Genomic DNA, 288,358 nt, shown 5'->3' with positions numbered 1-288,358 from the left:
TCTATATGAGCAGGACACATATGAAAATGAGGAAAATATTCCACTCATAATACTGACAAAATCCATGAGTTTGGAATGAATTATACAAGAAAAGAATAGGATTTATATTTAAAATATCCTACTGGAAGGCAAAAATATGATCTGAACAAACAGAAATCTGTACTATGTTCTTGAAAAAGAATACTCTTTATTATAAAAAATTCTGTTCTCCTGAAGTTAGTATATAAACTTAGTGCAACATCAGTAGAATCCGAATAGTATTTTCAATGGGATAAAATACTCTTAAATTGATGAATAAAGAACGGCAGCATTAAAATACTATATTAAAACTACTTAAAAGCCTGGTACAGTACAGGTACAATACTGTACCAAAAAATCAGTAAAAATGATAGAGAACTCAGAATTAGGTATCAGTGTGTGTGTGTGCGTGCGCACACGTGTGTATATGTGTGTATTTCATTGTGGAGAAATTTAATTGGTAGTCTCATCACAACTGGATATACTCTTGGAAGAAAATAAATTTGAGGCCCCTAGTTTACATTAATTCCAAAAATAAATTCCCAATAAAGAGTAGAAAGTAAAAATGAATACTAATCATATATATATATACCACATACACACATAATATGTTAAGGTAGTAAAGCTTTATGGTATTATTTATAGTGTAAGAGATAGAAAATCAAAGTCACTAGACAAACAAGTTAGGGAAAATATTTTAAATTCAATTGATAGATAAAAAAAATTACTATCTATACTAAATGAAAAGCTCCCTTACAATTTATAAGATACAATCAACCCAATAGCAAAATGGGCTGGGGATATGAATAAGCAATCGACAGAAGGACAAGTATGATAAAATGTTCAACTTTCCCCAGTAGGCAGGGAAATGGAAATTAAAATTGCCATGATAATACCCATCAGAGTAGCAAAAATAAAAGTGTAATAGCAGCTATTATTAGCAGAGATGGGAGCAGGGCAAGGGCACTCTCAGACATCACTGGTGGAAATGGAAAAAGGCAATTCATGATCTCTATTAAAAATTTTAAATGCATATACAATTCAACCATGCAATCCCACTCCTGGGATTCTGCTGTATAAAAATAAATGCTCTAGTACATAAGCATGTATATATTCAAGGATGATTATTGTAGCATTATATCTAATAATAAAAAGCTGGTAGCTAATCAAAAGTCCATTAATAAAAGAATAGCTGAATGAATTATAATAATTCTTACAGTAGAATATTATGCAAGAATTAAAACGTAATGATCTCTATATACTACTTGGCTTAAAGGAATTTCCATCCATTATATGTATTGCTAAGGTATAGAGAATTATGTATCACTAATCCCTTTAAAAATGCCTCTTTACACCTTCTGTGTACGTGTGTGTGCATGTATATGTATATGTACATAAAATTATACCTGTGTGTACATAATGCATAAAGAATTATAGGAAAGGTTGTTCACTGAAATGTTAATAATCATTCTCTCAGAAAGGTGGATTTCAGGTGACTTCTAGTCTTTTCCTCGATGTATTGTTTGATTTTTTTTTTCCTTTTATTTTTGGCAATGACTGTTCAATTTCTATCAGGAGGAGGAAAAAGCAATAGACTTTTCTTCATTGTAGGGAGGAAAAAATTGGACAAATGCTTAGTGCTGTGTAAGTAGGGATACTTCATATTTTATTCATAAGCAATAAACACCTATAAAAAATGTAAATGTCCAAGATTAGGATTTGGTTAAAGAAATTATCTGTCTCTGAAAATACTACAGAGTAACCATCTACAATTACACTGACATTAAAATATTCATGTTTTATTGTTACTAGAAAGCAAAACTATATCATTAGGTAGTATGTGTGTATTTTTTATGTGTGTATGTATATATATATGTGTGTATATGTGTACATACATAAGTATATATTTATATATACTATGATATATAAGCATCTTGAAAGAGATACAACAAAACATACTAACAGGGTTGATTTCTCAGTGCCAGGTTTAAAACTTTTTTTCTATTTTCTAATTCTTTCCTTTCACATCATGTGTGACTTTTGGCAACAGAGAAAGTACTAAACTTTCCTTTTCTTTTTCCATTGCCCTTCCCCCAATTTGGGTTGGTTATTCTTCAATACGGAGGAGGAAGAGGAATTAACAAAAGAGTGGAACACAGGAGATCTTTCTGGTTCTCCGTTTCAGAATTTGCAGTTGTGCTAGAATTTAGCTTTCATTAGAGGAAATAGAAATGCATTCCTTTAGGGTGCCTCGTTGGCTCAGTCAGTTGAGTGTCTTAATTTTGGCTTAGGTCATGGTCCCAGGGTCATGGGATCAAGCCCAGTGTTGGGGTCAAAGCTGAGCATGGAGCTTGCTTGGGATTCTCTCTGTCTCCCTCTGCTCCTCTCCCCTGCTCTCTCTCTCTGTCTCTAAAATAATAATTTTTATTTTTAAAATGTGCTCCTTACTCTCATTTTTCCCTTGTTGATAAACCTTAAAGTCAAACACGAAAAGGTGATGTTAACCTTACTAGTTCTAATCATGGTTGCATGCCATAAAGATTAATATTTTCCTTGGTTATTCCCTTCCCTTTTCCCTGGACCATTTCCCATGTACCTTAATGAACCAGTGTGTTCATTCCTACAAGGTCTGTTTATGAGCTAGAAAGGAAAGACAGACTGTCACTTCAAAGTCATAGCTTGTTTTAACACACTTGACCTGATTCACCCTATCTGACTCCAACTGATTACTGGTCATTTCAAAAAACTAAACCCAAGGATAAAGGTTACCAACTCCAAAGAAATCCCAGAGACTGTGCTGCAGGCACTAAATGAATGTACAAATGAGGAGTCCCAGCAGCGGGGTGTGAAGGAAACTGGGTCATCTCCCAGCCCAGTTCCTGGGGGCACAGCCTAAGACTGGAGACAGGTTGGTGTTTCTCCCTTTAGAACGCAGGGATTTAGCCAACTTTTCCCCTGCCCGCTGCCAACCTGTGCCCAGATTTCTCCCAGAACTTAAGAAGACACTCATTTCTCAATGTATTCAATAATTAGATTCCTATACATGCAGGGAAAAATTTTAATGTTCATATAAAAATCAATTTTCTCTAAAAAATAAATTAAAAAACAAGGAATATCTTCTGGGAAGTTAATTTTTTTTCCTGTTTGGGGTGCCTGGGTGGCTCAGTTGGTGAAGCATCTGACTCTCAGTTTTGGCTCAGGTCATGATCTCACTGTTGGTGGGTTTGAGCCCCACATGGGGCTCTGTGCCAATAGCACAGAACCTGCTTGGGATTTTCTGTTTCCCTCTCTCTCTGCCCCTTCCCTGCTCTCTCTCTCTCAAAAATAAAAAAATAAATTACAAAAAATAAAATGTTAAAAAAGGTTTTTTTTCCTGTTTCATATTAATAGAGGAATAAATAGTTAAGGGGAGAAAGTTAATTATATAATAATGACCAACAAGAAATCACTAGATAATGGTTAATTGAATTATAGACAACGCGGGCTTACAAAAAGTAGCTATGTTTCAAATGCCGCCATTATGGGAATACTTGCATGTGAAATCTTTGTCATGCTCCGTGATGTCCAGGTTTGGTACTTTCTTCAATGTTGGGAGGATTTTAATGAACTATGTTCTAAATCTGCGAATGTCTGCATTTTATTACCTTTTGCAAGATGGGCTAATAACCTCCAATTTTACATAAGCCTTTTTTTTATGGAGCCTCCCTACGCTGTGAACTGATATTAACAGTAACTGTTTTGCCTAAAAGATAAAACTAAGTTAGAAAACACACAAATTCATGTGGCTCAAATAGTACAGCCTCGTGTGACCTTAGAAGGAAAGGAGGAGAAACAGAATTTACTCAGAAATACCTACCCTAACAATTTATTGTACGTATACATAATGGATATACAATATCATATAACTAATATAACACAATATGAAACATGCATATGTATTGTATATACATTATATATATTATATATATATAAAATATAGGTAAATAGCAAGGAGTAGAAATTTATAGAAATGAAATATTTAAAGTTGGCCAACACTTAAACATACAAGTCAAAACACCAAGAGTTTGTTTGAAGGGAATGAATAAATACATTAATGCCTTCTAAGAAATGAGGGTTTTCTTTCTTTAATGCATTCCTGCCAGCCTCTAAAACTTTCAACTTGGTGAACACAATTAATGATGATGATGATGATGATGATGATGATGATAATAAATAATAATAATGAAAACATAGTGATTAAACACATGGGTTCTTTAGTTAGATTGGCCGGCTGGCAATCTTGGCTTTGTTGCTTTGTATCTTCAGATAATTTCCTTAACCTCTCTCTGCCTCAGTTTTCAAATATGTAAAATGAGAATAACAATAGTACTCTATTGGCAAAGTTGTTGTATAAAATGTATAAAATGCTTAGAATCCTGTGTCGGATACAGTAAACTCTTAATAACTGTTCAAAAAAAAAAAAAAAAAGAAGGAAAAGAGGAGATAACCAATGCCATGCCCTGTATCTTGATGAGACTAGCTTTATACATTTGCACTTGGCTTTGTTCTATGTTCCAGTGAAAGAGTCTTCCAAAATTTTGGCAGGCATTTTAGTCTCATGTTATTCTCAAGTTTGCATGTGCACATTTTAAAACAATGTTAATTTAATCCAGGGACCGATGGAGACTTAATACTTGTCACTGGTCACTTTTAAATACAAATCAGAACAGTCCTATTCTTGCATAGCTGTGTTACCTAGTTCTAATCTGAGAGATGGTTCTTGGTTTGGGATACACTCCCGCCCAACCCTTGATTTGAATGTTAAATCAAGCGGTTCAGACTCAGGCCCCCAGTGGGTTTCAGTTAATATCACTAATGAGGAGTGTTGCTTCTCCACATCTTTGTTATGTATACCTCAATAACGTTTATATAAACCAAAAAAGAGGGTATCTCTGCCTCCCAAGGTGACCAGGCATCCTGCGCGGAGGTCCCAGGCTCTGTGGATCAACAAGAGGTGGCTCCGTCCTGGGGAAAGTTGGTTTTAGATAAGTGGGACATCAGGAGGGATGTGGTGGGCAGGGGCCAGAATTAGGTCTAACGCAGACAGGCCAAGCCAAGGAGAGGCAGAATCAGCCCCAGGATGGGGTAGGGGGCAATGAGTCTCCTCAAGGCAAAGAGATGTAGAAAGGGGGGCTGTTTCATAGGGGTCTTATAATGTGTCAGAGTCCCTGTGCTTTCAGAAAGCTGCACTCGTGTGGAAAGGGGGCTCTTAGTTGTCAATATAAACCACATGATTTTAAACTGACACCATGTGTTTATTCTTTGGCCAATGTCTAATCACAACTATAGTCCAACAGACTTCGAACTGTTGAACAGAGACCCACAGAGAGAAACACAACAGAATGCATTACACGCATCCATGGATTCTTAACTGAAACCCAAGTTTCATAGAACATTGCTTATTGTTATTGCACGTGGCCCTCTGATATTTGCCCTGCCTTGTGTTTACTCCCCTTCCCTCCCTTGAATTTCTTAATGTTTATTTTTTATTTTTTTTTTTAATTTTTTTTTTCAACGTTTATTTATTTCTGGGACAGAGAGAGACAGAACATGAATGGGGGAGGCGCAGAGAGAGAGGGAGACACAGAATCGGAAACAGGCTCCAGGCTCTGAGCCATCAGCCCAGAGCCCGACGCGGGGCTCGAACTCACAGACCGCGAGATCGTGACCTGGCTGAAGTCGGACGCTTAACCGACTGCGCCACCCAGGCGCCCCAATGTTTATTTTTTAGAGAAAGAGACACAGAGCGTGAGCTGGGGAGGGGCAGAGAGAGAGGGAGACACAGAATCGGAAGGAGGCTCCAGGCTCTGAGCTGTCAGCTCAGAGCCAGACATGGGGCTTGAACTCACAGATCTTGAGATCATGCCCTGAGCCGAAGTTGGACACTTAACCGACTGAGCCACCCAGGCACCCCTCCCTTGCCTCTCTGAAGATGCTTGTTGTGACCCACCAAACTGATTCTACGACTTGCTGATAGGTTGCTATCTGCAGAATGAAAGCCCGTGTTAGCTCCTGTCAGTTCTGCCGCTGTTTCATGCAGCACAGGCCATGGCCACCTCTTCAAGCAAAGCCTCTGACCCACCTTCCTCTTCCCCAGTCTCTTCTCCCTGGCCTGTAATGACCACTCCCTCAGTTTATTCTTCCCTTTCACTTTTACCTCATCCCTCAGTTTGAGAGAGAAGAAAAATGCATTTCCCCAAATACGGAAAACACCTCTTTTGTGGGGCCAAGATGATTTTAGGGATAGGCTAGTGAACATACACTTTTACTAGCTTTGTCCTTTTTTTTTCCTGATTGCTTTCTCTTCATAACAAGTGATGCTGGCTTTCTCTCTAAAATGATGAAAGCTAACAGCTGAATTTTATTGAGCTCTTATATGTCAGGCACTATTTTAAGAACTTTACCTATATGAACTTGTTTAATCCACATCATGATCCTATGAAGCAGTTACTCTCAGTATGACCATTTGACAGATGAAAAAATGGGTGCACAGAGAGGTTAAGAACTTGCCCAAGGCCACTCAGCTAGTAAGTGGAGAAATCGGGAGATTGTTACAAGAAAGTCAACTCTAGAAACAGCCTGGATTAAAGGATTAAAGTGCTCATTCTACCACTTTTTAGCTGTATGATCCCAGGCAAATTATCTGACTTGGCCAGGCCTCAGTTTCCTCACTGAATCTAACATACCACCAATTTATGCGCCACTAAAAAAGAACTAAAAGTATAAATCGAATCATGACTTACATGCTTTCTTATCAATTACGCGGTGCATCCTGATAACAGATAATGTCAAAATAATGAAAGAAAAAAGTAACATCGTAGAATCAATGAAATATACAAATATTACCTACCTCACAAGAGGTAGGGAGAACAAATGAATCAAACGTGTACTCTGGTTCCTGGCACATAGGCAGTTTTTCCTAAATGTTTAGCTATTCCAGTTGTTAAAATGATTGTGCCCACTCGCTAAACGGAGGAACCAAGGCTCAGAGAGATTAAACTACCGTTTTCAGTCTGCCCAGGTAGGAACATCGGCGGTGCCCTGATCTAGTAGAGGTCTTGAACTGTCCTGCTGGCTCTGGCTGCCTCTCCCCCTGCGGGTGAGGCTCGGCCTCTATGGGGACACCAGGTCATTGCGTTTTTCCCTTTGCTTTCAGTGCCTAAACCAAGAACTCCTGGGACCGTTACCTACAGGGTCTCCCAGATGGACTTTGCCTTTCCTCTTTCAATAGTACTGAAGGTTGTAGCAAAGTACTACCTTGCCTCACATTCCCGGGAGGGTGTCTAGACTCTGCTCAAGACAAATTACTAAATGCATAAAATGCCCATTCCACATAATGACTTTACTTCCACTTTTCACAAGATGCTCGGGTGTAGCCAGAAATAGTCCAAACCCTATAATCTTCCATAGAGCTGCGATAAGTTAAGTGGGTAGTGTTGCTCCATAATTCGTCTCCCAAGCACTTAACATTGACATATGTCCCTCCTCCTTTTGCTCACAGAATAGACGTTTGAAAAAATGTCACTTGTGTGTGAAGGAGGAAAAAAATCACTGAAATGTGGACTTCCACTTCCACCCCCATCTGTAAGTTCTCAGAGCCCTGTCAATGCTCTCTTGAATGGATATTTCTCTATGAAACACACACGCCCCTCCTTGCGTACACACATGTGCACATGCATGCATCAATGAGTGCACATGCGTGAATACTTCACTCCTTCACACGAACATCTCAATCACATGGATTCTCCAACTTGTATTTTAAATATTTTTGTACCATAGTCTCAGGTTTGAGTAACCATTTTACATTTGGTTAATGTGCACCAGAGCTGGCAATAGGTTTTTTGGGAGCCAGGACAGAAAGGGCTAACTTGGTAACAGCTAGAAGACAGAACAACAAGACCCCTGCTTAATATTGGGGTCGTTGGCAGGCTGCCTTAGAAGGAACACCATCCTCTGGGAAGGCGGCCACTGGATGGGGTAAGCCCTGACTTCCACACCTAAGCACAATCTTTCTTGTAGAAAGAGCATTAGGTCTTGGGTGATGACTTAGGGCAGACATTCTCATATTGGAACAAAGGTTAAATCTGACACTATTCATTATAGCTTTTCCAGATAATTATTTTCTCTTTTACTCTGTTGGGACTGCTTACGTTCTCAGAGAAAAGCTTCCCGTGGTGAGCTTTTCTTAACTTGTCGCCCACCCTCCTTTGTCTTCAGAGAGAGCACAAAAGATAGTTCTGCCCAGTCGTAGACGTCCATTTTCCTGCTGTATCATCATGACAACATATCTCAGGCATTTTGCAAGCTGAGAATTGTCCTCTAGAGGGAAGAATGAGAACACACATATGGGAAGGTGGATGTTGAGTCTCCCCTGTATCTCCTTGAGACGTCTGAATTTTAATGCTTTGAACCATGACCCTAGCTGAGGGCTTTCTATTGCTTTTCTCTCAGGCTGCACCCTCCTTAGTGGCCCTGTTACAGTCAGCTGTCGTTTGTTGTTAACTGACATTCATAGGTCCAAAGGGAGCCTGAGGAAGGGACACACTCTTTCCTCAGCTATTTTTTTCAAACTGCACTACGGGCCCTCCAACAACTAGGTCAAGTGACTCATAGAGTCTCAGCTTGAGGCCTGGGTTCTGTGTGGCTGGGGCAAGCTTGTTCCCCAATGCAGGGAATCACTAGGCTTCCCCATCTCTGGGAGAAGTGGACCAATGCCCTTTCTCCAGCCCAGAACAAAGGAATTGTTTTTCAAGGAAAAAGAATGTTTAGTTACTTTACAGATCTGAATCTAAAAGTGTTCCCCAAAGGCAGTTAAACCTAAAGGTAAACTTTTAGTCTTTACCCACAAAGGTATCAATTTAATGGAATGTTTTCCATCTTCAAAATTCCAAAGATCCACCTAGGAACCCTCATTTCATTCATAGTTTGCAATGGCTGAATACAAGTTTGTTAAAACTCTCATTATTTAATATCTTTCTATTTTGTGATTTTCATGGACTGTCTAGAGTTTCATTGTGTGGTATAGCAGCCAAAATAGGCTGGGTTAAGCTACAGTAATAAACAGTTAACAAATCTTAGTGACTTAAAAATATTTTTCGTTTCTTGCTCACTATATGTGTCTATTGTGGGTCAGTTATGAGCTCTATTCCATATTGTACTCACTCCAGGATCCAGGCAAAAGGAAAAATGACCATAGAAAATTATATACTAGTCCTAAAAGTTTCTGCTTGGAAGTGACATGTTATTTGTTTCTATATTTTCTTGCTAAAGCTAGTCATGTGGCCTCACTTAGCATAAAGTGGACAAAGAGATGTAATCTTATCACATGTCCAGAAGGAGAATTGGAAACCTTTTGTAGATAGCACTGATTATTATATATGGATATAACATAATAACCAATAGCATAGTTTGCATACATGGGTTTTTTTTCTTTTTTTTGCCAAATTTTGTATAAGTCGAATAACTTTTTAGATGCATATTTCTTTTTTTAAATTTTTTTTCAATGTTTATTTATTTTTGAGACAGAGAGAGACAGAGCATGAACAGGGGATGGGCAGAGACAGAGGGAGACACAGAATCTGAAACAGGCTGCAGGCTCTGAGCGGTCAGCACAGAGCCCGACGCGGGGCTCGAACTCACGGGCCGTGAGATCATGACCTGAACCAAAGTCCCAAAGTCGGACGCTTAACCGACCAAGCCACCCAGGCACCCCTAGATGCATATTTCTTAAAGATGTCCAATGACTCCCAGTGAATTTCATGTGGAAATGTTAGTGAATGCAATCATTTATACTGACTCGGTGCAAACCTTAAACAAATTACATGGACTTGTATCTTGGCCTCCAGCATTGCTCTAGATAACAACAGTTCAAAGTAAAGTAGGCAATAAAAGAGTCATAATATTCAAATCTGCTTCCTCAATTGCCTAAGAATTGTTTCTCTATTGTCTTTTTCAAGTTAATGATGACTCTCTACACCTTTGTATGGAAAGATCTCCAACATTACCAGATCCAGCTAAAACTTCACCAGTTTGCAAATTATCCGTCAGCCATTGTCTGAATCTATGCAATGCTTTGGATGTCTAAGTGAACATGTGTGGCTTCAGGTGCTATTTTCCAATCTTTTCCAGATGATCCCACATGGAAACTTGCTCAGACGCCCAGGTACATATTACCTCTAGCTATGGACAAGTCCATCTACAATCTAATCATACTCTTCATACCCAATGACATTAAATTTATGTAATAGCAAATGGGCCAATGGGCTAATATCCAACATTAGCTTCAGGAGCTGGCTGATGTCCAAGGTAAATCAAGATACCCAGGGAGGTAATAACACAAAACATCTTGGCAAAATCAAATTCAAGGATAACTATTGTTCAGAACCAGATCTGCAACTGGTATCTGTGCAAATATTGGCTGGACAGACTCAGCTGGTGACTATTCTGGGCAAGTTGTCTTGTCACAACTACAATATGAAAGGCAATGTGGCACTACTTTCCATGTTTTGTGAAAAGTACAGATCACGTTCAAACTATTGCTGTCCTCATTGAAATATCCATCCTACCATTCTATGTATATATTATAAGTGTACTTCAACACTTATAATTTGTTATGTATTTTTTAATAATTTAAGGCCACTTTACCAAAATGGCATTCATGGGTACTTATGTGTGTATGTGGAAGGGGGTGGGGGAGAGAAAGAAGATTTTTAAGTACATTTCAGAAAGACTGGATAAAACAAAGATAAATAGACTTCTTTACTATAAGACTTCGCAGTACCTTTAAAATGCTAACGTGATTGTAAATCAAGAGGTACCTAATGTTTACCAACATAAATGACCACAGTACATTTTTTAAAAATTAAAGAAAAAAAAATATCATTACCATAGAAGGAAATGTTCTGCCTATTTCCTGACCTACATGCTCTACGAAAACTTCTTACAAAGGGTATTCAGCATCTCTCCTTTAATGTGATATTCACCTCATGGTCCTTCCCAGAGGGTGGAAAACCAAAAGGGCAAGAAACAGTGATGGCATCAGAGGGGGGCTGGGCTGACTTTCTTTTCTTTTCTTTTCTTTTCTTTTCTTTTCTTTTCTTTTCCTTTCCTTTCTTTTCTTTTCTTTTCTTTTCTTTTCTTTTCTTTTCTTTTCTTTTCTTTTCTTTCAAGTTTATTCCTTTATTTTGAGAGGGGGAGTGGGAAGAGACAGAGAAAGAGAGGAAGAAAGAGAGAGAATCCCAAGCAGCCTCCGAAGCATGGAGCCCAACACAGGGCTCAATCCTACGAACCCTGAGATCATGACCTGAGTCAAAATCAAAAGTCAGATGCTTAACTAACTGAGCCACCAGGCACCCTGGGGCTGGGGCTTTCTTAAAAGAAGTTGTAAATGATGAAAATAAAGGGAGAGGGGAAGAAAAGAGAACAGCCTATAATGATGGGGGTGCCCAGAATAGTTTTGGGGGGGAATTGAATACAAGAAAAGAAGGGTGAAGTGTCTTCTGGAAACCTTGAGATGCATGACAGTTTTAGAAGGAGGAGAATGAGAAAAGAAACACTTAAGAAATGATGTTGTGAATTATGACCTGGATCCCCTTTAGCATTCTTTGAGAAATGCAAGAAAGGGAAAGATAGTGATCACACCTGGTTATTGAACTGTGTTTCTTTGAATGTTTACCATGTTGAGACTGGCTCCTTGAGCCCTGGGATTTTTTTCAGGTTATAACACAACATCTCCACAGTGATATTCCACAAAATATTTTTAAAGAATTGCTTAGTAACACTGCTTTTCAATCCTACACAACCAGGACTACATATAGGGAATTAAACAAAATATTAATTGCTTTTGGCCCAAGGGCCTTTTAAGATTCATGGAACAAGGATTAGAAACAATGGTATATTTTTTTAATTCTAAAGATTGAAACAAAACTAAGAATGAATTTTTGAGCATGACACAAGGCTACATCTTAGAAATTAATCTCATAAAGAAAACATCAAAGCAATACTTTCCCACAAAATTTTGTTGCTTTGATTAAAGCACAAATTTGTCAATTTGAGTAAAAGCATTAATAACTCCATTTTCAATTTATTCTAAGCCTAAGCCATCTGTTTGGCTAACTATGGATATTAGTTGTGTTAACATATCATATATCTCATCAGATTGTTAGGATTAAATTAATTAATATATGTGAAACACTTGGAACAGAGCTATCATGTAGTTGATTACATACATTTAGCTGTTATTTTTATTACCAAAAGTTATCACTTTAAAACATTTTTTTTTTGCATTTTTTGCAATATCTCTGATGTTGGGATGGGGTGCCATAAATTGGGAGCATTTTTTTTTTTTTTTTTTTTACTTAGTGGTATGTAAGAGTGTTTCTGAGCATTGATGGTTCCTTTGAGTCAATAAAATATATTATTTTTATTTCCTTTTCTCCATTATTTTTGGATGTTTTGCTGTGTTTTTCTCTTCCACAGGGATTGCCTGTCTTTTCATACCCCAAGAGTTAAATACATACCTCATATATTATAAGAAAACTAAGTACTACCAGCCCTACACCCCTACCCCTAGAAGGCCTGTCAGGGTGAAAGATATTTGTTGATAAGCAAGGTTTCAGCTGATATATTTCCCATTTATTATACTTTGGGAAATATTTGATAAAGGATTTGAAATAAACAACAAATTAATCAGAAGACAAACTTCAAGACACTGCTGATAGGGAAGAGAGGACTTGGTGTTGAGTAATGAGCCTTGTAAAATACATAGACATTTTTGTAACCAATGTCCATGTAATCAATTTGCTGGGTTTACTAATAATCTCCATTTCCTTGAATATCTGTAGTAGAAACCTTGGGTACATGAATCTGTATCATTTAGGGGCTTTTGGTTACAAGCAGCAGAAACTGATTCTTGCCTACTTAAACAAAAGGAAAATTGGGGGAAGGATATGAAATAGTAAAAAGAATAAACTCAGCTACTGCTCCCAATAAAGATCCATTTGGGACCTTTCTTTCTTGGGAGCTACTGCTGGACAAAATGGGTCTACTCTTTTTTAGGCTGTTTGTCATCCTGGCCAAGATCAAAAGTGTGGGGAAGGAGCCCATGAATGGCATGGGTCATATGCCTGTTCCTTAGTGGAGACAGAGCAGGGCACCTTGACTGTAATCTTGCAAAGCTGTCTCTAATCAGGAGGAATCAATCTTCAAGGAACCAGGTACTATTAGCAAGGGAATGTGGAATAGACGCTGGCTTGCCAAAACCCAACAAATGTCCACTACCAATTTGAATGACAACAACCAGCAGTTGGTCACTCTAGCATGCTAAATGCCACAATCAGTTATGAAAATCCATTGCAAACTAGAAAGAACCATAAGCATACCTTACAGTCCTTGTATTCTAGAGGACGTTATAGCACTGTAAATAAAGGAGGAATTGAGGGCAGCATGGGTGGGGCAAATACCATCCAGTCCAACCTACTGTCGATGTTCACACCCTACATGGAGCACCATATGGGTGAGATTGCAGGCCACGAGGAAAAGCACTTCCCAAGGGCACCCCCAGATTCCTCCTTGTCCTTGACATGCTTACCCAGTTATAAGTGCTGCATGATCATACAGGTCAATCTCATTAGCTCATGCTCAAAATACCCAAATTTGTTTTGATGCACAAGATTAATTATAGCTGGTGGCTTGACTTATACATCAGATGATTCATCATGTACATGCAAACAATCTTCGCTGTTCCCAGGGTTGCATGAGTCAACTTGCTCTCATTAACATGGGTGAATGCTAGCTGGCCTTGTTCCCATCCCCTGGCTTTTTGGTGTTTTATTCCGCTCCCAGGTGCCACTTTTTCCTTCCTGACTCACCTTCATCTCCTTGTCTTTGCATTTGCAGTCCTACTGATTACACAAACAAATGCCTACTCACAGGGCACATGTTCCTGCCATGGAGAAAACCAAACCAAAGGAGAGCTGCTGAGCTTGTCACCTGCTTTCTTGGCAGGAGCAAGGCATTAATTTTTGCAAAAGCAGCTGCAGCAAGAAGCCTGTCCCTCAGGCTTGGCAGGAGCAGAGGGGCAACAAAGACTTCATGGGGATCTAATCTGCAAAAGTCCCTGGGGCGGAGTCTTTCTTGTTTCCATCTGCCACTTTTTTCAAAGTCTGCTTTATTATTAGTGCATGTATTGAGAGCTACCTTTTCCACTCTGGCTTAAATACAATATTAAAGACGTCTAGGAAGATACCATTAATTTAAAAGTTGCCAAGTCAATACTTTTGTGTGAACTGGGATAGGAGACTGAGAGAAACTATAGATATTTCTTGTTCAACATAGCATTTCAGCAGAAGATCAGACAGCATTATTTTGATTTCTGTTTCTGCTTATTTATGCATTAATGTGTATCACATGCATGGTTCTATTAATGGCTGGTCCTGCACAGAGGCAGGTCTGACAATTCCAAGAAGTGTTTCCACAAGCTTACTTGTGAATCATTCATCCCAATTTGCACTCTGCAACCTGACTTGCTTCCTATCCTTTTGGCTCCTGAGCTCTGCTTTTCCATTTGTGACCTTGCCATGTTCCTTAGATCTCACACTTGGCACCAGTTTTTTAATTATAGCTTTCTACTGCCTTTTTTGAAGACAGTTCAGATTTCCTTCTGACTTCATTTCCTTCATCCATCAGCTCAGACGTCAGCACCTTCAACATCTCCCCTTTGACCTGAGAATGCCTATGAAAGGTATCTGCCTCAACTCTGTGAGCAGAACCCAGAAATTTAATGAAAAAAAAAATGAATGAGGAACTTGTGATCTATTTGAGGAAACAGGGTTTACATATATTGAACAGCAAGATTTTGGTGCACACAATAAATATTCAGAGATGGAGCACACTTAAAGTCCAGCTTGTGAAAATAATTTTGAGGGCTAGGGGTGATAAATAAGATTTATCTTCCATACAAGTTCCAATCAGCTGGTAGTACCAACTATAGAAAAGGATTTTGCAGCTTCATCTAGGTAGAGCAGAACAGAGCATCCTGATTAGTGAGGTTGGCCTTGAACAAGGCAACACACATTTGCTATCTCTGCTGTGATAAATGACCCACCATTTAGAAATTTTAAAGTAGAAGAGATTTTTTTTTTTAATGACATCAGTGTTTTAAGGAGATTAATTTGGCTCTGTATAGAATGGATTAGAGGAAGATAGGGTATTCTCAGAAAAACAAGTTAAAAGGCTCTTGTAGTTTGATCAAGGATTGCCAAAATGGCAAAACATAGCTCCCCAAAGGTGGCAAAACAAATGATATAAACTGGTGGACCGCAGTTCTCTGGGAAGGAAGAGGGCTGAGCCAGGGTCCCTGAGATTTGGCTGGATGTGGGCAGAAAGTCAAAGTGGCAGGATCAGTGATTCCTTATATGCCCTCCTAAGGAGGAACCAAAGGTCAGAATATTTATTCCAGTGGGCATCTGTATTGAGGGCAACAGAAAACTATGTTCAATGCCATTTGTCAATGGAGAGAGTTTGACTATGACCTTTCCTGAAGGACATGAAAGATAATCAGTTTAGACCTTTGGATGGGGCTGATGAGAATAAAAGCAAGGGCTGATGAGAGTCTGTATTTGGATGGCCACAGGAAATAGAAAGAAATTGATACAAAATATTTTAAGATGTAAAATAGCATACATTAAAATATGATAAGAATGGCCTTTTGTGAGTGACTGCAACAGAAATGGAAAAAGTAGAAATGACTCTCTAGTTTCAGATCTGAGAGATTGGAGGGACCTTTAAGAGACAGAGAGAGAGGAAGCTGTGCTGGAGCATTTGCCCCAACATCTGTCTTCTTTTCTCCTAAAGATCTGGAGCTGCACATTTTTAGCTGGGTATGTTACAGCTAATGGAAACACTACATTTTTCAGCCTCTTTTGCTGCTGGATGCCCAAGTGAACGAGTCTTTGCCAATGGGATATAAATAGAAATGACATCTGTAAGTCCATGGTTGTACTTTTAAGAAGGTACGTGCCTTCCTCCTCCTTTTTTCTCCTTCCTGCTGCCTAGATGGCATCTGAGGTGATGTGATGAGCCATCTGAACCATATGGGCAAGGACGATTCTCTAGAGATGAAAAAGTGGCATGATGGAAGAATTCTGTCCCTTGATCCTGCCACATGAGCCCAGGACTGCTAACACCTGGGCTATTACAGAGGTGAGGGGGTGGAGATCTATCTTTTCTAATTTACTATTGTTTTGGTATGACATCTGCACCAATAAACTAATTTCTAAAAGGAGTGAATTCTGTAAGGAATGTATTAAAAAGCACATGCCAGATAATCGGGCATTTTGCAATGAGATGATCGAACTGCTTGGTGTAATCTTCCTAAAGATCAGAAAAATAGAGGAGATGTCAGAAAACTAGAGACAACCAAAGGTAGGGAGAGTGGAAGCAGGTGTGTCCTGCAGTGAGAGCCTCGTGAGCACGGAGGTGATCCAGTTCTAGAACAGGAGGATCCATGAGTGTTCGGAACACGAGAAGATGCACTGCAGGAACCAACAAAAGCTCACGAAGAACAAATACTAATTCTTCTCTGCTTGTGACTGCAGCCACTGTGCTCAGTGCTTTACATGAATCATCTCACTTCATCCTCACAATGATCTTATAAACTAGTTATTATTATTGTTCCCACTTTACAGATGAGGAAACAGAAGCCCAGAGGGTCTAAATTACTTGCGCAACATCACTAACTATGAGTAGTGAAGCCCAGAGCCAAATCCTGGCTGCCTGATGCTGGAACCTGAGCTCTTAGTTAGGACACCAGACAGCTCCTTAGAGTAGCACAGACTTCTTCCTCTTGGAGCACAGAGCCCAGGAGGAGAGACTCTTGGTCATCTGAATATAGCCAGATACCATAGGGGAAAGTACCAGGTGTGTGGACACATGGCAGGGCCAAGAAAAACGTGGCAGTCCCCAAAAAGAGCTGAGGAAGGCAGAAGAAGCAGAGTGTTCTTCAGACAGAAGACACAGTAGACATTCAGAAGTAAGCAACAGAGGGGAGAGCCTGGCTTAGTGTATAAATGCAAGCGTTTCCAGTATGACTGCAGGATAGAGGGCAGTCTGAGAAACGAGGCTGGGATGGTAGATGATCCATAGAATAAAAGGCTTTGTATGCACATATATAAAAATTTTGGACTTTTGCATGAAAGTAGTGACAGCCATTGAAGGATTTTAGGCAGGAAATGATAAGATCAGATTTGTGTATTAGAAAGAGTGCTCCACTTTCTCTGTAGGAAATGGACGTAGCAGCCTCCTTCCTCCTCCTCAACAGAACCCCCAGCTTGTTCTGAGCAGTCATGTACATTAGGGGACTCTCCTGGGGGGGGGTTCTAGAAAGGTTTCCTCATGCCTAACTGCAGCACAAGAGAAGGGATCACCCTTTCTATCTCTGGACATTTTGGGGACAAGTTATGACACCAGAAATGGATATGGTTATCAACCTACTAGGCTGAGAGTGAAGCTACCACATGGGGGAGTTTGAGGCTAAGAGATGCAGAGGGAAATGGCACCAGAGCACTTTAATTTGCCAGGTTGGGGCTCCCTTTTGCCATTGCTGCTATAGGGAAGCCTGGAGAGAAGGCTTGCTGCTGTCACACAAAAGCTCACTATTGTCAGTTTGCTGGAGATGTCTCTCCTGCCTTTCCAGACTCATTCTCCATCCTTTTTCTCCCAGTTGCAGGATCAGGAAGATGCTGTGTCTACATACTGCATCAATAGGCTTACCCTCCCTGCAGCTGTCCACTGAATTGGGACAATGGGAGCATCAGCAAGAGATTAGAGAGAGGAGGGCAGTGAGGCAAGAGTATTGCCTCCTATAGATCCTCCCCTTGAGGGCCCTGCAGAAGGCAGCCTCCCTCATGCAGTTTCCAGCTCCAAGAAGGCAAATCTTTCTTCACAGTCCTCTTGGTCTCTGAATTCCAGTAATGGATCCCCTTCTTCCTTCTTCCTCCTTCGGGCCTAAGATGGGGAATAGTGCCTCACTAGCCCTGAGCAACTACACTCCCCCTTGTGGTTTCTCTATACCCTTTGAAAATAATTCCTTTATTAAACTTTATCCAGCATGTCCCAGTGTGAGTGTGTCATCACTTTCTTACCAGGATCCTGACTGTGTACATGCCACACTGTGTTCAGCTAAGGCACTTGAGAAACAGATACTAAGACAAAACTCTTATGTGTAAGGAGCATGATGGAAATCTGACCCCGAGGGAAGAATGGGAAAGAACTTTGGATGGAAGCATTCTAGACTGCCATGCAATCTACGAAAGTTTTGGCAAGGCTGTCTGGAAGTTCTCATGCCAAAGTCAGCCATCAGAGGAGTCCCCTGATTCCCAGGAAAGGGCCTGCCTTAGTATTGCTGTGTGCTTAGTCACTGGTGGAGAGCAGCCCATGGGAACTGGGGCCTCTATGTAAATACCACATGGATTTGTCCATGTCCCAGCTATGTCCCAGTGGTTGGAGGTCTGTGAGGCACATTCTTGTGGCCACCACACTCATCCTATGAACATTTTTAGCACCACCTTAAGGCTGTGTGTTCTTCCTCCCTCTATGACCAAGACTCTATTTTTACCTTGCTGTACCTATTTCCCCCTCAAAAGGTGTTGTGTTAAAGTTTAAAATGTGCTTTCTTAGCCAAATAGCAACACCAGGGCACCCTACCATAAAAAGACTAGCTGGCTTTTCCCAAATGGCCTTAGAGGGTGTCATTTGTTACCTTACAAATTTATAATCATCAGCAGGCTGATAATTAGTCTGGTAAGCTCAAAACTTGATATTGTCAGCACACCATGCAGTCAATCTCCCAGGGCAAGCTCATGATCAAGAGGCTGGTGTAAAAAATCAAAACGCCAAGTTATTCACTCTTCATGAGAAACCACCTTGTAGGAGTACCAAGACTATCTGAAGTCTCTAGGATCAATACATCCCTTCCCTACAAAATCTAGAGAATAATCAGGAGATTGCTTGTTGGATGTGACACTAGTTCAGGGGGAATTAGATAAGCCAAAGATTTAGAGCAGCAGGGCAAACTAACCTGGTACATCATTCGCCTCATGCAGGGATGGTCTTACAGATAGGATGTGAAGACTCAAACACAACGGCTGGGTACATCTACCATTAGAAATGGTATTGCATACTCAACATACTCCACTGGGTAGGGTTTGAACACTACTCGCATTGATCTCTGTATCTTTTTTCTGTTTCCATGGTTGACTGTCACAACCACCACTTCCCTTTGCACCTACCCACCTTCAGCTCCCAGCTGGCCCAAAGGCCTTGGAAGCCATTTTGTCTTTTTCCACTGACTTTTTACATCCCATTGAAAATATATTGATGTTAGAGTTTAGCACTCAGAAGGCAGTCCCATTTCTCCCATTTCCAAATTTTGGGGGCTCCATAGTCAAATACTATTAATAAAGCTTTTTTCTCCTGTCAGGGCTCTGAGTTAGGAAAAGGAGCCTCCAGGTATATTCCTAGGTCTACTTTGTTTTCATCTCTGGCAGTAGGCACCCTCCAGCTATGTCTCCTTGCCCTGCTAATGGAGTTTCCGTGATTCCTTTTTCTAGGGATGTGGCTGGGAAGACCCACTGGAAAACCCTACCCCTCTCTGATTCCCACCTGTTTGAAGGGGAAATGTAGTTGGCCACACCCAACAATATAGCCAAGTAATTTCTGCAGCCAAACTTCTGCCTTCGAGGAGCCTGCCCAGCCTTCCTGGCAAGGAGAAGTCCCTTCCCCCAATTTGGAAAATGGTCCCAGTCATGATGTCATCCTCTCTGAGACATATACTGATGGTAGAAATATACTTTTTGCTTTTCCTCTGATCACACTGTCCTCCTCGGCCTTAGCCCACATTACTCTTAATCTGTTTCACTCTATTAACAATGCGCATCTAATTCTCCCATTCCACTTTGTGAGAAAGCAGCAAAATTAGTCTTGCCCACATGTCCCCCATGATCTTTGTATGTCTGTTACATCTACCAGCTGGAGAGACATTTCCCGGCCCCCTTTCTCTGCTCCTCAGACTCAGAACCAGAGAAAAAGCCAAAAGACTTACTTGTTCTCTGTAGAATGTGGGTAGAGCAGGGATAAAGTTCTAAGAGTCAAGAAACCCAATTTTTAGGCTGGTTTTCTCTTAGATAAACTCAGCAGCCTTGAACAAAACACTTAATCCTTCTGGAATGCAGTTGCCTCCTCCTGTTCAAAAAATGATGGTGACATTTGGCCCAACTCACCTCCAAGAGCTCTTCAGAAGTAAAATATGATAGTGGATATGAAGTACAGTAGGAGACATACAAGATACAAAGAGTTCTGTGGAGGCAAAGGACTGCCTACATTTGATGTAGGTGATTTTTTTTTTAATGTCGGTAACCTTTAGGTGTGTTGTGTTTGACACAAAAAGTGGTCTTCAGCAGATCTGAACAAATTGTTCAAAACAGACATTCCCAGTAATGAATTCCCAGGGTCCCCGCCAGCCTCATATAGTGCACCAGTATTTAAAGCCTTTTGACTTCATTAGTTTGGGTCATCCAAGGCCCTAGTATCTCCTGAGAAGCATAGGACTTGACTGAGAAACACTTTTAATCACAACACATAGGGTAAAAAGTATATTAGTTAGGGTTCTTCTGATTTCCAGGTATAGAAACCCATCTCTAAATACCCAAGTCAAGCCATGGGAATTTATTACAGGTAGATTCTCATAACTGTGGAATGGTCAGAAGTGCAGCTAAACCTTGGGAACAACTGAACTGGGGACTTGAGCTTTGCTAGTAAACATTTTCTCCATCTCTCATCTGCTACACTACACTCCATTCTCTTAAGAGGATTTCTTTGAAGAGGTGTTCAACATGACCACTTTGGGGTGCCAGGTTTCATGTTTCATACCTTTACCTCCAAAATGGGCCAATGATCTTTTCTCAGTTCTAGCTTAGAAAGTTCTGGGGAATGATCCTGGTTGGTCTGGTTTGGCTCAGATCCCTGCTCCTGGACCAATCAACCAAGACCAGAAGGACAAATGACCACGACTGGCTAAACTGAGTTAGGTCCCACTTTGAACAGTGGCTGGAACTCTATCTAATGGTACTTTATGGTAGGAGTCAGGGTCAGTAGTCCACAGTGGGGATAACTCTGTGATTTAGGGTCATTCCCAGAAAAGTCAGCATCACTGAAAGTTGTACAGTCAATCTAATTACAGGGCATGAAGGGGAGCTGATGGAAATGTCTCCATGTTTGATCTTTTTATCTAAATGAGAGTGGTACTTGTCTAGGAAAGACAGAGACTGAATGTTGATTCTACTTGGCCATGCCATTCTCAGAAGGGGTAAAAACTCTTGGGGCCTTGTCTTGTTCTGATATATCAGTGTAGGCTCAAAGGCTGAATACTCATGTGAGGGGAATGGAAAGAGAGGGGACAAAAATCTTCCCAGATATTTGTCAGTATTTCTCCAAGATTATAGGCTTCACAGTGATAGAAATGTTGTCATCCTTTCTCCTCCCCCTTCTGAGCATCTCAAAGGATAGTTCAAACCACCAGCTTTCTATTAATTCATTTCCATGACAACAAATTACTCCTCTTTCCTTCTTGCCCTTCCTTTATCACTTATACATGATATGGAAGGGGCAGCAAATGTCAATATATTTTTACACCAAGAATAAGAACTTATGTGAACAGGAAAATGTGCTTCATTAACTATTATCAAGTACTAGAAAAAAGGAAATATATGTATGAAGTATATCTTTTCCCCCATGGAATACAAATTACATTTAATTCTTCTTCCAAAAAATCAGTAAGGCAAATATAGTTCATTAAAAAATGCAATTAATTATAGGTCAAGTCCTTTGGAATTATGATTATTTTTCCTTAACTATAGAGTGTCTTTTATCAAAACTTACACCTGATGAGTTACACCTGATGAAGCATAAATCCCAGAAAAATAAAGAAAGGAGAAGGTACTTTGTTTTGTTTCTAACATTATTACTTTTTTTGCTTTCCTGATATTGTGGATATTGTGGGCCTACATTATGCAGTTGCTCAGAGACACAAAGTGTTATCGTGGAAACAAATGTTTTCACTGAATTCTGGGTATATCTAAAACACTTGATCATTGAAAGAAAAAGGTTATGTAAGATCAACCTCATCCTCAAACAGTAAACAACAACTGAGCCGTGAATTTTGTAATATTTGACAGCACTCACTTGGTAACTGTAGTGGGTTGAAAGGTGGCTACCCCCATAAGATACGTCCACATCCTGATTCCTGAAACCTATGAATGTGACCTTATTTGAAAACGGTTTTTAAGATGTGACTACTTTAAGGATCTTGAGATGAGATCATCCTGGATTATCCAGGTGGACACTAAGTTCAACGACAAGCGTCTTTTTAAGAGACAAAAAGGAAACACACAGAAGAGGAGATGGCGATGTCACCACGTAGGCAAAGGTTGGAGTGATGGGGATGCCTGTCAAGGAAAGCTAACAGCCACCAGAGGCTGGAAGAAACAAAGAACACATTTTCCCCTAGAAACTCTGCAGAGAGTGTGGCCCTGCCAACATCCTGATTTTAGGCTTCTGGCCTCTACAACTGTGACAGAATAAATTTCTGTTGTTTTAGGCTACCAGGTTTGCGGTAATTTGTTATGGCTGCCCCAGGAAATGGATACAGTAACCCACCCAGATTATGAAGGCAGGAAACATAAAGAATTTAACCAATCAAAAGAGCACGTCCACTGAGAGAGGACTGTAAAATGGTCAGCATCGAAACTCAACACACTCTACAGGTACAGGCCGCACATAAAATTTAGACATCAGTCTGGCACACTTTGCACTTGAGGGTACGCACCAAGAAGAAAGCATTTCTTCAGCATTTACCACATGTTAGACACAGCGCCAGCAGTAGGCCTCTACCTTATCTTTGAGATTATATGACTAATCACCCACATTCACTGGCCCACATCTGCCAACACTTCAGATGAAGGATGCTCCACCAGCTGGAGCCCCGAAGTGAAGAAGATAGGCATGAGGTAAAGAAACAGTGTGACTGAGGACAAAACTACAGAGTTTGAGGGGTCATTTATCATCAGAGCACAACCTAGCCTGTCCCAATTGACAGAGAATCTTGTCCAACCTTAATGTCCTAATAGAGTAGATCCAATCATCTTCATCTTAGAAGTAGGAAAACGGAGATCAGAGAAATTCATTACCTCAGTGCCAAATTCAGTGGCACACAACTAGTAAAAGGCAGAACCAGAACTGAATGCCAGGGGAGTCTATAAAACCTTTTGAGTTGAGGTGTATACAAAAATATGTCTCAGGAATATTAATCTATTGATTAATCTATTAATCTATGAAATGTGGAATAGTTTACAAGAAAGGAAGATGGAAAGACCATGGAGGAGATTATGAAGCAGGGAGAATTCATGAAAGAGCTTCTTCAGGCTGGTTGTCACACAGAAACCTAAAAGGCTGTGCCAAGAGAGGGTGAGGCATTGACTCGGGCCAGGTTGAAGTACAAAACAGGAAGAGAAGAATAAAAAATGGGAACCTACTCAGGAAATTGCCAGAGAGTTCTGGAGTCAGACAGACCTGCATTAGAATCCTTGCTAAGCCCCATATTCTCCCTTGTAAAGTGGGGTAATCACAGCACATTCCTCTTCAGGTTGCTGGCAGATCAAATGAAACAAGGCAGGTAAAATGCTTAGCACAGAGCCTGTACATGTAAGGGCTCATTAAGCACTAGTTGTGACTGTTGTTATTTCTAAATTTACTTCTGGTATGGTCTGTGCCTTACTTCTTGAGAATGAATTAGGAATTCCAGATGGCAACTTTGTCTAGGAATTTCTCACAGGTATAAGGAGGCTTGAACACTTTTGCAGAGCAATGCTCTTTACAGATGGTTTTAAAAGATCATTAAAACCTTCTTTCCTCTATATTCCATGTCCTTTAAAGAAAAGGATTCATTTAGGTATAAAGTCTCTTCATAATTAACATTCATGAGGAGAAAGGACGGGCAGGAAAGAAAATGGTAGTCAAGAGAATTCCATGTTCTTCTTAGTACCAGAAGGAAGGGAAGAAAGAAAGAAAGAAAGAAAGAAAGAGAAAAAGAAAGGGAGGGAGGGAGAGGGGGATGATACACACTATATTAAATGCTTTCACATATCTCATTTAAACTTCACAACAATATTTTAATCCTCATAAAAATTTAGAAAGGTATCATGTTTCCCAATTAACAATTTCTTTTTTATATTATGTAAATGATCATTCAAATAAACATTCATTTAAACTATCACTTGGCAAGAACCTGCTACTGTTGGCCAGGCATCGTGCTAAGTCCCAGGTACACAGTGGCAGCAAAGTACAGTCTCTTCTTCCAAGGTACTTTTTTGCCTGGTGGAGAAAGAAGGCTTATAAACAAGCAACATATAATTAACAACTCATGATGCATTCTTTGATGGAAACAAATGGTGCCTTGATTGGAGAATAATAAGATGGCATAATCAGAATGTTTGAGGAAGGCCTGGAAGATGAAATGGACCTAATCATGTAAAGAACAGGGAAAGGATGTGTATTAGGGTGATGAGAGGAACAAGGGAGAGCCTTCTGGCTGAGAGTTGGCATATTCAAAGGCCCTGAGGCATGAAAGACATGTAACGCCTGAGAACTCCAGGCACTGGAGGCTGGGGTGGTTGTGACACAGTGAGTGAGGAATGGAAAAAAAATAGTACAGAAGAGGCAAGCTCCAGATCCCATGGAGTCTTGGGGCCCCTGGTAGGGAGTTTGAATTTTATTCAAAGTGAATTAAATAACAATGGAGGATTTTTATGCAGGAAAGTGATCTTTTATTTATATTGTGTATAACATGTGATTTAAATTTTTTATAAAGTACGTTCTGGAGGTGGTGGGGAGGACAGAATTGGAGGCAAACAGGAGTGTAAGGGGGTGGGGATCTGTCAGAAGTCTTCCGGTAAATGATGAAGGAGGCTTGGACATGGAAGGTGACAGTGGAGAGGGAGAGGACTGGATGAATTCCAAGTGCACATGTGAAGTTGATGTGGTTGGACTGGTGGAGAGGTTGGATGAAGGAGTTGAGAATCAAGGATGTGCGTTCTTCAAATGTCAAGAAATATATGTGGTGTTCATGTTTGCATCCCCCAAATTAGTTCAGTGACCTAGGGATATAAAAACGTCCAATAAATGGTGACCTTAACTGAACTGGATATGTTTCTGTGAATCCCAGAGATATTTCTCAATCCACACCCAAGTTCTTGTCAGGACAATCTTCCTTTGTTTGATTCATCCCACAAACAAGCACCTCAGGCAGAGTTTCTGGAGGTATTTAATGGCCCCACTGTTCTCTGCATTGGACATACTATGCCTGGAGCATTGAATACCAACAGTCAGCAGGACTTTGATGAAACAGAGAGTGGCTGGAGAAAGGCCACTGAATGATGAAAAATTTGAGTATCATGTTCTGTGGTAACTAACTCCAAATGCTTCAAGGACTTGTAGCAGCTTCTAATGTGAGCCTACACCTGCCTGGCCTCAGTCACTAAAATTCTGCAATTCAGATTCACCCTGACCCATTCCCTGTGTCAGTTAGAGCCTGACTTGACTCTAATTCTGGTCTGAATGTTACAACTGGGAGCTATAGGAGGGCTGTAAAGGTCAAGAGTTCTCTCTCTTTTCCCCCAAGGCCACTTGCTCTTCACATTCTAAGGGAGCCAGAAGGATACCACTTGTCTCCTTTTTGGTGGTGCCACCTACTCCTCTTGAAAGGATAATAAAACCTTTCTTTTCTTCTCTGGAGCCAAATGCTTACATTGCTGTGTAGACACCTTTCTACCCAGATTAGGAAGATTAAATTCCAAGTTCTCTCCCTTTTCTCTGAAGGGGAGGATGGTAAATGTTCCAGCTCCCATATTAGCTTGGAGATTCATAATTTCAGAGTTCTCCTCCTGGGTACAGACCTCCCCCCCAGCATGTGCAGGGCCCGCTGCCTCTCGCCTTGTCAACCCAAGGGGGAAATGGGAAAAGGGGGACTGCCATTAAAATATTCCAGACGAAATAATCAGTCTGCCTCTGCCCAGAAGCCTCATTTTAACTATCAGGTTAAAATAAATATGTATTAAAAACTTATCAGTGACTTCAGAGATTAGGTCATAAAAGTACTGAGGCTTCCTTCTCTGTGTGTGTGTCTCTCTCGCTCTCTCTCAAGTCACTCCCTCCAGGACAGTCCAGCTGCCATGCTGGAGGTATCATATGGAGAGGTCTACACGGTAAAAAAACCAAACCAAAACAAAACAAAAAACCCCAAAAAACTGAGAGCTCTGCCAGTAGCTATGTGAGGGAGCTTAGAGTGGATTCCTCGGCCTTAGTGAAGCCTTCAGATGACTTAAGTCCTGCTGACATCTTGACTACAACCCAAAGAGAAACCTTGACCCAGAATCACCCATAAAATTGCTTCTGAATTCCTCCTGACTTACAAAAACTGTGAGATAATAAACGATTATTTTCTTAAGCCACTAAGTTTGCACATAAGTTATTATGTAGTGAAACAGAACTAAAACAGTCAGAGCTAATTTCTGTCTAAAGAACCCTGATTATTACAATGTGCGAAATACTTAGTATAGAACCTTGCAAGTATTCAATACATGGTAAAAACTACTATTATATTTAAAAAGTTTACTTATTCCGTATCACTCCAGACAGCAGACCTAGAACTAATGGGACGAAGTTATAGGGAGGTAGAGTTCACTTCAATGAAAGAAAAAAATTCCAATAATTAGAAGGGAGCAATTTACCTAGCCAACTATTGAATTTTACTAACTTGAAAGGATTCAAGAAGAGGAGGGAATTATAGATGCTGTACTGTGGATTAACTTCCTGCATTGGGAAGGAAGTTAAACTAACCAACCCTTGAGGACCCTTCCAGGTTTAAGATCCTGTCATTCTACAACTCGATATGGATGCTTGCTTAGTGTCATCATATCCAACCTCTCCCATTTCCTGGGGCAAGTGGCCCAAACATGACATCAACTGAGGAGGTTATAGAGAGAAGGGGAAATAGACCAGGGAGGATTTATAAGAAATATATCAGAGCACCCAGCCAGAATCTGATTTCTACATGAAATGTGACAGTCCTGAGATAGCAAGCTTCCAACAAGTAGGAAGTTTAAAAAAAAAAAAAACAAAACACTTTAGATGAAGAGAAGCAATGAAGCCGAACAAAAAACAGGTTAGCATGAAATTTACAGAGAAACTGAAAAAAAAAAATCCTTGAAATAAGACAGAGTGCTTTGGCATGCCAATCCTGTGCAGGCAAATGGGAAGGGCAGCCAGGAGTCTCAGAATGGTACAGTCAGGGAATGACTAAAGCATGAGCCAGAACCTTGGCAGCTACTACAATCAAATATCTCGGAATTGTGCAGAGGTTAAAGAAATGATTATGGCAAGATTTCATGAATGCGGCGATTCAAATGGAGAGTAGACCAACCTAAATCTGGGAAGTGGTGTGAGCAAACTTGACTCCCTCCAGAAAACAAGATGCTGATTGCCAGGGTATCTCTATCAAAACCCAGAAGACTATACAAAAGCGGAGCCAACAGACTAGCAGTCGTCAGCAGAAGCCATTGGCCAGAACCAGGAGGGAATCATAACCCCATTCCACTGTTCAAATTACTGGGAGAGGAAATGTCTACTGTGTAATCCACAAAAAAGATCACAAGTAAGCGAGTGTTGTGGAGATTTAAAAAAAATGGAACCCCTCAAATGGAAATGGAATGAGCTGAAAGGACTAAGGTATATAACCAAGCCAACCTGGCATGTATTTGCCTTCCCTTAGCTGCCCTGGAAGGTGCCCTGATCATGTTTTAGGAAGTCAAATTCCTTTTATCCAAAATGTTTTGTTGTGATCATAGATAGTATGGTTATACAGACAGAGCTGGAATATTTAGGATTTATATAAATTTTGGAGTTTGCTCAATGTTGAAGAAGACCCAGAATGTTCTCCATAATGTCCTTGGGTCTGAGACATCTGGAGGCTCAGGATCCACTTGGGGCTTTTCCAGGGTGATGACTGGAGGCTGTGTGTAGCAAGAGGCTGAGAGAACTTAAGGAGATAACATCGCCACATGAGACCTGCCTGATATAGATAAACATCTCTAAATTGGGACAAATGTTACATTTGCATTCTTGAGGAGGCCATCTCTGCTCACATGGCTTCGATACTCACTTTGGAGTATAAGTTATTAAGGTGATGAGAACAGGGTCAGATTGAGGAGAAAATTATGAAAAGACATCTTAATGTAGAGAGGAGGCTCCACCTATAAAAAGCGCTGTGAGAATTTACACCTTTAAGTTGAGCTTGTGACGTCACATGGTCCACTAGGATAGCTCTGGGTCTATGTCATACATCACATGTGCTGCACATCACATGACATAGTGCTGCCATGATGGAGCTAATTATGTCTTCTAAGACTCCACTGGTCAGGCTGTATCCATCTTCTCGGTCTTATGCTGGGAAGGCCATGAATCCTAAGGCAGAAGGTCCTCAGTAATGTTAACAAAAGAAATCAAAGGCTCACAGCATCCTCAAGAAATGCTATTTTAAAATGAGAAGAAATTGCCCTACATTTTGAAAAAGAAATGCTCCCCTGATTTCTGAGGGTTATAAAATAACACAGATTTAGATTGGAATCCTGTTTTCACCGTCTTTAGTACGTGATGTAAACAAGGGATGTAACTTCTTGAGTCTCAGTCTCCTACCTTATAAAACAAGGAAATATCCTATTATTCCTAAGGCTGCAATGAGTATCAAATGAGCTAAAAGTGCCTACCACAGTACTTTGCAAGCTGTAGAAGCTCATTCAGCAACAGCTGTTATTGTTATGGGTACAATATAAAGGCACCCCTTCAAGCTCAGTGGGGGTACAAAGGGAGAACCCTCCATTACCCATCTCCCACGAAGGGGAGACTCACTCCACAGGTCCCACTGACTGCTGTACCTCCAGGCTTGAGAAGTAGATACCAGCAATTTAAAGACTGGTATTTAAGGAGCATTTTCTCCCACTCTCTATTTATCTTTGTTTGTGGCTTTCCTAACATCTAGATTCCTAGAATCCTGGCAGGGAAGGAAAATTAGTAAATAGTATTCTGGTTTATAATTGTGTGCAGAGTAATAATTTGCTACCTCTAGAGAAATGCTGTGATTTTTGCTTAAAGTCAGCAACTTGCCATGGTAACAGTTTTTCAAAATAGTTAAGCCAACAGCTTTGACTGGCTTCTGAGATTAATTAGCTTGTCAATGTGCTATGCACTGTTCTAGATACCACTATAAAGAGTAACTTCTATAAAGAAAATTAATGCAGAGGATGGAGACAGACAGTGATAGAAAGGGCAACGGAGTATACTATTTTGAATAAGGCATCCTTGTAGCTTAACAGGACGTCAGGTAGGGAGGCATAATTATATCTGAGGAGAAGGCTTTGAAACAGGAGGAAAAGCATGGGCAAAGGCTCTGAGATGAATGTGCTGGCATGTTTGAGCAAAAGAGACAGAGTGACCAAAATGGCATGAGCAATGGGGAGAATGGGAAGAAATGGGGTGAGGAGGCAGCAGGGAGACATTTTTATTCAAAATGATCTGTGAAGTCATTATAGGGTTTTACACCCGAGTGACAGGAGCGACACATTTCAATTCTGTCATTCTGATGCTGGATTAAGAATAGACAGAAAATGGGATCCAAGGGCAAGAGTAGTAGAGGGACAGCTATTACTATCATGTAGACAATAGATAATTGGATGAGGATGGTAGCTGTAGAGGTGATTAAATACGGTCAAATGCTCATCATATTTTGAAGGTAGAGCCATTGGGATTTGTTAATTGACTTGACATAGGATATAGGAGAGAGAAGTCAAGGATGACTCCAAGTGTTTTCTCTGGGAAACTGATGATTAATTTTATGTGTCAACTTTACCCAGACATTTGGTCAAGCATTATTCTGTGTATGTCTGTGACAGTGTTTCTGGAGGAGATTAACATTTAAATCATAAACTGAATAAAGCACATTGTTCTCCTTCACATGGGTGGGCCTCATCCAGTCAGTTGAAGGCCTGGATAGAAAAAACAGATTGACTCTGTCTTAAGGAAGGGGAAACTCTTCTTGCTAGACTGCTTAAACCAAAACATTGGCTTTTTTCTAGCAACTTTGGGTTGCCTCACTGGCTTCCACTGGCTTCTTGGTCCTTCCATCACCTGGGTAACCAATTCCCTGTATTACATTTCCTATTTCAAATCCTAAGTTGTTCATGTTTCTCTACAGAACAATGACATAGAGCTTCGAAGGGCCTGGCCGAGAGTTCCATAAGGAATGAAAATTAAACTCCAGCTCCCAGATAAGTGGTAATATCTAGAGCCACAATTCTCAATCCTGGCTGCATATTGAATCACCTGGGGAGTTTAAAAAAAAAAAAAAAGGCAATATTTGGTCCAGTTGAATTAGTTGGTCCAGTTGAATTGGTCTCCAGGGCTGTGACCCAGCCATTGGTGTTTTCTTAGAAATCACCTACAGATGGCGTCAGAGGGATTTTTTTCCCCCTCTGATGTGATATAAAGAAAATTTTGCTTTTATGTGACCACATAGCTTTGGAAAACCAATGTAGACCAAAGATCAGAGGTATATCCAGTAAAGATTTTTTCCCCTAATTTATTTTATCGAGCTATAATGTTTATGCAATGAAATGCACAGATCTTAAATGTATAGTTTGGTGAGTTTCTTGTAACCCATACTCCCACACTCCTATCCAGATACAGAACATTTCGTTTACCCTGGAAAATTCCCTCATGCCTTTACTCAGTTAATTCCAACACTACTAAGAAAACTGTTCTGTTTTCTACATAGTTTTGTCTTAGACTTCATAAAAACAGAAGCATGCAATACGTACAATTTTGTCTTGTATATATTTTCTTTTATTTTTATTTATTTTGAGAGAGAGAGAGAGAAAGTGGAGGAAGGACAGAGAGAGAGAGAGAGAGAGAGAGAGACAGACAGACAGACAGACAGAATCCCAAGCAGGTTCTGTGATGTCAGCACAGAGCCCCATGTGGGGCTTGAACCCTCAAACTGCGACATCATAACTTGAGCTGAAATCAAGAGTCGGACCCTTAATCGACCGAGCCACCCAGGCGCCCCTGTGTCTTACATATTCTAATGATCACAATGTTTTATGACTCAGCAGTGTTGTTCCATGTATCAGTAATTCATTTTTACGGCTCACTAGAATTCCATTGTGTGAATAGACCACAATTTGTATCTTAATTCTCCTGTTGGTGGATATTAGGGTAGTTTCCAGTTTGGGGCTGTTACGTATAAGGCTGCTATGAACATTCTAACAATTGTAATGCATAATCATGTTGGGTTTTTCATAAAATGCCTTTATCATGTTTTCTTTCTGTTCATAGTTTGCTGAAAGTTTCTATAATGAATGGGTGAATTTTATCAAATGCTTTTTCTTGCATTAAGATTATCACTTTTTTTCTTTATTCTGTTAAAGTAGTGAATTATATTGATTAGTTTTTAAATGTGAAACTAACTTTGCATTTCTGGGGTATACCCAATAGGATATATTATTTTCTGTATTACTAGATACCATTTGCTAATGTTTTGGTAAGGATTTTTGCATCTATGTTCATGAAGAATATTGGTCTGTATTTTTTTTTTCTCGTAATGTCCTTACCTGGTTTTTGTGTCAGGGTTATGTTGATCTCATAAACTGAGCTGTATTCACTTTTTTTTCTCTTTTCTAAAAGAGTTCGTATAAGACAGATACTACTTCATCCTTAAAGGTTTGATGAATTCACTAGTGGAGCAAACTTGGCTTAGAATTTTCTTACTGGGAAGGTTTCAACTATAAATTATATTTCTTTAACAGATAATGGAGCTACATGATTTTCATTACTATATTTTATAAATTATTACATTATCATAAGATATATATTATAGGGCATAAAATTATATACTATATTACATAGCTTATTATAATTTTTAATACGTTTTCTATTTTTATGTGTCAGTATGGGTACTTGTCAAGGAATTTGTTTGCATCTAAGCTGTCAAATTCATTGCCATAAAATTTCTCATATGATTACTCTATTATCCTTTGTCTGAAATATTTGAACTGATATTCCCTTTTTCATTCCTCGTATTGGTAATTTGTGGGGGTTTTTTTTCTTGATCAGTCTTGCTAGAGGTATATCAATTTCGTTAATCTTTTCAAAGAGACAACTTTTTATTTTCTCTATTGTTTGTCTGATCTATTTAATTGCTTTCTGTTCTTTCTGGTTTCTGTTCTTATTTTCTCTCTTCTGATTGCTTTGGGTTTACTTTGCTCTTTTTTTCTAGGCTTTTAAAGTAGAAGTTTAGGTCACTGATTTTAAAATGACATTTCTTTTCTAATGAAGTATTTAAAAGTATAAATTTTCTTCCATCTCTGCTCTGCCACATCCCACACATTTTTATAGGTTTTGTTTTCATTATTATCTGGCTTGAAATATTTTCAATTTTTTCTTGTAATTTCTTTTTGACCCAGGAGTTATTTGGAAGTTGTGATGCTTGGTTTCTAAAGATTTGAAAATTTTTCATATATCTTTTTGTTATTAATTTGTAACTTAAAATATATGATCAGAGAACTAACTCTATAATTTAAATCCTTTTAAATTTAATGAAACTTGTTAGATGGCCCAGCACGTACACTATCTTGGTGTGTGATTCACATGTATTTGCAAATAATCTGTATTCCGCAGTTTTTGAGCATAGGGTTCTATAAATGTCAGTAAAACATAGTGTTCATCAGAGCTTCTAGATCCTTACTGAATGTTTTTGTGTATGTTTTCTATCAGGTATTGAGAGAAAGGTGATAAAATGATTGTGGATTTGTCTACTGAGCCCTTTAATTCTGTCAGTTTTTGCTTTATGTATTTTGAAGCTCTGTTATTAGGTATGCACACATTTAGAATTATTACATATTCCTGATAAATTGGCCCTGTTATCAAATGTCCTTGTTTATCTCTGGCAATATTCTTTGCTTTGAACTTTACTATGTCTGATATTAATACAGCCATCTAGCTTGCTTACAATGAATATTTGCATGGGACATCTTTTTTCATAATTTCATTTCTAACCAATCTGTACCTTTATGCTTAAAGTGTATCTCTTATAAACAACACATAGTTGGATCCTGCTTTTATCCAGCTTGATAATCTCTACCTTTTGGTTATCACGTGTAGTCCACCTATATTTAATGTAATTATTTATAGCATTGGATGTGACTCTATCATCTTGCTATTTGTGTTCTATTTGATGCGTCTGTCCTTTTTGCTTTTTCCTTCTTTGTTGCCTTCATTTGGATTAAACAAATATTTCTTAGTATCGCATTTTATCTCCTCTATTGGCTTTTACCTGTACCTATTTTATTTTTTAATAAGAACTACAATATACATTGTTAATTATGGTCTTCTATGAATTAAAGTATACTATCTCACATATATGCAGTATACTTACATACTTCCCTTCACTTTCTTCTGCCTGTTCTTCTATTATTAATGTATATTTTACTCATGCATATGTTATAAACTCCTTCATTATTCCTACTTTAAATAGTTGTCTTTTAAATAAATTTATAAATAAGTATGTTATTAATTTACCTGTCTATTCACCATTTCTGGTGTTCTTCATTCCTCCATGTAGCTCCACCTTTCTGATGGTTACTGTTTCATTTCAGACTGATGGGCGTATGCTTACAGTTCCTGTGCTGCAGTCTAATGTAATGAATTCTTTCAGCATTTGTTTATATAGAAAGGTCTTCATTTTTAAGGATATTTTTGCTGGACATAGACCTGTAGATTGACAGGTCTTTCCCCCTCCTTTTAGCCCTCTAAATGTTAGTCTATGGTCTTCTGGTTTGCAGTGGTTTTGATGAGAAGGTCTTATCCTTATCATCATTTTCCTCTAGGTGATATTTCCCTCCTTCAAGAAGTTTGTCATTGTTGTTCTCAGGCAAGTAGACTATGATATGACTAGATACAGTTTTCTGGTGTTTATGAGATGTTTGAGGCTTTTCAGGAACTATAATTATAAATGTTAGATTTCTTGATATGGTCCTATGGTCACTGAGGTTGTGCTTATTTAAAAAATTCTTTGAAATTTTTTGCATAATTTCTTTTGATCTGTCTTCAGGTTTGCTGACCTTTTCTTCTGCAGTGTCAAAACTGTAAGCCCATTCAGTGAAGTTTTTATTTCATATATTGTATTTTTCACTCTGACAATTTACACTTCCTTTCATGGCTTCTAAAACCTTGTTTTAATTCTTCTTCGGTTCATACATAATGTCCAACTTTCTTTTAAATCCTTGAATATATTTATAAAAGTTGTTTCAAATCCCAGGGCCATTGATTCCAACATCTCTGTCAACTCTGGATCTGTTTCTATTGACTATTTTTTTCTCCTAAGTATGTATCACATTTTCCTGCTTCTTTGTGTATCGAGTAATTTGTTACTGAGCTTGACTTTTGGGATGTGCTATGTAGTTGAGAGTCTTCCTTTAGTCAGTGTTGAGTTTTGTTCTACCTGGTGGTTACTTTATTTGCAGCTTAGGTTGGGTTTGTCGAGGTTTGGTTTTAGGCTTTGTTAAGGCAGATCTAAAGTTGTCTTACTTTAAGGTTCAAGAGGTATACTCCTCATATTTGATTACTCTGGAATATCAACTAATTGCTGTGGGATTTTACTGAGGTTCACTCTCTGGTTTATCAGAACTGAAATATCTCTGGAATTCCCATTCAGATTGTACCTCACAAATAATTGTTCTCTGTCAGACGTCTTGAAGACTTATCCTAAATATGTATAGCTTGGTACCCAGCCAAGACCCAAGGAGATCCCTATTCAAAATTCGGGGCCTCTCTTCTCTCAGGTGCCTTACACTGAAACTTCCAGCAGCCCCAGCATCCCTGAATTCTGATCTATCTTTTCTCTACCTGGAAAACCACTGTGGTTTGTTGGGGCCCCACTCCTCTGTGCCTTGATTTACAACATAGCCCCAGGCAGATTTTTTTTACATCTTGAATTTTTCATAGGGATGAATGGGAGGTTCATCTGTGCATTTTCCTTCTCTCAAAGATTATGCCCCCCTATTTCCCATCATCTAATGCCCACCACAACTCCATACGTTTTGCCCAGCATTATAGTTGCTTAAAGTAAAAGGGAAATCTAATACCTATTTTTCTATTATGGCTGGCACTAGAAGTTGTATCTCGTAAGTTTTTTCTCCTAAGTTTTGCTGTAAAATCCTGGGAGTTTTGTAAGTTACTAGGAAAGAAGGACTAGGAGAACAAGGGGAGGAAGAAGCCCCTAACATTTAGGCTCCAAAATGTCAATACGGGAAGAGCTTAAGAGCAACAATCAGGTTCCAAGGAAGGAACTTGAATTTGCAGATGAATACCGCTTTTGCATAAAACATCAAGAAAGTATCTATTGTTTATTTCAAAGAATGGAAGAATGGCTTGTTGATGGAGGAGGTAAAGCTTCTTTAGCCTATTTTAAGACATAACTACTGGGGTGCCTGGATGGCTCAGTTGGTTGGGCATGTGACATCAGCTCAGGTTATGATCTCTCGGTTTGTGGGTTCCAGCCCTGTGTTGGACTCTGTGCCGACAGCTTGAAACGCAAAGCCTGGAACATGCTTTGGATTTTGTGTCTCCCTCTCTTTCTCTGGCCCACCCTGCTCACAGTCTGTCTCTCTCAAAACTAAAATAAACACTAAAAAAAAAAAAAAAAGACATGACTACTAAACACCTGTTTTTCAATAGTATGGAAGGCTGGAGAGTGAAGTGAAATTTCAGTTGATTAAAGAAAATAAAGCAACGTAGTCTTTCTTACACACAGTTTTGGAGAGTAAGTTTCAAATCCTCTAAAGAAACCTTGTCAAGACAATTAGTCAAGTGAGTCTCGGCTGTGGCCATCTGTCATCATGAGATATTTAGTTCCAGTCATAAGAATTAAACAAAGAAACCTATAGAAATGTAACCCAGGTGTTCCTATAAACTCTTGAAAGTCACACAAGCCATGAATAAGAAGGGTCTTTCTCTCAGTATAAAACTATGAACCATAAACACTGAAAGAATTCCATTTCTCTAGTGTACTTAGATTAATGAAGAAGAAAAAGTGGAACTAATGTCCCTTTTTGATATATATTTATGTATCTGCAATAATTATCTTGTTGATAATTGCAACAAGATACATTTTGTAAGCCATTAGCTAAGCATACTCTTCATAATTCATAAAAAATTGTGGGTTTTTTTTTCATGTTTAAAGGAGAAAAATGTCTGTTTGAAGGCATTCAGTCCTGATTATAAGTTCTTGAGCTCCTTGAGAACAAAGAAATCCACTCTGGCTCATTGCAGCAGTAAAAGAGAATTGTACAGAGAATTAAACAGCTAAAGTTTGCTAAAGGAGGCCCGAAGATGGAGGGTTGGAAGGTGCCAGAAACAAGTAGGAACAGTACCCCCACCTGGGCTACAGAGCTGGTCCAGTGACACCTTCAGAGGCTCCCCGGCTGGGGCTGCCATCAGTCTGGCACTGGACATTACCACTCCCTCCTCTGTGACTGCACTTCAACAAAGTGGAGGTCTCTGCCTTCCTCCTTGCCAGATGGATTCTGTGCAGAGTTCATATCTTGCCGTCACCAGCTTCTAAACTAATTCAGAACAAATACGTCTGATCGGTGGGCCCAGATTCCATGGTGACACTCCTGCTACATAGGAAGCTGAGAAACCAGGTTCTGGCTTCTATACATTCATAAGATAGGAGATCACCCCAAACACAAGGACAAATTTCATCCATAGCTGCTAAGCATAAGCCAACAAATCAAAGTATGGATAAATACATAAGGAAAGCAAGGAGGAACCTCATAAGTTATTTGGATAAATTCCACTATTAATATTATTATCATTTGAGAGAGAGAGAGAGAGAGAGAGAGAGAGAGAGAGAGAGAGACAGAGACAGCACATGCATCAGTTGGGGAGGGGCAGAGGATAGGAAGAGAGAGAATCTTAAGCAGGCTCAATGCCCAGCACAGAGCTCGATGTGGTGCTCAGTCTCACGACCACGGGATCGTGACCTGAGCTGAAATCAAGAGTTGGGGATGCTTAACCAACTGAGTCACCCAGGTGCCCCAATTCCCCTGTTTAAAAAATCTGAGGAAACAAAGGCACATGGACACGAAGTGACTTATCACACATTTACTCTTTCTCACTGCAGATTCACTTTTCAACTCTCAGGGATGACAAGTACCTTGTGTACTGCTGTTTCACACTTCTGCAGAAGATACCTTCAATTGACTAGGATAGTCGTTTTGGTTGAACCAGATTTGGCCTTACAATTATCCTCAACACAGCCCCTCGAGCAGCCACAACCACAATTGGCATGAGAAATGAAAAACTATTTGCCCTCCTTGTACAGCGTGAGGCTGACATTCCCTCAACAAATTCTTAAATAAATTCATGAATAGAATAAGATTTAGTATAATTAACACCCTTGGAGTCCACAAAAGATATTTGAGGTTATTTGTTAGATGATCTCTTTGAGACTTAATGTTTATTATGCCCAGTTGTCTCTATGCTGGTTACTGGCACAAATTCATCATTTGTTTAGAACGGTTAAAAAACGCCAGGCTGCAACTCATTGTCTTGCCAATAATAGCACCAATCTCCCCATTCATTCAGATGAAGAGTTTTTTCTCTTTGCTCTTGTCAAGTGTCCAAGTGGGTGAGACAATGGCTTGGGAGGTTTCTTTCTGGTATGGAAGGCAATAAACACCAAGATGCTGCTCTCCTCCTGTCATTTCCCTTTGGAAGTGGGCTGACGGCTACCACTCTCCAGCTTCTGTCACTACTGAAATCCAGTGTGGGTTTCACTATGCTGTATTAGTGTGCATCTCATCCAGATATGAAAATGGACTGGTTTCCTACTTAGATACTTCAGTGCGTGTCATAAAATCTGTATAGAATGGTCACAGGTTTTTGTTTTTTTAAATAAGTTATGGTATTGGATGCAAGTGGCAGAAATTTCAAACTGGCTTAAAAAGCAAAAAAAAAAAAAAAAAAAAGGAATTTTACTGTCTCATTGGCAAAAACATCAAGGAACAGATCCATTTCCTGGGACTGAAACATGGTTACCTCCAGACTTTGCCTTCTTTAGTGTTAGAGCTTGTCCTCAGGCTTCATAAAATAGCCACTGGAAGCTCCAAATTCCTGCTCTGCTAGGCTCAAATCAGTGAAATAGACAGCACTTGTTGGTATCTCCTATGTAAGTATTGTTATTCCCTCTAATTGCAACAACTGGGTTCATGTGAACATTGGGGAACCAATTACTGTGGCTTGGGTGAGTCAGTGTCCTGATTGGCCATGTCTAGATCACGTGTTGCATCCTGGCTCTGAGGGTGCAATCAGTACTGTTATGCCTAAAAACAGTCAATGTCCACTCTAAGGACATACTCAGACACTGCCCAGCAGGGAAGAGATAGCACGCTCAAAGGGATAATTGAAGAGTGTTTAATGAAGGGACCACAGATGAGGTGTGGGCAATGGTAAAGAAATCAACAAGGGATGGAGAAGTGCCCAGAACTAGGACCAGTAGGAAACCATTGCCACCCCATTGGACTGAAGGGTTAAGGGAAGGGAGCTGTTGCTGGGATTGGGTGAGAGGCATAGCCCTGGGTATAAACCACCAGAGTGGTGGCCACACATAGAGGAACACAGCCATTACCAAAGCACAGCCCAGAAGGGAGGGAGTAGAGACACTAAATTCCTTTATCCTCTCTTTCCATTCCTGACCTCTTTCCAGGGCCTCCCATTGGCCAAACCTAACCAGAAACCAGAGGGCAAGGAGCTGGAGTGACAGTCTGCAGAGGCCAGCCTCTTGGCATAGAGAGCAGGGTGGGAAAAGCTATAGAGTGGATCTGGAGAGGCAAAGAAAAACTGGCACATCTTTTTTCTCTGAGGGGTTAGCAAACTATAGCCCATGGACCAAATCTGGCCCACCACTTATTTCTATAAATAAAGTTTTATTGGAATACATGCAATAAGCAAACATTTATTTACTTACTGTCTATGGCTGTTTATGTGCTGTTTAGCACATCATTCTGTGACAGAAATTAAGAAATATACCAATTTTGGTGTGGATGTGTTTCCCACACCACCAAGCAATCCTCTGACACCAGCTGGGTACCCTACCATTCAGTTCAATTCCTACACTATCTACCGGCAGATAGCATCAGGTCCCCCATTTAAAGTCTCAGTGAAAAAGAGAACTTCTCATGGTACCTGGAGGAAAGAGGACAGGACACACTGCAAACTGATGGCCTATGGGTCCTGTTCAGCTGTATATACATTTTTGTTTGGGCTTGCACAGTGTTTGAAAAAAAATTAGTTGTCAACATTTTAAAGTTGAGGTCTTTAAAATAAATTTATCAGTTTCTAATGTCCCCGGGAAGATATGGCAACATCTGGCCCTCTTTCCACCATTGCAGTATTTCCTTGGAGAAGAGCTGCTGTGTCTCAGTCTCCTGGGCAGGGTGCTTGCCACTCCTTGTATGCCCTGGTCTCCAGGGGAAGAGGGGGGCACTGCCTGTTTGGTCTTGGTGTGGCTGCTTTACTCATTCATGTTACCTGTCAGCGTGGACAGTTTTTGTTTGTGACCTCCAACTATGGAAAACTGCAATAGCTTTCTGCAAATGTTTTAGACTGAGAGAGGAAGAGGCTTCCTCAGTACCACAAAGAAAGAAGCAGCACCCACATGAGGTAGATGGGTCAGGGGGAGTGGAGGGAGCAGCTTTCTAGAATATGGACTTTAGCTCCGTGTCAGGATGAATTTTAGACACTTGACTGCTCAGTCCTGAAATTGGACACAGTCATACTCCCATCTGTCAGGGACAATGAAGAAGGGATTCTTCCATTCATTATCTTGAGAACTGGATTCTATCCCCTTTAAAGAATTCTTCAGAATGCTCAGATTTAATACAATTATCTTTTTTTTTTTTCTTAATTTTGGAGAGAGAGTACAAGAGCAGGGGAGAGGAGCAGAAGGAGGGAGGAGGGGGGGAGAGAGGGGGGGAGAGAGAGAGAGAGAGAGAGAGAGAGAGAGAGAGAGAATCTTAGGCAGGCTCCACACTCAGTGTGGAGCCCAATGCAGGGCTCGATCCCACAACTGTGGATTTGTGACCTGAGCTGAAATCAAGAGTCAGACACTCAACCTACTGAACCACCCAGACTCCTCAATACAACTCTTTTTAACTGGATAACATACCCACAATCAGAAAGTGTTAAAAGGTGCACAGTGGAAAGTCAATCTCCTGCTTCTGTCCCCCAGGCCTCAGCTCCCCTCTGGGAGGCAACCATTGTGCCTTCCTTTTGTACCTTTCCAGAGATGCTCAATGCATATGCACACTTATGCATTTTTCCTTGTATAAGTAATAACTCACTATAAAGAGAGAGAAAGAGAACAGCTTTACAGAGAAACTTCCAGATTTACCAATACACACAGGTTTACCAGTCCCCTCCTGGGACTCTTCAAACACACAAATCCAATCATGCGAGTCTCCCGCCTGAAACCCTCCAATGGTTTCCTATGGTCCCTAGATTCTAGGACAAACTCCACTTGTTTCAGTGTCTCCTTGGCTCCTAAGGCCCTGTGTGATCTGGATGCTGCCTCCCTTTGGCCATCTCTTCTTGGCAATGTCGTCTTCTCTGTTCCAGCTAGGCTGAACTGCCATGCACTTCCTGGTAGGAACCATGCCCTCCCTCACGTCTTTAGTACATGTTGTGCCATTGTCAGTATCTTACTTCTGCTTGTCCCCCAGGTGTTCACATATCGAGGCCTTCTCCGATGTCTAGGCAGGGTAAGCGTCCCTCCACCCTATTCTCTACCAGCATCCCAGGTTGTAACACTCCCTACAGTTTAAGGTAATTGCTTCCACGTTTGCTTGTCTTCCCAGCCAGGCTATAGGAGGGCAGGGACTCCTGTGGCCTTCACTCATCTCTGTGCCCCCAGCATTCAGCACATACCTGGTATAGAGGAGACACTAAAACACAGTCACTGAAGTCATAAGTGAGGATCACTACAAAGGAAAAGAAAGATCACAGGCTTTCCTACTTACACCCCACTCCATGTCTTGGCACAAATATATGTTGGTGGCCGGGTAACTTGCTTTCTCAGAAGCAAGAGAGCATTTTTATGATAAGAACACAAATTCCAAATGTCCATTTTCTGATACTTAAAGAGAAGTCACACTGTATGCGACATGAAATAAGGATTTCCTTTAATCTATCAGCTGCTTAGCTCTGAAAAGCTTTGATCTTCTGACAAATGACTGAATCTGCATTAAACAGCCCCTAAATGGATCATCATTTTCTGTGCCCAGAATGATAAACCAACAGATGTCTGGAAAGGGCATTTAAGGAAATGAAAAATGATTTATAATAATATAATGGTGCCAATAATTTAGTGCCCCCAAAACAATCGTATTTAAGCACTGTTAAAAACAAGACAACAGGCCCAAAACAGAGGTGCCTACGCTGAGCCCCCTATCACCAAACCAAGACTTACAGTTTTAGCTCTCCCAGAAATACAAACTTAACTAATCACGATTCACCTAAACAGTGTTAAATAATCTGCCCGATAGACCCCCGATATCCCCTAAAGGAAAGTAACGTTGCAATGAGCAACCTGATTTTTTTCCTAGTGTACCTTCTTTGTGCCTGCTCCCTCTGCCTATGAAAGTCATTCATTTTGTACAGCTCCTCAGGGCTCCTTTCTACCTGCTAGGTTGGATGCAGCCCAATTCAAATTGATTTTTGCTCAGATAAACTCTTAAAAGTTTTAATATGCCTCAGTTTATCTTTTAACAGTTCTCGTGTAAGAAGATGGAATGAAAGGAGACGCCCGTCAACCCCCAGGAGGAAGCAGACATGGGTACCTGTTGAGGCCCTGCAGCCGGCTGCCCCAGGAGGGCGTAGGGAAGTGTTTCTCAGATCCTCTGCAGCTTTTGCCTTGGAAGCTTCCAGACTTCTCTGAGCCTTTCTTTCTTTAAACCAGGTCTGACTTAAACTGGACTGAGGTGGAGGCGGCCATTGTGAGGGCTCAGGTGAATCAAATTTTGTTTTAAGGTTGACCAAGCAGGTTAAGCTTACCAAAAGTAACCTTCAAATTACAGTGGCCACAGCTGAGAGCCTTTAACCTGGATCAGCTTATCCATTTACAAGGTGCCCTTCAGATAAAGGGATCTCAGCTAAGCATTCCCCGTAAAGGGTAAAGGGAAATTTTTCTTCCTCTACAGTTTCTGGTGACCAGGATGAGACCCACTGGGACACCCCCTCTCAATCCAGAGCCCACAGACAGGATCCTGGGAAAACTGGCAGAAGTGGGCAAAAGGCGAGAATTCTTATCCAAGCAACTTTCCCAGATTTCTATGTGTGCTGCCTGGTCAAGAGAAGCTTAGACTTTTGATCAAAGTTAATCGTCTAGAAAAACATTCCTAAGAAGTGTCGTCAACACCTTAATCGACTGCCTTGGCACAGTCTCAAGGCTGTGGTTTCTACTTTAAGGCTGGAGCAGGAGCAAGCCCTGATCACTGTCCCCTTCTGGGGCAGAAGATAAGTAAGAACCTCCAGCCTCTCTTCCGAGTCAGGGAAATAAAAGGAGCCTGGCTGAGGGAGTTGCATGAATCCACTTTACATTGTAGTTAGAAAGTGCATTTCCCTCCAGGAGATCATATCCTTTTCTCTGGCCTCCCTGGCCCCACAGTGGGTGTGAGGTGAGATAAGAAAACTTGGACCTTTATGGATGGATACTTTGTTCTGTGCTCCAGGGCCCAAGGTCCAGGACCCGGGAAGCCCCTTTGTGTTTGCATCCAATGAGGCAAGAGCAACAACCACAAGACCTGGGTAGAAAGAGCCGCCAAGGGACAGCCACCCCACCCCCACCCCATGCCTCCTCTTAAAAAGCTCCTGTCCTGTTAGGAGGATCAGTGCCTCGGGTCTTATAAGCGTGAGCGGTGTGACCTGACTCTAAAATTTTAGCTGGCCTTCTTTCACCTTCCTGATAATTTTGTCCTGTGGCCCCTTCACCCTTCAAATGAGGCTGTTTTGAGTTTTTGCCTGTGCAGTGGGAACTGAACTGCAGGGAACCTCTCCTGACTTTTTCTTTCAAAAGCTAAGCCCTCAAAAGGAGTAACAAGACAACAAAAATCAGAGCATGAACAGCAGATTTGCAAGATCCCATGAGAAGGAAGAAAACAAAATGTTCTTCAGATGTTGGGTGGAGGGGACACACCAAGCAGAGAAATCATGACTGCATGGACGTTTACAGAACTCTGACCAAGGCGAGACCACGTTTTCTTCCTGGGGGCAGCCTGGGGAGGGGATGAAGCACGAAGGTTTAGAGATGTGTGTGTGGAGAAGACTTTGGGTAACCAGGGAGCATGTCTTGGGCTCTGGCCAACTGACCTATGTGTCTGAGCATGGGGAGAAATCAAAAGGGCTCCTCGAGACAGGCTCCCCGAGGTTTTTGTGGCTGAGCAGGACCCAAGAAGGGCACAGCCACAGCCAAAATGAAGGGGGCCCTGGACGATCAGGAATTAGAACAAGGAAGGGTTCAGCGGCACACTGTGCGTACTGACAACTGAACACTGCTGGATGGAGAATCAGACACAAGGAGATGGCCATGGGGGAAGTGAGGACCCAGCCAAGGGATCCCAGATGCCTTGGCTCCTTCACTCCTGGAGCATCTGGCAGGGGGGACTGAACTGAGATCACATTTCCATCCGCACCCCCATCCCCCAAGAAGATGGAGACTTATGACATAAATTAAGTTACCTATGTGGGTTGACTGATATCTAATATCCTGTTGAGTAGAATTCCATTCTTGGGAAAAAATAAAGACTGCGTGGATCCACTAAAAAACACTGAAAAGATATACATCCAACATTCACAGTGGTTACCTCTGGGTGGTGACGCTACTGGATCTTTCTCTTTCTCCCTCTCTCTTTCCCTCTCTTCTTCCTTTTTTCCTTTTTTCTTTCCTTTTATCTTCTCTCTCTCTCTCTTTCAATGTATCTGCTTTTCTAGTTTTTCATAATGAGCTATTTTCTAATTTCCTACAATGAATTTATTTTGGTAGGAAAAAATCACAATAAAATAATAAAAATAAAAAATAATCAGCACTTAGGGTTGATTCCATTTCAGTCCAAGGATGAAGGAGATTCCACTGATGTGTGTTTGGTTTTCATGCTTGGCCCAGGACACGCCAAGGATCTCCTATGTGCTCCAGACTTTTTTCATCCTTCCTCTTCTTCTATAAATGCCTGAGATTCTGTTCTTTCTAGAAAACCTCCAAGAATCTTCTTTGCGGAGGAACTGCCATTTGTTAACTGCTAAATTTGCTCTTGTCCTTCACATTTTGGGAGTTTGCAGTTCAAAGAGATTCCTTTTAAGGCACTTTCCCGCCTTCATCCAAGCAGGACACTGGCTATCTTATTTACCTGTGCTTGAGAGGCTGACATAACACACAGCATTTGATTCTGAGGGCAAAATCTAAATACCATTAAGGGCATTTATCAAGAGAAGGCAATTGCATCAAGTTCCCAACTCCTTGTAATATAGATAAATGGCTAAATTAGTTGTGTTTGGTTTCAATCAGAGAACCTACCACCCTCAGTTTCATATGAACATCTGATAAGAAATTAAATTAACCATACAATGTGAACTGTATATGGCATACGTACATTTCTAATTATGGCCTGGAATCCCCATGGCAGTCAGCAGACTTCTGGGGTAACCCAGTCCCTGAATCACTTTGTGAGAACTCAGAAAATGAAAATTCATTTAAAGCTTGGCCTATGGCTGGGCAAGGAAATTTATTGCCACCCTCCCCCCGCCCCCACCAAATCATATTTGCTCTGGTTTTAAAGTTCTAGGCTGAAAGAATTTTGCATTTCCCATGCCATTAATTACTACTCACCTCACCCCCTACATATGGAATAATTAGAAGAAGATTCAGGGTGAATCTTTGATGGTCTTCAATATCTAGAGGCTGTAAGAAGGTGCTTTCTATCTGATGATGTGGTAAGTCAGAGACCTGACTCCTTCCCCCTGACATCCATGCCTATTGCTTCTACCTGCATATTTCCTGCATGAAAACAACTTTTCTCCATCTTCACAGACATTCCCCCAGGCCAAGCATGGGTACTGCCATCTCAGCTTCCCATCTGGTCTTCAGAAAGTGCCATCCTTCTAAAATACAAGTGCAATCCTGCCCTTATCTCTTCCAAAGCTCTGCAATAGATCCCCATTGCTCTTAGGGTAAAATCTCAACTCTCTCCTGGCTTTCAAGGCTTTTCATTAGAGCTTGCAGACCAGAAGCCTGTGGGATGGTAGGTTTTGCCTGGCTCACACAGTGCTTTTATAGATTTCAAGTGAAGCCAATGTTTATAATTTTGAAAACTTTGTGTACAAATCAAAATGGAAGGCTTCCCTTGGAAGATCAGGGCATCTGGTAACACTGGGCACATGCTTTCACATGGAAAGAACTGTCTGGAGCTGAGGAGAGTCTCCCTGGTGGATCCAGCTCTCCCAGTCTGCACCACCTTGCTATAGTTCCTTCCTATGGGTCTCTAAGGTTACCTGTCCGATGCTGTGGAAGGGTAAGCTCTATGTGACTGACCCCCTGACACTCTCCTGCTTCATCTCTCACTGCTCTCTCTTCGTGCCTGCCTGATGAAGGCAGACTAACTTGTCTCAGTCTCCCCCTCCCCATCCCACCCTCCCCTACACACAATCCAGGCTCTCTCTCACCCCAGTGTGGCTGTGCTTTTCTGTCTACACACCCCACCCCAAGCCACCTTGGGGATGTCTAACTCCAACTCATTCTTCAGGTCTCAGTTTAAATGTGCCTTTCTTAGGAATGTCTGCCCTGACCTCACCCCCCCCAGACCCAACCCCAAGTCACATTTTAATTGACCCTCCTAAGAGTCCCCTCTTGTGTAGAGCCTGAATTTGATGCTCAGCAATATGTGCTGCCTGGACACCTGGTGAAATTGGGAGGGCCTCGACTGGCCTACCTGCAAGCTCCCCTCCCCACTCTGCTGCTACAGCCGAACGACTCTCCTTACCCAATGGCCCAGGTATAGTTCCTGCCTCTCTCTGACTAGTGGGTTTCAGTTCCCTGCCTCCTCATGGAACTATTCAAACAAGCCAATCACATCTCCTTGCGGGAACAAAGGGCACCCCACCTTCTCAATACTATGAATCTTGCCACTCACAGCCCTGAAGATTCACTCTGTCTCCTAGAGCAACCTTTTTGTGGCCTTGTATGGCATGTAGTGTCCTCCTCCCCCAGGGTGTGAGTATATGTGACTTACAAACTGCTGTTGACCTCACCTGTCCAGTGTTGAGTGGCATGTATTCAGCTATCCTTATAGTCCTAGGTTGGGATTCCCCCCTTCAACAACCCACAATGAAAACAGCCCACAGAGACCATCACTACTTGCTCACTTACCTTCGCCCCGCCCTCAGACCATACACTCCATGAAGCCAGGGACCAGGGGAACAAGCGCGGGTAAACTGTTCACCTCCAAATCCCCAGTACCTAGCACAGAGCTTGGCATACAGCAGGTACTCCATAACTCTCGTCGGAACTGTCCAGCAGGGTGGTGGGGACCTTATCAGTGGAATATTCAGCCAGAATGCAGGAGACGAGCGTCTTTCAGAGACTGCAGAAGAGGTTTGGGCTGGCTGACAATGCACTTCTCAACTCCTAGGAGCCTGCAATTCCAGCAGTCTGTCACTTTGTTTCTTCGGATTCATGCTATTCCTTGTTTTGCCAAATAAGACGCAGTAGAAAACCGACCATTTTTCACCACGAAACAAAGCTCTCAGTTTTCAAGATGCGCTAATGTTAAACAGCCTTCATTTTCAAGAATTAGGGACCCAGTTCAATGAGCAGACCATTACTATGCAAAATATGAAGAAGCTACAGAATTGAATGCTATTTGTTCTGAAGAGCACTATCACAGCCCCTGGGTGTTTACTGGGGGGGAAAAAAACCCCTACCATCTGCAGATGGTTTAGCAGCAAATTTATACCATTTCCATGTGTTAGTAATGCAGTTCTAGAAATGAATCTAATCAAAGGGTTGTTTTAGCAGCGAGGATGTTCTCACTTAAATCCAGAAAACCATTTCCGTCATTTCCAGATTTTTAAAGATCAGAACCCAGCTGAGTTTGTGTAATATGCCATTTAAACATCTTGGAAATTAATGTACGTATGAAAATAGTAGCAACACCAATGGGTTATCATCGAGCATTGTAAAACATCGTCTTGTAACATTATGGTACTTCAGAGAGGATATATTCACCATTTAAATTTTAAGAGTGTCCCACTGCTCTTTCTTTCATTTATTGAGTTAAAACCCGAACTATTTCAGAGGCATAAATTTTGCATATTTTAGAGTTATAAATTTTGCAACTTAGGCAAAATTTATGCCCGTCAGGCCAATCAGAGGAGGAGCTGGTAATGCTTCATTTTAGGTTATGCCCGCACATGAAACTAATTGGTCTTAAGTTCAATTCATAATTTGACGAAACCTTTTTTGCTCAAGAAAATCTTAGTTTTGGACCAACTATCCCAGGGGTGATGTCAAATAGAGACAAATTGTCAGAACAAACCCCTGCTCTCCAAGGGAGACAAAGGAGTGAAGTGGTTCTTAGCTTAGGCCTTAGATTTCATAACCCTGAGTTCTAATCTTCGCTCTGCCACTTATTAGCTGACAGTTTGAACACCCCCAACCTTGTCATCTTAAAATGGCAACAATAGGAATACTTACATCATGGTGATGCTGAGAAGGTTAAAGGTGAAAATGCATATAAACGCTTAATCATAGCTACTGGCACAAAGCATTCTTTAAATATTAACTATTATCATTATTATAGATCAGCTTCACAAAATGTCCCAGCAATGAAATCTTTGAAAATTTGATTCTGCAACTGGCTACTGGAATCTAGAATTTGCCTCTTGGATTGCCATTGCCATTGGCTCCCCACCAGTTCCCATAGTTTGAATAATGAATACATGACTGCGCCAGTTCCCTGAAGGGAAAAAGCCAAGGAAAAATAGGGTTGGAAATTGGTATTATAGACAATAATATGAAATCAGGAAGTGACATTATCTTTGAAGCCATTACATGAATCAAAAGCCCAGCCAAGGCATCAATCTTTCCAGGTAAAGAGATCATTCATTATCACACAGAAAGTGGCTGGCAGCAAATTTCCTTTCATCTAGGAGCATCAGCCCCAATTATGTGTTGTCCCCAATTATGTATGTCGTGCCGTGACTGGGCTTGGCCATTTGGAATCCAAGACACAAAGCCAAGAGACTGCAGTGACAGTGGGCAGCTTGAATAGTTTCGATTTTCCACAACTGGACTGTTTTCCCATGAGACTTGACATGGAAAAATAGGCCTTGGCAGTGGCATATTGTACCCCTGTCTTCAATGCCTATCCTATAGCTCTGATTTTCTGTAGCACCAACACATGTCACTTTGGACATTGGTTAAATAGGATAGACAAGACTGTCCTACCTAATTCAGGAAAGGATGATCATTTTCACCGGGATAGAACCAATTAAGCATAGCATTCTGAGGATTATTTCACCACCACCTACTTGTAGAAAGGCAGGTAAGAATATTCTTCATCACCTCCAAAGAGACAAGTACTTAATGTGAAAGGGACACACAATTTTTTATTATGACGTTCGTATCTAAATTGTTACAGGTTAACATGATCTACATGCATAACTTGAAAATATACAAACATACTCTGGGCAGGAATCATGGTTATCTTCTTACTCACTGTTGTACACTTAGAATCTAGCTCAGTCCCTGGAACATAGTGTGTATTCATGAATATTTAATGAATGAATAAATGGGGAAGTGAATATGTAGGAGCTCCTTCAGTTTTGTGCCTCTGTCTGAGATCTCTTTCTACCTTTGTCCATTCAGCAAACTTCTACTCATCCTAAAATTTTCTGCTCGGTTGCCATTCATGCTGTGAAATCATTCCTTTCATTTCATGTAGGGAAGTCCGCTTTGTGTCTTCTGCCATAGTCTCCTGTACATACATCCGTGTCAAGGTTTCTATATGCAAACAACAAAACCCACTCTGGCTGGTTCAAGCAGAAAGAGATTTGTTAAAGGATACTGGGGGGTGGGGGGATGGACTCACGGAATTTGGAGGAGAGATCAAGAACCAGGTCTCAATACTACCTAGCCAGAAATAATAGCCAGGGAAGAGCCTGATCACACTAGCTGCTTGGGGAAGTCGTGGCAACTACTGCTTCTGATCCTTGGCACTAATCACCCAAAGTGTCCTGAGGAGACAGGCATGGCTGGCTACAGCCACCTCAGAACTGGACACCTCTACCCTCGTCTCATCAGATTACTCAGCCTCCATGTATAAGGCTGCCTCCTCATGTTGATCATTTCTGCCGCCACTTGTACTAGAACATGTCATTGGAAGAACGCAGGCCACATGCCTGAACTCCAGCTACAAGTGGTCTATGAAATGTTAAGTTTCAGTTTTCCAGTCTGCGTAGCAGAGAAAGGCAAGCTAGAACGTGTTGAGTGAGCAATCCAACTATACGCACCATGCTTTCATGCTTTGTAGCACCACTGTCTCCTCCACTTGGTATGAGTTCCTTAAAATCTGAGAGGAAAAAAATATAAGCACCATGAAGGATCAGTGCAGAAAATCCAACATCTGACCCATTGGAGTTCCAAAAAGAGAACACAGAGAAAAGGGAGAGAAAGAAATAATACCAATGTATTTCCCAAGATGAAGGATAAGAGTTTTTCCACTGAACGGTGTGAATTTTAAAGGATCCCCTCCTGGACACATCTCCAAGAAATTTCAGAGCACCAAAGATAAAGAAAATATCCTAAAATTTCAGAGAGAGAAAGAAGTCATCTACAAATGGCCAAGAAAGAAACAGACTGGTACAACAATACCACATGCTGAAAGAAAATGGTCTTTGACTTGAATTCTAGCCCAGAAAAAATGTCATTAAATAATAATGGCAGAATAGATTTTTTTATATGCAGAAAGTTTATCTCCTATCCACTGTTCACTTGGGAGTTACTAGAGAAGATGTGCTCCAGTAAAATGAGGAACTAAATCTAGAAAGAGGAAGTCATAAGATCCAGGGAATGGTGTGTCCAATTTAGAGGAGAATGGGAGGGAAGGAAAAACCAGCTAATTATCAGTCCCAGGAGACAATCAGTCTAAATCAGAGGAGGTAAATGGAGAGTGCCCAGAGAAGGTCTCTGGGGAAGAATAGTCTAAAAAGTAGCTACTATGCTGGAGACATTTTAGGAACATAAGCATATGATAAAGGCAGAAAATAAAAAAATTAAGTCAATTAGAAATTCCAGGAAAAATTAAAAAACTATTAGATGATTGTTATCGTGGCACATTACTCTTCCTCCAGAAAGATAATACTGTAAAGTTTGTTTAATGATTTTTAATTTTTAAAACCAACAAAGAGCATGCACAGCAAAGACTATAAATATAATAACTCTTGTTAGTGTAAAGCTGCCAATTCAGATGAGAGATGTAGGAAGGGAGGAGAGGTTATGGGAAGGAAAGGGTGACCATGTACTAATAATATCTTACAAATCTAGGAGTGTAGTACCCAGCATCCTTACCCCCATCTTCTAAAATACCACCTCAATTTTCCTTTGGGTCATTTCTCCTCCTCAACCAACACATGCAGTCTTAATGAGAATGTCAATCCACACATTTGGGTGGGCATGTGGCCCAATATAAGCCATTCAGACTTTCTCTTCCTGGTAAATTAAGAATGGCCATTAATTCACATTGGGTCGTGCCTTAAAGAGACAGTGCATCAATTTTCAAAACAACCTTAGATTCCCAGAACAACCCCTAATCGTTACTTTGCTGAAGCTTCACTCTTCAGCCTCTTTGATTCTATGGGTGTCTGTCCTCCTCATTAACCCTCAATCCAATTTTTGCATGAATTAGGAAGAATTGGCTTCAGCTGATAAGATATGATAAGATAAATAGAAATTCGGTTGTAGTGTTTTAAATTACAAAAGCTGGAACTGAAAATAGTAATGTGAATATATAAAGGGTCATAGGATTAGAGAAGGGATCCAGTGAGCAAAACTCTCACATCTTAATAAGAAGTCAATGTAAAATGTGTAAAGCTGATAAATCATGAAAGGGCAATATAGCAAATTAGCAATAACCACCACAATAAAACTAACTAAATAAGTAAAACTTTAAAATTTAAAAGGAGAAATGGTTTCTGGACAAAAAGGACCAGGTAGGGAGAAATAGGGCAAGAGACTATTTCTTTTTATTATAAACTCATCTTAATTTTTCCCTCTGTATACACATTAACTGATAAAATTTTGACCGTTAAAGAGGTGGGGGGAAAAGATTGTTGGTCTATCTATAATGTAGAATGTTCAGAATTTCAAAGCCTTCTTCTCAAAATAGGCAGAAATCCACCCCTGGAAGCTGTTCTGTGCACTGGCATATTATATAAGAGCTCTGTCTCAGATTCTGAGGGTGGAACAACAGTGCCCCCATTGGTGGATCACCATGGGTCTCTTGGACCGGGGTAGGGCTGTTGTCTCCTCTGAATGCCCTCACCTGTGGACCCCCACAGGTGGACCCCTCACCTGTGTGACCCCCTCATGTGGACCCTGTCAAGCATGTCTGCCTTTTCTCCACATGCCCTTGTCAAGCTTAGAGTAGTTGGCACAGGACTTGAATACTTTAGGTTGTTCTCTGCCCATCTCCTTAGCCAACTTTCACCCTGCTTTCCTGGAAAATCAGAATTAGTCTTATCTCTACTCTCAAGGGATTAGAAAAACATCATCTCCATATCTTAAGACCAAGTGATTTGTTTTGAATGTGAGGCACAGTTTTTACTGTTCTTGTATGGCATTTTACTGATAAGACAGGAAAAATCTTGATAGTGAAGGTGCGGAGATGGCACTTCTCCCGGGGTTAAATTAGGGGAAATCAGAAACTTCAAGGTGTGTTTGTTTTTCTTCAGTGAGTGAAGCTCTGGAGGTGATTTAAGCCATGCAGGGAGATTGTTAGGCAGGATAGACCCTGTGAGAGTAGATGAGAGAGAGGGAGAATCCCACAGTTCTCTGGTTAACCATCCTAAAGAGGAGGATTGATGTTGCAATATTAGCATTCAGTTCAATTGTCAACTGACCTGAGTTATAACAGGAGGCAAAATGACCTGAGTTATAACAGGAGGTAAAAGGTGGCCCCATGCACCCTTTCCCCATCTTCCCATTCCTGTGCCTTTGGATGAGAGTGACCATCTCCCCTTTTCCACATCCCTCTGCCATGCTGATCCTCAGTCTGAAAGATGGTGACTGTTCAGAGGAGAGGAATGAAGGAATCTGAGGCTGGAAGATCTGAGGGAAGGAAGGAGATCAATTAGAAGTTTTCAGGCTGCAGAAAGAGTGGAGTCAAGTGAAGAATTACTCATATTTTTAATTAATTAATTAACTAATTAATTAATTAAAAATTTAAATGTTTACTGTATTTTTGAGAGAAAAAAACCAGATCACAAGCAGGGAAGGAGCAGAGAGAGACAGAGAGAGAGGGTGATTAAGAATGTGAAACAGGCTTCAGGCTCCAAGCTGTCAGCACAGAGCCTGATGCAGGGCTCGAAATTACAGAGTGTGAGATCATTACCTGAGCCAAAGCCAGCGCTTAACCAACTGAGCCACCTAGGCACCCCAAGAATTACTCACATTTTAAAGGCAAGCTGCTCTGTACCTTCAGCATGTCACTGAGTCATATCTGGGAATTCCCAGAGGTGTCTCATATGTGCTCATGACCAGTCCCCCTCATCCTCTGCTTTGGTTCTCTTGTTAAGGTGTTTGCTTCCTTGGCTCAACTAGGAATTAGAAGATGGAAATGATGATTCTGCCCCATAAGAAAAATGGATGTAATCACTGCATGTCAGAAGGAATATGCCCTGTAAAAGCAAGATATTATGGTCATTATCACAGTGTAGTGTCTTGGACAGTACTAGGAAGTGCTGATACCAATAAATTGACCTTATAAAATCTACCCAGCATATCATTTGGGCATATCACTGGGACATTCCAATCCCAACCTTATAGACCAATATTGGCCTATTGGTACAAACTTATATGTCAATGGCACTATTTAACAAGCTATAATGAACTATTACAGTGACTATAAACTCAGTTGAAATGATTTCTGTTCAAATTCTGGCTCCAATATTTACCATCTGTGTAACTCTGTAGGGATAGGTCTAGATTTTGTAGGGCCTAAAGTTTGTATAATCTGGGGAGCTCTTTAAGAAAAATAATACAGGGGCGCCTGGGTGGCGCAGTCGGTTAAGCGTCCGACTTCAGCCAGGTCACGATCTCGCGGTCCATGAGTTCGAGCCCCGCGTCAGGCTCTGGGCTGATGGCTCAGAGCCTGGAGCCTGTTTCCGATTCTGTGTCTCCCTCTCTCTCTGCCCCTCCCCCGTTCATGCTCTGTCTCTCTCTGTCCCAAAAATAAATAAACATTGAAAAAAAAATTTTTTTTTAAAAAGAAAAAAAAACAAAAGAAAAATAATACAAATGCATGAATTCAAAATCAATAGCAGGTCTTGTAAGAGGCTTATGTAAGTGAGAGGCTTGAACTTAAGCTTTATTAGCTTTAGGTCACGGTAGACCTGCCTCTATGTAGACCTTGCCTCTGGGAAAAGTTATCTGATCATTCTGAATCACAGTATCATCACCTATAAAATCAGGATAATAATCATTACTTCATAGGATATATATATATATATATATGGTACAAGATATCTTGTATTGAAAGTCGGCATTCTAGAACTCAAAAATTGGTCACTTGTTATGACTATCCAAATGTAGAGAGGCCATATATTGTCATGATTAGATTGAAACTTTTCCTTTTCCTGAATTCTGATTAATTGTATATGTATATAGACAGATCCCCATGAATGTAGGGACAAGATGATAATCAGTCAATAACATAAATTCTCAGAAGTAACACCAAAGTATTGCAGTGCAGCAGGCATCATCAGATGGGATCTTGGCAAGGACAAGGAAAACAGTTGGAGGACCAAGGCAGGTAGCATGAAATGCTATAGGTTTGAACGTTGACAAAGACTTTGCCCCACTTACCACATCACCCTTTTGGAAAAGTGTTTCAACAAACACAACTTCATTTAAGCCCTCATGGCGTCTATGGTGGGCAGAGCAATGGCAATGACCACTCTTCAGAGGGCCATCCTTGGCCAGCTCATACCACAGCCCGCTTTCCAGAGCAGCCAAGAATCAAGCCTCCACCTTCATCATCACTTATTGTCTCCCAAATGTCAGATGTTGTGGTAAGTATTTTACCCGTGTTTTCTCATTTAATCCTTTATGTACCATTACTTTCATTTGACATTGAACCACTGGAGCTGAGGTTCAATATCTTGCCAAGGACTTGCAACTATTAAGTGTCTAAATACCTATGAAAGTTTTGAGCATTTTTATAACTATGTTAACAGATTTGGAACCCACTTGAGAACCCTGAGAAGGTTTGGGACCCATGGAGAAATTACCTGAGAGCCCTGGGCTGCCTCTGGAACTGAATCTGTATCCTCTATAGGAGAATATGTTCCCCTCAAGGATTGACATGCATAACATCATCAAGGCTGCAGGTGGATTTGGTTGTTTCTGGTCTAGGTCCTATTTATCTCTGTATTGCTGTTGTCAAGTGCAGTTGCCGCCTAAAGGTTGTAAGATGAGGAAGTGAATGAATATTTTGGTCATGTGACAAATGAGAAGTATGGCTAGGACACCTAGGTCTCTGGACTCCTAGCCAAGGTCCTATTACTCTTAACTCTGCTGCTCCCTCTCTATGCAGATTTGGCTGCTGTAACAAAAAGATCCAAAATACAATGGCTTAAACAACACAGGTTATATCCTCCTTATGTAAAAGTTCATGTAGTCATTTCAAGAGAGAAAGAGGTGAGGAAAAGCAAACCCCTCCCTTGTATTCACCTAACCAGGAAGCTTCATGTCACTTCCAGACACATTTTACTTGCCAAACTAGTCACGTGACCACATATGGCCACATGGAATGCTGGGAAATGGAGCCCTTATGCCCATCTAAAATTTCTACTACCATAAAAGGCAGGGGAATGGTAGTCTTGGCCAGAGGGGTGAGCCACTATGTGCAGTGGGAAAAGCACTAAGGTGTAGAGGGGTTTCCTCATTTGCAAAATACAATAATAAATATGACTACCCTGAGGCTCCGTGTTTTCAACTCTAAATAAAACAACAGTAGTAATCCATTTAGTGAGTACGTTCTATGCTCTAGGTGCTATGCCGTATACTTGTTTTATATATGTAATTTAATTCAATCTTCCCCCGAACCTCTAAGCCCAGCATCCTTTTTATCCCTTTGTTTTAGAGATAAAGAAACTAAGCCTCAGAGAAGTTAAGGAACTTGCTCAAGGTGTCACAGTGAGTGACAAAACCAGAGCGGGGCTCACTAACTCCAAAGCCCTACGCGTGAATCCCCTCTGCACAACCCTAGAATGGAGATTGTCTCAGTGATATATCTGCCCTGCACAGTTGTCACCAGCATGAAAGGTGACGTGACAGATGGAGTGCACAGTTGGGCCTCTTTCCCCAAGGAGGGCAGTGTGCCACTCTGGGGCTTCAGGCTTCCTTGCCTGTGTTGAGTAAAGAAGCTGGCTCCAGAATGGGGACTGTCCAGAAACAGTCCATGGTTGCTGGAGACAGGCTGGAGCCGAGAGGAAGAGGAATCCAGGTTTGAGGAGAGAAGAGGAAAAAGCAATAAACTGAAAAATCACAGCTCTGCAGGCAATGGAATGTATTACTCAGAGATTAAAATGTCACAAGGAGTACACGTCAGCTCCAGACCTTGGAAAATGTTTTTTCCATCATAATTACTTCTTGCCACCAACACAGGACTATTTCCTTTTCTGGGGAGGAGATTGCCCAACTTGATGTCTTTCTAGCTTTCTGCAGACCTCAGAAGTTGTCGCTTAAGTCTATTCATAGTATTAACAATGGCCAATGCCAATGGGCGCTTACCATGTACCAGCTACTCACAGCTTATGAATGCGTCAATAACCCTGTGAGATGGATACTATTCACTTCACCCCCATCTTGCAGATGAGGAAACTGAAGCACAGAGATGTTAGCTAATGGTTAATGGCGAACCAGCGAACCTCACACAGGTGGTGAGAGGAGAGTCAGTATTTGAACCCAGCTCATCTGTTTAGGGGTAGGATCTTAAACACTCTTGGAAACTTCCTCCTCACAGCCTGATTCTGTTTGTGGGAAAGTGGGAAACAACACAAGTCCTCCCAGAAAGAACCTGGCAAGTTGTTTCTTTTTTTCCCCTTTCATATTAAGGCACAGTATGAGCCAAAAATCTAAGGCACGGAGCAAGAAATGTCAAATCCAACCCCAGTAGCAATTAGTAAACTAAATTAAAGTTCACATGCAATGGGATATATACTAGTTAACCTTTAAAAATGATGCCCCTTCTGGATGTTGTTAAGTTGGTGAGGTCATAACCAGTTTGTACAATGGGATTTGCATACAAAAGAAGCTTCTACACACACACACACACACACACACACACACACAAACACCTGAAAGCTTATATACTGAATCACTGCCAGTCCTTTTACCTGAGTAGCAAGATTTTGTACAAACTTGTTCATCTGATATCCCTCCATCCCATTTCCACCAAGATCCCTATAGGAGCTCTCAAAGCGATGATTCAAGTTCCAGCTTTTTTGAACTTGAAATTCTCAGGCTTGTGCTTAAAACCACCTGAAAAACAAATTCAGTGACCCTGACCTCCCTCCCAACCAAATTCGACACTACTTCCTTTCTCTTTTCCTTCTGAAACAAACTCGTAGAAGTTTTGGACAGCAGTACAAAGAATTATCTTTCTCCTAAAAATTTGGTAGAAAATTGCCAATCTGATGGCACATCGCCCCTGAATGAGTATGTAATTCCTTCAATCAAGGACATTGTCCTGTGTAACCCAGTTCAACCATCAAAGTTAGGAAATAAATATTGATATACCACTACAATCTGATCCTCAAATGGGGATTTGAGTTGCACCAAGTGTCCCAGTCATGTCCTTTATGGCAAAACAAACCAGTCCAGAACCAAGTTACAGTTGGTTGTGTCTTGTCTCCTTCAGTCTGGAATAGTTTCTTAGTCCTTTCTTGGGCCTTCATGACCCCCGAAATTTTCTGAAGATGTCAAGGTCACTTATAGGGTGTCCCTCAGTTTGGGTCTGTCCGTGTGCTATGACTTTATTAAATGAACATATGTTAAGTGTAGCACAGGGTGCCAGATGGTAAGCCACAAGAGAAATTGGAATAGAGGTTTATTACTCACAGGTCCTGCACGAAGTACACGGCAAACCTTGAGGGTCCACACTGCGGGGTCAAGGTAGAGTACAGAGAGAGACAGAGAGAGAGAACCTAGATCATATGCCTTTCTCAGAGTCCATGGGTGCAATGCCAATGGGTTCCCTAGTTAGGGCCATATTGATCCAGCCAATCCAAACCAGTGGGCAGATACCAGGGGCCCCAACTCCTCAGGTCTTAGGTTTGGTGGGAAACCCACACTATAAGGAAAGGCTGTTCTGATTTGTTGTTGCTGTGGAAGAATGTGAAAAATGCTTTGACCACTACTGAGCATGTGTTCTCTTTCTGTGTGTGACCAAGAGCAGGCCCAGGAGACGTTGGGAAACAAAAAGAGGTAAAAAGAAAAAAAAAAAACCTCAGGGAATTCAGCCTCACATTTGGAAATCATGTTCTCCTCTACCATCATTATTGACAAAGGCAAAGGTGCTGGGCATGCGTTATGATTCTGGCATTTGAGAGCAGGTGGGGCCAGGACAGTTTTCATCTGGGCATGCCGGCACATTTCTGAGAGGGCAGCCAAAGTAAGCCAGCCTTCTGCATCCCAGAGTCCTGTCTCCCCTACCCCACCCCCCCTCTTCCTCCAACTCCCTTCCTTCATCCCTCCAACAGCAATTAGCCAAGATCTCAGGGAGACTGAACTTTAGGCAGGGTGGAAGCCCCCCACCAAGCTTTTTTTAAATTAAGTTTTTATTGGGTAAAATATACGTGTCATAAAATTTACCATTTTAACCAGTTTTCAGGGTATAATTCACTGGCATTGAGTACATTCACATTGCTGGCGGCCATCACCACTGCCAATCTCCAGAACTTTTTCATCTTGCAAAACTGAAACTCTATACCCATTAAACAATAACTCCCCATTCTTCCCTCCCCCAGCCCCTGACAACTACCTTTTTTTTCTTTTCTGTCTCTATGAATTTGATTACTCTAGGGACCACATCTGAGTGGAAACAGGGTTTTGTCCTTTTACGACTGGCTTATTTCACTGAGCGTAATGTCCTCAAGGTACATCTGTGTTGTAGCACGTGGTGGAATTTCCTTCCTTTTTAAGGCTGAATACCCCTAAGCTTTTAGAAGTTATGTGACTATATTAGTCTGTTAGAGCTGTCATAGCAAAATATTACAGATTGGGTGTCTTAAGCAACAGATACTGGTTTTTCTCACAGTTCTGGAGGCTGGAAGTCCAAGATCAAGCTGTCAGCAGGTTTGGTTTCCTCTGAGGCCTCTCTCCTTAGCTTGCAGGTGGCCACCTCCTTACTGTGTCCTCACATGGCCTTTCCTCATGTGTGCACATCCCTGAGCCAAATTTCCTCTTATCAGTTCACCAGCCAGATTGGATCAGGGCCCACCCTAATAGCCTCATTTCAACATAATCACCTCTCTAAAAGCCCTATCTACAAGTATAGTCAAAGGCTGAGGTGTTGGGGGTTAGGGCCTCAGCATATGAATTCTGGGGACACACACCTCAGCCCCTAACAGTAACCTTGCTGAGAAACTGATTCTTCAACTAGATGAAAACCATGGTGGCCACCTTGTAGGGTGCTGGTTCAGCTGATGCCCATGGAGCACTTGGCATAGCACCCGAGCCCAGCAACTTCTCTGTGGGATCACCTAGCTTTATTCCTTTGTTGTCCCAAGTCTTAGCACGGGTCCTTCCAGCACATATTGGGTGCTCACCTACCGACGTGTGTTACTTCTTTCATCTTGGATTGGGCAGAGGCCGGGGCAGCTTGAGGAAGGAGACTGGGGATCACAGCCTTGAGGGAAAAAGAGAAAAAATGGGGTGGCAAACACAGACTTCACAACCTGCTAACCGCCCTGCCCCAGCTAACCTGGGATTACAGAGCTGCCGTATTTTAATGACGAACAGTCACAGCAGTTACAATGGACTGGGACTGTGCCAGGCATTGAACCAGGCCCTCTGGAAAGTCTCATCTAATCCTCAAGTAGGATTATTATCCCTACTGCTCAGATGAGAAAACTGAGGCCCAGAGAGTTTAAGTAGCTGGCATCACATAGATGCCAAATGCTAGCGTCAGCTCCAGACCCAGAAGTTCTGTTAGGTGAGCCCCAACGCTTCTGATGACAATTACATAAAAATTACATATGCTTGTGAATAAGGATGGTAAAAGTACTTATATAATAAGGGGGTATGGTTAGAGGCAAGGGTACCGGCTAATTTTTCTTTCACGTAAAATTTTCCACTTCTTCAATAGTCTGTGGCATTTATTCTTTCTAATTTAAGTTGTTTTAGGAAAAGACGGTGCATGTTGGGGCACTTTTCTCTTAAGGATTAAAAGAAAACCACATATACCGCCTCTCGGGGATGTCTGCAGAGTTATCCTGTTCGTCCACACCTGGGATTTTAAGAGCAGGCAGCCACCCGGCCCCTCACAGCTCCATCTGTCTCCAACAAGGATAGATTTTCAAAACACTCAGGGTTTTTTTTTCCTCTTAGTTTTTGTGCCTTCTCTTTCTCTGCTCTTTTTTTTCCTTCCTCACTTTGTTTTTAAAGCCACTCATGTAAGTGAGCTTGTGTCAACTTGGAATATGCGTGCTGTAAGCTCTGGGTCCCTCATGTTCCAACGTGAAGATGGATGTCTTGGATGTGAAGAGTTCTGGGAAGAATCACAGAGGGTTGGGTTGTTTTGTTTATTTTCCTGAGCTCTCAAGGCAGTAAGAAAACCCTAACCTCACCACACCCACCCTTCCAAACCAATTTCTAAGTTTTTCCTCTGAGAAATCAGTCAAGTGACTATAGGGCAGCAAGAAGATCCCTTCGATATATGTCGTCTAACTCCCTGGGTTCTGTTAAAATGACTGTCTTTTTCTTAAATAATTTCTGACATCTTTGTCCTAAACCTTGGACAGATTTTGATCTGGAATGATCAACTTCCTAGGAGACGTAGAACATCAGAAGCAACTAAGTATCCTCAGGGCTCCCTCCACCATGACCCAATCTTACTTTTCAGCCTCACCGAGATCTCAGGGCCATCTCCAAGTCACTCACCCGTGTCCACACCAGACTGGCCGTGAAGCCAGTTACACAGCTCCTTCTGAGAAACGTGGCTCTTCACACTGGGAGGCACTGGGAGGCCGCCGTGCCTGCCACAACTTCCGTGCTGAGTCAAAGGCATCTGATAAGGACCAGACCTGAAGAGGAAACCGTGAGGTGGCCCGGGGTCAGCACACAGCCCCCTTAAAGGCCTGAATGCAACACACAGTGAATATAGCCACAGAGACAGGCAGGGAGAGGGAAGCTGGGAAGAAAGAGAAGCAGAAACAGAGGGTGTCTTGAGCAAGGGAGAATTGCTACGTACAGAACAGTGGTTTCTCTTCTTCAGAGGAGACCGCACTCCAGTAGCTGGAGTTGCTATGGTTTCCTGAATCGTTTTCCAATTCTCCATGAGGCCCGAATGTGTAGCTGCTGAGATGGTTTTCTTCACTAACTCACTGCAAGTTAAGCCTATCTCTGTCAAAAAGCCACGTTTCCTGAGGTATCCTCAAGTTTATCATTGGTTTTTGGTTCGTGTGTGTGTGTGTGTGTGTGTGTGCATGCGCGCATGTTTCCAAGTGGAAAGAGCTCAACACTCTGGTCTAAAAACGGATCCATAATCTTGTCCCCCAGACCTATTCTTTCCCATGCGTCGTCTATGCCTACTTTTGGTATCATGGTCCCAATTCTCAGGTTTCTCCTAACACCTTACAAGAGTCTATCCGTCCGTTTGCCAGCCCCTATCAAGTCTATCTCCACAATACGGCTCCTAAACCTCAGGGTTGGTAACCCCTCCTCTCACATGGCACCACTTCCCCCACCTCACTCTTAGTAGGCGTCACTAACTGATCACTGCACTCTTGCCCACTTACCTAAGCAAGGCTAAAAGCAATAACAGCTCTGTTCTTCAAAGGCTTGTTATACACACCAGGTACTGGGATAAACATTTTGCATGCCTTATCTCATTTAATTCTCATAAAAAATTAAAAAAAAAACCCTGTGAAAACATACTATTGGTTTTTCCATTGTACAGGTAGAAAAGAGGCTCAGAGGGAGGTGAGAAGTAGCCTGGCTTCGAAGTAGCCTGGCTTCTCCCTTCCCCCAGCCCTCTGGTCCTTCTCTGTGGCCTCCCACTTGCTGACTCTAGCTGCAGCCAGTCGGCAGGGCAGCCAGGGAAATGGAGTTTGCAGGAGTCAGCTCCTTGTGCCGCAGAGCAAAGCACAGGACAGGGGTTGGGTCTGAGACCAAACAAATTGACTGGCAAGTAGCCGCTCCTGATTTCACAGCAAAAAAGGAATGTGTCCTGACTCTGAGAGCCCAAAGCATTTGATCTAGAAATTTCCATCTGCCCTTAACACTTTTTACCATGTAGTTACATATTTGCATTTGTGTATAACACACATTTGCAAGTCTTTTCTCTTTTGGTCCATAGGCTCTATAGGTTTACCGGGAAGACTCAAGTGTGAATTAGTGTCACTCTTGTCGTGACACCTTACCCTGTGCTTTGCTCAATAAATATTTATTAAATGATGAATGATATTCAGTGCCTGTGTTTCTCCAGGCTGAGGTACGTGGCGGTGGATCAAGGGGTATGCCAAGCCACAAAACAAACACCTGACATTTCCCTGGAGAGCCACGCTCACCGTATGGGAAGAAATTTTAAACACAATTTTTATATAAAAACAAAAAAAAATGTATCGTCAAATTTACGCGATATTTTAAGGATAAGCTACGTTTGGAAAGTAGGGGGCTCTTCGTGTATTCATTTTCTTTAGTATTTTCTCTTCAACAAATGTTGGCTGATCATTCTCTATACAGCACTCTAGGCAGACATGATTCCTGGCTTCAGGAATTTTACAAATCCTGTATCAACAAAATTCTATAGCGGACCGGAGAGCAAATGTTTTAGGCTTTGTGGGCCAAACACCCCTCGTGGCATTACTCCAGCATAGGAAAGCAGCCATGGACAATAGGTAAACAAATGAGTGCCCTCCTGCTGCAGTAAAAGTGCATTTCAAAAACAGGCAGCGGCTGGATTTGGCCAGCGGGCCGGAGTTTGCTGACCCCGGGCTAGTGGGGGAAGACAGACGTTAAATCATTTCAGATGCTACGTTGTTAAAGAATATAGTACTATACGCTCCGTGGGCAAAACTAGTGTAGGTCACTTGGTCCCAGAGCAGGACCAGCTCCAAGGGTGTGCGGCCTGTGCAGTCACACAGGGCCCACTCAGAAGGGACCCCGTCCTTGGTTTAATGCTCTGTCGCAGCAGTCTTGAAATTCTTGATAACGTTATTTTTGAATTTGGGAAGTCAGCAGGGACAATGGAGCATGCATGCACAAAGAGTCGCTGTGCCAGGTGCTGGTGAACGCAGCGGCAGGCTCAAGCCCACACGCATGGCCCGGTGCAGAGCGAGAAGCTGACCTGGCCGTCTGGTGAGCATGCGCACACTTGGGGCTGTCGGAGGCCCGTGGCGTTCTGAGGGGCGGCCCCGCCTGGGACCTGGGCCTTAGACCGATGTCAACTTCAGCAGCAGCAGGTGCAGTGGGTGGGGGTACGGGGCAGCAGTGGAAGCCGTGGGAGAGAAGAGGGGTTCCCTTGAAGGGCAGCGCTGCGATGCACCCTAGAAGACCAGCTTGCCTGTCTGTCGCCAGAGCCCGTCCCCAGAGCACCTGCAAATATTAACTGTCTACTCCGAGTACCAGGACGGGAACTGCTGGGGCTCAGCTAGTAAAGTCTGTCAACAAACTATTACAAAACAGATGTTTGCACTGACATTGCAATAAAGGATATCAAGGAGTTGTTAAAATTCTTCAAAGATTTTAGAATTTCTAGGTTTCAAAATTGGTGCGACATTGCAAACCAAATACCCATGGGCTTAGATGCGGATTTTTTAAAAAAACTCTTACAGACTGTTCTAATTAACAGAATAGAACAGTATCTTCACACAGTTTTAGATAAACCAACAATAACAAGGAAGATAATTTAAAAATTAATTTTCCTTGTATTTGAGGATACAGTGATCAAATGCACAAGGAGGCATTTTGAATTTATATAAAAATCATGAAGCTGCTTTTGGTTCTTGTATGACCTCCAAAAATTGCAGGAATTGTCAGAGGAAATATTAACATTAAAATATTAAATTTGTATATCAAAAAACCATAGAATTAGGGGCATCTGGCTGGCTCAGTTGGTTAAGTGTCCAACTTTGGCTCAGGTCATGATCTCGTGGTTGGTGAGTTTGAGCCCCATGTGGGGCTCTGTGCTGACAGCTCAGAGCCTGGAGCCTGCTTCAGATTCTGTGTCCCCTCTCTCTCTCTGCCTCTCCCCTGCTTGCACCCTGTCTCTCTCTCTCAAAAATAAATAAACATTAAAATTGTTTAAAAAATCATAGAATTAACATGATTTCCATAAGATAAATACTATGTAAGTTGTATTTATTTTTTGCTTATAAATAATATAAATTCACATATTCAACTCAGAACATACACGTGATTTGTATGAAGAGTTAACTCTTTTTGGAAAAAAAGTTCCATAGGAATCATTACCTCTGATGTACTAAAATTCATAGTTCAAAAAAATTTATGGAAAATGTATCCCAGTGTTGTCACAGACTATAAAATATGCTTACCTTCCCCAGTCATAGTAGATTTCAACAGTCAAAATTAAATTTATCAAAATGTTTTGTAACCTTGCATTTACTGATGGCTACTTAATGTAATTTCCAATTGCGTGAATTGAAATTGAAGTTGGTAAAAGTAAAAATGCTTATGACCTAATGAATGAATATGTATGAAAGTAAGCCAGAAAAATCTTGATATCATATTAATCCATACTATTTATTGTCTTATATAAAATAAAATGATGACATCAAAACATGTTTGGGCCATTAAAAAATTTATATTGTTATTCATATGTCATTACCATTCTTACTACGTTTTATAAATAATAAAATATTTTCAAAGGAAAACTTTATAACTTGCCTTTAACTCTTCTTTCTTACCTACTTTGGGAACAAGGGGCCTGTATTTTCATTTTGCACTGGGCCTTACGGATCATGCAGTCAGCGCTGTCCAGGAACGTGGGCAAGCTTTCCTGAGGAAGTGGGAAGGCCCAGAAGTGAGAGGGAGCTGCTTGTCCCAAAGCAGGTGCAGTTCTCAGAGTGTGGCCCCTGTACCATCAGGATCACTGTCATCTGGGATCCTGTTAGCATTGCAGACTCGCAAGCCCCCGCACAGAAACTCTGAGGGTGAACCACAGCACTCTGGTTTTAACTCCCAGGGGATCCTGATACCACCCCAGTTTTAGAACCACTGAGAAGAGTACAGCGTGGGCATTGGGAGGTGTGGGAGGAGGCAGGACCCGGTCCTGAAGGCAATAAGGAGGTGATGGAGGTTTTAAAGCCAAGTCCTTACACAGGTTACAAGGCCCTCAAGGCTCTGTGGGTCCCACCCCCATCCCCTTCCTGATCTTGTCTTCTACCACTCTCTGCCTCAGCCACACTGACATCCTCTGGTGTGCCAGGTACTGTCCTGCCTCAGGGCCTTTGCACCAGTTACGTCCTCTTCCCAGAATGCTTTTACCCCAGAGCTGTCTTGCATTCTTCGGATATCTGCTCGAAGATCACCTTCTCAGGAAGGTCCTCCCTACCATCCTATTTAAAAATGCCCCCCTTGGTGCCTGGGCGGCTCAGTTGGTTGAGCATCTGGCTCTTGACTTCAGCTCAGGTCATGATCTCACAGACTGAGAGTTCGAGTCCTGTGTCTGGCTCTGTACTGACAGCACGGAGTCTGCTTGGGGTTCTCTCTCTCTCCCTCTCTCTCCCTGCCCCTCTCCTGCTCACTCTCTCTCAAAAGAAACTTAAAAAAATAAATAAAAATAAATAAAAGTTCCCCCTCAATACACACACACTCACACCCTGATACCTCTTCCCTGTTTCATCTTTCTCCATCACACATACCAATACTTATTATATTGCTTTCTTAGTCTCCGGCTTAATTATCTACCTTCCCCCATTTCCTACTGGAATGCTAATTCCATGAAGGTAATGGTTTTGTTCTGTTTCATTTACTGATGTATTCCCAGAGCCTAAAAGTGCCTGGCAGAAAGGGAACACTCAGAAAACATTTACTGCATGAACAAATAAAGAGGTTTCAATTCAAATAAACACACAACTATAATTAATAAGAAAAGGGTTCTCATGACCTGTTTAACAAAGTTGCTAACAGTTGTCCTTAACTTGGGGCCACAAGCTGGGTTTGGTCCTAGACCACTAGGGCTCTGGCAGGGGGCAGGGGGAATCCATGTGCTCCCCCTCACTTCTTCGCTTGCCGTGGTTGAGGCCACGTGACTCTTCCGCCCAGTGGACTGTGAATACAAGAGGCGTGTGTCAACGCCAGACCATGGTAGTCAATGGGGGTGCTTCCTCCATTCCTTCCTTCTCAGTTGGCTGTGACCACGGAAGCTTTGTGTGGCACCCCAAAGTCAATGCCTGGAGGAAAATATCCCTCGACTTTCTGTATGGGAGAAATAAGCCTTTGCTGCTTTATCATGGAGATTTCTGGGCTTATTGTTACTGCAGCATAGCCTCGCCCAGCCTGCTGAGCCTCACTACCAGTGTCACTATCAACAGTGACAGAGAGCAAATTCAGAAAAAAAAAAAAAAAAAACGAGTCTTCTATTACGAAGGATAAGTATTTCGTGGCTGTAAGAAAGATCCTGTACCTCGTTCACGAGTATAAGTATGCAAAAATGGTGCCCACACAATGCCCCAGTTGCAAAACACAGAAACAGCAGAATGAATGCATAGAAGTATACAGATTGGAGGTAGACTCTGCCACGGTAGGCTAGGAAATTAGCCCGTCAGAATTTGAATCTCAGCTCTCCCACTTGCCTTGAACAGGTTAATTAGCCCCCCGGGCCTCAGTTTCCTCATTTGTAAGTAAGGGTGATAACATTAGCTACTTCAGAGAATTCTTGAAGGATCGGGTGCAGTCAGGGAAGTGAAGTACTGGGTTCGAAGTGCTTGACATGTACCAACTCCTTAAACCCTCACAGCAACTCAGGGAGATAGGTCCTATTTTATCCCTATTTTACAGACAGTGAAACAGATGCACAGAGAGATTAAGTAACTTGCCCCAGGCCACACAGCTAGTGAGTAGTGGAGCTGGGATTTGGACCCTACAGTCCAACTGCAGGGATGAATGGTGAGCTGGGAGTCAGGCACACTTGAGGCAAATCTCTGCCCAGCACTGACTAATCGATTGACTTTGAGATGACAACTTAACTTTTTGGGGTCATGATTTCTCATAAATAAGGGAAATAGTAAAAAAAAAAAGTATATATATATACACACACACACATTTTATATATATACACACATATATTATCTATATATATATACACATACAATAAACACACACACACACACACACACACATACACACACACATACACATACAACATAGTGTGTCAGTTGGGATAATGTATATAAGGTACCCCCACTCCCATCCACCTGGCCCAGAGTAGACACTCAGTAAATGTAAGCTATTGTTGTAACCATTAACGTCCCACAGGGACACAGCCCGAGCGTGTGTGTGTCTGAATAGTCACAGAAAAGTAGAACATTTGGTCGCTCTCTTCCTGTCCCCACTGGAGATAATGGAAAGACCTATTCCCCTGTCCGGATGTTACACATCTAATAGAGCAGACCAGGTAACCAGAGGCAGCCCCTTAGCAATTCCTCGCATGCAGGTGATGGAGAGCCCCTAGGCGGGGTCCCCCTCCTTCCTATCACCACAACCACCACGAGGGGCTTCCCCTGTGAGGCCTGGCTCAATGGCAGTGGTGAAACTTCAACAGGAACTTCTGGCCTCTGTAAGGGAAAAGGTCACTTCTGCAGCGGGGGAAGGGAAGGAGAGTGAATTACAAGATATTTTTTTTCAATGTCACATATTTGCCTCTTATTTACCACATCTTCAGAGTGCCCGGGAGACAGTGCTGGGAGGGGCGGGCAGAAAATCCTGCCCCTTCCCGATGCTCCTTTGGCCCTATTTTGGGAGCGAGACTGACCGGAGGAGCGCTGGCCGAGACTCCCCAGATGAAGTGGAGGGCGGTCGCTTCGGACAAGGACTGCCTCACCTCCCAGCCCGATGGCCTCGCCGCCTGCCGCTGTCTGAACAAACACAGCAGGCATGGGAAGGTCACGGACTTGCAGGAGGTTGGCAGGGCCCCGGGCCTTCCGCAAGGCGTGACCACCTCCGCTGAGCGCTGAGAACGTTTCCAGATGACTGCGGAAGCTGCTGGGCCCCGCGGCCCAGCGAGCGCGCGCAGCTCCCCTGCCCCGGGGCGAGGACCAGGCCTGCAGCCAGGCGCTGCCATTTCTGAGCGCCGCGCTCCAGGCCGGGCTTTCTGCTCTCCCTGCTGGAGGCCCGCCATCCTTACTGAGTGAATTTCCAAGAAAGCAGTTGACAGGCTTGGCAGCGCTATTCCTGGAAATGTTCAATAGGCCATCTTCTGGCAGGGGCTGCCGCTGACGGATGGGTCGGAAGGGGAGACCGCGTGCTCAGCGCCATCTCCGCCGGCCTATTCCCAGGTGCCCCTGAGCCACTGCCGTCCCCAAATACCACGGGCTGGTGGCTGGCCGGGGGGGGGGGGGGGGGGGGGGGGGGGGGGGGGGGGCGGGCCTCCGCGGAGCTCGCCTCCTCCCTGGCAGGGCAGGGCGGCTGCCAGCGGGCTTGCTGCTAAATGAAGACAGACGCCCTGTGACTATAAATTATAAAACACATCAGCTCCGGCTGATGCACTGCGTGTCCCGCAGTAAACCCTGCAGGGGACACTTGGCCACCGCCAAAGGGCACGCTCGACAGCGCCTTTAACTCTTGTAGCAGTCGCAGGGGAGAGGCCAAGCTCGTCGCTGGGCAGAGGAGACCTAGGCAACTCGCAGGGGTTGGAATTTCCCTCTGATGCGGAGCAGGGAGCGGACCGGGGCTTCTCGGCCTCGGCACTAGCGACATTTGGGGCCGGATACTGATTTACTGGAGCCTTCCGTGCATCCTAGGATGTTTAGCAGCGCGCTTGGCCTCCATCCACCAGCTGCCAGGAGCACTTCCTCCTGTGCCGCCCCTCCCCCAGTTGTGACAACCAAAAATACCTCCAGACATTGTTCCATGTCCCCTGGAAGGCAGGTGTAGGGGAAAAGAGATGGGGACTCCCTGCCGGGTGATGCCGGTGAAGACAGAGACGAGATCTCACAATTCGGTCTCCAGCTGAGCTGTGTGATGCCTGGCAAGTCACAGAATGCTTGGGCCTCAGTTTCCTTGTCTCTAAAATGGGTAGAGAGAGAAGGACAAACGCGAGGAGTGTGGAGATCAGTTGAGGTAACGTCTGGTATTGCACTTTGAGGTAAAAGGTGTCACATAAATGAGCGTAGCAGCAGAATATCTGATGCTTGAGTCTTTCCCTACCTCAAAGGGCCTGGCTTCCTCTGCAAGGAGAAAAATAGCTGAATATTTATAAAGTTCCCAAGACTCTTAAATTACAACAAACGAGTGCTTTAGAAAGCTTTTTTCTTTCCTTTTCTTCCGAATTCAAACAAGATTAGGTATGCTGTGGCTGCCTGAGGTTAATGAACATGATTTCCTTTTGTCCTCCTTGGAAGAGGATTTTTTTTTTTTTTTTTTTTTTAATCAACACCCTAGGAATTGCATCCCTCCAGTGAGAGAACAGAAGGTAAGGAAGCGGGAGTGTGTGACCAGGTGCCCCTCTATTTTTTTTTTCACAAAATTAGCATCTTTTTCTTCATAATTAGTGACCAAGACTGATCAATGAAATGCCACAGCCCTATAGAAAGATACTGTTGCTTTAAATGAGTTTTGCTGTTATATAATTCTCTGGCTGACTTCATCCCACCAGCTTTCAAGGAACTATAAAGAAATCTTTAAAGGCTAATGTTTCTCCTTTTGCACTGGCAGAAAAAACACAAAGGAAATGGGTAACCTGAGCTTCCTCAAAGAGCTGAGTCCTTAAGGACAGGACTACACGTGTCCCGCCCCACCTCCCCCTGTCTTGGTGTCCTTATCAAGCTCCAGGGAGCCTGGGCCCTTCCTTTGCGGCTGTGCTCATTGGAAGACTCAAGGCCACATTCGCTTTGGGAAATAGGACAGCGTGATTAATCAAAGAAAACAAAAAAACAGCTCGGTTTTCCATAATGGGCCCATCGAAGGGCTTTTCTAGGAAAAACCCTGATCAAGCTGTTCCTTCTGTTTCCCTAAAGGCTGACAGCCGGGAGTGGGGGCTGGTGGGTACAGGAGGAGGAACCCATGGAAGTTTATTCCCAAATAGTCCCTTCCCAGAAAACGACTTTATTATTCTAACTAGCTCAAAGCACTGAGCATCCACTAACAGCAAGGGCCCCGTGGAAGAAAGCAGGCCTCCTCTTTCTGAGGCATCATTGTCCCTGCACCAACCAAAGGTACTCGCTGACTTCTATGGAATCATTCTGATCAGACAGGCTTCCCAGAAGGGGACCTGGGGAGACGGGTCAGAAAAGGCAGCCATGTGGCACTGTTATAAAACCAGCTGGCACATGCTTGCTTCATTAAAAACACAGGGTAATTCTGGAAGGAGGTAAAGACAGGGCTGGGACTAGGGTGAGGACAGTAAGGTATCACCCCCAGGACTAAATTTAAGGGCACCAAATAACCCCAGCAATCACAAAAATAATAGAAATAGGATTTTGATGCAATATTTAAAAACCCCAAGATGAATGCCAAAAAAATCCATGATGGACAACACATCAAAATTTAAAGACAGGATTTGGTTTCACAAGCATCATGTGTCTCCAGTGAACAGCACTTGACTTCAAGTGGTCTCAGCTTTAGAGGGTCTCGGTGAAGCAGAGTAACCAGAAGCTGGGACTCAGAGTCAGGGACAGAATATCAGCCCATGGCTACATGGCCTGCAGTGTGTCCCCAGTCTCTCAGAGTTCTGGTTCTCACTTACAAAGTGGTCTCAATATCGGCCACACTTTCCTCACAGGGGTTGTTAGGACCAAATGAAATCTTGTTCATGAAAGCATTTGATAAACCCTAACCTATGGTATTCTTGAAATGTGTAACAGAAAGTATAACAATAATACTGGTACTTGTAGTAGTAGGCAATATGGGACATTTTGGGCGAGGGAAGGAGAGAAAAAGCAGGAGGGAGGCAAAGGCTGTGCCCCTTGGCTGTGTGGTGGGAGGTGGGAGGAGCTAGAGTCTAGATTCTGACCCGAAGTCAAGTCTCAGTTCAGCTGGTCATGCTTGCAGAGCTCTGGCCCATTTTCCAACTTCTCTGTATCTCAGTCTTCTCAGTCTTAAAATGGGGATAATAATGGAATGACCATGAAGTAATGTGTGCATGGCACCTAATATAGTCTGGTACGAGCTACATGTTAACCACTTCCACACACACACACACACACACACACACATCTCCCTGCATTCTCACACACCCCTACCCCAGGCCTCTCCCATTAAGATCAAAGAAAAGGAGGGGTGCCTAGGCTACTCAGTCGGTTAAGTGTCAGACTCTCGATTCCGGCTCAGGTCACGATCTCACCGTTTCATGAGTTGGAGCCCTGAGTGAGGCTGTGTGTGTGTGTGTGTGTGTCCCCAGCCTCTTGCAGCCTGCTTGGGATTCTCTCTCTCCCTCTCTCTGCCCCTCCCCCGCTCATGCTCTGTCTCTCTCAAAATAAATAAATAAATAACAACTTAAAAAAATAAGAGGAAAGGAGGAGAGAAACAGGAGAGGCAGGAAGAATATAACCCAAGATTGGAGGAGGCAAGAGAAGAGAATCTGGGGGTGGGGAGGGTGGAATACAGAAAGGAAGAAGGAAGAGAAGCAGGTGGGGACAATCAGGTCCCATTCTGAGCTGAGAGCCCTCACAGAGCAAGTCAGTTCCAGTTTCCCAGGAAACATCTGGAGAAAGAATCAAGCTCAACGATGTACTTAAGATTTATCTGAGATGGCACACATAGCCCTGATTCATTTGTTTTACCTGCTGTAGAATATTCTAGAACATGCCTGCATTTATAATATCCATTCTCCCAAAGGTGGACATTTAAGTTGTTTAAGGGGGCTTTGATCCTATCTGGAAAGTTTGATTTCTTAATTTGGGTGGAAGATATGAAGTTCAATCTCATGGTCTCTTTTTTTCCTATGTCTGAAACAGCTGAACTCATCTAGAACTCCTACTGATTCCGCCAAACTTCCAGGCCTTGTCCTTCAGTTCAAAGGCAGGTGGGATTTCTGGGAATGGATGCAGGTTCCAGCCGCCACCTGCCCCACAGAAGAGACAGCTCCCCTAGTGGCTCTGCCTGCACTAAGCCACAGCTCACAGACCTGTGGCTTCCCAGACAGACTCAGTGACCTGAGATCTGGCCCTGACCTGGAAGCCGCAGGGCTGGGCTTACAGGCAGTTCCAGACCCAGAGCTGGGATTTCATGGAAGTCTCCGAGGAGAGATGCTTCAGGGGAAATAGTTTTCTCCTTGAACATCTGAGCTCCTCTGAATGGAATCTCTGTACCTTTCATAATGGAACAAAGGGGAAGGCTGTTTGCAAGTTCGGGGAGGCGAGAGTCACAGTTGATCCCCTGGAAATCAGTCCGTGCATTTCCTTACCAAAGAACTGGAGAAAGAAGTGCCAAGAATCCAAAAGAATAAATCTTCTGGACACAGTTCCTGTTTGCCTGTGGAATGTGTCGCTCCTCCTCTCCTCTCCTCCAGTAGCTTTGTTTCCTAGAGACTGTTTGCTTTGGCTACAATCAGAATCAGTCTGCATTCCCCAGAGTCCACCTGCTCCAAGTACGGGCCTCAGACAGCCAGCCTGCCGCATGGACAATCCCCTAATCCACGACTGGTCTGGGATTTCGGGCAAGGACTAGGGTGAAGGGAGTGACGTGCTAGACTTGGGCACAAAATGTGAGGGGACACCCAGAAACTCAGTAACTGACATACGTATATTTTAACGCGATATTTTAAAAGCTCAAAGTTAATGCAAAAAAAAAAAAAAATTCCATGATGACCAAAGCATCAATATTTCAAATAGAGGCTGGGTCCATGTGGAAACTCCTGAGTTGAGCGCAGCCCGGAAGTGCTGGGGTCAGCCTTTCCTTTGTGAATCCTGGTCCCATCTCGGCAGGCCAGGGAAGAGAATGTTCCCACCACCCCCGGAAACACCCATCTACCCCACAGCAGGACAACAGGGTCCAACCTCTACCAACCACCCTAACCCACGATCCCCTGCCCATAGACCCACTCACAGCTCTGGGCCACTTCCTCCCTCCTGGCTGCTCAGCCTCCTGCCCCTCCCCCTCTAGGACAATTCAGCCTCATCTGAGCCCCATCCTCACACGTGCTTAATCCCACACAGTACGTACCATGTATAATGGTGTATTAACTATTTACTCCAGTGGCCCCAAACTGACTGCTAGAGGGCATCTTATTTAGCTCATAAAACTTTTTTTTAAAAAATTAATTACTTGCCTACATTAAAAAATTAGGAGAGTCTCACCAAAAAATCCAAATTTCTTGCCTGTTTCTAAAAATCCAAATTTCTTGGGGCGCCTGGGTGGCTCAGTCGGTTAAGCGTCCAACTTCGGCTCAGGTCACGGTCTCGCGGTCCGTGAGTTCGAGCCCCGCGTCGGGCTCTGTGCTGACAGCTCACAGCCTGGAGCCTGTTTCAGATTCTGTGTCTCCCTCTCTCTCTGCCCCTCCCCTGTTCATGCTCTGTCTCTGTCTCAAAAATAAATAAACGTTAAAAAAATGTTTTTTTAAAATAAATAAAAATCCAAATTTCTTGCCTGTCTTTAAAAATCCAACTGTTTGACAACTAACAACAGTAATACCTGTTTGTTGAGAATGTGCTAAATGCTGAGCACAGTACTCAGTACCTGAGATATTTTTTCTGTTTTAACCCTCACTGTAATTCTGTACTTACAATCCCCATTTTATAGATGATGACTGCGGCTCAGAAAATTGAAATAACCTGTCCTGAATCACACACCTAATAAGCAGGTTGACCGGACTCAAATCAGAGGAGTTTGACTCTAAAGTCCATGCTCCCATGCTCCTGTATCATCCACTATCCTGAGGGCGTGGACTAAATGACTGGAACACAAAGTGTTCCAAGAAGCCTGGAAGCCGCTGGGCAGAGGACCCTGGTGAGTGCGTATCTGGCTCCGCCCCCAGGGCTCCTGCTTCTATCAGAGCAGCTCCCCCCTCCCTTTTTAAAAACCATTTTAGAAATTGGAGTCCCATTCAAGAATTCCTTGGGAAAAAGAATTCCAGTGCTCAGAAACAAAAAGAAAACAAAGCCCTAAGCCCAAGTGATCTTTTTAAATCTCTTCTCCATTTACCATGCTTTCCTGGACCAACAGGAAAACTTTCTCTTCCCACCTTTTGAGCATTTGGGTGCTGGTCAGGCCACCTCTTAACAACCAGTGAATGACCATGTGTCCAGAGCCTGGGAGCCACGGGGCCAAGACCTCTCTCCAAGACGTGCTGAGGGTAGAGAGGGGCCATGTGAATCCGTGCTGAGGCCAACATGGGCTGGGAAATGCTGCATTGAGGACAAGGGTGTGGGGTAAGGACGGCAGGAGCCAAGAGCCACTGAGCCTGGCAGAGGCTGTCCCTGCACTTCTCTTGGGTGAAATCTTTTAGCGGTAATTATGAACTGCAGTCCATCATGGCTGTCTGGGAATTGAGTGTATTCTTTATAAAGTGTCAGGAAGGGTGACCTCAAGGCAGTTGAGTGCAGTGGAAAGAGCTCAGGGAGGAACCAGAGCTGAACTCTGTCACAACTTGGCACTTCAGGACCTTGGACATATATATATATAAAGTGTGCGTTGCCTCTCTCTACATACCTTAACCAATAGTTCTAGGGACACAGGGAGACTACTTTAAAAAACAGAAAGTGACTTGAGAATGACTGTCTGTCTTAATGACATGCATGTGGTCTGACAAGTGCAAACCAAGAAAAAAGTGGGAGCTTCTAGACCTTCTCTGACGACAAGACTGCTGAAGGTAGCCTTGCCAATGTGATGTTAGTCTTGACTTCAACTGCCATCCATTTGCTAATGTCTCAAAAAACCCCGAATCTGTTCTGATTTCTCTCCTCAGATTCCAACCCATAGTTCTTACTTTGTATTGAACAGCTCCACCTGGGTGTCCCATACACTCCTCCAGCAATTCCCTAGATGGCATTCCTCCCCATCTCTCTGAAACCTGCTCCCTCAGCAGCATACAGTTCAGGAGATGGCATCCCCATCCATCCATCCCAGAAATCTGGGAGCCATCTTGGACTGCGTCCCTACCTCATTTCTTATGGTTAATCCATGTCAAGACTCAATCCACCCTTTAAGGAGCTCTTGAATCTACTTCTTTCCAGGTCGAATGGTGTGACCCTGGACTAGACCACCCCATCTCTGACTTAGATGATGACAACTGCTGCCTATTAGTTATCCTGCTTCTGATCTTGTCCTCCAACCTGTGTCTCATGCTCCAAATCACCAAATAGGTCTTTCTGAAATACATACACACAGAATGATGATCTTGCTAGAACATAAGTCTGATTGTCTTTTATCATGCTTAAATCCCTTTGATGGTTTCCCATTTTTCTTAGGATAAAGTCCTAACTCTTGACCATGGTATGCAACGTTAGCCCCCATTCATCTTTCCAGCCACGTCTACTCTCAGTACTCCACCCAAACCACATCTCTTTCAGTTCCCCAAACACACTCCACTCTTCACCTCATCCCTTTGTATGTGTTCCTCCATCTGCTGAATATATAGCCCCTGTGATGGTCAGTTTTATGTGTCAACTTGACTGGGCTAAGGGATGCCCAGAGAGCTGGTGAAACATTATTTTTCGGCATGTCTGTGAGATGTTTCTAGAAGAAATTGTCATTTGAATCAGTAGACTGACCCAATGCAGGTGGGCATCTTCCAATCCACTGAGGGTCTGAATAGAACAAAAAGGTAGAGGAAGGATGAATTTGCTCTCTGCTTGAGCCGAGACATCCATCTTTCAACCAGGACTTACACTTACCCTGGTTCTCAGGCCTATTGAACTCAGACTGAATTATACCCCCAGTTGTCCTCGTCCATAACTTCATTCTTGGCCTCCATAACTATATGAGCCAATTCCTTTGGTAATATATTCATATATGAATACATATATGAATATGTATATGTATATATATACATATATAGTCATATATACATGCTCATATATGTATATTCATGTATTAATGTGTGTGTATATATGTATATATATACAAATATATATATATATATACATATATACACACACATATATTTATTTTGTTTCTCTTGTGAACCCTAATATAACCCCATTAATTCCTATTCATCCTTTGGGCCTCAGCTTAGATGGCATTTTATCCAGGGAGCTTTCACTGACTTTCCAAGACTGAGTGGGATACCTCTCTCTTGCATTTCCACAGCACCTTGTCCTACTTTCATTTTAAGTCCTATTGGTTTTTTTTATTTTTATTTTTATTTTTTGAAATTTATTGTCGAATTGGCTTCCATACAATACCCAGTGCTCATCCCAAAAGGTGCCCTCCTCAATACCCATCACCCACCTTCCCCTCCCTCCCACCCCCCATCAACCCTCAGTTTGTTCTCAGTTTAAGTCCTATTGTAATGCACATGTTATAATTCCATGTTGTTGACTTAACCTCTTTTCCCACCAGGAAGCAAACCCCGTGAAAGTTAGCATATATTCTATTCTGTTTGCATTTGTATCCCTTGAATCTAGGTCAGAGACAGACACACAGTATATGCTCAATAAATTCTTATTTTTCTGACTGGAGTGATCAGACTACCAAAAGAATGAGTCACCTTTTAACAGAAACATTAAGAATACTACCAGGAAAGAGTATGCTTGCTAAGGAAAATATTTCAGTCAGATGTGCAAGTCAGACTGTGCTCTAATAGTACCAAGAACTGACTATTAATGCCTTGGCAATTTGCTAACTTCTCTGCTTCCTAGAAGTCCACATATTTTGGGATTTTTTTTGGTAAAAGCTGTGAAACAAAATAAATCTCTGCCTATGTATTTGAGAACTTCCTGAGCTCAATTTCTTCTTGCCAGACATGGCTTCAAAACCTTGTTTTACGTCCTCTGTATTTTGTTATGACTTTCTATACCCTCCACTCATTGATGGCCCTAAATTGAAATCTCCCCTGAGGACAATGTCAGAAAAGGAGCTGTCATTAAAAGTGTATCTGTGCCTTGTATCAAGAGGCAGAAGTGTGAGGCTTTTTTTAAAAAATTTTTCATCAATGTTTTGACCTTGCTTTTACCTGACATTTCCAAACTCTGGGCAATTGGTTAAGCTATTTCAGTTACTGTGTTTCTCCACACATCTCTCATTTTCTTTTCCTTTTTCTTTTCAAAAATTTTAATATTTATTTATTTTTGAGAGGGAGAGACAGAGTGTGAGTGGGTGAGGGGCAGAGAGAGAGAGGGAGACACAGAATCCCAAGCAGACTCCAGGCTCTGAGCTGTCAGCACAGAGCCCAACGTGGGGCTCCAGCTTAGGAACCATGAAATCATGACCTGAGGCGAAGTCAGATGCTTAACCGACTGAGCCACCCAAGCGCCCCTCTCATTTTCAAACACAAGTAAATAATAGATTCAAAATGCTTTGGACCTTCCCTGGTGTGAGACTATAGGAAGTGCAAAGACCTGGATTCAAGTCTTAACTCCACCATTTATAAGCTCGTGACCTTGGAACAACTATCTAACCTCTCCGAACTTCATCTTCCTCCTCTGGAAAGCAAGAATGACACCAATCTCACTCCTTACTCTCTGCCTTGAGTGTGGGAAGCACCGCATAAATGCTAATGTCCTTCCCAAACAGTTCTGCTATTAATTATACCCATGACCATACGCTGGTCCCTGTGGAATCTCTGTGGACTGAAATAATTTTCTATGATAATAAATCTTAACTGTGGGCAGGAGCAGTTGCCAGTCAGTCTCAATATCCATACTCAAGAAGCTAAAACTTTTTAGATTCCTATTAAATGATACGATTGTTTGCTTTTTTTCCCTCCAAAGTAGTACTCACATGCTCTGCTCATTCTTGTGGTTGTGGGAAGGGGAAAACCTCATCCCACACAGAAAACAGAATCACTGACCTCTCAGTATTTGAACTCGGGGTCCAGAATTCAGCTGGACCACCATCAGTGGAAACAAGGAGCGGGGGGATACAATGCCTAAGAATGGAGAGTCAAAAAAATTCTGGAGGTAGTGAAATGTAAGAAGCCAGGGCATGGCCATTTTAGCTTGGCAGCTGGACACCTTACAGATTTAGATTTCCAAACATTGATTCCCTACCTTTGCCTAGTACCTACACCCTACGGAGATCTTTCACAAATAGTACCTCGTTTCGTCTCTACAACCATCCTGAGAAGTTGGCAAATATTACTATACCCATTTTTTAGAAGAAGAAACTGAGGAGAGCATGCCTAGATCATATACACTTATGCAGAATGGAGCTGATACTTCACATGGGGCTTCTGATCTAAGACCAGAGCTCTTTCTACCATACTCTGCACTCCTCTCGCACAGCTGGGGAAAAGGAACCAGTCTTGGAGGAAGCATACATTCAGGAACCCCTTCATAGTGCAGAAAGAGGAGAAAACACCAGACTTGGGGTGAAAAAGACCTAAGCCTCATTGCCAAACATTAAGTCTTGGGATGGCAATTTCCTTACTTCTGCAAAGAACAGGTAGCAATAAATGATTCCAGGTTCTCTCCCATGTTTCTATTTCTCGAAAGTGCATCTTCAGTTATTTTAATGTATAACCTATAAATACCTGTGACACAGTAAAAATGCCCCCCCCCAAAAAAAAGGAGTACATGACAAGATCAACAGAAATTATGGTCTCTTTGACCCAATATGACCACTATGGCTGATTTTGAAAGTTGGGATTTTCACTCATGGCTTCTTGGAAATAGGCTTCATTAACTTTAGTTAATCTTTCTACACTTCAATTCCCTTATATGAATGACAGACATTACCCAATGACATTGCCTTCAGCACAGGAAACAAGAATTTTTCAATTCCTTCCTTCTTGCCATCTTGCCTCTTCCTAGACTCCTACCCCCAACCCAAGGGAAGAGGACTCACTAGTCTGAGTGGTCAGAGCCTGTGACCAGGGCAAGGTTGTGGTCCCTAGGCATGGTTCTCTCTCTTCTCTGTTTCATGCAGTTGTGTGGGCATGTGGGTTCAGCTCTCTTACTCTCTGACTCCTCTATGCAAGGGCCCAGGGAGATAAATCAAATCACTAGTTATTTTGTAATCTTTCCCCCCTGCATCCTTCTAGAGGGTACTAAGACGTCAAAATTTAGATTCAGGAAGGAGTGAGAGGTTCTGTTTAGGCCCCAAAGCCTAAGCCATGTGCTTCCATTCATTTTAAATCAAAACCTATAATGGGTGTTATTAGCTGTTGGCTCAGTTATTTGACTCATGTCCTCTGCCTACCTCTTTCTAGAGAACTGTGGTAGCCAGTCTCCATGACCATCCCCAGTGAACTCCTACTCCTGGTATTCATAACTTTTTGTAGTTCCGTCCCACACTGCACCAGGGTTGATCTGTGTGACCAATAGAATATGGCATAAATGACGATACATAACTCCTCAACTAGTTATAAAGAACCCTCTGGCTTCTGTCTTGGTTGCTCTGTTTCTCTTGGATCATTTGCGTTGGGGAAAGCAGCTACCATGTCTTGAGAAACTCATGGAGAGACTTCTGTGATTCCTTCCTAGAACTTACCCCTCTCTTTCTGCTCCCATCCCCCATGGCCAGTACCACCCATTATATCTCATTATCCCTATATGAGTGCTTCTCTGAATTTCCCCAGCTCCTTGAGACCAGGTATGGACATTTCTTACTTGTCTCTGAATCCTCAGTGCCTAGCACAGTACCTGGAACATAGTAGACTCTCAATAAATGCTTTTTGAATAAAGAGTGGAAGGAAATTTAGTTTTACATTTAGCTTATAGTCATACCTCATATTTATTTTTTCCCTTTTGTTCAAGTATCAATTTTTAACAGGTTTATTGAAATATAATTGATATATAAAGAAGTGCACATATTTAATGTGTACATTTTGGTGAATTTCAACCTATGCAAATACAGGATACCATCACCACAGTCAAGGTCATAGACACATCCAACACAGCATCTCCCAAAGTCTCCTTCTGTCTCTTTGTTGTTGTTGTTGTTGTTGTAGTTGTTGTGGCTTTGTTTGTTTATATGGTAAGAACACATACCATGAGATCTACCCTCTGAGCAGATTTTGAAGTGCACAATACCATAATAACTGTAGGCGCTATGTTGTACAGCAGATTTCTAGAATGTATTCATCTATTATAACTGAAAGTTGGTATCCACTGAATAACAACTCTTCATTTCCCCCTCCTTCTGGCCCCTGGCAACCACCTATTATATTCTCTGCTTCTATGAATTTGACTAGTTTAGAAACCTTATGTAAGTAGAATCGTGCAGTATTTGTCCTCCCGTGTTGGGCTTATTTTGCTCGGCATCATGGCCTCTAGGTCTATCCACATTGACGCAAAGGGAAGAATATCCTTCTCTATTTAGGTTGAATAACATTCATATTTTACATGTCAAAAGTGTAGGGTTTGAATGTTTTCCAATAGAAGCCAAGTGTAGCCATCTATACTAGATTTCACAGACATTTAAGATCACTAAATAAGTCTGTGTGTAGAAGTAAAAGACAAGTCTAAGAAATCTCTTGAACTTACATAGGGGTTTCGACTCTGTCTCCAAATCTGGCCTCATACTTTTAGTTCCAGTGTGTACCACAGAGTTAAGCCCCTCTTCACAATGGAGAACTTTATTGTTTCCCTTCTTTGTCCTTATGCCTAATTAAATTATATCCAGTGTTTATCAAATTATATTTACTAAGCTGAATATTTTGGCCCAAAAGATGTATTAATTCCCAGTTTCTTACTGTTGCCACTTTGGGTCTGTTTTTACTCAATTATACAGTCTCCTGAGATTGGCAGATGTTAATTCCAAGGACTGAGTGGACCTCTAAGAAGAGAGAGGATGGAGAGGAAACCACAGAGGCCAGGCTGACATTTTGTTTGTCTCCTAAATCTAGATTCTGAGAATCGGGCTAACATTGAGCCAAAGGCCCCAGGAAATCTGCTTTCATCTTTCTGTGCACTCCTTCTCCTTCCCTCAGAGACAAAGCAGTCTTCACAAGTTGGTCAGTTGATTATATGTGGGTGCTCAAAGTTCAAAATCTTTAACTCCGAAAAATGCCAAATTTATTTTAAAGATGGATTATGAAGAAAAATTGTCAGGAGGAGGACATTATATTCATGATGAATCTAAGAAAGTTCTGAAAAACAGTCAAATGTCTATATGCAAAGTTAGGTGTGTGTGTGTGTGTGTGTGTGTATAAAACCCCTTCTTTGGTATACGGTGCAGGGTTCTCTTATCTTCCTGTGATAATCTCCTAGAAAGCCATTTTACTCAGAGCAGAGTTCCATTTATCCGGTTTCTGAGGACTAGTCTCAGGGGTAACAGATGTAATACATATTGGTGATAATACAAGGCTTCTCTACTTAAATCAAACATCCAAAGTAAGACAAACAGTAAGACAAACAGTACCTTCTCTTCTGCACATGCTGTGTCTGCATATGTGGGGTGAAATACTACTTTAGTAGTGAGAAATTCAGCTCTTTTGAAAGTCTTCACTCCCTTCCTCTTCCTAGATGATTCTGGGATTTAGACGTGCAACAAACAAAACAACAGAAAGAAGAGGAGAAAAACACTTTTTCCTGGAAACCACAAAAGACCAATTTCTCTTTTTTTTGAGCTTTGCAGAACACACATAAGACAGAACACATCTCTAAACAGCTCTGACATATTTATCAGCCACGATGCTTTCTCTGTTAAGAGAGAACAGACACAGAACTATTGTTGCTGCCAAAAAAAAAAAAAAGCGCTGTTTGAATCCTTTGCACTTCCTCTTTGCAAGGATGACTTGGGCTTCATTAAATCATCACCAGAAGACAAGATCTCTGTTGCTTTGGGACAGACAAGCCAACGGATTAACTTTGCCACCTCAATGTGGTAAGAGGTATCAGATGTTGACCATGTAGCAATTGGCTAAAAATGATAATCATCTCAAAAAGTGTATGAATAGTGTTTATACTTTCTTGGAACTGGGGGTAGCTTCCCTCAGCCCTTCCCCCACCCCAGCTTCAAAAAAGAAATTGCTAAATATTTAATTTTGTGTTTGCCTAAGAGTGGCTAAACCAGTCACCCAGTGTGGTGCTTGTCCTTACTTCTGAGAAGGCAGCCTGTTACTCAGTTTGGTTCTAACAAAAACAAGTCTACTGAAACTAGTAAGGGAGAGAGGACTTGTCAACAAAGGTCAACTGGAATCAATACGGACTCTGAAAATAGGGTTTTCTAGAAAAGCCACAGAACAACTGAAAGGCACAAAGAAATCTTCTGGGTTCCAAAGAAGACCCAAAGACTCCACCTGTCTGGTTGGTCTCCAGATATCAGAGAGTGAATCAAAACTTGTAGAGTGGTTGTAAAAGCTTCCTCTTTAGAAGCATAGCTTGGGAAAAGGGTGGGCAGGGATGTATGGGGGATTTTGTAGGGGTCAGATGCTCTGTTCTTATGCTCTGAAAGTGGCATGTTCTCAACCATATTTGTAAAGTCACAGTTGTTAAGATGATCGTGAAGGATGTTAGAAGAAGCAGAATGAAAAGCAGGATGTCAAGTTGCACAGTCTCAACCCTAGGCTTGCCCCCTAACATTAGAATGTGATGAGAACTCTAATATCTTCCCCCAATCTCCAGAGACCACAAAGCTGGAGCCAGAGCCAATGAAAGAATAACTCTGTTCAAAGCATTGCTCTGGAGTGTGCAAACTATCTATTTGGCTCTGAGGCCACAGAGATCTGAACTCTACAGGCCATCCCTCTTCCACTTGAAGAAGAGAAAGGAGAGTAGTTTAGGATGGCGGACTGAGCCCACATAGCTACTTCCCCTTCCTCCCAGTGAAACAGGATACATAAAATAAGACGAAATCCCAGGCCTTCCCTAGAAAATGCCAGCTGAGTGGAAACAGAAGAATTCCTGGGTGGTAGCAGACTAGCAAAACTACCAGAGAGTTAGGAAACACAACTGAAGAAGGGGGCTGCTGGGTGAATAATTCTATAGCCTGTAAGCTTCCTCAGGACAAATGATCATCGGTCTTATTCATGACTGTGTCCCCTCTGCTTTGGAGAGCTCCTGGCCCAGAGCAGGTATTCAGTAGTGACTGTTAAATATGATTATGTGGTTTTCCTAGGAGAAAAGTAAGTTTCAGGCCAGGAGGAGAGGATAGAAGTGTATTGTGGGACGCTTGACTGGGGAGTTGAAGCACTGACAGGCCAGTGCCCCCCAAGTTGCACACAGGCTGTTTGGTGTTTGCCCAGGCTCTCTGAGGAAAGTAAAGGATCAGTCATGGGGACTCACAGAATAAGGATCAGGGCCAGAGAGAACAGAAGGGCATGGCGTACATATTATTGAATTGTTAATTAAGGAAAGGCAACTTGGAACAGGTGTGAAATCTCCTGAGGTGTTCCAAGGCTGGTAACTTTCCCTACTTGCTTATTTGGAAAGTGCCACCAACCTGCTGGCCTATTCCCCCTGCCCATTAACCTTAGAGCACAACACACCTGCCACAGTTGGTCGTCACATTTGGAGGGCAAGCCTAGCAAGGGATGTTGGAAGATAACCTCAAACAATTACTCAGGAAATGATGCCAGTTATCAATACTGATCCATTTATGTATGAAACAAACACCCAGAATCACCAGACTTTTGGACCAAACTCAAGTCCTAAAAACTGAATCAGTAGAAAATGGATCTCGGAGGAAAGAGCAAATGTAGGAAGCCAAAGAGAATGATGAAAATGTTTTATTTAGTATCTGAATACTCTGGATATTATATCACACAACAAGAGTAAGCTGCCATAGAAAAAGCAGAATCAGAGAAAAATAGAGGCATCTTAAAAATTAAAAATTTGATTAATAAATCATAAAACTCAATGCCAAGAACGAATTACAGAATAAATACAACCGAAAAGAGAACTAGTGATTTGGAAGACCCAATCAAGGTATTTTTCCAAGAGCATAAAGCAAAAAGTCAGAGAAAGAAATTATGAGGGAAAAAAATACAGATTTTCCCAAGGAAAAAAATATGTTTAATAGGAATTTAAGACATTATAGATAGGATAACAGGAAGTCATTAATAGAAAACTACTCTCTCAGGCTAAATAAGGACTCAGGTCTAGGTTAAATTTGAAAAACCATGAGGCACCTGCATGGGTCAGTTGGTTGAGCATCCAACTTCAACTCAGGTCATAATCTCACAGTTTGTGAGTTCGAGCCCCACATCAGGCTTGCTGCTGTCACTGTAGAGTCCACTTTGGATCCCCTGTGTCCTTCTGTGTCTGCCCCTCCCCTGCTCCCATTCTCTCTCTGTCTCTCAAAATAAATAAAAACATTAAAGAAAAGAAAAAGAAAAAAACCAACAATTCTGGGCCTGCTATGTCCCAAGCAAGAATACTGAAAGGAGAGGTACACAGATACCTTGGGTTAGACTGGTAACAAACATTTCATTTTTACTACTGAATGATGGACAACAATGGAATGTCTCCATACTTTAAAGAAATAGGATTTCAAATCAACCAGCTATACTAGCTTTTAAGCGAGTGAGGAAAATAAAGACATTTTCCATGTACAAGGATTCAGAATACCTACGATAGAAGTACAAGGTTTTCTGAAGCATTTCACTTACAACTAAGTAAAAGTCATTTCTTCAGTTGAAAAACCATTAGCTACTAGATACACGGAATTACTTTCCCTCCACTCAGAAAATTTTATAGTACGTATGTGACCGAAAGAACAAGACAGGCTAGCAGTGGTGTAATTTAAACTTAGGTGAAGTTTAAAAAAAAATTTTTTTTAATATTTACTTTTGAGAGAGAGAGAGAGAGAGAGAGAGAGAGAGTGAGAGCTCGAGTGGGGGAGGGGCAGAGAGAGAGACACACACACAGAATCCGAAGCAGGCTCCAGGCTCTGAGCTGTTAGCACAGAGCCCGACGTGGGGCTCGAACTCACAGACTGTGAGATCATGACCTGCGTGGGAGTCAGACGCTTTACTGACATGTTTCCTGAACAAAAATGACTTCCAGAAAAACAAACAAACAAACAAACAAACAGATAAATAAGTATTTCCCATAAGAAGACTTAAAAATAAACAGGAAGGTCTGTATCAGGTTTGTTTGTATTTAATAGGATGACTCAAAGCAACAGTGGCTTGAACAAAAGTTGTTTCTCACATAAAATAAGCCTAATAGGTAGTTCAGGCCTGGTATAAAAGGAAGAGTGTTCTATTCTGTCACCCCCTAACTTTCTGTTCTGTCATCTTCAGGCCTAAATGACCTTCTTCAAGTCATCTGATGGCCCAAAAGGGCTGCTGGAGTTCTACCCATTATTTCCACATTCCAGATAGCAGCAAGGGCAAATGGGCATTCACAACTGAGAGAACATCTTTTATTATTTTTTTAATGTTTATTTATTTTGAGAAAGAGAACACAGGAGCAAGGTAGGGAGGGCGGGGGAAAGAGAGAGAGAGAGAGAGACAGAGAGAGAGAGAGAGAGAGAGAGAGGAGAGAATCCCAAGCAGGCTCCACCCTGTCAGCATGGAGCCCAATGCAGCACTCGATTCCACTGCAAGATCATGACCTGAGCAGAAATCAAGAGTCAGACGCTCAGCTGACTGAGCCACACCCCCTGAGGTAACATCTTTTAAAGACACTTCTTGGATCCCTTCAACACTTCTACTTACATCTCATTAGCCAGAACTTTGTCACACACTCATACTTAGGGCAAGAGAAGCTGGAAATTTAGTCTTTTATTCTGTATGGCAACGTGCGCTGAGCTGAAAATCCACGCTGTGTTTCAAAGGAGGAAGGCGAGAGCAGAGACTGGGAGGCCACTAAGCAGTATCTGCACAGAATACCACTTTGTAGACTAGAAAGATTCAGTCTTGTAAAATTCAAATTTCTTCAGGCACATCTATAAATTCAGTGCAATGCCAATGCCTGTTTTCCCTTTTAATTTAAAAACCTGAGGTAAGACCTGATCTAGTAATACACAGATCTTAACCATTACAGCTTAATGAATCCGGACAAGTGCATACAGCAGTAAAAACAACAGGCCTGTCACGACCCAGTGCCCCTGGGCAGGGCTTCATCCTATCAGCGGGGGTCTGGGTAGAGGAGGCCAGACCTGGTTCTCTCTGCCATGCCTGCCTGGAATAGAACTCCAGCAACACGGGGCTGGGGACGAGTTTTAAAAAGCCAGCAGTCTGCCCCTCCGGGCCTGAAACCATAGCCCCAGACGGGAAGCCCAGAGAAGAGGGCGCCCTCCCAGGTTCTTAGCTCACACACCCGGGGTGGAGCTCCCGTTCTTGCCAAGATTTAGTAGATTTTCTTGAATAAATATTTCTCTATTTGCTGTATGCTTTTTGCCCTTGGGACAATTTCCAGAGACTTGGCATGATTTATTTAAAAAGGTATTTTTCACGAGTTAAATTGTTATTTTCCTGGCAGAGAGGGTCTAGGAAGGCCTGGCTCCACCCCTGCGACCCCATTCGTCATCGCTGGTGAACAATTTTCAGACATTCTTGTCTTTATTCTCATATATATGACGTGTCTTTTATCTGGCTCTTTTAAAGATGTTTTTCTTTATGCTCAATTTTTAGCCATTTGACAATGAAGTGCCTTGATAGCGGTTTCTTTTCTTTTCTTTTCTTTTCTTTTCTTTTCTTTCCTTCCTTCCTTCCTTCCTTCCTTCCTTCCTTCCCGCTTGGGGTTTACTGGGCTTCTTAGAAATATTTCAGCCAAAACTTCCTTAAATATTCTTTGCCCCATTAATTCTCTCCTCTCCTTCTGAATAACACATATGTTAAATGCTTATTTTTCTATAGATAATTGAGGCCCTGGTGGGTGATTTTTTTTGGTTGGTTTTTTTTTTTTCTTGCCTTTTTTTCCCCCTTCAGTTTGGTGATTTTTGTTGACTTTTCTTCAAGTTCTCTGATCTCTTCTTCTGTCATATTCATGGTGTTAACTCCATGCAATATTTTTTCAGGTATTGTATTTTTATTTCAGATATTATACTTTCCAGTTTTATGATTTACACATTTTTTTTAGCATTTTCATATCTTTCCTTAAATCCCCAGGTGTTCACATTTTTTCCCCTAAATTCTTTAACATATTTGTAATGGTAATTTTAAAATCCTTATATAGGGGGCAGCTGGGTGGCTCAGTCCGTTGAGCATCTGACACTTGGTTTGGGCTCAGGTCACGATCTCAGGGTTAGTGAGACAGAGCCCCCACATCGGGATCTGTGCTGACAGTGCAGAGCCTGTTTGGGATTCTCTCTCTCTCCCTCTCTCTTTCCTCTCCCCAGCTCGCACACACATGTGTGCACACCCTCTCTCCCTCAAAATAAATAAACTTTTAAAAAATAAACAAAATCCTTGTGTGTTAATTCCAATATCTGTGTTGTCTGTGGGTCTCCTTTTATTTTCTGGGTTTTGGGGGGTTCCTCTTGTTTTATTAGGGGTCATATTTTTCTGCTTCTTTGTATGTCTGGTAATTTTTATTGTATACTGTAGCATTGTAAATGATACATCGTGGAAACTCCAAATTCTGTTATCTTCCTCTGGTGAATATTGGCTTTTGTTCCAGAAAGCAGCTAAATTTCTTGTGGATAACTCTAGTCCTTTGCAGGCTTGTTTCTTGGTTTTATTAAATGAATTATACTTTACTTTTTGCCCTTAGTCCTAGGATACAGCTCATAGTCCTGGGATGTGGAGCTTACATGTAAAGCATGATACTTTTGGTGCACCACAGGAATGCAAGAGATGTTTCTCAAGTCCATCTAATTTGGTAGGCTTTAACTTCAAACTCTATCTCCCTAGAACCAGGCAGCTGATGAGGTCTCTGCTCAGCTCTTTCAACCGTCCAGCTGTTGTTTTCTACTATTGCTCCTTGGAGTCTTGCCCTGGGCATTTGCAGTTGGGAAGAGTCAGCCAAGGTTCTGAGAAGATTTTGTACATAGATCTGGGGGCTCCCCCACTGTTACTCCGAACCTTCTGGGACTTCCCTTCCCCCTTCAACTTGCAGTTGCTCTGGCAGCCCTGTACTCTGGCCTCTAACTCTTTAGTCCAATAAGTCTAAGTTCTACAGATTGCTCAATGTCTGCAGGGGAAAAGCCAGCGAAATGTGGATTATATGTCCTCCAGTTTGTGTCTGTTTGTGGTCCTTCTCTAGGGGCTTGAAGTAGGTCTATAAGCAAAGTTTATAATTATTATCAATGTGAGATTTAGTCTAATCCAAACCACTCTGCCATTACTTGAAGCCGGAAGCCTTTATATTTTTTTTAAATATAAAGGAGATCATGTTATATATTCTATTTGATAACACTTTTTAAATTGAATAACATATTTTAGATATTGCTATGGGTCAATATATGGTGATTGACCTTATTTTGCCTGATACATGGTGCTTCAAGTATTCAATTCTAAGGCCATACAACAAGAATAAGCTTAAATGGAACTATGAGTTATGAGTTAGACCTCTTTCAGTGTTCCTTGAAAGACACTAAATTACTTTCTTTTGAGTAATTCTTATTTCCTTTGAGTCTTCTTATGAAGACTGGACTGTAAGAGCTCTTTGCAGATCTACAACATCATGAATTTAAACAATCCTCTATTAATGTGCATTTTGGTGGTTTCCAGTTTTTCCTATTCCAAGCAATGATGTAATAAACATCCTTATACATTAATTTTTTTGTCTTTCCTACAGAATCATTATCCTAGGAGTGGAATTGATAAATCAAAGTAAATTCATATTTAAAATTTTAACATACAATTACAAATTACTCTCCAATAAAAGCTATCTCAATATATCCTCTCCAACAGTATATGAGAATGTTGTTCAACATTGGATATTATTAATCTTCTAAATCTTTCCCATAAGATTAACTATGCATATGACACTCATAAGATGGGGAGTATCCAGCCCTTTTTGCTGTTCTCAATCTTGATTTTGAGCTATTGCCCCATCCAATTTTCTGACATCGTGTCTCAGTCTTGCCTTTCCTTTGAAGGAAACAATCAGTGCTGTCTTCTGGGCTCCCCATCAAAAACAATTTAGATTCTTCCAGCCATGCTTCCTCTGACTATACCTGCAAAACCTCATTCCTGGTCCAACCTGGCCCAGAGCTTTATCCTCCAGTGCTGCTCTACTATGAATATTCACAATTGACCGCAATCCTTTCACATTCCCTCATTTACTTTCACAATTTACTTCATTTCTCAAAATTTTAAATAGACAATTTTGTCTTTGTGAATTAAGGTCACTGCAATTTCATTTTAACCTACAACAATTTTGCCAACTTTGTCAGTAAGAAATGCTTTAACATGCCTCCAAAATTATTGCTGTAACTTCCTTGTCTTTCTTACCTTTAAAAAGTAACCATTAAGAGAGCAAATTACATATTGGGACATTGTCTCAGTAAAATATATGTAAAGGAAGAGTCAAAGTCACTTTAAAGTTAGAAAACTAGACACATTTTTCCTGTACTTTCTCTGGATTCCCCCTAACTGACAGAAAGATATTCTTAAAAAAGATATAAAGTCAAGATAAAAAGAGAATTGGAGGGGAAAGGATAGCTAGAAAACATTGCAAGTTAAAAAACAGGAGGAAAGATAACCTACCTAGCAGACCCAGGAAATCTAAGTCCTAAGTGAGCAAGCTTATAAGCTTGTATAAAACCCAAAGCATCAAGAATTAGAAGCAATAGGAGTCTGTAATTTGGGAATGAAGGGAGGACAGAAATCTAAGGGGAAGCTAGATACAACCCTCTTTCCCAGCAAAAACCCTCTTCCCTACTTTGTGCAATCAGGTGACTCACTCTCTTTCTACGTCAGCAGAAAATGAGGTTTATACCCTGGAGAGAGTATAAACAGGTCTCTGAGATGGGAGACACATGGCATAGTTGAGAGAAGCAACAATTTTGGAAATAGAAGGATTAAATAATAAATATTAAGACACTCCCCTATAGCTCCTCGCTCTCTTCCATCACTTGGTTCCCATAATACTGTGCAGGATATAAGGCAATTCTTCTCTGAAAAACATCTGACAAGCCAAAGGAAAGATCTAAAGACACTGACACTAGAGTTATCCAATTAAACAGCACAGCCTGATCTGGTGGTCTTTCAGTCTCATCGACCATACTGAGCTGTCATTAAGTTTTTCAGTGTCCCCATTTTTTTTTTTTAAAAAAAAAAAGATGTTTATCCATTTATTTTGAGAGAAAGAGAGAGAGAATGCAAGCAGGGGAGGGGCAGAGAGAGAGAGAGAGAGAATCCCAAGCAGGCTCTGCATAGCCAGCATGGAACCCAGTTTGAGGCTCGATCCCAAAAACCATGAGATCATGACCTGAGCCGAAATCAAGAGTCTAATGCTTAACCAACTGAGCCAGCCTGGTGCCCTGCCCCTGTGATGTAAATGTAATTGAACAACCATAGATCACCAGATATTTGAAGAAAGACTTAAACATGAAAGAGATTAAAAACAAAGAATTAATTTGGAGAAAACAGAAATTAAATAATAAGGTGAAAACTATCAGAGAGCTACAAGGGTATGCTATAAATGTGAAGCAGTAGGATGATGTTTTAAAAGGTGAATTCATAAAACAAAAAAGTCTTAGAAATTTAAAAAATGGTATAAACTAAAAATCCAATTAAAAGGTTGGAAGAAAAATTTGACAAAACATTACAAAGGATGACAAAATGACAGAAAACAGGACAGAAGAGATCAGAACATCTGAGGACCAAATCAGGAAGTTCAATATCCAAATAATATGAGTCATGGAAAGAGGAAAAAATTAAAAAATGGAGGAAATAAAATCACTAAATAAATAATTCAAGAAAAATTCTTAGTATTGAAGGCTATTGTCAGATAAAAGGGGCCTATCACGTGTCCAGCAAAATGAATAAAATATATTAGTCAAACGATATCATATTTAAGAATATTGGAGTTAAAGAGAAAACCCTAAAAGCTTTGAGAGAGTAAAAAAACTGGTTAAATTAAAAAAAAAATCAGAATGGCTTCAATCTTTTCAACAGCAACTAAGGAAACTAGAAAAAATCTGCAAGTAAGTGAATTTTATAGAATCTTATGTCAAATGAAACTAGCAAAAATTAATATTAAAAAAAGCAATAATTAAATAATGTAAAGCCTTTTCAGATAGGTAAGTTCTCAAACAACATACCCACTATGCAGTGTTCTCAGGATGCAACTGGAGGAGCTATTCCACAAAAATAGGGGAATGAAACACGAGAAAGACATGGGATCTAGGACAAAAGGAACCCAACAAGAGAGAGGTGAAAGAAACCCCCTGCGTGTTGGTGAAGGGAAATCTCGTGATAACAACCATACTGCAGGTCTAAAGAACAACTAGTCTAGATTGGAGCAAATCAGAAGACTCTGAGAAAAACCTGGGAGGACAAAACTGATAGAATGCCTAATGCATATGAACATTTTGAGAGGAGATGAAATAAGGATGAATTAGTGATAGATACATAGAAAATAATTAAGACAAATTAACTCCAGGTAAAATCAAAAGTTCCTTAAGGAAAAGTAGTCGTAGTTCAATATTTATATTATCATATTAATTCTGATCCAATCAAAATTATGATATAAACATTGGAAGAATGAAGGATGGGAAGTGTGTATGTGGAAGAGAGGTAGCAATGGAAGGTAAGATGTCTCCATAGTGACTCCATGTGAGAAGCCAGTAAATAATGCCCAAAGCTTGAAAAATCAGTGACTCAGCAATTCCACTCCTAGGTCTGTACCCAAGAGAATTGACAACATATATCCACACAAAAACTTGTACACGGATGTTCGTAGCAGCTTCCTTCATAATAGCCAGAAAGTAGAAACAACCCCAGTGTCCATCAACTGTTGAATGGATAAACAAAAAAGTGGTATATCCTTTCAATGGGGCATCACTCAGCTTACAGAAAGGAATAAATTACTGACACATGCTGCAACATGGATGAACTCTGAAAACATTACTCTAAGTGAAAGAAGCCAGACACAAAAGGCCATATACTGCATGATCCCATTAATGAAATGTCCGTAAAAAGCAAATCCATGAGATGGTAAGTAGATTAGTGGTTTCCAAGGCTGGGGACAGAGGACATGGAGAGTGGCTGTTAGTGTGTTTGGTGTTTTGTTTTTTTTTAGGATATTGAAAATGTTCTAAAATTACATAGTGGTGATGGTTGCATAACTCCATGAATATATTTTTTTTTAATTTTTTTTCAACGTTTATTTATTTTTGGGACAGAGAGAGACAGAGCATGAACAGGGGAGGGGCAGAGAGAGAGGGAGACACAGAATCGGAATCAGGCTCCAGGCTCTGAGCCATCAGCCCAGAGCCTGACGCGGGGCTCGAACTCACGGACCGCGAGATCGTGACCTGGCTAAAGTCGGACGCTTAACCGACTACGCCACCCAGGCGCCCCTCCATGAATATATTTTTAAAAACCAATGAATTGTACAATTATTTAAAAGGGTATATGAATTATATCTCAATATAATTGTCATAAAAAATCAAGGGGTAGCAGCTATTAAGAGATATAGTGGATCTGAAATGAAACAGCTAAATAAATTGAAGTGGGTTCCCTAGTGGACTAAATTTAAATGAGGGAAGTGGATGGTCAAAGGATGTTCTTTGTAATCAGTCATGTAAGACTATCTGACTCTTTATAGGGTTGCATTACTTCAGTGGAAGTAAAAATGACATAATCAGTGACTGAAGAGCAAGTGGAAAGATCTGGAAGTTCTTGCCAATCCCCTAAGCTGGCAGCACGGACTGTGGCTTTGTAAAGTCTGGACCACGTGAGTTGCCTTGAGTATGACTGTTGCCCCTTCACCAACAATGGGCAGCATCTCCACTGACGTCCTGATATGTTCATTTAACTTGGCAACAATGGACACAAACTACATTGAACAAGGTGCTGTTCATGTCTTGTCACCATAGCCCCCTCACTGCCCCAGCACCTGACACATTGGCTTAAATATTTTTTTGAATTAGTGGAAAAATGAAACAAGTTCTAGGCAAACTAGAGGCAAATGAAATAATATTGAGGTCTTAGAATATTGGGGTCCTACATATAGGGCCTGGACAGTATATGCTGTCCGAGTGTGGTGAAGGGCCAGGTCACAAGAAATGGCACCTCATTACCAGTGCTGTAGAACCGGCACATAGAATTTACAGTAATATTTTCAGGTTACGAGCTATTGTGTCTCATGCCAACCTCTTTCTCACTGTTTCCATAGTCATTGACTAGAATTTGTAAAATAATCGTTGATAGCTTTCGCCCTGTTATCTTTGACTGTGGTTCATTGAATAAAGGGGCATTACTGAAAGGTGACATCTTGGAGAGGAAAACTCAAAAAGCAAAATAAATGGTCCGACAGAGCCACCAAAATGGAAGGCTAACCGATGACAGAGCTCAAGGACCAAGCCTGAGGTAATGAAGCAGAGAGTAGAGGACCAGAGCACCCTCATAGGAACCTTCTGACCCCCAAGTGAGAGTGGGCCTCCTTTCAGTATGCTCTCATAGCTCACTGTACTTTTTCTTCTTATCATTTGTTGTAGCTTATAACTCTTCACTGGATTGTAAGCTCCATGAGGACAGGATATATGCTTGTTTAGTTCACTATGATATCCCTCACCAGTGCTTGGTACATTGTAGGTACTACAAAAACTTATTTGTTGAATGAATGAATGAATGAATGACTGAATCAAGGAAGAGCAGAAAAGTCTGAGGTTGCATGTGAGATGTAGAGCCTGGGGAAAGAAGAGGAAACCATAGTGGCTTGATGTGGGACGCCAACAGCCTGGACATGGGAAGGAAGAGGTTCACAGAAGTGCCAACTGTACCTGGAGACTGGAGCAGTAAAGACGCACACACATGAGTTTGTGCCTGAAGCACTCACTATGAATCTTAAATACTGGGGCCATTACTGCCTGAGCAAGCCCTGTACTGCAAGGGAGGCCACCATGTTTGGAGATCTGTTTAGGTCACAGTCGGTGGGACCAGGAAGGGAATTCCTCAGATTGTTACATGTTACAAACTTCAGGTTGACCAATATTGACTTCACATAATCTTTGCTGGAATTAACAAGTTCAGATGGCAGGTCATGTCCCAATCCTGTGAGTGATTTAAAAAGATAAGCTGTTTGGAAGGCTGAATGGCAGTCACAGTCAGCTATAAAGGGCAGGGCGATTGTTCCTCAGAGGGCGGAGTGGGCTAATGACATTTCACTTTGGAAACAGTTTTGGCGTCTACTCCTTGGAGACAGAAGGAAAGCTTTAGGGTGAGGACAGAGAGCAATGAGATTCTTTAGTGATGTCAAGGAGGAGCTCAGATTTCCTTTATCTAGATCAAGTAAGAATACTTACTCCCCAGAACACTCAGATATGATGATAACTTCTTAGTACTGCCCCCATAATTGTGGGAAAAAGAAAATTTAAACCATTTATCTAAATCATGGTTGCCAGGAATGGAATGTGGAATCCTCATGCTCAGAGAAAGGGAACAGGCCCCTTCTTGCTGAGAATCTGGCTTCTCCTACACTTTCTCGTGCAAAGGCTATCAGGAGAAGGTTATGAATAGAGTCCTTTTCCTTCAGCCAATGAGACAAATGCTCTATTCAAACCCAAGCTGTGCCCTGCCTGCAGACTGTCTCAGCCAGGATTATCTTGGCTTTTGATGAAATCCCACAGGGCAATAACCACAACCTCACTTTGCTGTGCCACATCACATGACTTTATGGTTGGCGCAGCAGGAGATATTAAAGAACGTCTATTTTATGAACATCACTCACTTAATTTCTGTAATAATGACAGGAGAAAGGCACTGACACCAAAAATCCAGCAGGTGGACTGGAGACATGTTTAATATAAAGCTGACGGGGCCATTCTGGGCCCTTGGCTGTACCTCAGGAGGTTATAAACAACAACAACAACAACAACAACAACAACAAAAACAAAACAAAAACTCAGGCAGACCTGAGTTCAGATTTTGGCATTGCTATATATCTTAGTGAATGACCTCAGCCAGGTTAGTTAACTTCCTGGAGCATCAGGTTCCTGACCTGTAAAATAAGAGAAGTGAGGCTAAAATCCTAGCTCCTAAGGCTGTCAGAGGATGAAATGACACGAAACTTAGTTGAGATCACCTTCCATGTGCCTGGGTCATATGCTCCATCAGTGCCGCTTCCTCTCCTTTTCTCTCCTCCCACCCTCTGCTCAGGGTATGTGAATGTGGTGCTCTGGCAGACTGAGTCCATTGAGATGGAGCAGGAATTTAGCTAAGGGGACGTGTTCTAGCATTGCCTTAAATAAGTACCAGGACACAGTCTCTATGCAGCCTGTAATGAGGTAGGGGGAAGGGAAGCTTATCCTGGGTCACCTGTTCTGGAGAGTTCTTCCTGTGCTGATGACTACAGCAGGTCCCCTCAGTGGAGCCTGGGACGCTGTGCTTCAGCAGCTGCAGCTGCCCCCCAGGAACTGCTCAGCATCAAGGATGTGGAGTGTAGGAACATTTAGACCCAGCGTCCGTTGACTCCCTCTTTCCACAAATATTGGAAACCTAAATACAAGACAGACACCATTCATTCATTCACTCATTCATCAAATATTTCTATAACATTTATTCTATGCCTGACACTGTTCTAAGCACTTTACAAATACTATCTCAATGACTCCTCAGATCAGTGCTGTGAGGGTGACACTATTATCTCTATTTCACAGGTAACGAAAGTGAAGCACAGAGAAGTTCCAGAACTAGCCCAAGAAACATGTGCATAAGACTGATTTTTACTCTGTGACAGTTAACATTTATAGTACTTCATTGTTTGTCTAGCGGGGATGGGTAAGCATACATTCATTTGTTCACATTTTCATTCACTGAGACTCATTAATCATGAAGCTTGTGCCATATTAGGAAAGGCAGGGTCACAAGGTACAGGTCTGCCCTCATGGAGCTGACAATCCAAGGAGCAAATGCCAAGTGAGCCTCACTTGTATCCTATGACTTTGCAACCAGCAAAGTTGGGCCAGGAATGCTGACTTGGGTCAAGGATGCTGTCGTTTCCAGTCGAACAGACTTCTTTATATAAAATAAATGACTTTTCTGGGACATTAAACATGTGGCCTTTGCCCTTATAAGGCCCATACTAAGGAGTCCATCAATTTTGCTTGTTTAAACTTCATAGTTTAGAAGAGATAGTGCATGTAAGGCTAATGCACCCATCAGAAACCCAACAGAGTATAAGAAGGACCCAGTGTTCCCAAACTTCCTATGTGTATCACTAATGAAGAATATTTTGTATGAGGTGTTAGGTATTTATTTCTGTGTGTCCTGTAAAACATATACACGACAACAGTGACTCATATTTCAAACACACTATTGCTTAAAGATTTTTTAAAGTGAGTTAATTCAAAAAAAATGTTAAATTAATAATGGCACAGGTGGTATATTCGATACTGAAAATTAACAAAGTGGCACTCAGCTGACCAGAGTTTGGGAAGCATACAGCAGCTCCCATTGGGGGATGACTGGCATTTCAGGCAAGGCAGCTCTTCACTGGGTAGGGCGACCTCCCATAGTGTCAAATGCTTACTATGGTACCCCCCACGCATGGGGACAACCCCCTCCAAAAAATGCCTCCAAACATTTCCAAATGCCACATGGTGAAGGGCTGGGGGGAATGTAGTGCCACCCCGGTTAGGAACTACTCCTAAAGATTTTCTGGAGGCCCCTTTAGAAAAAAAAGCTATTTTCAGATATTTTTGAAATATAGAAGGAAGAGAAGAAAAAGCCAAGTTCAATTTCCAAGTGGCAAGAGGTACCAGAGTAAGCAAATTGAGAACCCAAATGGGAAGACAGCAAATATACAGAAACTCCTGGCAAGAGTGGGGACAGACAGAGAAGGCCTGGGGCTGTCGACAGAGCCTTCTGGCTTGGGGCTGCTATTATGGGGCAAGAGCAGTTCCTTCCTGCTTGTCTTACAGGTGCCACCTGGCATCTGACAATGACCAGAGAAAGTGCCCACTGCCTGCTGAAGAACAGGCAATACAACCTATTGCCTGAACCAAATGCAATGACAGCAAGCCAGGAGGGTGTTTTGCAAGAATACAAGGATCATATGATAAAACAATGTGACAGACTCATCAATCATTAAAGCAAGAAAAGAAGGTCCTGGAAGACCACAAATCTGTTTCCAAGTGACCCACAATGTGCTGCTTACAGTGAGGAGGAATCATGAGAGGAGAATAAATTAATGCTATTCGTATGCCACCCAGGATACTATTCATGCCCTTTAAAAATCTTGATAATTTTTGGCACCTTTGTGCCACTAGTCTTCCGAGCACGCTCTATGTTTGAGTGTCCTCTGCCTCAGTGTGCCTATAGAATAAATCTTTCCAAAGATGGCAACAGGTGGTCTCATGGAGAAAAGTTTTCAATGTCAAAATAGGTTTGGGAAATACTGCCCATTTCCATCTTGGAGATTCACAATGCATATTAGCACCTTAAAGGTTTTGAGAAAATTTCTTCTATTCCCTTGGTAATCAAAAAAGGTGAAATTCAAACCCTTCTGGTTTTAAAAGTTAGTGAACTTGTCCCACTGAACCCAACTGATGTAATCTTCTTGGGAAGCAAGCTCATCACCACTGTCCCTAGTCTCTGTCTTATCCATCCTCACCTCTGGACCTCCTGTCACATTCCTCCTCCCTCTAGAAACACCCTTCCCCAGCCTTTCTACTTATCTATGGTCTGTCAGGCCCCAGCTCAAAGATTCATGTTCTATTTATTGTACCCTACAATGGACTTTTTTTTTTACTATGAACTTTCTTAGAGCTATATCTGCGCAGGGCGGTGTCATGTCATGTTGCCTTGGGATTATTTTCTGGGTGTGTGATATAGAGAGTTTGTAAGCAGCTTTGCTTCTTTTCAACTTCTCAAGGGAGTCTGTTATTGTACTATGAATTATAAGGGCCTTATTAAAAAAAAACACTTCTTGATACACATCCTGGTGGATGTGCCAATGGCTGGCTTTGTTTCCTTATAAAACCACTTAGACTCTTTCTGTCTCTATGAATTAGCAGCCATTGCATAATGGTTGAAAATATGTATTCACATTTTGTATGTTTAATTACTCTCACATTCCTCAAATTAAATGAAATGTCTACTACAACAGATTTTATCTAAAACTGTATAATGTTGGGGAGGATTCAAAGCCAAAGTTAAGAATGTCCTCCTGGAAATGGAATTTGGCCTTTTACCCACATGAATCTTAAGAGTTTATTTTTATTTTTAGTATATTCCCTACCTTCCTCACCCCCCCCCCCGCCCCCCGCTCAAAACCCCTGCCTTTCCCATGGCCTTTCTCTTAATGGTAAATAGTGATTTCATCCTTCTATTTGTTTAGGAAAAAAATCTTGTCATTTCATCATTGATTTTTTTTTACTTTTCTTTTGTCTTTTTCTTTTACAGATTTGGGGGAAGGGGCAGAGGGAGAGGGAGAGAGAGAATATGAAGCAGGCTTCATGCTCAGTGTGGAGCCCTATGCGGAGCTCAAACACATGAGTTGTGAGATCATGACCTGAACCGAAATCAAGAGTCAGATGCTTAACCAACTGAGCCACCCAGGTGCCCCTGATTTTTTTTTCTTTTAACATCATACCCAATCCATCAACAAATCCATTTGGCTCTACCTTCAAAACATTCAGAATCTGACCACTGCTCCCACTCTCCATGTGACAGGTTGTGTCTCCTGGAAGCTGACTCTGAGATGGAGTTAAGTGGACAGGAAGGTTATCAAGGAGTTCTCCTGGGATTAATGCCTGGGGAAGGGATGCAAACAGGCTTGGGCAGAAGGAAAAGTTGGGCTGTGATTTGGTCACCCCAAAGGCCTGTGCTGACTCCACGAGGAGCCCTGAGCTGGGACAGCCCTTAGGAGTTGTCTTGAAGTGGGGTGAGGGGCCATGCCTTTGTACCCCTTACTGGTCACAGGATGCAGACTGCCCTGGGAAGGGGGGATGCCACTGGGCAAGAGCGCTCTCTTCAGAGGAGACAATCCTTGAAGACGGCTGCCAGCCAAAGGCCATTAGCTGGAGACCTCCCAGCTGCTGGAGAAATCAATCTACCATGCCCGAAGAAGAGCTGAACAGCGTATCTGACATTCACTACACTTTGCCATGACCATCTTGATCCGAGCCCCCATCTTCTCGAGAATGGTGCAATAGCCTCTCTACTGTTTCATTCAGCCCTCTTAAAATGTTAGCTAGCTCAATCCTTTGCAAATGTAAGTTAGATGATGTCATGACTCTGCTGAATGCCATCCAGTAGCTTCCCGTCTTACCCTGAATGAAAGCAAAGTCATTACAGGGGCCCGTCAGATTCTCGGCCTCAGCCCCTAGTACTTGCCCTCTTGCCCACTGCACTCTAGCTGCTCTGACCTCCTTGTGATTCCCTGAAAACGTCTGGCAAGTTCCCATCTCAGGCCCTCACAGTTTTTTTCTTCCCTCTACCCAGAAGATTCCCCCAGGCCTCAGCATGGCTCCCTCCCTCACCTAGCAGACTTTACTCCTGTTACCTTCTTACTGAAACCTTCTCTGACCAACTTTTTAAAAGACGGCATCACTCCTTCCTCTGGCTCTCACCGTCCCTTTGTGTGTTCTTTTTCTCCATAGAGGAGAGCTCCACGAGGGCATGAGTTTTGGACTGGAGCATCGACTGCTGTAGCCCCAGCACCTGTACCCATGCCTGGCATTCAGTGGGTGCTCAAAAAGTACATGTTGACTGAATTTTTGTAAGTCACAGCCTTCCCATAACTGGTGCAAGTTGAAAATCGTTCCATGTGTTCTCTGTGTCTCTAGGAAAGTCATAATAGCTTTGTTTCCTTTCCTTTTGTTGAGCTTTGATCGTGTAGGCCATTCATTTTTCTCTACCCAAATTAAATGAGGCGACAGCTTAAGTGTCTTTTATAGAACAAGCAGTCAAGATGCCAGAATTCTGATTTTACCTCATATCCAACTCTTATAAAAACAATTTTTTCTTCCAAATTTTGTTAGGCTCTTAAAAGCTAAAGAAGATATGACTTTTGACAGTGTTGAACTTTGTCTAAACCCTGGGCTCCCTGACAGCAGTGATTGTTGAGAAATCCCCCCACGCTTTTTTATTCTAAGAAATGGCTAACCACCACAATGGACAACTCAGCCTTCCCATATTCTAAGACCCACCTCCATTCTTCCTCATTATTCCCACAAGACTTGTGGATGACTCCCTTGTTTACTTGCCTCTATAAAATTCAGGCCTCCTTCCTTTTCTTTGAGACATTTCTCATTAATAAGTGTTCCTCCTATTGCAATAGCCTGAATAAAATTATATCCACAAGTGACTGGTCTATTGTCTTCCACACTATCATAAAGAGAGGACTTGTGTTGAGAGGGTTTATTTTTAGCCTCAAAGATAGTGTTGGTTGGAAAATCAGCAGCTGACAAATAGTAAGTGACAAAAGAACTCCTGACAATAGAATAGAGACAAGCCAAAGGGTCCACGTTGTCAGCAGAAAGCCAGCATGGAGCCCAGTTTCAGAGCTGGGAATAATTACTTTTTCCAGAGGTTGACAGAAACTTGATTCAAGCAGATGGCTGGACAAAAAGATACTGTTGGAAATAATTTCCCAGTATATAAAGTAGATGAGACTGTATATAATTTGCCCCTGAAAATCAATGATCCCCAATGTGCTGGGCACAAAAGTCTCAGTCCTCTCCTGTGTAAGATCTCTGGTTGTAAAGAGTTGGGGCTGAGGCAGAAAGCTCCTAGAAGCCGGAGATTGTCATGCACTGCATGTCTGCAAGCTCTTACCTTTCCAAGAGGTGAGTCTAGGAGGACCACCTGCCTGCCTTCCCATAGGGCAGACGGTCTACGACCAGCTGTGTAAAGATCAGAGCTCAGACAAATGGTTTCACCATTATTCCCATACTGTGGTTAGCCCTTCATACCAGGAATTACATGCTAGCAAAATCCAACAGAAACATTTAGCTTCATTCTGTTGGACACAAGGCTTCCAAATACTCTACAAAACCAGAAAATGACCAGTCAGGCCTAGATGCTAACGAAGTCTGATGCCAGGGACCTTTTGACAACCTAAAGATTTAGGGTTCTTGGGATGAATGAACTAGATGCAGGTGTGGTGGGAATCTCCTAAAAATTAAATGCCAACTGTTGTGTGTGTGTACACATGTGCATTTTTTAAAAGAATGATTCCTCAAAGAAGCCTGCATTCTTCTTGCAGATCTCACAGCCTTTTCACACCCTTAAAGGGATCTATGCCCCCTAAATGGGTAAGAACCACCACCTATCACAAATATTCTGAGCCTTCAAGAAATATTCCCTACACAGCTCCCCCAGTCCCCCATCAACGGCCATAACAGCCAGAGGCACTAAGTTCACCACTCATCTGTGAATGGACTTACTCACTTCATTTGTGAACACTTGGTCTCTTCCTGGGATCAGCAATGAGCCAATAAGTCATGCCAAAGACTGTGGTACCAGCAAAGTCCTGATTAAATCAATACATCTCCTAGAAGCTGATGAGGGAGGTTTTATGCCACCAAAAGAAAGAATAATAATTAGTTGATCTAATCCATTTGATACTGTCTCACTCTATTTGTGCTGCTATAAAAAAAATATACCACTGACTGGATAGCTTATAAACAACAAAAACTTACTGCTCACAATTCTGATAGCTGGGAAGTTCAAAACCAAGGCACCACGAGCATGGTCACGTTCTAGTGAAGGTCCTCCTGGTTCAGAGCTGGGGCTTTCTCACTGTATCCTTGCTAAGCAGAAGAAGCCAGGAAGCTCTGTGGGGTCTCTTCAAGAGGGCTTCACGCTTGTGACCTCATCACCTCCCAAAGGCTCCACCTCCTAAGACCCTCAACTGTAGGGGTTAGAATTTCAACATATAAATTAGGGGAGGAGGAACACAAGCATTCAGACCATACCAGATATTTTCCACGAATATTCTCCATGAAGAATGTCATTTGACACTGCAATCAGCACTAGCTAAAGACAGAATGTGAATATGAAATGGAGACATGTAAATATTATCAACACATTGGGTCTATGTTTTTTCTAAGTACTCAAACCTGGATTTCACGGCCTATGTTTTGAATTAATAATAGCTTTCAGAACCATTGCCATATATTTTGCATAATTTTAACAAACAAGGCTTAGTTGGCTCACTGAACTATGTCTTTGTGAGACTTTAATTTTTCCTACAAAAACAGTAAATGCCAACAAGATAGACATCCCTGTTCTTCTAAGCCCTGTTTATGATTCTAAGAAGTAAACAGGCAGTTATTACATTAAAAACATTCCCTGTAAGCCAGCAACATCTAATTTTAATCTGTGGGTCTTTCAGAGGACGAACTAAGGGCTAGAAATGGCACAGAGAACCCCCAAATGCGCCTGATACCTAAAATCTGAAGCCTGATCCCATTCTCCTGTGGATAAATAAACCACATGTTTCTCAATGTCTTGCTGTCTTGATGTATGGAATGGGATAACATTGGCCAACTTACTCTATAAATAAGGTTCTCTTTATTTCTAAATCACTTCGAGGCAGCACCAGGGAGGTATCCTGTAGACCCATGGCAAGAAGTGCTATTTGTCAAATTGGGCATGAAATAAATTAAGTGGAATTCTGGTGTCCATACACATTAATGTCCCAAAGGAACCAACATGCCAACTTGGGCAGAACTTACAAAACCTCAGTTGAGGTGCCACCTCCTCTGTGGCCAACTTAATTGCTCCTTCCTCGGTGCTGGCCAAAGAATATCAGAATTGCTAGCTGTTACACTGGTGTCCTCAGCAGGCTGAGATCCTATAGGGCGGGAACTAGGTCTAATTTATCTTTGTATCTCTGGTAGCTTAAGCAAATCAGTAGCTCACTGTTTGTAGGGATTCATTTAATGACGGTCAAGTGTTAGATCAGAATCCCACCCCAATTCTGAATATGCTCTGAAGTGTGCCTACTAGTTCCTGTTTCTTATTTTTAGAGTCCTGCTAAAAGTACTGAGAAACCATGCACTTTGTTTCCATATTGCAAATCACAGCAGGAGAAGGTGATTCTGACCCTCGCACTTCTCAGGGCCCCAGCAGGGTGAAGAATGTTAGAAAAACCCTGATAGCTAAAATAATTCAGCACAATGATTTAGCGAAACATTTTTTCTCTACCGGACACTGTTAGAAGCTTTTATCTTGTGGGATCCTCACTGTGACCACAGGTGGGTACTGTTACTGTACCTATTTTACATACGAGGACTCCGGCACAGAAACGTGTCCAAGAGAGGGAGCCTCTGGAGGGTATTCCCCATGCCTCTCACCTCTGAATCAAGGCAGAATGAATTGCTTCCCCTCTGCATTCCCAAAGACTTGGTACTTAGGCATGGACCTTATTGAATCGTGCTGTGATTAGAGATCCATGTTTCTCACTGGCCAAACAGTGAGTTCCTGTCGGACTGTGGACTTATTGGTCATCTTTTTGCTTCCCCACCCAGCACAGAGACAGGCTTATAGTAGCTTCTCAATACATGTCTGCTGAGTAACTGAATGAGGGGAGTCTCTCTCCAAAACTACCACTTCTGGGGAATTCTCCAGAGAAAGGGATGAAGACAGACTCATTCTACTGCCTCAGTTGCGTGTGTGTGTGTGTGTGTGTGTGTGCATGTGCACGTGCCCCAGCAGGAACTTCCGCAGTGACCACTGATGTTTGGGGGAATTAACTGGCATAATATTTCAAACCAACCCATTATACTTTGCTCACGCAAGTAGTTTTTCAATAACTTTTTAAAAGTTTTAGAAAGTGTAAGTACCTTTTAAAAACGTGCAACGTTGGGGCGCCTGGGTGGCGCAGTCGGTTAAGCGTCCGACTTCAGCCAGGTCACGATCTCGCGGTCCGGGAGTTTGAGCCCCGCGTCAGGCTCTGGGCTGATGGCTCAGAGCCTGGAGCCTGTTTCCGATTCTGTGTCTCCCTCTCTCTCTGCCCCTCCCCCGTTCATGCTCTGTCTCTCTCTGTCCCAAAAATAAATAAACGTTGGAAAAAAAAAAACATGCAACGTTAAACTGGGCAATTCCTCTTCTAGGAGTTAATCCTAGGAACCTTCCTGGCTGTACGCCCATAAATGTAAATGTCTGTGGGGGCTGAGCAGATAATGCAGCAGGCAGAGGAGCTGGGTAACAAGTGTGCATTCTGTCGAAGGTGAGGATGGTGACACTCTGCAACAGGTCTGCCCATTAGTGCAATGGGACAGAGGAGATCCAGGGTAACCAAACTTTGTTTTTCAACAGGGCCCAGAGATCTCAATTTTAAAAGACTGGCTATAGTAGACTGCAAAACATGTACCCACGTTATTCCCCTCCCTCTCCCAACGCCCTTTGGGAAAGCCTTCCAATGTAGACTCTGGGCTGGCTTTAGGACTCACTTTAGCCAACAGATTAGCAAAAGGGATGCAAACAGAGGCTTGACAAGTGCTTGCACACTAGGGTTTGCCTCCTTGCTGCCCATGGGGACCCCCGCCACCACTGCCAAGTGAAGAAGGCAGGGAAACCTTTATGTAGAGATGAATGACCCAGACGCCTCTGTTGCTGCAGGCAGCAGCATGTCACTTTCCAGGCGTGCAAGTGAGCTGTCCCAGATCAGCCAGCCTCAGCCATCCCCCCAGCCGACCACGGATGCAGGAGGGCCCACAGAGATTAGCTGAGGCGACCCAGGTCAGAACAGTCCAGCTGGCTCCAAGAATTGTGAGCCAAGTTGTAAGCCAACACACCTTGGGGTGCTTTGCTATATAATAAAACTAACTTATCTGGCGCTAAACAAAGGAGGGATCCAATTCATTGTAACTTCCGGTGAATGTAAAGATTTAGCAACAAGGAACTTCCTTGCGTCACATCGCTGCTTACAACAGTCAAAAAGCAGAAACTACCCAAAGATCCATCTTGTATAATGGGGAATTGGTTAACAAATGATGGCACATACCTATGCTGGAATAGTATGCTACCACTAAACACAAAGGAGTAGAACAGCAGTCACACACGGGTCTATCATATTTGGTGTGCCACCAAATTTGGACCAGCACAATATTACCGCTCACCGGAACACATTCTACTCGTGTAGAAATGAACACTGAGCTGAGTGGATTGCACAGTGCAGTGGAGAGGGCTTCTGACTAGAGGAAGAAATAAAAAGCTCAGAATAAAGCCCAGAATGTTTACAGGAAAGTGCTCAACTTTGCTTTTTCAGGACATAAGTGTTAGGGGGGAGGAGCAAAAAGCTCTACTCAAGCAATGACATGGCCCTAAAAGAGGATCAAACACTGGGATAATGGTGGATGTTTTGACAGCGAAAGACAGTCTTACGTAGCTAGAGTCTTTTAATTTCTCCAGGCATGCTGCCAAAAATTATAGGACTTGGAAGTGTGCTCCAAACACAAAGGATGCTGAAAATCACTGGTATAGAAAAATCTTTAATGACATGGAAAGATAGCTATATGTTAAATAAAAGAAGCCAAGTGTAAAACAGCATGTACAATACAATCCTATTTTTTATTGAAGTATAATTGACATATAATATCCTATTATTTTCAGGTACACATCATAGCGAATTGATATTTTTACACATTATGAAGTGATACCCACGATAAATCTAGTTAACATCATACAAAGTTATTACAGTACTACTGACTATGTTCCCTATGCTATACATTGTATCCCCATGAGTTATTTATTTTATAGCTGAAAGTTTGTACCTCTTAATCCCCTTAATCTATTTTTTCTGCCCTCCCAACCCATCCCCTCTCCATCCTCCATAACCAACATTTTATTTTCTGTACCTATGAGTCTGTTTATGTTTTGTTTTGTTTGTTCATTTCTTTTATTTTTTAGATTCCACATATAAGTGAAATCATATGGTATTTGTCTTTTTCTGTCTTATTTATTTCACTTAGCATAATACTCTCAAATTTCATCTATGTTGTCATGAATGGCAAGATTTCCTTATTTTTTATGACTGAGGAATATTCCATTCTATATATACGCCACATCTTCTTTATCCATTTATCTATCGATGGACACTTAGGTTGCTTCCATATCTTCACTATTGTAAACAATGCTGCCATAAACAGAGGGGTGCAGCTTTTCCAACTAGTGTTTTCATTTTTTTCTGGGTAAATTCCTAGAAGAAGAATTACTGGATTGTATGGTACCTCTATGTTTAGTTTTTTGAGGAATCTCCATACTGTTTTCCACAGTGGCTGCACCAGTTTGCATTCCCACCAATAGTGCACGAGAGTTTCCTTTTCTCCACATCCTCACCAATAGTTGTTATTTCTTGTCTTTTTTGATACTAGCCATTTTGATAGGTATGAGGTGACACTTATCTCACTGTGGTTTTGATTTGCATTTCCCTGATGATGGGTGATGTGATTTTCACGTGTCTGTTGGCCTTCTGTCTGTCTTCTCTGGAAAAATGTCTATTCAGGTCTTCTGCCCATTTTCTACTTGAATTATTTTTCTGGTGTTGAATTATATGAGTTCCTTATATATTTGGGATATTAACTCCTTATCAGATAGAGATTTTGCAAATATATTCTCCCATTCAGTAGGTTGCCTTTTTGTCTTGTCGATGGCTTCTTTTGCTGTGCAGAAGCTTTTTGGTTTTGTGTAGTTCCAATACTCTATTTTTGTGTTTGCTTCTCTTGCCTAGGGAAACATATCCATACATACGTTGCTAAGGTTGATGTCTAAGAGATTACTGCCTGTGTCTTCTTTTAGGAATGTTATGGTTTCAGGCCTCACATTTAGGTCTTTAATCCATTTTGAGAATATCTTTGTGAATGGTGTGAGAGAGTGTTCTAGTTTCATTTTTTTTTTTTGTATGTATGTAACTATCCAGTTCTCCATCATTTGCTGATGAGATGATCTTTTCCCCATTTATATATTCTTCCCCTCTCTATTGTAGATTAATTCACCATGTATGTGTGGGTTTGTTTCTGGGCTTTCAGTTCGGTTCCATTGAGCTACGTATCTATTTTGGTGCCAGTACCATAATTTTGATTATTATAGCTTTGTAGTATACTTTGAAAACTGAGGTACCTACGTGATACCTACATCTTTTAATTTTGTGCGTCCTTTAACTACTTATTATAGTTATAGTTGATTTGACACAAGCCCATTTTCATTATAAAAATATGCAGCCATAGGAAAGTAACTGGGGGTAGAGACTAAAACTCGGGTGTCATACTGGTTATCTTTGAAAGACAAGAGTAGGGGTAATGTTTATTTTGTTTTTATTCTTGCCCAGTGGTATTTTTCAAACTGCTATAATGAGCATGCACTATTTTTATACAGAGAAAAATTAATAAAAGTTATAGTTTTTAAAAACTAAGAGGGCATACTCATGAACGCACATGCATGTGTATCCCAAACCAAAGTGGAGCAAGACTTTATCTTTTTTCGGGCAGTGCTTGCCAATGCTCTGCCTCTTCACTGTACTCCTTCAGAATTCTATTGGGGGTAGGCAGCCTCTGGAACTGTAGAATCTTCCACCATGCAAAAACACACGGACTCCTTGCAGGCGCATCGCCTACTCAATTCTCTTGGGAGGCGGGCAGAGGCATTCAGTATCACTTTTCACAGCCACAGGCAGAAATGAGGTAGTGATTTAGATGCTCTGTTCTTCCATTCTGCTAATCTTCTGCAAGAACGTGAGCAGGCCTAGCAGGCGCGACTGCTATTTGATGGCGGAGGCACCCTGCTCGTTAAGGGCAACAAGTCAGAGCTCTCTGATGGCCCTGGCAGCCCATGATGGGCAAGTTCATCACAAATTGTCCTTCACCGCTGACAGAGCACCAAGGTATCTTTGTGCATGGTAGACTCCAAGCAAATGGTGGGAAGATGAGCTAGCTTATCATCAGACCCATTTCTAAAATGCCATCTAGTCAGAGGCAGCAGAGCCCGGCCATACTCCCTTGGCCATAAATGCGGTGAGAACAAAAGCCAAAGCAATTCTCTATTAGCAAACCCAGGGGACAAACAGCAACGTAACAAGCCCAAGGTTCAAAATGACAGGCAGTTTATTGAAGATGCCATAGAAGTTCAGTCTATCACTAGCACAGTGATGGGGCCAGAAGTCTGAGAATTTTACAAGACAGTGAATTAATGGCTGGGCTACAAAATGGAAAATTAAAGCTGATGGGGCCAGGCGACCATCCTTTTGAACTGCTTGTTGAACTGTGAAATAACTGATCTTTTTTAGTAAAGGGAATATGGTTGCCAGACATCTGAGAGGATGTTATCGATGTGCCACGGTCACCTTGGTGAGCACTCATTTCACGTTCAATTCTTCCATTCTATATTCTCATCCCGGAACACAGCGAGGTAAAAAGTCTAATTTTTTCCCTTTGAAAACAATCCTCGGTTAAGTTAGGATTAGGAAATAGATTGCCCGATTATTCAGAAGAACAGATCACAGATTGGGACTGTTCACCTGTCCTTCTCTTGATTGGACCCACGGTAGAATTAGTACGTTACATCACAGGTTAAAGCTTGGCAGGAAGCATGGTAATAGCACTTCCTCCTGCAGTGCCCTCACCTGTAGCCACTATTCGGCTTTGCCTGTGAACTTTGTCCATGTGCAGCCACAGCAGCAAATTAACAGCTCCCATTTGCTGAGAGCTGACAAGGCACTAGACGAGCCCTTGGCAGACATTATCTCTTTAACCATCACAAAAATCTTGGAAGAGGGGACAATCATTTCCTCATCTGTAGAGGCTTAGGTTAGAGAAGTGGAGTGATTTGTCCAAGGTGATGCTGCTAGCAGGAGGACAGCAGGACTCAAGCTTCTTCGAGGGGCACGTGAGAAAGAGGAGAAGCAGCATGGAGCAACAGGAAAGGAGCAGGGCTCCAAAGACACCTATTCTAGCTCATTCGGCCCCGGAAAATCATGCAATTTCACTACAGAAGGAGGCTCACCTCTCTTGCCCAACTGCTTCATAGGATTTTTGTGAGGTCCAAACGAGATCACATACATGAAAACAGTGAACCATTTGACAAATATCATGTGTCATTAATAAAAAGGCAGAAGACTAAATCATACTCCTTTAGAGCACAACACTTAAATCCCTACAATTTCAACGGAAAGACCACACCCTCTTTTTCCCCCAACTAAAGCCTTTGAACAAGTGGCACAGTTATTTTCTTAAGCAACCTTGTAAAGATCAAGGGCTCAGGTGTGCATGCTGGTACCTGAAGTGGTCTTGCAGGGGAGCTTCAGTGTCTTAAATTTAATGCAGACACCCTGCCTATTTACCTTGACTGGAGAAAGTAAGAATTTCGTTATTACTTGTAATTCTGTTTCAAAACAAAAATGACTTCTGTAATTACGCACTTTTAATCTCTGCACTACAGGAATGAGAAAAACAAACAAACAATACTCTCTCATGAAAGGGTCACATTATATATAGTAATTCACTTTTTATTATCATCATCATTAATAGCAAAGTGTACAGGTCAGTTTCCAGGAAATATAAAAGTGGATGATTTATATATAGGACACCTGCATGTAATGTGATAACACAGTAGGTTTGTGTGTGTGTGTGTGTGTGTGTGTGTGTGTGTGTGTGTTTGAGCCAGTATGATTTACCAGTTTACTGAAAGGCAACCACACAATTAAAACCTGCACAATTAAAACAATGCAATCTTCAAGCAATTAAAAACAACCAATTGTCAATGTGGTAGAGCCACTGAGTAATCTGGCCTTTCAAGTAATATCAACTGGAAATCCTATTTTCTCCTTTTATCTAAGAATCTTAAAAAGAAAACAACAACAACAAGAACAACAACAACAACAAAACCCCCGAAAACTACCTGCCCTGGGAGAAAGTCAGGATTCTGCACATGCAACTTGGGGACATGCTCCCCATGGGTGGATGGAGGGAGACACCATTATTCCAACATGTGCTGGAGCACCGAGGGGTCCACCTCCACGGCCTGAAGGCCTCTCTGCAAGCTCCGGAAGGTGGCCTGCTTCCCGTAGCGCTGCCGCCAGCGGACGAAGGCCTCCACCATCTGTGACTGCACGTTGTGGGGGTGGTTGGCCTTACAGCGGTAGATATCCGTCTGGGACAGTCCCAGAGACAGCACCACGGGCTCCCACTCAGGGCCCAGCCTTTGCGCCAGCTGGTTAATCTGCTGGTCGGATGGGGAGCTGTTGAGGATGTGTGGGGGGATACCGGTCATCCGGTCATCTGGGGAAAAGAAAGACATAAAGGTGAAAAGAGCAAACACATCAGATGGGGGCAGACATGGAAACTGTGGGAGGACAGCCCAACACTTCCATATGGAAGGGCCAACTTTTCCTAGTCTTCCTGGGGGCTGCTCAGTAAAAGGCCATAAACAGGAGTTTACAAAACACCATTTAGCATCTATGAAAATGTTTATTGCAGAAAATGTGAAAATAAGAAAATGACAATACTAGAAATCCCATCAGAGAAACCCGCTGATAATGATTTGATCTACAGTAAAACCTTGGTTTGCAAGCATGTTCCAGAAACAAGCTTGTAATCCAAAGCATGTGTCCATCAAAGTGAATTTCAAGAACCATTGGCTCAGTTGTGACCATGTGACATCCGGCATCACATACTACTCGTATTGCAAGACGTCGTTCATCAAGTCAAAATTTACTAGAAATGTTTGCTCATCTTGCGGAACACTCGCAGAACAAGTTACTCACAATCCAAAGTTTTACTGATATTTCTTTTCCGTTTTTTTTGTATATAAAACATACATTTAGGATTACCTGGCACATGGTGCTTTATCACATGATTTTTTTTCACTTCCATATCTTTCATCAGAGAGGCCAAGCAGGGGTTTCTGTGGGGAATTAAGAATGCCAGCCTGGGCCCCAGGGGTGACACTCTCTCCTGCAGGAATGGCTAGTGCTGGAGGGTAACGGGCTACATGGAATACCTACTCTCTCCTGATAAACGTGAACACTACCCAGAAAAGTTGCGGTTTCTAACAGAAGCAGAAGCAAAGAGGCCTGCTCAGGAAAAATAAAACTTAGGGGCCACGAGGTAGCAGGAGGAGAGTTACCACCCTGGCAGAGCCCAGTGGAGGAAGAGAAAGCACGTGCTGTGGAGGGGCAGTGAGAGAACCTGACCCTGCACCTCCTGGATCCCCGTCTCCCCGAGGCCAGTCTGCTAAGGAACTCTGACACTGAGTGAGTGACTACAGACGGGCCAGGCATATCCAGTAAGAAGTACCATCAGTTATGATGTAGAAGGCCTTCCAGAGGAAGGGGCTTAAAGCTAGGCCCTGAACACGAGGGAAAGAGCCCAGTGAATGGAAAGATAAAGAAGTGTGTCCCGCACAGAGGGGATTGCCTGTGCAGAGGCCCTGAGGCAGAAAACCATGGTAAATCGAAGAAAAGAAAGCAGTTCGGGGTAGCTAAGCGCAGAGAGTCAGAAGGACTCCAAACATCCCAAATTCTGGGGCTGCTTATTGGTTAGGCCGGGACTAGAAGTGAGGTTTTCCTATCCCCGGCTCAAATGTGTGCACGACAGTACTCTACTTGTACTACACTTTGTCACCAGTATTACAGGGATCTGGAGTCAATCCTACTTCACACTCACCAGCTCATTGTTTAGATTTATGAATTCAAGAAGAAGGCACAAAGCATCCTATTAGGACAGCTAATGTTTTCCACCACATGTGCCTTTGGTCCCGAGGCCCTTGCCAGTATCTTAGGCAAGTTGCAAGTTGCTGAGTTGCAAAAATACGGTTAAGGACTCTGGTGGTGTCGAGACTATAATTTTTTTTTTTTTTTTTTGGAAATGATTAAGAAGCAATTAGAATAATGATGATACTACTGACAATATTTTATATTAACAGTAATGATTTTATAGCTTTTATAAAAATATGGGCACTTTTATAAAAATGTGGGCTCATTGAAAAAGCCCTTATTCCTTATTATTCAAGGAAAATAAAAAAAGTACAAAGAAGAAAACAAAGCATCCAGTATCCCACCACTAGACTTACAGTTGCCATACATCATTCTGGGCATTTCTTTATGCACACATACTGCTAAAAGGGTAATATAATAGCTTTTGTCTCATAAGAGTTACTGATTTTTGCTTGAATATAACACACAAAAAAGAAACAGAGATGAAACTAAATGGCTTTCTGACCTACAGTCAAATATTTAAACAACAATGACAACATGTACACCCAAAAGATATAATGCTGAGAAAAAAAAGTATAACATAATTTATATATTTTCACATATAAGTGGTAAACTATATATTTTCACATTAACACTCTATAATTAACACTTGATATGTCCTGTTCATTCCGTCATGATTTTTCTTGCTTATATCATTTTTATTGTGTTGGGTGCATAACATTTTTATGCTTCGGTAACAATAATCTGCCACCCCCTCGCCCCCCACCCAAGTTGTTTAGTCTTAAAACTACATTATAATGGTTTGAATGTTCACCAAGGCTTTTTTGTTGTTGTTTGTTTTAAACCATGACTTTTCTACTTCTGAATCTGTTCTTTTGATTTGAGTCAGTTGGGTCAATTTCATCACAGGGTGATGTTTTTCAAGAAACGCTCATGGTCACCATATTCTTTGAGTTCCTTCAGATCAGGACTGTCTGCTTTCTGCTTTCACTGTTGAATAATAAGCAAACAAATTTATATATTGTTTTACTATTATACTTTTAAAGTTTTTTTAATGTTTATTTATTTTTGAGAGAGAGAGAGAGCGAGAGCAAGCAGGGGAGGAGCAGAGAGAGAGAGGGAGACACAGAATCCGAAGCAGGCTCCAGGCTCTGAGCTGTCAGCACAGAGCCCGATGCGGGGCTCGAACCCACGAACTGCGAGATCGTGACCTGAGCCGAAGTTGGACGCCCAACCGACTGAGCTACCCCAGGCGCCCCACTATTATACTTTTACATTATAAATATAATTCTATATTATTTAAATAATTTTATTCCTCTCCTAAGTTTGTAGGTTGTGCTCATATTTTATGGTGGGGAATGTTGGTATGGGGAATTTGGACACCAACTTGACCGTCCCCCATTTTGTAGAACTTGTTTTTTCTGTCCGAAGCTTATGATCCTGAAGCTTTAGACCAGAGTACATCTTGGCCATTCTCTATCTTCTTTTCTAGATATGTAGCATGATCTTCTGACTGAAGATTTAGCCCTTCTTCCCTTTCAGAAAAATCTGCTTGTGTTGTATCTCTGCATTCTTTTTCTGTTCCAGATGCCGGATGGCTTTGCCAATCCGCCATGGCTATCCCTTTCTGTCTTATTACCTTAACTCCCTTCCTGTGATTATCTCATGCCTCTGCCCCATGCCATTCATTTGATGTTTGGTTATTTTTATGCTGTTTTATTTTGCTTTGGGTTTTTGTTGTTGTTGTTGTTGGGTTCAAATCTTATATTGTGTTTTTATTTCTCAATTTCTTTTCTTGGCTCTTCAATCTAGCTTTTAAAAATCCCATTCCACTTCATATCCATTAGGATGGTTATTGTCAAAAAAAAAAACAAAAAAAAAAAAACCAACTCCAGAAAATAACAAGTGTTGGTGAGGATATAAAATGGTACGGCTGTTATGGCAAAGAGTATGGTGGTTCCTTAAACAATTAAAAATGGAATTACCATACAACCTAGCAATTTTACTTCTGGGTCATAGTCCTGAAAGGATCGAAGCAGTGACTCAAAGAGATATTTATACCCCCATCTTCACAGCAGCACTGTTCCCAATAGCCGAACAGTAGAAGCAAACCAAGTGTCTATCAAGGGATGAAGGGATAAACAAAATGTGGTAGATTACACATTAGAACATTATTGAGTCTTAAAAAAGGAAAAAAGCCTGACTCGTTCTATGTGTGTGAAATTGGAAGACATTATGCTAAGAGAAGTAAGCCAGGCACGAAAGGACAAGCACTCTGTGATCCCAGTCATATGAGCTACCTATAGTAGTCAATCCCACTGAGATGGAAAGAATGAAGGTCACCAGGGGAGGGGAGAAGGGAATGGGGAACTGTTCAACGGGTAGCAGGTTCTGCAAGACGAAAAGAATTCTGGAGGTTAGCTGCACAATATGAATGTACTTAACACAATGGAATTGTACACCTAAAAATGGAAAAGATGGCCAATTTTATGTTATGCATATTTTACCACAATTAAAAATAAAAATTAGGGGCACCTGTGTGGCTCAGTCGGTTGAGCATCCAGGTCATGATCTCACAGGTCATGGCTCAGGTCATGATCTCCCAGTTCATGGGATCGAGCCCTACACTGGGCTCTGTGCTGTCAGACAGCTTGCTTGGGATTCTCTCTCTCTCTCTCTGTCTCTTTTTGCCCCTTCCCTACGTGTGCACGCATGCATGCACCCTCTCTTTCTCTCTCTCAAAATAAATTTAAAAAATAAAAAATAAATAAAAGGAGGGACTAATCTTATAAAAATAAATAAATAATGAAGTTTAAAAATCTCGTTGTTTTATCGTAACTACACTGAGTTTTTATTTCCACTGAATCCATACTGAGCTCTCCTATAGCATGAAATATTCGTGAGGTTGAGTTTTCTTGGGTTGGGTTTCCACTCAGGCCACACTGGTGTATGTTTACTTTCTGCAAGCCGTGTTCCTTTCTTTTTTCTCCTGTAGCATTTTTGCACAGTTGTCACGACACTTATCTTCATCTTGCTCCCACTTAACACGAGCATCTTTATCCAGGGCTTCTGTTTGCTCTCTTATGGTAAGCCAAGGTACCCTTGACACTTTCTCCCTCTGAGCTACAACTTGGGGTTGGCTGTTGCCTTCTATGCAGTGTTCTGCCACGGAGGAGAGATAGGACTCACTAGCCTGCCCTTGCTGGGAGTGCGGTGCCCCGCTCTCTCTTTTGGAAGCCAGTTAAATGTCTTGTACCGAGCCTGCTTTGCCTAGCCCGGGTGCACTTGCTCCTGTGGTCTCTTTCCCGTAGCTCAGCGTGGAGACTGGGAGATGGCCTGCGTTTGCTTGCCTTCCTGCCTCTGCTGAGGGTGCTTCTTGACATTTACCAAGGCCATCCACTCACCTCCTCCACCAGCTTCTTTTCATACTGATCTGAATTAACAGGAGTCCTTAGGATTTTGTACACTTCCCTTCTTTTCCCAGGATTGCTTCTGAAGGGTCAGGGTCTGGTGTTTCTTTCCCTGCCCGCCCCTTTTCAAAGCACATGGCATAAAAGCCGTGATTGGGTTTTGTTGTTGTTGTTGTTGTTTGGCTGCCGCTGGCGAATGTTTCTGCTTTTAACTTTTTTGGTTCAGTTTATCGGGTGTCGGGGAGGAGCCTGTGACTGCCGCACTCGGTCATCATTCTGACTCCTGGCCAACTATTAATGCAACATACGCTTTGGGCCAATTATTTGGGAGCGAGGGCGGTATTTGCTCTCATTCCTCTACACTTCAGGGTCACATATGCCTTGTGAATACTGCCACATAACTGGGAGAGGGCCAGCAATCTGTGGACACAGTCTGGAGCAAAGATAACTGGCACACGAGCACGACACAGCCAAGGGCAACTCAAGCCCTTCCAAGGAGACCTTACACACAGAAAGAGAGAATAACAGCTGTTTGTGCTGTCTGACCTCTATCAGGAAAAGAATCCTCACGAGGCCCTTCCAACTCGTGAGTTCTGCTGAATATGAAGTTATTTAAAAATGAGAATCCTAAGGCTGGAGTGTCAACATCCAAGGATTTACTGCATAAAATCAGGTCAAGCTATAAATGAATCCACCGTGACCATCTGGACACTGCTCCTCAAAGCTTGCTGTGCGTACCACTGGGGGTGTACAAGATGATATCAGGTGGTACATGGGTGAACATTCTGTATTTGAATTGTCAGGTACCTACTTAAATACAATTAGAAAAGTATAAATACCATTTCAAACTCATGACTTGCAAGACAAGTAAATGAAAGTACATTACAAAGTGGATATAGGATGACAAAGCAAGTGATCAAAAAAGAAAAATAAATGTTTAAATCAACAGTAAATTTAAATTAAAGGACGAACTTAGCGGCACCTGTGGTACAAAGATACAACAAAAATTGTACAAGCAGAACCCCAATGACAGAAGTGTGGGGGACGTCGAGTGTTTCTACAAAGGGTGCTATTGGCACTTGAGGCAGGGAGATCCGCTCGGCAGGGCTGTCCCAGTGCACAAGAAGGCCTTCAGCGTGCACTTACTAAGTGCGAGTAACACCCTAGCCCGAGCACACAAGTCCACATATCCTGGGCTGAGGCAATACTGTTCCTGGTTGAGAACCACCAGATACCGTGGCATAGGTATCCACTAGTTTTAAATACCCTAAAGCAGGGATTCTCTCCCTCTATACTGACAGAATGTTCTCTCTTATACAGATCCTAAATCCTTCCTGCAACTCTTCAATCCCATTCCTGGTGAAGTTCAAACTCCCATGTTTCAGAAGAAACAACATTCCCTGACAAACGGGTCTATCACAATGAAGCCATGCATTTGAAGGGATAAATGCCCCCCTCCCCAGGTCTGCTCCCCACCCCCACCCCCGTCCCCTCCCATCCTTCCACCCCCCCCATCTTTGTGGTCATGACATGAATAAAAACAGCATAATGTTCCCCTCTCTTTCTCTATCTCCTCCTCCCTCACTCATACCAATCAACAGCTGTTCTGGCCTCAAACCAAAAGTCTCCTTCCCAATTCTTATTGCATTTAGAGTCAAGTATAAAGATCCACACTTCACTTTTTTGTTTCTTATAGGTCACTTGTCTCCCAAGCTCATTATGGGCAGAGATCATGTCTTCTACTTCTTGCCCTCCTTCTCCAATCTTTAGCCCCTTGCTAAGCAGAAAATGGAGCTCAGTGTACAATAACTAATCACATTCTTAAAAAGTTGCTCCAAGTCAAGTTTCCAACTCATCATCTACACCAGCTGGGTGCTTCTGACTTTTTCATTCGTTACAGAAAAAGAAGTCATCTCTTCCAACAAATCTCTGTGCAGGCAACACCCTGTGATCTATCCTGGCTGAGTATGTAATCTCTGAGTGAAGGAAAGCCACGAGCCCATCCTCCCTGGTAGACCTCTCTTTTTTGAGCTGTATTCTATAATATGCGGCCACCTTAATGGTGACCTGCAAGGAGGAACTATACAGGATTCCAAAGCACAGTTCAGAGAATGAAGACTATGGAAGGTCACAGAAGACATGTAAGCAGCTGCTGGGAGACTCAGACACATCTATGCTCAGGAATCTACAATAACGGAAAGGATTTCAAGGATAAATTCTTTTAACTATAAACTTCTGTAATATAACCAGAGATGTAAGTACATATGAGTCCCTTATAAGAGTGACTCAGCTGGACATAGGGTTGCAGTTTTAGAAACTATGTATGTTCCTTTGCAGAACTTGGTAACATATCCCTCTTGCCAACTCACTGCTGTAGTCAGCCGCTATCACTGCTGCGACTATCATTATGCTTCGGGTTTGCTGGACCAGAAAAAAAGTTGAGCTATGAGACTTCCCCCTTCTAATGTGGCCACTGTTGGAGTAAAAGGCTAATCCCTGCCTCAAGGACATGTAAGGCCTCTACTCAGGTTGAGTCCACTGATGTTCCACTGACCAACGCAAGGCATGTGGCCAGGACCAGTGTGACAGGGAATTAAGTCTTGTCATAGGGTGGGAGGAGTAAAATTTTGCCAAGCAATAATCTATAAACACTGACCCAGCAATTGCACTACTAGTTATTTCTCTAAAGGATACAAAAATGCTGATTTTAAGGGGCACATGCACCCAATGTTTATAGCAGCACTATCAACAACAACCAAATTATGGAAAGAGCCCAAATGTCCATCAACTGATGAATGGATAAAGAACATGTGGTGTGTATATACGTGTGTATATACGTGTATATATATATATATATATATACACACACACATACATACAATGGAATATTACTCAGTGATCAAGAAGAATGAGATCTTGCCATTTGCAACAACGTGGATGAACTAGAAGGTATTATGCTAAGCGAAATGAGTCAGAGAAGGACAAATATCATATGGTTTCATTCATATGTGGAATTTAAGAAACAAAACAGAGGAACACAGGGGAAAGGAAGCAAAATACTATAAAAACAGAGAGGGAGGAAAACCATAAGACACTCTTAAACACAGAGAACAAACTGAGGGTTGCTGGAGAGGAGGAGGGTGGGGGGATGGGCTAAATGGTGATGGGCATTAAAGAGGGAAGTTGCTGGAATGAGCCCTGGGTGTTGTATGTAAGTGATGAATCGCTGGGTTCTACTCCTGAAGCCAATACTACACTGTATGTTAACTAATGTGAGTTTAAATAAATATTTTTTTAATTAAAAAAATGAAAAAAATCCACAAGTGTACAAATACATTTTTTTTTAAATCTAGATGAACTGATACTGGGATACATAAAATACGAAAATTAGTGCCGGAAAAAATAGAAAACTCAAATAGGTCAAAGTATTAATGAAATACGTTGAAATGGCAATCAAAGCACTTCCCTGCTAAAGAGCCCTAGGCCCAGACAGTGTTCTGGTGAGCTCTATCAAATGTTCATGAAACGTTTCACTTCCTAGCTTCTATAAGCGATTCTAGGAAATAGGAAAATAACAAAAGTTATGTAGCCTATTTTAATTAGGCTGCTTTATTTTTTGTTCCACACAGAATAAGGAGAATACAAGAAAAGAAAGATTACAGGTTCTTTGCAATTATTATTTTAGATGTAAAAATCCTAAATATTCACTGAGTAAAAAAAAAATCTATTAAAATAATATATTGTGAGCAAGTAGAATTTATCCTGGGATTACAATAATTTCCATATTACAAGGTCTATCAATTAATCCAACATAGCAATCGTCCAAAGTGGTAAGTCACTATTATCTTAATAGATGCAAAGAAGTATTTGATAAAATTTGATAAAATTATGATTCCTTAAAAAGATATCTTTAATTAGGAATGTGAGGAACCTCCTTAACTTGGTATAGAGAAAAAGAAATTAGGTACAAACATTTGAAGGGAAGAGGTAAAACGATCACTGTTTTCAGGCTAGTTGATCTAATATGTAAGAAAAGGCCAAGATCAACAGATAATCCATCAGAACAAGTGAGAGGGTTGAGTAAAATTGCCAGAAAACAAAAATAAAAACCAACAAACCAGTATTTCTGCATTCTAGCAATAATCAAACACAAAATATAATAATAAACAATAAAATTAAACAATAAAATTGTAAAGTATCTAGAGATTCAATTAACAAAGATCAAACAAGACCTCAATGGGGTAAATCTTAAGCATTTATTAAAAGACATAAAGCAAGATCTGAATAAATGGGGAGTCATTCGTGTTCTGGGTGGGAAGGCATATAAACATGACAAGTCTCGTAATGACAATTGAAATTTTATAATGGGGAAAGGAGAGGCTTTCTCCAAACTGGGGAGAGCTAATTATACAGAAAAAAATAAAACTGCACTTTTGTATCACACCATAAACAGTGATGGATTCCTTGCGGATAAAGGTCCAAACATAAAAGGTAAAACTGCTAAGTTAATAAAAATAACGGCGAGTGTCTCTATGACCGGCAGTGGGAAGATCCTTTTCAAAAGATAAATTTTTTTTTACATCAAAATTAAAGATTTCTGTGCAATGAAGGAGACCCTCATCCACGATGACGGAGCAGAATGGGTCTACACCCCAAGAGGGAAGACTACCCGGACAGTAGACGGTAGTTCCGAAACCAAGAGAAGAAAGACAAGCACCTCCACGGGGAAAAGGATGAAGGTGGGACAAGGCGATTCAAACAAAAGGGAACTCAAAAGAGAGAGAGATGCTCAAACACAGAAATTTAAGAAATAACAACAGAAATAACCATGACAGATCACTTTATGTGCCTGGAAATCTAGACAATGCCAAGCTCTGGCCGAGATGTGGAGACGCCGGGACTTGACTGGGCACTGGGCAGCCAGCCATTCTAAAAGCCAGCAGCAGGTGGGCAACACAGTACACAATCTCGTTCTCACACACGTGTACCCACGAAAAACTCTGAACCCCCCCCCCTCAGGGACATGTACAAGGTTGTTTATACAAAGTTGCATTATTTGTGCTAGCAAGTACACATATGCCTTCCAACCCGGTTCTCCTGTTTGGGGGTTTATAGATCCCAGAAAAATTCTCGTACAGACTCGTGAGGAGTCATGTACGAGGCTGTTTAGATCAGGTAACGCTGTGGGAGGAAAGGAGCTCGAAGCAATGTCAGAGCTCACTACTAGGGGAAGAGGCAAACATGAGGGAGTACAAAGGGAGTGCTGGACAGTTAGGATAAAGCAAAAATATAAGAAAAAAGAAGGAGACCTGTAACAATGGAATATTTAAAATGTATGTTGTAAAACACCACCACTGGTGAAAACACACACAAATGAAAGAACATATCCGAGACAGAAAAAAATGGTTTGTCGTGGGAGGGAAGGGAATGGAGAGGCTGGGGATGCCAGACTGAGAAAGCCAACCTGACTGGGCACCTCCCAGGGCCTGCGTTAACCTGGGTCCCTGAGTATAGCGTTTCTGCAGAGACGTCCCTTTGGCTGAGGCGCCGGCTGCCTGGAAATGAAAGAAAAGCACTTTAAAAAGAAAACTAATTAGAACCACTTGTTCCGATAGATAATCACAGAGAACAATGTGGTCCTCACAGAGAGGTGGAGAAATAAACTGGTCTTTCTAAAACTGATTCCTGGATAACGAAGTGACCGCCTACTCCAATAACAAGGCTGTGTTGCAAAATACAAGTAAATCAGACTTACTGCAATGGAAAACTTGATTTGACTATAGTCCGGAAGGTCAACAACAAAACTGCTAGCAATAACTAAGTTCTCACTGAAATAAAAGAGGGAAGGGACGGTGGCCACAGCTCTGGCTAAGAATTAGCAGGTGTAGGTCCTATCTAAATTTGAATCTGCCATCAACTGGCCACATAACATGGGGTAAGACACTTAGCCTCTCTCAGAATGTTTTCTCATTTGCAAAAGGTAAAACCAGATGATTGCCAAAGCCTCACTTAGATTATATTATTATATTATTATTATTATATTATATTATTCTTAGCTAAGATGATTGTCAAATATATAGGTAAATCGGTAGATATCTTATTCTTGAACATAGAAACAATTCAAGAACTTGTTCTGAGCCTTTCTTTAAAAGTCTTGGCAATCTACCTAGTTGGTATAATGAATAAAATAAAGATACCAGCAGTGCGATACCAAGGGTGAATACATGGAACCGTCTGCTTCAGATGCAAGCAAAAAAACGATGCACTGTTTCTAGAGAATTGAAAAACAATAATAAAACCACTAAAAATCTGTTTTTCATATCAACATGTGCCAAAAATTCTAAACAATGCAAATGACAAAATATCTCTTTTCTCTGGGGTGGAATGCTTCCCTGCCGGGTAGTCTGCCCTGATCCCCTTGACCCATTTCTTGATATCAGTAACAGGAACGCCACAGTAAAAAGATTAGTACAGAACACTGAATTCATTTATATATAAAACTAATTTTAAATAACTGAACAGAATCTAATGTTATATACCCCGACTATATCAAAACAATACAAGTGATCAGAATTAAAGCTAGATTCTAGAACAGAAGATAAACATTGTATCTTGACTTTGTGATGATAACAACGTCACTAACAAAAATCCAGAAGGGAAGAAGGACAGACTGTGAGAGCACCGATGATCTCATTTATCACAGTAGGAAGGAAATCAACACTTCCTAAAATGGAGAGGACGGCAGTCAGGATAGACTATTATCTATGGTAGGAGAGAAGCCCTGAATCTCAGTGAGGCCCACATGGCTCTTCAGGGCATCACCTGCACGACCTGGGTGCGCACTCTATGCTGCATTGATATTATGCTCCTCCACATTCACAGAAGCGTCCGTGCTCACCAAGACGGAAAAGAAAGGCTAAGAGATAGGAGATCTGGCAATTAAATACATCACTCCATAAGTGACCTTCTGCTCACTTCTGCTCACATTTTGTAGCTAAAGCAAGTCACAAGGTCATACCTAACTTGAAGGGATTGAGGGAGTACTCCTATATCCCTGAGGAATTCCTATAGGAATTCTCCTATGTCCCAGGATGGGGAGAGACCTGGGTGAACAGCATTAATGTCTCCCGAGAAACATAATTGGGGGGAAAGAAAATACAAAAACATCAAGTTCTTCATCATCTCTTAGCCACAGACGAAAAAAAATAACATTTCTTACTATGAAAAAAAAATGTTTATTCAAAGTTCAGTAATTTCTTAATTCTCACTTCATTTCTTTTACTCTAGTTAAATTCAAATAAAATTAAATGTAGTGGTTCTTAAATTTAAAAATCAGCATGTATCATATAACCATACTTTTCTGAAAGTATTTCTCCTTCCTCCCTTCCTCTTTCTTTCTTTCTTTCTTTCTTCCTTTCCCCTCTCTTTCTCTTATCCACCCATCCATCCATCCATTTTCCCATCTATAAACATGCTTAAAGAGATGTCCAACAGGATGTTCACTTATTGTTGAGGCTTACTTCTAAGTGATAGAATTTGTGATCTTTTCTTTTTACTTTTCTGAATTCCTGGGATTCTTTATATAAAGTGAGCATGTACCATTTTTATAAACATAGCAAGAGTCATTATTAGAATATGAATGAATGAGAGGAAACACCGGACCTTCTATCACTAAGCCTTAAAACCACTAGAGAGTGAGAAAGAGATGAACATAGCTTTACATTGCTGTAGGAAAGGACAGGGGATTATAGGAGCAGAAAATGTGGTATTTCATGATCATTGTATCTCGTTTGAAACTACAAAATGGGTAAATGCTGATAGCTTCAGGCCATGTAGCTGGTTTGAATCGATTATGTAAAGGACATACATTTCTCTGTTTTATCAATTTCTTGAAAAGCCCTTTATATTTTATTCAGAATAGTTGTTGATATATATTCAAGGCTGATACATGTCATTCCCACTAAATATGCAGTTAGTTGCTTATTGAGTTTAAAAGAGATGTTCTTTGGAAATGGAGTTGGTTTTTCCCATTTAAAAAATAAGGGACATTAAACACAAAAGAACGATTAATAAACTGAAAAGGGAAAATCATAACTTCTAACAAGAGCCTATTTACCCATTACACACAGTGGGGACGGGGATGAGAGCCCATGAGAGCCCATAATACTTCTGGAAGCCCATAGAAATGTTTTAATTTCTTTTCTTTTATTTTTTTTTTAATTTTTTTTTCAACGTTTATTTATTTGTGGGACAGAGAGAGACAGAGCATGAACGGGGGAGGGGCAGAGAGAGAGGGAGACACAGAATCGGAAACAGGCTCCAGGCTCTGAGCCATCAGCCCAGAGCCTGACGCGGGGCTCGAACCCACGGACCGTGAGATCGTGACCTGGCTGAAGTCGGACGCTCAACCGACTGCGCCACCCAGGCGCCCCTTTTAATTTCTTTTAAAATGAGAAGAAAAAAGGAACTTTAGGTCAAAGAAAATGTTTGAATGTATAATATTAATATATACATCTTTATAACAAGAGTCATAAAATGTAACTTTTAATATTTTTTTATGGAGGAATGGGCCACAAAGGCAAGAGTGCCTCCAGCCCATTCAAGTCATAATGCAGCCCTGCTTCTAACATCTCTAAGTTACAAGTTCATTGGCAGGTGGCAAAAAATTACTTGGTTTATTGAAACATGCTTAAAAACTACCTTTGGAAATTAAAAACAGAGTGTGATTGTTGAGAGACAAAATTCCAGAGTGCCTTGTAGATTACCCAGAGTGCGCAAGTGACTAATGCAAATTCTCAATGTTAATGACAACACTGCTTTTTCATAGGTAATAAGCAAATGACATTAAAGATTCCTTTATATGGAAGTTCCACTATATGGATATAAAGTTTTGGGTTGTCGCCTTTTTCTAAATAGGCAAAATGAGCTCCTTAATCACATTATTTTCCACAGATGATTGTTCTTCAAAATTTTCAAAATCGTTTAAAAATGTTTGTAACTCTATTTTAGTCCTCAAGATGGAAACATCAATGTTTAAACTGATACCCAAACTACAAGAAGCAAGCTGCCCCCATGGTCCCTTGATACTATCTTTGTGGCTGATTCCCAGGCAGGAAGGGGTAATGGGAGTTAGTTTAAGAAGCCTCAACTGCATATTATAAATTATAAAATAACTCTGGTAGCTATGTGTTCCTTATCAGTACTAAACCTGCCTGGAAGAAGGTAAGATCACTGATGAGTGCTTACAGGCAGCTGACTCCAGGCATCAAAAGTACATTCCTTTGACAGTTCCACGGGGCTGAGCGGCTTGGCGATAAGACCAAAGAAATAAAAGGGGATGGAGACCGTGTAAATTTGCCAAGCGAAATCTTTCAAAGTTATGACACAATAACCTTAAAAGTGAAAATTTCAGTCCTCATACCAGCAACTGGAGGAGGGGCACGAAGTCAGGTTTTTAAGTTGCTGCTTTCCCACAATTGTAAGAGACTATTCGTGTAGTGAGTGACATAATCAAGAATCAAAATCACTTGGATAGATCGATGGAATGATACTAACAAGATTTAATTTGTGTTGGGATAAATGTGACATCCTACCAAGCTTAGAAAATCAATCACAAAAGTACAGAATGTTTTCAGCCTGTCTTAAATGCAGTTCAAGGGAAAAGGTTCTGATGTTTTCATTGCTGGCAAAGGGAATAGGAACCCAGCACACGCACAACACTCTCGCATACAAACAACAAAACACCTCAGTTTGGAATCAGAAACGAGAAGACGATAGTCTCACAGAATTAACACGAGTCAGTCACACGGACCACTTCCAAGGTCAATGATCTGGCTGCACACTATATGGACAGAGATGCGGGACCCTGAATCTCAGAGATTATACAGACCTTGAACACCGGGTCTGCCCAAAGCCAGTAACCTGCAAACACACAGGAAGTCAGTGTGAAAGCACTCGGCACCCACCACAGTGAACCACAAGTTTTAGCAAGACAGAAACTGTGTATCAGTCTTATTCACAGTGAGGACCTCGCACATGTCTGGTACTAACAGCTCCCAAAAAATTTCTTTTAAGTCTTTAGTTAAAAAAAAAAAAAGTATGGAGGAAGCGCATTTTATGGAGGGGATGCATTCCAAACATCTCACACAACGTAAGCACAGGGGTACTGCCATGGAGCAAGAGCTAAGCACAGTAGAGAATTCCATTTGGCTTCAGAACTTTGTGATTCTTCACAAAATTGGAATTTTCTAGGATTTGCAGGACTTCAAATTTTGTGCCTAAAGTACTACTTATCGATGATTTCAAATATGTCTAATTTCACATAAGATGGAACGGTACTCTGAAAATAGATGCGTTAATTCAGCAAATATTAGCTGCGGCCTACAATGTTCCTGGTCACCTCTTAGTGCTAATAATGCAGCAGGGGGCAAATTTAGCTATTTATGCAAATAGTTTGCAGTGTGCCTAACACACCTCTGTGGAACTTTGGGAGTGAAAACGACCTATCTGGATGAATTCATTTATCTCACCAGGAAAATAATGCAGGAACTAAAATCAGAAGAATTAAAGTCACTTGTTCATTCTCACAATTAATAGGTGACAGAGCTCAGTCAGAGCCATCCACAGATACCTCTCCTAGCAGGTATTCAGTGTCTACTTAACAGTCACAATCAGCAGCTGAAGTTAACAATTTATGACAGGATCTCAGAAATAACATGGGGTAATCATGAATAACTATTCTTTTAATCTCCTTGTTCTTCTCAAAAAAAAAAAGAAAAAGAATATTTTTCCAGACTATGCTTTTCTGTTTTTTAACCTAAAAATTTTTTTATTATTGTATTTAAAAAAATTGTTAAGCTTATTTGAGAGAGGGAGAGAGAGAGAGAGAGGGAGGGAGGGGCAGAGAGAGAGAGAGAGAGAGAGAGAGAGAGAGAGAGAATCCCAAGCAGGATCTACACTGTGAGCACAGAGCCCGATGCAGGACTTGAACACACGAGCCGTGAGACCATGCCATGCCATGACCTGAGGTGAAATCAAGAGTCAGCCACTTAACTGACAGAGCCACCCAGGTGCTCCTTTAACCAAAAATTTCTTTTAAAAAAATATGTATTAGAAGCACGTGCATGTATGTGTGTGTAAAACTGAGTGAAAAGTTTAACAAAACAAAAAATACTTACCTTTTACTATATGATATCCTATTTTATTTTAGTCCTGATTCAACCATTAAAATGATTTCATGTTCCACAAACAGGTAGCAACAGGAAATCTGCTGAACGCTGTTCTACAATATATCCACCTGGCTAATTTCTAACTCTACATTCAATCATTAGCTTGTATGTCACCGCCTCAGAGAAGCCTCCCAGGACTCTTCCAAGTATAACCAACCACGCCCTTCTTCGAAGCCTGAAATGAGTGACAGTGAGAATACAGGCAACGGGCAGGGTTCAGGAGAGAATGGGAGGTGACACTGGAATGAATGTCTAGGCCACGCCTAAGCCCCACACTGGAACGGGAGCCCCTCGAGCACAGGGACGGAAAGGGTGCCTCCCATCGCTGATCGATTTCCTGGCCACCTGAGCACTTCCTGGCACATGACGAGTACTCAATAAGCAATTGTTGGAATAAGTCCTTTAGGGAGCTGATGAAAGGGCTGACCCCGAAAGCAAATAAAAAAGCCCATCCATCAGAGGCTGCACACTGGTAGCCAATGGACTTCATTTGGCCCGCAAACATGTTTCGTTTGGCCTATGCTGTTCAAAAAATACAGAGACAGCATTTGAAAATTGGGAGCTTTAGCAAAATTCCAGATTTGTGGCTTTGCTGGTCAGCTCACCAGAGTCATCCTCACGCTGGATACCCCCCAACATCCACTCTCTCCCACAATGCACGTGAAAGTCCAGTTCCTGGGCTGCTTTCCCTTGTCCTGGATCGCTCAGGCTCTACAGGTGTTTAATCTGTGACTCCTATACTAAGCCATAGTCCACAACAGTCTACTGCTTGGCGAATGAGCCTGCAGCCATCTGGGGAAAGAACAGCATAGCAAAAGGGACCCTTCTCACCCAAGAAAGCATAGATCCTCCCAATTATCTATGGTCTTTTCCCAGTGGGGGAAATCTGCCCGAGATAATTGTCGTCTTCTCTGCCTCTGGGAGGAGATTTTTTAAAAGGGTGAATTTATAGGAAATAGGGACCAGAATTAGAACATTTTATTTTTCCTTGTATCCTTTGGCACTGAATAACACCATTTTGCACAGGTGGGTTTTCAATAAACTTGGAAGTGAGGCTGTGGAAAATTTTTTAAATGCTGTACTGGTCTCAAAATTCCAGTTGTTCAGATTATAAAAGTGATGTTTGAATACCTTCCTCCCATGGACACAGCCTCATGAAAGTCCAACAACTCCCATTTGAAATCATGCTCCATCAAAATCCCAGCATATTTTTAAATAGGAATTGAGAAGGTAATTCTAAAACTTACAAGGAGATGTGAAGGAACTAGAACAGCCAAAATAATTAAAAAAAAATTTTTTTACCGTTTATTTATTTTTGAGAGACACAGAGAGACAGAGCGTGAGCAAGAGAGGGGCAGAGAGAGAGGGGGGCACAGAATCCGAAGCAGGCTCCAGGCTCTGAGCTGACAGCATATAGCCCAATGCGGGACTCGAACACACAAACTGTGAGATCATGACCTGAGCCAGAAGTCAGACGCTTAACGACTGAGCCACCCAGGCACCCCGAACAACCAAAATAATTTAGAAAAAGGACAAAGTTGCAGAATTACACTGCTTGATTTTAAGACTCGTTCTAAAGAAATGAAGACAGTGGAATATGTTCGCGAAAAGACAGAGAAATAGATCACCGCAACAGCCTGAAGTCCAGAAATAGATCTACAGCTACGTGAGCCATGGATTTTCAACAATGGTGTATAGGCAATTCGGCAGAGAAAGGAGAGTCTTTTCAAATGATGCTGAAACACCTGGGTATCTGTGTGCACACACAGAAAGGGGAGGACTTCAGCCTGCCAATTACAAACTTGAACTCAGAATGGATCAGAGTTCCGAATGAAAAACCCGTAACTAGATACCTTCTGCAAGAAACATTAGGTGGGAAATACCTGCAACTTTAGCTTAGGCAAAGATTTCTTAGAAATGACACCAAAAGCATGATCCATAATAGAAGAAGATTGTCATCAAAATGTAACACTTCTCTTTGAAAGACACAACTCGAAGAATGAAGAGAAACTACAGACTGGGAGAAAATGTTTACAAATCATATGTCTTATAAAGGCCTTATCTACAGTACAAAGAATTCTCTACACTTAATAAGGAAACAACCCAATTTAAAGATGACAAAGACTTGAATAGACTCTTCAGCTAAGAAGATATATAGATGGCAAATGAATACATGAAAAGATGCACAACACATCATTAGTCATTAGAAATATGCAAATTAATGGCACCAAAACAGACACATAGACCAATGGAATAGAATAGAAACCCCAGAACTAGACCCACAAACGTATGGCCAACTCATCTTTGACAAAGCAGGAAAGAACATCCAATGGAAAAAAGACAGCCTCTTTAACAAATGGTGCTGGGAGAACTGGACAGCAACATGCAGAAGGTTGAAACTAGACCACTTTCTCACACCATTCACAAAAATAAACTCAAAATGGATAAAGGACCTAAATGTGAGACAGGAAACCATCAAAACCTTAGAGGAGAAAGCAGGAAAAGACCTCTCTGACCTCAGCCGTAGCAATCTCTTACTCGACACATCCCCAAAGGCAAGGGAATTAAAAGCAAAAGTGAATTACTGGGACCTTATGAAGATAAAAAGCTTCTGCACAGCAAAGGAAACAACCAACAAAACTAAAAGGCAACCAACGGAATGGGAAAAGATATTCGCAAATGACATATCGGACAAAGGGCTAGTATCCAAAATCTATAAAGAGCTCACCAAACTCCACACCCGAAAAACAAATAACCCAGTGAAGAAATGGGCAGAAAACATGAATAGACACTTCTCTAAAGAAGACATCCGGATGGCCAACAGGCACATGAAAAGATGTTCAGCGTCGCTCCTTATCAGGGAAATACAAATCAAAACCACACTCAGGTATCACCTCACGCCAGTCAGAGTGGCCAAAATGAACAAATCAGGAGACTATAGATGCTGGAGAGGATGTGGAGAAACGGGAACCCTCTTGCACTGTTGGTGGGAATGCAAATTGGTGCAGCCGCTCTGGAAAGCAGTGTGGAGGTTCCTCAAAAAATTAAAAATAGACCTACCCTATGACCCACCAATAGCACTGCTAGGAATTTATCCAAGGGATACAGGAGTACTGATGCATAGGGCCACTTGTACCCCAATGTTCATAGCAGCACTCTCAACAATAGCCAAATTATGGAAAGAGCCTAAATGTCCATCAACGGATGAATGGATAAAGAAATTGTGGTTTATATACACAATGGAATATTACGTGGCAATGAGAAAAAATGAAATATGGCCTTTTGTAGCAACGTGGATGGAACTGGAGAGTGTGATGCTAAGTGAAATAAGCCATACAGAGAAAGACAGATACCATATGGTTTCACTCTTATGTGGATCCTGAGAAACTTAACAGGAACCCATGGGGGAGGGGAAGGAAAAAAAAAAAAAAGAGGTTAGAATGGGAGAGAGCCAAAGCATAAGAGACTGTTAAAAACGGAGAACAAACTGAGGGTTGATGGGGGGTGGGAGGGAGGAGAGGGTGGGTGATGGGTATTGAGGAGGGCACCTTTTGGGATGAGCACTGGGGGTTGTATGGAAACCAATTTGTCAATAAATTTCATAAAAAAAAAAAAGAAATATGCAAATTAAAACCACAGTGTGATGCCATCATATACCTATTAAAATGATAAAAATTAAGAAGACATATCCGATGTTGGCCAGGATGTGGAAGAACTCAAACTTATAGGCACTGCTGGTGGGAATGTATAGTGGGGACAGCCACTTTGGAAAATAGTATGGCAGTCTCTTAAAAAGTTAAACATATACCTACCACATAATCCAGCCATTCCACTGCTAGGCGTTTACCAAAGAAAAAAGAAAGCCTGTGTCCATACAAAGACGTGTATGTGGACGTTCACAGCAGCCTTATTTGTAAGAGCTAACGATACGAGTGTCCATCAACAGGTGAATGGAAAAACAAACTCTGGTATATCTATACAATGAAATACTATTCTGTAATAAAAGGTCATGAAATATTGATATGCACATCAACATGAATGAATCTAAAAATGATTATGCTGAAAGAAGCCAGGCAAACAAGAACACTGTATAAATCCATTTCTATGAAATTCTACAAAACGAAACCAATACCAGAAAGCATGTCTGCCTGGGGATGGGGTAGACAGGAAGAAGAAGGAATTACAAAGGGGAATGAGGAAGCTTTTGGGGTGATATGTTCATTATTTGATTGTAGCGATGGTTTCGTGGATGTATACGTGTGTCAAAACTTATCAGATTGTACACTAAGAATATGTGCAGTTTACTACATGCCAATTATCCCTCAATACAGTGGTTTGTTTAAAAAAAAAAAAAAGACAACAGAACAAGACAAAACAACAACCCTTCTTGTCCCCTGGCCCCACATCATGGTGTGAGGTCCTCCTTCCTCGGCTGCCCCATAACACTGCACGCTGGCCCCACGGCCATCTTCATCACTGTGGATAGCTATCATCTAACTACTGGATTGAGCCATATGAAACTGCCAATATTCTACCATTTCTGGTCTAAAAAACGGCAGCTTCACCCGGTTCAACCTAAGTGCTTGCTGTCCCCCATACCTGATGGTGAATTCTCTGAGGTCCGAGGACAGTCTGGCCCAAGGATGTTTGCTAAGTGAATGCACCGCCACTTTGGAAATCCTTTGCTCTCCAGCCCGCCCCTCTCTGTTGGGTCATCACAAGCAGCTGAGAAAAGGGGCCCTGGGGGAGGGGGGCTGCCTTTAATCCTCATCCCTTTTATCCATTTAAAATCACTCGAACACTCTGTACTGTGAAACCTCCTTTTTGCATAATTTTAAAGCTTCCCATTTGAAAACGATCTTTCAAAGCAACAGAAACACACCCCTAGGTGCTGGAAGCAGAGGATGTAGCTTTGAAAATGTAAAAAGTGTTAAACATTTAAAGCAACCATAAATCAAAGGAAAACTCTGATTCCAGACATCTCTCTGAGGAAAAATTCCAGAGGCTGCAGTATTTTAAAATAATATCATGTGCTTTGGCCCCAGCCTTGGCTGCTTCTCCCTTGGAACAACAAAGAGAACCGCACCAGCCATCACAGGCGGTCTTGTTATATAATGCAGTTAATCGCACATCCTCTCCCCTATGGGATTTAACCTAAGTTTCACAGTGGTCTATTTTATTTAGCATTGATAGTTTTATTCGTTTCATATTAAAGAGATCTTTCCACAAAATTGGCTGCTCTCTCAGCCTTGGCTTGAGAAGGAAAAATATCTGAATTAAAAATCTGTGCAACAGATGGACCTCAGTTACAAAGAATATCTCTGGCTTCAGAAATTCCTCACAGAGGCAGGTGTGAAGCCTGTTAATAAGTTCCTGGCTTTCAGATTTTCCTGAAGACGATGTAGCCCTTCCATTTATGCATTCTGTAGGCAGAACAGAATGTAAAAACACACAGCTCTATAAACACGTGTCAGATTCTAGGGATGTATTTGCCTCGCTATTTGTTCATTTATAAGGCACTGTACTTTTACTGATGGGAAAAACAATACCATCAGGCACACCGGAGGAGGAGGGAGAGAGGGGAGGTGTGGGGCCACTGACAGGCCCCCTCTCCTGTGTTCAGGGCCCCGGAGCCGTGAAGGGTCGGAGAGGTGGGGAGTGATGCACCTGGCATCTTATCCACTCCTCCTTGCTGTAGTGGCTCTTTTCCAGGGAGGGGTTGAGAAAGGGCTGCACCAAAGCGGTTCTCGTGGCCTCCTGCTGCTGTTCATCCTCGCCTTAACCCAAATCTCCCCTCCAGCTACTGAGTGGATGACAGAGAGGAGAAGCAAGAGAAGCCCTTTCATTCTCCACTGTGACTAATATGACAAATGCCCTGCTCCCAGCTTATAAACGGTTTCGAACACGGTCCTGGGCGGTTTCAGAGAGTTCTCCTATATAAGTGTGTTCCCCCTTGTATCATTTTAAAACAAGGAGAAGGGACGGCAATGGCAACACTTTTACTCTTGAGGCCGCCATCAGGAGATAGGTGTTATCATCATTCTCTTTTTATAAAGAGGGTGTTAATATTACGAGAAGCTGAATAAGTCTCTCCAAAGCACTCAGCCTAAGAAGTGACAGTCTGGTTTCAAAGCCGGGTCTGTCTGGCTCTGGAGTCTGCTCTTCCGATGAGGCTCTGTGCTCTGCTGTCTCTGTCGGATTAGATGTGTGTCCACAGATCCCTTGCGAAAGAGGATTACTGGGCAGTAATTTCGTGCTGGTTCAGATATGGTTCCCAAACTGTTCAGATGCCCAGAGACACCTACTAAATGGTTGAGCCTGGAGCCAACGAGGAGGTCGCCTACAGAGAAGAAATTATTCATTTCACAGCCTGAGTTTCAGGGGCAGGTGTACCCTAATAGATACTATAATACAAATAATAATACATATTTATTTAATAAATAATACATGATTGATTTAAAACAAGCCCCTTATAAATCCACATTGGCAATGTCCATCTGACTGAGAAGATAATGTGAGCATTTAGCTGACGAGTAGACAATGGGCCCAAAGGAACTTCCTGTAAAGTGTCCCCACCAACATGTCCCATTTGTGTCAGGGGCAGCCTTCACCTCCCGCTGGTCAGTCACGTTTCTTGGACAGAGCAGCGCCCTCTCACCGATGCAGGAGACACAGATGCCAAAACCAGCATCTAAAACTTTAATAAATGAATACAGTGACTTCCCAGAGGGAGTGCCTTCAGGAATACCACTCAGCAGAAAGCTAGGTTTTAACTTCAGCTATGATAGGACATTCCGAAGTATTCTTGGGTGTTAACACAATAGTTCCAGAAGTAACCTGAGCCCTGGGAAATACACTCAAAGTAATTTTTTTGACTTTCTTTCCCTAGCAGCAAGGTATTTCCTTAAAAAAAGAAAGGAGAAAAAACCCAAAACAACAACAGAAAACCACATGTAATATTCTTTTAGCTTACTTACTGGCAGCATTGTGTGTGTGTGTGTGTGTGTGTGTGTGTGTGTGTGTGTGTGTTCCAAAGAGCATAGAAGCAGCTTTTATGGTTAGAAAATTGAAGTGCTATCAAACCTAGCAAATTATAGGGATGAAAAATAAAACAGCTTATCTACATATGTCCCATCTGCTTTTGGTTTTGTGTTTTGCACAATCAATTACTGGAAGCATTGGAAAGTATGCCGAGACACTGAAAATGAGACCCAGGGTGTGTCATAAGAGCGACCTAGAGGTGAGGGTGATGCCGCCTCAGAGCCTGCACCAGAAGGCAGAGACTAGCAGTCGAGTTTCCAGGAACCATCAGTGCAGGGCATTACAAACAAAAACACAACTCACCCCCTGGAGCCAGTGTTTTGGGATATGGTAAAAAGCAAATTTCCATCCACTGGGGAATCGCCATCCATTTCATTATGTTGTCAGAGTGGGTCACTGTGTTCTCCACAACTCGGTATTTTTACTGCCGAGAGCAGTTGCCCCCGAACTGCTTGGATGGCGGACTCTTTGCTATTTGGTAATTTCCCAGATTTGTGCAGCTGGGTTTTTATGACGGCAGCCCTTTAAAGTAGGGTCTCTTTGGACCACTCCGTTCCAACAGCCCTGCTTCCTTCTCCTGTGACAATCCCCCCTTCATATCCCACTCTCGCTAATTACCTGGTTCTATGCTCTCCCCCTTGCACCCCTCCTCTTAACTAGATCCTTCTCTCTACTTCTGCCTGAACCCCAGGCAAGGAAAAAGTCCTCAGTTTTAAAAAGACAAGCTTAGGGGCGCCTGGGTGGCTCAGTCGGTTAAGCGGCCGACTTCGGCTCAGGTCACGATCTTGCGGTCCGTGAGTTCGAGCCCCGCGTCGGGCTCTGTGCTGACAGCTCAGAGCCTGGAGCCTGTTTTGGATTCTGTGTCTCCCTCTCTCTGACCCTCCCCTGTTCATGCTCTGTCTCTCTCTGTCTCAAAAATAAATAAACGTTAAAATAGAAATTAAAAAAAAAAAAAGACAAGCTTAGACAAAGATGAGAATAGCAACAGATTTTACACTTCGAATGAATAAAGTCAATGCCTCCTGAACTGAAGAAGTATTGTGACAAACTAACAAACATTCTTAAGCTGAAAGAACTTGGTGGCAGAGAAGTCTTCGTGGAAAAAGAAAAAAGTTTCTTACTCCTGTTGATCCAAGCAACTAATGGAAATATATCATTAGTGGAAGTAATTTAGTCTGAATTTCGAAAATTACTTTTGTCTAAGAGCAGGGAGTGGAAGACTATTAGTTATTGTTTAATTTTAATTCCAGTATAGTTAATTTATTAGTTTCAGGTGTATAATACAGTGATTCAGCAATTCTGCACATCACCCAGTGCTCATCAAGCTAAGTGTACCCTTGGGGCACCTGGATGGCTCAGTCAGTTGAGCATCTGACTCTTGATTTCAGCTCAGGTCATGATCCCAGGGTTGTGGGATCAAGCCCCGTGTTGGGCTCTGCAGTGAGCAAGGAGCCTGTTTAAGATTCTCCCTCCCGTTCTCCCTCTGTGCCTCTCTCCCACTTGTGTGCTCTCTCTCTCTCTCTCTAAAAAAAATAAATAAAAAAATAAGTGTACTCTTAATATCCATCACCTATTGCACCCATCCCCCACCCCACCCCAGTGTTACTTATTGATCCATTACTCACTCTTTTAAGTATAGTCTCTATGGGGAAAAACAGAGGCCCCAGGGATTCTAGAAATAAAATCAACAATGTGAGCCTATTCTTCTATGAGCACATTTTGTTTGTGTAAATCACTGTGTCCATTAGTCGGCCATCAAAAGGAGAGGACTATGAAATCATAAATCTGACTTCCATTGTTGAGCAATGGCTCAGAGATCTGAAAGAGAGGATTTGATTTCTACATCTAGGTCTAGAGGAAAATATTTCTCTTACTGATAAAATATTCTAATTGCCTGGGCTTAATTATGAGAGAGTGTTAATGTATGCATGAGTTCCAAGATACACTTGAATACAGATAAAAGAAGTATAATTAAGTACCATTAAACATTTTTAGACCCTAATGAGAAACAAAAAAGAGAATAATACAAGAGAGACAAAGCCCAGAAGGTGAAAGCATGTCACATTGTACCCCCCTGCCCCCCGCCCATGGCTTGCCTTTGGAGACAGGTCCTGTCACTCCATTTTCCCCCTTATACACAGCCTGCCTCTTTATTAGCTTAGGAGAAAGGAGCCCAGGGTTGCAATGAGGATGAGGTCTTGAGTCACTCAGGACTCAGAACAGCTTCATGGCAGTTTCCTGACCATGATTCACTAGGGGACAAAGAGAATGCAGTATCCAGGAGGATCTGGTAGCTGTCGTGGCTAATTTCCCGATGCGTGATGTGGCCTCTTTCCTTAAAGAACACAGGACGACTTTATCTGATTCGAGACCCTGGGGCTATGTTTCATCCAAGTTCCTCCTGATTGGTCAAGGCTATTGTTTGCCAAGTCAACTGCAAATTTCCCTTTTTGCAATCATTGATTTGTCCACGGTAATTTTCAGGGTGTGACAGCATGGCATGGGGCACTGAACCCACAGATCTGCTCTCTGGTCCTTTTCCTGCCACTCACTCCTGTCTGGGTAACAGACTCACTGCTGTCTACACCTCGATCTCCACACCCCGGGAAAGGCAGCAGAGCCCAGCTGGCTTTCCACAACTCCGCAAGGAAGAGGCCGTTCCTGTCTCAAAAGCTGTCCGTATTTTATTTTCCCTGTCCTTTTCAGTCCTCCCTATCTCTCCACTTTACTTATTTGGCCTAGAGTCTCAAGCAGTGTAGGTGATATTCATAGAACACCATCCTGGTCCTCCAGACTGTATGTTCTAATTTTCACGTTGCTACAGATATAAGCAAAACTAAAGGACGCGTTGGTTAGCAATCACAGCAGAAAGAATAATTAACCCAGTTGCATATTGTGTCTCCTTTCAGTCTTCAACTGAGAGGCCTCTGTGATTCAGTAGAGACAGCAGAAGCCATGAGATGGTTCAAGACCCAGCACAAGACCTGGAGACTGATGTGCCACCTTTCTAGCTTCAGCTTCCCTCCTGTCAAATGAGCTTAGGGGATGCAAATTCAAATATCTGCCAGGGCCTAGTAGGGGTCACAAGTGAGTATAAAACGTGGAGCAGTGGTGGCGAGGGAGACAGTGCCACTCAGCACCAACCAAAGCCCTAGGAGGAGGAGGAGACAATGTCTCCACATCTTGAAAACTTTGGGAAGCCAAGAATCCAGGTTTTAGGTGAAATCTCGATTTTAATTAGGGTCAACTAAACATTGGTTTTACATGCTGTGATAGCCTGTCTGCAGGCTGGCTCCAGACCTTAGGTGTCCAGCCTATCGCCTCTGTACTAGGCAGAGTGCCTCTCAGCTCTATCTTGGAGCTAAAGTTCTGGATCTACCCAGAGCTAGTTTTTGCAGTAAAATCTCTTATTAGTGGCTATTAATGCCAATTACTGTACCATTGTAGATGGAACCCAGATTTGATTTAGAGCTCAAGGGCAACAGGAAGCCATGAAAGACTGGGGGTCTGGGTGATATTAGAAAGAAGTATGGTGAGATCCAATTTACATTTTAATAAAATCACTCTGTTGGAAGAATGAACTGGAAAGAAGGGCCAGTGCACATGGCTGAGCAGGTGGTGAGGCACAAGGACACCAGCCACACGAGCACATGATGGGGGAAATCCGGCCTCTGTCTGCTTATAAATACCTGGTCCCAGCTGCACCTTCTTATGTGGTCAGTATATATTTTTTTCTACCCCAAGCTGCCCTGTAGGCTTGCTGGCCTTAAGGCAGAGGTAAAACAATAAGGCCAGTTGGAAAGTTACTGCAGGGGAGAGATGATTGTTTGAACGAGAAACCAGTCACCAGGCAGTGACCATGGAGAAAAGTAGATGGACTCCATATTGAAGAGTAGAGTGGGTATCTGTTGTTGACTGATTAACTATAAGGACCAAGATAGAGGCATCAACAACAAGACCGGGGGTGCTGGTATTGCCACTGCTGGCATCGAAATGGAGAAAGATGCAGGAGAAGCAGGTAGACGCAGGATCCAGAGATCAGCTTTTTGAACATGTTAAGCATAAGACGCCTGGGGGACATCCTAGTGGAAACGCCAAACAGACGACTAGATAGATATGCAGAACTCAAAAGGGTCTGGGTTAGAGAAGAAACCCCTTCAAACTCTCAAGTTTTCTTTGCTCTTTATTTTTCAAGGTCCCCTGTTGGGTAACTCTAATTTAAAATAAGGTAATCCATACACTGAGGCAGATTTTCCATCACTTTGTCTCCTCTGCGTACCAGGTGCAACCCACTGTCTGCTCCCTGCCTTCTTAGGCATAGCAGCAAATGCTCGAATGGTGCTCTCTCACCCTGTCACAAGTGCTTACTGTGTTATCAACCTGCTCAGTTCTCCCGTCAGCCCAATGAGATAGGTACCATATTGTCCTCGCTTTCTTAAAACGGAGAAAGAGAAGCACAGGGAGGTGAAATGGCTTGTCTGAAGTCACACAGGGGGTAAGTGCCTTCAGAGGTTGGCTTTTACCTACCACACATTACGTCCCACTGCCTCTCCAACATCTGAGATGGTGTTCACGGCTTCTTTTAGTTACCGCCCCCCCCCTCCTTCCGCACTACATACCCCTCCCTGCTTCCTCACCTGAACTGGCGACCAGAATCCCTCACTAGCTTTATTTGCCTCACATGAGCTGGTTTCCAGACACACACCCCCCCCCCATTAGTTTTATTTTCCTGTTCTTGAACCACCGAAGTCTGCTGCCACGGACCATGTGTATGAATGAGTCTTCTCTTCTAGACGAAGGGCAGGAAGCAGGCCCTGTGTTTATTCCTTCCGAAGCCTTTACAGAGCTGCCAAGTGTAGGCACACAGAGCAAGCCCTCTAATAAGGACAGGGCCAGACCAAGTAGGGATGATAGGTCTGCCCATGTGGATAACAGGGGTTGGCTGGGAATATATTTTTATCTGTCACGGCCCTAATTAAGGGAAAAGGCCTTATCTTGTGGCTAGAAATGTCAACATAATGAATTGGCTAATTGTTCCTTCTGCAGACCTTCTCCGGTGCTGTCTCCAGGTCAGGACGCTGGAGCTGGAAGGCACCTTACTTGGCTGCTCTGGGGCCAGGTTGTCTCTCACAATGTTTTTGGTCCCTGCCCTGTCCCTTTGGGGTGTTTTCCTGGGGCAGGGTTGCTGCCCCCTTCAAGACAGTGAAGGGGCAGAGCCCCCCTTTGTCTCTCCCACTCTGGGGTTTTCTTTCCTGCCCTGTTCCCCAGAGGCTGGGAGTGGTTAGAGAAATACCCACCACCCGTCCACTTCCTGCCAGGGGCCTGGGTACACTCCTTTGCACTGTCACCAGATAGCTCTCTTCTCACTCACCCCCACACCCTCCCCGGGACAGTAGAGCTCTTCCCACTCCACAAGCCCTGCGTGCCCCTCTCCCCAGCTGGCCTCTATCATCTCCATGCTTCCCACCTCCCGACCCTCTGATGTGTCAAGAAAAAACTGGTCCAGGGAGGGAGACCACCCAGAAGACGCAAGTTACCTGCAACGTAAGCAACGTTGCAAGAAAGGTCTGTGCAGTGGGCACATCCCTATTCAGGAAATACAGCCTCAGACAATCTAACTTGTGGAAGAAATTGGGCATACGGGTTGCCTCTGAGGAAGGCGCTAAGGACGGAGAGGCAAGGCCTGGAAGAGAGGCTGACCTTTTTCACGAAATGCCATTTTGTATCACATCCTCTTCAACTATAAATACTTAAATGTTTCAACAATAACTCTCCTAGTTCTGATTCCAGGTGTGATACACAACTTCCTGATAAAAATCTGGCTCCTAATGCAAGGTTTTTCTGTGGAAATAAAAATATGCTGGCCTGCCTGCAGACATAAATATCTGTGCCTTCCAGCACATTAATGAACAGGTGTTCTGATTTATACATTAGTCTCTCCTAAGACTGGGTGTCATGAATCAGCTTCTCCCACGCCATCTCCCAGCCTGTTCTGCCCTCAGTCTGAGATTACCCTTGACGTGCAAAGCTGAGGAACAGACCTGGAGGGGGGAGTTCTGGCAAGGCTCTGCTCATCGGCAAGGCCCTGCCTAAGTGGCCAGGCAGCCCCCTTCTGGTCTTGGGAAGCAGCTTTTCTTCCTATGGATCCCTAAGGCTGCTCTCATGTCTGGATCCCTGGGAGATGACAGGCGAATGGGATCCCCCATTGGCTGAATGGTGACCTGACAGAAGTTGGATGTCCCACATTCCCAGCTTGAGCTTCCTGAAAGAGGAATCTGAGCCATCAAATGGAAAACCAGTTTAGAAGTCTGAGGGCCACATATAGTAGAGTAGAAGCCCTCAACATGTTTTACGATGAGGGACTCCCACCTGAAGCACATTTGTGGTGGAGGGTGAGGGGTGGGGAAAGAACGTGGCATGGAAAAGAAAGATGAGCACGCAGAGGCAGGCAGGTTACTGCCAAGAAAGAAAATTCTGCCTGGCAACCATAAATACAAAGATGACAGCTACTGGGACCTGGAGGAGGTTACTTAACCTCTTTGGCCATACTTCCTTTTGTGGAAAATGAGGATAACTATACTGTCTACCTCAAGTGGCTGTTCTATTGATTCAGTAGGACGATGTAAGTAAAGCACTTTGCCCAGCCAGGCTCCACGTTCTCTGCCCCCCATCCCCTCCATCCCTATACACACACAGCCCTGAACATAACTCTTAGGAATTATGAAAACACATTTCAAATACCTCAGGGCCAGGCAAGGCCTGGCCAGGAACAGTCCTTTGAAACACCAGGTCAGAGGCTCTGATGGGCCCCTTTACAAATGAGGGGGCAGTAACCTGGACAGGGAAGGGCCTTCGACGATCACCTGGTCTGATTCCTTTTGTACGTGCATTGCATAAATGAACCAAATGAGTAGATGAAGATGAGAAGAAAAAATAAATTACTTAAAAAGTAGTAAACCTGTGACATTCTGTAGTCAAGTTCTGTATACTGAGCCCTTGAGCGTCTGGCACTCAACCACTTCTCCAAATCCCAACCCCGGCTTCCAGGTCATCAGCCCTCCCTTCCTGGGCTGGCTCTTTAGCACACTGACCTATGTGAGCAAGACTTTCCAGAAACCCTCCGTACTTTCAGTGCCTTTGACGCTAGCACAGGGAGGAGGTGGGTGGTGGTAAATGCCACTGCGGCACCCCCGTCCCCAGCCGTTGTCATCTCACGGGAGCGCATCCTCTAGATGGGAGTCACTGCGCGGGATGGGAAATCATGGATGGGGTGCCTACATGGCTGAACTAGGTAGAGGCAGAAGAGGCGCTGAGAGCCACTTCCCTGGAGCTGCACTGTCCAGTACAGGAGCCACCAGCCATGTGTGAAATGAGCCTTGCACGAATTGAGGGCTGTGTGAAGTATACACCAAGATTTTGAAGTCCCAGTGAGAAATAGAGGGTAAAGTATCTCATTAATACTTGTTTGCCATTCCTTTCCTGTTGAAATGCTAATATGCTGGGTATATTTGGTGAAACAAACTATATTATTCAGACTAATTTTACATTTCTTTTTACTTTTTTAAATGGAGCTACTAGAAAATCTAAAATCGCGTTTGTGACTTATGTTGCAGCTTGCATTATATTTCTACTAGAGGACGGCGCTCTAGAACCTGCTTTCTGTGCCCCCTCCCCTCTCACCATTGACGTCCTCATGTCAATTCTTACCCTCATGCATGAGCAGCGGTACGGGTGGTGAGCTAAATAGCTACTCCTGGGCCTTTGTTACTCGGAAAAAGAAAGTAAACTAAAATCACGTTCTGTTAGTTGGTGGGATATTGCCTACCTACCCAACGATCAGAGCCAGAAACATTTCTGGCCTTATCATGTCAGGCCCCCCCTTCAGGCCGGGCAGGGAGAGAGAACCAGCCCTCACAGCAATGGTGGGTTCTAGATGCAGCTGAGCTACTAACCAGTTACTGGGTTTTCTTTCTTTCTCTTCCTCTTTCTCTTTTCTTTTCTTTACTTTTTTCTTTTCTTTTCTTTTTTCTTTTCTTTTCTCTCTCTCTCTCTCTCTCTTTTTCCTATTTCTTGGCATATATCTATCTCATCTTGGCTACCAGACCCAAGGCTCCTTGTAGACAAGGATCACATTTTTTGTGCATAGCACACAACTACATGCCCATCTCCCTAGGAGACCATCGGTAAATCTCTGTCGAATGCAATGCACGAAAGACTTAACGGCCTTCAGTTTACTCACCAGTAAAAATGAAGGCATCAGATTAAATAATCACATACGCTGAGAGAATTTTAAAACTAAAAGGGAGCTTAGGATCCTCTGGCCCAGTGGTTTTCAATTCAATCAGATACAATGCCTTGTTAAAAACTTTTTATCATAGTATATTTACTGACTGATAAAAAACCTACCAATATTTTTAAACAATATGCAAATTATAATACAAAGGAGCAATGAAAAGAAAATAACTTCTATAAAATGATACATATGTCAATATATAAATACTCTGCATGACTCTTCTAAAAAGCAATTTTGCCTCAGATTCATACACCTGTGGAATCACCATGAATGTGACATCGATAACACAGACTATTCTGTGTTATTGCTGTGTTGGTGACTCAAACATCATTAGTGTTTGCTATTGGTGATCTGATTTTTCTGAAATGATGAATAATTCTTGGTAAAGTTTTGAAGAAAACAAAGTACAATCTTACCTCTACTTGTACATATTCCTGGAAAATTCAGTGTATATTTTCGAACGTGAAAAATACACATCTATATGGAAAATAAAGTTACATTTAATATCTGGCAGCAGATATGAAAGCCGTGCAAGTTGTGGGATAATTCTTTGCTCTGCAGGATTGTCCAGAGTACTGTTCAACAGCTGGGCTCCTGCCCATCAAATATCACCCACACCTCCCTGCCCTTAATCACTGTGACATCTAAAAAACACCCCTGCAGATTGCTAAAAGCCCCCAGGGGGGTGATTCCAATCTCTGTGGGGAAGCCGTGACAAGCCAAACTTTTGATCACTGGCATAACTTGAACAAATGTGGGGGTCACAGATACCAGATCGTCATCTAGTTCATTTTCTATTTTGAAGACACAGTTGCATTGATCCACTATCAGAGAATGAACGGAACCATGAACTTAGGTTTCACAATTTGTGTGGCTGATTTCACGCACCCCTGCGGGTTCTATCATGTTGCAAGTTAGAAAAACGACTTGTCCTCTGAGATGTTTTGCCCATGTCCTTACTTGACAGAAGAGGCCCTGGGGTTCAGGCTGAGCTGGAGAACCCAGGCCTCCTGACTGCCAGTTCCACGTTTTCAGGCTTGTTTCCTCTGGCATACTCCAAAGTTTCTAGGACGTCACAGCAGAAGTTGTACTAGTTGCAACACTTCTGACTCCAGTTCCAGTGTTTGCTTTCAGGGCCTTGGTCATTAGCACTTACACATGACTCTAGGATTCATGACGAAGGGAGATTAAATATTTAGATCCCTCAAACAAGTCGAAATGCACTTGCACTAGATTTCTACTGGGTAATCCCACTTGAACCTTATTTATTCTGGGGGCTGGGGGGTGGAGTGTGGGCTCTACTCATTTTATTCAGAACCTGCATAAACAGAAGGTGAAGTCAGCTCCTCTCCACCCCCTTCCTTATCTCAGAATGAGAAATCCATCCAGTTCCTCTGAGGATTTGCCCTGCCTTGCTCACAGCACAGTGCGTGTGCTCAGTGGGAACAATCTGCTCATGCCAGGAAACTAGATCCTGTTTGAATGACAGTAGTTATGAGAAAACAGTATGTCTACAGCCAGCACCAAAGTATGGCTTGTACTTGGGGGCTGGCACTGACCCACCAGAGAGTCGCCAGGCAGCTGAGAAACCTCATATGACCGCCAGGCTCCGACTACTGACTTTGCTTTCCCCTACCTGTCCAACCCTTTGATTTGAGCATTTATCTGCAGGCAATATTCTGTGGCTTCAAGTCAGCTTCTTTTCTGTGACCCCCTCAGCAGGTGGGGGAGAGGGTGGTTCTGGCTTGCCCTGAACTACAATCTGCTCTCAGATTCCCCAGAAATACCTCTTCTTCAAACACATACTCTTTCCCTTTCCTGGATAGTTCTGAGCTCACCCTGCCTCCCACCCTGCTCAGCTCCATACCCTTCCACAGTCCAGTGGTTCCCCAATATCCACAGAACCCAGGGCAAGCCCCAGTTCTGCCGGCAAGTGCCCCTGTTGCTGACGCTTGGACCACTGAGGTCCCTTTGGCTTTGAGATGATCTGTTATACAGACTCTGGTACATGAGCTAGAGACCTCAATCTAAAATAGTTACAGAGGTGGGACAAAAGAAACCAACTAGGGGCACCTGGGTGGCTCGGTCGGTAAGCGTCCGACTTCGGCTCAGGTCACGATCTCGCGGTCCGTGAGTTCGAGCCCCGCGTGGGGCTCTGTGCTGACAGCTCAGAGCCTGCAGCCTGCTTCGGATTCTGTGTCTCCCTCGCTCTCTACTCCTCCTCCACTCACACTCTCTCTCTCAAAAATAAATAAACATTAAAAAAAATTAGAAACCAACTAGACTGGTCATTAAGACTTTTCCAACAGGCATGGATAACGTAAATGTGAGAGAAGGTATAAAGGCACACATATGTGCAGGAAAAAGAAAAGGAAAAGAAAGAGAGCAAGTTTCTGTCCCAACTTCCCCTGACTGCTTGCAGATCCAGGTCTCTCTAAAATGAGCCAAGAAAAAGCTGCCAAGCGAGAGGTAGAGGACAAGGACATAAATGTAACATTTAGTTGCAGCGCTCAGTAAAAACCCAAAGACTATTTAGTGCATGTTCTTGACAACTTCTCTGCATTGTTGTACTGGATTCTGTGGGATTTGGCCACTTTGGACATTTTTGCATGGCTAGATTCTTAGCATGGGCTGAAAAAAGGAAAGAGACTCGGACACATTCGATTTTCAGTCACAGAATAGGTGTCAGTTCTTATTTAATTATGCAACCCCTCAGGTGTCGGCAAATTTAAAATGTGCACCATTTTAATGCTTTGTCATATAATTCTTTTATGCTTAACATGTGCCACTTAAATTTATATTTCCTGCCTATTCTTCCCACACTAATTTGAACCATACAAAAAAAACTTACAAAGAGGAGAAACTTCATGCAAGACAAATAAGGATATTGTATCGGGGCAGTTCTTGATTAAAGGCAGAATTTTACATAACAATACAGGATATATGGCAAAATCAACTCAAGACCTTATATTGCAATCGCATTATATAACTAAGCAAATCCAGACCCAGAGTTTACACCAACCATAATTCACGGACTGAAATAAAACTCAATGAAACTTGTGCCTGAGCCAGAGTTTGCTTTGCTTGGGTTTGGCAACAAATTATTAACTTAGCAGAGGATGGGTGGCAGGGGGAGAAAACAGACACTTCTTTGAACCCATCCATGATTATAAAAGACAGCTAATTCTCATTTGGTAACCAGCTAGATTTTTAAGTAATATTATCACTTTTAATTAAAACTGATACATCTAACCCAGACAGAAACTATGTCTAAATGACACTATTGGAACTTAGAATAAGAATAGAAATGATAACAATATCTATCATTTATTAGAGCCTAGCATATACTAGTTAGTAGGTTAGGTCGTTTAGATACATCCTTTTGTTTGATCTTTTGAGGAAACTTTCTTTGCGTGTTTATTGAAGTCCACAGTTTACATTAGGGTTCACTCTTGGCACTGTACGTTCTATGGGTTTTGATAGGTGCTTAATGCCATGGATCTACCATTACAGTATCATACAAAATAGTTTCACTGCCCTAAAAATCCTCAGTGCTTCACCTCATCATTGCTTAGCCCTTTACCCCAAACCCCTGGAAACCACTGAGGTCTCTACAGTTTTGTCTTTTCCAGTATGCCATACAGTTGGAATCCTACAGTATGTAGCCTTTCCAGACTGGCTTTCTTCACTTAGCTATATGCATATGTTTCTTCCATGTCTTTTCATGACTTGATAGCTCGTTTCTTTTTACTGCTGAAAAATATTCCATCACGTGGATGTACCACAGTTTATCTATTCAATTACTGAAAGGCATCTTGGTTGCTTCCAGTTTTTTGGCAAATTATGAATAAAGCTGTTATAAACACTAGTGTGCAGGTTTTTTGTATGGACATAAGCATTCAACTTCCTTGGCTAAATACCTAAGAGGAGGGCTTCTGGATCATGTGGTAAGACTATGTTTAGCTTTTTTGTTTAAAGCTTATTTATTTATTTTGAGAGAGTGAGAGAGGGAGCAGGGGAAGGACAGAGAGAGAGGGGGAGAGATCGAAGGAATCCCAAGCAGGCTCTGCACTGCCCGTGCACAGTCTGATGCGGGGCTGAAACTCACAAACCTGAGTTGACCTGAGCTGAAACCAAGAGTCAGATGCTTAACCAAGTCACCCAGATGCCCTATGTTTAGCTTCTTAACAAACTGCAGAACTGCTTCCCAAAGTGGCTATCCTCTTTTGCTTTCTCATTACTTAATCTTTTAGCAATCCTTCAATGTATGTATTTTACATCTGTTACTCAGATGAGAAAATGGAGATTCCAAGAAGTTAAATAATTTGCCCAAAGTCACACAGCAGAGTAAGGGCTAATGTTGGGATTCACATTTGGGTTGGTCTGGCTTTCGAGCTGGTGACCCTTCTACCAAACTATGCTGCATCTCCAAGCAAAACTCACATTCAGCCAGGGCAGGGTCCTTCAGTGGTGCTTGTGTGTGTAGCCAGTTTCTACTGGAAATATTAATGTCCCTGTCCTGAGCCTAAAGCCAAACATCAGGGAACTGTCTGATTGCACAAGTCTTATAACTTTCCTCCTCTGCTGAGCCATGGAGTCACTCTCCCTTTCCTCCTTGGCCACAGCCCCAAAGAGGGGCTACAAGGCCATGTGAACAGGGCAAAGGGCAAGTGTTAGAGGTAGATACACCTGAGCACAATTCCAGCTGTGGACAAAGACAGTTTGCTATCATTAACCTTTGCATTATCACTCCATAAAAGTACTTTCAGTAATGCAAATACTAACCAACCACCCCCCACTCCCCACATCAGATTTCTGGCATCTTTGAATTCAAGGCATCTTTCAAAGATCTAGAAAACCAGCAGCTGGCTATTCTAAGATGCAAGACTGGGGGAAAATGTCACTGGCTGCCATTTGTAAGTTGTTTTGTCAGAAAAAAAAAAATTAAGACGTATAAGCTAAGAGATTTAGTCACTTAAAAATGTTTCTATATTTTTAGCTCAAGACAAGGGAGTTTTACATTGCATTCTTGAAGTGTGATCTGAGATATTCCTCATTCTCAAGCAGGGCAGAAATCCAGACACACTTGTACATCAGGTAACTGATCACCATAACATGCAGGTAGGTGTGGGGAAGGAGTGACAGGCAGTGATGGTTGAGGGAAGCAGGGGCTACGGCCAGCCTATGTTCACTGTTAGGTTTGAGGTCTAGCCGTCACTTACTTAGTATGACCTTGAGGTGGAGACCATTCTACCACATAGAAGTAGGGGATAGTATTTCCACATAATAATACACATATCAGCCACACTGTATTTTGCAAAGAGCCCGGTGAAATTCCCTATTCTTTAAATTTTTTTTTCAACGTTTATTTATTTTTGGGACAGAGAGAGACAGAGCATGAACGGGGGAGGGGCAGAGAGAGAAGGAGACACAGAATCGGAAACAGGATCCAGGCTCTGAGCCATCAGCCCAGAGCCCGACGTGGGGCTCGAACTCACGGACCGCGAGATCGTGACCTGGCTGAAGTCGGACGCTTAACCGACTGCGCCACCCAGGCGCCCCGAAATTCCCTATTCTTAAAGCACCTCAGTTATCTCTCTTTCTCTCCTCTTTTTGGCAATTCTAGCAATGTTAGTCACACCAGCTTGCAAAGGGGCACAGAATGTCCTACTTTAAGAGAAAGCACAATTTGGTAAAGCCTGGAGAAATAGCTTAGAAGCTTAAGAAGAGGGATGCTTGCTCTCATGGATAGTACAGTTTGGTTAGTTTAGAGAATGTGCTTTACATAGCAATTTGGATGAGCCTAGAAGTACTGCCCTTTGATGGCGGTCTTTATTTAAAAAGTTTATGTAACGTTTTGGCTATTGGTAGAGGTTACAGGGGAATATTTCGTTGGCTGGTACTTGTATTAGTGGCTAGGTTTCTATCAGGGAGGATACAGGTTGAGGGGAAGGGATGAGACTGTTGAATATGAAAGCAGACTAAATTCATGAAAACCGTATGTCCATTTCTTTATTTGCCAGATAAGGGCTCTGGACTTAATTCATATTTCCATCTGGGTAGGAAAGGGAAAGAAAAATGTATAAACCACTTATGCCAAGATGCCCACTCATCTTTATTCATTCAATAATCAAAACTGAATTGTAATCATGAAGTAGTAAAGAAGGGCAAAAAGTTGTACAAATTGGATCTTATGTCTATAATGTGCAACCACCTGGGCCTGAGGTCATGGGTCCAGCATGCCAGAGTCTATGTCATTATAGAATGACAGGAGGAAGGGGATTTATGATTTTCCAGTCTGGCCACTCAACTCTCCCCATTCATATAAAGGAAATGGAAACCAATAGCTTCAAACGATTTTCCCAAGGTCACACAGCTAATTTATGGCAAAGATGGGGCTACCCAAATACTTCCATCCCCAGTCCAGCCAGTGTTCTTTCCCATACATCCAGTTCCTAAAACTGAGGCAGAACCATTCCCTGGGGTACAATCAGTGGGCAAGCAACAAGATAAACATGGCATATTTTCCTGGAGGGTCGATTTTATTAAATGATAAACATTTATATGTCAAAACAAATATGAATATATTCTGGAATAGAAACTTTAAAAAATGTTTAAGATAAAAAGGTTTCACAAAGATTTTGTGCTTGAGGTGACCTACTACAGTCTACCTTCCCAGACGCTCCTAGTCTGAGGCAGAGGTTCTTCAGAGAAACTTGGGAGAACCCATTTTAGAGTATGCATTCATGGTGTTTAGCTATTCGATAACATTGGTTCACTCCGAGATGAACAGGGACTGGACCTGTATTAACTAAAATCACAAAGAGCTGAACTAAAAGGACACAATTGCAAAGCAGTCCGAAATACTGTCACTTGCCAGAACCTTCTTGTCTCACCGGCCTCCTTGAGAAACTGGGTAGCAACAGTGTTGGAATAAAGGGGAGAAGAATAATTTCAAGATACAATAAAATCAGACAAATCTACAAATGGCATGACATCATTTCCTCCACGGAACTTCATGGTTACACTGGCCAGTCAGGATACCCTGTCCCTTCCCTTTGTGACAAAACTTCTTGAATAATTTGTCTAAATCAGCTACGGTAGCCCCCCCTTAACCATGGTTTTGCATTCCATGGTTTCAGTTACCCCTGGTCAACTGTGGTCACACACTGTCAGAGGGTCAAGAGTCGCCTAACGCTAGGTCACAATGCCTATGTCACTCGCCTTGCTTTATCCCTCATGTAGGCATTTCATCCTCTCACATCTCAAGAAGGGTAACTGAAGTACAGTAAGATATTTTGAGAGAGAGACCCACATTCACACAATTTTTATTACAGCATACCGTTCTAATTGTTCTTTTTTACTATTAGTTGTTAATCTCTTACTGTGGCTAATTTATAAATTAAACTTTATCATGTGCAGAAGAAAAAACATGGTATATATAGGGTCCAGGACTATCTGTGGTTTTAGGCATCCACTGGGGGTCTTAGAATGTATTCCCCGTGGAGGAGGGACTACTGCCTTTCCTAGTTTTTCCACTCCTCCTTCATGAATGTGTCACAGAAATAAATGAATAATTGATTTAAAATGGCGACTTTAGGGGCGCCTGGGTGGCGCAGTCGGTTAAGCATCCGACTTCAGCCAGGTCACGATCTCGCGGTCCGTGAGTTCGAGCCCCGCGTCAGGCTCTGGGCTGATGGCTCGGAGCCTGGAGTCTGTTTCCGATTCTGTGTCTCCCTCTCTCTCTGCCCCTCCCCCGTTCATGCTCTGTCTCTCTCTGTCCCAAAAATAAATAAACGTTCAAAAAAAGAAAATTTAAAAAAAATAAAAAATAAAATGGCGACTTTAACCAATAAATTTATAAATAAAATAACTTTAACTACACTAGATATAATATTAGACAGAGTATATTATTTCAAATTCATTTCTGAGTTTTGTGAACCAACCTAGTTCCATGATGGAATTTGGCAAATAGCCAGTTGTCATGGTTAACACCATGACTTTTGAGAAGTTTTCTCGAAGGTTTTTAAAAACTTGATTTCCAAATTATGGGGCTATAGCCTGTTTAGAACCTAGATACTGAAGGGGGTGACACATTTAACCCTAAAGACTCCACACTACATTGTACCAAATTCAGAGAACATTTTTAGATAGTGAATATATACTTTATTTCCTCTTCATTTTCTTGAAAGACAATAGTATACTACAAAAGTTTCTGGGTCCTATTCTGTTATTAAAACTGAAGTTACCTAGGCAGAATGTTCTATTCATATAGAATGGAATAAACAGTTCATGTGTATATGTCTTAATTCCTCACTTTTTACACAACGCACCTGTACTATTAAGCGCAGATGACCAGCTGGTACATGTGTGCCTGGAAGTCACTAAAAGCAAGAGTCACTCTGGTTTTCAGAGCACGCCTGCCCTTTCTTTCCTTCGTTCTGGATTTGCCTCTTCCATTCCAGGTTCTACCACATCCAAACTCTGTGTTTCCGCTCTCAGTGTTTTTGAATAATCTTGGTTTCCCCATCTTGATCCCCTGTGCCCTCTAAAAGACCATGGCTGTGTTCAACCCTGTGGCTCTCGAGCTGCGCTGGATGGGTTATCTAAAACCCGACCAACACTCCTTATATTCCAGCTTCTCTCAAAGTAGAATACAGGCCTCAGAAATTACATCTCTTCTATACTGACACAAACCAAAGATACTCATTAAATAATTTTTATTGTCTTAACCAACGGCTAGTAATCGTATTTTCCCACATTGATGGGAAGCGTCAAGTTTATACCAAAAGGTCGTATAGGAAAAAGTGAAGCTGCAAAACCCAACTTTAATGACTTCCACACAAATATTTCGGAGAAACATTAAAGTTTCTAAAATTCTAAACACTGAATTCTCAACAGTAAAATCACTAAAATCAGTGAGGACAAACAATACTACTCTCCTTTAACTACTGGCTTCCTGGAATATATCAAACTTGTATGGGAAAAACAAGCTTGACCACTATGAGTAGTTGAAATACTCTCCCAAGAGCAAAAGCACTTTCCAGGGCATCCACTTGTTACACCATCCCTTAATCTCATGGTTTCCTGTGTTTGGTCAGGATTCCTTGGTATAACTTGAGCTTCAATTCTACTCATGTTGCCAGAGCTAAGAAAACAGAATTTCACTGTACTTAATCGAATCTAGGAAATAAAGAGATACATCTCCTACCATTTCTTCCTGGAGTTCTACAAACAAAATTACTATAAAATCTGAATCAAATTCCATAATAGATAGTATTTCTGCCACCTGCCTTTATATCTGGTCACTACAATGCAGTGTCCACAGTTTTCAAATGCATTGCTAAACAGCCTTGAAAACACACAAAAACCCTAAAACATTTAATATAGTTAGTATACTTAGTACCCCTAAGTTAAAACAAGCTTAAAATAGCAAAGAGAGTCAAGAAGATATTTAACTATTTAACTATGTACTTAATTATAGCGTATTTACCTGTGTATGTGACATTCCCCCTGTGATGTCAAATAGGAATCTTAAATTTGACATGACCTAATCAGATGTATTTCTCCCTCTCTCCTCTCTACCCCAAATCCAGTTCTTGACACAAACCCTGCTGCCCAACCTTCCTCGTGTCAGCAAATGGTAGTACCTCCTACCCATTTCTCAGACTAAGACTTCTTTGGTTCCTCACTTTGTTCAGTTTTTTACAGACCATATTTTCTTGTCCTTCCTGACTTTCAGTGAACTAATTAAGTTTTTGTTACTTTTCCCACTGCCACCTCTTAAAAGTATACAGTCTACTGATAAATTTTAAACATACATATTTAAATTAAAACTTTTAGCACACAGCTACAGTATATTTACATACTCCCCTGAACAAAACAGTACCTGTGGAATACCTTCCACCCCCCTCTATCTCCTTGGCCTCTCTTTCCCCCGTTTCTGCCACTCCCTCATTTTAAAAATCATACAGTTTCAGCCCCAGGTGATTTTTAAGCGCATAAAATTCAGTAACAGTTTTTTAACGTACAAGTGGAAGAATAAAAAATTCTCCTTCTGCCTCTGTGCTTTCCTCGAATCTTCGATCCAAACCTGCTCCACGACAGCTTTCCTGATGCCATCTCCCACTCACTCAGGCCACAACCTCGGAACCGTCCTGTGTCTTCTCTTCGTGCCACATCCTGGTCCAATCCGGAAGGAGATGGTGCCGCCTCTCCCTTCAGTACACAGCTAGTCCCGCCACATCCACCACCTCTGCTCTGACACACCTGCTCCAGACCATCTTCACCTCATACCTGGATTACTCGACCCACTGCACCGGGCCCTCTTCCTCTTAATCCTGAGTATCTACTCTTTACACAGCAGCCACGGTGACCTGTCGAGATCTCAGTTGGCTCAAAACTCTGCAACGCATCTCCATTTTGCTCAGAGTGAACACAAAGACTCCTCCCAGGGGCCTATAAAGCCTAGAGGGCCTGGCCTCTGGTGACACCTCTGATCTCCTGTCCGAACACTAAGTCTTTCATTCACTCTGCTCTAGCCGTCCTCTTGCTGTTTTCCACACGTATCAGCCATGATTTCCACCTGGGGCCTTTGCTCTAGCTCTCCTTTATGTGGTCCCTTACACACAGCTAATTTCTTCGCTCCTAGGTGACTGGCTCAGTGTCGCCTACCCCAACTACCCTAAGGAAAGTTACATTTTGTATCAACAAGAGCCAAAGTATGGAAAAAGCCCAACTGTCCATCGATGGATGAATGGATAAACAAGATGTGGTATACATATACAATGGAGTATTACTTGGCAATCAAAAAGAATGCAATCTTGGCATTTGCAACTACATGGATGGAACTGGAGGGTATTACGCTAAGTGAAATTAGTCAGGGAAAGACAAAAATCAGATGATTTCACTCATATGAGGACTCTGAGAGACAAAACAGATGAACATAAGGGAAGGGAAGCAAAAATAATATAAAAACAGAGAGGGGGACAAAACAGAAGAGACTCACAAATATGGAGAACAAACTAAGGGTTGCTGGAGGGGTTGGGGGGGGGGATGGGCTAAATGGGTAAGGGGCATCAAGGAATCTACTCCTGAAATCATTGTTGCACTAGATGCTAATTTGGATGTAAATTTTAAAAAATAAAATGAAAAAAAAATGGTTACATTTTGTTCCCATCCTACCCATTTTCCCTAGCCTGTTATACACCTTGTCTTTCTGCATAACACTCAGCACCTTCTAATATACCATATAATGTACTTATTTATACTACTTACTATTTATGATGTGTCTCCCCTGCTGTCCAAGGTAGAATGTAAGATGCTCAAAGATCTTTGCCTGTTTTCCAATATAAACCAGGTACCTAAACAGTGCCTGGCACACAGTAGGCACCTAATAAATATTTGCTGATTCTGGATGTACTGATAGATTTTTCTGTAGATGACTTTAGGTCTCAACATGAACACCACTTCCTCTGAGAAGCCATTTCTGATCAGCCAAGCTAGAGTTGCCATGCCAGTCATAACACACAGGTGATTTTTGTCATGGCGTTATCCTGTCTCACATGTTCTCACACATTTGTGTTCCCTGTCTCTCCATCTCCCTGCTCCCCAACTTCACAGAGGTACCACTTTATCCGCCTTCATTACCAGAGTATCTCTGGTACTTAAGACAATGCTTAGCACATAGCAGACACTCAAATGCCTCAGATCGTAAGTTGGAGGACTAGTTACCTGTTTCTTCATCTAGCATAGCAGCCTGAACGAACTTAGGGGGCTGAGGTCATGAGTGATCTGAGGCTGCCCCTTTGGGGGAAGCCCTCCCATCTCTTCTGTCACCTTTTGTTGGAGAGAACTGCCTGCGCCCAGAATGAGCTTAGTGCACCTTCAAATGGACTGACCCATGGCATCTAAACTGATCTAAATGGAGCATCCCTATTCTTTCCCTCAGTCTGTCTTATCTGTCTCTTCCATATTCCTCTTACTACACAGCCTTCATCAGGTCCACGGTGAATCCCAGCAGCCTTTATTCCAGCACTCCTCAAATGGACTTTCCAAAGGGATAGTTTTATGGAAATGAGCTCCTATATCCTCAGCTTCCATATGTACCCTTTTCTAAAACTGCCTGACAGCTTTTCAGCAGTAACAACATTTTTTTCTCCCACCCTACAAGTCCTACTATTTATAGATCTCAAATCTCACCATGGTGCACCACCCTAAATGATTCCAAATATTGGTTTGGGAAAACCTCGGGCTTTTCTGTTTCTCTCTGTGCTCAACAGGTCTGTTGAGATGAGCCTGGCCAGTGTTGAGAAGTTCTGAATTCAGAATAAAGTAACAAAATAGTGATGTGGATTATTTTAAAGTAACTGTAATGTTAAAAAAAAAAAAAAAGAAATCTGGAACCACCAGATGTGCTGGATATAGTCTGCATATGTTTTTTATTGATTCCTTTCAGACTTAATATGTTATTCGGTGAGGTCATTAAAACCTATTTTATCAAATCATGTCATGAAATAATTTATTCCATGCATGATCAATCTTTACCTTCTTTCAACTAATGAAATGTGTAATGTTTTCTACCTTCTATTTTTACAAATGATGAAGACATTTAGATGTCAAGATAAAAACTCAAGAAAATATGATGTTTTAAAAAATCCTAGGACACCTGGGTGGCTCGGTTAAGCATCTGACTTCGGCTCGGGTCATGATGTCACGGCTCCTGAGTTTGAGCCCTACGTTGGGCTCTGTGCTGACAGCTCAGGGCCTGGAGTCTGCTTTAGATTCTGTGTCTCCGTCTCTCTCTGCCCCTCCCCTGCTCACGCTCTCTCTCAAAAATGAACATTAAAAAAAAAAATCTTTGTAGGGGCTATCCAGCAAAGAAGTTAGAAGACCACTGATCTACACTTACTTCTCTCATGGCGATGCTTCCGTTTTGTGAAGATGACTTGGAAATGAGTTCTCTGGAATCAGCTTACTGAACCTATTAGAAACTCCTTCCAGTTTCTGACACACGGACAGCACCTCCTCTGACTTCCAGCACTCAGCAAAATATTTCTTATTTTACATATAATTTAGGATAGGAGAGAGTGTCAGATGACTATATTCAGGCACTAACTACTATTTAAAAACTAATCTGGCCTGCATGGTAAAACTGTCAGCAGCCCAAAAGTCTGACCTTGATCTTTTACAAACATCACATGTCATACTCTGGGATAAAGCAACTACTACGCTTTGCCTTCACAGCACTTCTCAACAAGGAGAGGCAAGGCGTGGAGTGGGGGAGCAGAAGAGAGGCAGAAGTGGCTCATCCAGTGGGTAGGAGACACTTTGTTAGCGTTCAAGCCACCAGAGGACAAAGAATGACAGTGTGTCAGTCCACCTCCTTTGTTTTTGTAAAGAAGGCCAGCTACACCTGTCTGATGGTAACTGACATTTTTGGCAGCTGAAAGAAAACAGAGGTGTACCCGGAAAATTTCCCAAGGCAAGAAAATATGCTGAAATACCCAATCAGCTCATTACCAAGCATGCCGCCCTTGCCAATGTCTAAGAAGACAGCAACTCATGCACACGGTGTACTTTCCTTTATCAGGCCAGAGAAACCACAGCATCCTTCAGGGACGTACGCTACTTTGCCCAGCCAAGCATTTCTGGGTAATTTCTGAAGGAACCGAGTACTATGCAGCATTAGTATGATCCGTGTTCTCCTCTTTCCCTCTGGCAGGCATACCATCATAAAGACACTTGTTACACTCTGTCCCAGAGCCAAGAAGCAGGCTGCTGTATGGGCAGTAAGCAGCTAGATATGGCTGTAATGTCCTAATTTCACATAACAAATCAAGGTGGGTTTCTGGCCATCTTACTAATATATATTTCTTCAGGGAATTTGTGAGGGGTTTTCCTATATTAACTAGCTGTTGGTCTTTTTTTTTTTTTTTGCATGTATACAAAATACTGTTGTTGTTCCTTTTCAGTGAACGAATGTACTGGGCAAGAGAAAAGGAGAAAAGCATGTTCCGCTCTGAGGACTAGCTCAAAAGAAAAAAGGGGGGGGGAGGGAATGGACTATCAAGTGATGTAAAATCTCTGTAATAAATATAAATTATTAAAATAATTTATTAAAACTTGTATTTTTTTTAACGTTTATTTATTTTTGAGACAGACAGAGCATGAATGGGGGAGGGTCAGAGAGAGGGAGACACAGAATCTGAAACAGGCTCCAGGCTCTGAGCTGTCAGCACAGAGCCCGACGCCGGGCTCGAACTCACAGACCGTGATATCATGACCTGAGCCGAAGTCGGCCACTTAACCGACTGAGCCACCCAGGCGCCCCTAAAACTTTTAATAAAATAAATTATTTTGACCCTATGTAACCCCTCCAAAGGAATTTCTATGCTTTAATAATTTCCCATTTCCTGTTAGTTATATCACATATTTGTGAAGAAAAGAATGACTTAGAAAGCTCTTTCGGACCCAATCAACTTCAGTGTAAGGCTGATACCTGTATTGCAGGATTCCACATATGGCAAGAGAGGCATACCTCAGAATTCCTAAGCACGAGGATGGCATGATTTGATCTTCAGAATTGCTTTACAGCTCTAGCAAGGGAATTCCTGCGGCTTTAAGAATCTTTACCACAGAAAGATAACCAGTGCCCAGCTCAGAGGTGACTTCTTTTTATTTTTTTAAGTTTATTTTTATTTATTTTGAGAAAGATACAGACAGCAAGTGGGGGAGGGGCAGAGAGAGAAGGAGACAGAATCCCAAGCAGGCTCCACACTGTCAGCACAGAGCCCCACGTGGGGCTCGAACTCACTAACTGTGAGATCATGACCTGAGCGGAAATCAAGAGTCCAACCTTACCCAACTGAGCCACCCAGGCGCCCCAGAGATGACTTCTTGAACTCATCACAGTCCTTAAAAAAGCAACATGAATATATTCTGAGAAATCTTAAAAGCAGGAGCTGTTATGTTGGCTGACTCACCATCCTTAACTACCATTTATTAGGTCTCCCCACCCTTATGTGGCAAGCGTTATTAATCACTTTTTAGAGTTCCGGGAAGTTAAGGGTCAAGGAGGTCAATGCAAGGTCAAAACGGACTCCATGGCCAAACAAAGACGTGACCCAAATCTATGAGACTTTCATTTAGCTTTGGGTTCCTAGTTGTGTGTTTCCTCCCTTTCCTCCCTCTCCCCTCTCCCCTCAGCCCAGCCATGAGGTTTTATTTTCCTCCTGTCTTGCTTGGTGTGACGTAGAAGGGTGACACCCTGAGAGATGAAGCAGCTAGCCACATTTCAACAGTACAGGAGGGGTGGCAATTTAGAAGGAAAGAAAAGCTCAGTGGTGTCGCTTGCCCAAGGGCCTGACCACAACACTCAGTGGCTTGTCCTGATGAAAGCACCATGAGTCCAGCGGACATCCAGGGCCACATTTCATTGTTCTCCCACCGCACGGGAACGACATTAGTTCCAGCCGGATCTCACACAATCTGGATATGTCAATGCTTGCCAGATGTCCAGACGAAAACTAAAAAGATCCCCACGGCAGTAGCTGGTCTACACCTGGCTCTACGGTTCCAATATCCACATATTTGGAATCATACATATTGACTAACTAAATGTTTACATTCTCTCTGGAACATCTGGCATCATTTCCCCAGCCTAAATATATTTCGGCTACTGAGGAACATCCTCATTGACATCATGCCTGTCAAAATGCACTAATTAAGCATCTATGCTTCTAGAGATAAATGCCAGGCATTAAGGACCTCTAAGTGTATCTATTGTACAGAGATACACTAGACAGGGAGAGAAAGAGATAAAAATGTAAGGGCTTTTTGGTATGAGTTTTCTATTGCTGCCATAGCCAATGACCACAAACTTAATGACTTTAAACAACATTTATTTATCTTATGGTTTATTATCTTACTGTTATGTAGGTCAGAAGACCAACATAAGTCTCGCTAAACTAAAAATCAAGGCATCAGCAAGCCTGTGTTTCTCTTTGGAGGCTCTGGGAGAAAGTCCATTCCTTTGCTTCTTGCAGCTTCTGGAGATGGCCCACATTCCTGGGTTCATGGCCCCTTCCTCCGTCTTCAAAGACTGCAACAGTGGGTCAAATCCTTGCGGTCGCATCTTTCCAACCCACTCTTCTGCCTCCCTTTGCCACTGTCTTTCATGTGATTCGACTGGGTCCATCTAGATAATCCAAGATAATACCTGCATCCCAAAATCAGTCCCTTGTGCCACATAAGGTACTCATTCCCAGGTCCTGCAGGTTAAGATGTGTACATTTTGGGGGGGGGGGCATTATTCTGCCAACCACAGATGAGTTTTTGTTTTGTTTATTTTCCATTTCAGCTGGAAGTAATTTGAGACCTCTGCTTCTCAGAACGCCAGGAGAGACAGATCTCCTGAGTTAAGACTTGTTAACAGCTTATTGGCAAGGCAAGGCACTTACAGTTTTTTGGATGGTTTTAGATGCTTAGTGCCAAAAGGTGGATGTCGAATGGCTTTAAGAGAGAAACTATATTCGTTAAGTTCTTTTAAATACAGCAGATATCTCTTTTCTTGCTCACAAACAGTACTGGGTGGGCAGACAGGTTGGAGAGCTGGCTCCTACGCATTACAAATGGGACTGCCAAGATTTCTGCACCTCTTGGTGTGATACATTTGTGAGCTTACACTATCATCTATGAAGTATTCTTGCCTGAAATATTTAGCCTGAGTTTAATCAAGCCCCTAGATCTAACTACTCCGCTTACGGGAAATACAGGGGAAGGAAAAACACACCAAACACCACCACAAGAATAAAATCACCCGAATCTACAATGCGTGAAACTGTACAAGTTAAATGATACATCCACTTTAACAGTGTGTCCCAAAATAAATAAAATACAGACTTTAAGTTTAATGAAGAAAGCACCATCTACTTGTTGCCGCATTTTCTGCTAATGAATTGCTGTAAGCTGGTATATTCAGAGAGAGGACCCATATACACACCTGATGGCAAAGTAAACAAAACGGCCCGGGAGGCCGTGGCAGAGGCTATCATGCTGCAGCTGCCTATGGCCCTGTCACACAACCTCTGTTCCCGTGGCACAGAGACTCTGAGTTGGCCTTTTCTTGGTGTGGTCATTCTAATCCACAGACTAAACCACCTGGGTAGTACTCTCAGTGATCCAGAACAAAAGAGTCATTACTTCATACCTTTAGTTTATTCTCATGATCTCAAAGTGAAGGACCTAATTCATTAAGTAACTGAAGAAACTGAAGACGTATTCCATAAACATGTCTTTCAGGGGCAACTTTCCACTGCAAGAGAACTTAGCAGCCTGGACACGCTCACTGCTCAGTGCTGTGACCCTCTAACGGAAGTCGCGTTCGTGACTAGCCGGGGAGGGTCGGGAGCGACAGGGCACTTCCCGGGTAGAAAGAGCACGTGACACTCCAGGAAGCGTCTGGTTGCACACAGATTTACATGGATGTGTGTGCTGGGTTATAACATAATGTAAATTTCAAAAAGGCTGACGCTTCAGATGACTGACACTTGTTCTCACTGACGTCACGGTGACCGACACAACTTCAGAAACTGAAATCAAGAGGCAGGGGGTCCATGAGAAATGATCCCAAATAAGGCAATATTAATTTTTGTTTGAATGTTTAAATAAAATTACCTAGTACTCATGGGACTCATAGATCCCCTGAGTCCTGAGACCCATTTGGAGAAAGAATAATGTAGTTCAAGTCCCTCATATTAAGGTTAGGATACCAAACTCAGACAGGTAGGAATACGTGCCACCTCTCCCTGTCCCTCACTCTGTTTGCTCAGAATTCTGTCTGGGATCTCTCTCTCTTCCACAGGCTGTAGGAGGGATGGGCCCCCGGGCCTGCAGGGCCAGGTTACCAGACTTGCCGTGAGCTGGCAGCTGACGTGGACAGGTTTTCCCAGGACCACAGCGAGAAATTCCTCAGCATTCCTTGCCCAGCCTTTCTAGGGCTCACCTGTCCCAGCTATCTGAGAGCTCAGCAGGGGTGCATCTGGAGGGGGTGGGCTTGCGAAAGGAGTCAGCCACACGTTCAGCGTAGCACTTTAATAATATTACAGTAGTACCCAAATTACTATTACTATCACACTGACAGTAATTACAATAATACAGCAACAGGAAAGTAATAGTACGGTAAATCTGTGACCACGCAGATCTCACATGTCCAGGATCTGAGCTCTCTCAGTGTCTTCCAACCTTAGAGAGGAAGGATAATGGCTAAAAGCCCAGCCTGTGGCGTTCAAATCCCAGCTGTCAAGATTACTAGCTGTGTGATGTTGAGCAAGTCACTTGACCTCTCTGGGTCTCTGTTTCTTCCCCCATCAATTGAGGGGAGGACCTAATAATAACAACTGCTATCTCACAGGGTTGTTATAAGGGTTCAATGAGTTAATCCCTGCAGTGCTTAGAACAGTGACTGACATAGCTATTATTAGCATCGCCAATATTATTTCTCCCTCTGCCTCTTCACTTGTGCTTCATACCAGCAAAAAGACAAAGATAGTAAAAGTATATCTTTACTCATGCCCCAAAGGCATTCATTCAGCAAATATCTGTGGGAAGTCACCAAACACAGACAAGACACACTTTCCTGCCTTCAAGAAAGGTATAATCTCCTGGGAAACGAAGAAAAATTCATACGACCGGTTGCAAATACTGTGCCAAGTGTAAAAACCGAAAAGCATACAAAGCGCTGTAGGACCAAGGAGGAGACAGCAACAGAGGTTACAGGGGTGGGGTGGGGGGAGCCTCGGCGAAGCTTAAAGCTAGAGGCCACGGGGTGATGCTCCCAATGAGGGCTCAGAGATGTGGAAAGAGACTCTGTCCGGTCTTGAACAAAACTTCACTGGTTCCCCGTAATCAATTCTGCAAAGCCTGGAAGACGCTACTGGGCTGAGAAACCAAAAACAGCTGATTCACAGGATGCGGAAACTGTGAGCTCAATCGGGAAAGCTGCTTAAAAACAGCAGTTGCCTCCTCTTGGACTTTCTCTTCATGCAGCTCCACCCTGACCACCTGTCTGCCACACATTCTAGACACGTTTGGCTGAACGCGTCCCTTTGTCTTGGTTTTTAAGGTTGTTCCTGGTACACAGTTATGTAATATCCTTTGTGCAATGAAAACATTTGTAACAGAATTACGGACAGAGCACACATAAAATACAACATCAGCAGCCAAGCTACCGAGGTAGCTGGGCTCGTGTGTTAGCTGGAGCTCTCACTGTCCTTCAAGATGTAGGGAAAATTGGCTCAACCCTCCACCAGGTCTGCAGCCTCTGGAAACCGAAAGGCCTTCTCAACATTGAGGCAAGATTATGTTCTCAGGGCCTCCTTTACTTCCTGGGCCCCCGATGGCATGGATGCCATCTCCCCGCTGCCCCGCACCGACTGAGATGTGAGCGTCTGCATCTCGAGATCCACTCGGCGCTGGACGTGCACCAGCTCAGCACACTGCACAGAAAAGTCAGGGGGCCACCCGGAACAGTGCCCTCAGGGTCCTCCCCACAGTCTTCTGCACTTAGCTGGGACCCCGTCCCTCCTCCGCCCTCCCCTCTCCTGTTCTTGCACATGTCCCTCTTGCTCTCTGAACAACAAACACTTTCCCTTGACTTCGTGCAGAGTAGTTCTGCCGACATCCAGACCTTTGGGGCCTCGTATTCTTCCTCCAGCATTCATCAAGGAGTTTTTCCCAAGATTATTTCCTTCAGAAAACAAATTCCGATGCCAGATGTTCAGATAATAGTGTATCCATTTCCCCCTAACATTTCTATGGAAGAGGAGGGGTGGAGCCCGGCAGAAGCAGCAACAGTGCCAAGCAGATTCGGCTGTGGCCAGTGCAGACAGCGGAGGTGGCATCAGGACATGTCACGTGACCTCAGGCCTAAGCTGCTCATGAGCATGGGACACACGCCGAAGGGGAAAAAGAGATTTGCAAAGGGCTGGAGCCCTGTTAGAGCAGAAGTGCTAAGAACCGGAAACTGAAAATTATTAACGTCAAAGAGACCCATTAACCCTAAGACCTCAGGAAACGGGCTGCAAGGAAAAACTCCTACGAAAAATTGTAACCTTGACACGGAATAGCCCCAGAAATGGTTTCATTGGTCTACAAGTAAATACTTAATATTTATAAGGTATAAGTATTATTCAGATGACTTATATGGGAGTTCATAAAGAATGATCTTGGCAAAAGAACAGACATATCTATATTGCAAAAGAATGTCAATAACAAAACTGTTAGCTATGGCAGAAGAGAAAATCCCAACAGCTTAATTTTACCTCAAGTTTTCCCTTAAGATAGAATTCTTTGAGAAAGAACCCAAAAGTCCTTGAAAACAGAACGTACCCTCCTATGCTCTCTATCAAATAAACACACATAGCTATTATTACACCCATTAGAAAAATAGATAAAAATTGGTGATTCCAACTCATCCCCTGTCTAGGAGATTCCTGAAGTACTTGCTAACCTACTCTGAGACATGACAACGGATTTCACTTTTGTCAGAAATTTCCTGACGTCCTCCTCAGAGAAGACTAAAATTTGTTCAGATCCCTGGGTCAGCCCTGGCCTGTCCCAGTCTAACAGTCAAACTGGTAACAACACACTTGCCCGGTTATTTTATACAAGCCTGTTCAATTATCATATTAAAATTAAGACTTGAGCATAGTTTTTAGTTATATAAATAAAACTGGGGAAGGACCTTTCCAGCAGTTGATCTCACTAAACTAGAAATTTATGAGCTGTTTGCTACATGAAAAGAAAAATAAAGGGGAAAGAAAGGAAGGAGCAAATTGACAACTAAAGACAAAGAAAGATAAGAAACAAGAGTGTCTTAGATCAAAGAGCAAATGGAGCTGGTGAATCTCTGTTGCTCTTTGCTCAGACCTAGCTCTGCAGATGAATGGTCTGAAGCTCAAATACTACTGGAGAAGAAGACGTGGCGAGCAACTATGAAATATTACTGTCTTTCGGAGAAACCGGGAAACTAGACAAGCCCCCTGTGGATGGGGCCCCCGACAGAATCTGACAGCTGGAAATGACAAAGAAACCAAAGTACAATATGTCCTTAACCTGTTTGAAAATGTCGAACACGGTTTTTACCCAGTACGCAAGAACAGAGTCCAAGTGAGCAGGGGACAGAGGATGGGGAAGAAGTATGGGGGAAGACGGCACAGATTGGTCCTTGGGAGCGAAGTTCTTTGATCCTGAATCAGAAACACAAGTCTTTTGTTCCTTCACGCAAGAAGTACTGACCTCCTATATGTCCAAGATATTATTCTAGGTATTGGGGAGACAGCACACACAAGACAGACAGGGAATCTGCTTTTCTGGAGTTTACAGGCTAGGAGCAAACAATAAATACACAAACACACAAGCACACACATGCTTTTGTATAAATTAAAAGAAAACAAGCTGTGGCAGGAGTATAACCTGGGATCACGTGGGCACTTTGGCTAGGGTAGTTAGGGAAAAGTCTCTCTCAGCTCTTACTGAGCTGAGACCTAACTCACGAAAGGAAGCCAGCCTTCTAAAGTGATCTACATACCAGCAAGAGAGAAGAGAACTGCAAAGACCTTGAGGTTGGTCACCCACATGGTGTATCTGGAGAATAAAACAGGGGCCAGTGTGACTGCAGTAGTGAGCCATGGGAGAGGGGTGGGAGACAAGGGACAGGTACAGGCAGGAGCCACATCATGAGGGAGTTTGTATTTTCTTCTAAGAGCAATGAGAAGCCAATGGAGGATTTTAATCAGGGGAGTGACATTTATGTTTTAAAAGACTGCTCTGGCTGCTACCTGTGGTTGATGGCAGGGGCGAGCACAGAAGCAGAACGACAGGTCAGGAGGCAATCTGGAAGTCCAGAGGCAGATGTCAGAGGTTTGGACCGGAGTGGTAGTTTAAGAGATGAGAGAAACAGATAGATGGATGTGGGTACACGCGGAGGTCTTTCAGCAGATGATACTGATAGACTGGATGTGGGAGATGAGAGGAAAAAAGCAAGCAAGGATGATGCTCAGGTTTGAGGCTCAGTTAGGTGTATATAATGGGGTTCCTTGTTGAGACGGGGCTAACGAGGACGGGCCGGCCTCACAGAGAAAGCGGAGTGAGAGTAAGAGTTGTAATTTGGGTGCATTAAATTCAAACTGCCTCTCAGACATTCCAGTCTGGCAGTCAGGGTTAAAGACGTCAGCTGGCAAACGGAAGATACATAAAGCAATAGGACCCACTGAGATTATCCAGAAAAGGAGAAAAAGAAGTCCAAAGACTGGACGTTAGAAGCTTCCTAATAGAGGCCAGGAGGAGGAGGAACATCAGTGAGGTATAGAAAATAACAAGAAAATGTGGGTTGACATCAGCCAAGAAAAGAAAATATTCCATAATAAAAGTGACCTATAATATCAAATGTTGCTGAAAGTCAAGTAACATGAGAAAAAGGCACGGACTGTCATAAATCATCACATATGACAAGATGGAGGTCAGCAGTGCCCTTGACAGAGGTACAGCCAGGGGGCTGGAAGCCTCATGAGGTGGCCTGAGCACAGTATGAGGAAACAGAAGCAGAGATACAGAGGGTTCTTTCTAGAAGCTCTGTAGTGAAGGAGAGGCAGAGAAACGAAGTAGGTAGGACAGGGGTCAGGGAAGGTGTTTTGCTGTTGCTGTTGTTGTTAACTTTATTGTCAAAGATGCAGAGCAGAGAGTGGAATGAAGCCCTAGGGTCACGATCTCAACTCCTCATCACACTTCTTTCACCTGGTCCCCCACTCATTCCCCACTCTCCACCCACAGGGTTATTTTGAAGCAAACCCCAGACGTTACTTCAAGGAAAGGTTGTTTTGGGTTTAAGTGAGGAAGACTTTGTTCTGAAACACAGAAAACCCCATTAAACAATTGTTTCATGGAGAAAATTCCAGCTCTACTCCTTTAACAGACTGACTTCAATAAAAGGTATGAACTGTATTTTTCCTTTAAAGCAAGAATTCTCAAACTATGGCCCACAGCCAACCATGCGGCCATGAGGGGCTTACGGGTGAACAGCAAACTGATGGGAAGACCTAAGCCCTTCCAACGGTTCTAATGGTCGAAAAGGAAGTCCAGGATCATGGTCTTTTGTTTGCTTTTTCTATTTTTGGTTTTCGTTTTGTGCATGAATAAGTAGTATAACTTAGTAAGTAAGTTGTCTAGGATTACTAAAATTAGGACATCCCTAGAATTTGCAGATGACTCTCATTCAAAATTATGCTAAGAAGTCTGATTGCCACACAATGCCTAGTACTGTTGCAGAATATATACGTATGATTGGAATTTCTATAAATTGAAGGAATTTCACCCTAATCACCCATGCATGTCTTGAGCTGCTTACTGTTTGCAATTCTTCTATTCTTGCTTTTTGGCTACAAATTACTTAGCCCCATCAGCAACAATTTAGTGTATTGTGGGTTGTTTGGGTAAACCCTCAGTATATAGGGATGCATATTTATATCATTGATATTAATTTGCCACTTGTTCATTCATTGGTTATCTGCAGTACTGGCTACAAATATTTGAGGCAGAACTTAAAACAGAAAATTCTATATACTCTTAACCTCTGTGGATCGAGGGGGACTTGATCATTTTATTTCAGTTGTGGAAAACCTTAATCCTGTTGAGACGTATAGCAGTTAAGATCACAAACTAGAACTCACAGACTCTAGGTTCAAATCAAGGCTTTGCTACTTAGTAGCTGTGTGACCTTGGCAAGTTAAGTCACATAACTTTTCTGTTCCTTAGTTTCATTATCTGAAAAATGGGCATAACAGTACAACAGAGTACTCAAACAGCGTAACTTGTAATGACAGTGACAACTTGTATCTTTAAATGAGTGGGATGTCCATAACTGGAACAGTACCAGGCACACACTACGTTCTGTATTTTAACATACATATTTTGCTACTACACCTGCTACCACAAGTGGTACCAGTATTATAGTTTACGACACCAGCGTTCCACGAGAGGACACTGAAAATCAGTAAAACCTAACTTGAAATCTATATAAGTGATAGACATAATAGCGTAAATAGTGTCAGGTTTTATTACCAAACCGATTTCACCCACAATATAACCAAACTACTCACTAAGAGTCCTAGTATCATTCCCTTCATGAATACTGGACCAGCCTTGGAGCACAGCAGAAAGCAGATGGAGGGTCTTCAACATCCTATCACATCTTTCTGCAAGCCTCCCCTACTTCTGAACTACGTGCTCTCCAAGCCCCCAAGTACCCTTATTTTGTCCTAAGTCCTTTACCGTAATACTCACCAGTATTTACCATGATAGTCACCCATGAATTCTTTCTCTAGGACCTTCTACCCCTAGCTATGTGTAAGAAGAAAAAATTTACAATTTTATTTCTTTTACAATTTACAATTACTTGTATATAGCTATTAACATCTTAAGAGTCTCAGAAGTATTTCTATTCTCAAAAGAAAGTTTTTATCAAAAGTTCTAATTACTGGAAATTTAGGCAGAGTAAGAAAACTAAGTAAAAAAAAAAAAATTAAGCAATCTAGAACACCATAGCGCTTATTTTGGAAAATGGCCTTAAGAAAAAAAAAGAAATCCATTAGCACTATTTTCATAGTTTGTTCTGTTTTGAAACAATGCAGTTTTGTTTGACCTAACTTTTCTCTACAACAGCTCCTGTGGTAGCAGAGACCCCAATGTTTGAGTGAAAGGAGGAAAGAAAAGGAGGGGAGAGGCAGAAATTAGCTCTGTATGCCCAGAAAGAGAGAGTATGTGTGTGCATAACATTTTACTTTGGAGGAGATGCTGATACTCAATAACCACTGTTAATTAAATGACTGCCTTTTCTTGGGGGGGGGGATAAAATATGATTATTATTCATAATGAATTCATACCTAGTCAAAATTTGAGACCTAGAGAGACCATTCCTAAAGTCCAGGGCAAACCTGAGGACTGAGCATGCTTAAACCTGAAGAACCCTGTTAGTATTTCAAATTTACCATAATCTTTGATTTTTCTAGCACAAATATCCCTTGCCCAAAGAAAAGTTACTGGATTAAACCACAGATTTCATCTCCTGACTCATTATAAGAAGAATTTTAGGGGATTTCTATCAAGGTCATAAAATTATCAATATTCAATAACTATAGTGTCTAAGTCAGGAGAATATAAATAAAATAGAAATTCACGACCCATGAAAATATAAACACAGTTACACAGACCATGATTGTTATGGCTAAGCTTTAGGTCTATCTCTGAGTTGCTTGGGAGCCAAAGAGAAGAAAGGAACAGCATCTGCTACAGTTATCAGAAAGGATAATAGATACTATTTTCACCCAGAGAAGCAAAGCTCTTCCTGCAGCTGGGCTCCACAAGAAATTTTTGAAGTGGACTTTGTGGCCTTGAGTAACAGAGCGGACAGGATCCTTGGCTCCAGGACCTCAGGCCAGGGCCCACAATGCTTGGGAGTTTCTGCAAAATTCCATCAGATCACAAGTTCCCCAGGTGGGCTTATATTCAATTTACAAAATTTACACAAAATTTTGTAAATTGTAAATTTACAATTTACAAAAGCAACACATGAACATGACTTTCTAAACCCACATCTGCTACCTAGATGACAAATTCAAATGAACTTTAAAGAGTTCAGACTACTTTTACATATTGAAAGAAATCCAATTAAAGGCCCAAAACAGAGAATTTGTGGGAGGGGGAGGGGGAGGAAGGAGAGGAGGAGGAAAAGGAGGAGGAAGAGGAGGAGGAGGAAAAGGAGGAGGAGGAAGAAGAGGAGGAGGAAGAAGAGGAGGAGGAAGAGGAGGAGGAGGAAGAGGAAGAGGGGGGAAAGGAAGGGGAGGAAGAGGAAAAGGGGGAGGAGGAGGAAGAGGGGGAGGATGAGGAAGAGGAGGAAGAGGAGGAGGAGGAGGAGGAAGAGGAGGAGGAGGAGGAAGAGGAGGAGAAGGAAGAGGAGGAGGAGGAAGAGGAGGAGGAAGAGGGGGAGGAGGAGGAGGAAGAGAAGGAGGAGGAGGAAAAGGAGGAGGAGGAAGAGGGGGAGGAGGAGGAGGAAGAGGGGGAGGAGGAGGAGGAAGAAAGGGAGGAGGAGGAGGAGGAAGAAAGGGAGGAGGAGGAGGAGGAAAGGGAGGAGGAGGAGGAGGAAGAAGAGGAGGAGGAGGAGGAAGAAGAAGAGGAGGAGGAGGAGGAAAAGGAGGAGGAGGAAGAGGGGGAGGAGGAGGAGGAAGAGAAGGAGGAGGAGGAGGAAAAGGAGGAGGAAGAGGAGGAAGAGGGGGAGGAGGAAGAAGAGGAGGAGTAGGAGGAAGGGGGGAGGAGGAGGAGGAGGAGGAGGAGGAAGAGGAGGAGACAACGACCACCCCACGAAGAACCTGAAAAACTATGTTTGGTTTTTCTTTCTAGAAGGCTATTCTCTATAGCAAACATCTCTTCCAAAATTTCCCTCCTTCCAGATGATAAAGCTATACAATTTTTAACCACTTTTTTCATGTACGCCTGACATAAAATAAACTGTACGTATTTTAAGTATGGAATTTGGTACAATTCGATACACACACACACACACACACACACACACACACACACATAAAACCATCACCACGACCGAGATAATATACATATCCATCTTTACCTGAAGTCTTTGCCTGCCCCTTTGCCATCCCTTCCTCCCACCATGCCTAAACCCCTCACCCCAGCTAGCCACTCACGTGCTTTCAATTTTTAATGCTACGTGATTTAAAAAAGCAAAACACACACACACAAAAAAAACAAACAAAAAAACCCACCTGTTTTTTAACCAAAAACTAAAATCTATACTTAACACTATTGTTTTGCATGTGTTCCATAGTCATGCCCTGGATCTTCCAGACCAACCCATCACCTTATGTTCTCTCTAAAATTATACACTATAGGAAGTCGAATACCATGACTTCCGGTTCGTTCTCGCAGAGGAGGCTGTATCAAGGTGGCATGCGGAGTTCACTCGAGAAAGATGGAGTGACCACCCTGGAGGCTTCACCTTCCGGGGCAATTTTCTGGAGATAAAATAGCCACATTCTGAAAACAAGTGACTGCACCGGGTACTTCTTAGCCTCTGTTTGGAGAGAAACATGAACCCAGACTCTCAGACAAGAACTTTGGCCACTCTGAGAAATCAGGAGATTCTGTCAATGTAGGATGTGTGAAAATAGAAGGAATGGGGGCGGGGCTGGGGGCGTCCACCAGCACAGTCTCTGACCTTGAGAAACTTGGCTACTAAAGTTAAGACAGGCAAATAACCCACAGGAGGAAGAAGAGATAAGAGCTAAGGGCTGCGAAACAAAGTCTCAGGAGCTCCCAGGGAGAGCTACGTCTGTCTCTCTGTCTCGGTGCCGCTGAGTCGTCATCACCAGAAGGACAATAACAGCAACAAGGCCTAACATCCCCCTAATGCTTTCACACACCCAGGCCCCCGCAGTGCCCCACAACAGTGCTGTGAAGAAACAGGGTTACTGATCTCCCTCGGAAGGTGAGGAAATTGAGGTTTAGGTAGGTCAAATGACCCTGAGGAGAGCAGAGCGGGGACCGGAAAGTGTTGTCTTCTGATTCCAGGGCCATTGCTCTTTCTCCTTCCCCAGACAGCATCCTCAAGAGGTGATGGAACATGGCAACAACCTCGGAGCCTCCCCCGCAGAACCAGAAACATCATTCTAACAAGGGCTCAATGACACATTTGGGTAAGAGGTGCCCTGAGATCGATCCTTAGACCTGGGGGACCACACACGTGATGACCAGGTGCCACGGCAGAGTATAGACATACTCCAATGGTCCTAAGGTGAACAATATTTCAAATGTACCAGAGATGCTCACCACTTCATGAAACTCCAAATTATCCTTTAAGAAAAGAGTAGGACAATTGATAATACTACTATTAATTATATTCAGGTTACTTATCAAGTAAGTTTACATTCTTACATATAAGGCTTCCCTGGGGTGAAACGTATCTATCATCACCATCATCATGATAAGTGCCTGATAATGCCTGGCATGCAGTCAGCCTCAAAAGATATCGGTGGAATGAATGAATGAGGTCAACAGGCCACACCACAGAATTCTTTATTTCTACTGTTAAACATTCTGACAGGAAATTTATTTGTCCCCAAATCATGGTAGAATAATCACGGTCAACAATGAGGCAATCCTTTCCAAAACAGACAGCTTTAAAGAACTTGTTATAAACATGTATTTCTTTCTATTAAAGTCTTCTGAGAATGGATCTAATTTGTTTTATTTTCTTGGAGGAAATCTGCCCCTGAGCTTGAGAGAATGCTATACGATTTTAAAGGGAAAAACAAAACAAAATTCAATCTGCTACGAGGTTAAGTACGAGGATCTTTAAGCAGACATACTACACACAGGGACAGATGAACCCTGCTTCTTTCAAAGCAGCCCTGTTGGGAAGCTATAAATATATTCCAGTGATACTGGTTTTGAGCAACACGCCTGCAGAATGCCTCTTTTGGAACTACCCTTACCTCTGTGATCAGTTTAGTGACATTAAAAAAAAAGCAAAACTTGTCATATTGCTTTACGGTCCTGGCCATGTTTTAACCAAAAATGACTCTAGCCAGTTTGATTACCACCTGTGTGGCAGACTTAGTTATGAAGTGTTCTTGGCCAGAATCAAATCAAACCCACCTTCTAAGAATGAATGCCATCAGCATGAAAATCTTCAGCAAAATGCACCAAGGGCTCTAAAGACAAATTCCAAAGGGAGACTTCAAAGATACCTTGAACAACATCACGGGATGGCCTGTGTAGCCTCTCGAGGCGAACTCATACACAATTCTGTCCAAACTTGAATCTAAAGAGTCAAGACAGCCTTGTATGTAACAACTGCATTAGGTCTTAGCCATCTTTATGTTATTCCCTTGGAATAGTGCCCTGTACATAGTAGGACATGTAGCAAATTCTTTTCAAAATAGATTTCCCTTGGGAATAATCAAACTATGAAATTACCACCAGTAACAGCAGGGTCTCCAACCACCAGACATTTTTTTTCTAAGGAGGAAATGCAGTGTTATATTTCATCATTGTCAAAAGTAGTTTTTAAGAGTAACAGACCATCCTATACTGCCTCCTATATCCACTGGCAAATAGGAAAAGTGTCCTTCCAAAATGGTGTCTTTTAAAGAAGAAATTTTTATTTTTAAACCACTGAAATGTAGGTTGAAGAGATTTCAAAATCTACAAAAAAGCACTGGCACCGACAGCATTCTTTTGTAAATTTTGAGCAACTCACCATCAAGATAAGAATGAAAAAATTACAGGAGACCTTCCACCATGACAAAGGTAATGGAATTAACATTTAGAATGTGGCTACGGTGTGTTAAGTACCGTGGAACATGTAATCTTCAGGAAACCCAACAAAAGAGGTACAGCCATTCTCACTTCTACAGATACAGCAGCTTGAAACTCTAAGAAGTTAAATACAGATATACAAGCGAACACATTAGAAGGCAGAGATAAGGTTCAAACTCAGGCTTGTCAGAATCCAAAACCTTGTCCTTTACCCCTTAAGTTTGAAGTCCATCCCAGAAGTCTAAAGCAGAAGGCCCATTGGCCAGCTGTGTGTCACCAAGAACGGTGATTTGATAAAAATGAAAAAACTTGACAATGTTGGGGTGGGGGGATGGGTGAAACAGGGGATGGGGATTAAGAAGGGCACTAGTTGTGATGAGCACTGGGTGTTGCAGGAAGTGCTGAATCACCATATTGCACACCTGCAACTAACATTACACTGCACGTTAACTAACTGGAATTTAAATAAAAACTAAAAAGCTAAACTAACTAAGTGAACAAATAGATAAATAAAATAGAACCACATGATCTAACAATTCCACTTCTGGGTATTAAAAAAAAACAAACAGAAAGGACTTGCCAATGTTCAAAAATAAGGGGTTTTACGGGGCACTTTGGTGGCTCAGTTGGTTAACCGACTCTCAGTTTCAGCTCAGGTCATGATCTCAGGGTGTGTGAGATCAAGCCCTGGGTCGGGCTCTGCACTGGCAATGCACAGCCTGCTTGGGATCCTCTCTCTCCTTCTCTCTCTGACCCTCCCCCCACACTCAAAATAAATAAACTTAAAAAAAAATTAAAGTAGGTGGTTTTACGTAAATTATGGATTTGTACTTCTTGTATATCAAACTCACTTCACTCATCTGCCTACACAGGCCAGGCAGATAATGCCTTTAGGTCTGTGACCCCTGCCATTCTCTGTTGCCTCCCCAACACTTTCTTTCAAGGCAAAAACCAAAACTAATATTCCACCCATATCTTACCTGGGTATCTCACAGGAACTTAGAATCATACCACTGTGATGAAGTAGACCATAACTACTGAGGTCGAGTGCAAGCCTTTCATACAGAATTGAAGGCCAAAGAGTTAAGTGACCAGTTCATCGTCACAAGAAATAGGACTAGATCTTGAATGTTCTTAATCTCGTCTGCTCTGCTACCCAGCTCCTCTCTGATAGCCAAACATATGTCTGAGTTAATGACCTGCGAAGTGGGGTATCACTATTCCTCCGAAATTCTGTTTGATACTATTAGCATGAGCTTGCGTTTCTAATAATCAGAGCTCGTACTGCCAAAACTTCACATCTATTTTCTTTTATTCGCCAAAGCGCTCCTATGCACAAATCGCTCTGCTTTGACGGATCCGCTCCTTGGCCTCCCTTCCTGTTCTGCCAGAAGCTGCCAGCAGCACTTGTGGTTGAATATCGCAGGGTAAAAGAAGGTGTGAAGGAAGCTCCAAAGAGCACCCTTCACTTCTCACTCACAGGTCGAGGACTGGAAGATGATACCAGTGGGTAACTCAAGCCTACTACCCTCCGGAGAAGACACCGTTTTAATTCTGAGGTTTTTACAGCTTTATGAGAGAAAATCAGTTTGAGTCATTCTCAATTATGATATAAATGCTAAAGCATATTCCAATCATATAAGCTGGCAAAGCTTCTTGTCCTTACTTGCAAAGGTACTGAGTTGATCAAATTTAAGTTTTAAAACCTTGTCTCCTGGACCAGGAGAAGATACTAAAGAGACAGCTTGTCAAACTGCAAGTTATTTTTAGAGGTGTTTGTAGCATATGCATTAGCAAACATAGTTCCTATTTTTTTTTAAAAGCGAAACGTCACGTTGGACTCATTCCAATGTTTCTATATGTGACTGAAGCCAGAAGCAGCATTTGTGAAAATACCACTCTTGAGGGAGGTACACCACATTAATAATGAGTTGGGCCCGAAAAGATTTTAGGATTTCAAAGTAAGCAGTTTCCATGCTTCTCTAATAAATCAAGAGAGAATAGATACTCACTTTACTAAGCAGGAGAAAATTTTAGATTTCTACCAAAATGCTATTTCTTTGCCATCTGTCTTCATTCCCGACCTGATTTCTTTCTGGTCGTCTTGAATGAATATCCATTCTTATGTCCTTAACTGTCTTGCAAGGTAGCCAGGCCAACTGGCTTTCCCACTGGACTGCAAATCACTCTGGAACCCTGTGTTCTAGCAACAACTGCGTATCTGACATCAAATACCAGAGATCTGCTACAGGTGCTTCGTCAGTCTCTTCATCTCCTTCTGTTTGGCTTCACGTGTCTGCAGAACTATAAAATGGCACTCTGGCACATAACCTAGGTTTTGAAGGTGCCCTTATGTCCACCAAGGGACAAGCCATGGCAGTGTGGATTACTGGGTGGGATTACTTCCTGCTGATGCTCTGAGACTGTACAGGGGTTGACAGCAAAGTCTGGGGACTCAGAAAGCCTGACTCCAGAGCTCTGCCATTCTGTATTCTCTAAGTGTGCAACCTTGGGAAAGTCACTTAACCTCTCTGCGCTTTAGCCACCTCAGCTCTAAAACAAAACTGCTAAGAGGGTTAAACATTAGTAGGTATTTAAAGGACTTAGCACAGTTCCTGGCATACAGCAAGATTCAATATTTATTATTTATCCATTTTTGGTGCCTTCACAGGCATGCCCTGGATATGAGCAAAATTTTGTCAGTTAGCCTGACTACATTTAGTGCCTTGATTCTTGAAGGAAACAACAATGTCAAACCCATTAATATAATTTTCTAGGCTCTCAGTCAGACATCTCTAGGGCATAAATCACCGTGTGGGACCAGCCACGAAGAACCACACTGCAGGTGCTTTGGAAAGTCACACTAAATCTTACAAAGCAGAGGTTATGATTCCCGCACGCCCTGCAGCAGGAATTCAGTGATGTGGCTTGCTATCATCCCCTGACTGATGACTGCTATTGCTCACATCCAGAGCGTCGCACGTGACAGATGACAGTGACATGGCTGCACGTGCCCATGGGCACGCCTGGGTTTTACAAATGCCAAAATACTTTTGCAAGAAAGTAAAGCAAACCATGGCTTGGGGGAAGTTCAGGATTTTACTTGTTTGTTAGTTTTTGAGGGTTTCCTTATTGCAATAGTCCTAAACGTATTTTACAAACACAAGAGAAAGGAAATCAGCCATTTTTCTCTGGCCTCCATTTCTAGTAAAAAGATGATTCAACATTGCTGTTGAAGAGCAAGCATAAATTAACCTTATTTGGGGGCTTAAAGTTACAATTTATAGAGTCTTACTTTTTTATGAGTATGAAGAAAGTTGCTACATTTCAGGCTCATCACTGCTTTGCCTTTGATCAGGTCTTTGTAATTATTCCAATAAGGAAGACACTTTGTGTCTTTCTCATACACAGATGCTACTCCATTTGATTTACTCAGTGTTTAAAATTTATTAATAAACAAAATTAAAAATAAAATAGAAAAATTATAAAATCAAAGGCCTATTTCTGAGAAGCAGCATAAAATAATGCCTAAGAATTCAGATTTCAGTGACAGACAGATGTGGGTTTGTGGACAAGAAACTTCACCCCTCTGTATTTCAGTTTCCTCACCTGTATGGGGACAACAGTAGTGCCTAAGTTTTGTAAGGCTGGCAGCACCAGAGTGATGCCTGGTGCAAAATGTGGCTGAGTAAAAGACAAGTGAAGCAGAAGGAATGGAAGAAATGGAAAAAGGCAGGGAAGCAGGAGAAAAGGGAGTTAGCCAGGACTCCCCGAATTACACAAATACTGGCAAAAATCCAGGCTTTTTGCCAGGATTTGGCCTCTAAAATAGCACAACTTGATTTTCTTTATTAGGTAGATTTTCCATATTCAATAAAGGGGAGAGAAAAGTGTAAAGAACCCCCTTGACATACCACCAAACTTCAACAACTGTTACTTCCTACCATTCTGATTTCATCTACTTCCCTAAACACACTTTTTTGTTTTCTTTTGATGGCATAGTTTTAAAGAAAATCTCAAGGCATAATATCAACTCAACAGTAAGTGCTCCTGGAGGTAAAGACTTTTAAAAAATAATCACAGGGGCACCTGGGCAGCTCGGTCGGTTAAGAGTCGACTCTTGATCTCAGCTCAGTTCTTGATCTCAGGGTAGGGAGTTCAGGCCCTGCATTGGGCTCCATGCTGGGTGTGAAGCATACTTAAAAAAAAAAAAAAGTCACAATACCACTATCAGATCAATAAAACTATCAATAATTTCTTAAATAACACATAATAGAGTTGTGTTTCATTTTCTCCTATTGTTTAAAAAAAAGAAAGGTATTTTTATATTATTTTTCTTCAAATCAAGTTCCAAACAAGGTTCACACCTGGCATTTCGTTTATAGGTCTCTAAGTTTCGTAACATATAACCATTCCCCCTTCCTACACCCTACTTTTTTCTCATAACATTTATTTGCTGAAGAAATTGGGTCATTTGTTTTGTAGAACTTCCCACACTCAGGACTGGGCTGATCTGTAGCCTTGTGGCGGTATTTAACACGTCCCTCTGTCTCCTGTATTTCCTGTAAACTAGCAGGTAGATATGGAAACTTGGTAAGATTCTGGTTCTAATATGTGCCGAAGGGATGTGGGCAGAATACTGCACAAGTGGTATTGTTTCTTTTCAATCAGATCACGTCAGGAGGAGTATGATGTTTGGCTATTCTACTTTTAGTGATGCTGAGACTGATCAGTGGGTTCAAATGTTGTCAAGCTGATTCTCAATTACAAAGCACCAATTTCACTTAAGATTTTAGCAGCCATTAATGACTGTTGCCTAGCTCCATTATTTCATTAGATGCTGCAAGACAGTGGTTTTCTATTTCTAGCTCCCTTCTGCATTTATTAGCTGTCATTCTCTATAAAGAACTTACCTGCCCTGGCACTTCCTTTTGTGGGGGGGGGGGGCGATGAAAATGGAGGGTGTGCCCTGAGGCGTCAGGCACACCGCAGGCGTACAAGGTGGTGGGGTGCTGCCTGCCCAACCCCGAATGCTGCACTCTGCCCCTCTATGGCACATGAATCTTTGCACCCAATCATGTTGTCGCCAAGTCCCGTTTCTGGTACTTTGTGTTTCAGCCGAAGAAGATGACGTCTTCAGGGGAAACCGTCTACTGTGGACAGGTATTCGAGAAACCCCCTTACGGGTGAAGAACTCTGGTACCTGGCTGTGCTATGGCTCTCGCAGGGGCACCCACGCCAGGGGAGCACTGGAACCTGACCACTGCAGGTGCTGTCACCCAGTGCCAGCGAGGCATGGGCGCCCCGCACCGCACCTGGGCCCACTCCATCCAGATCATGAAGGTGGAGGAGACTGCGGCCAGCAAGTGCTGCCAACAGGCAGTCAAGCAGTTCCACGACTCTGAGATCAACTTCTGGCTGCCACACCGGGTCCCACCGTGCCATCACAAGCCCCACTTCCCCACCAAGAGGTCCAACGCTTTTTTTCAGATGCAGAGCCTCCTTGTCCCCAGGTCTGCCCAAATTCCCTGGGAAAACCAAGAAAAAAGAACTCACCCTGAAGTACTGGCTGTGTGTGCGTGTGTGTGAACACTCGTATCTTCCTTTCTTCCTTATACCGCAAGGACCATACTCTGTAAACACCTCGCCATTTTACTTGTATAGTTAACAATGGATCCCGAAGACGACGTCATGGCAAGATGTGGACGTTTTCCTGGTTCCTTCTTATAACTGCATATTATGCCTCTTTATGAACGTACCATTTGGTTATTTCAACCACTCCTCTATTGATGGATATTTGGAAGGTTTCTAATATTGGACTATTACAAACAATATTGTATTAACTTGTGTCTGTACCATTGTAGATTTGGGGCACAACATGTAAATGAACTGTTCGATCCTCTCTTAAGTTAAACATGCCATCTTAAAAATGGTATTTTCAGTGCATTACATTTAACAAAAAGAGGCTGAAACCCAAGATACAATATGGCAGAGAGAAAAGCTTTTTATTTTTTGTTTCCTTATTTTTAAATGTTTCTTTCTTTATTTTGAGAAAGAGAGGATGTGTGCAGGCATATGGGGGAGGGGCAGAGAAAAAGAGAGAGAGAGAGAGAGAGAGAGAGAGAGAATCCCACGCAGGCTCCACACTGGCAGTGCAGAGCCCGATATGCAGCATGCAGCTCAGTCCCACAAACCATGAGATCATCACGCCTGACGAAAATCAAGAGTGGGACGCTTAACCAACTGAGCCACCCAGGCGCCCCAGAGAGTTTTTTAAAGTGCAGTCCATTATACACCTGCATCACAATCAGTCTCCTGGAGTATGTGACAAAAATGTGAATTTCTAAGCCCACCTCCAGGCCTTCTGAACAGTCGGGTGTGAGATTCCCTGATATAGTGGGGAAACTGCTATACTCAGAATGGAAAGACTGCCCTCTGGGTTCAGTCGTGAGATCTGAGACAACAAGACCAGCCCTGGGTTCTTTAGGAATGATTCTTCATGTGCTGGAGATAATAAATACCTTCCCTACCAACTTCAAGGGATTTCCGTGTAGTTCAAATGCAATTATGTGTGAGAAATCAGTTTGAAAACTAAAGTAAAATTAAAATGTTAACATCTAGCAATAGGAAAGGCTTTTGCTCAAGCAATATCCCCATCTTCTCCCTCAACAAATATCCTACTTATTTATGTAGCATTTAATGTTAAAGACCCATAATTTTCCCTAAATGCCCACATTCCTTCCTTGATTCATTTTTGAAAGTTCACATAAAATAACTTAGCCAGTTGGCATCCAAAATGCATTCTTTATACAAGACACACTACTCTTCAGGAATACCCACTCACCTCTGTCTAGGATACCACAAGGCAGTCATGACAAAACCTTGATCCAACACGGAGAGGAAAAGTAACTCAAGGCCACCACGGGTCTGCCTTTGATTAATTTTATACAAAGGTGGAAAACGCCTGATGCTTCAGAAATCATTGCCAATAATGAGACACACAAAGAAAGAAAGAAAAGCCCAACCTACCATCAGTGTCCTAAAGAAGAATTTGTTCTGCCATAATTTGGTGCATGGTGTACTTTCAGTCTGGTTCTATGAAGCCAATAAATCCAGACAGGTTCAGAGTCTGTTTATTTTTAAATGACAGGCAAAACCACTATAATTTTTGTCTTCTTTCCAAAGGAGAAGACTATGCACTGTTCAGTAGTAGTTTTTTCTTAAGGATCCGGAACAGTTCCTACCATGTGACTGTGAAAGTCATTCCTCCAGTACAGGGCTTGAAGTACAAGGTATGGTCAAACAATGTACAGGGGTAAATATGAAAGCTTTCAAAAGAAGAGGGGGGGTGGCTGGGAAGAAGCACTGGTGTTTTTTACATCTACCCTGAGGGAAAAAAAAACTTTAGTTAACACCTATTGATGAGTCAAAGAAATAAAAAAACACCCCTGATGCAAGACGAGAAAGCTTTAGATGACTTTTCAACTGTTGGATCCGAGTAAAGCATCCATTTTCAGAACGCACGTTAGGGGTTAGGTTTTTGGTGGATAATTGATTTTAAATGGCGTACTCTCCGAATCAGGAATTTACTATCACAGATGGAGGTGCTACTGGGACAGGGGTGTGTCAAACCAGAGCCCCTCTTCTCTATGAGCTGTGGCCTCAGAAACAAGTATCCTTTTCTATATGAATGTTGATCTTCCGAGCACACATTCAGGTACAGAGCAAACAGTGAAATCAAATTATTTTCTTTTCAGAAACACACTTCACAGTGGTACTGTATTTTGGTGAGGTGAAGTGCTATGTTTAGAAAAGGTATAAGCAGGGGAATTATTCACTTTTCTCCCTCTTGGTGAGAAAGGTTTCACGAAGGGAAGGGGACTTCAGAAGGCCCTTAAAGCTCTGTAAGTGAGACCAGCTGACAGAACCGGACAGGGAAGATCAGCCCAGCCCAGACAGTGGGATACGGGTGGAGAGGATCCAGACTTACCGGTGGACAGTGGTGACAAAGCCTGCATCACAGATCAACCCAGACCAGAGGGACAGGCAGGACACACACCAGAGTGATTAGAAATGAAAACATCGGGAAAACCCAAACAGTCTGTGGATGAGCCTGAAACTATGAGTGACGCTCTTGGCCTTTATTCAAAAGAACACTTGACATTTATTGAGGATTTAACTATGGGCTTTTTACTTTAAGAACTTTTATCTGGGTGAAATCCATAATCAGCAATCCTGTGATGGTGGTACTTTCTCATCTGCCCTTTTCAGGTGAGGAAACTGAGACACAGGGATAATTTATCCAACATGACACGGCCAGGAAGAAGCCAAAGCCAAGATTTGAGGCCTGGCATTCTGACTCCAGAGCCCATGATCTCAACCACCCCTCAATGCTGCCTCTCTAGAAGAAAACAGGGAGAGTTCCCATAGGATATATTGGAGAAGAATGGCACAGTTAGCCTGGTGGAAAGATGAATTCTTCCATGGTGTTCAGACCTGTTGTGGGAAGTAACAGAAGACACAAAGACTAAGGTCTGATAGGCAAAGTGGGAAATGGCCTAGCACCGACCAAAGAGTTAAACCGGGCCGAACGCTGAGGATATCATGTAAGAGGATCACAGTTTCAGTATCCTTTGAAAAGTGGGATGCCAAGGATCCACCTCAGTCTGTGTCTGTGTTTTGGGTGAGGGAACAGCAGGTGAGAAAGGGCAGGGATGTCAGAGAGAAATGAAAGAGCAAAGATGCGTGCAGTCCAGGGAGGCTGCCTAGTATAACAGCAGGAACGGGAGATGTGGACCCAGGGACGACTGGGTTGAAACCTGGCACTTTCTCTTTATTTCTATGTGAGTGCATGTAAGTTAGCTCTCTGTGTCTTTGTTTCTGTACCAGCAAAGTAGGAGTTGTTGTTGTTGTTGTTTTTAACTGAGAGCATTATATAGGATTAGATACACGCTATATGCAAAAGTATTAGCATAGTGTTTGATATGTGTGAGGCATTCCAAAAATATTGGAAGGGAAGGGAAGGGAAGGGAAGGGGAGGGGAGGGGAGGGGAGGGGAGGGAAGGGAAGGGAAGGGAAGGGAAGGGAAGAAGAGAGGGAGGGAGGGAGGGAGGGAGGGAGGGAGGGAGGGAGGAAGGAAGGAAGGAAGGAAGGAAGGAAGGAAGGAAAGAAAGAGAGAGAGAGCGAGAGATAGGGGAGGGAGGAGGAAAGAAAGGGAGACCACCCACCAGCTGCTACATCTTACAATGGGGAAATTGGCAGGAAAGGCCTCAAAAGTAGCCAGAAAGGGAAGCAAGACTGCAGCCATATCACAAGTCCTATGAAACAGTGCCTGCATGCCACACTTGCCACATAGGATACCAATGCCTGTATTGGCCAGTCCTATTTCCAGAAGGGTCTGCCAGCACATAACAAAAATGGTTTGCCTGTTCATTTATTCCTCCCTTTGCTCATTCAACATTTGTTATAGCCACAGAGCTTGGCTAGGAAGAATGCACAATTGAGGAGATGCGAGAGAAGGACCATCATGATGTAGTGGTCCCCCTGCAGCTCTGTGATCATCCACCTAGTGGCTACATACAGCAGAGGGATCCAGGCACAACACAGTGACGACCAAGACATAATCTATAATTGCCCCCAATTCACTTACGATCTACTAGGAAAGAGACACACGAATACATTTTTACAACACTCATATGATCACTGCTATGAAGTAATTTGGAACGGGGAGGCAACAGTGACAAAATCTTATAAAAGATTTCATGACTGTCAATACTTTCATATCAGGGTCCCATAACTCTTACAGTCAGACAAGACCATATAATGGTTACTCCAACATGACTCTCTATGCAATTTATTCAACACTCATACGTTATCAGTCCCTTGTTCATTTCATATTGTTAAGCACAAGTGTGCACTGAACATCATAAAACTATTCTCTGTTATATTCTTTGGGGGGGGGGTGGAAAATATTTTACACGCACTTGACCAAGAAAAAAATGGTTGTTTGTTTGTTTGGGGGGCGGGGTGGAACTGTTATAGTCTTAAAACGCTGATGTTACCACTAAATTCACTCAAAGTCTGGTCCCGAATACCAGCTATAACTTCCAGCAATGTTTCATTTCAACAATAAAACACAGTTAATCCCATTACTAAGTTATTCATTACTGTGGAGAAATGAGCTATTTTCAAAGAACCACTGCTTGCTTTGAAAAAGTGAACATACAGCTCTTTGCCCTGGCAAAAATTTCAGAAGCGTTGCTTCTAATCTACCTGTAGGGCAAGATAAAGTTCATTTTATTTCAAACTTCCGAAGATTTTAATCTCAGCATAATCAGGTTATACGCAAATAGTTTCCTAACCAAAATTTGACTTCTCTTCTTTCAAGATCAATAAAAACGACGTAGAATAGTGCTATTGGAAGTTCAGGCAGTGGTGACAACCAATCATTTCACTGGAATAAACTGAAGGGACCATAAAATAGATCCACTGCCCAACCACCCATTCCCTTTGAACAACCAAGGCAGCAATTACTTTTCAGAACTGGAGACTACACATGCTTTTCTTGGATAATAATGGAACCACAACAAAACAGTCTTTGATTTTTAAAATTTTGACAGTACCCAAAGGCTATCCTATTTTTGATTGCATACGAGACAGAAATGTCTATAATCACAGAATATTAGAGTCAGAAGGTCATCTTCTCCATCATCTATCCAACGTCTGAATCTCCTCTTTACATCTCTAACAGATATAATATAGTCTCTTATTGAACCTTCCAAATTATTAGAAAGCACCTCGTTATATTGATATGAAATCTCTTTATTTGTAACTTCAACTTACTGCTCCTACCTTAAGCTACTGGCCACTATACACACTATGTCTAATTCCTCCTTAAATCTCAAAAAGTAAGGTATAAATAGAGATTAAAGCCTAAAACAAGAAAAAATATGCCTAATTCCTTTAAAGGAGTCCAAGTTACCAAGCCAAGATGAATTCTATTTAGGATACTGAATTAACTGACAGATGTATTAAGATGTGGAATACTCTGAAAAATTAAAGAGAAAGCAAACTATCCAGATTTTGAAAAGGATGGATGAATCTGATTCCCTAAGTCATAGATTAATGAACTTAATGCCTATCCCTAGCAAAATTTAACAACAAATTATTATACAGATCAGCATTTCTGAAGCAGTGCTCTCATGAGATGACACCTATTCTATTAACTTTTAAAGCATCTTTAGAGTTCTTCACAAAACAGCCTGAGGAAAGCTGAAACAGAATGTTCATACTCACTTAGAAGGCAAAAAATACCAGGAACCATCAGGGGTTTACCATGAACAACTTAAGTCAAAAAACTTCATTTCCTTTTTTGATAGAGTCGCTATCCAGACAGATAGGGGGACTGCCACAAACATGGTATTGTGATTTCAGTAAAGCTCATCTATCTAAAGTCAATAATCTGTATAAAGTGGTTCAATTAAATATGAATCTGCCTACTGAGTCTACATTAATTCAACTTGTTTACCGGCTTTCCGGAGTCCTCTATCGAATGACAGGAAGAAAGAGAAGGAAGAAGGGACGATTCTAATTGGGCGTGCTTTGCAAAGCTAGGCCACTTTTTGAGAATCCTTACTTTCATTCACAACCATCTGCTTGCGTAGCACAGTCGCAAGTGTGCTGAGGGTCAGTATCAAGCAATTTGTTCTAGACAGTCCAAAGTGAACCTTTAAAAAAGAAATCAAGGCAGGCCTTGTCTGTGTTTTATCATTTTGATGTTCCATTTTCCTTGTTTTCCCTGAAATTACACACTGTGGCTCTTGGCTAACATCTACAGGGTACTGTTTGCTTGTTTATGTGTCTTACAATATAATTTAAGCTGCAAACACAATCCTGTTTAAAACCACTAGGTATTGATAGGCATGGGAGTCAGGGTGTCCAGTCAAAAGAGCCAGACTTTGAACCTCGTCAGGCGTGGATCTGAATCCTAGCTAATCACTTAACGGTTGCGTAGCTTCAGGCTTGTTATTAAATCTTCCTGAGCCTCAGTGTCCTTGCCTATAAAATAGGGTTGATGATAATACGTGCCACCCACAGTGGTCATAAGCAGTAGAAAAAAAAAAGTAACTAAATTCTCCTTCCTCGTACTCAGTCCTGAGTGGAAACTCAACAAATTGTAGTTGTGACTATTATTATCATCACCAATCTTGTGTGCTTCAATTTATTCTGAACCATGTTTATGTTCTACATTCCAGTTTGAAGATCACTCTCTTTGATAGAGAAAGAAAGAAGCCAAATAGTTGAGTGGGTCTGCTTTTCGTCATGCTAACATTAGTCCATCCGCCCCAAGCAAGAGCTTAGCCCTCAATTGTTCTTGTTTTGCGCATAGCTTTTCAAGAGCCTTTTCTGCCGTCTTTAGCGCTCTCTCCAGCCTCACCTCGGTCTGAACTTGAGCGTTGCAGGTATTTTCTTCCGAGTTTTATGCCACTCTTCCGAATTGGTCCTTGAGCATGTGCTCCGCTTTCAATCTTGGATACATGTTCTCTTAATACCCAACTCACTAAAAACGTCCTTGTTCTTAGAGTGGTTCCCTCCCTTTTCTCCTTCACCCCCCAAAATTGTGATTTTTGCCCTCGGAATTCCCCTTCCCTCCTTCCTTCCTTCCTTCCTTCCTTCCTTCCTTCCTTCCTTCTTTCCTTCCTCCCTCCCTTTCTCTTTTTGTAGTGCCCTCTTTTCAAGTCTCTGGACACTGAAAAATACCTATCCTTTCTCTATATTTTCCTGAAGTCACCATTACTATTTGGTTATGTCCAACTTTCCTTTCTTTGGCAGTTGCAAAACATTATGATCACAGCCATTCCCTCCCAAGGTTTTAGTCATTTCTACTTCAGTTACAGTTGGTTAGAACTAAGTTCACAGTAATATTTCCATCTCCTTGCTTCCTCGATCTGTGGTTTAAAAAAAGAAAATGGCAGAAGGACTTCTGCTCTCCATGGACTGAAACATTTATCAGACATGGAGAAATTTCAAGTCCTCATCAATGACTGTATCTTGGCTTGTGGCAATTTTGACATTTTGCTAAATCTAAGCATGTGCAGTATCACCAACCAGCCAAGTAAGACTCTCACTCAGTTGTCTACACTGACCTATAATAGTTATTCAGGCATAATCAAAATGTTTTGGTGCCACTGCCAAGAGAACAAGCTGTGCTTTGAAGTTCAGTCATGACAGTTCACGGTCACAATGTGAATGGGGTTGGAAACAGATGAAAGTTCGTACCCCCAACTCTGTATGTGGTAGAAACCTTGCTCTCACATTCTTTGTTCATTTTGTGTGTTTTTGCTATTTTTTTAAATTTAGATATGATTGGCCCATAATTTCTTACATTTTTGAGTTCTTCTATGAATTCATTACAACTTCCAGATTCCTAATACAAGAAGGAATTCTAATACAGGCCATAACTGACCACCCTTACAATGTATTTAAGAGAAACAACCCCCAAATCAAACAAACCCAAACCAAGCAAAAACTCTGTGTGGCTACGTTAATGGTTAAGATTTAGCTAATAGCCAGAAATAAAGAGCAATTTTAATTACCTTGCAGCTTAATCTGTCTTATTAATCGGAAGTTTTATTCTTCATTTATTGAACGAGAGGGAATTCCCTAAGAGAGGGTTTGCCTTTCAACAATCAGCTAAACATACTTAAGTTCCCCCAGAGGTCTAGATATTGACATATCCAAATTAAGATCACCAAGCCTGATAAGTGTAACTGAGCTTAGTTACTTCCCAGTTAACTGCAGGCTGGAGACTAAGAATAGAAATGCATATAAAAATATCTGCCAGTTATTCAACTAGTACGCATGGGCCAGAATAGCTCCCTTCCCTTCCCTCGTGCTCTGAATCACCAACCAAAGTGTCTCTCACTGCTAAAGTTTCTTTAGCAAGTCAAAATAAAATCAGAAGAAAATTTATTTCTTATAAAGGTTTAAAAGTGAGTAAAGTTCCTATTTACATCCTAATCGAGCACAAAGGCTTGTGGTTTCTTATCCATGGTAGATTCTTAAATGAAGTTTTAGAGAATAAAGTGTATTCCAGGTAGTAAATAAAATACAGTGACGAAGAAAAAGATTTCTTGTAGAGGCTGCTTTTAGGCAACCAACTTGAACAATGGAAACCTGAGGAAGGTAGAAGGGCCCACAGTGACCCCCCCCCCCACCCCCCTGGCTGAATATAAACAGGGCCATTTGGCAACCCGCCTCAAAATATCCATAGGCCCTAGATGACCACTGAGTTACTTACACCGGATACAGGTGCCAAAAAATGAAAATTCCATATGTTCCTAGAGCTCCTCACCTTCCCCCTTTAACTACAGCCCCCCACCACCGTCTCCTGGCAGACAGCCTCTGCTTTGCAGTCCTGTCTGCTGCTCCTTTGTGCTGGATTCAGTAAATTTCTACCTCCTTTGTTCTGCCTTAAATGAATTCTTTTACCACCCATGCCACCAGCCTCCACCCATTCGGGAGACCCCACACTTCTGCCTGATACAAAATAATTTTGCCATTATGTCAATACGGACCCACACATGTGCCATCCTGGGCTTCTAAAGCAAACCGCTGGTAAGCAAGGAGTAGCCACCTAAAAAAAGATTAACCTCCAAAATGTAACCATGGAGACCTACCTGAGGCTCTTTCTGAGGCTAACCTGAGACCTGAGAATAACAAGAAAGTTTTGGATGTTACAGTTTAACCTACTCTGTGCTACAGAGCCACAGTGATGGGTAATGAGGACACGAAAGGGTAAAGAGTGTTAAAAAAGCCCCAATTATAAGGAAAACTGGGCCTTCACGGAAAGATATGTTGATTTGCCCGCAACTTTCAGTGTTTGCTGTTAAGTTTAAATTTCTTTCCCTTAAGCTAAATTTTATCAATCAGTACAACTCAGCGGCCACTTAAAATCATAACTTCCTTTTAAACATTCTAATCATGATAGTTGCTGGCAAACACATTCCAAAAGAACAGTCACTTCCACTATGTAGAAAAAGCTTAATTGCTGAATTTAAAATGGACAAGTTGCTCTTATTCACAAAGGAGGGCCTCACTGTCCTTTGTGACCCTAGGCCTTCCTCCCCTTCTCCTTGACTCAGCAGCTGAGCTCAGCTTCCTCTCCCTGACCTTCCTTTTCCAAATGCTGGAGCACAGCAGGCATTTCTAGGTCAGCAAAGGAAAGTATTACTGCCTTCCAGGAGAACAGTATCTTCTGTGTATTCAAAGAACTGAACAAGGACAAGGAGTCAGTAATTCAGTGTACTAACCCCCATTCTCACCCTAACTAGGGCATGGCATTACCTGCCCCTTGTCTCCATTCTGCTAGGGGAGAAACCCCACCAACCAACTCTGTATGTAGCTGGCTATCATCAACCACCTGAACACAGCTCAGCTTTGCATAGAGAAATACCTTCCCCATCAAATTCCCTGCCACACCGCTGTAACATTGTCTTCCTGCCTGTCCCATAAGCCCATGGTAATGGCCACCTCCTCATCCTTTCCATCCCATTCCATGAATTCCGCCACCACTCATTTTTTTCAACGGCTTCACTGACAAATAATTCACATACCATAAAATTCCACCATTTAAAATATGCAATTCAGTGGTTCTAACTAACTGTAGAATAGTTAGTGAGAGCCACAATAATCTAACTGTAAAATATTTTCATCACCGCCTAAAAAGAAATCCTGTATCTATTAGCAGTCACTTCCCAAATCTCCCCTGCCCCCACATCCCCGCCCTGAGCAACCACTTATATACACTCTGCCTCTATTGATTTGCCCATTCTGGACATTTTACATAAACATGTATGGTGTTTGTGACTGGCTTTCTTCACTCAGCATAACGCTTTCAAGGTTCATCCACATTATAGCATATATCAGTACCTTATTCCTTTCACTGCTGAATAACATTCCATTGTGTGTACATACGACATCTGGGTCATCCATTCAACAGCCAATGAACATTTGGGTTGTTTCCACTTTTTGGCTGTTATGTATAATGTGGCTACATACAAGTCTTTGTGTGAACACGTTTTCAATTCTCTAAGTCATCACTTATTTTTAGTAGGCTCTCTCCTCTTTGCCTGTTCTTATCTGACCCAAAGTCCAGGATCCTCTTTAAAATGAAAAATATTGGGGGGAAAAAAGGAATCCACGTACACTGTGGATAGGATGAAAATAAGTGCAGCCTTTCTGGAGGACAGTTTACCAATATCTATCAAATTTTTAAATACATGTACTCTTTGGTCTAGGAACTCCACTGCAAGTACCCTACCAAAAAATCTCTCCATAAGAAGTTTGTGGATGGCTACAAAAATGTTCTCTGAAGCAGAGTGTGCAATAAATAGCAAAGGATTAGGAAAAAAACCTTAAAGACTGTTCATTAAGAGTCATGGAAAAGTCCTACAGTGGATGACAATGCCATGGGTTAAAATAATAACAATAATAATAACAAGATAGAACTATGTGGCAGTATGAAAAGCTGTCTTACATAACTAAGAGACTTACAGAAAAATGCATATATTAAATGAGTCCACGTATGTAAAAAAGGATACATCTGCGTGTGCTTCTTTGTCCACATGTCTAGAAAGATACATTTATTTTCATTAGAATCAGAGGTTTCGGGAAGAGGGACAATGACTTTGCATTTCATATCCTTTTTGTACAACTTGAATTCTTTCTATAAGACTGCTTTCAGAATTTAAGGTGTATGTTTTATTTTTTTTTTAATTTTTTTTTTTAACGTTTATTTATTTTTGGGACAGAGAGAGACAGAGCATGAATGGGGGAGGGGCAGAGAGAGAGGGAGACACAGAATCGGAAACAGGCTCCAGGCTCTGAGCCATCAGCCCAGAGCCTGACGCGGGGCTCGACCTCACGGACCGCAAGATCGTGACCTGGCTGAAGCCGGACGCTTAACCGACTGCGCCACCCAGGCGCCCCTTAAGGTGTATGTTTTAAAACAACACAAATTCTCTTTCCAGGAGTCCTCTGATACTCTACTATGAGAATGTTAGGGAGAGTGTGAGAAAATGCTCACCAAAAAGAGAAGAGACGCACCAAAGAGGAGCGGGGTGCTGAAAACAGACATCTCTTGCTTGCTGACTGATTCCAGGTAACCCTCAATCTAACCATCGAAAGCCGCTTAGATTCTGACTCCTACCTGCATTCCCAGAGAGACAGTATGGCACTAAGGGAGAAGGACAGACATCAGACAAGACTGGGTCCCAAGCCATATATGCTGCCACTTACTAACAGTGGAACTTTCACTACACCTGTCCTCCCCCAAATCCTCTTGGCCAGACCACAGAATAACCCATGCTCTTTCACTATGATGTAACAGTAATGCCAACTCCCAGGCATTCCCATCAGTCCTACAAATTTAGGCTCCAAATAGTACCTGTCAGAGAAAACTTTTGAAGATCAACTCCCAAATTCAGACCTATATACGTGTTTGCACATCCTCTGCAGTGGGTGCATGTGCTCCCCTTTCACACTGATTCAGTCTTCTGGTATTTCTGGCCTCTATAAACTCTTCTAAGGGTCTGTACCTAACCAAAAATTATGCAAGGCCCATTGGGCCTAGAAGGATGGTATCAAGAACTTGTTGGCTCACAACAGAGTATTTGTTTTTGATGATTGATCTGTATCCAAAGGTTGTCTTATGCAATTGTTTACTTGTAAAAACTCGACAAAATGATAAATGAATGGTAAATATAAGTGCTCAATGCTCATCTTATACAGGAGACTTGATCAGGATTTTGATCTGTTTGTTTGCATTTTTCTCCCCATTTTTCCCAGTGTATAGTCATCACCGGCCAAAGTTATCCACACAGATTACAGAAATACAGATGTGTCTGTTTCAGAGCAAATCAAACTCCCAATAAATGAACCCATTCTTTAAGATCCAATTCAAGTACCCACCTCCTCCAGGAAGCTTTCTTTACTCCCTTCTCCCTCCCACCCCAGCAGCTGATCACTTCCACCTTATTGCCTCCAGGGCACTCTCATTTTATGTAGTAATTAGGGGTAAAATATTTGACCCCTTCCTTAGGTTGTGAATGTTCCTGTCTTAATCACTGCTCCATCCACACTGCCTCGCATACTTCAATACACATACACGGGGAAGAAAGAAAGATTGCTCAAACACAGGAGTGGGTGAGTGAAGATTAATTCTCACCCTCAGTATAAAACACCCACTGGCTGTGGAGACTCCAGCCCCTGCAGTGTCTATCCTACCACCCTAAAATACCAAATCCTCCTTCCAAGGAAAACTGAAGTCCAATAATGATCAGAATAACATGTTTTTAAGTCTCCATCTTCATATGCCAAAAGGCAAGGGCAACCCTATGGCAAAAAACAAAGAATAATGTTTAAATAATTAAACGCAGAATAAATAGCAGGATTTGGGAAAAGTGGGTTTAAGTTCTAGTCCTGTCACTAATAGCTGGACTAAATTCTCCAGGTCTTCAGACTCTTCATCTAAAGAGAGTAAAATTTGATCACTGCTAAAGCCCTCTATCAGCTCTAACACTCTAGGAGTCCATGAAAAAGAAAATGAACAGAGAATCCATTCTTTCTTTCTTTCATTTACATAACAAATGTTACTGGATGCTTGTAGTGGAGGACTATGTGCTCACCAAACAAACCCATTTTGTTTTCCTCCTAAGACAGACATTTGGAGAGCTAACTTGAAAGTAGGTATGTCTATGGAATTGAGTTCTGGCCAGTGCAAAATGAGTGAAAGTGATATACACCAACCCCAGCCTGTCCCACAAAGCCTCCTGTGCGATCCACATGCTCACAATCTTCGTCACCTCCCAGCCAGAGAAAGATGACCCAATGAAGGTTCCAAGGTCTTGGGGAATGCCAGAAGTCTGGGTCACTGAATGTCTGCATGGAGCAGGGCCCTCCCTCCCCACAGCAGGAAATGAACCAGTGAGATTTGGGGGTTCTTTGTTATAGCAGATAGCCTGCTCTAAGTAGTACCTTACATACAAGATCACCTTTAACCCTCCCAACAACCCGAATGGTAGATATTACTATTTACATTTTACTGATGAGGAAATTCTCAGAGAAGGGAAGTAATATGTCAAGGTCACATAGCTTCAGAGTGGCACTGGCAAGATTTGAACCAATGAATCTCTAACTCCAAAGTTCACCTTCTTATTTTTTTTTTTTAATTTTTTACTTATTTTTGAGAGAGAGAGAGAGAGCAGAGGAGGGGCGGGGGGGGGGGGTGCGCAGAGGATCCAAAACTGGCTCCTCGCTGACAGTAGAGTGCCCAAGCAGGGCCTGAACCCACGAACAGTGAGATAATGACCTGAGCTGAAGTCAGATGCTTAACCAACTGAGCCACCCAGGCGCCCCCATCTTCTTTATTCTGTATCACACAGTTGCTACCAAAGCCCCTCTGTACCCTCCTCCTTGCTCCTGGGTACCTCAGACTTGTTGCTAATAGTTCACAGGTGCTATTCCAACACAAATAAACTTGTTACTGAGAAGTAGTGCAGAATATGCCAAGTAGACCTATCTAGAAACTGTAGGCAATGGAAGGCCAGAATCTGGCTTTGCTGCAATCAAATATGGAAGTAAGTCTTGTATCTGACTCAATTTGGCCTACAAACAGAAGATTAAAGCATCCAGTAAGACCAGATAACCAGAATTACCAGTAACATGCTCTAGGAAATAATCAAGAGATAACCATACCATTTTGATTTTCCCTTCAAAGAGTCAATTTGACATCATTAAGAATGACATTTAAATGCTAATCGAAAAGCAGAGTGTTTCTCTAGACAAGCACTTGCATGTTAATTAATTCTGAGGATAAGAAGACCAGCTTCCAATATGAGGTGTCAAAGGAGACCGAGCTCCTTTGGGGAGGAAGATAAAAGGCTATGGCAAAGACATAATTAAATTACCTGGTTTCAAGAGCTTTAAAAAGAAATGTTATCCTTTGCAATGCAAATTCATATTGCTCTTTTGTGAGGACTGCATTTTAAAGAATGGACCAAAGTACAGATTTCCAACATCAATGCCCTTTTAATGTAGTACCCTTATCACAGATCAAAACTTTTACCAGAACAGTAGCTAATGAGCTCACAGAGAATGTCAATACTGGAGAGAGAAGCCTAGTGCCCTAGAAGCCAATATACCACAGACACACTTAATTGTCATAAAGAATATCAGCTTCAATTTTTTAACATTTCTTTTTAGAGGAATCATGTAAATAAGTACAATAGCCACAAACCACAGACTGAGAAAGATGTTAGGTTGAATATTTTATGTTAGATTACCTCAAAAGGTAAATTTTTTTTAAGATTTTATTTTTAAGTAATCTGTATACACAGCGTGGGGCTTGAACCCACAACCCCGAGATCAAGAATCACACATTTCACTGACTAAGCCAGCCAGGTGCTCCTAAAAGATAATTTTAACAAAGCATACATTCAACTTGCTAAAATTATACCATACTTATTAGCATATTATAATTTGTATTGTGTTAACTTTTACTGTTTACAATGTATGGATCTCATCTTAGCCCTGCGAGATATATGATATACATTGTGCTCTGTACAGATAAATGAAGGCCCGGGGCGCCTGGGTGGCGCAGTCAGTTAAGCGTCCGACTTCAGCCAGGTCACGATCTCGCGGTCCGTGAGTTCAAGCCCCGCGTCAGGCTCTGGGCTGATGGCTCAGAGCCTGGAGCCTGTTTCCGATTCTGTGTCTCCCTCTCTCTCTGCCCCTCCCCCGTTCATGCTCTGTCTCTCTCTGTGCCAAAAATAAATAAACGTTGAAAAAAAAATTAAAAAAACAAACAAACAGATAAATGAAGGCCCAGGGAGAGTCTATGGACTAACCAAGATCTCAGAGGTAGAGATTGGTCAGGCCAGGTCTAGTACCCAGGCTTCTGACTCTAATTTCAATGATCTTACCCCTCTATTACATTATCTTTCTTCTATCTAGTTGCTACTAGTCCCTCCTGTCAAGCACATTATTGCTATGATATTACTAAATATGTGAAGGACATAAAGATTTGGGGAATCATCACAATTTGAAACAGGGTTTTCTTTTTGCTCTTCAACAAAGGCCCATTCTAGTAACAAAAGGATTCTGGTTAACTCATGTGTTGTACAGATGTATATTTTGTAAATACATGTGACAAAGGGTTTTTACCTAAGGTATAAAAAAAAAATAGAAAATATGCAAAAGCTATGAACAGGCTATTCACAAAAGAACTACAAATGGCTTGTTCAATTCCATTAGTACTAAAAAATGCAAATTGAAAGAACAATGAGTTATTATTTTTTCCCATCAAACTAAAAACTATTTTTTTAAAAAAAATCACAAATTCCCTAGGTTGACAAGAATGGAACCTATTATAACAGTGGGTGAGAGTTTAAAATGATACAATTCACAGGGGAAGATAAATTCCAGTTTTCCAGTTTTCCAGTTTCAGGAGTTAATTACAAGTAAAAAGGTATTGAAAATGGATATACATGGGGACACCTGGGTGGCTCAGTCAGTTAAGCATCTGACTCGATTTCAGCTCAGGCCATGGTCTCGTGGTTTGCTGAGTTCGAGCCCCACACTGGACTCTGCTCAGAGTCCAGCACAGAGGCTGCGTGGCAGCCAGCTCTCTTCCTGCCCCTTCCCTGTGAGTTCTCGCTCTCTTTCTCTCAAAATAAATAAATAAACTTAAAAAAAAAGTTTTTAAATGTATATACATGAATGCTCATACCGTTTATAACAGTAAAAGAATAGAAATAAACTATGTTGTAACATAAAGTTACTGATTAAATTTTGATGTTAACCACAAAATTCTAAAGCCATTGAAAAGAATTAGAAAACCAAATAATTAACATATGAAACACTGAGTAAAGAAGACCAAATGAAAAGATATCCCACGCATACAAACTGAGACGCTCAATACTGCTAAGGTGTCAACTCTCCTATAGATGTGACTGTCAAAGCAATGGATCTACAAGTCCAAAGCAGTCTTTTTTATTCTTACATTACCTTTCTTAATCCAAAGCAATCTTGATCAAAATCCCTGAAGTTTTAGTATGTCTCTGAGTATGTTTGTGGAAACTGACAAGCTGGTTCTAAGCTTTATTTGGAAACGGAAAGAACTAAAGAGTATCATCAGGAATTGGTACAAAGAAGACTTGTCTGCAGTTTATTAAGCTACAGCAATCAAAACTTGCATTAGCGCAAAAGAAATGCACCAATGAAAGAGAAGAGAAAGTCCAAAACTGGATCTGTACATAGATTCCTACTTTATTTACAGAAAAGATTGCACTGCACAGCAACACAGAATGGATGGTCTTTTCGACAAATGCTGCTTCATCAACTGGATATCAATGTGCTATAAAATGAAACTTGAGCCTAACTTCTCATCATACACATAAATTAAGTCCAGGTAAGCTGTAGATCTAACTACGAAAAGTAAAACAATAGAGCTGATGTAAGATAACCCAGGAGGATATCTTGAGGGCCTTGGGGTTGAGACAAAGCAAAGATTTCTTAACTAGGACTCAAAAAACACTAATAACAAAGGGGCAATTCGTAAATTGGATTACACTAAAATTAGGAACTTTCACTAACCTCTATCAGAAGAATAAGAAAAACAAACCACAGAGTGGGAAGTGATATTTTTTCCTTTGAGGTATTTTTAACACATGTAACTAACAAAGGAACTTAATATCTAAAATATATGAAGTGCTGATAAATCAGAAAATGTCTGGCAATCCTACAGAAAAAATGGGCAAGACACTCAAGTAAGTACTTCAAACCTCTTCCTCCCCCACCAAAGACACCCAAATGGTGAATAAGCACGTCAAAAAGTGTTCAACCTCATTAGACATCAGGAAAATGCAAATTAAAATCACAAAATACTACCATACGCCTATCAGATTGGATAAAATCAACACAACTGACAATACCAAGTGTTGCCAAAGATACGGAGCAATAGAAACTCACATATGAGTTGGTGTCAGGGGGTATAAATGGGTGGGAGTATAAACTGGTGCAGCCACCAGAGCGGTACCCCCTAAAGTTGAACACAAACATATCCTGTGACCCACTAATTCAATTCCTAGATATGCAAACAACAAGAACTAGAACCTTCCTGGCTATCCCAAAAGCCATGTACTACAAGAATGATCGTAGAAACATTTTTCCCAACGGCCCCAAACTGAAAACAACCCCGATGGCTATCAACAACAGACTAAGTACGTATTCTGGCATTTCATTTCAATGAAAAAATGTTCAAAAGCGACAATGAATGAATACATGATACACATTAAAAACACGGATGAAGCTCACAAAAAGTGTGGAGTGAAAAAGTAAAAAAAAAAAAAAAAAAAAGGTACAGATGCTTCTTTTATACAAAGTTTGAAAACAGTGAGAAGTGGCAATAGCAGTTTTCTCTGGCTGGGAAGTGGAGGCTATGGGGGGCTCCCAGGGGACTGGCAATGTTTCTTGACCTGGGTGGGGGCTCCACGGATGTGTCTGCTTTGTGATCATTCAAGGATCTGTGCACTTTTCTGAACATATGTTATACTGTCATAAAATATTTTAATCTGTATTTATTGGCTTGGAAATGTGTCTACGATGTATTAAGTGAAAAAAAAAGTAGCTCGGCAGATTACATGATTCTCCTTTTGAGATATATAGAACAGAAGCATGCTTCTCTAACACATCTGGGAGCAGAAGTTAATCGCTTGATTTCAAAAGGTAGTGAAAGTGAGGATTCACCAACAATAAAATAAAATAAAAATAAAAACACCTGCTGCCCACAACATCTCGTATTTTCACTTAACACTAAGGACCTGAGTATTTGCTTACTAGAACTCCACGCCATCTTTCCTGCATAAGTCATATCCTACCCCATCTTCTCCATTTCAGCTTTAGTTCTGTTAACATCAAACAAAAACGTAAATACACTTGTGAAGCAATACGAATGTGGACTCCTTCACGACTTCTAACATTTCTTCTCAAATCTTTTATAGCTATTTCACCCACTGTGAATTCCAGAGCAATTGTTTTAGAGATCGCAATTTGCTAAAGCATTCAACCTAATTTTAGTGGAGAAAACTGTTCTATTTTTATACTCATATTTCATTGGTTTATGTAATATTTAGATTACGTAACTGCAACAGTAACTTCAACTGGCATGAACAGGGCTAAGAAAAAGCACAAAAGGCTCTTAGCAAGCACACCATTTTGGGTACACTAAAGACACATTTGTTAGCAGAACGCACTTAGCCTTGAGAGTACTTCACTTGCTCTCTCACTCGCTCCCCCCAAAAAAGGGGGGAGCCCCTGGGTGGCTTAGTTGGTTAAGCATCTGGCTCTTGGTTTCAGCTCAGGTCTTGATCTCTCGGGCTCACAGGTGTGAGATTGAGCCCTGTGTCAGGCTCCATGCTAGGCGTGTAGCCTGCTTAAGATTCTCTCCCCCTCTCCCACTGCCCCTTCCCAGCTCATGCTCGCTCTCTCTCTCTCTCTCTCTCTCTCTCTCCCTCTCTCGGGGGCGGGGGGGGGGGAGTGCTTCTTATATATATATACTTAAGTCTTTGCATAAGAAATATAGAGTATATATTCCAAAATGTTAATACTGGTTTACCTTCATTGGAAGGGTTTCTGGTAATGTTTAATTTGCTTGTGTATTTCTTCACAGAACTTGTATTCATACATTTTTTCCAAGTTATAAGAAGCTTGTTATGAGAGCGGTTTAAGAAAGTTGGTGGGGTTTGGGGGAACTAGATGACATGAACCCTGCCCTCCTCTAAGCGAGTGCGACATGTGATGATTACGGCCATTGAATCAAACAGATCAGTTGAAACCCCAGTTCTGCCATGTGCTAGCTGTACATCCTTGCACATGCTCCCCCTCTAAGATTCAGACTTCTTTTCTGTAAAATGGGGATCGTCCCACCTACTGCAAACAGCTGCTGTGGGAATTAACATGATAGTGTAAGACCTACAGTGAAATCACAGGGCTTCACACATAGTAAGCCTCAATAAAAGTTACCTTACAAAACAAAACCAGGAGGGAGGGACCAAGATGGCAACATAGAAGGCTCCTGAACTTCCCTCCTTCCCCAGACACATCAGCTGTACAGCTATACAGAGCAATTCCCTTTGAGATAAATCCAGAAACTAGCTGAGTGACACCTAAACATCAAGCAAATGAGAAAATTCCCACATTAAAACTGGTAGAGAAGGCGGAGACACATCTTTGCCATAATCCCACCCCCAACATCTGTGCCATATGAACAGGAAGGAACTTCCAACTCCCAGCTTCTCCCCAAGCAGTGAAGGATTTGGACTATACACCTAGTGCCCCAACTTTTAAGACTCTCACCCAAGGGACAGGCTTCCGAAACACTCTGCTCTGGAAGCCAATAGGGCTTGTATCCATGAGACTCCTAAGTAATATTATAGCAAACAAAGAAGTAGTTCTTAATGGGCACAGAAGCACTCACCAAGGCTATCCCCCAAGGGTTCAGTGCAGAGAAATCAGGCAAAAACATCCATCACTCAGTCTTTACCTAGAAAGGATCTGAGTGCATACTTTACAAGCTGCTGCCTGAGGGTCCAACTTTAATTTGCAATGCATCCAGGGGCTGGCTGCAATCCGCCTAGAGCCTGGGGAGCTAGCTGGAAGCCACCTCCCCCACCTTCCCCCTCTGGCCTACTACTGTGATAAAACCAGGTCACCTGCATCTCTCTGGAAGGAGCTTGAATACAGGTCTGGCAACTCAGCTTCTGGGACTGCCACCTGACACAAGCCCCCAGACTGCCCAGTTCAGGGCTTACATTCCTGAGTCCCGCAGGACTATAGCAAACAAGGAAGCAAAGAAGCAGTTCTTAACAGGCACCCATGAGCACTCGCTGTAGCTATACCCCCAGGGCTCAACACAGAGAGAACAGGCAAAAATGCCCATCTCCTAGTTTTCACTGGAAGGGGTTTGAGTACACATTCCATGAGCTACTGCCTGAGGATCAGCTTCTAATTAGCATGCTTATAGGGGCTGACTTCGATCCTCCCTGGAGCCCAAAAGTGCCAGTGGGCACTTCTTCCTCCTCCCTCTGGCTCACTCCAACAATAAAACTAAGTCACTAGTATTTCCCTGGAAGGAGCTTCTCTACACTATCTTGTGCCCTAATTTTATGGCTGACTGGAGGAATGAGCCCCCAGATCACAGAGCTCTGACAGTCAAAGGGACATGCATTCACGAGTCCTATAAGACTATGTAAATAGAGAAGTAGTTTTTAAACAGGAGCAGGAGTACCCACCCCCCACAGCTATACCCAGAATCAGTGCAGAGAGAGCAGGCCAAAGTACCCATCTCCCAGTATCTCCCTGGAAGGGGCTTAAGGTACACGTACTCAGAGTATATATACTTTCCCACCTGCTGCCTGAGATAAGCCTGCATCCAGGTGCTGACTGCAATCCTTCCCCCCTTTAAGACACTGATGGGTCTTTACACATACTCAGCTACTGGGAACCACTAAGAACAAAGATGGCAACTTGGACGATCACAAAAGTTTGAAAGACAACCAGGAGCTCGGGCTAGGCTGATTAACAAGGTTCATCTTCTACATGAAACCAGTCTGTCAAGAAGGGGAGAGGTAGTTTTACCTAATGTGCAAACACCAACATAAAGAGTCAAGGATAACGAAAAAACAGGGCAATATGTTAAAAAAAAAAAAAAAAGAACAAGATAAATCTCCAGAAACTAGTCTTAATAAAATGGAAGTGATTTATCTGATAGAGAGTTCACAATAACGGTCATTAAGATGCTCATTGGGGTCAAAAAAAACAATGAAAGAACAAAGTGAGGATTTCAACACAGATAGAAAATATAAAAAAGTACCAAAAAGAAATCATAGAGCTGAAGAATATAATAACTGAACTGAAAAATTCCATAGCAAAGTTCAACAGCAGACTAAATCAAGCAGAAGAAAGGATCAGCAAACTTGACAGGGCAGTGGAATTCATCCAGAGGGGCAAAAGGAAAAAAGAATGAAGATAGCTTAAGGGACTTATGGACACCACCAAGTGGGCCAGTATTTGCATGATAGGAGTCCCAGGAGAAGAGAAAGAGAAAGGGGCAAAAAGCTTATTCAAAAAAATAATGGCTAATAACTTCCCTAACCTGGGGAAAGAAACAGACATCCAGAGGCAGGAAGCCCAAAAAGTACCAAGTAAGATGAATCGAAAGATCCACAAATATTATATTTAAATTGTCAAAAGTTAAAGACAAAGAGAAAGACACTTCAAAGCAGCAAGAAAAAAGCAACTCATTATATACAAGAGAGGCCCCCATAAAACTGTTAGCAGATTTTTCTTGCAGGCCACAAATAAATAAAATGATATATTCAGAGCTGAAAGAAAAAAAACTACCAACTAAGAATATTCTATCCAGCAAAGTTATCCTTCAGAATTTAAGGGGAGATAAAAGAGTTTTTTAAACAAACAAAAGTGGAAGGAGTTCATGACCACTAGAATGGCCTTACGAGAAATGTTAAAGAGTATTCTGAAAAGAAAGGATGCTAATTATTAACAGGAAGATAAAAGTACAAAACTCCTTGGTAAAGGTAAATACATAGTTAAATTGAGAATACTCTAATGGTGTGACGGTGGTAGGTAAATCACAGCTCTAGTATAAAGGTTAAAAGACAAAAGTAATTGTAAGTACAATAATTTGTTAATGGATACACAATACAAAAAGATGTAAAATGTGACATCCAAAACATATAATGTGGGGGGAAAGGGAATGTAAAACTGTAGAGCTTCCATATGCATTCAAAGTTAAGTTGCTATCAACTTAAATTAGACTGTTATAAATATGTTTTATGTAAGGCTCATGGTAAACCAAAAAGCAAAAGCCTATTCCAGATACACAAAAGAGAAAGAGAAAGGAATCTAAGCATACTGCTACAGAAAATCAACACATCACAAGGGAAGAAACCAAGAGAAAAGGAAAGAAACTACAAAACAGCCAGAAAACAATAAACAAAATGGCAATAATAAGTCTATACCTATCAATAACTCCTTTAAATGTATGACTAAATTAGGGGAACCTGGGTGGCTCAGTCAGTAAAGTGTCCGATTTGGGCTCAGGCCATGATCTTGTGGTTTGTGGGTTCAACCCACACGTCAGGCTCTGTGCTGACAGCTCAGAGCCTGGAGTCTGCTTCGGATTCTGTGTCTCCTTCTCTGCCCCTCCCCTGCTTGTGCTCTCTCTCTCAAAAATAAATGTATGACTAAATTGCCCAATCGAAAGACACAGAGTGGCTGAATGGGTTAAAAATCAAGATTCAATCATATGCTGCCTATTAAGAAATCTACCTTAGCTTTAAGGACACACATAGACTAAATGTGAAAGGATAGGAAAAGATATTCCATTAAAATGAAATCCAAAAGAAAGTAGGGGTAGCTATAATCATATCAGATAAAATAGACTTTAAGTTAAAAATTGTAACAAGAGGGGTGCCTGGCTAGCTCAATAGGTACAGCACATACCTCTTGATCTTGAGATTGCAAGTTTGAGCCTCATGTTAGATGCAGACGTTACTTAAAAAAAAAAAAAATCTTTAAAAAACAAATGTGTAACAAGAGACAAAAACGACCATCATATAATGATAAAAGGGTCAATTCATCAAGAGAATATAACAGTTGTGGTGTGCCTCGGTGCCTCAGTTTGGCTTCTGACTTAGGCTCAGGTCATGATCTCTCAGTTCATGGGTTCAGGCCCCACATCAGGCTCTTTGCGGACAGTTCGGAGCCTGGAACCTGCCTTGGGTTCTGTCTCTGTCTCTGTCTCTGTCTCTGTCTCTCTCTCTCTCTCTCTCTCTGCCCCTCTCCTGCCCATACTCTGTCTTTCTGTCTCTCAAAAAGAAGTATTAAAATTTTTTTTAATTAAAAAAATAGAATATGACAATTGTAAATATTTATTCATTTAACATAGGAGAACCTAAATAAAGCAAATATTAACATACCTGACAAGAGAAATAGGCAGCAACACAAAAACAGCAGAAGTCTTCAGTACCCCACTTTCAACAATGTATAAAATATTCCAGACCCAAACAAACAAACAAATAAGCAATGCAGAAACACTGACCTTAAAATTACATGTTAGACCAGATGGACCTGACAGACATAGAGAAAGTTCCAGATGATAGAATACTCATTCTTCTCAAGTGCACATGGAACATTCTCCAGGATAGATTGTATGTTAGGTCACAAACAAGTCTTAATAAATTTAATGAGGTTGAAATCATATCAACCATTTTTTCTGACCACAATGGAATAAAATTAGAAATGAATTGTAAGAAGAAAACTAGAAAATTCATGAATATGTGAAGACTAAACAACATGCTCCTGAACATCCAATGGGTTGAAGAAGTCAAAAAACAACAAAGATCAGAGCATAAATCAATGAAATTAGAAAAAAATCAATGAAACTAAGGGCTGATGTTTGACAAAATAAATAAAACTGACAAACCTTTAGCTAGATTAAGAAAAAAAAAAGACAATGACTCAAATGAATAAAACCAGAATGGGAGAGGAGATATTACAACTGATAACATAAAAGCACTAAGGATCATAAGAAACTACTATGAACAATTATAGTGTCAACAAATTAGATTACCTAAAAGAAATGAAAAAATTCCTAGAAACATACAACCTACCAAGACTGAATCATGAAAAAAGAGAACTAAACAGACCAATTACTAGCAAGGAGACTGAATCAGTAATCAAAAAATCTCCCAGCAAAGAAAAGTCCAGGAGCAGATGGTTTCACTAGTGTATTCTACCAAACATTGGAAAAAAAAAAACAAAACACATTAATTCCAGCCCTTCTCAAACTCTTCCAAAAAATAGAAAAGGAGGGAACACTTCCAAACTCATTTTCTGAGGCAAGTAGTACCCTGATACCAAAGACAAACGAGAACACTATAAGAAAAGACAATTACAGGCCAATATCCCTGATCAATACAGATATATAAAAAAAAAAACAAAAACAAAAAACAAAAAAAAAAAACAAGACAACAACAAAACAAACAAACAAAAACTCAACAAAACATTAACAAACTGAAGTCAACAATACATTTAAAGGCTCATACAACATGATCTAGTGGGATTTATTCCGGAGATGCAAGGATGGTTCAATATACGCAAATCAATAAATGTGATATACACATTTTATCCTATAAAATGAAGGATAAAAGTTATATTTTCATTTCAATAGATGCAGAAAAAGCATCTGACAAAACCCAACATCGTTTTGTGATAAACATTCTCAACAAACTGGGTACAGAAGAGATGTACCTCAACATAATAAAGGCCATATATGACAAGCCCACAGCCAATAACATACTTAAAGGTGAAAAGTTGAAAACTCTTCCTCTATCATGGGAAACAAGCAACAATGCCCACTCTCACCACATTTATTCAACATAGAACTGGAAGTCCTAGCCAGCATAATTAGAAAGGAAAAGAAATAAAAAGCATCCAAAATAAAAAAGAAGTAGTAAAACTGCCTGTGTTTACAGGTGACATATTATATATAGAAAACATGAATGCCTCCACCAAAAACATTGTTAGAATAAATAAATTCAGTAAAGGTACAGAATGAAAAATGAATATACAAAAATCAGTTGCATGTCTATATGCCAACAACAAATTATCAGAAAGAGAAAATAAGAAAACAATCCCATTTACAATAGCATACAAAACACACACACACACACACACACACACACACACACACACATACACAGGAACAAATTTAACCAAGTAAGTGAAAGACCCATACACTGAAAACTATAAGATTTTGATGAAAGAAACTGAAGAAGATGCAAATAGAAAGATATTATGTGTTCACAGATTGGAAGAATTAATATTGTTGACATGCTAATACCACCCAAAGTAATCTACAGACTCAATGAAATCCCTATTAAAATTCCAATGACATTTTTCACAGAAATACCAAAAAAATCCAAAAAGTGTATAGAATCACAAAGACTCCAAATAACCAAAGCAATCTTCAGAAAGAACAAAAGTGAAAACATCACATTTCCTGATTTCAAACTATCTTACAATAAGCTATAAGATACAATAATCAAAACAGTGTGGTCATTGACACAGAAAACCCAGAAACAAATCCATACATATATGGTCAATTTATTTTTGAGCAAGGGCCTAGAATATAAAATGCTAATAGTTTCTTCAATAAACGATGGTTGAAAAACTGGACAGCCACCAGCAAAAGAATGAAACTGGACTACTGTCTTAACAATATACAAAAATCAATTCCAGATGGATTAAAGACTTGAACATAAGGTCTGAAACTCCTAGAAGAAAACATGGGTAAGCTCCTTAATGTTAGTCTTGGGAATAAATTTTTGGATTTGAAACCAAAAGCGAAGGCAATAAAAGCAAAAATACATAGGTGAACTCCATCAAACCAAAAGGCACAGCAAAGAAACCACGAACAAAATGAAAAAAGGCAACCTACCAAACAGGAGAAAATACACTAAAACCTTGGACTGTCAGCAACTTGTTCTGTGAGTGTTCTGCAAAACAAGCAAACATTCCTAATAAACTTTAACTTGGTAAACAAGAGATGTCTTGCAATGTAAGTAGTACATGATGCCAAATGTCACATGATCACAACTGAGCCAATGGTTCTCTCTCTCTCTCTCTCACTGCAGGATTGTGGGTGATCATCTCCCATGCTCAGGCTACGGTGTTTGGCAGAAATCAGTGGTGTTTCACAACGCTGGAAGGTGCCCACAACTGGCACTAGTGTATTTCTTGTCACTTCAAAGCACCTATGGATGGTCCTTTGCTTTTCCATACAAGGGTACGCTTGGGAATGCTTTGCTTCATTCTAGGTTAGGCTGCCTGCAGATATAGACCCTTCCTCTGCTGCCTTATCACCAGTTACATTAAATACAGTACATGACAAGAGTTTATTAATACTGTACTGTAGTCAATCCATGTGAGCATATACAGCGGCCCCCGTGCAGAAAAAAGTTGAAAAGAAAGGTGGTAAGAAGAAGATGATTACAGTGGAAGCTAAGAAGGAAACCATCAAGAAGTATGAACAAGATATGTGAGTGGCTGAAATTGCAAGATTTTAGAAGAAGTCTACGTTGACCTTTTGCACAATATTAAAGAAAAAAGAAGAAGTAAGGGCGCTAGATGCAGCAAAAAGAGTCACGAGAATATCAAAGCAACGGCCATGTGTTCTGGAAGGTGTAGAAAAGTTGCTTCTGGTTTGGATAAATGAGAAGCAACTAGCAGGTGATACTGTGACTGAAAACTTTATCTGTGAGAAGGCAAAGACCTTGTACACTGACTTCGTAGGCAAACGGCCAGGTACATCAACAGAAAATGAAGAAGGCTTCAAGGAAAACAGGGGATGGTTTGATAATTTTAAGAGAAGAAGCATTCTGAGGCACAGAAAGGCTGTGAGTTTGGATGTTACGGCAGCTGAAGCAATTGCTACCAAGTTCTAGAAGCTCACGGTTTCTCAGTGTTACCTGCTGGAGCAAGTTTTTGACTGCGATAAGACAGGGCTTTTTTGGAAAAAGATGCCAAAGAGGACCTACATTACAGAAGAAGAGAATGCAATGCCCGATCGCAAGCCCATGAAAGACCTCTCACCCTCTTGTTTTGTGCGAATGTAAGTGAGGATTTCAAAGTGAAGCCCCAGCTCGTGTCTCATTCCAAGAATCCACAAGCCTTCAAGAAATACAAGGTGCAGAACAGCCAGTTCAACATTATGTAGAAGTCCAATAGCAAGGCTTGGGTCACTTGTATCTTGTTCTTTGAGTGGATCAAAGAGGTCTTCCGTCCTGCAGTGAAGAAATACCTTTTAGAAAAGAATCTGCCACTCAAAGCCTTGCTGGTTATAGATCATGCTCCTTCTCATCCTCCAGGCTTTGAGGACGATTTACTGCAGGAATTCAAGTTCATTAAGGTCAAGTTCCTTCCTCCCAACACCACTCCAATCCTCCAGCCCATGAATCAGCAGGTCATTTCGAACTTTAAAAAGCTTTACACCAAAGCACTATTTCAGCAATGCTTCAAGGTGACTGAAGGAACAAACCTTACCCTCCAAGAATTTTGGAAAAGTAATTTCCACATCATGAACATCAACAAAGCCTGGGATGGGATCATCAAGAGAACCCTCAATTCTGCTTGGAGAAAACTGTAGCCTGATTGCATTCTTGGACATGACTTAGAGGGGCTTGCTCATGAACAGGTGCTGCCAATTGTTGATGAAATTGTGTCCTTGGAGAAGACCACAGAACGGGAGGTGAATGAGGAGGGCATTCTAGAGCTGGTGGAGGAGCATGGCCAGAAGCTGACCACCGACAAACTGACGGATCTGCATTGTGAGCAACAGCAAGAGGTGTGGAGGAGATCTCGTCTGCAGAGGAGGGGGAGAAAAAGGCAGAGGAATCCCTCACTTCAAATGAGATAGGGAGATGTGTAAAATGCGGGAAACAGTGCAAAATTTTGTAGAAAAGTACCACATGAATAAGACTGTAGCAGTGCGAGCGATGAATCTGTTTAAGGACAATGTAATGTCGCCATTTCCACAAAATCCTCAAAAGAAGGCAAAAGTAAATGTCTTTGGATAGGTTCCTTGTTAAAGTTGCACGAAAAGGAAACGATTTCATTGAGTCAGTAGACAGGCGTGATTCCATTAGTGATGGTGAAAGTTGTCCTACACAATAACCCTCCTCTCTCTTGTCTCCCTCACACCGGCCACAAAGGTTTTCAAAAGTAAGTACAGGTTAACTTGTTTATGTTTTTTTATATTTTGTATTTTCTTTATTATTTTATATATTACAGTATCATAATCATTTTTATATGAATATTTTTGTTGTAGAATGAATTATCTGAGTTCCCATTATTTCTTATAGGGAAATTCGCTTTGATATTCAAGTGCTTTGGATTACAGGCATGTTTCTGGAACAAATTGTGCTTGCAAACCAAGGTTTTACTGTATTTGTGAACCATATATACAATAAGGAGTTAATATCTAAAATATATAAGAAACTCAACTCAATAGCAAAACAACCTAAACAACCCAATTTTAAAAATTGGCAAAAGACCTAAAGTAAACACTTTTCCAAAGAAGGCGTACAAATGGCCAACGGGTACATTAAAAGGTGCTCAAGCATCACTAATCATCAGTAAAATGCAAATCAAAACCACAATGAGATATCACTTCACACCTGATAGGATGGCTATTATCAAAAAGACAAGAGATAACAAATGCCTGTGAAGATGTGGAGAAAGGGATCACTTGTGCACTGCTGGGGAAAAGGTAAACTGGACAACATGGAAAGCAGTATGGTAGTTCCTCAAGACACTGAAAAGAGAAGGAACACATGATCCAGTAATCCTACTTCTGGGTATATACCTAAAGAAAATGAAATTACTATCTTGAAGAGATATCTCACTCCCATGTTCATTGCAGTGATATTCACAACAGTGAAGGTATGGAAACAACCCAAATGTCTGTTGACACATGAATGAATAAATGGTAAATTTATATATAAAGGGAATATTGTGCAGCCTTAAAAAAGATGAAAATCCTGCCATGTGAAACATGGATGAACCTGAAGGACGCTTATGCTATAGAAATAAGTCAGAGAAAGACACCACTGGATGATATCACTTACATGCAAAATTTAAGAAAAAAAAGTAAAATTCAAGTAAAAAAGTAGAATGGTGGTTGCCAAGGGCTGGAGAATGAGGGGAAAGGGGAGAGGGAGGCAAAAGGGTAGAAACTTTCAGTTATGAGACGAATGTGATCTGCGGATCTAACGTATAACATGGTGACTATAGTTGATAATACCGTATCGTGTAATTGAAATTTGATTTGCTAAGAGGGTAAAACTTAAGTGTTTCCATAAAAGAAAAAGGAAAGAAAACAGATTAAAAAAAAATAAAATCTCAAATTGTTCTTAGTAATCATTTTGTTGGTGGTAGTATCAGTGTTGTTACATTAAGACTATTGTATGTATGTTGTAGAATAAAGTAAACGATTTTTTTTTTAATTAAAGGTGGGGGGGTAGAGAGAAACAGAACAAATGTATACATAATGTAACAAAACAGATGAAAGGCAACACAGCACAACCTACTGGCAACACGCTGAGGAAACACAAGGTGAGGTATGAGGGACGTAAGGGAGATGAGGTTAATGAGGGAAGGCTTCTTAGGTAAGAAGGGGCTCCAGTTCAGGCTTAAAGGAAGTGAAGAATAGAAACCAAGAGTTTAACACTTCACCTATCTCTAGAAGGGGAAGGATATAAAGAAATCACAAATAAATTTGTTGAGACCCTTTACATATGTTTGAAGCTTGGAACATATAGATAAATCAGAAGAAATTTTTTTTATTCTTTGTGAGTGTGAGACTTAGTATCTTGGAGAGCAAGGCAATGGGCTTTCTGCCTAGAACCACAGAAAGGACAAGGACTTTGTCTCTGGTTGGGTACAAGTGAGAGGAAGAGAATCATGGAAATGGACCAAGCTCATTCTATATCCTTCACTTGCAATCACAAGACCTGATGCACACATCTCTCAATTGAGCCAGCTGTCTCTAGGGAGTCCCCACAGGAAAGTTTCCCTCCTTCAACTGGCCAGTCTTCGTCTATAATGTTCCAGGCACTGTCCTGGGCCCCTGGAAGAGAGATGGATAAAACAACTTCACTGCCCTCGTGGAGCTTATATTCTAGGTTTGATTCTCTACTACCCAGCAAAGGATAGTTGATGGCATTTACACTTAAAATATCCATTTTCTGAGAATGGGGAATACCCAAGAAAGAATGAAACATGACCACCTTCACCAGGATCAGCTTCATTTTGGAGTTAGTTTTAACCTTGGCCAAAGGTAGAAGAGAACTAGAAAAAAGCATTAGGATCCTTGCCAGTTCAATAAAGGGACTGGAGGACAGTAGCCAGAAAAAAGTCCCAGAGTGGCCACAGGGAGGTGACCATTCAAATCAGATGATACAGCCCAATGGACAACTCCAATAAAAGTATCTTGTTACAGGTGACAATTGGGAGTCTTTTAGCTTTTGTTTTAATCAGAAAAAGCAGTATCTGTAATTATACTGAGCATTGCCTTATTACACCCCCATTAAAAGACTGCATTCTTGGCTAAATTGTGTGCAGCAAAAGGCACTGTAATAGGGAAGGGAAGGGAAGGGGGCGGGGCGGGGGTGGGGGGTGGGATGCGGGTGGGAAGACACAGCATGGGTGCAATCTATCCACTAAGCTTGGCCCTAGAATCTTTAGATTCGCTAACGAAGGCTTATAGTAAGTCTCAAAAATAACCAGAGATTAGTAACTTAGCTAGTTTAAGCTGTCAAAAGATAAAGGATGTCAGGGGCAACAGGCAGGCATTCAGAGTTTTCCATTAGATATTTACTAACTGTCTCTCAAAAATTATATTTCTTTATAATGCTATTATTTCAAATATGAATGATTTAAAAATCTATACAAATGTTCCTCAGAAGGCATGTCTACCTTTTCAAGTCATGTCCATTTTAATCACTTTTAAAGTGTTTATGTGGTTCTTAAACTATGCCCCCAAGGATTACTGGTTAGAGTTTCTCAATCGGGACCAAGACATTCATTCATTCTGCTAATATCATACATAGCAGTTTTTTACTAATTCACAGAAAATAAGTCAATAAATAAAACATTCTCAATGTAAAGGAATTTGCACGTATTTTTTTCCCTTAAATTTATGGCACTACTTAATGCTCTTCCTAGAGAATCCTAGAGAAAGATAAGGGAACCGAAAACAAATTTTATTGGGAAAAAAATAAGGACCAGCCCATCACGCTTAGTCCAGCATCTTTTTTGTTTCCATTCACGTGGGCGATTGGAGTTGTGTGTTTTATATTGCAAATTTTTAAAGCAATCCGAAGAGCACAGCTAGGAGACCATACACTACCTCACCCTCCCTAAAGGGGCTCCCCTTCTCCACACTGATGCACTATGGACACCATGGTAAGGCACAGAGAATACTGGTGTTTACTGGGAAAAGTACCGCTCTGGGAATCAAATAACCGGAGGTAAACCTTGGATCTCAGTTTCCTCATCTCTAAAGTGGAGAGGATATTTGTCCTGCCTACTTCACAGAAGGCCAAAAGGACCATGCATTTTAAAGAGCAGTGTAAACTGGGAAGGGCTACACAAAGATAAGACATCATTAATACTATTATTATTAATTTAAAGCTTCATTAAAAACAAACCAGAAAACCAGTAATTCTCTCGACCTCTTTCTGAATAGCTGTCCAAAAAGCCCTTTACTCCCTGATAGGCTGGCAGTTAGCACTAAAATGATGTTTCTCTTCAAGCATATCAAGCTCACAATCTAATCATTAATATTTGCAAAGATGCTCAGTCTTTCTCAGTCTCTAGATTGGACCTAGACTAAATCTTACATTTCTAATTTATAACCACACTCATGATTTAAAATGTCCATTGAGTCATATCTCAGTATCTGAAATTCTGAATTAGAGAATTTTACTGATCCCTTATGTTTATTTGTCCATGGGGGTTTCTTTCCCAAATAATTCAAAACTGGATGAGTCCCTTTCATTTATATGAGGTACTTATCCCCTTCTCCTCATTCATAGAAAGAATTCCATGAAGATACTTTCCTTGCACATAAAATTACATCAAAAACTTAAGAGATAAAATGAACTTTTATATACCAATGATCTCCATTCCAATCCCTGTAGTCAAAAAAAAAAAAAAAAAACCCAGTAACAATTACCAAATATCACAAAGAAGTCTACAATTAGGAAGAAAATTGTTCTATACCACAGACTCTTTCCTAGCATGAAGGTGATTTCTTGAGCAACTGAAACTCAAACCCTCTTCCCAAAAAAAATTAAAAAGAAAGAAAAAAAGGAGACAGAGACACAGAACGAGCATGAAGAAACATGATAATTCAAAAGTCTGAGATGACTTTATTAAAATCCATTGATAAAAGAAAGACTACCAAGCACCCCTTCTATATGCTCTTTGTCATCAAAGAATACCGTTACACAAACCAGAAATTCCCAAGCTACTCGAGTCCTTCTTCTCCTTCTTTTCTATCCCTAAACATTTCTAGAATTCTGCCACTTCCCTCCATCCACACTGCCATGATCGCCACTCACTGGGGTTACTGTGATCGCCTTAACAGGTCTCCCTGTTTCCAGTCCCATCCTTTCCAATTCCCTGTTCACAGAGCAGCCAGTGATTTTTCTTAAGCCAGAAACCTGATCATGTCTGATCCTTCAATTAGAATAACTCAGCAGGAAAAAACTCCTAAATCCATAATGTGGTTTACAAAACCTTCCAAGTCTAAGCCATGCAAATGGCTTCAGTGTCATCTCTCAACCCTAGCTGGTCCCTCACACTCTGAACCTACTAACCTTACTGAACTCCTTAAAATTCCCTGCACAGGTCATATTTTCTCTCTGCCTCTGGGCTGTAGAAATAACAGAGCAACTAAAAGAAATAAGGCTTATTTCTCTCACTTAACAAGGCCACAAGCAAGCGAGAGACAGGTGAACATCTCAATGCTTTCAGAGCCAGTGAATCCGTTATTCTCTAGGCCTCTCTCTCCTTCAAGGTCCCAGACGGAAGCCACAGGCACTACATTCATATTCTAGGCACAAGGAAAGTAGGAAGAGAAACTAGAAAATGGGGTGGGACTAAGAAAAATAATAACAGTAGCCAAGAGCATGTTTACTTCGGGTTAAACACTGTTCTAAGTGTTTTATTTATACTCATTTACTTCATTTAAAGCTTTGAGGTAGATATTCTATTCTATTCTTCGCTGTGCAGGTATAATTTGTCCAAGGTCCCGTGACTAGTAAGTGGGAGATCTAGGACTCAAACTCAGAGTCCCTGTGCTTTAACTAGACCCACTCAGCCTCCTCCAAACAAACAAAACTAGCCTGTCAAGGATCTGCTATGAGGGAGCTCTCTCTCCAGCCTCGGGTTATAAAGTCCACCACTCTGAACACTGACACTAACTCATGAATCACTGCTGAGACGCGGCAGTCACACGAGCCTGGCATCACCTCCTGCCACAGAGTGTTGGCGTTGTGCACGAAGCCTGCGACCAGTCACACATAAGCACACTAATAAAAAAAAAGTGCAAAACAAGCAAGAAGACAACTGTCCTCCCTATTTTATTTTTTTGACAATATTTTGTCAAAGGAGATGCTGGACAAAACGAAAAAAGAAAAAATTTCTAAACTTAAATCCAAAATGCTAATTAGGAGAAGGTACTTGTTATTCATGAGATTCTCATCTCAAGTTCAAAAAGTCAAAATGAGAGAGGCGGTTTATCCACATTAAATACACACACACACACACACACACACACACACACACACTGCTTTGACTCACAGACCCCTGTAACAGAGCTGTGAATTTGCCGTTTTCCTGCTGGCAGACTTTTTTTAATAGAGAGGAACAAAGCTTCTGCTCATTTTCCCTCTCTTGGGTCACCACAAGTTCACATCAATGTCTCAGAACTTAAGCCTCAGAAGAAAGAATGGCAGCAGTACTCCAGCTCAAGTCAGCTCCAACCTTGACTGCACCTCCTATTTGCCGTGTGGCCTGAGTCTCAGCTTCCTAATCTGTAAAAGAAGGAAAAGGCCCACTTGGTGGAGTTGTGGTGGAAATTAGAAAAGATAACCATGAAGTTCAAGCACAGCATAGCACTCAAGACAACATTATCATCATTCTCCAGGCAGTTGAGGGTTCATAGTTGCTTACTTTCCAGTTACTGAGATTCTTTTTTTTTTTCATGTTTACTTATTTTTGAGAGACAGACAGCATGAGTGGGGGTGGTGGGCAGAGAGAGAGGGAGACACAGAATCCAAAGCAGGCTCCAGGCTCTGAGCTGTCAGCACAGAGCCCGACGCGGGGCTTGAACCCATGGGCTCCGAGATCATCACCCGAGTTGAAGTCAGATGCTTAACCGACTGAGCCACCAGGTGCCCCGAGCTACTGATATTCTAGTGGGTGTGGAAGCAAACATCACATGGAAAGCAAATCTCACTCACATGTTGCTCACCACCAATGAATGAGACCGGCACAGCTGGGACCTGCCAACAAGGAAACCATTTGTTGGGTTTCTTTTGGTTTGGTTTGCTTTGGTTTGGGGGTTTTTAGATCACATGTTCTTTACTATTTTAGCACTTGGGAAAGGGATACATTTAAAAAATTAAACTAATCAATTCAAATAAGAAATGATATATATATGTGGCTGAAAGTATTACGTTGTATCTGGAAGGAACTGTTGAGAAATGACTCATATCACTGCCTCTGGCTAGGGCACTGAGGAGGAACTAGGAACACAAAGGAAGAATACAAAGGAGACCTTCAGCATTTGTAACCTGTGTACCTGTTGACAGTTCAAAATAAGTAAAATGTGAGATATTAAATCAACACTGAATAAAGTCCTATGTATCATTTAAGGTCCAGCTCAACTTCCACCTTCATTCAACCAAACATTTGAGAGCCAAGCCTATGACCTAGAAGGCCTCTACTGATCTCGTGGCTCTTCCTGCTGGCCTCCCCTTTCTCTGAATGTCCATTCTTCTCATCTTCATCATTTAGCTCCCAATTACATCTCATATACTTATTATCTGGTTCAAGAAAGTCAGGCATAAATTCATACTAAAGGGTGTAAAACTGAGAACTTTTCCCCTAAGGTCAGGAACCAGACAAAGATGTCCACACTCACTGTTATTCAACATAGTACTGGAAGTCCTAGCCACAAAATCAGACAAGTAAAAGGCATCCAAATTGGTAAGCAAGAAGTAAAACTCTCACTATTTGCGGATGACATGATACTATACATAAAAAACCCTAAAGATTCCACCTGGTTGTGGATGCTAGAACTGATAAATGAATTCAGTAAGGTCACAGGATACAAAATCAACGTACAGAAATCTGTTGCATTTATATACACTAATAATGAAAGAGCAGAAAGTAAAGTTAAGAAAATAATCCCATTTAAAATTACACCAAAAACAACAAAATATCTAGGAATAAACTTAACCAAATAGGCTAAGTACTCTGAGAACTATAAAACACTGATAAAAGAAATTCAAGATGACACAAAGAAATGGAAAGACATTCCATGCTCATGAGTTAGAGCTAATATTGTTAAAATGTCTACACTACCCAAAACAAACTACAGATTTAATGCAACCCCTATCGCAATACCAACAGCATTTTTCACAGAACTAGAACAAACAATCCTAAAATTTATATGGAAGCACAAAAGGCCACAAATAGCCAAAGCTATCTTGAAAAAACAAAACAGGGGCGCCTGGGTGGCTCAGTCGGTTGGGCGTCCGACTTCAGCTCAGGTCACGATCTCGCAGTCTGTGAGTTCGAGCCCCGCGTCGGGCTCTGGGCTGATGGCTCAGAGCCTGGAGCCTGCTTCCGATTCTGTGTCTCCCTCTCTCTCTGCCCCTCCCCCGTTCATGCTCTGTCTCTCTCTGTCCCAAAAATAAATAAACGTTAAAAAAAATTAAAAAAGAAAAAACAAACAGAACAAAACAAAACTGGAGGTAGGTATCACAATTCGAAATTTCAAGTTATATTACAAAGCAGTAATAATTAAAATAGTATGGTGCTGGCATAAAAACAGACACACAGATCAACAGAATAGAACAGAAAACTCAGAAACAAACCCACAATGATATGGTCAATTAATCCTTAACAAAGGAGGAATGAATACACAAGGAAAAAAGACAATCTCTTCAACAAATGGAGCTGGGAAAACTGGACAAGTACATGCAAAAGAATGAAACTGGACCACTTTCTTTCACCATACACACAAAAAAAACTCAAAATGGATTCAATACCTAAGTGTGAGACCCAAAACCATAAAAATCCTTGAAGAGAGATAGGCAGTAATCTTTCTGACATCAGCCACAGCAACATTTTTCTAGACATGTCTCCTGAGGCAAGGGAAATAAAAGCATTAATGCAGTAGTGGAGCTACACCAGCATAAAAAGTTTCTTAACAGCAAAGGAAACAATCAACAAAACTGAAAGGCAACCTACTGAATGGGAGAAGATACTTTCAGACAACATATCCAATAAAGGGTTAGTATCCAAAATGTATAAAGAATGGATACAACTCAATACCTCAAAAAACCAAATAATCCAATGTAAAAATGGGCAGAAGACACAAATAGTTATTTCCCCAAAGAAGACATACAGACACATGAAAAGATGCTCAACATCACTCATCATCTGGGATATGCAAATAAAAACTACATGAGATATCATCTCATACCTGTCAGAATGGCTAAAATAAAAAACACAAGAAACAACAGGTGTTGGTGAGGATGTGAAGAAAAAGGAGCTCTATCACACTGTTAGTAGGAATGCACACTGGTGCAGCCATTATGGAAAACAGCATGGACATTCCTCAAAAAATTAAAACTAGAACTACCCTATGATCCAATAATCGCACTACTGAGTATTTACCAAAAAAATACAAAAACACTAATTAAAAGGGACACATGTACCCCTAGGCTTACTGCAGCATTATTTACAATAGGCAAACTATGGAAGCAACCCAAGTGCCCACTAATAGATGAGTGGATAAAGAATGTATGTATACACACACACACACACACACACACACACACACACACACACACACCTACACACAATGGAATATTATGCAGCCATAAAAAGGAATAAAATCTTGCCACTTGCAACAACATGGATAGAGCTAGAGTGTATAATGTTAAATGAAATTAAGTCAGTCAGAGAAAGACAAATACCATATGATCTCACTCATATGTGGAATTTAAGAAACGAAACAAATGAGCAAAAGAAATAAACGAAACACAAACCAAGAAACAGACTCTTAAGGGTAGAGAACAAACTGATAGTTACCAGAGGGGAGATGGGTGAAATAGGTGATGAAGATTAAAGAGTAGACTTACCATGATGAAATAAAATAAAGTAAAATGAAAAAAAAAATAATTGAATGGAAATGTGCATAGGTCTTGACCCATGCCCAGATGCATCATTCTGGAATCACTGAGTGCAAACCCCAAAACAGGAGAGCCACAGACTCTCACCTGACTGGCTCCTGTGTGGGAGGGAGGGAGGGAGGGAGGGAAGGAAGGAAGGAAGGAAGGAAGGAAGGAAGGAAGGAAGGAAGGAAGGAAAGAAGGAAGGAAAGAAGGCAGGCAAGTACGCAGGCAAAGTTCTCCAATAGACTGCAAATCCCTTAAAAGCAAGGAACAAGACTTCTTCTTTATTGCTCTCAGCCTTAACCCAGAAATGACAGCAATAAATATTTGTTAATGGCTTGCCTAACATAAGCCAGAGAGTAGTAGTTACAACTGATCACACCATCTTCAAATTTCTTTATTCAGTTATATATCATGATGGAACCCAGAAGAGGCAGACTATCACTTCAAAGACTATGAGTCCTTTCTTGAGCTAACAAAAAAAAAAAAAAAAAAAGCTTCAAGTTATTAACCTTTTCAAATTTATTTTAAGCTTATTGGTCTTTTACTTTCTGCTGAGTTGGATCTTTGTTCTAGATTTTTATTGCAGTAGGGTAATGCTTCCTTTAATATTAGGAAGAAACAGCACAGAAGATGGAAGGAAAGCAAAGCTCATCCTCCAAAAAGACACTGTAATTTTTTGAGTTCACAGTATTCATCTGCCACTCCTTTATATGAAAATGTGACATAATTTTTCTGAAAATCAACAAGAAATACATCAGGACCCAAAGCATACTGAGCAACAGAGAATTAAAATTGGGGAAATTACTGAGAATTTTTCCTCTGTTCCTATTTGTCACAAAATGGAACCAGTGCTCTTAAGCCCAATTTGGTCCCATAGTGAATTTTGCTGAAAATATGCAAGTCCACACTAGGCAGTACAACCCGACAGTGCGGTAATGGAGGCATGAACCTGAAGAGTTGTAGCAAGTCAAGGCGTGTCATACGAGCTATGTCCTACAGGAGCAGATGGAGTTGCCAGAGGACAAAGGGAAGGGGATCACAATCCAGGCCAACTTCCCTCTCCCTGCCCCACCAAACCTGCCCTTCCTTCACTGCCCCGACTCAATTAACAGCCACTCCACCAACCCAACTGTTCGGGCCCCAAACTGGGAGTGACCCCTTGACCTCTCTCATAGCCCCACACCCCACTTCCTGAAAGTAACCACTTCTCACAGTCACCTCCCATGCTGCCTTAGTTCAAGCCACCATCATCTCTTGCCCAGGATAGAACCCCCTAAGTCATCTTCCTGATGACACCCTTCATCTCTTTCCTCCCTTCACACTACACACAACCCCAAAGTGATCTTTTAAAGAATGACAACCTGATGATACCACTCTCCTCCACACACTCTCCAGGACAATCGGAATAAATCCAAACTCACATTAGAGTTGCCCAGGGAGTTTTTTTTTTTAAATGCTGACAGCTGAATCTCACCACATAGATTCTGAGCCAGCTGCGGGACCGCAACTGGGCAGCCAGGGTTAACACGCTGCCGACCTGCCCCATCTCATCTCCCGCCACTTCTCACCTCGCTCCCTGAACCCCAAACACAGCAGCCTCCTCTCCCTTTCTCATACACCCGGCTCAGCCTTACGGCCTCTGCACCGCAGGCCCATCTGTTGGGACCAATCTTCCTCTTGCTCATTACTTAGTTTTCAGCTCAACTGTCCTTGGGGGGGCTTCCCGACCCTGGCAAAAGCCACCCATCACAGTGCATGGTATCCCCACATCCTCACTAAAGACACCAGGAGAAAACAGCAAGTCACGTGGAAAGTAGGGAGCCCCCTCACACTCGCCCCAGATAAACAGCACCTGCAACAGGGCTGGTGCTCAGAGGATGCTTGCTGAATTAATGAATAAACAAACAAACCAGCCAAGACATGGATGCTCAAATGTAAGTTCCTACTGAGGAGCCACCATCCTACATCTGGGCTCTGGTTCGACCCGCTGTGAGTGGTGAGATATTAAGTGCTAGCAACCACGGAGTAGAGGAAAGTCTATAGACTCTCAGACATCTCATGTTTTAAGAACAGACAATAAGAACTGCTAGTCTTAGGTTAATTTCTCTACAAACGTGAGAACTAGAAGACTTCTCACAGCAAATAAAAAATGCCTAAACAAATAATCTTCTAGATATATTAGCCAAACTCCTAAAAGTGTGGCCTGGTATCCAAGACCTTCTAGTATAAGGCAGACCTTCCCTTACATGCACTCTCCCCTCCAGTCATACTAAGTTGGTCCTTTTCCAAACTCACCTCACGCCTCTCACCCTCCATACCTTCATCATCCTACCTCTGGCTCTAGAAATTCCGTTCTCTCCAAATCTCCACTTGTCCAAACTCCAACCATTCTTACAAGTCCATATAAAATATCATGTCCACAACATACTTCTCAATCACCTAAGTCCTCAATACTCCGTTTTGTCCCTTGTAGTATAGATCATATTGTGGTTTCCATGCTTCCACTCTGGCCCCCTAAAATATATTCTCTATACATCAAACAGATCGGACTTTAAAAGACAAACTCCCACCAAGCACTCTCTTTCGGCGGCTCTCCAGTGTACCTACAACCCCAACTCCTTATGACTCCAGGCCCACCTCCCTCTTGGATCTCATCTTGGACACTCCTACCTTGCTCACTCCAGCCATCCTGACTGTTGCCAGTTCTGCAGAGTGGCCCGTTGTTCCCCTCAGGGCACTTTCCCTTTGTATTTACTTCTCCCTCTGACCAGGACACTCCTCTTGGCTCTCCCCAAGACCAGCTTCCTCTCATCCTTCAGACATCTCCTGAAATAGCCCTCCTCAAGGAGCCTGCCCAGTCCTCCCTAGGAAGGCAACTTCCCCCCTTCGCTGTCTGTCACTGCAAAGAGTATTTGTGTCCTTCACAGCCCTTTGTACAACCTGTAACTCTTTACTATTTACGGGCTTGTTTCCTGTCTCTCCAGTAGCATATAAGCTTCTAGGAGATGGTGATCATGCATATATTGTCACCACTATTACACTGTTCCCTCAGTTCCTGGCAGGCAGGATGCCTGGTATATGGGGGGTGGGGGAGGGGTGTCAATGAATGAATGAATGAACCATGAATGCAAAAAAAAATCATGCCTAATTATTAGCCTCCACAAGTAGATGAAGTCATTTTTCTCAGAACCACCACAGAACTTTGTTTTCTATCTCTCGAGTAGAATTATTCTCACTGAGTACCTCGTACAGTTATTTGTGTGTGAATTTGTTATCAACCAAGCTAGATTTGTTCTTTAAAAAAATTTTTTTTTAACGTTTTTACTTATTTTTGGGACAGAGAGAGACAGAGCATGAACGGGGGAGGGGCAGAGAGAGAGGGAGACACAGAATCGGAAGCAGGCTCCAGGCTCTGAGCCATCAGCCCAGAGCCTGACGCGGGGCTCGAACTCCCGGACTGCGAGATCGTGACCTGGCTGAAGTCGGACGCTTAACCGACTGCGCCACCCAGGCGCCCCTAGATTTGTTCTTAATCGTCTTTGTTTTCACCACAGCACCATCCATATTAAGCTCAAAAAAGGATAAAAGGAAGATCAGGAGAGAGGAAACGAGGAAGAAGAGAGAAAACAAAGGAGAGGATGAAAGAGAAGGAAATCAGAAATCATAAGAAAGAGATAAGGAAGGAAGGAAAGGATGATAGGGAACACGAATATAACACATAGATTAGGAAGGTGATGGTTTGCTTCTAACTGTAATTTTTTGGCCAACATTTTTATATTTTTCCCTAGCCTCTTTTCTACCTTCTTTCCGTTTCAACTGAACATCCTCCCATACCCTTGTGCTGCTTTCACCTTGGGGCCTAGATGGACGAGCGACTATCACTCTCCACTTCTTTCGAGGGGGGGACCGTTAGCCGGTTATATCTGCAATCAGCACACTGACTTTGCAAGGCCAACAAGGGTGGCTGCCACTCCCAGCATCCGGCATCTGGGGGAGTAACTAACAAGGCAGTCTGCTCCAGGTCAAAGTTTATTTTGAAAAGAGTAGACTACCAACAATTTCCATTCCTGGAAACCAAATGAACAGTCTTCGTTGTTCTCACATTTTCCTTTGGCCACTTCTTTCTATCTGCGTGGAGTCGAGCTGCGTGTTTTCCTGTGCTTCCTGTTGTTTGTTTTTCTGGGATCAGACGGAGGGAGGGTGCCTGTGAATGTATCGTACCAAAGGGATTTTTCAGTAGGTTCATAAAAGAGAAAATCATGGTTAACAAGTTCCTTCCTTGGCTATAGTAAAAGAGGTGGTGATGAGGCGAGCAGCGGGGCGGAGGAAAAGGAAGAACGAGATGAGGAAAGGCTCTCAGTGGGCAAAGTGCAAGCTAAGCTGGAAACAGAAATGATTTCAAAACAGCCAAACAGTATTCTCTGGTGACTAACATGAAAGATGAAGAGCTTCAGAAAGCAAATAGTGGAGTTAGTTTTTCATCTAAAGAACCCAAGAGGAATTTTTCCCTTTATCAAGTACCTAAGCAAAGAAATAGGGAAGATGTTTGTAAGTGTTCAGAAAAGCTAGGTAAAGGTTTTATTGTTATTCCTTCATCTATGCAATTCTGTTTAACTGTAAAAGATTTTTTTCTCTTCTTGTGCAATACTCCCCATTCCCTGTGCCCCCCCCCCAACTCCTAGGCAAGATTATATCAACAATTATTATTTCTTTGGTTTTTTTCCATTCCAGTTACATCATGTGCAGTAAAAGTAAACATACTTATAACACTGCATGTTGTGTAACACAATACAGTTCTGCATTTTGCTAGTCCTCAAAACTTAAAAAGTAATAAACACTCTGCACTCCCATAAAATTAAATGCCTTGGTATTTCAAGTTCTTAGTATAATGTTTCTTAGCCCTTGCATTCCCAGAAACCTGTAAGGATAGCTCAGAAGAAACAACTATACAAGCACAACAAATAATGGCTGTAAAACGATTATGAGAACTTATCTGATTTCATAAGAGTGAGCTGTGAACAGTCCCAGCCTAAAGGTTCCATACTTTTCTTTCTTATAATAAAATAGTATAATAAGATTGGATACTTAAACTGTGTACTCCCAGGATCTTAATGAAGCTTTTGAATATAAATTGATATACAGTGGTATCACATCAAAATCTGCCAAATCTAAAATTAATGATAAATCAGGTAAATCAAACTAAAAACAAATCAAACAATTTGAGTAATGCCAAATGTAAAACCCCCAACTGTATCTAAAACTCTGAAACACTGAGGTGATCTTATTTTATTTAGAAATGTCATGAACTATAAAAGAACCACAAAAATTTTAACTAGAAGAAATGAATCAAATTGTAAATTATATTTCTTAGTATCCTGTGAGAGATATTTCAGTCATTGAGTTGAAGATTTGTGTTCACTTCCTGAAAAATTGTGGCGTTTCTAGAAAAGCCTCCAAATTATCTTCCTTTGGTAAATTATATAACAAGAATCGCAAGGGGCAATAAAATCTCATGTTTATTGCTAAACATACATTCTGACAACTCTTTAGAACCAAATTCTAATTTCTAATCTCAGACACCTGGATTGCTTGCCCACAGGGTAGGGACTGGTCTTCATTCTTCATTCCTTATTGGTAATGCACCTTTCAGAGCAAACCAACCATGGTCCTAACGGTAGCAATGAGGATTAACTGATACACTTGACTCCTTAGCAAACACCAGTGTGGGGTATGAACACACATTACTAAACTCTAATAATAGGAGCGATGGACCATATAATCTGTTCTACCTCAATTACATACTGAGTCCAACCACCCTTTACTACCTGTACCACTTCTGCACCTGCCCAAGTCACCATCTTCCCTCACTTGGACAACTGCCACAGCCTCTTGACTGGCCTCTTTGCTCCTTCCTGATCCTCAACAACCCATTTTTCCACTCCAAAGCCAGAAGAACCTTTCAAAACCATCTACTAGAACATGACACTCAGTGCGCCTGGGTGGCTCACTTGGTTATGCGTTCGACTCTTGGTTTCAGATCATGATCTCATGGTTGTGAGATCAAGCCTCACATCAGGCTCCGTGCTGGGCATGGGCCCCGCTTGGGATTCTCTCTCTCTCTCTCTCTCTCTCTCTCTCTCTCTCTCTCTCTCTGTCTCTGCCCCTTCCCTGCTTGCATGTGTGTCCATGTGCACATGCTCTCACACTCTCTCAAAATAAATAAATAAACATTTTAAAAAATCCTACTTCGTGCACATTTTCTCTTCCCTTCTTCTTCCTCCTTATCCTTCTTTTCCCGTAGAAACAGACTGGGTGAACAACATCCTATGGTTGTTTTCTCCTTTTCAGGCTCTGATGAGAATGGGGCTAAGAGAGCTGGCCCCTAAAATTGGCACATTCTTAGTAGTGATATTACTGGAGTCATTAACACCTCACTTACCCAGAAGCCACATGTCCGATGAGCCAAACTTTCTAAAACACTACTGGAGAAGAACCAGAAATTATAGAAATGGGAAAGAAGACTCAGAGATATCACAAAGTCCTCACATCAAAGTTCCCTCATATTTGGGTGCCTGGGTGGCTCAGTCTGTTGAGCATCTGACTTCGGCTCAGGTCATGATCTCACGGTTCCTAAGCTGGAGCCCCACGATGGGCTCTGTAGTGACAGCTCAGAGCCTGGAGTCTGCTTCGGTTTCTGTGTCTCCCTCTCTCTCTGCCCCTCCCCTGCTTTGTGCTCTGTCTCTGTCTCTGTCTCTGTCTCTCTCTCTCTCTCTCAAAAATAAAAGGTAAAAAAAAATTTTTTTTAAGTTCCCTTATATTTTAGACAAACCTAATAACCCCAGGCATCTCTTTTCCTACATATAACCAGAGAGAATATATTGTTGAGGATGGAGCTCTTGAGGCAGGCACACGGCAGTATCAGAAAGTGAACACTAATAGCCTGCCAGAGAGGAGATAACAAAACTATGAAAAATAAACATGAGAATTTAAAAAACCAAACGATAATATATGGTATTCAGTGTAATGGAAAAACTCTACCTGGAGTAAACCCTAAGTGTATCACTATTTACAGCACAGTATTTCCAAAATGATCCTGAAATAACAGGAAGACGTTAGATGGTATTCCAAATATTTTCTTAGGAAAATGAAGAAATGCACAATATGTTTTAGTAAATTTTCCAATAAAATGGTTGCAACGGTTTTAAGAGATGCTGTTTAAAAGGTTATAATTCATTCATCCCTTAGACGAAAAATTCACTCTTCTGTGACAATGGTAATAACATCAATAAAATATTGACTGGCAAAGAAATTACTCTTGTTTAAGTTGAGTTCCCCTGCCAGTGGTGTGCTTATCTCAAGAGGGCACTCAAGGCTTCTCCCCTGCCGGTGTGCTAGAGGAGGGGGCATTCCGGTACAGATGAACGCCAGGAGGCTATGAGTTCTCAACAGCTTGCAAGCTCCCCAGGTACCTGACAAGCTAAGAGGTTGAGGTTCTATGCCTGTCTGGCATGTTTTCATCAGCTTTTCCCCATTGGACTCATTTCCTCTTTGGATTTTCCTCCCTCTTCCATCCTGTATACAGAAGCTGCCTCCTACCTGGGAAGACTTAGCCGTTCTGCATTCAAAAAATATTTATCAAGTACCTATTACAGATCAGGCCTTGTTTTAGATGCTGGGGATACAGCAGTAAACCACGAAGGCCCCACAATGAGTAGCTGATGCCAGCTCTGTCCTAGGCCTTCATTGTCATGTAGGGTACGGGATGAAATTAGGACACAGAGGAGGGACCTTCCAAATCAAAAGGAGATAAAAGCCTGCACAGAGGAAATGCTGGACTTCTCTGAAATGTGGCCTCCTAAGCCCACCACTCTCTTGTGAGGGATAAGGCCATATTCAGGAGCTGTATCCATTTACCATCAGATAGAGTCTTTGTCCTGACTGGTTAGCATACATCTTTTACCCAAGATAAGAAAAGCTACAGACCTTAGTACATGACTGTGTCCAAATGTTCCATGTCTGCTAACCCACTAATCCACAGGGGACTCTGGCTCTCACAGTCTAAACTCACAGAGTTAATGTGACCAGTCTATTTTTCCTTAAGACTTAACAGGAGATACGGTCTTAGTAGTTGGCAAAACAAGGTATCAAAATTCCTCAGTGATCACTATCACAATCTAATATCCCTGCCTTTAATGTTAACATGGTTGATATCCTTTTTTTTTTTTAATGTTTATTTATTTTTGAGAGAGAGACAGACAGACAGACAGACAGAGCACGAGCAGGGGAGGGGCAGAGAGAGAGAGGGAGACACAGAATCTGAAGCAGGCTCCAGGCTCTGAGTTGTCAGCACAGAGCCTGATGCAGGGCTCAAACTCATGAGCTATGAGATCATGACCTGAGCCGAAGTCGGCCACTTAACCAACTGAGCCACCCGGGCGTCCCAACATGGCTGATATCCTTATCTAGCAAGTCTAAATAGAAAGACCTTGAACCCAAAGGAACTCTACATCATGACTTAACTAGATAGTCGCCATCCCCAGTCCTTCATGCTAACTATACTTTGGAATGCCACCTGGAAACTGTCAGCAAAAGCCCTGCCTTACCCTCCCCTGTAGTTCAGTGGGAATAAGGGCCTAGGAAAAGTTACGGCCCACACTTAGCAAGTAAAGATGCTTTCAAGAGTTCCTCAGCATAGGGCAAGCAGTTACTTGCCTGTTCCTCTCCTGCAACCTTCTGAAGGCAAAACTATCCTCCACTTCCTGCTTTTTCACTACCTTCTCCAGAGTCAGGTGCCTACGTGGACTCTACTGTTGTCAGACAGTCAGAAGTTCCTGCTTTGTTGCTATACCTCTTTGGCTAGAACTTCTGAGATTAATAGTAACCATAGTTTTCATACAAATATACAAAATGATTCTGTTATCAGTGGAAACTGAAAACAGCAACTAGATATGGGTATACTTTATAAAAAATAAACAAACAAGCTTTTTTGTTAATTTGTGGGTAAAAGGATCTCAGTTTTAGGATTTAAAACGTCAAGCCTTAAAAAACTGTTTTAAAACACAGAAGTCTTTTTGTGATAGCCAGCCTGCAAAACGACCCAATAATTCTTGCCTCCTAATATTTACACCCCTTTGTAACCCTCCCACCCCACCGTACTCAGGGTGAACTGTGTAACCAATAAGATATTCCTGAAACAACAGAGGAGTGTGACTTCCAAGAGTAAGTCATAAAAAAACATTCTGGCTTTCACCTTGCTCTGTGAGACTATTCGCTCTGGGGGAGCTGGCCTCCAGGCTGTGAGGATACTCAAGCAGCTCAGGAAGGAGCTCAAATGGGAAGAAAGAAAGACCTGCCAACACCCAGCCCCATGTGAGTTGTGTGTCAGTAAGCCCATTGACAGTGATAGCATGGGCAAGAAAGGCATCCCCTGGGCCCAATTACTTGTGGTGAACCCTGATCGAAGCCAACGTTCTGGCTGGACCAGCCCTCGTGGTTCTCATGACTGCAGGATACACACTTCAGCAAACTATCAGGGAACTTCGAAGAATAAGATTCTTTACTCACAAGCCCTGGAGGATATCCGACACACCCAATGGCCACACACCAAGATGGCAGGTAGAGAGGAAGGAAGAAGAGCCTGAGGCTCTGCCTTTATCGGGTCTAAGGGCTGGGTGCCTAGGAGTTCATGGCTTCACTCCTTATTGGCAAATTTAAAGCATTAAGGCATGAGAAGGGAGAAGCAGAGTCACCCAAGTGGTCAGCTATCCAGGTTACCAGGGGCTTTCTAAAAGGGGAATTTCATGGATGGGAGCAGCCTGGTTCCTTATCTAGTTGTTTTGCTAGTAGCTGTGTTACACAGCTAGAAATACGTTTATTCAAGATGGATGTCTTTGAAGTAAATGCCTCAGCAATGAAAAAGATAATGCCAGGCACTTACATTACAATAAAAAAGCCTAATGCTGGACACTTACGCTATGTGAGTGGACCATCTGGGAAGTGTATTCTCCAGAAGCATGCCAGCCTTCACATCACTCAAGTCCCAGTTGACATATTGAGATGTCATGAGAGATCCCAAGCCAGAGCTTCAGCTAAGGCCCTTCTAAATCCCTGACTAAAAGAAAATGTGTGAGATAATAAACGCTTACTGTTAGCTGCTGCTAAATTTGGGGGTAATTTGTTATGCAGCAACAGATACCTAATATAAAACTTTATACTGTGAAGTTTCCAGCTGACAAATGAACCATTCGATGTTAACTATCAATTCATACCAGATCCAGCTACTACATACATTTGAATAAACAATACACATACACCTGTAGTCAACAGCAGGAACTCAAAAGTCAGACGAATTGGGTTCAAAGGTATGTTCTACACTGTGTGACCCGAGACAAGTTATTCATCTGTCCAGTCTTATAAAATGGGGATGATAATAACAGTACCTATCTCATAAGATTGTTGTGAGTAATACTAGTAAAGAACTATGTCAGGAATGTAGTAAGTGCTCAATAAATGCTACTTACTATAATTACGAGTAAATGAAGTTATTCTTTTTAAAAGGGTAAAAATGACAGTAGGATGAATTGGGAAAACACATTCACTTGGCTGCTGATTCTTTTTTTGGCTTCTGCAACATATAGGAAAGGGGGAAAAAGGAGCCAAGAGACCAGAGAAGGCAAACAAGATTTGGATTAATAAGCCTTAATCACATCTAACCAGGGAAAAGGAGGGTGACCATATAGTTTGCCATAAAAACAGGGACAACTCTGAGAGTGAAAAGGAACCCTACTGAGAATGTTATTGGCATAAAATAGGACGGTCCCTAACAAAGCAGGTACGTAAACATCCTTCAGTGACTACAGTGTGGGAAATAAAACAAAAACTGTTGAAGATGAGAATAAAGCTCTGGAAAGGAGATTCAAATTCCAGAGCTATCCTGAGAGGAGCAGTCAAAAGTAAAAATTTAGAGCCAAGCATGTCAATAAAGCATTATGCTAGAGCCTTGACTGAGATCAGTTCTAAGATTCCTTTGAGCAGCGATGGAGAAGTTAAGAGTTTACCAAAAGGTACCAAATAAATGTTTTATCCCCTTAGTTTTTCTCTCACTGTATCATATGTTCAAATAAAGAGTCAATCTTCCTTAGGTTTTTAGTGGGGCAGAACACATACTAATGTAGGTTTCAGTTAATAGCGACTTTAAGTGAACTTCCAGTTTCGACAAAGAGGACAGGAAAACAGCATCAGGTCCTGACAGCTTGCCTTCATTGTCGGTAAAGAACCCTTGAGGAAATAAACACTAAGCATGCTGAACTTCCAAATGCAACTGGAAGTGACTTCCTATGCTTTGGGTCTAGCAATTCTTTATGGTAAACAATTCAGAATCTACTTTTCCTATAATTATGTTCATGCTCTTTTTTTTTTTTTTTAAGCAAAAAAAAGCAAGACTATATTTGGGGAAAGACTCTCAAGCTTACTTATTTATTTTGCTACCATATAAGAAAGAGTATGGTAAATACAGGCCCATTCCCAGGGTCAGTTCAATGAGAGCTCTCCCTGAGACTGGCTAAAATTAAGATTATTTACATTGAACTTGAACAGGGGCAGATGCCCTCAGAGAACCTCTTAAAGTACAGCTTTTCTGGAAGCAAAATTTTTAACTATGTATCACACTAGAATTCCCCTTATTGTGACATCTATAATGTTTCTATTCAGAAGTTATGTGGTAACATATAATTAGGTAATTTGGATAATGACATGTACGTTCAGGTCTAAGGACTTTACTGAAAAAATATATTTTTTAAAAGGCTAAAAATACAGTCGATATATAAATATGTAGTGAGCACATGTCAAAGACCTATGTAACTTATTAATGGGGAAAACAGCAAGGTGGTAAAAAAAATTGTTATAGCGAAAAAAAATAGTTATAGTGAATTAAAAAAAAAACTGAAACAAGATCGCTAAATTACATACAAAACCAGCTAATGTTCTATAGGTCAATAAAACTTAACCCTCAGGTTATCTCTTCTACCTGACAAAAATCATTTGCATCACAACAATTTTCTGTAAGTTAACTTCTAACTTTAACAGAGTCCGGGTACTAATTAATAGCAGTTAATACATAAAACAAAGTTACATTGTCTAGAGAATGAGATGACCCACAAATTTACATTCTCTAGAGAATCTCCGATGACCCTTAGGTCTTACTGTAGAATGCTCTAGTATGATTTTAAAAGGTTATTACTTTTGTCTTATTAACTTATTACCAAGTTTCAGAACATTTTCCTTAAACTGAACAAACTCCTGATTCAGTTGTCCATTATGATAACAACTATACTTTTTTCCCTGAAAACCCACCTAATTAAAAAGCCAGAACAGAGGCTAGATCTGAGGTTCAGGTGTCAAATTTATACCCCGAAGTTCCTTTCCACATTGTACTTACCTCCCATTATCAGGGTCCTATGCCAAACAATGACATTTAGTCCTTAAGTGGCCCCACTTAGACAACAGCCCATTTAAGGGCATAAATAGGACATATTCTTGCTCACGTTCACCACAAAAGCCCAGATCTTGCTATTTTTTCATTTACATAACAAAACTTTACTGAGAACCTACTATGTACAAGGAACGGTACCAGGTCTGTTATTTTTTTTTTTTTTACACTGAACCAAATTCTGTGTAAGAAATCAGCATAGCCAAAAGAGAATGCCCCAAAGGTCCCAAAAGAAATGGACAAACACAAAAAAATCTATCATAAGTATAAAACCAAGGGAGGAAAAGAGGAAGGATTAAAAGAGAAAACATGTCAATGCTGGCAGCAAAGGATGGGTGTGCTGGACGATAAATGGACAACAGACAGAATCCCCAGTAGGAATAAAAACAACAGCAACAACAGGTAATAGGAGAACTGCTCAATATTACAGAAGTAATTGCTCATGCATTCTTTCACCAAAAAGCAATTCAATGACAATTGTTAATTGGATTTGAAGAGAAAATATAAAAAATAAAAGAGGGGCAAATGACATCAAATTATTTACATTTGAGTTAAAAACAAGGGAAATACTGGAATATTGCCAAAAGAACCTAACCCTGCCAATTTTTAATATTACATGATGTCCCACTGAGGCAAAGTGGACTTATGCAAACCATATTCCTTCCTTGCTTAAAAACCTTCGGGAGCTTCTTGTTCTTCAAATGAAATCCATATTCTTGTTCAGAGCTTACAAGGCTCAGCAAGGTCTTTCCCTCCATCCCTGATCCTCTCTCCCCTTTGGTCATAAAGCTCCAACATGGCCTCTGAAGACCCTAGGAAGAACCAAGCTCCTCCCCATCTTAGGTCTTTCAAACTTGCTGGCTCTCTATCTAGGATTCTCCTGACATGGCTAACTAACTCTGTCCATCCTTTGGAACCCAACTTCAATACCACTTCCTCAGAGAGACCTTTCCTAACCACCCCAACTCAAGGAGCCCCCATCTGCCTGCATCTTACTATTTCCTAACTTAGTACGCTCACTTGTTTCCACAACAGCAGGGATCTTGTCTACGTCACTAACCATTACATCCCCAGAACAGTACCTAAGCACTTAATATTATTGAAAGAATGCATGTGGTCAATATGAAGAACTAGATTACCACCCAACAGGTCCCACATCAGAGCCCTAGAATAGGTAGATTCTATTCCCTAGAATAGGTAATGCAACTTCTTGTCGCTTCTTGGAAGTCCTCCTGCTACTCCTACTAGGCCCCAGCCCATGAAGCAATATCAGCCCTCATGGCTGCAAACAGCTTCAGATAAGCCCCAGAGACATTTGGTTCCATCCTAACTCTCAGAAGGGCACACAGATTATTCCTTCTTCCAGAAGCTTCCGAGTCTGAAGGGTTACCAAGCCAGGATCAGGCTCTAAAGAGAGACTGGACACCCTGGTCAGGCCAGATACAAATGCTCACACTGTGGGGCCTTCACGCCTCTGCAGACCACTTCTCCATCAGTTGAGAAGAGTCTTCCCTCCCCGTTTCTAGATACACTGCAACTCCACCCAGGCGCTGGTTCCCTGCACCTCAGCCAAAGTCGGGAGAGAATTACTGGAAGGTATGTGTGGGGACAACAATGCTGGTAGATACTACTATTTATTGAACACTCATTCTGTGTGAGGCACTTTCACATAACAACATCACACTGACCTCAGAATCTAGAATTTTCTCAACCACCCTAGGAAGCAGATCAGATTTTTTTTTTCCCATTTTGTAAACTGAATAAACCATCTAAGGTCACATTGCTAGAGGGGAGGAGAGGGAGGATCTAGACTTAGGTATAGCTACTTTTAAAAGCTACATTATTTCTGGCACCATCTGATGTCTTTACAGGCAGTTGTGGGGAAAGGATGGGAGTAGAGGGGAGGGGAAATGCCATCCTGACATCACTGCCCTGCTCCCCACCCTAACATTAGGAGGAAAGGAAATCTGGGGGGAGAAGGTAGAGTAATGAATAGTAAGAAGAAAGAAAGAAAACCTCCCACCCCGGCTCTCCCCACTCTCCCCTGATGCTTCTTACCAGCCCCCCCCCCACCCCCCACTTTGGTCTCGCACTTTCACCAGCACCTGTCTGACAAGAGCCTCCCCTCTCTGATTCTGGCCTGACTGAAACACTTCACTCTTGCTGCAGGGCTACAACAGTGTGATGGCTTACTAGCTTCCCTAGTTGGAATTCAACACATTTTTCCATAAAATTACATTACATTATGGTTAGGGTTTATAATAGCAGCAGCCTTTTTATTTAAAAGAATTAGAAGAAGAAGAAGAAGAAGAAGAAGAAGAAGAAGAAGAAGAAGAAGAAAGAAAGAAAGAATAAAAGAAAGAAAGAAAGAAAGAAAGAAAGAAAGAAAGAAAGAAAGATAATAGAGATCCACTAATCTGAAATCCAAAATGCTCTGAAAACCATAAGTTTTTTCATAACTCATTTGGCAGCAAAACCTGACCTGACCTGAACTCATTTGGCCTGAATTCATTTGGCGACAAAACCGGACCTGAACTGACATGTGGTTATTTATAGTTTTTATTTATCCCACTGAGTGTGAATATTCATCAGTTTCACTGCAGAAGTATTAATGTGTCTGATTATAGGATCCTGCTCCAGACCACACTGCAGTGCTATGTAATAACTGGTATATACACAATATTATCCTTTACAAAAAAAAAAAAAAAATCTAGAGTCAGCAAAATCTGGCCTCAAAGGTTTTGAATACAGAACTGTAAACCTGTCTTTATTCAGATTTAACCTCTTTGAACCTTGGGTTCATCGCAAGTCTGAAATTAGGTCACAGACAGCATCATTTCTTTAGGAAAATATATTCTTAATTTCAAACAAACAACTTAAAAATGAACTTTTGGGACACCACTAATTCATGGGTTGGAAACTATATAAAAGTATACAATAAAGAAAAATTCTTCATGATAAAAGGTTTCCATCCTGCAAAAAAAAAAAAAAAAAAAAAAGATCCGACCCTGCTTCCCATTCCCACACAATCTTCAAGGAAGTCTTCAGCTTCAAAAAAAAAGGCCAATCTTCTTGCACTTCTCTATACACTGAGGAGTGTTGGAATATTAGAACATGGACCAAAGAAAAGAGAGGTAATACTAGAAATTCTGTTAACTGCTTCCATTCTGTCCTTCTGTTCATTTATATTTCTGCCAAATTATGTTTATAAGACTTTTATTGCCAAAGTTTACCTTTCTAGCAGAAGGAAAGCATCAAATGCCCTTTTCAACACAAGATACGTTCAAAGGAAAATTCCAATCTTCTTCCAATCATCTTACGAATGTGATGAATCCTGTAGCTGGTTATTTTTCTCCCATTTTGTTTGGTAGAAAAACCAGAGCCAAATTTATAGCCTTCCTCTAGCTCCTATATAGAATTTTACACTGGAAAGTTATACCAGCCTTGTTGTTTTTCTCCTATTTTCCTTTGGCCCAATTTCTTCATCTATTTGTTTTATGCGGTGGTGGCAGTAGGGGAAGCAGTGGATGTGTTTGTATGTGTAAATTTCCTCAAAATCTTTTTTTAATAAGGTGGACTTTGGATAAATAAACAAATAAGTAATTGTATACTTAATAATGTACTGGCATGGATCCATTTACTCCCAGCTGTAAAGACTTCAGTAGTAACAGAACTCTAAATCATTCTACTTGATTAACTGCAGGAATACTGAGCCATAATTAAAACCTTCTATACCAAAATGCCCCTGGCCATCATTCATTATATGATCATAAATTAGGGAAAGCAAAAAAGCATCTTAGCTATGTCGCGTGTTTCAAATATATATATTGTCACCCGAGCTATGTGATTGAGATTTGACCATCACTTTACCCCAAAGGCTGGGGAGACACGAGTTTCAAGTCTCGGCATTCAAGCTATCTCTCTACTCCATATCCCCAGACCATCAGTTATTTCCCACAGCACCACATCTGAGCCTGAAATTATGAAATTCCCACTCTTTGCAGCAGACCCCCTACTTGCTGGAGTTACTGGAAGACAATGGAGTTACTGAAAGATGGGGAAATCCCAAAGAGTATTCACAAAACCCCTAAGAGCCAAATGCTTTCTGTTCTATGGCTGCATCTGGTGAGCAACCTTTTCTTTTCTTTTGAGTGGTTCCAAAGCATTCGAATTTTTCCTTATAGAATCCATACTTCTGAAAAGTTATCTAGTTAACATTTCTGAAAGGAAAAATTAGAATTTAAGTAACAAATGGCGGTCAAGATCCATAAATAGTAAATTAGGGTACATAATGTAAGCCTGCCCGCCCCCGGCCCAAACTGTAAGAAGCTCCATAAGAAGTGAAAAAGGTGTTATATGTGCCCTACGACAGAAGTCACACAGTCAAGCACATCTTAGGTATGAGTAACTGGTAGCTAGGTCAGTTTCTTATCCCAGATTGGATGCTGACCGAATTCTATTTGAATAGATCGAAAACTCACCAAGGCTGAAATCAGGCTGCAGAGGAAAACTATTCTTTCTAAAGTGCAATTATTAGTATTACATATGATATTGGTACTATAAACTGAAATCTAGTTGATGCTACCCCATATGATGCCAAAAAACTAAATGAAACAAGAAGACTGGTGGAGATTTTGCAACATAAAAGTCTAAGTTGAAAAAAAAACAACTTAGAGGTGATGTTTTATTAAACCTCGAAAAATTCTTAATATTTGATGTTACCTGGCCTTTTTAAATTTTAATTTTGCCTTGCAAAATTCTGAGACTTCAGGTGCTTAAAATCTCTTTAAGATGATGGATTAGGACTATTACCGTCACAGGAAAGCTGTACCTGGAAGGATGTGGTAAGCAGAATTCTAAAGATGTGCCCCCAATATTCCCATCCCCTGTGAGGTAGTGCTGTGAAGGAACTTCACTGTGTAATTAAGGTTACTAACCAGTTGATTTGAAAGAGATTATGCTGAATTATTTTAATTACACAGGGAATTCAATTTTATACAAGGAATAATGTTCTAATAATTAGAGCTCTCCAGCCACAAAATGGACTACCTCAAAAGTCAGTCAGAAATGTTCTAGGATGCTTACAATTCCATAGGGGGAAAAAAAAAAAAAGGCCTGAATGAGCTCCACCTCCAACTCCAAATTCTGTGATTTCATCCACTTAGTAACAGAGTTATATTGGCTGCTACAAGAACTCTGGCATTCTCAGAGTCCTGGTTAAGGTGCTATCATTCTATATACAGACAGGCACATGAACTTAAACTCCAACATTAAGGTGCACAGGGTCATTCTCCCAGCAACATAAATTCTTACCATTCTAAGTTTCTAAATAAGAATAACATACATGAGTATACAGAAACAAAACTATTTTAGAGGGCAGGCTTTTGTTTTTCATTCTGTAGAATTCCTTTTCAAAAGTGAAGTTTGGATCGCTCCTTCTGGTTCTGAAGTGGAGGATGAGGTGAGAGGGACCCAGAGAACCTGCCCTGATAAGAAGGGACCCAGAACACAACGTGTTAATGTCCCTGGGTCACACAAACACCTGACTACTAGTACGGTTTGTCCCTTCACAACAAAATCTGCAGAACCTGCTCATCACACAAAAGCAAGAAGTTTCCCGGCAACCTGTGATTGCTAATTTACTGAAGCAGCAGGCTGCTGTAAGGAATGCCAATTTTCCCTGTATTCTCTTTCCCAGACACAAATGCAAGTGTTCGTACAAGATTCACATTTCACTCAGGTCCGCGTTAGGTTTGGTTTGTTTCCTTGAGATTGGCTGAGATTCCCTGGTTTTGGTGGAGTGAGGACAAGCCAGTCACTTCATATTTACCTTTCACTAAGGCCAAATTGGACGAACGCAAATAAACACGTCTTTCAAGTATACCTCTGTCACGCCGGGCGCTGCGTTTGCGTAATAGGCTGAGAACGAAGAGAAACTGCCCAGTCACCCGCAGATCACACCCAGGGCGCCCTCGGGGCGACGGGGTGACTCTCCGCCTCCCGGTCAAGGCTGCACTGGACCGACGAGCGCCCCGAGCCAAACTCTCGGCTTATCTGCAGTTCGCACAGCGCCGCCACCGCACTCACCAGTTCCTAGAGAAGGCATTCTGAGAAAAAAGAAAGAGCCCGGTTCCCTAGAAACATTAAATTAACACAAGGGATCTGGAAACAAAACAGCAGATGCCTGAAAGCTTTCCCCTTCACTGTTTCCTGCCTTCTTGGAAAATCTTTGCATTAAAATAGATTGGATTACCCTGCAGAGCCAGAGGCCGCTTGAGAACTTCATTTTGGGTTAACATGAAAGCAAAGTTTGCCATCTTTTAAAAAGATTTTTCTTTCTGAGGTGGTTTGAAATATCGCCTTTGGGTTGTTGACATCGGCTAGGACCTGAGGCGGAGATTTTTCTGCATCACAATAGAGAACTTGCCATAACATTGACTTGCAAATCAGATAACAAAAATCATGGCTTGCATGAAAGGTGAAGCATAGAATGATTAACAAGAGTTCAGAATCGGAGATTCACGTCTCTGGAAACAGCCTAGAAAGAGCACAGTCCAGCCCCTTATTTTACAAAGAAGTAATACGTTTGATTTCTAAGCCTGTTTACTTCAACCACAGCTAAAGGCATACAAAACAGTAAAACTATCTAACAGCATTTCCAGAGAGTCAAAAACAGAAGCAGAAAGGCTCATGAGTATTATTTCGCCAGCCTCCTCATTTTAAACCCCACGAACTAACTTCCATCTACCCTATCTGCAAATTAATCTCAGACTACATAATTTGTAAATTCAAACCAAGATTAATAACCGCACACCTTGAGAACAGTGGGCCTTCGGCACAGAATGTCTTACACTTTCACGTCACCTTTACTTTCATATTTAACCATTTGTGATAGCTGAGGACAGGATCCAAGGCCTCCTGTGGGGTATCAGGGTTTGACGGAGGAAATAAAGTTTCTATTGTCACAGCACTGTCTTTGGCATTTTCACTTTTTTTCTTGATAACCTTTAAGTAAGGACTCAGAATCCTCAGTCACTATTTTACATGAGTCTTGCTTTTCAGTAAAAAGTTACCTGTAGTCCTAAAAGGATTCTATGCTTATCCCAAACTTGGGAGCCTGAGATAGGGGAGAAGTATACTACAGGAAACTCTCAACAAATATAAAATTAAATATCTTTGCCTAAGCAGGAAAGCAACAAAACTCATTTGAAGCAAGGCAGTCAGACAAAAATCATTTCATCTGTAATAAGACAAGTAGACCGCTCCACGAGAAGAGCAGCCCGAAGTATTTTTGTTTTAACAACTCACAGGGGATACACAAAATCTATCTTTCCTCCCTGATGTATGAAAAAATAAAGGGCAATTTTATAGTAACTTCAGTGCTTTCTAGCTTAATGGTTGGACTTACGGAAAAGCAAGGAAAATTTTTAAATGTTTATAAGAAAGCAAAGGAAAATACTGCAAAAATTATTTAGCTGGCAAGTCACGGAGAAAGCCAAAATCTTTGCAGGAGTCACCAAACTACAGAGCAGTTTTAAAACCGAAAGTCAATCCAAACAACTCTTAACAGGTATTAAGTATTCTACACAACAAAATTATCAAATGTACATACCTTTTTTTTATATCACAAATAGACATATTTCTAACTATTAGGAAAAAGCTATAGGTATACAAAAATCACTCAACTGCTGTGCCAAGAATAAATAACTAGCCACACAATGCTATTAGCCAATATAGGCTTTAAAAAAAAAAAAAAAAAAAAAAAAGATCAGAAAATTTCAAACTGATTACAAGTGATCAAATGTGCCTCCTGCATTTCCTAGGTAGGTACTGATGTTAGGACTATAGCTTTCACAGAAATCCATTCCATTCTAATTTTCATGTATTAATCACAGCAACACTAAAAAATGAACTGACTCAGCTTCTTTAAAAAATTTTTTTCATTGTTTAAAATAAAACCTTTGGTAAATGCATTTGGGAAAATTAACAGATTTTAAAATCCCCCTGCAAAATTATTTTTAGAAAAAAAAAATCTTCATGACATAGAAAACTGTGGACAGCTTATAACTCTCAGAATTCCTTTCACACAGCTAATGGGTCTCTAATTTTGGGGATTTCTTCACATTTAAGTGAAATGTTAAAAAAATGCATATTTAGATATTCACTAAAAAGTTATTCTAATTATCCTGCTTTGCTCTCTAATTTCAGCTCAACCAAGTTAAAAATCTAGTAAATACCTGGTCAGCTTCGGTAGATTTTTTTCCCCCTGTTTTAAAAACCATTACTAAACAGATGAGGTTGCTATAGTTAAAACTCTGAATCCAAATGTCACATGCTGTATTGTACAAATGTGCACAGTATTAAATATACTTTCCCTTCTATATATCTTTGTATCTTTGGCCAAACTCCCCACATAAAGTTTTGGTTTATGATTTTGTATCCTAAAATACAAATGTTTGTATTTTATGCTATAAAAATCAGTAAACTCTTTCTAAAGTCAGATGCTTCAAAATAAATGATTCAAGTGTTTTAATGAAAGCCCTCTTGTAATTAAAGAAGGCAGTTGGTAATGAGGAGGAAAATTGAAGGCATATTTACAATAAATCAAAAACAGTGTTGCAATTAGTAGCCTCCACAATGATTATTAATGTTCATCCATAAAACACCGGTCTTTGCATTAATTCACAAAGACAAGCTCATTTTTGTTCTTAATATATGAAAAAAAGATTTGTTTTTTTTCCATTTTTAAGGTGAGAATGACTAATTTAAAAACAGAAAACAACTGCCAGCATCTTTCCTTTTCTCCATTTTAAAACTACAAGTTTTATTTTCATTTATCTTCTGAATTCTTGAAATTCAAGGACATCGTCACAGCTCTGAGAACCGAGAGAACAGAAACCACCAACAGTAGGAGATAGCCTTGGTGCTTCTGGTTATATTTTCCTAGAAGGATTTATAGGATACTGATACTTAATCTTAATAGCTTTTACTTAAGAAAATCTTGCAATGCCAGAAAAAGTTAGATAATCTAAAATCTCAATAGTTCAGGCAAATTTAGCCTGTCGGCATACCCTGAAGACAGGATAATTTAATAAAACCTAAATAAGACATTGTATTTGATTTCAAGTAATACATGCTTTCAATATGTATGTCCTGTTAAGATTAGTGACACCAACCTCAAACCTGTCAGAAATGGGCAGTGTACGCATTTTTTAAAGAAGAGGCTCCGTCAACCGCGGCTCGAGGTCTTCCCAGTTGGGTGTAAGAGAAGGTCGGAAAGAGTGCACGGCCAGCCTCGTTCTCCTGCGGGGAGCTGCCTACCCCGTTAGCACCACACTTCCCACTACATCCTGATCATCGTCAAAGTCAGTCAGAACTCCTCAGTGTAAGTGTCTCTACAGCCAGCTATCTGTCTGTTCTGCTGTGAGAAAAAGGGAAAAAGCAAAGAACATAAAACTCTCTATTCCCAAACTCCCTGTATCCTTTCAAAATCAAATTTTACTACCATAAGTTAGTATGAAAGAACAAGAAACCACCCATAACCTAAATGATTTCCCCTTAAGACACATTTGAAGGCCAACAAGTAGGCACATTCTTTTCTTCCCTTTTTTTGGTCCCCTTTTTCCTTTTTTTAAGTCAGACTCACTTGATGATCTTTATTCTGTTTGAATCTGGTCCCTGTTATCTTAGGTGATTTTCTGGAAAGAAGCAAGATTTCCGTTGCTTATAAAGATGAAATAGGAGGGTAACGCTTTACGCACAAAGAGGCAGAGACAAAGGTTACAGTGACGTCAACTTCAGTTTCTGCTGAGGGCTGCTGGGGTGTCAGTGGGGTTTTCTGGCAGGGCGGGGTGGGGGGTAGGTGTGAAGAATTGAGTGTGCTTTCTTAGCAGAGAGAGGATTTTCACTTCGTGTTGGTGTTATCCTCGTTCTAAGGAGGGGGCCTGCTTTGCCAGCCCTTCCGGGCAGACTTCATAACAGAGTGAGCAGGCTCTATTCTCTAGGAAGACTGAAGTTGGCAACTGCATCTCATGGAAGATTCCACAAAAGGCTAAGTTAGGATGAGATCGTCAACAGGCTTCAAAAAAGGCAGAGTTCCAGGCTCCATCCCCGAGGCCAACAGGCCTCCTTCAGGTCCTCATCCCCACAGTCTGACACTCTTGGCCTCTCCTCTCTCCTCCAGCTTCCCACCCCATTCTTCAGCCAGCCCTTCCTTTCTCCTCTAACCCTGCAAAAAATGAGCAGCGCTGTTGTTTTGCTCCAACTGACAAAACAGCTAAGAAACACCAGAGGAACATGACTGCCCTTTGCAAAATGGGCCACGTGATCACCCTGTTTAAATCCAGCTCTTACAGTAAAAATGAATAGAGAGGGAGCTGTTTACGAAACTCTCCTGCTTGCCTTCATAATACTGTCATCCCCTCCCCTCTCAGCCTCCTAAATACCCACATGAAATTATATAATGAGCTTTATTTTCTCACTCTGAAACTCTTCCTTAGTCCAAATTGCTAATGCGGCAGGTTCCAGCTGCCTAAATTCCCTAAACAACATTCCCTGTTCCATAAAAAGCATGCAACTGCGAGCACAGCAGTCCTGCTCCAGGGCTCAGAACTAGGAGGCGACTCCCCAGTTCCTCGGGCCCGGGAAGGCCGTGAAAGAGGCAACATGGCCGATGTAAAGACATATAATATCCAAGGGGCCTTTTCACTCCTAGGCAGCCAAGAGTGGACAAGGAGGGGCCGCCCTCCATTTTTCTTCTGACTCTTACATCGATTCCATGGGAACTACCTCTGCTCCAAAAGAAACCACCCTCCCAGTGGAGAAAGGTTGACACTAAATTTGAACTGTTTTTTATGAACACGCATTTGTTTCACCGAGAGGGAGCAGAGTTCTGTACAACAGAGTGCCTTAGTGGGGCTCCGGGGTGGCTCGGTCGGTTAAGTGTCCGACTCATGGTTTAGGCTTGGGGTCATGATCTCACGGTTTTGTGGGTTCAAGCCCCGCGTCGGGCTCTTTCCTGGCAGCACGGAGCCTGCTTGGGATTCTGTCTCCCTCTCTCGCCGCCCCTCCCCGACTCACGCTGTCTCTGTCTCTCTCAAAATAAATAAATGAACTTAAAAAAATAAAAATAAAAAAACAAACAACAGCCTGCCTTAGTTAGGTGACTTGAAAACTGTACATACAAAACAGGTAAATATAGCAAAGTGCAAATTTTGAGGCCATTCTTTAAATTAATTAATATAATTTCAATGTTTACATAATAGTCATTGACATATCTAACACTTACGGTCATGTGCCTCTACCTCTGGCAAAAATAATACCCAAACCATCCTAAGCTGATGTGAATACTTTCGTGTGATTTTTAAGACTCCGAAATTGGGGCGCCTGGGCAGCGCAGTCGGTTAAGTGTCCGACTTCAGCCAGGTCACGATCTCGCAGGGTCCGTGAGTTCAGGCCCCGCGTCGGGCTCTGGGCTGATGGCTCAGAGCCTGGAGCCTGTTTCCAATTCTGTGTCTCTCTCTCTCTCTGACCCTCCCCCGTTCATGCTCTGTCTCTCTCTGTCCCAAAAATAAAATAAACGTTGAAAAAAAAATAAAAAAAAAAAAAGACTCCAAAAAAAGAAATTCCATGACCTACCTTGCATTGCCAGACTTCACAACAGCCTTTATACTTAACAGTTGAGCAATCTAATTACTTGGGAGTTTCCTGCACACACACCATGCTAGCCCATGTCTCCCTGCCTCTCCATACACTGTTTCCTCTACTTAGAATTCCCTCTCCAACCCTATCTGCATAGCAAACTCTAATTTACTCTTCAACAGCTGGCCCACGTCGCCATCTCTCACCTGTCCCAGACCTAAGTCATCACGGCCCCCTTTGCTGCTTGTACTGGTACCTAGATTACCCCTCTCAGACAGCAGCACGTTTGTTCCTCCAGGGGAGGGACAGGGGAGGACGTCTGTCTCCCCTGCTGGACTCACATTCCTTAAGGAACGAATTGTTTTTATATCTCTAGTGCCTTGCATATTTTGCACCAAATAAAATAAAATTAAAATTAAGAAAAATTTAAAGATAAAATAAAAATTAAAAAGAGAGAAAGAACTAAGCTAGTGTGGCTGTAAAGTGATTTGTAGCTTTTAACCATAATGAGCATAATGAGCCTCATATGCTCATAGAGACCATGTTGGTTGATCTTAAGTCTGTCACATTATTGTCTGAAACCATTTGTTCTTGCTCTGTCCTCAAAGGAAAAGAAAAAAAGCCTGGCCACACTTCTCTGTGCTCTTTGGTGGGGGGCAGTGGGGCGCTGGGTTACTGGAGAATAACTGGATACCTAGTCGTATCCTAAAAGAAATCAGTGTAGAACTCAAGGAAACCAGTGGATCTATCAACATTTAACATACCCTCCGCGCTACCCGTCATAACAATTGGAATTGGCATGGATGGAAATAAAACAGAGAGTTTACGGTTGCGAACAGAATAAAACTACCATTGAGAACAAATAGAAGCAATAATCCAAGGAAGAGCTGGGATGAGGCGGTATCTGGAAGAAAAGATGGGAAAAACAGAACGACGAATGTCAAAACAGAAAGTTTTGAATGTGAGGGCTTTAGAAATCAGTTTGGTCTCTCTTTTCTAGTAATAGGCTGCCCATAGACAAGAATAATAGGAACATCATTCCCCAATTCCTACACAGTGCGCTGCACTGCTGTTTAAGCATCCCAGCGGCTTGCTTGCTTTGACAGACACAAGGGCTACGTACCGATTCACGTCATAGCTCTGTTGCCATTATTATGCTCTCAGATTCTCTTTCTCTATTTTAACAATGTACATACCATATTCCTCAAAAACCTTCTGGCACTAGACCAAAGGGAGAGAGGCAGAACAGGAGAGCTAAAAATCTCTTGAGGACCTGTTATATCTTCCTGGTACTTGCTAAACACTTTATATACACCATCTATCCACCATTCTCCCAACAAGCCCATTTAGTAGGTATACTTATTCTCATTCTCAATGCAGTCTTAAACCCAGGTGTCTCTAGTTCTAAATCCAGTATTCTTTCCATAAATCGTACTATTCCTGTTTCTAATATCAGCAGTGAGAATACAAGAAGTCAGCTTCAAAGGTAAGAGGTATATCATTCATTCATTCATTCATTCATTCATTCAACATTGATTCAGCAGCTACTATGAGCCAGGCACTTTACTCTTTTTGAGGATATAAACACAAACTAGTTCCAGTCTTTGACTTCAAACTACTCAAGTTATTGGGAAACAGACACCGAAACAAATGACTTGGCTTATTCTTTTCCCCCAGGCTCTATATTAGGTTTTGTTTTCCCCCTTTTGTCACTTTTTACTGCCACTTTACTAACTTTCCAAATCTTAGGAGTTGCTTTCCCATTCTTTATTTAAATATTAGTAAAACATGGGGAACCTCCACCACCATTTCATAAACTCCCTCCATTGCTAGAATGACATTCTGGAGGGAGCCAAAACTGAACAAACCATAATCAATTTAAATTTGCTCATGCCACTCTCAGTTCCATGCTGCCTGAGTAATCATTCGTTTGTTCACATATTTTTAGAGCATCTGCTATACGGCCCAGGGCTAGCTGAGGTGACAGTAGTGAGAATTAAGATAACCGGGGTCTCTGCCGTCATGGAGCTCATCTTCTAGCCATTCCAAGAGGGGAGGAAAGCAGTAAACAAAGGCCATGGTTTGGGGCCAACCACAGAGTGCTGTGAGAAAGCATATAGGGCTAGGGATCTGACCTTGGCTGGGGAATGAGGAGGGCCTGCCTTTAGAAGTGACATTAAAGGGGCACCCGGGTGGCGCAGTCAGTTGAGCATCCGACTTCAGCTCAGATCATGATCTCACAGTCCGTGAGTTCGAGCCCCACATTGGGCTCTGTCCTGACAGCTCAGAGCCTGTAGCCTGTTTCAGATTCTGTGTCTCCCTCTCTCTGCCCCTTCCCCGCTCATGCTCTCTGTCTCTCAAAAATCAATAAATGTTAAAAAAAAAAAAAAAAAAGAAGTGACATTAAAGCTGAGACCCATGAACTGAGTGAAGCTTGATGAAGATAGGGGTGGAGGGACAGGAAGGGGAACAGAGAAGAGCATTCTAAGCAGAGGGAACAGCATGTGCGAAGGCCTGAATCTGGAAAGAACACAATGCTTCTGAGGTGAGGAAGAAAGGCCAATGTATCCAGAAGACAGGTAACAGAGGGAAGGTGTCCCACGTTAGAGCTGTGAAGGTGGCACAGGCAGTTGATGGAGGGCATGGCAGACTCCCTTTTGGGTTTCAAATCTCACCCTAAGAGCAACGGGAACGCACTGAAAGGTTAAAGCAGGTCCACTGACCTCACTTAATGTTCTTTCAAATTCCCTTGGCTACCTGAGATCAATGTATTAAGAAAAACCAAACAGTGTGAAAAAGCATTTTTAATGATAAAAAAACAGATTTAGAATAGAAAGCAGAGTGTCGGGGAAGAAAGAGTGCTAAACTAAGAATGAAAAATAATGGGTTCTATTCATAGCATTATTACCCTGAGTGGGTTATTTAATGTCAAAATATCTCCATTTCCTCAACTATCAAAATACTAAAAAAAAAAAAAAAAAAAAAATCCAAATTCACATGTGTTTTAAAAAGCAAATGCATTATTCATAATAAATAGTCATATTATGGAAGCAACCCAAGTGTCCACTGATAGATGAATGGATAAAGAAGACCATATATATCCATATATGTATGTGTATATATATATGTATATATATATATACACACATATATATGTGTGTATATATATGGATATTACTCAGCCATAAAAAAGAATGAGTTCTTGCCATTTGCAATGACAGGGATGGCACTAGAGAATGTTACGGTAAAATAAGTCAGTCAGAGAAAGACAAATACCATATGGTTTCGCTTATATGTGGAACCTAAAAAACGAAACAAACAAAACCAGAAACAGATCATAAATATAGAGAATTGGTGGCTGCCAGAAGGAAGGGGGCTGGGGATATAGGCAAAATAGGTGAAGGGAATTAAGAGACACAAGCTTCCAGGTACAAAACGAATTAAGTCATGGAGATGAAAAGTACTAGAGAATGTAGTCAGTAGTATTGTAATAAACATTGTATAATGACAGATGGTGATGACACTTACCGTGGTGAGCATGGAGTAGTGCTTAGGATTGTCAAATCACTATGTTGCACACCTGAAGCTAATATAACATCGTATTGCAACTATGCTTCAATAATTATAAATAAGTGAATAAATAAGTAAATAAAGCAAGCAAGCAAATGAGGTAACACACTCGAGAATGCTTTAAATCTCTAAAATGGAAGCTCCTTAAGGCAAGGGCCTTATCTGTTTTGTCCACTGTTATTACTAGCACCTAAAGGGTGGATGGAAGGAAGGAAGAAGAGAGGGAGGGAGAAGAGGGAGGGAGCAGGCAGACAAATGGATCCCATCAAGCACCGAACTGGACACATATGAAGCCAGAGGTGCCACGTGTGGACAAAGCCCACCCAGGAGGGCAGCCTCCACAGGGGAACGAGCTAGTACAACATCACAGACGCTTGCGGACGAGCCAGGCCTCTCGGTGCCGACGCACTTCCAGCAGCTATCCTAGAGGCCCGGCCAGCAGGCCAGCCCGCACAGGATCAGAAACCTGTGGCACCCACTCCTTCAGTGTAGTAAGCGGAGGTGATGTGAGAAATGAAACCACTGCCCTTCATGCTGCTTCTGCCCGAGAGACTGGTCCCTGACAGGGACCCCAAAGTCAGGTCTTCTCTACCAATACAACCCATCACTCCAGATTCTTATCCTTTCTCTTTGCCAAATGTCGTGTTATGATGAATTTTTATATAGCTTCTTAAACTTTTCTTATCTTGCATAGTCATGGCCGCGTGCACTCAATTTCTTAAAGAATTATAACTAAAAGGTAAAAAACAAAGATAGGAGGGATAAGATGTTCCTTGATATTTATTAGCTTTATGACAATGATAATAGTAACCATTCATTGAATACCTACTTAATTCCAGAGAGTTTGATACTTAGCCTATTATTTCTAATTTTTTTTAATGTTTATTTATTTTTGAGAGACAGACAGAGCACGAGTGGGGGAGGGGCAGAGAGAGAGAAAGAGAGAGAGAGGGAGAGAGAGAGAGAGAGAGAGAGAGAGAGACACACACACACAGAATCCAAAACAGGCTCCAGGCTCCAGAGCTGTCAGCTCTGAATCTGATGCAGGGCTCGAGCTCGGGAACAGCAAGATCATGACCTAGGCCGGTCGGACGCTCAACCGACTGAGCCACCCAGGCGCCCCAACCTACTATTTCTAATCCTCAAAACATATGAAAAGGTAAGCATTACTGACCCCATTTCACAGAAGAGAAAATTAAGGTTCAGAGCATAAGTGACTAGCCGAGGATTACAGGGTTATTAAGAGGCACATGCAGGGTTCAAATCTGGGTCTTTTAGATAATACAGTAAACATTCTTTCCATTATACCACGTATTACTATGAAAATGTTCTAAAAGAGATTGAACTATATATTGGAAGAGCAACCTGAGCATTTACGGTGTACCAGATGCTATTAAGCTCTCTACAAAAATTCTCTCATTTAATCCTCTCAACAATCCTATAAGGCTGGTACTTTTGAGATGACGAAGCCAAAGCCTCAAAGACTGGGGTAACTTTCCAAAGGTAAAAACACTGCTACGTAGTAGAGATTGGATTTTAACTCAGGTCTGTCTGACTCCAAAATGCACCCTCTTAACTGCTACTAACCACTTCCTTAGTCATCTTGTTCTGTTGCCCCAGATGGCCTCTGGAACAATCCACAACCAGCATTTTCACTACAAGTGTGTTCCTTCTTCATTTGATAAGCAAGTTAAAAATCTCTTTCTTAAACTACCAGTCCAATCGAATGCAACTCCCTCCTCTGCATCCAAATCTTCAGAGATGCCACCAAAATGTACACTAGTTCCCCAGTCTACAGTTGTCATCATTAAACAATGTCGAGTGGTTAGGAAGATGTTCAAAGCCACTATGCAAATTATCCACATGCCATACAGAGTATCAACTTTCAGAGTTTCGTTATCAACTCTAGGTTATGTATCAAGCCTCCTACGATATTCCCAACATGGCTACCTCCCTACCAGAAATAATACTTTTTTTCTAAACCAGCAGGTTCCCTGGGGAGGACTCCTTCAGCTATATTTAGGACTAAGTTTAAAAATTCCATGTTATTAAGAAGGGGTCAGCCTGGAGCACCTGGCAGGCTCAGTTGGTGTGGCACATGTGCCTTCTGATCTCAGGCTCTTGAGTTCAAGCCCCACGTTGGGAGTAGAGATTAATTAATACAAAAAAAAAAAAAAAGAACAAAAAAAAGGTTAAAGAAACAAACAAAAAAAAAAAAACAAAACGGTGTCAGCCCAATAAAGAAACCTGACCTTGTGGATCTACTGATTGGTCAAACATGAATAGGACTCCCTTATATCTATTCAGAAGTTTACTCACATCAGTTTCACACTGATTGGATTTATAAACCAAACAGCAGGCAAACCATTACTTTAAACACAATCAGTAAAAAAGAAGTCTGGCAATTCTTGGAAAAACGTGGGAAACCATGTGTATGTGTGGACTTATGCCTGTGTGAACTCTCAAAGAGTAAAATGTAAGTACAGGAAGTACCTAAATACTCCCTAACAAAAGCAAAGTAAATACACAGACCTGGATGAAATCCTCAAATTTGTGCTTAATCTTCACGTTGGAATGTTCCGTGAGTATGGGAAAATTATAATAAGTATTTTTAAATACTTTTTAAAAACCAGAGTATATTTGTACAGCAAAAAGAAATCAATAAATACTACAGAAAAACATAAAGAGGAAAATAAATCACTTATAATTACCCCACTGTCAACACCGTGTCCCACTTTTTTCTTGGCGTGCATGGGTATACAAACAAACACTGAGTTTTCTCAAACATAGATAGGGTTGCGCCACACGCACTGTTTTGCAACCAGCTGTTTTCTTTTTCCATCCAACGGTAAATCAGGAACAATATTCAAAAATAAATATAGCTGTACATCTTCAACTCTCCTATAACTGATTTCGCCAGTCTTTCATTAATGGACAAGTTTCTTTCAGCCTTTGTGCTTTTATAAACAATACTGAATTGAACATTCTTGTACATGTAGTACTTGTCAAATTAATCCTTTCAGACAAATTCCTGGAAGTCGAAATACTATGTCAAAGGATATGGCTCTTGATACATATTGACAAACTGCCTTCCAGAAAGATCATGTCAATTGACAGTCTCACCAACTACAGAAGCGAATACAGGCTTCTCCACACCCTGACCTTCCCTAGCAATGAGTTTTCTTTCTTTTTTTTTTTTAATTTTTTTTAATGTTTATTTATTTTTGAGACAGAGAGAGACAGAGCATGAACGGGGGAGGGTCAGAGAGAGGGAGACACAGAATCTGAAACAGGCTCCAGGCTCCGAGCTGTCAGCCCAGAGCCCGACGCGGGGCTCAAACTCACGGGCCGCGAGATCGTGACCTGAGCAAGTCGGCTGCTCAACCGACTGAGCCACCCAGGCGCCCCAATGAGTTTTCTTTTTAAACCATTGCCAATCTGATAGACAAAACAAATGGCAACTTCTCGTTGCTTTCACCTGCATTTTCTTTTCATATGCATATCGATATATAGAGGCGGTAAGTCAGTGTCTACCGAAGACCAAGAGCATTGGACACAAACACTCCTGGGTTACAGAAGCCCTGCTAAATGTGTGACCTGACCGAACTCCTTAAACTGGACCCTCTTCATGGCAAAATGTGAATAATTGCACCTGTCTCGGTATTTTCTTAAGTCCCTTAGCTCAGTGTCCGACATACAATAAACACTTGGTAAATCATAGGGCTAGTTTTAGTCGTCATAATGGTCGTCAGAGTAGTAGCAGAGGATTAGCAGCCATTTGTATGTCTTTCTCTTGCTAACTGCCTTTTCATGTTCTTGGTCCATTTTTGGGCTAAAGAATTCATTTTTTTGTTTAGTAACCTATAAGAGCTCATTCTAAATTATGAGTTATAATGACTCTTTAGCTGCCATATATGTTGCCAATATTTTCCCCATGTTGGCATGAGTTTTTAACTTTATTTATGGGGTTCTTCGTTATCTAGAAGTTAATCTTCACATAATGAAGTCTTTTTTTTTTAATTCTCTAGTTTCTGCCATTGGTGTCATGCTTACGAAGATCTTCACTATCACAAGAAAGTGAAGTCTTTATAAATAAAGATTGGGTATATATTTCATTCTACTGCTTTTATAGACTTCAATTTTTTAACAGTAAAATATTTAATCATCAGTAATCTTGCTACAAAGTAGGGATTTAATTTTATCTTTTTTTCTCTCTTAAATGACTACTCTGTAATCCCAACACCTTTCAGAAAAGATTTCAGAAATCCTTTCATCACTGATTTGAAATGCTACCTTGATATCAAAAAGTTGCTAATTCCTTATCTGAGATTCTGAAATCATAAAGCTCTGAAAACAAAGAACTTTTTACCTGTTTTTTTAAAGAATGGTGCCAAAATTTGTCTGGTAGCAAAGTCTGACCTAAACCAACATTGAGGCCATTTCTATCTTTATTTATTCCATTTCATGTCACTATTAATGTGTTTGGCTATGGAAATAAGCACATATATGACTAAGGGAAGTTGCTAAAAACCCTGAATTCTGAAACACTGCTGGCCCCAAACATTTCAAAGAATGGATTGTGGACCTGTACTAGGTTTCCATACATACTCAAGCCTGCTTTTAGACGTCCCATCATAGCTATGCCATTCTAAATTCTTCTGTTACTATGATGAAGTACATTGACTTCCAAATGCTTCTCGAGAGGAAGAGAGAGAGAGGGAGAGTGAGCGAGAGACCAATCTTGAATTTCTGGGATAAGCCAATCATTTGGTGATGACATTATCATTTTTCTGTTTTACTGTATTTAACCTGCGAATATTGTGTTAAGGATTTTTGCACCTATATTAATGAAGTCTAATTTTTCTTACAATGTCTCTGTCACATTTTGGCGTCCAGGTTATACTGGCCTCTATGTTCTGAGTTTATATGCTATTTTACTTTCATTTACTATATTTTATAATATTTTCAAATTTGATGGGATAAAATCTTCCATTTTTATTCTTCACTAGTCTCAAACAATATTTTTTCTAAACTTTAGAATTATTCTATCAAATTCCATAGAATAATCCTATTGCAATTTTTTTTGGAATTGTTTGAAATTTTAGATTAATGTGGACAAAAGCAATACTGATATACTTACTATATTAACACTTCCCACCAAAGAACATGATATGTTGCTCCATTTATTCAAGTGTTCCTCTATATGGGTCAGTCAAGTTTGGAAGGGTTCTTCATACATGTCCTGCACAATTGCTATGTATTTTATGATCACCTTTATTTTTCAAGTTCATGTCCATGGTGCTATTCTGATTACTACTGATCCTACTGATACTACTATTCTGAACTAATTCTGACTACCAGTTGTGGGTAACCGGTAGGATTTCTGGTATAATATTTGTCCTTGGAAGGGATGGAGGACCTTATGGAAGAAAGGAGCTGAATATCGCCATTTCACTTGCTTGACATTTATTGAATACACAGTGCGTCCTAGGCATTCAGTTTCCAAACTACCCCTGTCCTCAAGGGTTCACAGTTTAGACAGTGAGATACACAAGAACACAGATCAGCATAATACGGCAGCATAAGCTCTGTGTTAGAGGAGAGCTCAAGAGATCAACACAGTCTTCCTCTACAAGTAGAGGGTATAATTAGAAAAAACTTCCCAAAGAACTGACCCCTGATCCCCGAGGTGGGCCCCTGTCTCTCCCCTTAAATAGACCTGGCAATGAGTAGGCACATCTAGAAGCTGCATTATTAAATTCTCCAGAACTAATGAGTGCCATTAAGGCAGAGCTGAGTATGTCCTGTCTTCCACGTCTAAACATGGCAGCAAAGCCCTTCAACTTGCTGGCTTCACCCACTGGCTCAGCTACCCTGGCTGCCTGTCATTGAGCTGGACCGTAAGAACACTGTGGGTCAAGGAGCCACACTTCCCATAGCCCCTCTCTTCAGCCTCAGGAAAAGGCCATCAGTGTCAAGTTGAGTCATTACAGTTTCAGTTACTAATGGGCCTGGCTCTCGACTCCTTAGAATCCCTAAAGTACTTATTTCTAAGCAGGGACATTATGTTCTGGAGAAAATGGCTCCATTTCAGGCCTATAATGGTAACAAATCAAATGAAAGCGAAATTGCCGTGTGTCTCCTGGACAGTGACAGGTTTTGGTACCAAATAAGCAGACCTAGGCAAGCTGCTTGGGGTACCAAATAAGCCAGACCTAGGGACTGGCTGCTTGAGTGAACTATTTACCCCTCCTCCTCGGTTCAGTATGAACTGTGGAATCATCCCACAACTACAGAGCCCTCTGCAGTGTGACTGCAGGAAGATGTGCAGAGAGGAAGGAGAGAGAACACACAATCACTTGTGTTTTTCCTGAAGAGATCCCAGGGATCTGTCCAGTTATTCCAAAGCACATCTGGAAAAAATTCTCCTGTCTTGAACCCTGCTTACTCAACACAAAACAAGTGAAAGCACCACAAAATGCTAGATCATAGTGATCTTTTCAGTTGCTGGGGCTGAAAGTTTTCCCACCTGAGCAGCATAAATGAGACAAATTGCATAATAGGATAATAAGAGCTGCTGCTGAAAGATGCAATCACAAAATAAAAGGACCTTTCAAAATCTTGGTATAGTTGGTAATTAGCCAGGAATGGAATATACGGAAGAACAATCCCAAGGTTCCTGCTTCTTCATGTTATCGTGAAACTGAGATGGCCCAATGCCAAAGATCACTCTCACTTACACCGGACCTTCTTCCTCTTCCGTCTTCGTCTTCGGCAGCAGCTCTATTCGTTTCTGTTAACTAGTGTGCTAGAGTAGTCCTGTCTATCAGTCAAATCTCAAATGCCACAATTCACAAAGTTGCCATTTGTTCTTTCCTGCACTGAAAACGAAACTTTAACCTTGTAACATTCACAGTGGAAAAGAATAAGGAAAATGCAATAACTTGCAGTTCTTTGTGCTTCAATCATCAATGCATAGATTTATTTATATGAGTAAGATTTTTGCCTGAGAAGAGATGTTCCTGTCCAAGAAGAGTACTAGTAAACTTTGGTTCCCTCATACAAAAAGCAAGATCTGAAAAAAATCAAATGCACAGTTAAATGTAAAAAATACATTTATTGACCCAAATAAATAATATGTGGTCTCAAATAAATAAGCCCAATCAAGTTGAGAGAGTCATTAAATAAACTACTTGTTGCCAGTTCAAGAGCATCAACTACGAAAGCAATTACAGCTGCAGACTTTGCATTCAGACTAACTCAGCTGGAGAAGCACAGGTCTTGGGAACCAGTTCTGAGTTTAAATAATAGTGCCATGATGTGTAGCTTTGAGGCCTTGGAAAAATTCATCTCTCTGAGCTTCCTTCTCTGCAAAATGGGAAAAACACCTACTTCATATGGAGAGGTTTTGAGGATTGAAGAAAGGTATATATAAAGCCCAACAATGAATAGACAGAGGAGGCATTTCACCCCACTAGTTTCCTATTCAAATTCTCAGCCCACTAAGTGGTCAAAATAAATGTCTCTAGCTTTTCAACACACAATGGACACTTACTATTTAATATACGGATCTTTCTTGCCTTACAATTAGGTTACTTTCAGATAAACCCATTTTAAGTTGAAAACATCATAAACTGAAAACGCATTCAATACACCTACCCTACAGAACATCATAGCTTAGCCTTGCCTACCTTAATAGTGCCCAGGGGTGCCTGGGTGGCTCAGTTAGTTAAGTGTCCGACTTCAGCTCAGGTCATGATCTCACGGTTCACGAGTTCGAGCCCCACGTCGGGCTCTGTGCTGACAGCTTGGAGCCTGGAGCTTGCTTCGGATTCTGTGTCTCCCCCTCTCTCTGCCCCTCACCAGCTCACTCTCTCTCTCTCTCAAAAATAAATAAACATTAGAAAAATAAAAAAAAAAAATTAAAAAAAATAAAAACAGTGCCCAAAACACTTATGCTTGCCTGCAGCTGGACAAGGTCATCTCACACAAGACCGATTTTATAAGAAAGTATTGAATATATTATGTGATTTACTGATTCCTGAAAGTGGGGAACAGAATAGGTATATGGATGGGTTCAGATGGTCGTGAGGGTAGGGGTTGTTCACACCTGATCTTGTGTGGCTGACTGGGAGCCGTGGCTTCCTGCCGCTGCCCGGTGTCACCAGAGTGCTGTCCCATGTATTGCTAGCCCAGGGAAAGATCACAACTCAAAATGTGAAGTGCAGTTTCTGCTGAATGTGTATAGCTTTCACACTATTATAAAAGCTGAAAAATCAAGTCAGGGACCAGCTGTTTTGACTTCTTTCTGTTAAAGCACACCAAACTCATTTTGCATTACAATACTCCACAAGTCCATTCTCTTCAGCAAAACTTGAATTTCTTATATATTTCCAACCTCTCATTTTCCTGTCCTTACAAATACCATTGTACCACCACCATTTCCCATAGTAGTTCACAAGGGATTCTGCTGGGAGGAGTGGGGCAGGGTACAGTGGGGTGGGAGCCTTTAGTCTTCAAAGGCAGTACTGGCATTTGGTTCAATTTGTATTTTTTAATCAATCAACATTTTTTTCTTCAAAGCAGAACGATTTGAGAACATGCAAATGATTATCTAAGGAGTATGTGCAGCAGGTGGTGACAATCAGAAACTCAGCTGAACACTGCCAGTAATCATGGTGGTTTAAAATTGTTTTATTCTTGGGGCGCCTGGGTGGCGCAGTCGGTTAAGTGTCCGACTTCAGCCAGGTCACAATCTCGCGGTCCAGGAGTTCGAGCCCCGCGTCGGGCTCTGGGCTGATGGCTCGGAGCCTGGAGCCTGTTTCCGATTCTGTGTCTCCCTCTCTCTCTGCCCCTCCCCCGTTCATGCTCTGTCTCTCTCTGTCCCAAAAATAAATAAACGTTGAAAAAAAATTTAAAAAAATAATAAATAAAATAAAATTGTTTTATTCTTAGACATACATTGTTCATATATTATGATACCCGTAATGGGCCAGTGGTGAAAAAAGAGAGGCACAGAGAACACTCATAGGCAAAGACAACAAGTTAACAAGGAGGTTAACATAAAAATTGTAACTCTGCTACTCATCGGATAAGACTACTGAAAATTCCTTTGTAGTAAAACAAAATGTCCAAACCAATGTTAAAAAGATGAAAAATGGTGACAATTATACCCAACGTGCCTTATCATTTTTCAGGAATACATTCTTCTTGCTAATGAGGTTAGAAAGGTAGAAGGAGATAAAACGAGAAGCCTTACTTTTACCCTACAAGTAATTTATGTAAGAATCAAAGGCAAGAACATCTCTGGTCCTCAGTTAACTCATCTCTAAATAGGAGTTGTCTAATAAAACTCAACCCAGGGCACAACCCATCAGTGGCAGCTAAAATCACTCCAAAGAATTTTTAACAATAAAAAGGGCATTGGATGATGTTCTCTCTTGACTGCAAAGCACTCCAATGTGACTTGGAAATAGTATCCCCGGTCACACCTAAGACTACCTGTGACAAACTCCGTTCTTTGGGCTAACGTAACTATCGTTGCCAACCTCTTTCTCCTGTACCATCTCTATTCTAGAGGCTGGAGGAGCAAACGTTCATGTTACAGCCTCTCTCGCAGCAAGGGGTGCCCATGTGACACTTTTAGCCAATGAAACAAAACAGGAAATGTGCTGGGGATTTCTGGGAAGACCACTGCTTTTCCTGATAAAAGTGACAGATGCATCAGGAGTGGCCCCTTCCCCGCTAACTTCCAGCCTTACGGAGGCAGCCATCTTGCAACCACAAGGAAAACCAATTCCTTCAACTCTCCCTTCTGAGAGAGGCAACAAGTTCTAATGACACACATACGATAATGCAAGCCACCCACACAGTTTTAAATTTTCAAGTGGCTTAGCAGCCACATTTCTAAAGAGAAAACCAAGCTGAAATTAATTTTAATAATGTATTTTAGGTAACCCTGTATATCAAAAATACTATCACTTCAACAGATATTCAAAACAAAATAAATAATGATTAAATATCTCACATTACTTTTTTTATACTGAACTCCATTATGCATTTTCCACTTCAGAACACATCAACTTGGAGTTATCACATTTTCCCTATTCAACAATCATATGTGTTATATGGGGTAGAGGCTGCCATGTTGAACAGCACAGGTGTATTCGAAGAACATATGCAGTTTTCTGTAGACGGAAGATAGATAGTGTTCGGTTAATCAAATAAACTGGCCAAATATCATAGTACCAAGGTTCTTGACCTAGAATACCACACAAACCTCTTTTAAAGGAGAGGAAAAGGGAATTAGAACTCATGGATCTCTAAGAATATGTCCTTGAACTTCCAGGGATCAGTGTTCCCCAACTGAGTCTTCAAAAGGCTTTCAAAAGTGGCTTTTTTTTTTTTTTTAGCTTATCCTCAAAATAACAACATACAAAAGAAAAGATTCTATTTCGGGGGCACCTGGGTGGCTCAGTGAGTTAAGTGTCCAACTCTGACTCAGGTCATGATCTGGCGCTTGGTGAGCTGGAGCCCCGCGTCGGGCTCTGTGCGACAGCTCAGAGCCTGGAGCCTGCTTCGGATTCTGTGTCTCCCTCTCTCGCTCTCCCTCTGTCCCTCCCCTGCTCATGTTCTGTCTCTCTCTCCAAAAATAAATAAAACATTAAAAAATTTTTCTTTTAATTTTTTTTAATCTTTTATTTCTTTTTGAGAGAGAGAGAGACAGGGCAAGCAGGGGAGAGACAGAATCCGAAGACAGGCTCCAGGCTCTGAGCTGTCAGCAGAGCCTGATGCAGGGCTGGAACTCATAAACTGGGAGATCATGACCTGAGCTGAAGTCAGATGCTTAACCAACTGAGCCACCCAGGCATCCCTAAAAAAAAAAAAAAAAAAAAAAAAAAAAAAAAAAAAAAAAAAAAAAATTGTTTTTAATTAAAAAAAATTGTTTTTAATTTAAAAAAAGATTCCATTTTGTATAAATATTGAGGAGCTCTATGATCCCAGTTTGAAAACACTGTTGGAAAAGAATCAGGAGGTCTTTATTTTTATTTGATTCTACTACCAAACTACATGGTGACTGGGGTTGGAGGAACCTATTTTTCCAGGCCTCTTTCTCTAAGGGTGCCCCCACTCTCCCACTAAACAACAACACTGTTCAAACATCCACAAACCATCTGTTAATAATCCATTCTAGAACTCTGCCACAAGGAATTTAACACTCCCTCTCAGTCTATAGCTTTTGAGCCATATTCCTCACTACTGAAAATCAGGACTGCATTTACCTACCTTCATAATTCTGACATTTTTCCATTCTTCAAAATTCCAGGAAATAATACTTAATAATAATATATTATCCTGAAGTTCTTTCAGTGTCCTGGAATAGAATTCTTCTGGATCAAAAATCTTAAACTCATTTTGAGCAATTAAACAATGTCTTCCTATCCATTCAAGTCTCTCAAGCCTTAATTTCATGTTACCAAGGATTTTTCTGCCTTGTTCAGGATGACCATTCCTGCCTTTCATTTATTCATTTTGTAAGTACTTATTGAAGATCTACTGTATATGCCAACATAATGGGACCAGAGATGGGACATGCACGAGACAGGCAAAGGCAGTCCCTGCTTGCAAAGAGCCAACAGTCTAATAATGGATAGAAGTCAGTAAACAAGCAAATAAATAAGTATGACAATTTCAGGTAGTAGAGAGTGATAGAATAACACAGTTAACGTTTGGGAGCACATCATGTAAATACTAATTTAATCCTCATAACAACTCTGAAGGATTTTCTGTTGTCACCAACCCGATTTTATCTATGAGAGAACTGAGAAACAGAGATTCAGTGCTAGAAAGAACAAAAGAGAGAAACAGAGAGAAAGAGTGCCTGGTGCACTGCTCTGGTCTGGGAGGTCAGGACAGGTCTCTCCGAGGTCATCTGGGCAGGGCCCGGAACGAAGAACCAGCCACACAGAGATCTGGGAGCAGAGTATTCCAGAGAGAAGGAACAAGTAAAAGGTCCTAAGACAGGATGAACCTGGCAGGATAAATCCGAGGGGCTCCAGAAACAGAAAGAAACAAAAAGTGGTTTGGAATATAAACAGGGAGGGGAGAGTCATAGGAGGGGAAGGGTAAGAGGTGGAGCAGGAGCCAATTTATGATAAGGAGTTGGTATTTTATTACAAACACAACGGAAACCCTTTGGCATATTTTACGCTGAGGAAGGACATGATCTGATTTACATTTTTAAAAGATCGCTCTGGTTGCTCTGTGGGAAATGAACTGTAGGAGGCAAGGATGGAATCAGAAAAACCAGTTGGGACAGGGAAGACAGAAGCCAAACAGCAGTTGAGTAGCTGACATTTTCCTCTGCCATCTGTTAACATTATAGCATCAGCCCAGGGCAACAGGCTTGTTGTTTCCTTTTGCTTCTTGGCCTGTGCTTCCCTGCCCTGCAGACGGAGTCACTCGCTCTAGGTTATACTGAGAACTAGAGAAGAGCCCAGGACCACCTTTCAGATGCTTTGGCTTTTGATTCCAATCTCCACTCTAACCAAGGGAACACAAACAACACTATATAAATGGCAAGTAAAGCAGAAAACAAGGGCAACACAGTCAATTATGGAAAAATAGGTGCTACTTACATAAATGGGTTAGAAAAAAGCTAGGGCAGAAAGCCGCCACCACAGGGTGAAAGTGCCCAAGTTTAGCTAGCGAGATATTGTAATGGGATCATGAGAAACTTGTCATATCACCTGCAGGAAATTACTTTCTATCTGGTGCCAATGTACCTGATCACAAACACCACTTGCCCCCCAGACCTTTTGCCTTTTTTTTTTAATGTTTATTTATTTTTGAAAGAGAGAGACAGAGGGAGAGAACAAGCGGAGGAGGGACAGAGAGAGAGGGAGACACAGAATCCAAAGCAGACTCCAGGCTCTGAGCAGTCAGCACAGAGCCTGATGAGGGGCTCGAACTCACGAACCATGAGATCATGACCTGAGCTGAAGTCGGACACTTTACCAACTGAGCCACCCAGGTGCCCCATGAGACCCTTTGCTTCTTACACATACAAGTTAATGATTGCTGTCTGATTGTTTTCTCCACATTCATGTGTGTAAGGTCTTGTTGTCTTCACGTTCACCACATGGGTACTACCTTGTGAGCTCAATAAATACAAAGACAAAACCCCTGTTTGGGGCTCTTGTCTCCTCCCAGACATTACCTCTCTCATATTCAATTCTGCATGCACTCTCTCGCTGGACAAGAGAGAACTCCAGACTCATAGTCTGCAACACTCAATGATCTTCGGCTGCTGCTCAATTCAGCCCAAAATGCGCACAGCACTCCTCTCTATAAACAATTCACAATGCAAAAACAAGGGGTTCAAATAATACTCAAAGACATGTGACTTCACTAATAATGCTCCCCTTTGCATTGAAAAGATACTACTACTAAATATCTAAGCATGCTGGCATGTACTGTCTGCAAACATTGCCACTAATAATTGCTCACATCCCTATTACATGCATGTTCCCCAACCCACCAAGAGGTGGAGTTTACTTCCCCTCCCTCCGAATTTGGGCTGGGGCTGGCCTTGTGACTCACTTTGACCAATAAAATGTGGTGGAAGTGATGTAGTGCCAATTCCAGACCTAGACCTCAAGAGCACCTTCCATATTTACCCACTTGGAATCCAGTGACCATGCTATAAAGAGACTGGACTAGATGCCAGAGGAAATGAGGCCTTAATGGAGAAGAACAAAGAGGTCCCATCTACAACCAACACAAGACATGTGAGTGAAGCTCTCTTGGACATTCCAGCCCCAGCCAAGCTCTGAAACTGAAAGCATCTACTGCATTAGTGATACTAAGTGACACCACATGGAGCAAAAGAACCACTCAGCTGAGCCTAGCCAACTTAAAAAATTGTGAGGAATAAGCTATTATTGTTTTAAGCCACTGTATTTTAGGGCAGTATGTTATGCGGCTATAGTTAACTGATATAAAAATGTGTGAGTTGTTGATTCACAAGGCCCTGTGCAAATCATGAAGTCATCCAAGGATGTTAAACAGATCAAACCAACCAGAAAAGCCCATGAATGAAGTTACTTTATTATTGTTTAGTTTCCTGGGGAAATTCGCATTGCCTCTTCTGACTTCTAGGCATATGTATTTGTTTTACATTAGAAGCTAACGTACTCTAATTTCTCATGCTCAAGTAAATTTAACATGTTAAGAATCATTTATGTACTGTACTGGAAAATAAAAGATAAACTAGACCCAGGCTCTGCTCTCTAAGAGTTTATATTTAAGTGGAAGAACTACATGTACATAAATATTTCCAATTGAAGCAGAATGTGCTTATTTGATAATCAAATCACATAACTAATAAGTACAATGGATGAAAGAGGTCATTCACATGGAATCTCAATAGGTCAAGGCAAAAACCAGGATACTCCAGATGGAAATATGAACAGGAGCAAAGACAAAGAAGCACTGTAGTACAGAGTATTTTTTAGGAATGGCAAGTTCTCTGACAACTGAGACCCAGCATGACACAGCTATTCTAGTCCAAGTGAATCACTCCCTGTGCAAGCCCTGTGATGTGCTTACCACATGAAGCTATGAAGAGAGGGGTCTGAAGGACCCAAAGTTATAAAATGAGGACCCCTGATGTCAAGGTGTTAAAACAAATTATCTATGAATCTATCGTGTATATTTCTAATTCTCTTTCACTCTACCTTGCAGGCAGTCAACAACACCATCTGTTCTCCACTTTGCTAAATCCTTCCCCTGTCTCAAGTTCTACATTTGCTTACCCAGTTATTCATTCAACTGTTTTTTATCAGGCACCAACTATTTGTCAGGCACTGTTCTCGGTGCTGAGGAGACAATAATGAACAAGGCAGACAATGGCCCTGCTTCATGAAGATAAACAGGAATGAAGGATAGGAGGCAGATACGGTAGGTGGTCAGAGAAAACTTGAAGAGGGCATATTTGACCAGAGGTGTGATCGAAGTCAGAAAGCAAGCCATGGGGCCATGTGGGGAAAGAGCATTCTAGGCAGAGGAACGAGAAAATGCAAAGGTCCTGAAATGTCTGCAATATTCCAGGAAGGAGGCTAGTGAGTGAGGAAAAGAGAGGTGGAAAAGGAGATCATAGAGGAAGCAGGGATCCAGTTCACAGAGGCACTTATAGGTAATGACCAACACTTTGGATTTTGTTTTCAGTGTAATGGGAAGCCTATCTCGTGATGCCCTTTCCCAGCCCTAACCCCGCCCCAACAAGCCTCTACTGATCACTTCTCCTTCCTGTGCATTTATCACCTGTCCTTTTACTTGCCACTCCATCTATATTCAATGGACTTCTATTCATCTCTAATGCATCAATTCTATTTCCTCAACTATGTCTCAAGGACAAGAATTGTATCATATTCTCCTCTGCATTTCCAGGGCTTGGCACCTACCTACATGGCGCTCAATAAATCTTTTTGGAAGGTGATAATGATGATGTAATCCCTTGAAGTCCTTTCCAGCTGTAAGATCTATGTTTCCTTTGAACTCTTTTGACAAACTAGTTTGCGCTATGACTCAGAGGACTGACATCTTTCTAGATATTTTGAGATTACAGTCATCCATTAAATGACTGAGATGAATCACATCAGAGTTTTTATTTAAATGAAGGTTGTACCACTTGGAATGGGATCCTCTTAAGTGGAACTACTTATTAGTATTTGTACTTTAAGCCATTTGAACCTCAGGACAGGCATATATTGCTATTAAGTAAATGCTATCCTGATGTGATCCCAACACCTGCCATTAAAGATGGCCTCGAATTCTTTGCTGCTTCTCCTAATGAAAGGTGGAGGATAATTCCCCTCACCTGGAGTCTGGGTTGGTCTTAGCGACTTATCTGACCAATAAAATGTAGGAGAATTAGTGTTCTGGAACTTATGGGGCTAGGTCACAAAAAGCCTTGAGCCTTAAAGTTTCCACCCACACCTTTTGGAGATACTCCCTCTGGAAAGCCAGCTGCCATGCTGTAACTCAAGCACAATGGAGAGACAATATGTCAGTGCTCAAACCAACAGCCACAGCAAAGTCTGCTGCCAAGAGCCAGCATCAACAGTCGACCACCCCAGCCCAGACACAGGAGTAAAGAAGCCATCCTAGAAGTGGATCCTCCAGCCCCAGCCACTTCAACTGACATCCTATGGATCAGAGACAAACCACACAGGTAAGTCTTTTCTAAGTTCTTAACCCACACAGTAAAATGGTTCTTTGAGTCTGCCATGTTTGAGGGCAGTCTGTTATACAATAGTTGGTTTTTTTTTTAATTAAAAAAAAAACCATAGAACATCACTACTCACAAAAGTGCCTGTCCCCCAATCATTTATAAAAATGACAGATACACACAGTCCAAGATTTGTCCTATGTCCAATGAACTGCTCTTCCCAGAGATTTAACCCATAGACATAGGGAAGACAAATGAGGTGATTTTGAATGAGTACTCTGAATCAATCTCACTACTAAAATTGCAGGCCAACAAAAGTCACCTGAAATGCATCCAATGTAAAAGCCACAGCATCCATTTGGTTATACAGGTCACAGAATTATGCTATTGACCAAATTATACATATTTTCACTCAGTCACCCAACAGGTAAGAAAACAACTTAGAGCTGACCCTTGAACAATATGGGTTTGAACTACGTGGATCCACTTACACGTGGGTTTTTTTCAGTAAATACAGAACAGTACGGCAAATGTATTTTCTCTTCCTTGTGATTTTCTTAATAATACTTTCTTTTCTCTAGCTTACCTTATTGTAAGAACACAGTGTATAGTAAATAAAAATACAAAATATGTGTTAATTGACTGTTTATGTGATTGGTAAGGCTTCCGGTCGACGATAGGCTATTTGTAGGTAAATTTGGAGAAGTCAAAAGTTATTTGCGGATATTTGACTGCGCAGAGGGTCAGCACCACTTAACCGTCATGTTGTTCAAGGATCAACTGTATTATACTATTTAAAAACATGGGTGGGACTTAAAACAGAAATTAAATGCACAATTCTATCATGCAAATAAAAAGATCCAACTGCTAGACAATGATTACATGCAATACTAGGAATTTGTGAAAATTATTCTCAGACGCTACCAGAATGGAAAACACTCAACTGCAAATGGTCCCTCTCTTTTAGAACATCCTTTTGTTTGTGCAAAGAAGTTCTATTATGAAAACAAAAGCTCCTCAAAATGGGCAGGCATTTTTAGCCCCATCAGTATGAATATCACTTTTCCCCAACAATAGTCATTTCAGACCCTGCACGTGAGAGGCTTCTGGGAAAGCAGCCTGCTCATTTTATAGCCTCCTCCTCTTCCTTCCCCCACTACCTTCTTCAAGTCATGTTTGGTTCTTCAAAACACACACACACAACACAATACAGAACCATTATGTGGTGCCAAGGGCAGGGAGGAGGGGTAAGATGAAGAGAACAAATTTTGGTAGTAAATGCTTTAGAGCATCAATTTTTCACATAAACTACTACCTTGTAGTATGTCTAATCATATTCCACCACGGTTTTCATAATATGAATTCACACTCACCACTGGTATGCCATTTTTAAAAATCAACAGAAGAAAATAAGTTCTCAAGAAAACCCCCACAAGCGAGAGGCATAGCAATGTGAAAATGGCAAAATGCTTTTAACAGAAAACATCACCTTCCAGATTTATAAGCATGTGTGTTTGCTTGAAAAATAATTCATTATCAATAACAACAGTAAAATCATAACAAAAGGAACCAAATGTCGACATTGATATCACTAGCAGCTACGTGGGTACATGCATTTTTCAAAAGAGAACTCCAGAATTTAATTAGAGAAAAATGTATTAACCTCTGATAAAAATACTTAATGAAAGACTAACGATTTCCTTCACACAGAAACCATTCCTTCAGCAGCAGTAAATCATTAGGTCAGCAAAACACATGTCTAAAAACACATGTATTTATATTCCTACACTGCATTGTATTTCTAAAACTGCTTAAAAGGCACAAGTAGCTAGTAACACCATCAAAGCACACACAGTGACGTTTTGGTTACGTGGCTCTCACTATCAATAAAATGAAAGTTAAACAGGAATTTAAGAAATGTAGCAGAGGACATAAATCATGCTCTTTTCATTTCAGTGAGAACATTAGCAGCTCTGTGTCTTCCAGCCTCGGGAGCCATTACTTATATGTGAAATTCAAAAGAAAAGGAAGGCGTTTAAGCCAATAATGAAAGCAAGTTTGGCTAAATGTCAAACCACATGATACTAAGTTTCTTGCACCTTATTTATTACCAAGAAAGCTAAAACCTGCTCAATGGTCTTCTCTAATGCCAAAGCACCACTGATGGGGGAAATGAATATATGTCAAATTTACCTCTTCAAATCACTAATGTGGCCTGACATGTTCAGGCAGACAAGAGCCTGTCACCAAGGTACAGAGGATTTACATTTTCCACCTCAAATGGCCCTAACTCAGATATAGACCTGTTATTAATACACAGGTACACAAAAGGGAACGTATAGTACCTAGGAATTGAATCATAATGCATTCCTCAGAGTCCCAAATACAGAAAAATTTAATAATTTGAAACATCAGATTATTTCATTCAATCAAGTAATTTTTTTGGTTTCATGAATCTCTGTGATTACCTGGTCCATTGATGGACCACTGATGGTCCAATGATGGCTACTCAAAAAATAATTACTGATGGGGCAGGCACTGCCCTAGGGGGCAGGGGCTGTCCTGGGCACTGGGGATACAGGGTAGCAGCCCCACTTCTCAAGGAGCTTCCAGTCTATGGAAGGGTAACTCACTGGTCAAGTAAAAACAAATTCAATCAAGTACAGGGATAGATTCCGATGGTGTTGAAAGCTACAGAGGAGACAAAATAGGATCACACGATAGAAGGTGACGGACGAGGGCTCTAATTTGGACCGCCCAGGGAGGCCTCGCGGAAGAGGCCCGACACCTAAATTACCAGAGGAGCTAATCATGACAGGAAAAGTAGGAGCAGGGCACACCGGAGAAAGGAACAAGCTAGAACAAAGGCCTCGGCAGAAACTGCCCTGGGCACCAGGAGAAGCTGCTAGTTGACCTGTGTGGCTGGAGCACGGTGAGGGACAAGAGCAGATGTGACTGGAGCAGCCTTCCGACCACAAGGGCCTCATGGGCTCTCATACGGGTTCGGACTGCATCTCAGTACAATGGAAAACCACCGGAGGAGGGTTTGCTCAGAGGAGTTGCACATTGCTGTGTGGAAAATGGATGTACTCCCGTACATGTGGAAGCCACTGTAATTATCCTGGCAAGGGAAGAAGATAAGTAGACAGATCTGAAGAACATTTTAGAAGGTTGGGTAATGGAACAGATGTTGGGGAGGAGGGTCAGTACGGGAAAAGATGAAAGCAAGGATGATGATTCCCAGGTTTTCAGCTGGAACCATGGGAAATCAATATTTCTGTCCGGGTTAGGTCCCTCATTCCTTCTCCAGTTGGACAGCTGGAATTAGAACCTGACCTTCTACTTCCTAATCCAGAAGTCTTTTAATTAAGAGTATTAAATTGAGATTTCCACATTAAATAATACCCAGTTTTTCTATTTTGCTATTACTAATTATTCACACAAAGGCTCAGAATAATTTCAAGGTAAGTGTGCATTAAAAATCAAAAACATACACAAATCAACATGTGATAGAATTTCATAGAACGAACATGCACACACACACACACACACACACACACACACACAAAGTACATGTTAAAACTATCCCAGTACGGTCTATATTTAAGTTAATAGTACCAATGTCAGTGTCCTGGTTTTGACAATGTATTATGGTTATATATAAGATATTTTTGGTTGGTGGGAACTGAGTGAAAGATACCTGAGAACTCTCTGCACTACTTCTGGAACCTCTTGTCTTAAATTATTTCAAAGTAAAAAGTCATTAAAAAAAAAAATCTTGTCTAAGGACACAGAAGCAGTGGGAAACAGCCAATATCTAAGTCTAGATCACCTGATTTCTCGTTCTTTTGAGTGTACCATATTTTTTATTCAAAACTTCTTTGAATTAGGGGCACCTGGGTGGCTCAGTCGGTTGAGCAAACCAACTTCAGCTCAGGTCATGATCTCGCCGTTTTTGAGTTCAAGCCCCGCGTAGGGCTCACTGTGCTGACCGCTCAGAGCCTGGAACCTGCTTCAGATTCTATTCCCCTCTCCCTCTGCCCCTCCCCTGCTCACGCTCTCTCTCTGTCCTTCAATAATAAATAAACGTTAAAAAAAATTTTTTTTTAAACTTCTTTGAATTAAAAGAGCCTTAAGATTAAAAAAAAAAAAAAAGCAATACCTGATTGGCATCTGTTTTCTTGCTTTCTAAAGAGAAACTGCCTTTTTGCCCCTTTTGAAGGCAAAAAGAATCTTTGGTTGTGTTCACTTCTGCCAAGAACATGGGCAGCATGCAGTCAGCAGCCTTGGAGGCAAAATCTACATTTGGCTGGTCTATAGTAGGTGCAAAGAAACACTCATTCTAAAAACAATTAAAATGTCAGTTTTGTGTCTGTTTTCATTTCCCAAGTGAACTGAACAAAATAACCTAAACGATGGAAGCCATTGGTGAAACGAATCTGGATGGAGCTTATCAAACGTGAATGGCCCAGAGTGTGGAAAACCAGTGCCCTCGGGTGGGTGATTTTCTCCCATTTTTCCAGGGCCACTGCTCTCTCAAGAGCTATCAACAGTGCCAAAAGACCAACAGCTGTGCCCCCATTCACAGGCTCACCACAGCACCTACAAGGTGAATTTTCCTGGAAAAAGTTGCAGGGGTTGGTTTGGTTGTTCGTTTTGTACAGGGTAGAGAAAGGATGGAAAAAATGGAGACACAGTCTCCAGGTGGTGGCACAGCGTGACCCTGAAAACCAGGTTGAGATACTTCCCTCTCACAAGGGAAACTGCAAGGTTGAGCGTCATGCCAAGCAGAGCCACAGTCAGTTACCACCCGGGACATGGGATTCTCGGTTTTCCCCCAAAGCCTATCGCTACCAGACCTAACAGCACCGACCTAAAGCCAACTTAAGTTAAAATGAGAAACGGAATGAAAATCTCTGTCTCTGCTAAAATCTAGGGAAACCTGGAAGGTATGGGGCAGATAAGTCAGCCCCAGAAGATGGCAGATGGAGTGATGTTCTCTCTCCCTAGGCCAGTTTCCTCACATTCAAGGCTCGACCTCCGCCCCCAAGCCCAAACATTAAGATTATCCGTCAGCTCATCTCTCTCTTACCTGCCTCTCTCTTTTTCTTTTTCGAAACACATCAATTCTTCATTTGAGCCAAACAATCTATTTGTTATCCTTCCCCTCACAGAATCCACTCATTCAAGGACCTACTTTGTAAAAAGGGCAGGTATATAATTCAGAAAGTGAAATGACACTGACAATACTAAAGGCAAGAGGAGGAGCTGGGGAAAGGTCATTCCATTTGCAACATGATAGGTTTAATGTTCCAGCAAAACATCTTGGGAAGGTATCTTGGAGAAAGCACTCAGCATCTACTCTGGACTGGCTTCTCCCCTAGTAATCATGACTACCTTCCCCCCGACCCAGAGCTGCCCTAGAAGCATTCTGTACTTTACCCTTCTTCCCACTGAGATTGCTCAGTCATGCTTCATGCTCTGGTGCCACTCTATTCTCTGTAGGCCACTGTTAAATGTCCAGAAATTCACATGCGTGTCACCCCTCTATTGCCATAAAGACTACAAACTCCTTGAAGGACCTTCTATTTCTGATGTAATCACTTTGACGCCTTTTAGAGCCCACAGCACTTTGTGAACACTCAAAATGTATTGTTAACAAATGCCTCAGGGGATTGAGAAACCTCATACAGCCACACTTCTGAATAACAGACAGAAATAGCACAATGGCTATCTCAGGAAATGGGAAGAAATTTCTTAACCTTGCTTGGCATTACTTGTCAAGAGGTTTGAATTTCAGTGGTAAATGATTTCCTTCAAAGGAGGTGAAAACAGAGACAAGATAGGGGGTTGTAAAAAATACACTAAATACGTGACAGATGAGAACAAAAGCCAAATCCTCATGACGGCAAACCTTGCTTAACTCTTTTTGTGGTTAGTACCCAAATGCTAACATTATCTCATCACCCCAATACTTCATTTTGAGACTAAACCATGAGTAAGTATATGGGATAAGCTGAAATTAAATCCTCGTGTGAATGTACAGAGCACAAAGGAGTTTTATCTGTTTGGTTTACCTAATTCTTTTTCTCTTACGTACAATTTTAGAAATGAAAGAAAAGGTTCAATGGCCCTGGTATGATGAATCGCTTCTGGCAAAATTTAATTCTAAAGAAATGGCAAAGATAATAACATACTTTCACAGAAAAACTCTGTCCTGAAGAAGGGCCTCTCCCCTTTTGACTCTCAAAACAATTTTAGAACCAAGCATTCGCTTTTATCCAACACTCTGGTAAGCACAAAGAAAAGAAAGCTAAACAAAACTGATTCCTGTCATGCAAAGCTATTTTCTGTCCCTTCTAACTCTTTATACGAAGTGTGGGGCAGACCTTCTCTGTAAAGGCCCAAATAGTAAATATTTTCTGGACCTTCTAGGCCAAAAACTCTCTATTGCAACTACAGAACTCAACCGGTATAGTGTGAAAGCAGACACGGACAACATATGGACAAATAAGAACGGCTGTGTTCCAATAAAACTTTATTTATAGACGCTAAAATTTGAATCTCCTATAATTTTCATATGTCATGAAATATTCTTCTTTTGTTTTGTTTTTGTTTCAACCCTTTCAAAAGGTAAAGACCACTCTTAGCTCACAAGACACACAAAAGCAGGTAGTGGACTGGATATGGACCACAGGGACATGGCCATAGTTTGCCAACCCCTGCTTTATACCAAAGGCAAGGTGGCAGCAAAAAGTCAAAATTAGCTTGGAAACTTCAGCTTGCTTCTAAAAGAAGGTTGTTGGGGAAGGAAGAGGAACAGAAGGTGAACAGAGAAGGAAGAAGGGATGCCCATGAGAAACCAGGAAACTGCAGCCTAAGGGAGGAGAAACCCAAGTAAAAGAGGTGAAAGCTTGGGGCTGTGGGAGGAGGGTAGAAAAAAGGAAGCAGGAGGCCAAGTTTCTAGGGATCTGTGGGAAATGAAGGGATGAAAGGGAAGTCAGCTAATGAGTAGCCCAGGGGAGGGGCTGTAGATTAAACTGTGAGAAAGCTGAACATCATAAAAATGCAGATTAACCGAGCAGCCCAGAATTTAAGAACTGAGGCTACTACGTGTACAAAATTATTCTCTTAGCAGGCAAGGACAATTCTTACAAGTCTGTTGGAGACGGTGATTTTCGTTTTGCTTATCTTATGCAATTGCTCCTAGGAATATCAGTTCAAGAAGGCCAATTGTGAAAGCCTCAAGTCTTCAGTCTTAGAATTTCCCTCATCCTTTTTTTTTTTTTTTTTGAGAGAGAGAGAGTGAGTGGGGGAGAAGGGCAGAGGGAGAGAGAGAGAGAAAGAGAGAATCTTAAAGCAGGCTCCACATTCAGCATGGAGCCCAACATGGGGCTTGATCCCATGACCCTGGGATCATGACCTGAGCCAAAATCAAGAGTTGGACACTCAACCGACTGAGCCACCCAGGCACCCAAGAATTTCCTTCATCTTTAAAATGATTTGGCCCTGGGAAGAGATGGGCTTCAGGGGTTCTAACTGCTGCACCCACTCCTATACCTAATCTGTACCTCTATGAGACAAATTTTCACCAGTGAGAAGGTAAAAAACACACACATATGTGAGATTTCATTGTTACAACAGTTAAAAATAAAGCTGATAAAATGGTCTAATAACCAGACAGGTTAAAAACTGCAATGCACAGAGACCAGAACAAAATGCTTTAAGTTTTATAAAATGAATGGTTAAAGGCTGGCACCCAGCAAACATTAAATAGCAACCTTTAAGAAATGCCAAAGAGTCAATTTCATGGAGGATCAAGAACCAAAGGGTTATTATCTACTGACTACTGAGGAAGACTGACAAATAAGATAAAGTTAAAAAAGCGATAATAGTGTCATGGGCTGAACTGTGCCTCCCCAAAAGCCGTATGTTAAAGCCCTAATCTTACCCAGTGCTTGGGAATGCAACTGTATTTGGAGTCTTTAAGAAAGTAATTAAGTTAGAATGAGGCCACTGGGGTGATCCTAACCCAATATGAGTGGTATCCTTGTAAGAGAAGGAAATTAAGATACATGGACACACACACACACACACACACACACACACACACACACAGGGGAGACCATTTGAAGAGGCAGCAGGAGGGCCACCATCTGCAAGCCAATGGGGCCTCAGAAGAAACCAAACCTGCTGACAACTTAACCTGGGACTTTCAGCCTCTGGGACTGTTAGAAAATAAATTTGGATTGTTTAAACCACCTAGTCTGGATACTTTATTATGGCAACACAAACTAATATAAACAGTTATGACACCTAGAGATTAAGAGGAAGGTGAGGGGAGCAAATAAGGCTACCAGATTCATACACTCAACCAATATTTATTGGTCCCAATAAGTATTTCTGCAATGTGCTAGGTTCTGAGTCTACAAGGGTGAAAAACTGAGTTCTTGCCTTCGATGAACTCACAGTCTACTTGAGGACAAAATTTTCTAACATAGTATGGATGTGCCATAACAGAAATATTCCCATGACACTTTGGAAACACAGAAGAGGGGTTTCTCAGTCAGCCATGAAAGGGGTGCACAAAGCTTCAAGAACAAGGTAACGTCTGGGCTAAGGGCTTTCAAAAAACCAAACAACGACAACAACAACAACACTACTTTCTTCTGGTTGTTTGAATAGGAATATATTTTCGAAGTGGAGAAAATAAATATCACTGAGGAAGAGGAAGTGTGATGTGAGCGATGGGAGGTCCTCCTTTGGCCATGTGGAGTTAAGGTGGAGGACTGAAGTGCAGCTGGCTATTCGGCCAGGAGACAGGGATTTGGAAGAGTTCACTTTGAGGTGGTCATCAAGCCAGGAGTGCAGATGGGCTCTGCCCTAGGAGAAGGTTGCTGGGAAAGGAAGCTGAGCCTCCAGCCAGTGAGAGGATAAGAATTTAACACATCTCCAGAGAAGAGAAGCATTTAAGAGGCATGTAGAGCAAGGAGAAGCGGAGAAATAATAAAGAGAGGGGCAGGAGGAAAAACAACACCGAGGAAGGGGGCAACACCAAGAACGAAAGAGAGGGCGGCCCCCATGTCAGATGTTGCCAAGACAGCAAGTGGCAACCTGAAAAATGCCGATGGACTTAACCAAAAGTCCCTGGTGACCTCTGTGAAAACAGCTACAAGGAGCAGAAGTGCAATGGCCATAGCTTGAGAAGTGAATCACTGTGTTCAGATGAGAGGACATTCATGAAAACTGAAGGAAATAAAAGCTGCTTGAGTCATCTGGGGCTGGTAAGAGAGGAGGAGATGGACGACACAGAGGCAGTTGCAACAATAATGCTGGGGGTTGAGGCGGGGGGGGGGGGGGGGGGTTGGGTGCTGAGGGGACTCTCGTTCTGTTCTTCCAGTCTTCTGGGGGCTGCTTGAAGAGAGTGGAAAGGAAAGTGAGGCAAAGGAGAAAAATGGCATTTATTGACTACCTGTGAGGCACTCGCTGACATGAAAAACGCTACCTCCATGAACACAGCACTTTTTGTTTTGAAAGATCCATTCATATACCCTCTCATTTAACCTCAACAACTACTCTCAGGGAAGAATACCGGCAGCTCTGTTCTACACATGAAGAAATTAACATTTAGAGGAAAAAAATAAAAACAAAATCATCTACCTGACCTCACAGAGCAGATAAAGGTAGAAGCAGGACTTCATCCAGAGCCTAGACCCAGGATCTCCGAACGCTCACCCAGCATTTTCACAGAACGAAGTGCTCGTGGCTCTGGGCTGGGTCTCAGCTTCCTCCTATGAAAAATGGGAACGACTGGGGCGCCTGGGTGGCTTGGTCGGTTAGGCGTCCGACTTCGGCTCAGGTCATGATCTCATGGTCTGTGGGTTCGAGCCCCGCGTCGGGCTCTGTGCTGACAGCTCAGGGCCTGGAGCCTGTTTCGGATTCTGTGTCTCCCTCTCTCTCTGCCCCTCCCCTGTTCATGCTCTGTCTCTCTCTGTCTCAAAAATGAATAAACGTTAAAAAAAAATTTTTTTTTAAATGGGAACGATAATAGCCTGTACCTCACACTATTAATAAATGTAAGGCACCTAAGGGGCTGGCTCACGGTCAGTGCTCGATAAATGTGAGCCACTGTCAGCTTGCATTCAAGGAGCAGAGCGTGTACACAGAGCTTACACAGCACGTGTCCATTCTCGGTGAGCAGGAAGAGCTGTCCAAACCAGAAATCCAGGAATCACGCCGGAATCCTCTTTCTCCTTCAGCCCACAGTTCAACCAGGCAAAGAGTCCTTCTAACCCCGTGCTTCTCAGCCTTCGTGTCGTCACTGCCTCTCTAAGAAGACGTCCCTAATAGCGTCGCTCCCATGAAATTCTAACAGCATGGATAACTGCTTATCTATGTACTGTGGCCCTTTTGAATCTGAATATCTGAGGATTTTTTTTTTTTACACCATTCCCCTAACCAATTTTCACCTTGGGAAAAGATCCCCTTGGGACCACCGCCGCCCCCCCCCCCACCGCCCACCCCATGCAGAACACATCTAATAATCCTCCCTCCTAAATCTCTCTCAGCCCATCCCCTTCTTCTCTATCCTCAATGCCAGTAACTAGCCCTCACCATTTTTCATCTAGATTGTTCCAACAGCTTCCTAACTGGGCTTCTTACCCCTGTTTTGCCCAGCTCCCCATCCATATGTCACCAGAGTAGGCTTTCTAAATGCAAGTCTGTTTGTGTCAATCCCTGTCTCAAATTTCATCAAGTTGTGCTCCATCACGGATTGAACCTTTACATGGCACTCAAGGCCCCTGTCGAGCAGCACTGGGCCTGAGCCTCCAGCCTTAGCTGCCGTCACACCACCCCATCCCATCCCTAGACACTAGGTGCATACAACGTAAAGCCATTGCCTCCGTGCCTTGGCACTTTCTGTTACCTCTGCCTAGAATGCCCTTCCCCTCTGCCTTCTTGTGAACTCCTACTTACCCTTCAACACTCAACTATACACGCTCTCTAAAGCCTTCCCCAGTTCGGTCTTACCACAGGGTAGGTGGAGCCATCCCGTCCCTTGCACATACCTCTCTGCGTCACAACTCTTCAGTTACCACTAATGGTAATAGTGACAACTAACATTCACTGAATGTTAAATAGATGCCAGACTCTATTCTAAGCAGTTTACACCTATCATCTCATTTATTTGCAGCAACCCGAGCGCAGGAATTATACTTTATTAATTTCCGTATCTAACCTTCCGTATTCCCAGCCAACAGTAGAAATTCAACAAATGCTCACTGAAGTAATGCAGGAAGCAAAGTTTTGGAGATGCTCAGATCTGCTCTTTCCTCTGACTTATACAGCCCCTCCTACAATGATTTATAGTGTTTACTCTGATAATAAGGAGAGGGATGAGATATGATTATTCCGCCAAAGGTTTTAACAGTTTCTTTGAAATATACTCCGTGATTTAGTGAAAACAGTCATTAGGAATGCCTTTCCAAGTGCAAAGGGGGAAAAAAAAATCTCATCTACCATCCAGAACACTCACATATTTACAAATCTAGTCAATGTGAGGGATATAAATAGATCTTAAAAATGCCACAGGCAAGAACTTAATCACCTATAGTGGAGCAGCTTGAGAAAAACAATGAAGAGAAAAGATTTAGAAACATAATATTTAAAAACATACAAACAGGAGACCTAGAAAAAAAATCAGGTTATATAATATCCTAGTGAAACACTTTGAAATAGAATACTCATAGAAAGATAAACAGAAAAATACTTGAAACAACAGAGTGAAGAATATTCTTCATAGTTCCTTAAGGGTAACTGGAGAAGGTCATTTAAGTCCAGCGCACCCCACCCCCACCCCCACCCTCTGCTAACTGAAATGAAACAACGAGTGACTAGCCTCAAGGATAATTTAACAGACTACGTCAAATTGATTCCGAAAGTTTTACTCTCTGGAGAAAAAAAAGTATATATATTTTTTTACACACACACACACACATATAATCTTCTGACTTTTATTCTTTAGTTGGCATCACAAGAAATTCCAGATTTAAGTGTTAGTATCAAGTAAATAATAACGTTCTGGAAATGACTGCAGTTGAGAAAAGAGAGCGCTTCTAAAACAATGTCCTAGAGTAAAAACCCAAATACTGCATTTCACTACTCATTTGTTATATACGGTGACTATCTCTGGGCAATAAGATTATGGATGACTTCCATTTTTTTGGTATCTTTCTAGAGCCTTTGCTTTTTAAGCAACAAATTGCCTTTATATTTGGGGGGGGGGGGGAAGAGCTATTTTCACTTTTTAAAACATTTTTTTTGTGAAACTAATAAGAACATTTGTTATTAATTTACAAGTCACTTTCACGTATGGCAGCTACATTTCCATTTACGATAACAAATATACATACTTTAAGTCACTACATCTGGTAAGTGCAGTAAGGCCCCAAAATGATTTGACATACCTCCCAAGAAAATGTGAGGTTTCTATTTTGACTCTTTGAATCTGGCCTCTAGGACAGCTGAACCAAATAATACAGTGAGAGTTAACACTATGCCAGCATCTGGGCCCAGGCCTTAAGAAACTGGCAGTTTTCACTTCCTGTCTCCTGAAACTCAACTACCATACTGTGAGGAAACCTCAGCCACCTGCAGAAAGGCCTCTGTGGAGAGGAACCAACAAGCAGCACCAACTTGCCAGAAATATGAGTGACACATCTGGAAAATGGCTCCTCCTGCCCCGGGTTAAGCCACTCCAACTGACAACAGCTACAGCAGAAATGAGCTGCCCCTTCTGAGCCCTGCCCAAATTGCACATGCATGTAAAAATAAATAACTGTTCATGATCCCAGGGTCGTGGGATCAAGCCCCATGTCAGGATCCACTCTGAATGTGGAGCCTACTTAAGATATTCTCTCTCTCTCTCTCTCTCTCTCTCAAATTAAAAAAAAAATCATGGAAAAAAATAAACAAGTGTTATTTTAAGCCATCATGTTTTGAAGCAGCTTGTTACACAATAAAATATAACTAGAATACCATATTATATTTTGCCTCTACCTTTCCCCAGTTATAATTTAAACTCTTTGAGGGTATGATTCCATCTTTACATCCATCTTCGTAGTCATTCCTTCGTTCATTTGATAAACATGTGAGGACTAATGTGTACCCAGCACTATGCTAGACAGGTTATGCAGGTACAGAGATAAAAACAGTCTCTGCCTTAGATGTGATTAGTCTGTATCTTCAGAGACAAACAAAAATAGACAATGATAGCCATAACACAGCCTCTGCTGAATAGCCAGCAATGGTAGACAGTCAATAAATGTTGGCTAAATAAACGAATGACTAAATCAGGTTCTTAGAACTACTTTGGGAATTATATACTCTCATCATTTTATAGATGAGATGCACCAGTTAGCAATGTATTACTTCTTAGTTTTAAATTCGCCCTCTTTGCCCTGCTTCATGACCCTGGGGCTGGACCCTGGGAACATTTGGCCTTTGCCAGATGGTGTAGTGTTCGTTTCCATCAAAAGAGGGCACTGGAGGGACACTGAAAGCCCATGGCAGAGGCAGGGGCTTTTCATTCGGGTTTGGGATGCTTTATTCCCTCCCACCCCCAAAGTGTACTGCCAGAGGCATTTGGGAAACGCAAAGGTGCTTACTCTCCAGGGAATTTCTCTGCCACTCAGCAGACTGCTAAGGATCAACTCTGGCCCACCCACATGCTCTCCCAAGATTCTCGGCCAAGTGGGCTTACAGACCGGTCCAGCCAGTTCACTGGCCACCAGTAGGCCTCATATTCAAGTGGCAGTCACTCATCTCCAAAGGGGACTGAAACTCAGCCTTGGGGGTGGCGAGGGGTCTCTTGTGAGCTCTTGGTGCCTTCATCCTGTGCTCTCCTTCAGCCCTGGAAATAATAGCTCCTTCCATCTGCTATTCCTATATTCCTTAGACACCTCTTTTACCCCTTCAGTAGTTAACCATAGTTAACCTTTTACTAGTTAATTATTCTTTATATTAAATTTTCCTTGTTCAAATTACTGTGTGGTTTTGTTTCCTGAATAGATCCAGACTGGCACAAAAAGGAATAAAAGGGCTCAAATACGAGGAGGCCTGAAAAAGGACAACTGCCCACAGCCCCATCAAAGGGCTGACTGAGAATAAAAAGAAATTGAAAGGGAAAAGATAAAGACTCAAGGAACAAAAACTGCCGTGTCAATCTCATTCAAAATCTTTATTTTTGTCTAATCACATTTCTTAGAAAATATTTTTTATCTTCTTTGGTATTTTTTTAACTTCTCATTTGATAAGCTATTTTTAAAAACACAATGAAAATGTTGGCTACATGTGAGACTCAAGGGAAGAAAGGGTCAGAAAATAAAGAGGCTGTCGCAAGCCCAGGTAAGGTACTCTGAGACACGTGACATGGACCAGAACCAAGAACTGGTATTGGGGACAAAATAGCCTAGCAATTAACAGCATGGACAGGAGGGCCAGACTATCGGTGTTCAAATCTCAGCTCTGCTACTACCAAGTTATGTGACCTTGGGCAATTCATCTAATACTTTCATTTGTAAAATACAAGTAACAATAATAGTGCTGACCTCAAAGGATAAAGTGAGTTTATGTACGTAAAGCCCTGAGGCCAGAGCCCAATCCAAATTCTCTTTCTACCACCTCTCCACTTCAACATTCTCAAATCTGTTTTTTCCGAACATCTTCTCATTTTGGAAAGGTTTCAGAAGACCTACCTTGCTCTCAAAATTGTTCTCCTCTACTTTTCCTACTACCTCTGGCCTTCAACCTCAGCCTTGCTATACTAAGACTAAGATGTAGAACATTCTCCTTCCTTTAAAGGGCTTTCATTTTTTTTCCAGGTCCACAACTATAGAATGGGTTCAATATAAAAACAATGGGAATGATATAGTATGGTGGACATGTCTTCACCAGCTTTCACCTCTTCCTTTTGGATCTGTCCCTTTCCCACTCCAGGTGACTCTGGTGTCCTAAACGAAGGGTTCATGACTCAACCTAGGCCAGTCAGACCCTGAATCTTGAGAGACGGCAAGGTGGAGGGACTCAGAGGAGGAACACCAATGGCCAGAGATCCCCAGAGGTGCCCCATTCCCACCTTACTGGGCCCTGAAATTTTAGCAATTCTTTCAAAGTTGTGAATAATCCAGTATACGTCAGAGAAATTCCTATTTTTGCTTACGTTAGCAAGAGGGCTACTGCTTGAACCAAAGAGTTCACATACATGCTGTCAGACTGACTTACATCTTTGAGTTTCCTCATCTGTACAGTGGGGGTCTCTGAGGTCCCTTCCGGCGCTAACCTTCCACAGTAGTTCGAACAATGGGGCAAGTTCCAGCAGACGTGCTCTACTGCCTCTGCAAGTCTCCTAACAACTTGGTCATTATCACTCAGCACCTTACACCTTATATACAAATGGTGGAACTGAGAGGTGCTTTAAAAGTCTTATATTTAGGTTATGAAACCACAAAGCTCTCCTTTGCCACTTACTACATCTCAGCAGTATTATTTTGGTAACAGCGTCACCACCCTCTCTGAGCATAAATAGAACATGAACATTTCCAGGAATTGTCAACTTGGCACTTCTTACAAGGAGTTAAGATTTCTTTTATAACATTAACAAAAATAAAGCCTAGGACTAAACTTCTTTTAGAGGTCACATTTCCTTCTCAATTAAAATTTACTGTTTGGAAAAGTACAATGTACCCTTTTTCCCCCCTCTGGGGGAAAAGTCCTCCAAAGAAGCATATACATATACTCCTTACTGTTCAAACTGAGCAACAAGTATAAACACAGCTGCCTATTAAAATTAAGCAAAGGCAAACATTCCTGCAGCTAGCTACAACAACGGCCTACAAGTTTGAACGACACCCGTAAAAATAGAAAGCTACCTTGCTAAGCATACGGTTAAACTCTGAGGTTGTGCCATCGGAAAAGCTGGTTATTAGAACTGATGGCTTTCGCCTTTTGATAGCAAGATTTAAGAGCTGCAAAAGTGGAACCTGATTCCAGTATCAGGAGAGCCAATACACCGTCTCCTAATCACAGCCAAGAAGATTTAGTCTTTTTTTACTCTCAAGGTAGCAAGCTGGGACAGGAGCAACCCAGGGGCTCTGTTCCTTGACCCCATGTGGCCTCACATTAGACCTCACCCCCCAAAAAAGAATAAAATAAGAGACGGGGGAGAGAGACATACCAGCCAGAATTTAGTCTTCTGACAATAGGCAGTAAAGAGAAAGACAGAGAAGTCCCTCGGGCTGCACGCCTGGGAGTGACTGGAGTAGGGGAGGGAAGAACACTGGGGGCTGGCAAATGATGGGCTCTAGAGCAGCCACCGTTGTCAGAATTAGGGGGGAGAGAAAAGCATACCTTGAAAATGTGTTTTTATAGGCCATGAATTAGCAGGCTTTAAAGTGCCTGGATTCCAAATTTGGCCCTACTGGGTTGTATGACCCTGAGCACATGACTAAACATCTCCGTGCAATAACAGTAATAATACCACCACCTGTCTCACCACGTTACTGACAGAATTAAATGAATTAATAAATGCAAAGGACCTGGACCAGTTCCTGGCACAAAGTAAAGGTGCCAATAAATATTATGGTAGTTATTTCACTGGCTAAGCCATTCCCGGTACATCAAGCCTGTATATCCCCCCAGGGTTCTTCTAATGGATTTATATGTTGGCAGCAGAGTCACACCTGTGTAGGGTCTAAGGTTCTGGAACATTCTTGAGCACCACAGTTCAAGAAATTCAAAGAATTAAAAACACTTGGTTTTAATCAAAACAAAACTACGTATCCTTCTACATCTCCATTCCTACCACCTTTCCACCTCACCTCACCAGAAAACAACAACTCTTCAAGCAAGTACACAACTTTGGGAAGTTCATACTTTGGGAACAACAAGTGACAAAGGAGCCACGCGCCTAATCAGCTGGTCTGATTTCAAGGTTCTCAACCCTGGCTGCATTCTACAATGACCTCACTGAGGCAGATGCGCACGTCCCTGTGCTTGCTTGTGCACACATGCATGGGTGTGCAAATGCGTGTGCGCGTGTGTGTGTGTGTGTCTTACTACCACTGCCCAGATCACACCTCCACAGATTTTGGCACGAATTGGCTTGCGTCACAGTCTAGGGATCAGTAATGTTTTAAAGCCAGGGCCGAGAAACAACAAGCTAAATCAACCACGACGGTCAATAGGGTGATTGATGTAGCTGAGTGGCCCATACATCCACAGGAGGGAGAAAAAAGTCACGGTGAGAATTTCTAAGAGAAAAGAACATAAAATCCATTTTTTAAAGTGAAATGGAAGCATCCTGCTGGGGAGAGGCCTGTCACATGGTTTGCTATTCCTAGAAAGAGCTACAATTAGCTGCCAACAGATGCATTATTTCATCAGTCCCATAAATACTCGATAAAAGTCTTCCACTCTCCCTTTATGTCAGCCTTGCAGAAGCAGGGGGAGAAATCTTCTGATAAAATGCAGTACTAAACTATCAAAATTTCCTTTTAAATGATTAAAATTAGCATTAATAAAAATAAAATATTTTAGCAAAATCTTATCCCAGTACACCTCTAAAAGCCCTTGAAATTTTTCCTCTTAAAACAAAAAGCATTACTATAATTTTTTAAAAGCTTATTTCAATTATTAACACAACAGCATAATACGATTCCACTTGAAACCCAGTGGGGAGCCAAGAATAGCAAAAAAAATCCTAAATCAAGAGTTGGGAGGCCTGGATTCTAGTTCGACAATAAATTACATTAACTAGCTATGTAATCATGGGCAAGCTGACTTAATCTCCCTAGGTAGGCCTCAGCTTTCTCAGAGAAAAATTAGATGATCTATGAGTCCCTCCCAGCCTAAAATTCTGGAATACCAGAATATGTCTCCATCTTGCTGACTCTGGTACACTAGCAAATGAACATGTTTAGAACTTAGAAAAATTAAAATTCAGTCATTCTGGCAATTCTACTAATAAATTTAACCAATTCCCAGCCACTCTGCATAATCTGAATGAGAAAAACAATAAAGTGCCTTGAATATGGTACTATCTTCTATATGAACCATAGCTGGAGCCTTCCTTCCCCAACTACACGACCAGGGGATGGTTTCTGCCCCCAAATCCTGTCTTTTTAAATAAGAAAATGTGTGGGAAGAATCTTTACAATCTTTTGCCACATCTTCAAACCATTATTTCATAGTATTTTTCTTCAAGTGACTCATTTTTACCTAAATAAAAGCTATGTATTTTTTAAAGTAACTTCACGGGACGCCTGGGTGGCTTCGTCAATTAAACGTCCAACTCTTGATTTCGGCTCAGGTCATGATCTCACGGTTTGTGGGTTCGAGCCCCATGTTGGGCTCTGCACTGACAGTGCACAGCCTGCTTGGGGTTCTCTCTCTCCCTCTCTCTCTGCCCCTCCTCCTTTCACTCGCTCTTGTCTCAAAATAAATAAATAAACATTAAAAAAAATAAAAGTAAGGGGACGCCAGGGTGGCTCAGTCAGTTAAGCCTCTGACTTCAGGTCAGATCATGATCTCACGGTTTGTGAGTTCGGGTCCCGCCTCGGGTTCTGTGCTGACAGCTTGGAGCCTGGAGCCTGCTTCGGATTCTGTGTCTCCCTCTCCCTCTGCCTCTCCCCCACCTGTGCTCTGTCTCTCTCTCAAAAAAAATAAATAAATAAAATGTAAAAAAAAAATAAAAGTAAGTTCATAGATAGAAAACAGTTTTACTTGCCATAAATGGAAGGAGACCATGAGATTAATATAAGGGAAAAAAGGCAACACAACTCAAATCTAGCTAAATACTGTTGTCCACAGAAGGCTTTAGGCATAAGGACCTCTTTCTCTTTGTTAAAAAGAAAAACTGGCAAGTGTCAAGAGATATATTACAGCAAAGGGAGGCTTTCATTTGGATATCCTCAGGATTGAAACAGAGAGAAAAAGGAAATGACTCTCTCGCCATGAGATTCACTCCCATATCTGCACATCACCTAAAATCATTTTAAGAACTACCCAACATCATGGCTGTGCACGCATCTCACATTTGGGGAAGCACAACAACAAATGACCAAGACTGGGCCTTTGCTGACACACAGCCTGACTCATCTCTCCGTGAGGGAGGTTATTATCCCAGACAGGCTTGGGCTCTAGCCACACTGTCACTGAGGGCTCCCACTGGAGCTCCTGCGCCTTTGTGGGCCCCTTTATCTGAAACGTTCTTCCTCTCGGTACCCACTCTGTGGCAGAATTCAGGTCTCTGCTCTGTGTCATCACAGCGGAGAGACTGTCTCTGACCACCCTGCGCGGTCTGCAAAGCCCTCCCTCACCAACACACACACACACACACACACACACACACACACACACAGCATCCCCCCATCTGCTTGTTGCCTATCTGCGTCAGAATACAGAATACAGTGAGCTCCAGAAGCACACGGGCTTTGTTTCCCATAATATCCTAGCACCTAATGTCAACGCTCAATATTTGTTGAATGAACAGTGAATCCCCTCAGTTGATCTGGAGGCCCTTCACGTGACTTTATTTCCTAGCGCCTGGTATCTAGTTGGCCCTCAGGAAGGACACGATGGTCAGGAAGGGGCTCTCTGTAGACTCCGCCCTCACCACAGCGAAGGGTCTTACCGTGGATGCTGACCCACCACTCCCTCTCGAGCACACAGGATGCCATAAAGTGAACTCTACTCAGCCACACAAGTGCCTGGATAGACCACAAGCTGGAAAAACTGAGATCAACGCTGAACTTACATATGTAGAGTAGGGCTCATTCATGGTAACGACCGGAGAATCCCAGGCTAGAAATTGTTCCAACAAACCTACTACAATCCCTGAGATTTTTGCCATTATTGCTCAGTAACTTCAGATGCATCCAAGCATACATCTGAGAGCCAGAGTGTATCTTGAGAGGGCAGCCAATGTGCCTCTGCACGGTCATATTCCAAAAGGGACAGACAGAGCCCTGGAGCCCGTGGGTAGCGAAGAAACAGGCCCGTCCTGCGTCCTGCAGGGCAGGGCGTGAGGGCGGCCACGGTGTCAGGGCATAGGGTCAGTGGCGAGGACCGGCTCAAACTCAAGCAAAGCTGAAGCAAATAGCCTCAGGAGGCTAGAGAGTTGAAGCAGCTGATGCTAACATATGAGGCACCGAGCTGTGTTCCAAGACTGCTGTTCTTCATCCTTGCCAGTGGCTAAGAGGACATAAAGCAGGAATCTAGCCTCCGGACAAGGGGGGAGAAAAACACTCCCAAGTCTAACAGAAGACTGGAGTTAAAGGCAAAGTTGCCAGGCTGACTGTTAAGTGAGAATCACAGCAGAGACCTAGTCCCACAAACAGGGCCAACACCTTGGAACAGAGAGTCCCGGGGCCCAGGAGTCCCTCCCACCGTGACTTAGGCTAAGTCCTACCAGCTGGTGAGACTGGGGCTGCCCATAAACCTCCTTTCCAGATCCAGATTAGCTCAAGCACTAGAGACAGCTTGTCAGCAGACAGGGCCCATGAGCAGTAGGAAGCCAGGCAGGCGGGCACATGCTGTCTACATCCAGATTCAGCCCTGTTCTCATCTCCTAAAAGACCAGACAGGAGCCCAGGGAGGACTGCCAGCTGATCTACTGTCTACTGTGTGACCTTGGCTAGCAAGGGACATACTATGAAGTGTCCCTTCCACGGTGCCAAGCTGGATTAAGTAATTTTATGGCCAGAAATCCTTTTTTAAAATATTAAGAGTCCTTACAAGGTGAGAAAAACACAAAATCAATTATCCATTAACATCTTCGACTTTTTTTTTTTTTAACAGAGATAGGAAAACCTGTCATCTAGGCAGACTGAAGGAATCAAAGCTTTAAGGCATTTCTTCATGTTTCTGGATTTGATAAGGGTGGGATTTAAGAGACCAGAGGGGGTTAAGATACAACTCGATTTTTCTCTAAAAAATTACACCCAGAATATAAATAAAAACCAACTAACTAGGATCAATCACCAAATAAGGCCTTCTGAGGCAGCTCAGAATTTACAGCGAAACACAGAAATTAAACAAGCAAAGGGAAAACCAGGATTCCTGGAGAAGACCAAAACAAAAATGCTTTTTAATCAAATGAAATCAGTTCTTTCTTGGAGAAGTTGCAGGCTCTTGGCCAAAGAGAAATAGGTATTTCAGCCCATTTGTTCTCAGGCCTCCTAAGAGGAGACCACCAAACCTACACAAATCAATTACTAACAACAAAGTGAGTAAATGATCAGACGAGGTTAATGTATGCACAGAATATATAAGCTCCACATTTTCCGACAGTTTAATCCCTCAAAATTCAAAAAATGCCTTTACAAGATTGAAATGGACTCTTTAAAAGTTTATTAAAACTACTCTCTTACAACACTGGAAAAGCACAGGGTCTGGGGGAAATAGACCTCTGGGTCCATCTGCGTTTTTGCAGGAACATGAAATTGAAGGCATCTCAACTCTGATACTCTTTCCAGGATTTAAAATACATACACACATATATATATATATATATATATATATATATATATGTGTGTGTGTGTGTGTGTGTGTGTATAGGTTTTCAATTAATTAAGTCCCAATTAACTATAGAATTAAAATATTGCCATCAACTTAATTAAACACTGAAAGTTTAAGCTCCCAAATAAGAGAAGGCTATTAACTAACAGCTCCTTTAAAATATATCATCTCTTCCATCTTTTACCCTCCCACACACATTTTATATATTTTTTAAATTTATGTCTTTATATATCTTGCTAAAACTTTTGGTATAGTGGACTTTCCATAACGTGTGGATATTAAAAGTGATTTTTATGAGAGGGAAAACTACAAAGTAAAGAAGGGAGTGATAAATTCCAAATCTAGGATTTATCAGTAAGTGGGCTTTGGGGCCGAGCTAGGACTAGGAGGAGCATCCAGGGTCCTCAAAGGCAATGGTGATTTTTTTTTTATTTTTTTTTTAATGTTTATTTATTTTTGAGAGAGAGAGAGAGAGAGAGACAGCGTGAGTGGGGGAGGGGCAGAGAGAGCGGGAAACACAGAATCCCAAGCAGGCTCCAGGCTCCAGGCTCCAAGCTGTCGGCACAGAGCCCAACGCACAGGCTCGAACTCACTAACCGCAAGATCACGACCTGAGCCAAAGTCGGACGCTTAACTGAGCCACCCGGGCACCCTTCTGATATTTTTTTAAAAAACTGAGCAGGTGTTCTCTGTGCCGTTTTTCTCTACACCTTACTTATATTTTATAATCTTGCTTAAAATACTCAATAATTAACAAAAGTTATTTTAAAAGTGAGCTTATGTGATTATCATTGTAGAAGATATAGAGAAATACATGTAAATCAAGCTCTCCCTTCAAAACATTTTTCAATAGCTATGTTGCTCAACAAAAAGTAGGACAGTTAAGAGTATTCAATGTCTACAGTAGCCAACCTATCATTCATTTGAACACTTCCACAGAATTAACATATCGATATTATTTTTCACACAGACACATTCAATTTTTTCTCACGTTAAACTGTTTCATTCTGCTTACTTTAAAAAAAAAAACTATCTTGCTCTCGGCTTCTGTGTAACTTTCACCATTTGGTAAAAATAAATCATAGTTTTTTCTCTTGTTCTCTGAATAAATCTGAAGAAATGAAAATAGGGTCACACCTCTATGAACAACATACAACAGGACAATTTACATCACCTCACATCACTTACATCACCTCAAATGATTATAAAATTAAATTAAATATTTTGGTAGCAACAGGCTCTCAGTTTGCCTGTTTTGTGGTTTCCAACTGTTTAGTGCAAAGAGGAATCTCAATGTCAAATACCAGGAAAAGATACTGGATACCCTATTTTTCTTCACGTGTCCCCAGTTCTATGTTATTTATTCTGTTTTCAGTAAGGTGGTAGATACGTCTTTGACACTTTAGCTTCAATTTGTTCACATACCTGGAGTATTTAATTTTGTAAGGACAGTCGAATTTGAGAATTCCTGTGGTCCTCAAAGGACAGCTATTTTCAGTATTTCAGAATGCCTAAAACATACATTTACCTATAATTTGGTCATGCTAGAAAATGAAAATATGTTTGCTGTTTCCACTAGGATTTAACCAAGCCCTCTTACATTAAGCGGTTATCTCATGCAGAGCAGATATTCAGACATATGCCATTAATAAAAATAGAAGAGTTAATCATGATTACTTAGTATGTGTGGTCTGAAAAATCATTCAAAATATGAGGTCCATGAACAAAAAACAAAAATAAAATATGAGGTCCATGGGGCAAAAATAATAAGATCGGTCTTCTATTCCTTATTTGTTTTTTAACCAGTTAGGTTGGTATGTTTAAAACTGCAACAACAAAGTCTGAGGACTACCGTCTCAGAGGAGTTCTATCACTGCTTTTAAAAACTAAAGAGAAGGTTGACTTCCTGTTAAAAATTTGCAAGTCAACTTGAAACTTTTTATTTATTTTCTTTCTTTTTTAATTGATTTGTTTTTATTTTATTTATGTATAGATTTATTTTTATTTTTATTTTTTATTTTTATTTTTTTGCCAGTTCAATTCTCTGCTCCTCCTTCTTTGTAAAACAGTAAACGTCATGGAAGTGTTAGAGGGAAAGTGTTTCATAGCACATCTTCCTGCTACAAGCCATGCTAATAGCACCAGGACTGTTTCTCTTCTCCATAGCTTCCAACTTACCTTAAAATCGAAATGAGACCCTCTCCAAACTACTGACCCTCTAACATTAAATACTCCGGGTGTCTGAACAAAGCCAAACAAAAAAGAACGACTTTAAATCGTAACCTTTAAAAACTTACTTAACCAGCTTTCCAAATAATCCCCTTTGGCCATGTAGGACAGCTTAGGGAACAGGTGCAAGGCGTGCCTTCCTAGAGGCTGTCTCCTCCTTCCCGAAGCTGACCTTTTCCAGCCAGCAGCTCTGGCACCCCACGAATCAGTTATCAGTGGGCCTAATGCCTGCTTTCCCATCTGCACTTTCCAAATGGCTCCCAATGCCAAGGGCTGAGATATGACCTGGCTCTCAGATGAGAACATGCCTCCCAAGTGACTTGCCAAGCTTCCCTGGAAGCATTTCTAAATGTATTCTCTGACCTCCCTTCCCACCCTCGCAATCATGGTTCATTCTTCCTTCCTTCCCTGCACTTCCTAATTCCACTTCCTCATCCTGTGCCTCCAATACCATGTGCTTTCAGTCCAAACTCCTTACCCACTCCCAGCCTAAAACCCCAACTTCACATCCAAAGGGCAGTTTCAACAATTTTGCAACTGAAATCAAATGATCTTTTTGAGGCCTACCTGCAGGCAGCTCAGTTATGGCTTCTTCCCTTGCCTTCTCCAGCTTCTCCCTAACCCAGGGAAATTCCTGCAGGGACTCTAGGAATGCATCAAATGCTTTAGGACCTCTGGAAGGTAGGATATCCAGCAGCAGCATTGTTTTCCGGAGGCCTGTGGCTTGAGCTTTGATTTCCTGAACATGGTTTTCCGTCAAGACTCCTTCCTGGTAAAGATATTGAAGAACCAGTCCCTCCACCAGTACCTCGGCACCCAGCTCCAGGCGAAGGGAGCGAAGCACCTGCTTGTCTCTAGCCTCCATCTCTCCCTGGGAAAAGACAGAATAACAGCTCAGATTACAAACAAGACCGCTGACCAACCCCTAAAGACAGTGTCCTGCATGCAAGGCAAACTCCTTAAGGTCAGGTACCTCTTTGAATCTTAGCTGAGTGCCAGACCACGGTGTATAGTCCCTGGCTGTTAAGTCAAGGCAAATTAATCTTGAACGTTTCCGAACATAACGAACAACCCTGAACATGAATCATCTTTTCTGTTTCTACTTTCCTCACAGTGGGGTCCTAGCTCGATTCCTTGCTTGATAAAGAGATTTGGAAAAACGTGGGTCAGAGACCCTGCTTTAAAAAAAAAAAAAAAAAGCAACTTTGATCGGAGAATTACAGAGCAGCATTTCATTTTAACATACTTAAAAAGAAACAGTGGCTTTATTTTAACACTGCCTTCATCAGAGATGCCCAATACCAGAGTTAACTGCCAATACGCATGCAAGGTGCCCTTCTGACCATGGGCATTTGCTGAACTTGTACCACAATGGGAGTGAGCACCAGAGCCCAGTAGGTACCAGTGAGTCTAAGGTTCTTTTCCCCTAAAAAAAAAAAAAAAAAAAAAAGCCCTATACACCATCACCTTCAAGAAAAATATTGTGTATGCCCAGTCTATGATAAACCTTACATATGGTCACAGACTCCACCCCTTCCCTCTAAGAATTCCGACTCCCTATGATTACACTGCCAGGACCACACACGCATGGGACATTTAATGGGGATCTTCTTTTTCTCTGCAAGAAAAAAATGTCCACACGCCACTCCTGGTCAGTAGCCATGCACGATTTAAAGGCCACTGCCCGTGAACTCCAGGGCGCCGGTGCGGAAGCCGTGGATGTAAAGAAGCGGCGGGGATGGGGAAGGGGAGGACGCGGCACATGGGGCTTCCAGGCACCCACAGAAAGTACCACCGGCCCGGGGACCCGACCCCACCCCGTCGAGTAGCCCTCGGTGAAGTCTGAGAGGTGGCAGGTGAGGGGGAGGGTGTGCACTTTTGGCTGCCAGAGCCTATTTGGAACTTTTATTCCCTGCCTCGCCAGCTGAAATGCTGTTGTATTACGAACGGGAAGAACTATGAGAGATTCTCGGGGCAACCTGACAAGCTAAAACGAGGGTGCTGGGAATGAACTTCACAGCGGACAGAAGCGGGAGCGGCCCCGGCACCCCCCACCGCCACCCCAACCCGGTCGGGCTCGGAAACGCCGCCAACAAGTTACGTGGGCGGGGGAGCCAAGCAGTGCCCAGGCCGCAGACACCACAGTGCGGGGCCTTCGAGAAAAAAATGGATACGGGTTTCTGGTTTCCTGTTACTTACGTCTGCAAACACGTATATTGAAAGAAAAAAAAAAAAAAAAAAAACGCAACCGGAATCCAGACTGTTAGGGAACCTGTACCATAAGCACCATCTTTGTTGCAGGCGAAAGCCCTGAACAGGAAGTGGTATCGCCATCTTTGTTGAGGGCAAACACAGGAAGCGCTGTGAGCATTTTTATTGGGGGACCCAAGCGTCAGAGTGAAGCCTTTTTCGCCATGTTTACTGTGGGTAAACAACATAGCCTCTTGAGATGGAAAAATAGTAGCATCATTTAGCGGGTTATCTAAGGAAAGGAGTAATTGGATAATTGCATTTTAGTCCTAGAACTCCACCAGGGCCTTGTACACAATTCGCGTACCTTGTCAGCGAAGGCTTCCATGACCATTCTATTTTAAATTGCAACATTGGGGCCCCCCGGGTGGTTTAGTGGTTAAGCAGCAGACTGTTGATTTGAGCTCAGATCAAGATCTCAGGGTTGGTAGGATCCAGCCCCTCATGGGTGCCTGCATTAACAGCACGAAGCCTGCTTGGAATTCTCTCTTCCTCTCTCTCTGCCCCTACCGGGCTCACATTCTTTTCTCTCAAAATAAACAAACATTTAAAATTGCAACATTCATCTCCTGCACTCCCCATCTCTATTCCAACTTTGTTTTTATCTGTAGCACGTATTACTATCTTATTAAAACTTTCACTTAATTGTCATCTTTTTCCCTCCTCTAAAAATGTAGGACTGTTTATATCATTTTATATCAGAGTTCCTGCCTGCAAAGAGATTACAAGTCAGTCAGTCATGATTCAGTTGTAGCAATCTGCTACTCTAGACAGTAAGGAATTTGCCACAGAAAATTGGGGACATTCACAAGAAAGGCTGGAAAAGTCCTGGCCGTCCAAAAATGACTCCCTCAACAACATTGCCTAACTGACTCATGGCCACAATTTGGAAGGTGTCATCAGGAAGCCACCACTCCACGGTCCCCACCTCTTCTCATCACTGACAGAGCAAGTAACTGGACATTGAAACACTGCTGCAGAAAAACCAAGGTCTCCACAGCCGTAATTGCCAACAGCATCAAAACAGCACCTGCAGGGGCGCCTGGGTGGCGCAGTCGGTTAAGCGTCCGACTTCAGCCAGGTCACGATCTCGCGGTCCGTGAGTTCGAGCCCCGCGTCGGGCTCTGGGCTGATGGCTCAGAGCCTGGAGCCTGTTTCCGATTCTGTGTCTCCCTCTCTCTCTGCCCCTCCCCCATTCATGCTCTGTCTCTCTCTGTCCCAAAAATAAATAAACGTTGAAAAAAAAAAAAAATTTAAAACAGCACCTGCAAATCTTATTCTGATGCATGCAATTGGTAAAACCTACTTTGCATGCAGAACATTAGCAGCAAAGGTGTCTGGGGCATGAAGTTTGGAGTTTTCCAACTTCTGAAACGCAAAGACATTCTAAAAAGACAGCAGCTGATACTGGGGGGGTGATCTTCTGAGTTCACCACATTTTTCACTTGGAAGGCAAGACAAATGCATGATCCAAATATAGAAAGATGGCAGAATATCAATATCAGGGTCCTTCCTGAATTCTTTTATGAAATGAGGCAATCAATAAATACATTCATTGATTCACGTTTAAATCAGTTGGGTGATATATGCAGAAAGTCATATGCCTGCTAAAAATTCGTTGATAGTAACAGGAAAAAAACCTCAAATATCACTATTTCTATAAAGGTTTTCTCAACCAAGATGAAGATGAAAATATCTTTGTAAGCAAGTCAGCGGAAAGCAATTCTAAACCTCCCACCTCAAAACCTTCTAATTTTTGTAACCAGTTTAAAGTGTTATTATACTAATATACCATTTTATTATACCAGCAGTGACAATTTTTTTTACATAGGTGACAAGTATTATTACTAGCATTTTACATATGTGACTACTGTAGAATCAAAACGCCCGAATGTCCTCGCCAAAATTTCACAGCTATATGTAGAAAAACCTGAATTCTAACCAGGTCCTTCCAACTTCATGCCCTTTCAGTCCACAGTATGCGTGGTGAAGAGTCTGTTATTCTAATGACAGCCAAAACTTTGGCGGATCATTCTGGTGCCACCTCTTACTCTTGATAGTCCTGAGTTCCTAGTACTCTCTTCACTCTCTTCCTCTTTTTTTCCTTTTTTTCCCCTCTGGAATTGCTTTCCTTTCTTGGGCAAGATTTATCTTTTGTATGTGGACAAGTATTCGAAACATCCTCTGCCTTCAGCCAGATAAAGTGCAGACCTCTCGTGATACTAGCAATAGCTGAGGTTACAGACTTTTGGGTGTAGTTTTTCCAACTATAAACTTTGATCATTTTCGAACATGTAGTAAAGTTGAAACACATGGCACAAAGCACACCCACATAAAACTACCTAGTTTAAAACACTTCCTAATGACTTGGTCTACTTGGAAAGACTTGAGATCTTCTGGGATCTAGAAGGAGACAGTGATGATGATGTCCAGGGGAGGTGGGGAGCCAATAGTGAGTTCCATGAAGAGTTCACAGAAGAGAAGAGAGTAAGAGACAGCATGAGATGAGTTAGTGCAGGAGCTGAGGGCTGTGGAGTCCAGATGGTGAACAATGTAAGAGGTTGGCTATTAAGAATTTGACTTAAATCCTGAAGGTGAAGCCCTTGACCATTAAATTCCTCTTCCTATGGCAAATTTAGATGAGCATTCATGCTGCCCCCTAAGCAACTAGGCTGGCTTTCTGATTACTAGCCAACTGCCATCAGTTAGCCTATTGACGGATCACCACCCCACATCAGCATACAGTGATACTTCTGAGCAGCACGCCAAAGATTCAGTTTCACTCATATAAATATCTAAGACCAGCAGACCCGAAAAAATCAAACAGACCAGAATCTCTATCACGGATGATTCCTCCTCCACTCTGTTTATTCCCTCTCCGTAGGCTGGAAATGTGCCCCCACAGAGGATTAAGCACCTGTTAGTCAGTGGTAACAAATCTATTTTCAGGAAGGACAGATATTTTCTTTTTTCTCTTTCTCCTACCATGTTTACTTGTGTCAAACCCATTGTTAGTTTGCAAACCAAAGAGTCAAAAAGAACAAATGTATTATTTTTCTGTCTTTCAATTTGGTCTTTGGTTCTGCAACTTTCAAAACAAAAATCAAAGGAGTTGGACACTTTTGCTTCTTACTGTTTAATGGATGTGGAAATCAAGTCATGGAGAAAAATAGATTCTCTTCAAGCACACTTGAAACAGTCACAAAAATAGATCATGAATTAAGTCACAAAGAAACTTTAATAAATTCCAAAAAAAATCAATAGCTTACTATGTACTCTACCATTTTACAATAAAATTAGAAATTTTAACAACAAGATAGCTTCCATCGATCCCATAAGCTTAGAAACTAAATAAAATAACTCTTAAACTCCTGATTTAAAAAAAAAAGTCTGTTAGTACATCAAGATGGAAAACAGTATGGAGATTCCTTAAAAAGATCAAAAGTAGAACTATCATATGATCCAGCAATCCTGCTTCTGAGTATAGATCCGTGTTCATTGCAGCATCATACACGATAACCACATCACGGAATCAACTTAAGTGTCCATTGGCAGATGACTGGATACGGAAAATGTGAGATTATGTGTATGTGTGTGTACGTATAATTCTAAATATGCACATATTTGGCCTTAAAGCAGAAGAAAATCACACCTGTTAGAATGACCAAAATCCAGAACGCTGACAATACCGAATGCTGAAGATTTTGATCAACAGGAACTCTCATTCATGGCTAGTGGGAATGCCCAATGGTAGAGCTACTTTGGGAGACAGTTTGGCTGTTTTTTACAAAACCAAATATACTCTTATCATATGGTCCAGCAATTGTCCTCCCTGGTGTTTACTCAGAGGAGTTGAAAACACGTTCCCACAAAAACCTGACACAAATGTTTATAGGAACTTTATTCATAATTGCCAGATTTGGAGGCAACCAAGATGTCCTTCAACAGGTAAATGGCTGATTATACCATCATACTTCTGGACAGTGGAATATGATTCATCCCTAAAAAAAGAAATGAGCTATCAAGTACGAAAAGACATGGAGGAACCTTAAATGCATATCACTAAGTGAAAGAAGCCAATCAGAAATGGCTACCTACTGTACGTCCCAACTCTATGACATTCTAGGAAAGACAACACTATGGAGACAGTAAAAAGATCACTGGTTGCCAGGAGATTGAGAGGGGAATATGA

General features: G+C 41.7%; 1 protein-coding gene and 1 pseudogene across 2 annotated transcripts; one reads left to right on the top strand and one right to left on the bottom strand.

The window, feature by feature from the left end:
• Positions 1-106,900: 106,900 nt before the first annotated feature.
• CRADD (CASP2 and RIPK1 domain containing adaptor with death domain) lies at positions 106,901-284,304 on the bottom strand. Of its 2 annotated transcripts, none has more exons than XM_043562106.1 (3): positions 284,116-284,304; positions 282,484-282,787; positions 106,901-110,269 (listed from the first exon to the last, which is right to left on the bottom strand). In XM_043562106.1, the coding sequence occupies exons 1-3, from the start codon at positions 284,248-284,250 to the stop codon at positions 109,968-109,970; spliced, it is 741 nt and encodes a 246-aa protein (XP_043418041.1). In that variant the 5' UTR covers positions 284,251-284,304; the 3' UTR covers positions 106,901-109,967. The 2 variants fall into 2 exon arrangements, with proteins under 2 accessions (XP_043418041.1, XP_043418042.1); XM_043562107.1 differs by lacking the exon at positions 284,116-284,304 and adding an exon at positions 282,890-283,101.
• LOC122472494 lies at positions 176,022-177,096 on the top strand (annotated as a pseudogene).
• Positions 284,305-288,358: the final 4,054 nt, after the last annotated feature.

This window comes from Prionailurus bengalensis, chromosome B4 (genome assembly GCF_016509475.1).
Source record: "Prionailurus bengalensis isolate Pbe53 chromosome B4, Fcat_Pben_1.1_paternal_pri, whole genome shotgun sequence".
NCBI classification, from domain to species: domain Eukaryota; kingdom Metazoa; phylum Chordata; class Mammalia; order Carnivora; family Felidae; genus Prionailurus; species Prionailurus bengalensis.
This window is presented reverse-complemented; position numbering and strand designations above follow the sequence as displayed.

Coding starts and splice junctions, on each gene's coding strand:
- CRADD (XM_043562106.1), bottom strand. CDS start 284,250: ATGGCGATACCACTTCCTGTTCAGGGCTTTCGCCTGCAACAAAGATGG. Junction 282,788..284,115: donor CAATATACGTGTTTGCAGAC/GTAAGTAACAGG, acceptor GTCTTTTCCCAG/GGAGAGATGGAGGCTAGAGA. Junction 110,270..282,483: donor CATAACTGAGCTGCCTGCAG/GTAGGCCTCAAA, acceptor TCTTTTCCCCAG/ATGACCGGATGACCGGTATC.